The following is a 225167-nucleotide window of genomic DNA, read 5'->3' as shown; positions in this document are numbered from 1 at the left end:
ATGCATTTGCTGCACATCGCGAGATGTTTGTGGTGTTTTGACGGTAATTGTACGAAAGGGCGTCAAAAAATCTGGCTCGGAAAAGTGCTTTCGGTAGTTGCAGGTAGCTCCTCCTCACCGTCTACCGTCCACCGGGACCTTGTCGGTTTCTGCTTATTCTCTGGTCAGATTCTGGTGCTTTTGAAGCCTGCGGCGATGTTGCTTTTGTTCAGCTTCTCCTGGCGAGCAAGATAATATGCGAGTAGGACCCCCTTCTTGCCTGGGTGTCACGATCCGACCTCCGGGGTCAACCGTAAGTCGGGCTTCGGGGTTGCTGTCCTGCTAGGTAGGTAAAGCCAAGGCAATATCACTTATCGAATGTCGTTCTCTCTCGGGTTGTTGTGTCTCTTGGAAGAGATACTACTCTCGGACAATTGAGTGACTGGTTCAAATGTTGGGTGAGAATGATACTAAGATTAATCGCTGAAGTACAAAGGTAATAACTGTCTGTCTAGGAAATCCTCCTGCAGTATACCCCTTTTTCCTTCATCGTGCCGACGACGAGTCGTCGGTCGTGCGACAGATTTCTGTTGGGTGGCCGACAACCTTCTGTCGCAGTGCCGACATATAAGTGTCAGCGAGCCGACTGTCAAGCGTCGGCTTCCTGCAAGATGACTAAGGTCCCTTGCTTACGTAACTGTCCCATGACCCTTGTCCCTGGCCTAACACTGCGGCTTTGTTTGTCCTGCCTCGGAGCCCAAACAATCCGCTATCGGTCCTAGGTCGTTGCACTGCCGTGTTACAGCAGGCCGGTTGCACCATCGCCCGAGGTTATTTCACGTGCCACGGCACTTGCAACCTGGCCAGTGGTTGTCATCAAGAGAGATGAATAAAGTCTCCGGCGTGCTCAGCTGGCTTTGTAAGCTTAGGCGGCCTCGGGGTGCCGGGCACATCATGATGCCCGGCAACTGGCATCCGTGCACGGTAGCCCAGCGGTTCCATCGCACAACTGTCAACACCCGTCGAGTGCTGTTCTTGCTTGCGTACTCTGTGGACTCGGATGTGAGCCGGGAGTGGGACGTTTCCGCTATGAAGCAGATAATCATCCTGCCGTGTGGGCGTGTTTTGCGCGGGCAACAACGCAACGCAGCCCAGCCACCGCGTATTTGAACATGGCCCAGGAATGGAGCTAGAGCCTAAGTTAGAGGCAGGCGCGACCAATTGAAGTTACCGACATCGACGGCCGCCTGCCTGGCGCGCCCTTAGCGTGAGGGGAACAATTGGAGTAGCTCGGAGTGCCGGGCGGACTCGCAGCCCGGCGCGGGAGCCAGCTTCTGCTGCAGGATTTGGCAGCATTCACAGTAATGAGGAATGAAACAGCTACGGCTTTACGATCAGAGTATTGTGCATGTCTGAAGGAGATGACCTCTAGAGCAGTATTTTCGGGTACGAGGGCTGTTTGTTGTGGTATGTTTGAAGAGATGGCGGTGGCCGTTGGCATGTGCCTGCACAAAACTTGTGATGCAGCCTCGAGTGCACTAGGTGAGCTGAGCCATGTCAGCCTGCTTATAACATTCAGATAAATATGAAGGCAGACCTTCGATTCTCGAGTCCGGAACAGCGAGCCAGTGCCGGCTCAGATGTAGGTGGGTGGTCGAAGGGTCTCGGAAAGTCCGTGGCGTTCAGCTCTGCACCCCACTCCGGTAACTCCGCTTGGCCCGTCTGTTAGAGCGAGCGTACAGGGAGTCAACGTGTCGGCAATTTGTACGTACCATAGCATACTTTCCACGATCGGCCAAAGACTTATAAAGAGTACCATCGGGCCTGCTCTCAAATAGAATGAAAAGTTATTATTCAAGCAGTTCGAACACTCCAGAGTATCATTGCTCGCCTCTAAGCTCGCCATGTCTGAGTCTCGTCGAATCAGTTTCCTCAGCCGAGGTATCAACATCGTTGCCGACCTCTACCATCCGCTTGCTGGCGCACCAGACCGCAAAAAAGCTGCCATTGTTGTCGGCCACCCCGGGACCGGTATCAAGGAGCAGACATCCGGTCTCTATGCCAGGTCCCTCGCATCCCAGGGCTTCATCACTCTCGCGTTTGACGCTGCCCACTACGGGGAGAGCGGTGGAGAGCCTCGCTACCTGGAAGACCCGTATCAGAGAGTCGAGGACTTTAGAAACGCCGTGTCGTTTCTCTCGACCCTCGATGGGGAAGTCGACCCCGAACGAATCGGCACTGTTGGGATCTGCTCATCCGGGGGCTTCTCGATCTTCGCCGCGCAGACGGACCAGCGCATCAAAGCCGTGGCTACTGTGAACGGCGTCTGTGTGGGCACCATGACTCGGAACAGCATGAAGGATCCCTCCGGCGCCATAGACCAGGCGCTTCTGCAACCCGGACTTGTCTGGGCGGGCAGAGAACGCACCTCGGAGGCGAGAGGCAACCCACCCACGACGATCAGCATCCTCGACACATTCGCGGAGGCCGCGGATTACTACCAGACCCCCCGCGGACAGCACCCGAGATGTGCGAACCTGCAACTTGCGCGGAGCCTGGACACGATCGCCTCGTACGACTCGTTCGCCTTTATCGACTGGATCTCGCCGCGGCCGCTGCTGATGATCATCGGCAGCGAGGCGGACAAAGGGAACGACGGCGACCCGGCGGACACGGGGCGGTACAGCAGGATGGCGATCGAGCGGGCGAGGGAGCCGAAGGAGCTGTTTGTGATCAAGGGCCTGGGGCATATCGATCTGTATGACCACATGTCTGAGTCTGTTCCCAAGCTTGCGGATTTCATGGGCAGAGCTTTGTGTGCTTGAAAAGGGACAGAAGAGGCGGCTGCGGGATGAGGCCGCAACCCGGGTACGTAGACGCGAGTTCTGTAAGTGGTTGCTAAGGTTCAGCTGCGCGACGGTCGTCGGTCGTAACACCGATAACTGGTTGCTGCTCTTTCAATAAGAGCTAAAGTCACGCCGAAGAAGAGAGGCAAATTTACAGTAGTATAACGGACTTCCTACGCTAGACAGTCAGCTTTTATCTCTTCACTCCCACGATTCGCATAATTCATGAGTAAGGGAAACACTACCTAACCATTTCGAATGGTCATTCTTTCCTTTAATTTTCTGGTAGTGTGACAGGACAGGGCGGACAGAGATCAGGGTTTTGCGCAGGGCTTTTATGTATTTATAGGTCCTGGACGACCTTACGTTGATTTTCCATAGACACGCACGCAGACCTAGACTCACACCAACACACCTTCATCACACCCATTTTCAGAAACCCATTTTCCTACACCCTTTTGACTGCAAGACGTCCTGACCACTCTTTTCAATATGCCCTGATCAGAAGAAACCTCACAAGTGTTGCACCAACAATTCGTTGTTGGTGTAGCTGGCTCCCCCATCACTTTCTCAAGGTGCGCGCACCTAGGAATCCCCTCACTCTGCGCCTCAGCGCAGAGTGCAGCTCGCCGGACATCCCGCCGAAACTGGCAAGCGGTGAACTCCCTTTGGTCGTGGTGGTTGTTTTAGCCACGATCAGAAGAACCCTCACCCGCCCTAGGACAGTAGGCACTGGTCTTCGCTATTGTTACAATGCCACCATGTCTTGCCGGTGGCGATGTCGCTGTCAAAGTAGTTGCGCCAGGATGGAATGATTATTATCATTCGTAGTACGCTATGCCTGGTCTAAGGTTGAGCGAGCCTTTGAGTCTATCGTGTAGCAAAAAACCTGCCGGAAGGCTGGACTAAAAACCCCACACGCTGCGTTCAAGGTGCGTCCTAGTGGCGCCTACGCTGAGGTGTCATCGCGTCTAAATGTTGGTGCTTACCGACCAACCTTGCCAAGGAGAGAGAGACGGAGAGTGAGAGTAGTAAGAGAGAAAGAGAGAGAGATTTGAGTGGGAGCACTAGTCTCGACATCGCTGCGCGGGCGCTGTACCTGCTCGTGCCGCCCGTGGTCGCGCCGCCACCGGGATAGCGCTGCGTGAGCGCCAGGTTGTTGCCCTCGAGGCTGTTGCCGCACGTCTGGTGTCGTCCGCGGCCGCCTGTTTCCTGCTACTCTCCCGCTGCGCTGTCGCAGCTCATCGTGCCTTCGTAACTTCGTCTCGTGCTTCTGTCATGCGGAGGAGCTGTTCATCCGTCTCTAGTCTGTCCATCTCATAGTGCGGGAGGAGCCCTTGGTCCAGGACCCATCGTATAATTACCATGCTAATGCGTGGCTTCTCTAGGAGCGATGCGAGTTCGCTGCGGGTCGACGGCGGAGCGAGTCCTAGTCTTGTCCAGATTCGGGTTCGACTGATCCTAAGGGCGTCGCAGTCGAGTATGATATAGTCAAACGTCTCGAGTGCGTCTTCGCAGCGGTAGCTCGGCCATTTAACGGTTGCGGCGTTGGTCTTATAGAGGAAGACCCGGAGGCTAAGGCGATTGCTCTGTGTCAGGTCCACGTTGAAGTGAATTGAACAAATGTAACTTTGGCTCATCAAGACACCCATAACAATCTTGACACTTCTGTAGTGAAAATTTCCAGAGTTCATAGAGACCTCCAAATGGCTAATTCGTCTATTACAGCAATATAATACACAATGCTGCGGGACACGAGAGCTCTTAAAACCTGTTGAACACCCTCCCTGTTTTCTGATGCTTAGTCTTGTAATGTCGATCTAAGTCGGCACTATTCTTCTCGACACGCTCACAACCCTCCGACAGCCAGACTAGGCCGGTTGCAAACACTGATCCATTGGCCAAAAATACTGTCTGTTCTTCCGGAAAGAAGCCGATTTCCGTCCATATACCTGATCGCGTACACTGATCCGTCTGGGTTACTTGGTTATCTTAGGTGGTTTCATCAGCCTGATCAACATGTTATGGCTTTTAGGTCTGTGACGGTCACGGCCTATAAAAACTTGAATCACATTATTTTCATAGTCGATCGCTCTCGTGATATATCCGACGAGTTCTGGACCAACGATGCGGTGCGTAGCAGCTTCCGCGACATCGGCAGCGTGCTCCGCCGCCGGCGGCGACAACACGCCGGTTTGCCGCGACCACCGCTGCCTCTGCCTGGCGCCACTGCTCGTATGTGCGCTGCATACAGAGCCAGCGGCCTCACTGTCAGTGGCGATCGCAAGCGGGAAGATTGGCTCGAATGCGACGACCAGCCCATCAGCTCGCGTACTCGCGGCCGCCGCGTCCTTACGAGCCTGAACACCATCGCCAGGCACGACCCAAGGCTCGTCGACCCGGCAGACGGACTCATTAAGGAGATCGTCGAGATCGCCGACGTCTACGAATCGGGCAGAGGTATCAAGGTAGCCGTCTGCCGCTGGCGCGACAGTGCCGACCAGCACATCCCGCTCAGCTCGCTTATGACCGACAACGGCGTTGGCCAGCTCACAGCCTTCCTCGCCTCCCCCTCTGCCCCGGCCCGTCTCAAGGACACCCTGCCGCGCGTGCGCCCAGCGCAGCTGCTCTCAGGGATCCAATTGTACCCGATTCGTGACTGTAGAGCGCCCAGGAAGGCAGAGCGGATACTCAAGGCTGCCGCACGGGCCAAAAAACGAGAGCTGCATGTGATGTTGCGACGATGAATCTGGCACAGTAGTTTAAGTGTATCCCGCCAGCGGGATTACGCGTGGATGGTTTATGTTTGCTCATGCTCACCCTCGGATGAAGGGGTGGAGGGAAGGTCTCTGTGTAATAGTCCACGTATCTTATGTCGGTGATCGATTATCTGGAACTTCGGTAGTACCGGATAACATAAACGCATGTGCGCGACAGTGTGCTAGTCTGTTAGTTCAACGCATCAGTTAGTACCCGCAGGAGGATGTATGATGAACAGTGATGCTGGCTTTGGCGGGTGTGCGAGCGCTGATGACGAGCTCGGACGGCGACCCGTGAATGATATTGTGCATACTCCTGCTGACAGTAAGCCTCGAATCCTGTATATACCCTCCTGGTGGGTGCTTCCACGATACTCAACCAGAGTTAAAGGTGCCCGCTGGTGGTGATGGAGCTCTCGGGGACTCTCGCTGCGAACGTCCCGACTGTTCGTAGCCGTCCGGCTGTGTCGCTGAGTCGCTATGCCGAGTATCTCTCTCGGTGCCGATTCTGTTGGCTGCTCTGCAGCTTTATCGTGGATGCACCAGCTGGGTGCGCGGCTGTTGACATCTTGCCGCCTGTAGACGTTGGTTCTGCCCGAACATTGAGCGCCGGTGAAACAGGGTTTGACAGCGCGACAACAATGATTGGCTCCGAGATCTGACGTGTAAGAGACGTCCCGTCCGACGGGAGTGGGGATCCTAGAGGACCGGCAAGTACGTGGCATCGAGTGGCAGTGATTGTCCAAGCTGTCTACATGTCTGTCTGTCAGGGCCAGGTCTCGCAGAGAGCTACGTCGACCTCTTCGTCAAGCGCGTAGGCGAGCAGGCCACTACTGGGCCCATCAACATAGTACTCTGGTATAATTTCTGCACTTTTGATCTCATCGGCGACCTCGCCTTCGGCAAGCCCTTCGGCATGCTCGAGAAAGGTGTCTACCACCCTTGGGTGACTATGATCTTCGAGAGCATTGCGTTGCTAACCTACGGACAACTTTTTAACCGCTACCCATTCCTCAACCCCCTCGCTACTCTACTCACCCCTAAGGACCTAGCTAAGAGCTTCGCCGAGAACGTTAAACTGAGCCGCGAGACTGCGCTACAGCGCCTACACTTAGGCGACCAGGACCGCGAGGACTTCATGTCCTACATTCTTCGTAATAATAACAGTAGCGACGAGAAAGCAAGGGCCCGAGGCCTTTCCGAGGACGAGATTGCCGAGAACGCGAGAGTTCTTATTGTCGCCGGCAGCGAAACGACGGCCACGCAGCTTGGTGGCGCAACTTACTACCTGCTTGTAAACCGTGACAAGTACGACATACTGGTTGCCGAGATCCGGGGGGCCTTTGCCTCCGAGGAAGAAATCACAATCGCGTCAGTTAACAGACTCGAATACCTCATCGCCGTCCTCAGCGAGAGCTTCAGGATGTGTACGTCACCAAACCCCGTCCAGCTTACATCAGTGACTACATCATATGGATCCCATCTCCCGCTAGCAATAATTACATCAAGCTAACAGCGAGCCATCCTTACAGACCCTCCTGTCCCCGTAGGCCTAGATCGCGTCGTGCCCGAAAACGGCGAGACTGTTGAAGGCTACTTTCTTCCGCCAAAGGTGAAGTGCCAGCTATCATGCCTTGATCCTCCTCTCGGAACACTGCAGCAGACTAATGCAACCCCCCTCCCTACAGAAGTTGCAAGGCTAACACCAGTCCAGACCGTCGTCTCCGTGCATCACTGGTCATCCTACCAGTGCGCGCAGAACTTCTCCGAGCCCCAGCGTTTCCTTCCCGAGCGATGGCTACCCAGCGTCAATACGACCGATCCTCGTTTCGCCAACGACAAGCGCGACGTCCTGCAGCCCATCGCGGTCGGGCCCAGGAACTGCATCGGCAAGAAGTGAGTACCTGGTCATCACCCCTGAGACGAGTCGAGAAGCGGCAGCGACAGCAACAGATGAGGAGATCTGGCAGAACTAACCAACCCCGCACTACCCACCACAGCCTGGCCTACGCCGAGATGCGCCTGATTCTGACCCGCCTGTTGTACAACTATGACCTGGAGCTCAGGCCGGAGAGCAGTGACTGGCCCAACCAGCGCATCTTCACGCTGTGGGAGAAGGGTGATCTCATGGTCAAAGTTACACCAGTCAAGCGTTGAAGACAGACGGGGGGTGACAAGCACTGATATACGACAGTGAACAGGCGGTAGGGGTCACATCCGACAACCGGCGCGGGCCTAACAGGTAGCACAACAGAAGAGAAGTTGAATGCGGAGTCGAGGGGAGGCCCCGAGACTAGGAACGATCGTCGTGGCTTACCTAAGTGGCAGTTTGCAGAGAGGAATAGGTAGATTTGGAGGCGATAGAGATCTTTACAGATGGGGAGAGCTCATCAGGACACGCTGGGCGTAAATCAGCATTAGAGAGGCACGAGGCACGATGCAGACCTGGGACCGGCAAGGGCCTCGGAGGTGGGGGCCGACCGATGCGATGTCGTTCAGTGTGTGAAGAAGAATCCGGAAGGAGAGGCAGAGGAGGCCGGGCGAGCGCTTTCACGGGAGCTGCAGCGTGGTGCCTGGGATGTCACTGCCGTCGAGTCGAGGTCCAGACTGGGAGAAGCTCTGCCGAAAGAGATTCCCCAAATGCACGTGGGCGGGACCGCGATGCAGGCCCGGCGCAGGTTGGAGAACGGCGCGGCAGGGGCAAAACAACTGGGGCCAGTCGATTGCCGCTTGCAAGCTCGTGCTGAACGCCGGGATGGCGATGGTGCTGCCGATGCGCGTACAGGAACGCACTGCTTCCAAGCTCAATTCGCTTGCTGACGGCCTCAAGACGGCCAGGTGCACGAGCAGGGCGAGCGAGCAAGCAGACCTCGGGAGCAGTAGTTTGTTGTCTGGAGTGCAGAGAGCGACCGACAGCCTCGCTCGCCGGGCCAGACCAAGCCAAGCCTGGATGGTTCCTTGCCAGCCTAGTGCCAACTTAAGCAAGCCATGGACTGATCCCTGCCCGGTCTTGAGCTCCGTGACGCCTGGCTGCCGTCGCCCACGCCGCCGACTCACCGTTATGACAGCATCTGCACGCACCCATTGACCAATCACTTGGCACGCACGCGCACTTGTTTGCCTGCCCCATCGAGCTTATTTTTCTCAGCGAGGGAGCAAGCTATGTACTTTATGTAAATGCACATCTGACTGCACATTTGACTGCACACTGCACAAGATGCATGGATGACTTATGCACAAAAACTCGAGGATGTGCATCGCATGTGATTGAGTACAGCACCCCGCCCAGCGACTACAGACGCGCGCGCTTACATCGTTGATGTGCCGCGAGCCTTATGTCGAGGATTGCGAAGGACAGGAGAAGTGGTCAGCCGGGCCAGGCACGGTGGCCAAACATCCGGAGTGAACAAACTGTCCCGGGTTAGTTCACGCAGCACTAACACAACAAGACACTGAGGCAGGTGTTGAGGGGTCATCTCATTCTTCATTGCTCTTTGGAAACAATGATTGTCTCTCGAGGAAGGTCAAGCTAATCCGCAGAGAGAGCTTCCTTATGGCTCGGTCAGCAGAGCCCCGAGTACGGCATGAACGTTACTCTCAAATCGCCAGAAGCTCGATGCACCAGATCCTGGGGCAGGTAATCATCGCCAACCTGCGCGGGCCAAGGACTATGCCAGGGCTTACACAAGTCGCCTGTGAGGTGCTGAGCGTGTCCACCAGGAGAGCCGGCACATATTCCCTACCTCTGGTTGAATGTTGTTGAGGTATTGCGCCTCTGCACGGGCGATCATCATCATGCCCCGCACGGCGCCGGCTTGGCAAATGGCCTCCGGACTTGACTCGTCGCATCGGCTTTGTAGCCATAATTAAGCCGGGAGGCGGATCCCGGGTGAGGTGGATCACAGATCCGTGATCACAAGAAAGCAAGCCAATGACTGATCGATCATAAGCGCTGGCCGGCCGGCGAGTGACCCACCATCGGCCCTCCGAATTCAAATGGCGCTCGGGGAGAAGACCCACAATGCGCAAGAAACCGGGAAAGGGTCGGGTCCGGACAGCTACAGCTCCGTCTTCACGGGAAAACAAGCCAATGGGTCATCGTTTACAAGCGCCGGCCGGCTGACGGGTGACCAACCATCAACAGCCCGAACTTACGTGGCTTCGTGGAGAGGCCGGGGAAAGGGGGAGGCGCAAAGGGACCACACACCCATGTGTGCTGGAGCCCGGCGTGCGCCTGACCTCCTATAGGCGGTCTGAACGCAAGCAGCGCTCCCAGGAGACTTGCAGTTATTCATATTAACAGGAAAAATACGCGAGGGCGGACATTGCCTTACGAGAAGGCTAAGTGGATTATAAGACGAGGACATTGTATTAATGTAATGGCTATCATCCAATCATCTGCCTCTTCCGTAGTGGCTCAGAAGGCGGATACCTCCCAGCTTTCCTCTTCAGGCAAATAAACCCAAATGTCGTTTCGTATCGGATTAGAGGTAGAGGTAGCATTAATGGGTTCCTTGCCTCCAGATCTTCCAAGCGCAAGTCTGATTGTAGTAGCATCAACGGGGTCTGTACCCCAAGATCTTCGAAGTACGAGTCTGATTGTAGCGACAAACATAGCGAAGGGGGGGATCGCGGTAGGGATTGCGTACAAAACTCTAGCTAGTCGTAACATATGTCTAACTCGAAGAGTGACTTCTATGCAACGTACCCACAGGCCTGGCCGCCCAGCCTAGCATTACGTCGGTAGCATCTGAGCTTGCCTTTTCCTCGCGGCCCACGGATGGCACACCCGTGCGTGGCGCCGCCCCACCAAGTCGCAAGGGACTGCAAGGAGCACAGCAGGAATATTCGTAGTACATGCCCCGCGGCCCTGCCACTTCCTTCGCCCATCCAGAACGCCGTCTCCAAGTCCCCCTCTCATGCTATCAATCCCTCGCAGTCCATCTATCCTTAGCTAGTTTTGGCTCCATTGGCTGCTCTCCCGCTGATTCGAGCGGCTTCCCTAGCGACGCCGGCGTGGCTTTCAAGTTAGAGCTTAATGGCGGTCGTTTCACGAATGTTGCTGGAGTCCATTGAGTGATCAAGGGGTAGATGATTTCTAGGTCATCCCTTGTCCTCGGCCAGCGAGTCTCGTCGTGGGATGTGTACTCGTAGTGCCGCCCCTTCCAGTACACCTGTACGTAGGCGCGAGGGCTATACTTCTTACTTATCTTATTAATCGCTCCGCGGCTCCCTTGCATTATCTATCGAGGTTCTCCTTGGTTCGGTCACGTTTCTTGGGGGATAGATTAGCTATGGTAATGAGTAGTGGTTGGGGGAAATAGCTGCTGAAGGATACGACGGCAGATGCCACGGATTTAAGGGCGGTCTGAGGGCCCGAAACTGGGCCCTGGCAGGTTCGGTCAGCTGTAAAAATAGCCCCGACAATTCTGGCCGGCCCTGAAACACCATTTTGGAGCCTTGCACTGGACCGACTGAACTGCTCCGGGTCGACCCCAGAAATGTGCATCATCGCTCAAGGGGCTCCTGAACGGAGGCAGCAACGCTCCACGGCATTGAAATGAGATTGGGATCTTAGCAGTCACTTCCATCGCATCAAGTATTTGTCAATTAGCTACGGCATCGAGGTCTCTCCGGGCCTCACGAAGGACCTCCTGCATAGAGGCATACAACCCGCTGACTTCTTTCTTCCATCTACCACCACTGGGGAATACCACTCTTCGTAATCGACCGACCCAAGGAATCAAAGCTTTAAAGTAGTTGGTGAAGGATTCCGTCGTAGTCTTCGCAAAAATATCCTCGTCAGATACCGTGCCCATCTTAAGCTTTGCTAATTCTTCCGCATCCGCATAATTCCACTTGTCGAATTGGGGAATGATTTCGCTTCGCTCCGGTCCGTTATTGTGCATATCCAAAACAGGACCCAGAAGAAGGACTCGAGGTCGTGCATGAACGAGTGCTTCTCGCCCAGAAGGGCACCGATCGCCATGAAGGCTCTTGTCCCGGTTTTCCCATGTGCTCCCGAGGCCTCCTCGCGTTGCTCCGTGACGGCAAGGTCGAGGTCAATCAAAAACCCTTTCTCTCCACGAATCATCAGGTTGTTTACAGAGATGTCTCTGTGGAGGAGACCGGCTTGTTGTCGCAATGATTTGTGACCTTCAATGCAGTCGCTCAGCACTGAGAGCAGCACCGAAGGCGACTTGGCTTTGTAGATCGGCGTCCCACAATCCTGAACGATGACGCGACGATGCACCCGGTTCGGCAGTGCAGGACCGCTAGCCATGGTTGGTGACGCAGAGCAAGATCGCTTGCTCGGTGGTAGAGGGGCCTCCGTCTGACTGGAGGAGCGTTTCTTGCCAGCAGCAAGACTACTCCGACCTTTCTGGGGAACATCGACCGCACTCGAGCTCCCTGGTTGAATCAACTGATCTGCTCGATAATTGCTCGCTTCTCGGATGTCTGCAGGGTGGAGATTCCTCCTCGAAGCTGGGCGGCAAACTGGTCCTCAAGCCGCGAGCGGCCCCTGTTCAACTCCAGTTGTCGAAGGAGCGTGGGAACGGGCATCCCGTCGAGGCTGCGGAGGAAGTCATGGTGCCATCGTTCAAGCTTCTCCAAACCTAACGGGACCATTGGGAGAGCGTTTCGCGACTCTCTGTTGACCAGCACGTCAAATCCGAATCGGTCCAGCCGAGCCCGTAGAGCAAAGATGCCGAGGTATACTCCGGGCTCAACCTCAGCCTTGTCTTCTTTGTAAGTGGCCATGTCGAGCAGTTTCTCCTCAAGCCGCCTCGTCCTAATTTGCATGCTCGATCGGATGATGTCGACGACACGGCATGGCTCGGCGAACTGGAACCCGGAAGCTTCTAACCTGGCTATCTCACGAGGTGCACTAAGGTGCCGCACCAAGACCAGCAGGCAACCCCGGCCGATCAGGTCCTGGCTTTGCCTTACCCCTGTTTCGAGCAGATCGTGTCGGGCTTGGGCGTCTCCGGCCTTTGACTGCATGCTGACATCCGTGCCATTAGGGCTGACAATCCCGTTGACGGTGGTCCCAAGCCTGGTGAGCGGCCGTGGTTCACCGGCAGTGCCTGTGACAAAAATCTCGTCCCAAAGTGCCCCAGCATTGACGAGGACCTCGCCCAACCTGTACGACAGGGTTGACGCAGCTATGCAGAACAGCTCGCGGAATATCATGTCGTAGTTTTGGACAAGTTGGCCATTCTCCTGGACTAGTTTAACGGACCTCATGCCGCGGCCGCCACCGCTGGACAGTCGGTTCAAGTGAGTCCTCATCCAGTCGAGCAAGGTCGCAACATTCGACCAGTTGCGAGACGCCCTGTACATCCAGTGGAAGAGCGGGTGGGCGGTACTGAAGATATCGTTGGCTGATTTTTGGGGGAACGTCTCCGTAATCGTCTCGCTGGGCAGCAGGCCATCTGGGCTGACAAGGATCCTACCCCGATCGTCGAACACGGCCGCAGCCAATACGATCTGTTGCGCCTTTGCGGCATATCGCTTCCTCGTCCTCGCCGGACAAACTGCCGTGGTAATCATGACACAAGACGCGGCGACAGACTAGCAGTGTCAGCAGAGAAAGAATTACGACCGAACAGAATGGTGTCGGCCAACTGACCAGACAGACGAGTGCTATGACCGTGGTGTTCCTCGAAGCGTTGCTCTCGCCTGAAGCCGGTACATGTCGCAACGTGTACCTCGTTCCCAAGGCAGCGCACCAGTGCATTCCAGAACACGGCGCCCGCGTGCGAACCGAGTACACGATTTGCAGCTCCGGCTGACCATTCAGCAGCGTGATTGCCCGGTTTGCGATGAAATGCTGTGAGGCTGATCAGCTGGCATCAGAGTTGTGGACTAGTGGGGAGGACGAACCATGGACCATATTGCAATACCTTGCATGATATGGCCGCACTGACGAGGAAGAGACTAGAGGAGAGGAGGGTCAGCGATTGACGCGAGAGTGATAGAGAGAGGCCCTACAGATTATAGGTTCCCTTGAGCGAGGTCCGCCGATGGAGCAGCTCGAGAGTCGAGCCAGCCCCGAGGGCGCTGATGGCGTAGCTCAAGATCACGAAGCCGACATGGAAAGAATAAGGGACGGTTTCTCCGATGTACCGGTCCAACGAGTTGTCCGCAAGGTCCAGAAGGCCTTCGATAACGCTAACATTCTAATCTCCACCACAGAGCATCACAACGCTGCTCTACAAGCTGCGTCGGCAAGTCGGGCTCGGCGGGCAGTCTGGTATTGGAGGCGCTGGTAGGTCGGGGCACAGCGAATTGCTCGTGAACGATGATGCCAAACTTGTCGAGGCCAAAGCCGGCAGGCAGTATACTGTCCTGGATTTCCGACGTCGGAAATTCCTTCAGCTCCATCAAGTCGGACCATGTGATAGGGTCTCGGGAACAAGCAATGCCGGGGCGCCTGAGTGTTTGGTGTCGTCGAAGCATGACGATAGTCGAAGCCAGGGCGGAATTGCTCCACTCCGGGATATCACTTGCCCTGGCGCGAAGCAGATTGCAGAAATTCTCGCCCCTGGACGCCCACTGGTAGTGCTGGACGACTTCCCGACCCCAGCGAAGGGCCACGGCCTTCAGGGCGACAAGACAATCGGACTTGACCTGGGCTGCGTGGGTGGCGACGCCAAAGTATTGCTCCCATTCGTCGCGCACGGCACTATTGTCCGTCTTTTTCTTGCGACCGGTCGGTAGCGGTGTCCTGGTCTTCTCTCGTTTTTTGCTTTCATACTCGCGACAGGCAGCCGACATAACTTCGTCGTAGGCGGCAATGAGAATCCGCAGTCTCGTATCGTGGCGGAGTAGTTCGTTACATTTCTCCGCGCACAGCTGGAACTTGCCGGCGTCGTCGGTCCTACCAAGGAGCTGGTTGCGAAAGTCGTCGACTTGCTGGAGTTGATCGCATGTCAACACCAAGGCGTTGTCGTCGGCGTTATCCGTCTCGTTAGCATTGTCATCTCGCTCGGTGCCCATCGTGCCAACAACTGGGGCGGACCCCGGTGTCGTGTTAGCGCCAGATTCTGCCATGTTATTGCAATGACAGGTGTTGCGGGACACGCAGCTGGGGGTTGGTCGTGGAAGATTTGGGCGGGTTCGCGCGGCTATAAGACGTCTCGTCGAGCCGTCACGTGCGGAAACCGGACCCACTTTGGGGACCAAGGTGGGTCGCTTAGGCGCACTATCATTGGATATCTCTGTTTCGCGGCCGACTGGGGACAAATCTGGTCCCCGGTGGAGGGACATCTTTTGGCTCCCTCCTTCAATGGCGAATTTCCATGACGGACAAGTTGGGTACTATCTCAGGCCCGGATCTGCTAACCGGTCTTCGCTAGGTTGTGCGAGGCCACATAGAGCCGTCTATAATGAGTGAAACCGATGGTCAAAAGTGGGTCCTCTGGCCGCCTCTCATTGGATCACTTCATGCCTGAAACTATCCCCGATTCGGCTGCTCTCGCCGCAGACGCGGGCCGATTTTGTTCCGTTGCGAAATCCTGGAGAAAGCGTTGAAGCGGAAGCTATTTCCTGCGAGCATCTCGCCGAGGCCATATCGAGCGGTGGTGACGAGTTGGTGAGGCTGAAGAGACGGGACTTGTACTGGCTACCCTTACTCGCTTGCTGGTGCGCCAGGGCGCGCGTGAAGGTCAGCACGACGCCCTTGGAGGCGGCGTAGTCGAGGTGCGTCGGCGGCGCGATATAGGCGTCGACCGACGTCGTGTTGATGATGTTGCTGCCCGCCGACATGTGCGGCAGCGCGTACTTGCTCATGAAGAAGGGAGCGTCGATGTTGGTCTGCATGGTTCGGTGATATTCCTCCCTGTTTGTGGAAAGGGGAAGTCGCGTTAGTCCAGTGGTATCACGATAGGGCGGCTCGCCCGGGGTGTCACGCACTCGGAGATATCCGCAATATCCTGCTGCTCCATTTGGTACGCGACGTTGTTGACCAAGATGTCGATGCCGCCGAGGGCGGCGACGACCCGCTTGACTGCCTCTAGACAGGCAGTCGGAGCGCGGAGGTCGGCGGCGATCAGCACCGCCTGCCGGCCGTTCTTCTCGATCTGCGCTTTGGTGTGCTGCGCGTCTTCCTCCTCGGCGGCTAGGTAGGGTAGGTAATGGCGACGTGCGCGCCTTCCATGGCGAAAAGGATAGCCACAGCGCGGCCGATGCCCGAGTCTCCGCCGGTGACGAGGGCGCGTTTGCCGGCGAGCTTGTTGGCCGGTCGGTACAGCTGGTAGTCTTCATCTTCGCTGCGGAGGTGTGCCTTGGTCGGCTTCGGCTCTAGATCACGCTCTAGTCCTGGCTGTGACTGCGATTGCGGCGGGTGTTCGTAGCCTGGCTTGGTTAGCGAAGGACCGACGATCCGCCATTTCTTTTGAGTATACCGGATGAGAACTTGGTAGTCTCTCCGGATTCGGTGTGTCCGGTGACCTTCTCGGCAACCTTCTTTGCCTTGTCCATCTTAAGACGCGCTGTACAGGGGATACTTTTGATGGCTGTAGTGGATTTCTTGCCAAGAATACTCACATTACATTCAATCTTGGTGAATCGACGTCGAGTTGGATCTACCTCACTTAAACCGATGCTCCCGGGCCGCTTCCGCTTATGCCTGTCATGATATTGTCATAGGTCATGGTATCATAGTACCTTCAAGATTCCTGCCTGTGGAGAGCTTGTGCGGCAACTTGCAGCCCCGGGGTGACGTCATGCGCGGAAAAGCACTGTACATTTCTCAAAGCCTCTAACGTCGATGACCGCGAGAGGCAAATCCCGTTCCCCCTCTCATCCATGACATCACTCTTGCGTGTATCCTCTCGTTGTACGGAATCTCATGGTTATGACGTTAAGGGATACACGCTCAAACATACCTATGACGTCATATTGTAATTCACCGAACCTTGAAGTTCGGCGATCTCTACGAAGGTCGATCTCGCGACGGCCCCGGCGCCTCAGGAGGACACCTCATCCCAAAACCTGCCACGCTGATACATCACTGATACGCCACTCACGCCGCGGGCCGTCAACTGTCGCCAACCCACTGCCAACCCACTCTGTGACAACCCACAGCAAGCCCGCGAATATGCCTGAAGTTAAAGACAAGAACTCGCAACCCATCAAGGAGAGAGATGAGGTGTGGACTAGGATCAGAGGCGGGAAGCGAGAAGGGGAGGTCGAAAAGGTCGTCACCTCTGACAAGGAGGCAGCCGAGGAGAACGTGAAACATCCGCCCAAGGTGCCAGGCGCCCGATCGCTATAGTCCGACTACATCATAGCTAACCGGGCAGCTAGGTTCTCTTCACAGACCAGCATGGCCACGGGGTTGCGCATAACCCAGAAACCCTACAGCACAAGTGATTGAGCGGCTTGTTGCACACGGCTCGAGGTTTACCGGAGTTGTCGCTTGGATGAATCGAGAGAAGTGGAGAGTTCCACCGAATACTCTCCCAGAGGGTCGAGACTTGAACTGGGGGATCCCTTATACCGAAGTTTCGTCTAAACAGGACTCACCCATCCATGTCACTCCTTTACACCGTACTATGCGCCCTTGGGCCATTGCATGGTCCCAAGTTGTCCCGTGGTGAGCCGTCACAATCGTCTTTCATCTATCTGTCCATGTCCAGAAGCCCAACCATATCTTGCGCTTGGCATCTAGTGGTGATTACTCCATCCTTCCCGCTTCCATTTCATGTGTGACCGTGGAGGCCCTCGACGGTCTCCTCGGCAATCCCGCCAGGCGCGCTCTCATCGACAACCCCGAAGTCCCACATCGCAAGCGAGAGGGTCAGGGGAAGGGGGGTGTCCCTCGTCCTCAAACCCGCGAACGAGCCACTGTGATCGTCTCCTGGTGGAATTGCGACTCCCATGGAGTAGTTTTCTGACCGAAGCCATGCTCTGCATCACGGTTGAGTTAGGTATCGCGAGGAAGCCAATGGGATAGGATGGGCTGATTGCCGACCGGGCCGTTTGTGGACAATTAGATTGGCTCATCCCAAGAACGATGCATAGTGATACGGGGTGATCTACACAACCTATGACGCCACGGCTTCGGCGATAAGCGCACGACCTACAAGCGGTCGTAAAGGGAAGCAACGGTGCCCGTTACCGCAGCGTCTTCGCATCTTCTCGCCGACTTTCGCCAGCTAGGAAGAAACCTCGTGCTTTCCTCAATATCGCGGGAGACAGGACTGAATTTAGGGAGAACTTTCTGGTGATCTTTGCTGTGTTTTGTAATTGAATTGATGTGGTGTTGATTCTGTCATTCGTTGAAAACGTGACCCCGGGCCCACAATGGCGGCTGATCCCGAAGTGGGGCACGCGGCTGACGCGATCGAGAACAACGACGCGTCGAGACCGTCGAGCCAGCGTATCCGGCCACCGAGCATGAAAGCCCGAGAAAACGAAGCGAACAAGGCTCTTCACGAGAGTATCACCGTTGGGGGCAGGTCATCAAAGAAAGCGACTAGAGCCGCCGCCGCCGCGGCGGAGACGATACCCGACGATGCTGGTAATGCGACGCCTGGAGATAACGTGGTGGAGTGGCGAAAGATGGTGGAGGTGGTGGGAGTTATGTGCAACGAGATAAGATCCCTGAGAGAAATCGTCGTTCGGCAACAAGAGACCATAAACGACTTACGCGAGCGTATCGAAGACAACCAAAGCCAGACGAACGAGGACTCATGACGTTTTACTCGCTTAACGTGGTTCATATAGTTACGCGCGGGCACCCAATCGCGCGGGCCATTGTTAAGGCTGCAGGCGCCGCACATCACTTGCCTTAACAGCTCGTATTCCCATGCAATCCCCATGTTAAGTGCTGCAGCCAAATTTTCTCGTTGCAACCTTAACAGTGGCCCGCGCGACTGGGTGGCCCGCGCGTATATGAACCACGTTACTGCTAACTTACTCATTCCCTTGTAGGAGAATGCAGTCGGCCCTGTATGACGTCAAATCAGGAGACGCAGTGTCAATCTTTCAACCTACTGGGCCACATTACGTCAGGCATTGGCTTGCTTGCCACACATTCAGTCGTTGTATGATGTCAGAAATACGTTCTTCCCAGTGAGCCCTACTTGCATTTATCGCTTCGTGGCTGATGCTGCTGCTGGTGAACGGTACTTGACATGATCCGAGTTAGGACGACCACCAAGTTTTATTCACTCAGGGCGTGAAAATCGCCTCCGCGGCCCATTCACAGCGCGGTTGACCAGCAGCCCCGCCAACGCCGCCTCGGCGACGAGCCATTTGCTGCTGCTTCCGCGTTTATCGATCATCGCCTCAACCGCCGCCGCCGACAGGGCCGCCGTCGTAAAGCAGGTTGGCCTTGTCAGTTGTCTGCTTCTAGCTTCAATCTCAGAAATCAAAAGTTCTTTAACAGGATAAATGTCGCGTGGCGAGGTTGTCGTGTGGACATGAAACCCTTACGTCTCATGACGTCAGCGGAGAAGGGCTAACTCGCACACCGCCCACTGATTGGCCGCGGCCGCCTCTCCGCAATGATGTCACGCCCAAGTCGCCAGCAAAAATATCTGCCATCAACCACGAGACGTTCATCCAAGTCTACCTTCGCACGTTGCATTTAGGTACCGATCTTTCTCCAACTCGCACAGCTACTTTATTTTGCAGATCAAGTCGTAGAACAGACTGCAAGCATGGGACTCTCAGCCATCTTTCACTGGGTGCTGGACTACCTCCTGTCCTGGGTTCGTTTAGTAAGGCGCCGAGTCCCAACGGCCATCCAACGGCATTTTGGTGGGTTTAGCTAACTCGGAACCAAGGCCCAAAATAAGGAATATGGCTGGACGTCGTTCGACCGCAAGGCGAGCCTCTCCGCGTGGCCTCCCATGCCTGAGACACGCTCGACTGATATCTCGCAGACTGGGCGAATCGTCCGAGAGCAGCAGCCGCTCACCAAGAAGCTGCGGCTATTGCTTCTCTTCAACCCCCTAACAGAATGGATCGACACAACTCACGCGATGCGGCTCTACATTCACAACAAGTCCTTGAAGAAGGGTACGAATGCAGATCCGGTGCTGGACAGAGTCACCGAGGCTAACGCGGCCCGCGCCAGGGAAGGAAGAGTGCATTCCTGCCTCGCGGAACCAGATCAAGGGTTTTGTTGAGACCTACGGTATCAACATGGAAGACTTTGACCCTTCGGATATCTCGAAGTACAGCACCTTCGAAGACTTCTTCATCCGGCGCCATGCTGAGGGCTCACGACCGATCCACGAACCTGACAATGCAAACTCGGCCGTCGTAGTGGCCGACAGCCGTGTTGTCGCATACGAGTCAGTGGCAGAGACCAAGCGATTGTGGATAAAGGGAGCAGACTTTAGCATCACGAATCTAGTCATGGACACGCTCCTCGGCGCACAGTTTGACGGTGCTGCCGTGGCATCATTCCGGTTGTCGCCCCAGGACTACCATCGCTACCACTCGCCCGTCACGGGGCGAGTGAAGCTGTTCCGAAGCATGCCGGGCGACTATTACCAGGTTGACGCCATTGCGCTGCACCGCAAGGTCGACATCCTCACACGAAATGCAAGGGACTACGTTGTCATCGAGACCCAGGAGTTTGGCGACGTGCTCTTCGTGGCCATCGGCGCGACAGAGGTGGGCACCGTCGAGTGAGTCTAACGCGGACTTCGAACCTTACCTCATTCGAACACTGACGGGTCGTCTTCACTAGCATGCATGAGAAGTGGCGAAAAGCCGGCGCCGAAATCAAGAAGGGCGACGAGCTCGGCATCTTCCAGTTTGGTGGTTCCTCGATCATGGTGGCTTTTGAAAGGGGGCGGATTCGGTTCGACAAGGACTTGCTGGATCTCAGCAAGAGCCGCATCCAGGTTTCCGTTGAGGTGGGTATGAGCTTGGGCACTGCGACGAGGGCATGAATTGTCAAATGGAACGGGGGGCAGCACAATCCCGTGCAACGTGCCTCACGAGAACTCCGTCACCAATGATAAAAGTCAAAGTGGCTGCCATCGTCCTAGCGGGCTCAGCCGACTTCAAAAACAACCTCAACAGCTTGGATATGTTCGGCCATCGCTTGCAGGCCAAGGTAATCAAGGTGGTTAATGTATCGTACGGTGAGGAGAATGGCTTCACCAAGCCATTGAGCTATCATCAGAGACGCTTGGAAACGTCAAGTTCGTTCAGGAGCAGAACCTTATTAGCGAGTACTTTGAGAAGATTGGCCAGACCCTGTGAGACCCGCCCATACCACAGCGGCCACGTTCCACTTCCTCGTCTAAGGGGCGCATTGAACAAGTGCTATTTCGTTCCGTCCCTCTTCCTCGGCCTCTTTGCTGCTGCTGGTCCCGTGAACGACGTGTCTGGAGTAGGCCGGTGATCAGCGATGCTTTACTGGCCACCGCCTTCTTCCGACCGGGAAGCCGTGTCGTCGTCCCGCAGATAATGGCTCTCGAGCCCCTGGGAAAGGCCCTGTTTCTGGGACCAACGGGACATCAAAATCCAGATTGGATGGCAACTGATCGATGGCCGATCGTGCATTTCCCCGAGAATCCCTACTCCACGTACCTCTCGAGGATGACGCCGAACCATACCCTCTGCGCGGAGTCGAGAAGCCCAATCTCCCCCGTCTGCAGTGTTCCAGGCTCCATTCTGCCTCCCGCGTGTCGTGGTTAACGTTCTGTAGAAGAGCGAGAGCATGCCTGCCACATCGCTTGCCCCTAGCTTTAGCCATGGAGAGACCCGGCACCTGGGCATTTACCATGCTTTCCCAGGACGGCGTATCGTTTCACAAAGAATGTCTACGACGGATGGATGCCGAAACACCTCGAGAGGATCCGCTTAACGCTGCCACCTGTTGCATAAATGCCTGTGTCCCAGAGCTTGACCGTTCTGTCGTAGGACGTCGACGCGAGCGTCGGGCCGTCGGGGGCAATCGCAACTTAATATGGATGCCTTCCGCCATTTCTTCACCGTCTTCATGTCTGTGCGGTCGGCATCGCGTTCCTAAAGTATCGAACAGCCCTCTCGGCATATGCCCGGCAGATCTCTGTATATGGATATGGAAGAATTAGCCTTGAGAAGAAATCTGCCGCATGCCAACGTGTAATCTCGTTGACAAAGAAGCGTCCTTTTCGGTGATAGTTCCGAGACCCCGATGTCTAGGCGGACCCCTATCTCGAGCGATTCATAGCATTCGTATGCATCATGCCGTGGACGGAGCGCGGAGTATGTGTGAAGCGCAAAGGCGCAAAGCTCCTGAAACTTGGACCTGACAGTTTCACTCGCCTCTCCTTGTCCGTCGTTACAACACCACTTAAAGTCATTAAGAATGTCCACCTGCCTGACAGTAAATGCTTTCGTCTCCCATTCTACCCTTGTTCTGGCCACATAAATGATCTCCCCTTGTTCGGCGTATGTTGTCGGGCTGTGTATAAACACCCTGAACTCTCCTAATGTCTGCAATGTTTCCACGTATTCTTGATGAAACCACTGAGGCTCGTCGGGAGTTAGGACCGTTTCTACAACTTTCCCCGAGATAGTGCATCTCAAACGTTCGCGGTCAGACTGGTGAGTTATGGTAACATCGGCTGACCCACAGCTTCGAGCCCTCTTTAGAACCATTATCTCTGCTGATAGATCCTCTATGGCGCACTGACCGATGCCGAAGCAGGTTTTGGGACGGTATGAGAATGCATACTCGCTACTTTCAGCAATTATGTCCAACGCGCGGATATCGCCTATTTTATGGTAGGCTCTATCCGTTTCCGTCTTGCTCGGGTAAGTCCACCGGCCACCTCGCGACCAGGCCGCATCGCGACCAGGGGTCACGACGCGACGCGTCGTAACACCCCACCATACATTTAGCTATGTAAATCTGTTGATCCGTGTCACACCGCGACCTCACTGCCACCATTGTGACCACCCCAAGTGAGGCTATCGTCATGGTGCCAAAAGACTACCAATTGCGTGCCCGCCGCGCACTGGACGATGTTGAGGCGGGCGTACCTGTTGCGACGGCTGCCAAACGACACAATGTCGACAGATCCTACCTACGTCGTCGCCTCCAGGCGGTCCCAACCTTCAAGCAAAAATACCAAGTCCAACAAGCCCTCTCCGTCACCCAGGAGGATTATATGGTCTCCTGGGCCCTCGACCAAGCAGCTATGGGCTATGCAGCACCGTTGGCCCAATTTAGGCACCTCGCGACGCGACTGCTGTCGATCGATAACCCCTCCGCACGGCTCGGTGGTCACTGGTACCGACGTTTCACCCGCCGAAACCCAGCCTTGACGACCTCGAGATCACGACTCATCGAGTACAAACGCTATAACGGCGCCTGCAAGGCCAATATCGACATCTTCTTCGACCTACTGACGTCATTGATGCGCAAACGAGTACGGCCCGACAACATATGGAACGTAGACGAGTGTGGAGTGGCGGAGGGCCTTGGTCATAATGGCCTCGTGGTCTCTGATGCCTTGCGCAACTTCACCTTGAAAAAGGACGGTGCCAGGAGGACCTGGATCACGATAATTGATGCCATTTCTGCAGCTGGTCGTTCGATCCCTCCGCTCGTTATCTTCAAGGGCCAATCGGTGCAGCAGCAGTGGTTTCCTGACGTCGAACTCGATAAGTGGAAGCACTGGTGTTTTGAGACATCACTAAATGGGTGGACCAGCAATGATATTGCGCTGAAATGGCTGAAGGAGATCTTTATCCCCAACACCATTCCAGCTGTTCGGGGACACTGGCGATGCCTTATTCTGGACGGCCACAAGTCGCATACAACAGCAGAGTTCATGGCGAAGTGCTTTATCCATAAAATCTGGCTGATTTACTTACCGGCCCATACCTCACATGTCCTTCAGCCACTCGATGTGGGTGTGTTCTCGGCGGTGAAATCATGCTACCGTCAGGCGGTCACGGAGGTGGCTTACAACACCATGAACGAGTCCCCAGGCAAGCGGGAGTTCCTTGAAGCATATCAACTTGCGCGGAAGAAGAAGATGAACAAGGAGAACATCTTGGCGGGCTTCAAGGGCACGGGTCGGTCTCATCGCAGCTGGACGACATGCAGCGTATCGACCACGAGGGCAACGACATTGGCAATATCGACTTTTTCAAGCACGAGAAGGAGTTGTATGTCTCAGTCCCAAAAATACTCACGCCGCTTGTCTTTTTACTAACTTGCTCTTGTCTCCTCCAGCTTTGGCACCGCTCCCTCTGTCCTTAGCAGGCACGACCTGACCAAAGTATTCTACGAGGCCCTCCCAGAATCTACCAAGGCCCGCCTACTGCCGAATAAGCGTGTCGCCACCATTGCCTCCAACGCTACCGACGATGGTGTTATTATCACCTGCCAGGATGGCAGCAAGTTCGAGACGCGCCTCGTAATCGCGGCCGATGGCGCACACTCGACCGTCAGGGAACAAATGCGTAACCTCGCACTCCAGTACAACGCCTCTCTCCCCGAAGGGGTCGTACCGGTCCCAATCAATAAGGAGCAGCCGTACCTGACCACCTTCCGCTGCTTGTGGGTGCGCTTCCCATCCATCCCCTCTATCCCTACCGGGACTACGAGCGAGACCCACGGCCCGGGCGCCGCTACGCAATCCTTTGCCGCCGCCGATACGACCGCCACGGGCGTCTACGAGCGCCTTGACAAGCCCACCAAAGAGCGCGTACGGTGGACGCAGGCTGATAAAGAGGCCTGCGTCGCTAAGTGGGGACACCTCCTCGTGGCCAAGGGCAGCACTATCACCATCGGCGAGGCCTATGCCGCGAGCACCGAGTCCGGCATGGTCAGCCTCGAGGAAGGTGTGGTCGATAACTGGAGCTTTGACGGGCGCGTCGTGCTTACGGGCGACGCGGCGCACAAGTTCACCCCCAGCACCGGGGCCGGGTGTAACAACGGTATCGTCGACATCGTGGCCTTCGTCAACGAGCTCTATACTATCCTCCCCTCATCCGTATCCGCAGAGGCCACAGCCAGGCAGCCTAGCAAGAAAGACGTCGGCGCCGCGCTAGAGCGATACCAGAGCAAGAGGCACGCCGCCGTGGTCGCGGCCGGCGCGGCCTCGGGGCAGGCGACCAATGCCGCGTCGTGGGCCAACTGGCCGACGTCCCTGCTCGACCGGTACGTCGTTTCGAACAAAATGATGCAGAGGTACGTGGCCAGCAAGCTGTTGACAGCGTCAGCGATCAACACGCCTGTGTTCAGCTTCATTGAGGGTGAGGACCGTAAGGGCGGCACCATGGCCTGGGTCGAGCCGATGACGACGCTCTCGCGCGCCGTTGCCGCGGTGTAGGGATGGAAGGTGAAGTGTGACGACGTAGGACCAAAAGGGGATTGTTTGGGCTGGCGGGCAGGACAAACAAGGCCGCAGCACCGGGCCATGGACAAGGGCAGAGCTGCGAAGGGTCACAGGAAAATTACATAAGCAATCCAGCCTTGGGGCCCGACGCTTGGCAGTCGGCCATGCGACAAGAAGTTGTCGGACAAGCGACAACTGGATGTCGGCACGATGAAGGACAAAGGAATATATAGACAGGAGGATTTCCTAGATAGTTAGTTCTTACCTTTAGACTTCAGCGATTAAGCTAAGTATCATTCTTACTATTCACTTAAACCAGTCACTCAATTGATTGAGAGTAGTATCTCTTCCAAGAGACATAACCCCCAAGAGAACAACGACATGCGACGAGTAGTATTGTCTAAGCTTTACCTATCTTAGCAGGACAGCCCCCGAAGCCCGACATACGGTTGACCCCGGAAGTCGGATCGTGACATTCTACTACGTGCTCTAATAGTTCTATCCTATGCACTAACGTAAATGCATAGCGAGTGGGCCAGCATAGCGAGTGGGCCACCTCCATCACTTCACTAGAATTCCATCTTCTAACACATCTTACTCAACAACCAGCCATGGAGACCCCTTCTAAAGATAACCAATTGAATCTCGCACTTCAAGCTATGGACCGTGATCCTTCCCTTTCTATACGCCGCGCAGCTGCAATCTACAACGTCTCTCGAACAACGCTTACCCGCCGCTATAAGGGGACACCTTCTCGACGCGATAGCCTACCAAATTCGATGAAATTAACAGAGCTAGAGGAGCAGACAATTGTCGACTATATTCTCGACTTGGATGCGCGAGCATATCCTCCTCGGCTAAGTGAGCTTGGAGAAATGGCGAATCGACTGCTCGATAAGCGGGCTGCGCCACGCGTCGGTCCACGATGGGCGTCAAACTTCGTTAAGCGACAACCACAGCTCCAGACGCGTTTCTTTCGCAAGTACGACTACAAGAGAGCCCAATGCGAGGATCCCGACGCGATAAACGCGTGGTTTCGGCTTGTGCGGAACGTAGTCGCGAAAAACGGCGTAGCGGACTCCGATATCTACAACTTCGACGAGACAGGCTTTCAGATGGGCGTTATCGCGACCGGGATGGTCGTTACAAACGCGCAAATACGGTCGAACGTTAAGATGAAGCAACCAGGTAATCGGGAATGGGTTACGGTAATCCAGGGCGTTAGCGCGACTGGATTCTACGTCCCGCCGTTCGTAGTATTTGCCGGCAAATATCACCTCTCGACCTGGTACCAAGATAACGCGATTCCTCGCGACTGGAGAATCGTAACATCCGCAAACGGCTGGACTACAAACGAAATTGGTCTAGATTGGATTCGACATTTCGATCAGCACACAAAGTCGCGAACAAAAGGCGATTATCGCCTCCTCGTCCTCGACGGCCACGAAAGTCACCACTCGGTCGAATTCGAGCTCTACTGTAAGGACAACAACATTATTACGCTCTGTATGCCTCCTCACTCGTCTCATATACTCCAGCCTCTCGATGTTGGCTGTTTTGGTCCGCTGAAGAAAGCATACGGTCGGCAAATTGAGCTTAAGATGAAGGCGGGTACAACGCATATCAGCAAGGAGGACTTCCTCCCCTCGTTTTTAGCGGCATTCCAGCAGACAATGACGGAAAAAAACATCCAGGGAGGCTTCAGAGGGGCGGGACTTGTACCCTATGACCCTGAAGCCGTTTTATCCAAGCTCGATGTGAAGTTCAAGACGCCAACACCCTCGAGGACGCCTCGGACGTCACCGGAGCCATGGACTTCCCGAACGCCCACCACCGCTATGGAAGCCCGTTCACAGTCTAATTTCATCAAACGTCGGATCTCTCGTCAGCAGGGAAGCTCTCCAACGTCAATTATTGAAGCAGTTGAGCAGTTCACGAAGGGAGCAAAGGGGATCATGCACCGGTTCGCCCTAATGGAGGCAAGGATGAAGATGCTTGAAGACGAGAATGCAGTACTTAGTAAGCGCCGGAGAGCTAAGAAAACACGTCTCCGGAAAGGCCAGAGCATGACTCTAGGCGAGGGACAGGACCTTATAGCCCAGAGAGAGGTGAACACTCAAATAACACAGGAAACGCAAGAAAATCGAGGTCATGCAGGCGGCACTACGCCAACGCAGCGCCGCTGTGGTACCTGCGGGATGACTGGCCATAATGCGAGAACTTGCCAAATAGTTACTCTAGGGTCTGAACTCGAAGATAGCGATTAGTTTATATCAATTCAAGACGTTTTGGTTTTGCTGACGAGGTTTTGATTCTCGAGATGTGGTTGGGGTGGCCCACTCGCTATGCTGGCCCACTCGCTATGCATTTACGTTATTAGTTCCTTGAAACCTTAGTATAGTTCCATGAGTTTGCTCGTCCGTCCGACTAGGATGCGTTCGCTTCTCGTAGGGCCTGTTCAAGCTCTGGTCCCAGCGTGTACGCAGGACGACGAAGCAGGTGTGCCGCCAATGACGTAGGATTTATCAGCGAGACACATGAAGCAGCTAGGTTGCGGTTGCATGGAAGGTCTTTGGTCCGAGACGGCGTCTATGTCTGCCCGGTGGCCGGTTGGGCCCACATTTTCTATGTTTGCACAGACTCCTCCATGTATCAGTCTGCCCGATTGTGTGTCAGTCGACGGCTGTGTCTGCATTGTTTACTTCACACAACAACACCGACCTTGAAATGCCCGTGTCCCCTTCCCTGCACCCTTGCCGGCCCACCACGATCGGCCACCGGAAGGCAGTCCACCCGTGGCAATAGACCTGACGCCACATAGCGACCAAGCTCGTGCGCAGCAGCTCCGTGCCAGCTCGCCGGCAGTGAGCTGCTCCTCAACATGACTGGCATCCAAAGGTGCAGCCTGATGCCGTAAGCAAGCATGCTGACCAAGACCTCAGGGTACCAAGCCCGCGTCTCTCGGCGCGCGCGGCCCCCGTCGCCGAACAATCCGAACGGCCTACAACGGCTATGCGTGAGACGACCTGTAACAAGTAGTACCTCTACTCTTCCGCGGTATCGTTGTTATAAACAGGATCCCCCAAGCCCACACCACAACCACTCTCGACATATCCCTCAAGACGCTATTAGTCGATCCAGCTCCGTGAACTTCGAAAACGACAAAGGCCCGCCCAGATCCCCCACGCACAAGACAACATGGCGAATGACTACAACCCAGCCGACCTATTGGCCGGTGTAGACACTGTGCAGGCAAAGAGCCTCCTCGCTGCTAGCGGCGTGGCTCTTTCCCTGTACGTGCTATACCGCAAGACACTTCCGACGCCCCTGCCTGGTATTCCATACAATGAGCAATCCGCAAAGCGCATCATGGGAGATATCCCGCACATCAAGGCAAAACTAGAACGCGGCGAGGGTGGTCGAACGTACTTGGTCGAATTATTAACGAAGCACGCCGCTCCAGTCGCCCAGTTTTTCATGGGGCCGACAGAGAAAGCTGCAGTGGTCATCGGAGACTTCCGAGAAGTACAAGACATGATGATGAGGCATGGCAAGGACCTAGCAAAAGGCCAGAAAAATGCAGATTCCTGGCACGGCGTCATGCCCGCGCATTTCATCGGTATGGACGATGAGGATCCACGGTTCAAGTCGGCCAAGGCACTGGGCAAGGACCTGATGACCTCATCCTTCCTCCATGAGGTATGTATCTTGCACTACGGAGACTACTCTGGCCGTCCCCGGTGATATAACGAAAGCTGACTCTCGTGGACGTCTAGGTCAATGCTCCAGCTTCCTACCAGAAGGTCCTGAATATCGTAGAGCTTTGGCAGCTCAAGTCGGCTGCAGCTAATAACCACGCTTTCGACGCCGGTATGGACCTGGGTTACCTGACATTCGATATCATCATGGCAGCCGCAGCCAACCTCGACGACAAAGATACTCAGCTCAGATCATACATCCAAAAACTCGGGGCAATACAGAATCCAGCCACAGTGCCATCAAGCAAGACCGAGGTGGCCCAGTTCCCGGCCGATGAGCTCACGGACATGTTCAAAGCACTAGAAGCGATAGGCGTAGCAGTCAGCGGGTCTCTCTCAGCTCCGTCGATCAAGCTCTTTCACATGTTCAACAACCGGAAGGCTAAGATGCAGAAGGCATTCTATGATCGCGATACGATTCTGAGACAATACATTCGCAACGCTGTGAAGAGGCTACACGAGGACGGGGATAGCTTTAAGCCTGCTTCGGCTATAGATTTCATTGTCATGCGCGAAGCAGCTGCCGCAGAGAAGGAGGGCCGCGAGCCAGATTTCTACTCGGACACTACAATCCAGATTGCCTTCGGTTACCTGCTTGGCGGCCAGGATTCGACCCACGCTACGCTGTCCTACTTTGTCAAGCGTATCGGGGCGGCCCAAGACGTACAGACTAAGCTTCGAGAGACGCTCCGCGAAACTTTTCCGGACGCCTATACCAGAAGGGAACAACCGCCGCTTAGCGAGCTCGTGAAGGCCCACATCCCATACCTTGACGCCGTAATCGAAGAGGTCCTCCGCCTTGACGCGCCTACGCCGGTTGTCATGAGGCAGACAAAGAGAGAATTCAAGGTCCTAGGCTACACCATCCCTAGATACACCACGGTCTTGCTCGGACTCAAAGGTCCCACGTACACTGCGCCAGGGTACCTCCCCGAGAAGGTTGGCGAGGCGCTGCGCAGCGAGTCTTCGCGCAAGCATGCGGGCACGATGGGGGTCGATGACTGGAGTAAGAGCGCGTTCCCGCCCGGCGAGTACATCCCCGAGCGCTGGCTTAAGAAATCTGAGGGCGGCGGCGGCGAGCTCACCTTTGACCCCAAAGCCGGGCCCTTCCTCTCGTTCAGCACCGGCAACCGCGTCTGCTGGGGCAAGAGGCTCGCCTACCTCGAGCTCAAACTCGTCGCGACGGTGCTCGTGTGGAACTTTGTCTTCAACCGACTGCCGAGCAACCTCGAGGACTGGGAGTACGTCGAGGACCTGTTCATCAAGCCAAAGAACTCCCTTGTCCACCTGTCGAGCGCGTGGGACGTGTGAAGAGGTTACAGGGCGAGAGGTTTTATCCTTTTTTGTTTTTTATGTGAGAGGGATATTGAGGTGGATTAATACGTCAGGTCAACGCGGTGTTTCACCATATTTCTTTTCTGTTAGGCTGCTGCAATCCCTACTTGTTATCGTGGCTTCTTGTTTGAAGATATTATCTTATCTTTTAGGGGAAGACACGGCATTTTGTTAATTTCAACTCGATATATGACCATAACACTACCTCAGATTTGCCCACTAGGTATCATTGACTGTCTGCCCTGGTTCACATGCGTCACTGAATGACCCTTGCCCAGGCAGGTGTGATTCCTGCTCTTACGATCCGTTGCCACTCTATGACTATGTTACATACTGGACTAATACTTCACGAGGGGATGATGGAGGTGGGTTAAAAAAGCACCAAACGGTAGAAGGGGTGATGCTCAAGGGAGACCCGCTGGCGTCATCTGTTATTGCCTTTTCATATCCAAGGACGTCAGCAACGTGTGTCCGTATCACGTCGATCGCATGGCCCCAAAGCATATTCCCGTGACACTGTCGGTCATTATATTCTTGCTCAGGGAGGCCCGAAGCATGGAATATATCCTTCGTTTCTCTTCTTGCGTTTGAAACCAGTGTTTTCAATGAGGTAGATGTTTTTTCCCACGATACGTGCTGACCGGCTAGCTGGAGAACTTGGAGCTCTGCTGTGTCCTATGTTGTTGGTGGTCTTTCGATTCACTTTTGAGGGGGGCGGTCGAGAGCATCCTGTTGTGGGACGTTCCACACGACAACGATGCTCTCATTCGAATTTTTGTGTGTTCATGAAGTCGATTTTTGTGATTGCTCTGTTCTGGGCAGCTGATGGAGTCGCAAAATCGTGATTGAGAGGTTCCGTTCTTGTATTCCATCGATTAATGAGGACGTGAAATTTGTGAGCTCTGAACATTGTAGGCAGGTAAACAAAGGAAGCAAAGAGGGGAAAACAAGAAAATAAGGAAAAGGGAAGAGAAATGTGCTCGCCCCCAAACTGCACGCGGCCAGAAACCAACTGATTTAATACGAATGAATTTATTTATATCCTGTATTGCCCGCTTGCCGCAGCGCACCACGGCGTGAGAAGTCCAACAAAGAGAGAGAGAATAAGTCCACGCACCGGAATTCTGACACCCACCACCACCAAAATCTGCCCGAATTCGACGTGTTTTTGAAGCTATCCACGGCTGTTCAATTGCTCCTTCTGCGTCGAGCTGCCACTCTAGAAGGCACTCTTTATAGCTATATGGGGGTGCCTCTTCATCGTGCTTTAATCGCTCTTGTAGAATCCTCTGTGAGCGGTTAATACGGCTGATGTCGACGAAGCGGTCATTAGGATTTTGAGGCTTGACAGCAACTAGTTTTTTAGGCTTCAATGATTGTACTTTAGCCTCCAATTGAGTGATTTGACGATCCTTCTCTGCAATGACTCTATTCTGGTCATCTAGGCCCTTCCCAATCTTCCTAAATAACAGCCTATTAGTAGGGTTGCGGGTAATGTTACAGCCTACAACTATGAAGGCATCCCGCACATCGCCCGACCTCCCAGGTGTCTTGAGTACTATATTTCTTATTGTATTATCGCGCTTGAAGACGTCGTCGAAATGGATTGGGCGCTCGTACGACTTGGGGGTAGTGTTGGCAACGATCATCGAGCTCGCTAAAGGCCGGCGGCGGGCAACGGGCCACAGCCCAGTTACCCTCCACGACGTCGTAATATTATGATGTCTGAACCCTTCTGGGCGTGCTCTTGCATAACAGACGAGGAAGCGCCAATAGGCAGGCTATCGTTTTGTACTAGCAATTGGCGAGCAAGCTTACGATAAGCTATTTTAAGCGGCGAGAAGATTGACATGTCGAGAGGCTGCAAAACGTGCGAGGTGTGAGGCGGTAAGTACATCAAATAAATGTGATTTCGATAACACTCGTACATGAAGTCGTCGGTAACGTGGCTGCCGTGGCCGTCGACTATAAGTAGACGACGCTGATCAATTGTATGCGGCTTCGTTGACGGGATGAAGATCTTCTTAAGCCACCGCAGAGCTAGCTCGTGGGAGGTCCAGCCACTCTCTTGCGCTGCGAAAGTCCATTTCTCGATAAGGGCTATTTCTGCTGCGTTGTTAGGAAACCATTGTGTTTGTACTGATTTGCCCTTGAAGATAATTGCTGGTTCAAGAGCGCGCCCGTCGGCAGAGACGCACTCTATTATTGTAGTCCAGCATCATGAAGGGTCGCCTTTAACGTACGTAGCACGCTTCTTTGAGCAGCCTAGTACAAGCCCATTAGGCCCGTAACCTTCCATCATGCCTGTCTCGTCCATATTATAGCGGTGTTGTGCGGGGATAGAGGCGAGGAGGCGGTTATCGAGGTGGTCGAAGAAGCTGTTAATAGCCTCCGGATTGGCTCCATTCGCCCTTGTTATATCGAGCCGGCGGCCGAGGAGTGTCGAGACTTCGGGGTTTCGTTTTTGAAGCCTGTAATCCAGCGCTTACCGAGAGGCTCGTGGTCGCCTGCGATACGTAGAATGCGGGTAACGAAGTCGGCGACTTGGGCATGCGTTGGCGCTAGCCCTAAGGAATCCTGCGCCAGGATCCATTGAGCCAGGTGTTTCTGTTGTATTGGAGATAGCCTCTGATGGCTTGAAGCAGCAGAAACGGCATTCTCTGCACCTTGACGTCGGTTGATAATAGTGGCTCTTGGGACCCCCCAGAGACGCGAAGCCTGCGCTTGGGTCATCCCAGCTTCGACATCAGCAAGCGCGCGCTGTAGGTCGTTTTCGGTGCAGTTACGCATTGTGTACGTTAAGGCGCGTAGGAATAGTAAAAAAAAAAACAGTCAAATTAGGCGTGTTTAGCGCGTCCTGTCGCGTCGGAATGGTTGCATAAAGAGGTGTTGAAAGTGGGCAGATTTTGGTGGTGGTGGGTGTCAGAATTGGGGGGTGTCAGAATTCGGGTGCGTGGACTTAGCGAAGCGGCTGGAGCTCCCTCGCCAGAGTCAGCCGGATACTATAACCGGCCATGCACTGCGCGAAGGACGAGGGGAAACGCTATTGTATCTCGATCCGAACAGACGCAGGACAGCAGCTACTCTTCGGTACCAAGGCATCATATTTAGCCTCGTAAAAATTCAATCGAGTGCCAATTCACGAATGCGGTGTGGAGCTCAACGTAACTACTTTGAAATAACTTTGCTCAACTGGTCGACTTTCTTGGTCTAACAACGGTACACATTGGTCAAATCACAGGAAATTTAGTCAACTATATCTATCTAATCTATCTATCTATGTGAGAGTATTACACGGGTCAGAATGGGCCATTGGTGTGTGTTGTGATGTGAAGTTCTGTGCCCAAGTGGGTTTGTGAGTTGGGGAACTTCCATGTTGTGATCTATGTTGGTCAGATAGACAGATTCATGTGGCCCGGTAGTTCTTCTCAGTTTCTTGGTTTTGACCGAAAGCTCCCGTGACCGATTTGCTCAGTGCGTCCAACCATGCCGTTATTGCTCCTGGACTACTTGCGCAACTGGACGATATGCACCGCAGCCCCGCCCTCGACGTCGAAAGAAGTACCACCAAAAATCACACCCTCAACCCAGATTACCGTCTCCTCGGCACTCACCAGAAGCGGCGCCGGCAGTGTCACCACGCCCTTAGTCCCCGCGGGTGCCTGCACCGTCATGCTCAGCAGCCCGCCGTCGTCGCAGAACTTCCACTCAACCGCCACCGCGCCGCCACCGGGCGTCGGGACCTTACCGCTCGCCCACCGCTCGCCAAGCGTCAGTGGCGACACGGCCCACGTGGCCCAACCCGGCGCCGTAGCCCGTGCGCCGAGCACGAAGCGGCTGAGCTCGGCGGTCGGGCCCGCGGCCCAGCCGTGCGCGAGGCTCGTCGCGTGACCGAACGCGGGCTCGCCGGCATCGTTGAGCGTCTCCCAGAGGCAGCCCGTGTAGTTGGCATTCTTCACGTCGATCATGGGGGACCACAGCGTGTCGAGCAGCTCCCTTGCCGCAGGGACGTTGCCCGTGGCGAGGGCGGCGCGGAGGTGGTAGCCCGATGCGTACGGGCTGATGTATCGCCGGAAGCCGGCTGCTGTAACGGTGGGGGAGAAGGCCAAGGGCCCGCGCGGGGTGGACAGCTGGTCTGAGAGCGTGGCCAGGATCACGTCGGATGAGTGCGCCGGGTCCTGGTTAACTCCGGCGAGGATGGCGAGGGCGTTGGCGTCCTGGGCGAAGCCGGCGCGGTTGGACTCGGAGATGACGTACGCGCCGAGCTCGTCGCTCCAGAGCTGCGCGTCGATAGCCGTGCGGAGCGCGGCCAAGCGGTCCTGGTAGATGGAGGCGTCAATGCCGCTGTCGGCGAGGAGTCTCGTGGTCTCCTGCAGGGCGTACGCGTAGACGACGTTGAACTTGGTCACAACGCCTGACTGCACGGGGTCGTAGTAGTTCCAGTCGCCGCCGAACGAGGGCTCGGACAGGTTGAACAAGCCGCTCTCTGGGAGTACCTGGGAGTGAGACCAGTCGAGCATGGCCTGCACCTTGGGTGCCCAGGTCCTGGCAAAGGCGATGTCGCCCGTATGGGTATAGGTCAGGGCGACCGCGGTCAGAAGATTCCATGAGTAGCCGATTAGGCCGGTCGTGTTGAAGTCCATTGGTGCCGAGGGCCCCTGCTGGATCTTGACCGTGGGGACGAAGAATCCAGGCGTGGCCTGAAGGGGCGCGAAGAGCTCCAGTGTCCCGAGGATAAAGTTGAGGCCGTGCGTGCTTGCGAGGGCTGCGGCACCGGCGATGTCGAGGTCGCCGGTGTACGCGATGCGGTCGCGGCGGGTCGCGTCTACCGACGTGTCGAGAGGGTTCGTGCCGACGAGGAAGTCGTCGAAGCAGCTCTTGTCAGTCAGTGAGTGCTCATATGTCGTGGCACCAGCAGCGTCAGTCGCTTTCAGGTCCTTGAAGACGGCGCGGTGGCCGAATGAAGCGCCGAGCCCGTATGAGCCGTAAAACTTGCTGGTCTGGGAGAGTTCGAGCACCATGATACCGTCCATCACTACTTTGATCTCGGTGATAGCCACTTCAACGTTGACCTGGTGCCAGGCGTCTAGACCTCTGATCGTATCTGAGGAAAGCACCTGCTTCGAAAGCAGGGTGTCCTGGGCTGTGCCTCCGACATACGCGGCAATAGTACCCGCAGAGATGTCCACCGAGATGTAGATGCCGCTGTTCAGCGTATCAGAGAGCACTAAGAACCCGAAACCTTTGACAAGAGGCTTGACCTTGAACTCGAGACCATACACAGTTGAAGAGCCTGCGACGAGGCCCACCGCAGCTTGAGGGGCCTGGCTGTCGATCAGGACACCCTCGCTCGAGACCTGCCAGAACTCGGGCACAGAATTCTTGGGAATCTCGCTGAGCTGGAGTGTTCTAGCACCAGCAGTCCAGATTTCGTTGAGCGAGCTATCCGAGCTGGCGAAAGAACCGGGCAGTTCGGTGAGAGGTGTCTTGTGCACGGTCGGAACAACGCCAACGTTGTGCAGGGTGATTTCGCCGACGGAGGAGAGATTGAGCTTCTGGTAGCGGAAGCCTCCCTGGATGAGGCGGTTTCGGACCTGTCCAGGGGCTGAAATGTTGTAGGCGTTGATGCGGTAGGTGTCCATGGCAGCTGCGAGCGGAAGCGGACCATCACCCTGTTCAGCCAAGAGACGGGTCAGTACAGGGGCCTTTGTGGTGAAGTCGAGGATTAGAGGTCCCGCGAAGTCTCACCATGTAACGACCAAGTGCGGCCACTGTCTCCGAGTAGGTAATCTCGAGCACAGACGTGTCGCCGGCGGTGGCGACAACGTCAAAGGACGGGATGCCTTCCGTCTCAACGCCATAGTCGAGAACCAGGATGCCAGGAGCATCTTGCGTTGCAGTCAGTACTACTGGCCCGTCTTGTGCCTTGATCAGATTGTTGTTGCTGGACGTGTCTTGGGTTGACGCATGCGCCAGCGGCGCACAAATAGTTGCGCTGGAAACGAGCACGATGAGGCCCAAGCGGCCAAGGCCGTGGTAAGGCGCAGGAGGCATAGGGAAAAACCAGACAGTCCAATAACAGGAATTGTGAGAGCTTGCGGGAAGGGGTTTGCAACGAGGGGTGATGACTTGAGGCGATCAATCAAGAACAGGCTTCGGGGGCCCACGCTCACTCATATACACGGCAATGATGGCATCAAAGCGTTGAGCCTTGAAGGGACGAGTTGTACCGGCCATTAGACAAGATGGGGGGCTTCACCGAGCCTTCGGACCTAAACGAGAAGCAGCGTAACTAAACGAGTGTCCACAAAGTCGCCGCAACTACCGACATCAACAGGCCCGAAGCGGGGACACCGCCGTCCGCACTGACTCGTCCGTCCATCTATCGCGGCAGCCTAAGCGTACCTGCAGATCGGATGCGAACGCTGACGGCAACTCAATCTTCAGCTGCTCCACCAGAGGGCAGTGCTACGCAGCTAGCGCTACGACAAATCAATGCTACAAACCCAGAACTATCTGCAACGAGATGCTTTTATTGCTGCTGCCTGGGGCTGCCCCGTTCTTTGGCACTTGTCTCTGCTGCGTTTCCCATTTCCCTTGTCGTCATCCCTATGTCGACCCTTTGGACTGCAGCGCTGTCGAACACTTCAAGACCTGTCACAGATCTGTCCTGGGCCTTGATGCATTCGACACAATAATGGTCTTGCATTCCCAGAAGACTACGTTTGCCCCATACAGTCGCATTCGAAATCGGTTATCCACCCACCTTCGCGGACGCAACCCTCTCTGTGCACGGTCCCCCTTGTCTTGGCGATGCTATGTGAGCTGCCTGTAGGTGGCGCAGTCACGAAAGCCAGTTCGAGCTGCAGATCGACTTTACCCCATCCTGCATAAACAGGGTGATATCTCGGGAGGAATCCTTCGAAGAAAAATCCCCAAAATCATTTGAAGCTTTCCCTGAACAAAATGCAATCCGACCCGAAATCCGTAATCGGCTTTCGTTGAGCGGAGTTCTCTATGCGCACAGGCCGTCCAGTCTCGGCCATGGGGCGGGCGCACAGTGGACACATGCAAATGTTCTGGTAAGCCACCTCGGATAACCGTTTTGTGCGCTAGAATGGCAGGAGTGGTAGCTGCCAGGATATGCAGTGGCGTAGCTGCCTTGCGATTCTGACGCCTTATCCTCCATAAACTGGTTCGCATTTAGGCACACCGATACAGGCCGAGGCAGTAGTGTGATGTCTGCAAAAGAGGACACTGGATTGGAGCGTCAGCCCCGCTTCTGATTTCAAGCGCGTGGTATGACTGTCAATTAATCCCGTACTTCCTTCCCTTGTCCAGCCGCTGTTAACGCATGTACTGTGAGCCAAGGGCCTGCATTCGAGCAACATCCTCAATCTCACAAACCTGCACAATAGGACAAAACACAAGTACTTCACCGATCTGCAACTCCGCGATCGTCTGGAGTATATTCTGCTCATACTTCTGCTGTGACGAAACACTTTTGCCAGCTCCCGTAGCCCCCGCGAAGTGCGTCGTGAGGATTTCGTACCCAGATGGAGACGAAAACTGGGACACGATCGCTGCGTACGAGAGGGTCGGTTCCTGCATGGCCGTGAAGACCCGTGTGGCAATGTGTAGTTGCCGGCTGACGACCGAGGGCTTGATAGGCATCAACAACCAGGCAAGTCACGATCGTGCTGATCTGGTCAAAAGCATTTACGAACAAAAGTCCACCACTCTCCGGGAGGGGCTTGGAGGGCTCAACCACTTCGCCTTCGACTGACCTTCTTAACGGCAGATGTACTACTGGCAATGGCCACCTCTGAATTTGAAGCGTACTCTTCGCGGATGGCAACGACTGGCTTTCTGCCCAGTACGTGACATGCTTTGCACACTATCTGGACGCTTATCCATGCGGCAGTCCCACCAGAAACTTGCTCAACGTGTCTCAAAAGCACTTCTAGACTCTATCCGATTGGTCTGCACGCGAAAAGTCGCTGAGACCGTATGCAAGAGGCTGAACACCGTACGAGACTCTTGCCTCAGCTCCCAGAAACCTTACACTCTTGTGACTCGAGCGCAAGAAGCGTGAAAGCCACCGCCATATCGGCCAATCGCAAGCTGATACAACTTGATTTGTGTCATCAGCATAGCGAAGGAAGCAAGCAACGGCGCATCCCGCTCCTGAGCTGCTGCAACTAAGACTTCTCCATCCCTTGTGGCTAATATTAGTTTCACCTCTTCTCCACGTTGACGTGGGGGAAGGTTTGTCGTACTGTGCCATTGTCTCTGTTCCCTCGTAGTTCGGACACTGTTACTCCCGAAAGAATGTACCAGATGGTGTGTCAGGTAGTGACGCGGGTGTATCACAAGGGCCAGTAATTACCACAGCAACTTCTTTCAATCGTGTCCGAGCAACATGCATAAGACCTTGACTGTCCCCGGTGACAGCCACTTCCACTTGATCTGACCCATGATCTCCGGAAGCAGCCGACTCCAGTCTCATCCTCATTACACTAGGACAGCTTCGCTCCACGGTTCTGAACATCACCACTATTTCAATACCCACTCACGGACCACCTCCCTTTCCTGCAGTGAAAATGGTGATTACGACCATCCAGAAGGAGGCTCTGCAAGGCCTCTGCTCCAAAGACCGCCTCGATCTGATGGACGCTATTGACCGCCTGCGCTCTGAGGGAATCGACCATCTCATCTCGCTGCCCAGATCATCGTGGTCGGTGACCAGTCATCCGGCAAGAGTTCCGTCCTAGAGGCCATCTCCGGAGTCCCTTTCCCTGCCCGAAGCAATCTCTGCACCCGATTCCCCGCCGAGCTCGTGCTACGACGAACCTCTCAGGTCAGCGCGCGTATCTCGATCGTCCCGCACATGTCGAGAGACGACTCGGAGAAAGCCACGTTGTCCACCTCCGACGAGAAATTGGACACATTTGAAGACCTTGCTCGGCTCATCGGCGAGGCAACATCCGCTATGGGGATATCGACCCACGGGAGGGCATTTGCTCGAGACCTACTGCGGGTAGAAATCTCAGGCCCCGATCGCCCGCATCTGACCATCGTCGACCTGCCTGGCTTGATCCATTCCGAAACCAAGCACCAGAAAGCCTCTGATGTCGATTTGATAAAGGAGACGGTCAAGTCGTACATGTGTGAGCCACGAAGCATCATTCTGGCAGTCGTGTCGGCTAAGAACGACTTCGCAAACCAGATCGTACTGAAGCTCGCAAGAACAGTCGACCACAACGGGGAACGAACCCTCGGTATCGTCACGAAGCCTGACATGCTGATCCCAGATTCCGACAGCGAGGCTCTCTACATCTTGCTCGCCCGAAATCAGGAGGTCAACTTCCGCCTCGGCTGGCATGTTGTCAAAAATATGGACTCGGAGAAAGAGACTGGTTCAATCCATCGACGCAATACCTTCGAAGCAGACTTTTTTGCTCAGGGGGTCTGGAAGAATCTTCCAAGCGCCATTCTCGGTGTCGTTCATCTACGAAGTCGACTCAGTAAAGTTCTACTGAAACACATCACAGCGGAGCTCCCAAGTCTGATCACCGAGATCGATGCGAAGCGTCAGGCGTGCCGTACCCAGATGGAGAAACTCGGCCGGCCCAGGAATACGCACTACGAACAGCAGCTACACATGATCACGATATCGGAGTCTTTTCAGCGCCTCGTGCGAAACGCTGCGGATGGCAACTGGACGGATTCCTTTTTCGAGGCCGTCGAGACTGGCAATGGCTACAAGCGCCGCCTACGCGCCTTCGTTCAAAACAACAATGACGACTTCGCCGCAGACGTTCTGAAGAATGGTCAGCGTCACCATATCAAGGAAGGTGGCAAAGAGGCCAGTGACGCCTCCACAGATGCGAGATCGATCTCTCGAGATGAATTCATCAGGAGAATCATGGACAAGATGTCCCTTTCCCGCGGCAGAGAGCTCCCTGGATCCTTCGACCCCATGATCATCGCCGAGCTGTTCCGCGAGCAAGCCGGCCCCTGGGAGGCGCTCGCGCTGTCCCACGTCCAGCGCGTGTGGGACGCTTGCAAGGTCTTCCTCAGACAGGTAATTGACCACGTCGCGGACACAAATACGTCAATGACAGTCCTTCAGAGGATCATTAGCCCGGCGATGGATGCCATACTGGCAGATCTCCGAGACAAGACAAGCCAGATCCTCAAGCAGCACCAAGAGCTACACCCGATCACGTACAACCACTACTTCACCGAGACGCTGCAGAAGATCCGGACCGGCAGCAGCCACACCAAGGTCGCCTCCGCGATCATGAAATACTTCCAAACAAAAAGCTTGACTGTCGTCTCATATGGAGAATTAAATCTTGCAACCTTGGTAGACAAGACCACATTGAGCACAACAGAGCCTGACATGAACAAGTTCGCAGCGTCAGAAGCCCTGGACATGATGGTGGCATACTACAAGGTGACATCCTCCCCAGGACTCCTTGAACCTCCAGCGACTCGCCTCGTCACAGATCATGACTGACAACCCATGTCTACCCAGGTCGCTATGAAGCGCTTCATCGATGACATCGCTGTGTCCGTCATTGAGGCAGGGCTTGTGCTCGCCCTGCACCAGATGCTGTCCCCAGCCAAGGTGTACAAAATGGACACGGAGCTCGTGGCCAGTCTGGCGAGCGAGACCGAGGAGAACCGCGTGGGTAGAGAGCAGGCTGTTCGGCAGCTCGAGGTGCTGGACAGGAGCGCCCAGATCTGCCGCCAATTTTCCGTTGACGGGATGGGCAGTAAGATATCTCCAATAAACCGGTTACCAACATTGCTAAAAAGTCGCATATAGGCACCAACAGAAACAGAACGGTTGAAGATGGACATGACCATGCTGCCCTGACAGTGGAGCGTGATGCCGACAAAATTGTGCGCTTGCCATCCCCAGCAACTGGGGAGCATGAAGACAGATCTGAAGTTACCGACTTCGCCTCACTTGAACGCATGAAGGTGGCTATGGCGACGAACCTGTTATGTCGAAATCTAAGAAGAAGCCCAAGAGATCTTCTCCGATTAGATCATCCCTTGCGTAGCATTGTCGGAGTATACATGAGGAATAAAGACCAAATTTGTTCCATTTCAACACTGAGCCACGAGGAGAATAAGGCGCTTGAAAGAACGCTCCGCTAGAACTTGCTACGGCATGAAGGACACAGGGAGCGCCGTGCTTCCAGTGTAAGGCATGTACTTAGGAAACCCAGGTTCAGCAACATTTGTTTCACCCTTCAGACGTATTGAGCCTCCTTATCGAATTGATGCCATGCCAGGGCCCATGAAATCTTACGTTGTGGTCGACGGACTTAACGAATGTGACCCAAAGGATCGCAAAGATCTCCTCAAGACGCTATCGGCGCTGATGTTGGCCAACAACAAAGGTCGCCTGTTTCTCTCAAGCCGAGTTAGTGAAGGTCACGCCAGAGGACTACCACCACGATGTTACGGGATGAAGTAGTAGAAGAATGCATTCAGTTGGCGAAAAGCGGCCTCATTTCCACTGAGTGTATTGAGTGTGTTTACTCAATTCCACGGTCACATGAATCAAGGCTTCTGGCAAGGTGACTTAAATGAGTTAATGGCCGAATCCACGCCTTCGCAAGTTAGTGAATAGAGGCAATGATATGACCCTCCCATTCCCAATAGCATTTACCACCTGTGTGTCTCGCCTTTCTTATTTCTTTCAGGCCTACTAAACTGCGCTTCCTTCAAGCTCTGTAAATGCACATAATTAAGAGAGTAGTCTGCCTATAAGATAGGTCATGTCTCGCGACTTGCCACCGCACTCTTGGCTGACCTGGACTTGCAGAGAACGATGGACGTTGCTACATTGCTTGCGCGCTCCGGCTTGAACCACAACCTTGAGCAAACAATGCTGGCATGTCGGGTATGACCTCAACTCGCAGCTGTTCTGAGATCCGACTATCGAAGCGCCTGTCAGCCTTAGAGCCCTCTCATCGGAAGTGGCAAGCGTTGACTTTTGAGTCCTTACCAAAACTGTGTCAAGTGTACTGAAGAACCGGTTCCTGACAGCTGAGGGTTTGCAGATTTTGTTTGGCACTCGGACGGTCATCTTGAAAGCCTCCAGATATCTTTGACGTGCAGGTAGATCAAGAATCGTCGCGTGACTCCAAGTCTCCTGCTCGGCTAGGCTGTGAGCGAAGTCTAAAGCGAGAGTGCCCACCTGCCCTGGACTTTGAGCTTTGAATTTTTTGATTTTGGCGAGCTTTGTCTGGCCCTGCGCAACTCTATTGGGCATAAGCTCCCCTTAGCGGGGGAGGGTGGGGGTGCACAAGCAAAGCATAGCAAGGCTTCCCGATGAGCAAAAATTGCGATCCAAAGACGGAACAGCAGCAGCCGGACTGCCACCTTCTACCTGCTCCGAACAAATAATACCAAGTGCGTCAAATCCTATATGGTCTTGGTTGAGTGCTAGCGAGCACTTGTGAAAAGCGTTGCCCTACTACCTATGAGAGCCAAGACCTCAAAAAGTCAATGTGTGCCCGTATCCCAATTAGGAATCATCATGGACAGGTTCGCGCTATCCATCATATTTCCTAATTGAGATAGGGGCACCTCCACCACTTTTGAGAGCGCCTTAAAGCGCAGAGAAAGCATGTGTGCAAATTCATAAGCAGTGTTCTCAGCGGCGCAGCTCGATTGAATCCTCTACAAAATTTCAAGCCTAAGGTAGAGAGCAAAAGCGGAAAACCCTTTTCTTGGTATTGTTTATCTGTGAGAGACGTCATTGAAGGGACTTCTTGCATCGCGCCAATGATGTGGCATGTTGAAGTAGCCCTGAAAACGCACGCGTCCACTCTGCAGCCTAACGACTTTGGCTGCACAAGCAGGTTGACGCAAATGATGTCATTGAAGTGCCTGCCTCGTATAAAGATTGGGCTCTTCTGATCGGCGCAGATAGGAACACGCTCTAGGCAGGCACAACGTATATTATTGAGATTGCATTCACACGCAATCCGTGACATGGAATGGTAACACCAGTTCCCGACAGTGACACACAGAAATGAACACCCTAATGTCACCAGGTCGACCCTACTGCAATCGCATGGACCCCATTAGCTGCTAGCCAGTCGAGCATAAATCATGTGCGCATGACGTGTCCCTGTTTCTAGGGACAGAATCACTATCTTCCTATTCATGAATATATTTCAAAATGGAGATCTATGGATGTTATGACCGACTAACAATGTACTATTTTTCGGATAAATTCAAAGCCGAAAGAGGCAATATCATTTGCTCGGTACGCCAGGTTTTCAAATACTTTAGGGATGAGGATGTATGCGGATGGCCTCGTCCTAACACCTCCAACCTACGTTCGTGGCAGGAATCCATCAAGTCAATAGCCTCGATTGCGCGTTTTTGTGCGTACAAGGTACGAGCCAGATCAGCCATGCTGGTAAGCGTGTCGGGATGATTCAGGCCCAGTCTCTGCTTGCTTGTTTCCATCACTTCCAGCTCTAGCTTCTCGGCTTGATCCCATCGTCCTTGATTCCAATATGTCGCTGCCAGATTGGCCATGCTGGCCAGTGTATCGGGATGATCGAGTCCGAGTTTCTGCTTGCGAGTCTCCATCACTTCCACCTCCAGTTCCTCGGCTTGATCCCATCGTCCCTGATTACAATATGTCGACGCCAGGTTATGTATGCTGGCTAGCGTGTCGGGATGATCCAGTCCGAGTTTCTGCTTGCTTGTTTCTATCACTTCCATAAACAGCTCCTCCGCCTTTCTATACTTCCCTTGATCGTGGAAGATTTCACCAATAACGGAGACGCTTTTCCATGTCAGCTCGTGATCCTTTCCGAGCGCTTCTATCCGAGCATCCCTCGACCGTTTCGCCATCGTCTCTGCCAATCCGTATCTGCCTTGGCTTTAGGCGTACCAACTGCCATTGAAAAGAATTTGTGCCCACTCCTCGAGCGGTTTTCCACTTTCAGGTCGGTGTTTGATCGCGCTTTCGACATGAGCAAACAGTGCTCGACATATAGCCTAGTTACTATACTCCCCAGAGGGAAACCCGCGCGCCATCCGATGCACAAACTCCTCTATCAATGGTGCGGTCCTCTTCTCAGCACTCAGCCATCTTGACGTCGCCAGCTGCACAAGACTGTGCATCCCAAAGATCGCCCCTGTCTCATCTATAGAGATCAGGCTGTAGTTTCGAAGCAAGAGGAGGTCGTCCTCGAAAGCCTGCCCTGTGGAGTCTTCGGAAGTGTTGCTGGCACGAGAATCGTCACTGTCATGATCATGCCAGCTCCCACTGTCGGTGTCGCTCTCCTCGTCGGTCCTATCGTCGTCCCCTTCACTCATGTTACCATTTCGACTCAAGGGGCGATCGCATGGCTGTATCAATGATTGCGGAATTGCCTGGTGGTCGAAAAAGCTCATGAGAGCTAGCAGATCGGCCGCTGAAGGACGTTCTGATCGAATAGACTCGAATGAGATCTGCCAAGTCACAATGATTGAGTTCGATGCCTCACGGTCTCTTCGAAGGTCGCCCTCATCGCGATTCAGGAGACTGAGCTTGTGTCGCTCACTCCTTTGGAATTCCTTCAAGTACTTCTCGATCGAGGTTCGTGGTGCTCGCTGTCGAATGTAAGCCCCCACCTGACTGATAGCCAGAGGCATATATTCAAGAACTTTTACTAACGCTGTACCATTCTCCATATTTGGTTGGCTACCAGCCTTCCTCTCAAGTAACGCGAGAGCATGGTCTTCATCCATGGGGTGGACCTCAATTATGCTCTTGTAGTCATCTACCAGCTTCTGAGCGACACCCTTGTTTCTCGTCGTTACTATGGTCGACCCGTGAGCGCTTTGTGGCAGATATGACCACAAAGCTCGTCGGCTGGCATCGTTCGACGTCGTCGCGTTGGCCTTATCAGGTAACTCAGGATCGGCATCGAAGAGCACGCTGCCATTGTCTGCGTTGTCCAGGATCAAGAGCCACGGCCCGTTCTCGATACTGCGAAGCCATTGCTCAACCAGCTGGAGAACGTTTGCGTCTGTTTGCTTCCGCCCTGGGATCTTGACGGTGTCGGCAATATAACGGAATCCTTCTTCGACACGCGCTCGCGTCTCGGCATGGATCCAGAACACCCATGTAGGATGGTTTGTCTTTGCCGCTTCGTCGCTGGTTCGATAGGCATACTCGATAGCGAGCTGGGACTTGCCTATCCCACCCAACCCTACAAGTGCAATGCGGGAGGCTGGCCTCGAGCAAGCGTGGTATATTCGATCGAGGAGGGACTTGCGAGGAACAAAGTTGGCGTCGCGGCGGAAGGGGATGGTGAGGCACGGTTTCGGAGGTGTTTCTGGCTGTTCTAGAAAGGGTTGTCAGTCGTATGATAGGAAGGGTGAGAGCGCTGAAAAGACGCGATCAAGGTACGCCCTACCAGGTGGTAAGTGGAACGCGGTAGTGATTGATCCGGTGTTTAACCCCACTTGGAACCCACGATTTCCATCCCCAAACGCGATTTGTGTCGGCCCGGCCATGTGTGCGAAAGCGTATGGATGATCTGTGGTGACTTGTTGGACCATTGTGCTGTAGGATGCATCAGCAGTTCAGACCTGGTTGGCAACAATCTGAGAGCTGCATCCGCCCCCACATGATGTCCGAGTTTTTGCGGTGTAAGTGATGCAACCCCGCCAACCGGGCAGGTACTCGCACCAGTCTGGTTGTTACGGGGTTCAAAGCCTTGAAGTCTTCGTCGCTTTTCGACCAGGTACAGCACCATCTACTTCAGCATGGCCGATCCCTTCAGCATAACGGCGGGCGTGATTGCTATTACTGTGCCAGTACTCCATACGACACGTCTTCTGTCAACCGAATTTCGAAAGATCTCCAATGCACCGTCCGCTATCTCGGCTGTCCACGAAGAGGTCGTGTGCTCGCAGGACAGCGTGAATACCCTGGCCGGGCTGATAGACATCCACCAGTCCATGCGCAGGCACGGAAACATATCCTAAGGTTTCGAGTATTTCGCTGCGGCACACGCTATGGCTTGTAGAACAATATTCTGTGACGTCACTATCTTATGCGACCTTTTTCTTCAAGATACCGGTAGGTTCGCGAAGAACATTGATTAGTGGGTCGCACGAAGGAGCATGCCTCTGAGTCCCATGAGCCAGGGTTTAATCCATTACATCTTGGCTATAGTGGTCAGCCAATTGCTTACACTAAAATGACGACCCTGACTTGTGGGATGCAACTACGAGATCATAATCCAGAAAAGTACCGCGAATCGCCCTGGCGATTTCCGGCCTATCGGTCAAGCTTATGTGAAAAAGCAACGTCTCGACTATGATACCTTCGCAGGCTGCGGTCTTCCTCGGATGTTGTGGTGTTAGCCTTCAATGCTGCCCGTATGAATTCTTCGTTGTATCACCACAAATCTCATGCCCTTGTGAACTTTGCAGTAGACAGTTGCCGCAAACTGCATATGTCGTATTCGTCGGCGAGAGAATGAACGCAGCATGGTGTGTGATATTGATGAGCTCCTGGCGAGATTGCGTAAACGGGGCGTTTCTTTCCAAGCAAGTGACTTGTGTGCACATATGGAAAAGTGTACAAGCTAGAGCCTCAGTCGGATTTAAATAGCCTAGTCCTAACTAAAATGATGAATAGTTTAATTTTGCAGGCCCGGATCGGGAGCAGGCTGCTCCTGCTGCTTCTGCAGCTCGTACTGCCGAAGCAGCTCGTTGGCGGCGGCAGCGGAGGCGGCGGCGGCGGTGGCAGCGGCGGCCTCGCGGCGCTCCCGCGCCTCGACATCGTCGTCGTCGCCGCCGGAGCGGCCGGCACTGTTGCGGGTACGGGCTGCCCAAGGTCAGTGAGGGCACGGTGAAGTCAAACAAGAAACGACGTACCCATTGTTGTTGTTGTTGTTGTTGTTGTTGTTGTTGTTGTTGTTGTTGTTGTTGTTGTTGTTGTTGTTGTTGTTGTTGTTGTTGTTGTTGTTGTTGTTGTTGTTGTTGTTGTTGTTGTTGTTGTTGTTGTTGTTGTTGTTGTTGTTGTTGTTGTTGTTGCTGTTGCCGCTTCTGTCGCGCCACCGTCAGCAATACGCTCCAATGTAGGGGCGCGAGCGCGCCGACAACGAGGGCGTTGCGGCCGCCGAAGGCGACACTTACGGGTTTGATGATGAGGCTGCAGAGGAGAGGGAGGAATGGGCAGCGAGGTCGACGATGAGCCCGACTTATGGTCACCACCGCATTGCACTGCACTGGTTGCCCCGGATACGAAGGCACCACGGCCTGAGGCAGAGCTCGCGGCGCTGAAGGTGCATCTACGCATCTACCGCGCAGCGAGTACGATGCGCCCTGAGGAACAAAGGCGGGCATACTCTCTTTTCATTTTGAGCAAGGTTTGGCTGGTGAAGAGCCATCCTTTTGCATGCGACGATAACCCCAAGCGTAGGCGCTGCTTTAGCGCGGAGAAGACGCAGCGTGTATTTTTAGTCCAGCCTCACGGCACGGTTTATTACACGATAGATTCGTAGCACCGCTAAACCCCTTTTAACTAGTGGGTACAGCGTAACGTAATCCACGGGTGACCCGCCCATACGGGTAACCCGCCCACTTCCTTATCGCCGCATTAAGCCTACCTTTTTATACCTTAATAACTCTCTTATTTTAAGAGCTTTTTACTTAGAAACTTCTTTATTCTTAAACGATAAGGATAGTGTCCTGGGGCAAGGTGGAATAAGGTGATTATAAAGAAAACCCCCTATGACCAACTGTATACCACCTGCCGGGCAGGTGTTGCGGTGTTGCCGCAAAGGAGGGAGGCCGGTGGTGAGGGCATCACCGACCCGCACCAATGTGCTACAGCAGCGATTTGGGGAGGGGAGCCAGCACCACCAACCGCATGATTGGGAGGGTGCAACGGTGAGGAATGGGATGATCAGGGCGTTCCCATTGTACATCCAAAATCTTTGGGGAAAAACAATTGAATTGAAGGAGCTGTGAAAAAGAGGGAGCTCTGCTGTCAAGTCGTCGCTGCTCTCCCCGATGTCTATGTACAAGAGGTGCGCCTGCTATCCTTAAGGGATTTAAGTACTCTGGCACCTGGAACCACCTGATCAGTCCTAGCCGCACTGCACGGTCACACTAGCGCGCTTCATCTATCAGCGTAGGCCCCGCGTACCTCGTATGCTAGTTCCTACGCGGTAAAAAGAAGGCCCGGCGCGCCTCGTATGATAGCGCCGCCGCGGCGAAAAGTGGGGCGCGAGCCGGCCGGGCGACGTACGCTAGCCGGCGCACCGGACCTATATAGTACGCTCGCCGGTAAGCCGCCCCTCCTCCTCAATACATATATAAAGCCCTCTCCCACCTCCCATCCCTAAGTTTTTTTCCTCTTTCCTCCTCCTTAAGTCGCTCTCGTAGCTACCCCGCGTTAGTAGTTTTCTTATGTTTTTCTCTTCCCCGGTTTCCGCGCCGCTTCCACGCCGTTTCCGCCTCGCACCCCGCTACCATATCTACCGCCGTCGACTTCACTCCGGGCAGCACTACTACCGGCTCCGGTAGTGATCCGCCTCGCCGCCCCAGCGGTAACGGCAAGAAGGCCCCCCCCTCCCGTAACGACAACAAGAAGCGTAAGCGCCGCACTATCCATAGTATCGAGCTGGAGGGCGACTCTTCCGACGAGGAGTTCATACCGCCCTAGGACGTAGGCTTACCCTGACCATCATTCATAAGCAGTTTGTGTCCAGTTGGCGTCTCTCTGCCACACAACAGGGGGCGGGCGCTCGGGCCATTGGACTCATTCTGAACCCCAAGTGCGCCATAGAGGAATTGGCACTTGGACACAAACTTACGGTGGGCAGGGATGCTAACCCCCAGTGGACCCCCGCCCCCGGCCATTCTGGCTGGCTGCCCCAATCTCCCAAGATGAAGGGTGAGAGCCACGCGACGACGCGTTGTCGCAGCTCAGGCACAGAAGAAAAAAAAAAGGGAGAGTTCATCATTAGGCTAGACAGGTAGATAGATATGAGAAACATGTCAATACTTACGACCATACTTCATCTACGTCATTCGAGCTCTACTGTAAGGCGGTAACCGACGCACTACTAATTAACCCGTCCAGACGCGAAACGCGGCAGCGACTGCAGCGAGACCAGACACCGCAGCCGGGCGACGCCAGGAAGCCGAGATGGAAGACCATCACAACAACGCCGGAGCGCCCCCGTCGGAAATCAATGTGTATCTCCGCGAGGAGTCGCGCGTTCTTATATGCTCGGTGTGTAAGGCTGGCATCCAGCCCGGGCCCGGCATTGAGTCCCACTTCCGGCGGAGGCACGGCGCAAAGGGTGCTGTTCTGCAGCGGATCCGGGAGAGGGCCACGACAGCCGCCGCAACGGCAGGTAGGCTGGCGGACCCACAGACAGCGGAGACACCGGCAGATGGAACGTCGCCCGTCCCAGAGCTCCGGGTGCAGGCCGGGTTCAGCTGCACAGTATGCCGCTTTTTAACAACAAACGAGATGGTGATCCGGCAGCACTGGACAGGAAAGAGGTCGGAGGTGGACGATAGCCATGGTTGCTACGAGCGTTCAAAGAATAACTGGACAGCCGTAGCACTCCAGTCTTTCTCCCGAGCGCGGCAGCTTACACGATACTGGATTGTCGATACCAACACTCCGCCACAACGAGTAACCACAGGAGAGGAGACTACGACTGGGAGAGAGGCAGAGTCACGATCTGCCATCCCGGATACAGAGTGGGAGCTGCAGCTTCGCAAGTACGAGGCGAAGACTACAGCAAAGGTAGAAGAGCGGCAACGTATGATCGGTGAGGAGACGGGGGTCGATTTTGAGTCGCCGTGGGTCCGTAAGATGGGCTGTGCTGTGCATCTAGCAGGCTTGGACATGGCTGAGCTTCGACGGGCCGCTCAGCCAGGTCTGACTCCGAGGGAACTAGCTAGGCTAGGATGGGTAGCAAGGAGAGGCCGAGAAGAGGAGGAGGCGATGCTTGTACGACTGGGCCAGAGCTTCGACCGGACGATTTCTCCATGCGAACAGCGGATCGGGCAGGTCCCCGTCGAGACGCTCTGCTGGTTGGCGAGCCGCGATCCAGGACGTCCAGCTCCACAACCGTTCGAGCTGAAGCAGGAGGCGCGGACAAGAGAGAGGTACCGCGCGTACTGGAGACAGTATCTCTGCTACTGTGTCCGAGCGTATCGTCTTGGCCGGTCAGAAGCGAGGACGAAGCGCCATATTCGATTGAGCGACGCGCAGTGGCTAGCTCTCGTCAATCTAGTCGACGCGCTTAACAGCAGCGCGAGTGACAGAGGTGGAGGGCTTGTAGTTCCCGGGGATATGGAGCGGGACGAGGACTTGGATGCACGGGTCTTTACATTCTGTATCTCGTCACTCACACAACAGGTCATAGTGGACCAGTTCAAGAACCCGCTTCTGCACTTCACTGCCGTGTTGGCTATCGACCCCGCACGGGCAAAATGGATGGCTCCCGGCGAGTTTACGGGAACACTAGCCGGGCTGGCGTGGTGTAGTCGCGTGCTACTACTAGAGCATCTGCTCGGTCATATCCCGATCCGGCAGGAAGGGGCGATAGAAGACAATGGCGGCGAAGGGGATGGGCTGGACGAGGTCGAGGCCGAGCAGGAGCGCATATGCGCCGAGGATCTCAACACGTTCCGAGACGGGTATCAGCGCTGGATTGCGGACGGCTCGTACAGCCCGTTTAGTACGATTACGAGATGGATGACGCTCGGAAAGGGGTTTCGCCAGAAGGAGGGAGGCATAGCGAGGATCATGTGGGAAGACGGCAGGCGAGCACTCACTCAGCTATCTCGGTCAGCGCATCGAGGTCCAGGAATTCCGCGACATGGCGCAGAGGCTAGTCTCCGAGCTCGAGACGGGGTTGGATGAGCTGCTCTACGGCGAGGGAGCGGCACTGCTCGACCAGGTTGAGCTCGCAAACATTTACGACAGTATGATGTTCGAGGGTCACGACAGCTCGTTCGCCACCAATTCCAGGAACGCATGGCTACAGGCAGGGCCCCGGGTAGTCGCAAGACTTGTCAAGGCGGAGCTATGGTCGCAGCAGAGGATACAGTACCACCAGGAGAAGTCACGACAGTGGCTTGGATGGCTGACTAGGCTGAAATCCAAGCTTCTGCTTGCCACTCATATATGGGGTGGGCAGCCCGGGCGAGGACCCGAGATTACGAGTGTTCGGCATTGCGATACAAAGCAGCTCGCCCGGAGTGTGTACGTACACGACGGACAGGTGATGCCCATCACCGACAGGGACAAGGCCAAGTCGATCCGCGGCTACGGCCGCAAAATTGCCCGTTTTCTTCCCGAGCGGGTCGGCCGGCTGCTTGTGGTCTACATTGCTTGGCTAATGCCGTTCGAGGCAATGCTTCTCGCACAAACAAGAGGGCGAATTCCGTCCGATAAACTGAGCGAGTGGCTATGGATGGACGGGCGGAAGGGGCGCTGGGGGACGACAGAGCTTAGCAAGGAGCTCCGAGCAGCAGTAGGCACCCACATCGGAGTCGACATCGGAATCTTCAATCACCGACCCTGCCATACCGGTGCCGGGCCGACGCGACTCAACCCCGATGACGCCTGGTTCCCAAGTTCCACGGTCCGACCCGATCGGTCACCTAGAGAGCCGGCACAGTCAGCAATTTCCTTCCCGATAACATGTCAGACCGTGCTCTCGGGTGCCGACTTACATCGTCAGCTGCTTGCCACTGAAATCGGCACACATTAGCCTCCGCCTTCAAGGTCAGATTGATTCGTCCATCTCGGTCGCTTGCACCCATGACTACCACCTACATTTTCAATATCATCCAGCCGGCTGCACGTCTTTCAGTGAGTACGCGTAGGTAGTCAGCACTGCCCTGCACGCATCTGCATCATCTTCCCAAGCCCTTTTGGTCTTCTCCCGCTGTACCGAACACACAAAATGGCGATCTCGACCCCACCTCGCCTCGATGTCGATATCAAAACTCTTGACGGCGTGACGCTGCGCGGATGGCTGTTCCCCGCCGCCTCGCGTGGCCCGGCCATGATAATGACGCCAGGGGTAACTACCTACCTATTCTTTGTCTACTTCCTTGCTATTTCCCGCTCTAGAGACCTGTTCGCGAAAGAAGCCGGCGGGAAACTGACGCATGGGGTGTGTGTGCCCGGCCCTTCTCTAGTTCAACTTCCCCAAGGATGCCAACCTGCCCGACATTGCAAAGTGGTTCCAGGAACACGGCATCACCGTTCTTCTGTATGATCCGCGCGGTATAGGCGCGAGCGAAGGAGAGCCCAGAAATGAGGTAAATTCAGTGTTCTTGCTGGAGTTGGTGGTTCTTCTTCGCAAAAACCCCGCAATCCTTTAACGTTTTTCTATGTCCGCTAACGTTTTTAATCTAGTTTTTCCTTGCCGCGAATAGGTCGACCCTCTTCAGCAGATCGAGGACCTCCATGACGCCGTGACCTGGATCAAGCAACAACCTCTGGTCGACGAGACCAAGATCGCATTGTGGGGATTATGTTGGGGAGGGAACGTCACCCTTGCGGCGACCGCGTTTGAGTACGTGTGGGCTGTTATCTGGTTTGCCGTGGCCCCTCCAAGCTGATCCAGACTTTTTTCTTTTCATTTTAGCAAGCGCGTGGCGGCCACCATAGCCATGGCACCCATGATCAGCACGGACGGCAGCGCCGAGAGGCGCAAGCCTCTGCTGGAGCTCGCGATGCACGACCGGGCGAGCCAGCTGCTGGCGGGCCAGAGCCCCATGCACCTGCCCCACATTGACGAGGACGGCAACATGCCCAACGGGCAGGAGATGGCGCCCGAGATCGTTCCCGCGCTCGACCGGCTCGGCATCGTCCTCGAGAATCGCATCTCGGTGCAGACATACTACAAGTGCCTGGCGTGGAACCTGCCACGTCGTCAAGTACGTCGCGCCCACGCCCGCCATGATGGTCACGCCCGAGCTCGACGAGACGAGCCCCCTGGACAGTCAGCTTCATTGCTTCACCCAGATGGGGTACCCCAAGGAGTTGGACATCTTGAAGGGGAGCGGTCATTTGGACTGGATGTTCAAGGATCTAGAGCAGATCCTGCGCAGGCAGTACGATTTTCTGAAGAAACACATGGAGTTCTGAGGGAGTTTTGTCACGAGTATAGAATATGGGGCGCCGTTTAATTCAGTTCTAAAAGCCTCATGTTGAGCCACTATAGTCGCAGCTCTAGAATAGGGGTGTATAACGTAGTGATCTCGCGACCTCTAGTGTATTTCCGCATGGTCCATTTCCGCCTGTAGTCGCTGAATGATGCGCCTCAGTCTCTCACGCTCACTGGGTATGTTTCCGACAATCTCCTGCACATGCTCAAGCAGACCACTGCGGCGCGTCGCGTGGTGGGCTGATGTGACTGACGACGCAGAAGACTGACCGGGGACACTGCCAATGGCATAGTCGTCGGTGGCCATGGTGTTGCCGTCGAGCATGGCCGCGGGTGCGATAAACTGGCTCTCCTGCTCAGTCGTCGTGTTAGATATCTCCAAGATGCGGCCCATGCGACTGATGAGATGCATCAGCAATTGCAGCACCATGACGAACTGGGCGACATTGAGAGGTCCCACGCCGCTGTTGTCTCGGGCGGCGTGTTGTTGTTGTCGCTGTTGTTCTTGTTGATGTTGTTGTTCCCGCTCTTCTTTCTTGGCCTGCAGTCTACCCTTTATGGCATCGCAGATGGCTCGGAAGAGCGTCATGAGGTTCTGGTGACAAGCGAGAGCCAAGAAGGCCAGTTCGGCGCAACCCGTCGTGGTCATTGGGTCGTCGCATCCTGCTGTTGCTACCGCTGTCATGATGTCGTTGACGGTGCTTATCAGCGTGTTCGTGTCCTCCAAAGCCTCGGTCACCTCGGGCGACGACACCATCAGGGTGGTTGCACCTGCCCCTGTGCCGGAGCGGGCGAGACGGCGGGCTGTCCGCATGGCCCTTTGGCTCACGGCCGTCAGCCGTGAGAACAGGAAGCTCCTTGTGTCTTCGTAGTCGGCGTCGGCCTCCATTGATGGAACTGGGGCGGTGGCGTCGTAAAAGGGTCCCCCCGGCATGCATGAAGCAGATACAGCCTCTGCTAGCAAGGTGGCGAGTGACTCGTGCGAGGTTGGGGGCATTTCAAGCGGCAGCAGGTCGTGCTCGGCATCGGGTGCACCGAAGCCGCCGACGGCCGTCTTGCTTTCGTCAACATGCAGGTCGGAAGAAGGGTGGCCCATCAAGGCCGTCATGAAGTGGGAGGAACCAGCCGATGACCCGGGCGTCCCATCGACATGACCAAAGGCCGGCCCGAGGCCGAAGAGGTCTGTGCTCCTCATCTCGCTCGGCGAGCCAGCAGAACAGCGTCGGCGATGGCCTCGTTGTTTCTCTGTGAAAGATTAGTCAGCCATTGGGTTTCATCGTCTGTTGGTTCGGCCCGGTACCCGCACCGAGGTCCGTACCAACTTCTTTTTCTCGGTCAAGTAATTTTACTGGACGATGAGAAGGTTATGCGGTTGGTTCGTTGATGAGAAAGCTTGAAGCATACCACTGTACCTGCATTCCGCTCCTGCCTTAGCACAGCGGTCGCACAACAGGGAAGCGGAAACCCGGCCTGGGCCTGAAACAGAAGCATTGTTGTCTCGCAAGCACCTCACTTTCTGCTGACGACAACGGTCGCAGGACTGGCGGTGTGCAGGTGACATGGTATGCGGGAGACAGGCGACTGGAGATGAAGACTGAGGATATTGAGGATCGGCTAAAAGTAGCAATTACTTCCGGTGAAGAGTAGCGATGAGGAGGAGGGCCCCTTGCGGTGAAGCTGGTTGCACGGGGACCAGCTTTAACCACGGAATCCGCTCATTTTCACTTGGCGCCACCAATCATGCATTCTTCCTGCGGTGCGATGTTCACAGCCTCCTAGATCAGCCTCGGTTCTCCTTGTTCACCTGCGGCTGACTCGTAGTGCAGGTGCGTTGGCGATGAGGTGCTCTTGTTCGCACCCAGCCATGATCACACCAGGCCATGATATGCGGTCAGCAAATCCTCTGCGACGTTGGCCAAGATAAGGTGCATACCTAGGGTAGGTATCGCGCCATCCGTGATATGGTGCGCGGAAGAAAAGTCCTTGCCATACTGGTTTAATGTACCAAAGACCGTTCTTGTGACGGACGCAAAGCACCGACTCGGCGAAGTTTGCCGAGAACCACCTCGGCAGCTGCAGCCTACACGACGCGCTCCCATCATTGGGACCGGGGCCCGCCCCGGGGTCTCAGCGTGATAAGCCTTTCGAGGTTGCAGTGCATGTTGGTGGTGGGTAGGGTTGTGTGGACGAATCTGGTCAAGTTCTGCCGGGGATGACAGTCTGCGTCCGACGCGTCAAGATCCTGGCTGTGTCCGGGCCGCTCCGTTTTCCTCTTCGAAAGTCCCATGCGTAGGACCTTCTTTTCAGCGCAAGCTGGCATGTCATATCTGTCTCGTCACGGGCATTTGTAAGCGACCGAGCTTGTTTCGGATTGGTCAGCGTGCGAGGTCGCGGACATTGCGTCAAAACAGACAAGCGAAGTTGACAAACTGAGCAAGGCTTCCTCCAGCTACTTGACAACGCCGTCACCAGCTCCTCTCCCTCGTTCTTCTTCTCGAGATCCTCAGCTTCCGACTCCCACAGTGATCAACAGTGATCGACTCCCGGTCCCCAAAGTAGCCTGCTGTAGTCATCGCAAGTAGGAATCCATGTCTTCAGAAAAGGCTGCGCCCACCGACAGCGACACCGCGCAGGGGGTGTCTCTAACCACCGACGAATCACGGCTGTCTCACAGTCCTGACACGCCAGATAACGAGGTCCAGCTGCAAGCTGACGGCCCCCCTGATGGTGGCACCGGCGCCTGGCTCGCTGTTCTTGGTGCCTGGTGCTGTTCCTTCAACAGCTTCGGCTGGATGAACAGTAAGTAAGCTTTGCCTAAGCTTCGCCGGCCCGCCCCGAAGCTGACATGGCGCATTCACCCGGCCCCCGACTTTTTCTTGGCGCTCAGGCCCTAACTCTTCTTGGCAGGCGTGGGCGTTTTTCAAAGCTATTACGAATTTGGTCCTCTCAAGGACTACGACAGCAGCACCATTGCATGGATCCCGTCGCTCGAGATCTTTTTCCTCATTTTCCTGGGGCCTGCCGCCGGCTTCTTGTTTGACAAGTATGGCCCGACGCCGCTCATCCTGGTCGGCACCTTCTTGCATGTCTTTGGGCTCATGATGGCGTCCCTGGCAACCGAGTACTACCAGTTCCTCTTGGCCCAGGGCGTCTGCAGTGCCATTGGCCTCAGCTTTCTGTACTCGCCCGGTAAGCTTCTCTTCTTCCAGGTCCCGCGACCTAATGGTCCAGTCCTTGACCTTATCCGGGAAATCTCGATTCCTTGCTGACAAGACACCCCACAACAGCGATTTCGACTATTGCAACATGGTTCCATAAAAAGAGGGGCCTTGCGATGGGCATCATGGTGACCGGCTCGTCTCTCGGCGGCGTCGTCTTCCCCATCATGCTCAATCGCCTGATTGAGAATCCCAGCACCGGGTATCCCTGGGCCATGCGCATCTCCGCCTTTGTCGTCCTGGCCTTGCAAATCGTCGCAATATTCACCCTCCGGCCGAGAAAAGCGCCAGCAGCAGCGCCAGCGCCCAAGAAGTCGTCGGCCGTAACCCTGGCCGCTCCCTTCAAGGAGTTCCCTTTCGTCGTCATGTTGCTGGGAATGTTCATCCTAATGTACGGCATTTTTATCCCGGTCAACTTCTTGGCCTTGCAGGCTTTGGAGCAGGCTCACGTGTCCGAATCCATGTCGCTCTACTTGGTGGCCATCTTCAATGGTGCGAGGTGAGTTCAACCCACAACCTTGGAAACTTGGGATTTGCTTGACGGGTGACTGACCTTGCTTACATGCACAAAGTCTTTTCGGCCGTCTGGGCTCTGGATACTGGTCTGATATCGCTGGCCGATGGAACGTGTTCGTCATCGCTGGTGCCGCCTCGGGCATCATCGAGCTGGCCCTCTGGATCCCCGCCACATACGAGACCGCCACCATCGGCTTCGCCGTCGCGTTCGGCTTCCTCTCGGGCGCCTTCGTCAGCCTCCTCGCGGCCCTGCCGGCAACCGTATCCCCCCTGCCCCAGATCGGCTACCGGATCGGCGTCGTCATGCTCGTCCTCTCGCTCCCCGCCCTCACCATGGCGCCCATCGGCGGGCGCATCCTGACGAGCGCGAGCTCGCTCGACGAGGGCTGGCTGAACGTCAAGATCTTTGGAGGCGTCATGTCCCTCGCTGGGTCGGCCGTTGTCTTCTACGCCAGGACTCTCTACTCTAAGAAGTTTTGGGCGGCTTTTTAAAGGACAGTGGAGGTGATGCACACAAAATACACGCGCACACAACTCAAGTTCACAGGGGCGTCGTCGAGAAGGCGTGATATTGGTCCGAGACCTATAGTGCTTTTAACAGCAATGGGGGATGGATTATTGATGCAGGTGAAGGGCATCAGGCCTCAGGCAACATCGGATAGGAATGTCTTGTCACAGCATACTCGATCGCGCAAATTGTTTTGTCTCTTACAGACACGAGGCTGTGGTGCCACGACCTTGTTCAAGAACCTCAGATTCAAGAGAATACCAAAGATTGCAATCAGATTCTCTTCTTCCTCATTTCCAGCCAGGGCCTAGGGAGCTGGACAAACCCAGTATAGTGTGCACCTCCCTGTGAGATAGTGGCAAAGTATTTTTAGCATGGACGTGAGGAAGCCAGGGTGCACATGGACGACCCATGGTCCACTTTGCCGCGGCAGCTTCTGCCTTATCGCAACGTGGTTGGATCTCCGCGTCGCGCAGCTATGCCCCCTCTAGTATAATGAGATGGCGCTGCGCCACGGAAAGTGCCGTGCTCGATTGCCATCTACGGGCCAGGAGTTCCACCGCGCAGGCTTGCCGGCTTCTTCATGATACCGTAGCATTAGTACTGCATCCGTGATAAAACGCCCCTGGACCGTATCACCCATTTGCCCGATCCGACGAGAGACCGACAGCCCAGACGACCGCCATGGCCTGCCCGACTGGGGAGCCAGGCGGGGAACTTGGTGTTCGCAGCTGTTGATAAGGCAGCTCGGCCTCGGCGTCCGATCTCGGCATCCGATCCCGGACGTTGGGGGTTCATGATCGGCATGCCGCACCCCCTGCTCATCGGAGTAATCAGGTCCGTATGTGTCTCAGGCATGCTGATGCACAACGACATATTCGGCAGCAACCACTTCATCTTGCGAGCCACCCCGCGCCCCACGTCCAACCTCCGTGGAGAAGCCACATCAATGCTGACATCACACTCTCCAGGTGTCTCGCCTGCCACACCATCGCGCCCGCCCTCTTTGTCGACGTCAGCAGCTTTGCAACAAGAGCTTTTTCAACAGCCCGCAATGAGCTGCTGCCTGGGTGCAATCATTCTCCGCGGTTTCCAGGCCAGACACGGGTGTGGCCCGCGGGGCCTCCCAGAGCCAATGAATGGTGAAACTGACAAAGGCCTTAGGTCATCGGGACTCACCTTCCTGAAAAGGGCCTGACCGTCATTCCCGGCCGGGAAGCGCTCACTTTTCGCGCACTCCTGGTGGGCAGGGGGCGCGGGCGCACGGGCCATTGAGCTCATTCCGGTACCCCAGGTTGAGTTCATCCCGGCCAGCAAAAGGTCAGCTAACCCACGACCCACCCCCCCCCCCCCCCCCAAGCAGGGGTCTAACCTTAACCCCCAGCCCAGCCCGTCCGTCCAAGGGGGCAAAAAGGAAAGCGAGTGACGGGCAATAATGAGAAGAGCGCGTACGCGTAATGGGACTAGCCCGGGGGGGTTGAGGGAGCAGGAGGATGAAACGGACATGTACGGGCTCGAACAGCGACGCCAGCTCGGGGTCTCTTCCCACGATGCACGCGACAGGAGAAGTACAGTAGTAGCCCCAAGAACAACAGGCACAGACAGCAGGTACAATGAACCGCAGCAGCAGCCAGGGGGGCGATTCCGACAGCGATCGCAGCGATGCTGAGGGAGACAACGTCGCGCAACAGGAGCCGGACACGAAAGCCACGACAACGATAGAGTCAGGGCCGGCGCGAGCCACGACGATAGCGACGCCAGCACTGTATCTACGCAGGGCAAGCCGCGTACTCATCTGTACGCTATGTAAGGCAGGCATCCCAGCTGCCGTGGGCGGTCTAGTTACCCACTACCGACAGAGGCACCGGCTTAAGGGCGGCCAGCTACAGGCAGTTAAATGGGCAGCGGCGGCAGTAGCAGCAGCGATAGAGGGCTGCGTGTGGTCCTTATGGTCCACGACCGACAGGGGCTTAGCCACAGCTTCTGTCACGATGCACTCATGGCGCGATACTACGGGCATGGTTACGTAGCAAAAGAATTTTTCAATTGTGTATCCATCATTAAACAGTCTACCTGATGCTAAGCACGCCTTACAAAATGTTTTCGCCGTCCAGCACTTAAGCTCAAGACCAACTGCACGACCTCCCCTCACCGGCTCGAGCGATCACTCGAGCTATCGCGCTTCCTTCGCTCGGAGTAGCCCCAGACGTCCTTGTCACGATGGCCCAGCACGGAGCCTGAGCGGGCATCGGCCGCCGACTCCGTGACTACAGTGATCTCCTTGCCAACAACGATATCCTTGTCGCCCATGACAGCCGCCCCGGTGCCAGGACTGAGCGTCTTGCCACCTCCGTCGAGGAGGATATGCTCTTCACTGCCCCACGCGGCGACTGCAGTCATAGTAGCGGCACCGGCAGCCGCCGGGCCGGCAGTCGCATGGCGAGACAGCCGGGTGCCGAACTTGGAGCGGCTGCCGAGGCCGTAGGATTTGGAGTGCGGGCCGGTCCGGGGGTTGTCGCTGAGCGGGTAGCTCTTGCCCGACCCTCCGCTTGCGCCGCCGTGGGCACCGTTCTTGCCGGAGCGCCCGCCAGACCTGCTGAACAGGATGCTGAGCCCCGTGTGGCTGGCCAGCTTGCGCAGCAGGGGCTGGATCACGGGGAGATTGGACACGACTGCGGACACGAAGATCTCGCGGCACGCCCACTGGCTGCCGGAGACGGCGCCTTCGGGGCCGGCCTGGATGATAGATATCCGTCAGTCAAAGGTCCAACTGATGCGATGGAGGCCTGCTAACGATGACCTGGACGGGTAGCTTACCGTGATAATGACGACGGCGCGGATCGTGGCGGCGGCTATGACGAATATGGCGCCGCTGAAGAGGAGCATGAGCGTGAGCTTGCGGCGGAGCGAGATATTGACGCCCCAGAGCAGCTGTTTTGCAGGGGGGAAATCTGATGTCAGTGGATTGCTCCGTATACCAAGTCCAGAGGTGCCGGTGACCAGAACAATATGTACGTACAGGAAGAGGAATGGAAAGAAGGTACACGTCCGTGATCACGTTAGGTAGATAGACCATGAAGACGTTGAGCTTCGAGTTGGTAGGTTGGCAGAGATCTGACCACGGGACGGTTTGTTAGTTGTTTGTGAACCAAGAAGTCAATTCGCGCGCCTCTGCCTTGACAGTCTTCTAGGGAAACAGAGCGATGGTGATATTATCGGAGGGCAAATTTGGCGAGGGAGTCGGTCTTACTTCCGGGATTCGGGTGAATCTGCCAATTACGCGATATGGGCTGGCATCCTAGGACGATTGAGAGCCCCACGGCAATGTAGCTCACGCCAATGACGCTGTAAGCCACGAGGACGCGGGTGTGGAGGTTACTTAGGCGAGTTCTGTGCAATTTTGACGACGCTTTAGCCGACGATTGTTGCTTGCGACAGCAGCAAGGCATGCCGATCTCGAGGTGGCCTGAAGCTCAATGTGAGAAGGGCACTTACGTCAACCTCGAGTAAAACACAGTGATGCAGACCTTTAACACCCACAGCTCCATCGCATAGAACGACCAGCCGATCACCTGGATCTTGGAGCCCATCTCGCGGTTGTAGGCCTCCTTGGACGTGGGGTCGAGAGCCGCACGCTGCTCGTCCGTCATGTAACTGTTCGTGAGACCGTCGTAGTTGGCACCAACAATATACGCGAGTGTCGTGACGAGGGAGAATAGTAGCTGTGGGAGGAAGTTTTAGACTGCGTCCTGTAACCAGCACAGCCCAAGAGCAAGACCGGGTTCTGCGAGACAGGGAGTGACCTACGCCAGAGACGGGCATGATATAGTCGTCCAGCTGGAAGCCGGAGAAGCCGACCTGAGACCATCGGTACCAAGTCCGCACGGCGATTGTGCAGAGCGCGATGGACAGCAAGGTGAAAGACTCCAGGATGGCCGACATGTTGGCTCGCTCGACTTGCTCGACGAGTGTGAATGTTGCAGAACGGGAAGAACCTGCCTAATAGTAGATGGCTTCGGCGCTAGGTGCTCCACGGCAGTTGGGATGGTTGTTGGGGGGAATGCGACAAGAAGTGGTGGTTGAGGTTGAGGGCGCGAGGCACAGATATGTACGAGTCCGGAGCCAGAAGTCCTTGGATGCATGTGATATTGGTCTGTGTCCTGGCCGGCGGACAGGAGGCTCCGCAAGCTGTGCCAGGATCTGCACACACCTACATCTTGCCCATCTTTCCAGGGATCCTTGAAGCGAAACTAGTGGTGGACATGGCGTCCAGAGTCCAATACATAACCAACTTGTCGTCCCTTTCAGGCCTGTTATTTTCTGTCCTCCATGGGTCTCCATCATAGAGGGTCGGGGCATGCAAACAAGCATGGGGGACCTTGCAAGTCCGACGGCTGCGTGGAGCAGTCCCTGAGCTAGCAAAGGGGCGCTCAGGGGCTATCGGTCCTGCATGCATGACACTAGAGGTCTAGTTCGAGCGAGTAGCGCTGCACAGACACAGCCAACACTCCTCGCCTCGAACCCCGAACTGACTTGGCTTGGCCCAATATTCTGCTCAAACGGCTGCTCCACAAACGACACACTGCGGGTCCGGATCCCGGCAGATGGCGGGGGATCTGCGTTGTGGAGGGCTGACGCCGGAGACCCTTCCGCGAATGGGGATGGCCCCGGTCCCTCCCTCCCTGTGTCGATCAGGAGGGCAGACAACCACGCGGAGCCCAGCGAGTCGGTATTCATTCTTGGACATCCCTTGACCGGGATAAGCACGCAAGCCCCAGGGGGCTAAGTGACACCGTCAGCGCGGAGCACCCGACTCGGCTTGCTTCAGCGGCGATTATTAATCTGTAATATAAAAATTAGGCAATTGCTACACCGGCGTGAACGAATGGCTACACCGGCGTCACTCTTATACAGGCGTCGCTTTTACGGCCTTTGATTGGTCCATCCCTTTTTGTTAGTGCATTTAGATTCTGCCAACAGCGCCCGTTGTACCTCGGGCTTACCTCTCCACCGCAACGATCGACGCGCCTTATGGAAGCTCTTCACCAGCTAGCTACTACACTAATTACCTCTTTGCCGCATGTCGAGCCTACTTAGAATGATTTTCGCGAAAGATACGGTATTTGTTAAGGTCACAGGGCTGGAGTGAGGTGTGTTGGACCCCTGCTGAGACCAAAACTCGAACACAGGCTGTATCAGATCGCGCCAACAGCCTCATCTAGAATCGGCATCGCAAAGCAGGTCTTTACTTTCTGCCCGAAATGAGACCCTTCTTTCCTTCTTTCATAGTCGAATCAAGTACTCTTTTACTCATCTTCTCACCGTGCGTGCGACACTCCCTATCGCGATCGAGGCCGTCATGTCCCAGCCCGAGTCTCCATCTAGCTCCCTAAGCAACCAACGACGACGAAGCTATCAATTCCGGCCTCGAAAACGACAGCGGCAGGACCAATCTGATAGTTCAAGACCACCTTCCTCTAATAGCACAGGCACGAGCATTGGCCGACACTACGGCGTCGGCGACGATGAAGCACTCTATAATCTTTTCGCCTCATATCCAGAGACGTTGACGACCGCGCCACGGCCCCGTGGATCGCGCGGGCTGAACGAGCCACCATGGGGGCTACGATTCGATCAAGAGATTCACCTTTCGAACGATTTCCCATCCCAAGGAAGACGGTCCCAACGAGTTAGAATCCCTATACCAGGCCCAGAAACGGACCAACTACCTCGCTCCTCTCCACCGCAATCAGTACAAGAGCATCCCTCTCCCACCAAGGCCGAGTTTCATTCTGTTCTCAAGCTAGTACGCGAGGTGATTGGGACACACCGGAGACTAACCCTCGAGCTCGTCCGGTCATACGAACAAGTCCGCCAATGGCGTGAGAGATGGGGTTACTCGCCGCTTAGTTCAGATGCACTCGAATCACCTCCGCCCTACTCGCCTCCCCGAGACAGGCACTCTCCGACTATAGCTTCACCGCCCTTGCCCGACCTCTCGTCATCGCCTGTCCCTGACGGGATCCCGAACCCAGCTATCCCAGGCGACCCAGCGCCGTCAGCCGAAGTCCTGTTCGAGTGGGTGAATACTTTCGCGAAGGCTAATGGCTTCGGTATTGTTCGACGAAATGCACATTCATATAAGGGTCGGAGGATCCGGTACACTTTTCAATGCGATCGATTCGGAGAACCAGCCCCTAGTCAAGGCGCAGGACTTCGACGACGGAAGTCTCGAAAGTGTGGATGTAAATGGATGGTTGTTGCCGAGGCGTTAGAAGAGGGGAAGTGGCTCTTACGACAACACTCGAAGCCCGAACACAGCCAGCATAACCACGGCCGCAGCATCGGGCCATCTGCTCATCCCTCCCATCGGAGACTCACCGAGCCTATCAGGACAACGGTCGAATCGACAAGCCGTCGGGTCGGAATTCGGGCCCGTGACGTACGTGCTATCGTCCAGGAGCAGCATCCCGAATCATCCTTTACACGGAAAGACATCTATAACGCCAGATCTCGTATCAACCGAGACAAGCTGGATGGCCATACTCCTACTGCAGCACTGATCAAGCTGCTTGACGAGATGAAGGTTCCCTATCTCGTTAAGTGGGGAGACGATGAGCCAAACCGTCTTGTTGGCCTTGTCTGGACATTTCCTTACTGCCTCCAGATGTGGAAGCGGTTCCCCGAGGTGATCAGCTTCGACAACACATATAACACGAACCGCTTCAAGCTTCCCTTATTCCAAGCAACGGGACAGACATGCCTTGGCTCTGTCTATAACGCTGCCTTCGGTCTGATAGATAACGAGAGGAGAGAAGGGTTCCAATTCCTCTCCGAGAGCATTCGACAGCTAGCAGAGCAGCACTCCATCCGGCGACCGGATGTGATCGTCACCGATTTCGACGACCAGATGAAAGCCGCATTGAACGACCAGTTCCCCGATGTACAGCAGCAGCTGTGCATCCACCACATCAATTCGAACATCCTGCTTAAGTCAAAGCAGAGGTGGGTTAACGCCCGCAGCAGCAGCAGAAGTAGCCCTGGTACCAGCGACGGAGAGGCAACTACCCCGCAGCCACAAGCTCAACTAACCCCTCAAGACCGAGAGTTGGTTCACACGCCAATAACCGAGGCTATCCCTCATAACTATCGAGGAGTTCTCATCATGTGGAAGCTCGTCTTATTTGCTGAGACGGAGGAGGCCCACGACGAGGCATGGGCAAACCTCTGTAAGGAGTTTGATGACCAGCGAGCTATCCTGCGGTATCTCCATGGAACCTACATGCCCGTCAGGGCCCAATGGGCCCGCTGTTTCATCCGGAAGTATCGCAATTTCGGGGTCCGTGTCACCTCTGGTACAGAAGCAAGCAACAACAACATCAAGAGCTATCTTCTGAATGGTATGAGCAATCTTTATCGCCTTTTTGAGGCTATGCAGGACATGATGAAGGACCAAGAGCGGGATTTCAACGATGCCTGCGCAGCGGATGAGGTACTTACCGCACGAGAGTATATGGGGTCCAGCTCGGAGTATCTTGGCGAACTCCGAATAGCGCTCTCTTCGAAGGGTCTCGGACTGATCACGAAACAATATCGGCTGGCAAGGAAAGCAATGCCGACAGGAAAGAATCCGTTTCCTGACCCTCTCGGGGATTGCGGCGAGGAATGCTCGGTTTCGACCGAACTTGGAATCCCCTGCTGTCACACAATCTACTCAAAGCTGGGAAGTGGCACGCCTTTCACCAAATGGGAGGTCCATCCTCGGTGGCGCCTACGAGAGCCATCCTCTCGAGATCCATACCGACGAATCCTCGACCCTAAGATCGCCACTGCTCTCCGGGGCAGACCTAAGAACACCACGCAGGTTGTTCCAGCGCGGCTAGCCATCGGGGCAAGCAGCCAGCCCAGTAGCCAGCCAGCCAACAAACCAGCAAGCAAGTCACCACGGCGCAGACGTGGTCGACCACCGGGAAGTCTCAACAAGTCAACGCTAGCTAGGCTTCCACTGGAAGTGAGCCAACAGACCAGCAGCCAGGCTAGTAACCAGGCCAGTACCCCATCCCAGCGCCAAACGCGCAGCCGGTCAGTTGTTCTTGGAGCTGGAAGAACTACAGGAGTACGTGCCAGCGGGCGGCAGACGCAGCCTAGCATTCGTAGGCGAAGGAGTCAGTGGGAGCTGCTTGACAGCGACGAGGAGGTACTTCCCTCGATAGTAGTGAGAGGATAGCGATATGGAGAGCTGGCATCTAGAGCATACTTGAATTGGTCTTGTTCTGCAGATCTTGTTATGAGCTCGATCTAGACCTGGGTTGACCCTATTGGTTCTTTACCGAAGCTGAGGGACTTGTTAAGGGAGCTGGCTTCACCGCCTTTGCGCCGATGTACCTGTGGGTCGAAGGAAAAAAGAGCGAATCAGAGGCCATGGAAGTGACGCCTGTGTAAGAGTGACGCCGGTGTAGCCATTCGTTCACGCCGGTGTAGCAATTGCCAAAAATTAAGTTAGTCTTCATTACCTGTTGTGTAACCACCTCGAGAGAAAATTCGAACAGCTCCTTGCTCCTACCTATCCCATTCCGAGTCAGCTGCTTAAGCGACGTGCGAGAGAAAAGGGGGTCGCCATCAGAACAGGAGCCCCATTCAAGGCCCATTCAGGGCCCATTCAGGGCCCATTCAGGGCTCATCTCGTCTGGGCTCGGGGTAACGTTCTTATATTCCCCAATAGAAGGCGGGAGGCTTTTCTCCGCGCCGGCACTCGAATATGTCCCATACACCAGCATAATCTCGGGCCAAACACTAGAAGGTCACCACCGCATGCGAACACCAGCACCACTACGCGATCAGCGAGACAGGAAGGCTTCAGATGGTTTAGAGGGCGGCCCCCGGGGGCGATAGTAGACCATAATGATCGACTCCAGCAATCTCTTTAGGGTTTCAGGAGCACGTCATAGTGCTGCCTGTCGTTGGGGTAGTTCTGGACTGACTCGTGGCTGAGAGGCAACTATCGAGAGGATAGCCGGTAAGCTTAGGGCTAGGAGAAGCTGTGAAGCGAGCATTGTCGGATACCGCTTGATACAGAAAAGGAGAAGCAGATCATTGACTAGTGGCAATCTGTGGCGCCAATCTGCTCTTGATTGGCCGACGCGCGAGTCGCTTGAGGTTTCCCTGTGGAGTTTCAAGTCTTGGAAGAACACAGAGAAAATCCACGTGTGAATGTTCAGTCTTATCAAATTCCATAATTACGAACAGGCTCGGTTGAAGGCTTTCAATCGTCGAAACATCGTGTCGGGTTGGCGAGCTACTGGATTGTGGCCTGTGGACCTACAGAAAGCTCTCGACAGCCCTTGGGTCATGAAAGAGGTCCCCGAGCAGTCTGAACCTTCGCCTGTGAAGACCGCAGATGAGCCAAAAGGCCCCTCTTTACTACTAACACCGAAGGCTGGCTTTGACGTCAGATTACAGATGGATAGCTTCAAGTCTAACGGGGGACCAACGACCAGGCTCCAAAGATTGGTCATCAGGAAAGCAGCCAAAGCAATCGACATCAAGAACGTCGAGATAGCTGATCTCAAGCATTGGGGAGCGATTTGTCAAGACGGCACAGATAGATTCACGCGGTCAGGCAGCTTGCTGAGTTGACAGGAATCCATGAAATTGAAAAGGAAGGGGCCGGAGTACTTGATCTTTCTGAAACATACATTAATTCAGTGCTAAATTAGGTAGGGTGGTGTGGAACAGCGAGCTTCCGTCATGTACTGCTGTCGCAAATGTGATGTCGGTTGGGGGCGGTGTCGGTTGGGGGCGGATGCACGCTAATGACTAACCAGGGATTGATCCCGGATCAGCCCCCGGCGCAGCCGGGAACGTAAGTCTGCTGGGCTACATAGCTAACGTCCATCCCTGCGTGGCGAGAACCCCTCCGTGCCGAAAAAAAATGACAGGTACTTTGACTTTAAACATGTCAAAACCTTCACACATATCGACGTCTCTCAACCTTTTTTATAAGTCGTATTCTCTAGCCACTCTTGAGCATTCTAAGCCCCTCTTACTAGAAAATTACCTTGGCGTTGTTGTCCTCGCGCCTGATCTGTAGAACGTCTCCATTTACAGCAAAAGAGAGTTCCTCCAACACGCTTCCACCATCAAGCTCTTATCACCCATAATACTTATAAAAAGGTCATATCCAAGCTTTAGGACCTCGCTACTACGCCAGTAATCGTTCTGAGCCTTGTGGCTGTTGTGATGTCCAGATCTTTATAAAATCGCTACGCAAATCGGTACCTCGGATCAAAGCGAGTGACGATTATGGTTAGTGCGAAACGACTCACACAGGGCTCTTTATGTGGCTGATTTGGAACTCTCGATGCGTCGTCCCTCGTGGCCTGTGTCATCCCTCGGCGCTCAAGCCACCAGCTTCCGTAAATCCGGACGGGACAATATTTGAGCCGACGTGGCTGATGGTGGTGTGCTGGCCTGAGAACATGACTAAGCAGTCTTGGTTCGCGCTCATTCGTGATGCAGAGCCGCTGCCTGGGTGGTCCGCGAAGGCGACGGCATCACGAGATCCGGAATTATGATGGCCGATAGGCAACGTTTGACGCACGGAGTCCAGGAAGTGGAGTGTAGTCTGGACACAACGGGCATGGCCACAAGACATGGGACCTGGCAGTACACGCTGCCCCGAAGGACTGGGAAAGGGATCGACGGCGAGCGTTCTAAGAAGAGGCAGACTGAGCAATCTTGCTTGTTGGAAATCCGAGAGGCTTAAGGCAGAGGGTGCTAGCCTCCGGCAAACACCACGCTCAGTATGAACGCCACCCCGAATGTTCCTAAATGCATCCCAATGCATCAGCTGCCCCGCTAAGGGTATTTCTCACGCAGGAACGGCGGTTGCAAATAGGCAGCTGGCTGCAGAGGACGCTTGTAGACTGGGTCAGCATAGGCGTAAAGCTCACGTAGCTACTGACCGATCAGGCCCCTAATCGTCACGTCCTTAATCGTCCATCTCCCCAACCAGCAACATAGTATCGGCCGACCTTCGTATCCACACCCGCTCTCCAGCAGCTTGAGCTACGATAACAGCCACCCAGCCCAAACCAGGCGCGTCAGTCTCGGGTCGCGTTCAGCACCACGTCAAACGTGGCGTTCCGTCTCGAGTGGCGCTCGAGAATCAACTTGTCGGCGTTGCTGTCGTCCGAGTAGAGCGTGTAGAAGAAGGTTTCCTGGCGCTGCCCCTGGCGGCAGAGCCGGCCGCACGCCTGCCCGGCCAAGAAGTCCTGGAACGGCAGGTCGAACAGGATGCCGTAGTTGGCTCGCTGGAGTCCGTTGACGCCCGTCGCCGCTGCGCCGCCGTGGCTACGTCGTGGCCGTCGTGCTGGAGCTGGCTGCTGAGGAACCACACGATGAAGGTCTCGGCTGACGACAGCCGCGACAGGCCGGGGAAGGAGGACGCCATGAGGATGGCGGTGAAGTGGCTTGACTTCGCCGCCGCCCTCATACAGATTCTAGTTAAGATGGCAGTGCCACTGTTTATCTTCGCGCCGCCACCGTATGCCGCTTTCTTGCCGTCCGAAAGTGCGGTAACCCGGATAAGAAATTGAGGACGGTTCTAGAATATCGAACGAAAAGCCAGGAATCTAAGCTCGATGAATCGCTGATCATTCGCCGTCATGATTATCGGTCAAAGCCAAGCTCCTCCTCGCTCATCCAGAGAAACCCGAGGATCGTGAACACGAACTGCAGTCCATCTTCGTTGATGTCGAACTGCTCGGACGCGACCCCTCCCAGCCGATCAAATTCCCACATCCTCATGAGAGAACCACAGATGGCAAAGCCCAAGATGAAGCGACGAGTGTCCTGAGCAGCGAGTACTTCCCTCCCGTACGTCCCAAGATCAAGCCATTCCTTTGGCGCTTTGTCGGCCGATGGGTTGCTCTTCAGCTCGCCCGGAATGAGGATTTGCGACCAGTGGCATCGAGAGTCTTTTTCACCAATCAATTCCCGTTGCGGGCGCGCTCCCCTCAGAGAACCTAAACTTGGTTTTGCTGAGATTGATGAAATCCACCGGCTTCGTCTCGTAGTCGCCGAATCGGACCGACAAGCACTTGTCATGTACATCGACATTATTTTAGCCGACAGCGCAATTATGGGCAGCCTCGGGTAGCCGTTCTCGCTCTCCCACTGTCGTATCTCTCGACAGGCCTAGTACCCGTCCTTGCGAGGCATGTGCAGGTCACACTGTCGAATATCTCGTTCGCATATATCTACCGGATCAACACCACCATGTATTAGGCCACCGTACCAGGATAAGAGTATGGTCCTTAGTCCACCGCCCATGGTCCATAGTCCATCGTTCAGCTTCTGTGATCGCTGGTCACTCAGGGGATTGGCTAGCTGTGCCACAGACGCCAGCATCTAGACGCTTTTTTCCTGCTTCGCATATTCAGGCCTACCCTGCGAATTGCCAGCCTGAGGAACCATGTCCTGATTGAGATTGCTAGCAGACCTTGACTCGCCAGTTGTCATCTCGCCTTGCAGTTGCTGGTTAGCGTCATTGTCGACGTTGCTGGATGTTGGTACGGGAGATAAGGGATGAGATATGCTCTTCCGGAAGGGATGTTCGCTGCCGGTAGTTAGGCGCCGATGTTGGAGCATTTGTGGGCCTGTGAGAGTGCAAAGTCACCGGAATCGAAGTACTTTCTTCCCTGGAGCCGATGACCGGATTAGCTTGGTTCGAACTGACTAGCAGTACGGTAGAGCATCTCGATGCCTCTAACTGGTGATGGAGAAGGTTTCCTCTGGTTGGAATCTTTCCATACAAGTTCAGGAGACGCTTATCCCCCTCGGCAGAGGGCTTCTCGTTTTGGGGAGAATCCATGCTCGCAGTTGGAAGTTGAAAGAGGAGAAATCATGGAGGTAGGCCGAACGTCGTCATCCTGCATAGAGTTCTTATAATAACCTGTATCGACGTGACGGAAGCTCCACAACTTTTGTCCGATATGTCCCGGCTCACGCATAGCACAGGCGCTAGCTGAACTCCCGTTACGTAAGGGCCGATCGCGATGTTACCCCCGCACAATGCTTCTCCAATTTCCTCTTAACTGCGACCATCTCAGCATGAGGGCATTGTTCCGCATTCTGCGTCCATGCAGAAGTCTGCCGCCTGAATCTTCAGTAATGTTGCAACCGATGCGCCCATATTCGTGATGTTGTAACCATTACGTTCTGACATACCAAGCTGAACTCACTAGAGTTGCGCAGCTTCTGATGCGATGCGAAGCTCTTAGAGCAGATCAGGCATTCATTGAGGCCCTGCACCATCGTGTTGAGAGCTCGATGGCCGAAGTGTTGCTTGTGACACGTGCGCGATCGCGACGAGCCAATGAGTCGCAGCTGCAAGAGCACCCGCCAAGTTTGCGGTCTACGGTCGACTTCGACTCCATGTGCGAGATACGAGGTAACTTACTCAATTCGTCATCATGAGAAATAAGTGACGTGGACATCCCATCATCGTCTAGCGCGCAAGCACTTCCTCAGCAGAAGCAAATCCGACCTCCGCCCTACACCCCAGTAGCGCCCCCCTCTCCGTCACCAGTGCTACAGCGAAAACTGTCGGCTTCCATCATCAAAGGAAATTCGATAACTAATCGAGTAAACAGTGCCCGGGTCTTTGGCACAATTTCTTGTTTATACAATCATCGTTCTTAGACTCTGCCCTTTCCCTCGTTTGAGGAGACCTCTCCCGTTTTCTCCCCTCCCTCTTCCTCCGAGAACTGCCCCAATCCTCCAACCAAGTCAACTTTTGACCAGCTCCAACACACAATGGCGAGCAATGGTTCGACTGGTGCCGATCCGGCAAAGGATGTTGCGGTCCGTATACTGAAGCTCCCAACCATACGCTTGGGTTTGAAACTGACATGGCGCGTGTTTGATGGTGTAGATAATAGAGGAGGAGACGGCCACATATCCTCGCCAAAAGGGACAGGAGAGAAAGCCGGCATGGATCCGTCGGCCAAGCCAAGTCAACGCCTGATCTAAGATGAGAAACCCCATTAGGGTGCGACCTCGTGAAGTTTCAGCAATCCACACATTCAGCGAGAGTTCCTGCGTGGAGATGAATCCTTGCCATCGCCGCCGCCCCACTGCACAACCCTTAACCCCGTGGTTGGAATGTCACCGTCGTGGATTACACGCCGTTCCGTTTCGAAACTCGCATGACGGCGCCGAGCATGGTGCGATCGAGCAGCTCGTACAGGTTTTTCTTCTCGATGGGCTGTTCTCGCAGATAACCCGCGAACAAGGTCTGGACGTCGTCTCTCGAGACTTCTCGCCCCTCCAACTTCGCAAATAGGCGCTGAAACTCTGCCTTGACGTTTTGTAAACCAAGCATGCCGGCCCATTGCGTGCGAAGGGCAAGCTGGTCGTTGTGGGCAGCGTCGCGGTCCATGGCTTTGCCGACGCCGACGACACGTCCTACAAAGACCCCGGCAAGTGCTAGGAGCCTCTGTTGGGAACGCAGTTGCGCTCTACATATGCTCCTCCCACTAGCGCGGTACTTGACGCCCGGCTCCCTTTCTAGGCGGGCAAGGCTGGTTGCAGTGAACCTGTCGACAGTCTCGTACGACAACGGCATCCACGACAGGAACCCCTCTGGCCGCTGGATTCCGCAGCCGTCAGCTAGGAAGTCCAACTTCAGGCTGGCCTCTAGCTCCGCGACAATGACGCTCCAGAAGGCGCCGAACGTGTCTCCTTGGTAAGAAATAGGCGGCAGACGGGAGACGTGCTCGACGCTGTCGGCAAGCCGTATGAGAGTGTAGACCTTGTCGCGCGGATCGGATGCGTTGAAGGACAGAAATCGGTTGACGAAAGTAAAGAGACTCCAGCGTTTGGACTTGACTGCCCCTACGTCCGATGGCAAGCTGTCGACTCGCTGCTCCAAGCTTCGGCTGGAATAAAATGGGACAGTGCCGTTGACGACGGCGATGAGGTCCTCCACTCATTCGCAGCCATACATCTGGTTCGGCCTTGGTAGAGAGGCCAGAAGATGGAAGTTGGATCATTCTCACTAGACCAAAATTAGTCTTACTTTGGAGAGTGTTAGGTTCGTCTCCAGGGAACCAACTGGAAGTACGCGTCCGTGTATTTCGTCTGTGCCGCAGCACATTTCTCGGCGTCATAGATGCCCCAGTTCTGACAGCAAACTGCCATGGGCGGTACCCGTTTTGATCAAGGCTCCACCGAGAACCTTGTCAAAGCCAATCTCTGGAGTGGGTGATGTACGCCACTGTTCCAGGCCGCTCGGACTGTCGCAAGACCAAGCACCTGCGTGCTTCTTGTTCGAGATGGCGGACGACGCGGAGGACAAGCCTTCCATTTGAGAGGAAAGGGTTGCCGATAGCTTCTGGAACTGGGCAAGGGGACTCAGCTGCGCGCGTCCTCCAGAGCGTGAGTACGTAATCGAAGCAGATGATACACGGCTTCCCAAGCAAGTGCGAGGATTCCGGCGGCGAGACCAGTGTCATCTTCTTCCTCCAACCCTCAACGACCGCTCGTATCTCTATACAGTAAACTATCTGCCTTGCCGCCAGACATATGCCGCTTGACCATGCGCAGCTTCGTCATGCCATGCACGCCGGTGGCTGTGTGGGAAAACGCCTTGTTAACTCAATTCGGTGAGGCTGCGGTAGGCCTGGACCAATCTTTGTGTCGCTTTCCTCTCTGATCCTTCGCATCTCTGATTCTTCCCCGCGGATAGCTCGCGACAGCAGCATCCGACCGGGTTATATCTTAAAAACTTTACTGACATCATCGACCTCGGCGCGGAGAACCCACTCCCGAGGCACGACGTGGGGGGACTGTAGGCCGGCCATCGTCCCACAGGACGAGGACGGCATCTTGGCGTAGGAATACGACGAAAAAAGGATTCTCCCAGCGAGGACGCTCGTGGCTCACTCTCACGAGGGCGGCTGGCTACACACACCTAATCTGGAAAACAGTAGCGACTTTCGCAAACGCCACAGCCCTTGACGCGTTTGAGGCGGGTTGGGAGGATATAATGCACGATGACGGGCCCGGGACTCTGAGAGTAAAACTAGTCTATTTACGGGCACAAGGAACGCCCGCCAGGAACACTGACAATGCGGGGGTCGTGCTGCAACATGCAATTCCAGCGCCCAACACGGGTCCAGACGGTGGGTGGCCCAAGAGCACGAAAAGGGGGCCGACGCGGCTTCATGCCCCGGTTTCATCCTCCAAAAAGTCATCCTCGGGAGACTTCTCCTGGTTGTAGAGACCCTCCTCATTGCAACCATCGTGGCCATCGACGGGAGCCGAGCCGAAGGTGTGGGTGCGCGAGTTATCGGGGCGGCGGGAGCGCGAAGGAGACGACGCGGTCAGGTCGATGGTGCTGTCTGAGTGTTGGACTGGGGCATCAGGGAAGCGTCGCGAGCCTGACGAGCCGGGACACGCTAAGGTAGCAGATCATACAGGTCGGCCTCGGTCCGGGCCTGATGCGAGGAGATGCTGTGCGGGAGGCGTTCGCGGTGATAGGGCGGTTATTACGCACCGGCAGCCAGCACCGGACGCTGGCGAGGGCGGCGAAGGCGCGATCCTTCATGTCGGAAAGGCGGTTCATCAGACGCGACTGGATCTAGGCCGAATTGTCCATGTTGATCAAAACCTTGTGGTGCAGTGTCCTGGACAGTGTTAAGGAGCGCACTCAACGTAGTCTGGTTGGTGTTGCAACTGTTGGTGCGCGGGAGCGCAGGAATTGCTGTTGAGGACGAGCCGGGTATCGCGCCCGAGGACGGTGCTGGAGAGGTTCAACTCGGCTTCGATGCGCATGCAAGGAACCCGTGGACGTCCTTGATGAGGCCGAGCATGCGGTGCTGTTGGGGGTGAAGTCGGTCAGAGTGGTCTCTGGGATGGAGGCCGCCATGATTGCTGATCGGGAGCGGTAAGGGGGTCAGCGGATAGCCGAATTGAGGGTGAGAACCGCCCGTGGTTGGGGGTCAGGTCGGCCGTGACAGTGGGTCCGTATTTGGCATCCAGCGAGCACACCTCCAGGGCCGGGCTGTAGTCTAGTCCTCCCCCAACGTGCCAGTACGGACGCGCCCCACTACCCTTGGAGTAGCCACGGCGTGCCGGCTCAACCTGCGAGGCTGCCCATGTCGGTCAGGCGAAGAGCTTCCTGGAGCTCGCACGGGAACCCCGGACCACTCTGCGCGGAGCAGCCGTTAGATCGGGGTCAGCCCGCGCAGGGTCAATTGACCGGCAGATTGTCTCCTAGCTCGGAGAGTAGCCTCTGCGCCATGTCGCGGAACTCTTGGACCTCGATGCGCTGGCCGAGATCGCTTAGTGCTCGCCTGCCGCCTTCCCACATGATCCTCACCGTGCCTCCCTTCTACAAGCGTCATAAATTTTGTGATCATACTGAACTCGCTGTACGAGCCATCTGTATGGCAGCGCTGATGCCCGTCTCGGAATGTCACAAAGATTATCGGCTTATCCACCCTCTTATTCTGCCTCATACCACATAAAGAGAAGCTGCCGAGTGGAGCGCAACATTGTCCCCGACTGATGGTGAAATACACACGGGGCGGGCTAATATTGCCTTTCCGTCGCTGTTCAGCAGCAACTCCTAGAATCTATCGACGACTCCCACCAGCCTAGAGGTTAAAAGAACCAGTCCTGATACCTCGCGCCTTAATTGAGTCGCCTTTTCTTCAAATCCCACCCCTCTTCCATCCACTTGTCTACCAAAGTCCGACTTTCCTCTACCTATAGAGGCGCGCGATCAGAGAGTAAAGGGTGTCCTGTTGTTCTCTTCCCGATTCAAAATTTGTTGGTCTGATAGCGCCACCATTAGACTTGACTTTGCTGGTGGAATTACTCCTGTCTTAATTGTTCCCGTTGACCACGACACCTGTTTCGGCGGTGCGTCTCCTTATTGGGACTCTTCTACAATCGTATTGGCCAAACCTGAATAGAGAGGAATTTTGAGAGGAAGCTCTGTACGTCGTTTCGCCATCTGCTTCCTCCGAAGCAGGGAAGAAGAGGTCCGACAGCGCTCGAGTATTCTTGCCATCATTCTTGTGCTCCAAGAGCTCTGCACACTTACTTTGTGCGAGCAGGTATGTTGCTGGCCATCGCCCAGAGAGCTGAGTCATCGTCGATTGATCAGATACGTCTCCCTCGAGTTTCAGACAACACTGGCCTGCGATCTGTTCCAAAACTTGACGAAGAATGTAGAGGCTTTTGTATCCTTGAACATAGTACAGTTCATTGCTGAGAGTTGGGAGAAATATCCGTTCTTGTGCATCCAATAGAGAAACCAACCGCTCTAAGTGGCATAAGTCACACCCGGGAAATTCCGCTTGCATGCGGAGAGTGAGGTACGTGCTGCTCGGAATAGACCATGGCTCCAGTAATACGCCCTAAACCGAGTTCGGGACTTCGTACTTGCGAGAAAGGTGACGAGCGGCGTGAGCTAGATCCTCTAGCTTGATGGACGGCTCAGTAAAACCCCTATTGCACTTCTCTTGTGGCGGAGCAAGATTGAGCGCACGAGGCACATGTTTTCTGAGTTTCCAGTTTCCAGTTTGAGCTCCGGTTTGATGGAGGAAATAGGTCTCCGCCCGGTGAGCAAGAACTGCACTATCCGTAACCTCCAAATCGAATTCGCGAGACACGCTCAGCGATGACCAGATGTCGCGGACTTGTCCCTTGTCGACCTTGAGTAGCCCGCAGACGTCTGCAACCGTCAAACCCCAACTCTTTGGCTCAGGGGTACGATATATTTGCAGTAGTTTGTCAGCTTGTCTATGCGCAAGCGAGCCCTTACCGAGTATTCGGTGGGTCAACTTGAAAATGTCCCAGCAGTCGGTTATCGTCGTTGGGTGTCTGGATGGTGCATGCGAGCCGCAGAAGCCTCCGATGAAGATGTTTGGGGACCTGGCGTCCCGGCTGATGTAGACGTTGTCTGCATTGAGATTACCATGAATGCAGTTTAAACCGTGGAGCTTGAGGACTGTGCGGAATAGGCCCCAGAAAACTCTCCTCGCCATGCCCTGGCAGCCTTTGTCTTTTTCATTTCTCAAGTCTCGACTCACGGAGACAGTATTCGTGCGAAGAGGTGTTAACGATATGAAAAGCTTGTCGCATTTGATGAGGTTTTTAAGGAACCATGAACTCATCAAGATTCTGAAAAGGTCAGCTTCCAGTTAACCGCCGGAGAAAGAGCACTCACTTTCAAAGCTTGCAGGGAGCGTATCGACGACTTCATTCTATTGTAATCGGCGGACTTGTGGGTTGAGACTAGGAATTGTTGTCGTGTCCACGGAGCTATTGCAACAGCCATGTTTGGCTGTGCGAGTTCGTGTGGATAATACCAGAGGTCGTCTTTACGCTGGGTATTGAAACGGCTGGGTTCGCCCAAGATAGTCGTGCATGCCTGCTCGCCCAGAGAACGAGAGACTTCACTACGTTGGGGCGGGGGGTCGGAGTGGAAGACTTGGGAGCGGCAGCATAATACTTCCAGCCGAATACTGTCAACTTCGACCACGTTCGCAACGTGCACGTTTAGTCCAAGCTTGGTTGAATTGTCCAGAAGCTCGATACCATTGACCCGAAATGAGTTGGGCCCAAGTTTCTGTATGTAGTAGCCGAATTCATCGCCGCAGATGCCGAAGTGGGCACGGCTGATTGTCGACCTCCCAGAAGGGGCGATGACAAAATCCGCGATATCGTTCTGAAATTTCCGTCCGAATACAAACAAATTCGAGTCCACCTTTTCAAGCATTTTGCGCCCAGAAAAGCAAGGTGCGAAAAGGGCATATATCATGCTCGAGCTCTTCGAGCGGTTTTGGGTCAGCATTTGGTGCTCACCAATAAGTCGCTGGAATTCTGCATTATGTGTTCGTGTTAGCGGCCTGGTGTCCTGTAATTTTGCAATCTTCTTGTCCAGGTCTTCTTTCTCGATCGGTGACGCGGAATCGTCGAATCTTTCTACCAGCTCTCTCCTTCACTTACCTGAACCTTATGGGAAGATTGGGGTAGCCCGAATGGCCGGGGGGGTTAACCCTAACTGTAAGTTTGTGTCCAAGCTTGGGGTTCGGAATGAGTCCAATGGCCCGAGCGCCCCCACCCCTGTTGTATGGCAGACACGCGCCAACTGGACACAAACTGCTTGTGAATGATGGTCAGGTAGCTGGGCTCGTCTGGTGTGCCCGTCTGATCCTGCTAGAGTACATATTCGCAGGTTCAGAAGCCCAAGGTTGTCGGCACTGCGACAGACTACTGTCGCAAGTACGACGAACCACAATCGGCGTTGCGACGACGAATCGTCGCAAAGATGGAAACACACGATGAAGGACAAAGGATATATAGATGGAGGATCTCCTGGCCAGACAGTCGTTACCTTTGTACTTCAGCGATCAATCTAAGTATCGCCCTTACCCTTCACTTGACCTAGTCACTCAATTGATCCAAGTGTGATATCTCTCCCAAGAGACACGAACGACAACCCCAGAGATCACGACAGTACGGAGTCAGTATTGCGCAGGCGTTACCTACCTTCTCAGAACATAAACCCCAACCGCCCGGTCAGACGGATTGACCCCCGGAGGCCGGATCGTGACACATACATTCTTGGCAAGGGCAATAAGCGAAGGGGGTTTGAATCATGCATCTGAGCTTCGATTTTCTAGTGAATTGAGGCTACCTAAAACTTTTGGTTCTGGGTGCAATAGGTATATGGTTGATCACCTTGCATGCTTCTGAGGTAGTACAGTAGACTTGCGCTCCTTCTAATCATTGACGCTCGGTCGGAACCCCTAACCAGACCTTAAGCCTATATGCGACTCATTCAAGGTATGATCCCTCATCGAGGTCTATTGCGCCGAGCCCATTGCAAGATTTACAGCGTTGATTGAAAACAACAGCGTTGTATCCGTTCTGGGGGTATTTTCTAATCATTATCGCTACCTTCTTACTATGCCATATTTAGAACAACCAAAAGTTTAGTCAACCTCAATTCACCAGAAAATCGAACCCAAGAGGCATGATTCACCCCCTTGGGTATTGGCTCTACTAGGAGTGTACGATCTCCTTACAAAGGTTAAGTTCTGTCGACTAACCAATAGTAGATGCATAGTAGCCGCTAGCCCACTATCCCCGCATTATCGTGCAGGTAACTAGCGCTGAATACCCTAGCCTTTGTCATTGGTTAGGGGACCACCGCAGCGCCCAATTAAGACTTTGTTCTGCCAGAAATAGCGACGTTCCTCCCACAGGGATACTCTGGCCTGGACACGCCCTATTGTGAACCTTCGACCATCACTAAGCCGTCCCTCTCTCTCCAGCCCTCTTCCTCCAAGGAAAGGTTTGAACTATTTTACTAAACTCGGTCGCTGTTCCCAACCTGAGGCTCAGGCTGAACTCCACCCGGACATCTTGTCCTGCCCCTGCGAGAGGACGTCACCAACTGCTGGGGATCTGGGCATTGTCGGAGTGAGGCGCATGAGATAGGAGGTTGTTATTTGTGGAGAATAGTATTCTCAAGTTGGGACGAAGAAGGAGCTTAGCGCTCTACAGGCGGCGCAAAATGAGGAAGGCGCTGGAGCGCGCGACATGGGTAGAATGAGCTACAGTATGGCATTTCGGCGACCCTAGGAACTTAAAATCGGGTTGAGACTGTCGGATGGCGCGTGACCTGACTGTTGGTGATATGATGTGATTGCTTGTGGTGGAGCTTTCAATACTTGGCCAATTGGAACAATGCCTGCTAGTGCTGTTACTTGTTGGTTTGGGGGCCCTCGTCATCTTCTCCACCATTATCAACGGAATGCACTGTGATAGGGGAATCCTGAGGTCGTACCAAACCAAGAGACACGGGTAATCATCAATGGCGAGGCTTGCACCTATATATGGAAGTCACTCCTTCCAGCTAATTTGTTTTAGGAAGTTCTTTCAATTTACACAGCTACAGCATGCATGAGGTTCTATGCGCGTACCACTGTGTCCGGATACGGCTCACGTTCGATTGGTCTAGTGTAACATACCCCTTCGGTACCTTACTGGGAGCGGGAATATAAATCGTTAGATTCTTCCTAGCATTGCTTCAACATACAATTCCCACAAAGTCGTTGGAGTTGGTTGGAAATCAATCCGAGAAGATGGACCTGCATCGCTTAACGAAAGATGGAAGACGCCTCTGGTATTTCTTTCGGATCATTCAACAACCGAGCATTGGGAGAGCTGCTGGATCGGGACCTTCAGGTATTTGAGACGTAAGCCCCCTGCGAGAATTGTTACTAATTTACTCAGCCGTGGCTGACCGTCGTCCAATTGACCCGCCTCCAGTCTTGCAGCTGAGAATTTTTGAAGGGGATAACATGGACTATGTACAAGATATTACGCCTATGTATCTTGCGCAATTCTTCGCCTATGCCTCAATAGAAGGAGTTCAGCAAGGTGGTAGACTGCTGATAGCGAAGAAAACTGCAGCTATCCTTGGAACAACAGTTGCTGGTAGCTCTTTCCTAAATCAACCAGAACCAGCTTACTACTTCGTATTTGACGATCTTTCGGTTCAGTTCGAGGGCCAATATTTTCTGAAATTCGACTTATACGAGCAGCAAATGTTAGACATGGACAGAGATGCTCTTTTGGGAGAAAGCGACCATGTAGACATCGAGAGCAATAATTATTTCTCCCACAGACAATCCATATCGTCAGCAGCTTTCTCAGTTGTACCGCCAAAGCGTTTTAAAGGCTTCACATACAGCACTGGCCTTAGTTGGGTCTTGGCTGAGCAAGGCATACGCATCCGTATTCGCAGCGACCTTCGTGCAATGAGAAAAGCTGGGTCTCAAGCAGGATCCACTCGCATCAGTGGCCGCCACCGCTTGGTCGAGAACCGATCAGTCGTTCATCACCTCACGACCATCTCTTCCGTCACTAACCGAGGCACTTCAATTTGTTGATGACGGCTGAATGTCCAGCTCCCGGCAGCGTGGCGAGTTAACCTGCATAACCAGTAAGTTCAGCTCATCAGCATTGTCAAGTTATCCTCGCAAATTCTCTGGAGAATGCCTCCCGCAGTGGTGATCAGACATTTTTACGTGAGCTGAGAATGAATGACATGAAGCTGGGATTATGGAAGTTCATCGCTGGTGTAAAGCTCTGCCAAGAACATATGGTCCTGTTCAATAGAATAACAGGCGCCAGACAGCCGCATCCTCTATCCTAACCGATCCGACAGTAGATTTATATCATGTAGTTAAATAACTTACTCAGCCTACCCAATCAGAAGCGCCTTCTTCATCTGGTCTCCAACCTCATACGGCACTGAATCAGTGCTATGGCTGTTTGTGTTTTGAGTATTCTCAAATCACAGAATTTTCCAGGCAGTAGCAGAACATGCTTTGAGGGAAAATTTAAGGTCTCTAAACTCGAAAACTCTTCTGTTGCCAAAACGCTCTAAGGTATGTCCCTTATGGCAGAAACTGCGCTTACGCTAATGATTCTATAGATGAAATGGAGTCAAGAAGAGAGAAAGCCATGTACTATTCTATTTGCAGGACCAGCCACGGATCTCTGGGTTTCAGTGTTCCTCCATAATACTAGTTTCCTTGATGAAGCAATGGCGCAGGAAGGCCTTGGTGCCTTACGTCCACTACGCCCATTTCATGGCTACAGTGGGACCTCCCTCTATAGGACGGTCTCAGACTTCCAGGTTGCACAATTGAGTCTAAGCTGCAGCCTATGACAGATGGGGTCCTTGAATAGCTGGGAGGGATGAGCCTTGAAGACTAGCCTAGTAGTGCACTTTAGAGGCAAAATGTGGCATTGCGGTTCGACATTCCCAGGCAATTACTTAGCCTGAATCCTGTACCTGACTAGTTACAAGGACTCAAGCGAAACATACAGCTGTCCAATGAACCTTGAGCATAACAAATTCTCGATCTATCATCTTGTACACTCTAGGTCCTATTTCCCAGAGCCACTACAGCGGCCACGGAGGAGAAAGTCGTCTATTGGTGCATGGAGATCCTTTGAGAAGGCGCGTGTCTCCTTCCTATAGAGTAATATGGGGCGATTATGGAAGGTTCGCACCACAGCAAGCCTCACACCTCGATCACCCTCGATAATAGAGGCATACACTTGCTGTGCCGACTCTAAAAGTTGGAAATTGCCCAGAGCCCCTTTGCTGCCGCCTTAGACATCTGGAGCTCAAGAGCCTTAAACGATGGATGGGCAAAACTCTACGCGAAGACATCAAGCGAGCTCTTGCAGCTCGTCGATGGTTGTATAAGCAGCAAAGATGATCTTGGGAACGGGTCTACTAAGCCAATCCCGGACACTCTCATCCACAGTACTTACAGATAAAGCGCAGACGAGTGATTTTGTCATACAGAAGTAAGGGAAGCTTAGGAAAGGCCTCAATCAGAAATAGAATTTACTGGTAAATCTAGGGTCATATGAGTCTCCATAGAAAACTGTCTCGCCATCCTTGCTCCAGCGTAGGAAGTATGAAGGAGGATCTAATCGTGCCATCTCACGGCCATCGTCTTGATCTGGAGCCCGACTTCGACCTGGCCAAGGTGAAAGCTGACCTACACTGCACTACCAAAAGAGTCCGTGCGTAGCCCACATCTGAAGCACCACCATTACGAAGTGACCAACTTGTAATCGGATTTATATAGCGAAACAGTGTCTATTCGATTAAATGAGGGTATCCCCGTAATCTGCAGCTTCTGCGCTTTAATACTTGGTGTACCAGCCATGTGCATCTCGGCAGGCCTTAATACGCCGTGGCACTGACTGTAGTAGTGCGCGTACCTTGCGTTCTGGGATCTCTGCCCACGCGGATTGAATTATCTCTTTAGCCCGTTCAATATCGGAGATATTGCGCTTCATATAATGGAAGTGAGGTTCCTGTCTATAGATTTGACGCTTCAAAAGCTGCCATACATGCTCAATGGGGTTGAGATCTGGCGAGTGAGCTGGCCAGTCAATAGTCCAAATGCCGTGAGATTCGAGCCACTCCGTCGAAGCCGTGGCACGATGAATCCCGGCGTTGTCCTGCATGAACGGGTCTCCAGCCTCATAGAGCGGGAGCAATCCTTCCTCAAGCACCTGAAGATAGCTCTTTGCGGACGCTCCGCCGCGCGGAGCATCTGGATCGGGCTCGACAAAGATCAGAGGACTTAAACCGGCCTCTCCGCCGCGTTGCCAAATCATTGCCCACACCATTATGGAGATTCGTGCCTTCACATGAACCTGCGGGTTCACGAGGTCCTCGCGGTACCTCTCATTTGACAAACGGAGGACCCATTCTGATTTTTTATCTGGTCGATTCTGGACAGTACATTCGTCAGAAAATAGGGTTCTTTGAAGGTATCGTGCGCGATAGCCACGGCCATAATCTAGGCAGAATTGGTACCGTTCGGCGGCGTCTTCTTTCGTGAGTTCGATGCGGCAGGCGGCGCGCCATTTCTTGAGGAGGGTCTGCCTGAAAAAACGGCGAAGAGTTGGTATACTGTATTTGCACTGAAAATGGCTTCTAGCCTCTTTCCACGTAGCCCTCGGGGAGCCTCGGGCCCAACGATAGGCCTGTCGAATTGCCCGGCCTCGGAATAGTGGTTTCGCACCTTGACGGGGTTTTGAAGCAAGCTGTCGTCGTTTAGTAGCCTTCATGATTTGCTCGCCGACTCGCTGCCGTTTGGTGCCAAGTGCCTCCGCGATCTCGGCGTGTTTTGCGCCAGCGCCTGCTGCGCCAAGTATAAAGGCACGCTGTTCGGGAGTGAAATCCTGGCATTTCTGACGATTGCCGGATACAATGGTACCGAACTCGCGCAATTTGGACATCGTGGGCGCGTACAATCGTCGATTGAAGTTGTTGTTGTGGATGGCGGGATCACGACGCGTCAAAAATGGGGTGGGGCGCGCACGGATTCTATTGGTAGGTGCGTGTAACCTGTGCTCGAAACGGATTTTCCTTTATCCAGCATCCAGGGAGCAGGCTGTCACCAGAAACTGCGAGTTCTCTTGATGTGGTCACGGATGGCCTCTACAGTTAACGGTTGGTTCCCATTCCTCTATGAGTTAAAACATCTTTGTGGAGGCAGCGTCAAATGTAACTAGCCCCCGCAAAATGGAGTATTCTACAAGCCTGCCTTGAGAACATCATTGTGCAAAGTCGGCGTAATCGCCTTCAGCAAGAGCGATGGGTAAAAATGGTTCCAACACGTTACCTTGGAAGGATTGCGCGCAAGCCTGGTTTCTCACACATGGCGAGAAGTCAAATGTTGTATGACATTCAATATCAAACGCCAAAGTGAACATAAGGAACCCAGAGCGGCCGCCTCGGCTCCGACCCTTGTCTCAATTCAGCGTCCCTGTCCGCTCCCGATGACCGTGACTTTCCGCGTCCGGCATCCTCGACCTCCACCCACTGGTCTCGGAGCGTCCTCATCGCTCGGTGAAGCCCCCGGCTTACGGTTTCATCCCGGATACCCTCATCCCGCAGAAACTCGTACGTCATTCTCGCCATGTCCACACATAACCCGTCATTTACGCTCCAAAGCGTGCCCACTACATGACGGAACCCCGCAAGCTGGCAAGCATTGGCCAGATGGATGCTCTCGTCAACAGACCCCTCATCCAGGATCTGACCAGTCCCGCATGCCGAGAGGTACGCGAGGAATGGCGGCTTCGAGGTAAGGTTCGTCTCCAGGAGGCTCGCCACCGTGAATGGCTTCCGATCCCAATCATCCAGGAGCAGCTGGCTCTCCAGCGGTTCCGTGGGATGCGTGCTGCCGTGGCCAGCAAAGTGGAACATCTTGCAGGCCTCCAAGGCCGAGGCCACGTCGGCCTTGTACGGTCGAGGCCGGGCGTGCGGCAATCCCACCGACTCGCAAACAGCTACTACGGCATCAACCTCGTCGCTTGCATGCTTGAGCGGTTCCTGTTTTGGCGTGTTCTGCATGGCAACGACAACGGCATTTCGGGACTCTCCGGCTTCCGGCGCGTGCTGTGGCCGTCGCCGACTATGTATGATCGCCTTGACGGACGAGGCGTACGATGAGACGACTCTGTCGACCGCCGTCTCGCCGGTGCGCCTTAGATGGTGTCCCGCTGCATGGAGTGGAAACCGGGTCAGTGGGCCGGTGGGGACCCACCACACGTGCGGCCACTGACTGTCCGAAGGAGGTCCAGTAAAGCCTAGAGCATTAAGAATGGGACAGACGATGGCATCCCAGAGCCACCCAAGCGTGTCAAGAGTTCTAAGTTCCCGGACATGGTCGTTGAGCGCCTCTCGGGAGAGGTGTGGCAGCTCCAGCAATCGGATGCCGGACTGCTCAATGACCAAGGCATCGCAGCGATACGAGCTCACGTTCAGGTCGACGATCGGGCCGTGCCGCGCAGCCTCCAGCATATCGGCTTCCGATGCGGAGAGGAGGAATCGCTCAAAACCGGACTTGGAACGGATCGTCTCGAGGAGAGCGGCAAGCCGGGGTCCAGCGTCGCGGCGCCGATCGCCTTCCGTCTCTGCGGCCAGAGTGGGGCGCTCGGCAGCGAGGGAACGAGCCGACGCCGGTGCGTCCAGTTGATCTCGCACGTCGATAAAGGAACGTACCAGGTCGGGATGCTCGCGTTCGAGAGCGGCAAGGTCGGATTGCTCGAAGAGGGCTCCCGCGATGACACCACGACCAGTCTCAAGCAGTTCGATAGCAGCAGCAGGGCCTCTGTTGGCATGCAGAGCAATGGCTGTCGCGTCCGACGAGAGTCCGACAGCCACGGAGAGGAGGTGCCGCTGGTCTGAGTTCTGCAGAGAACGGGGGGTCAATAAAGGAATCAAGTCGATCGTCGTTTTGGCAATGGCGTATGCTTGTCGATCTTGAAGTATAGCTGGGGATGTCAGAAGATGACGGCCGGCTGCGACACGCATGCTCACAGCGGAGGCGGACTGACGCAAGGCAGCGACGAAGCGTTCCTTGCCTTCCTCGAGGTCTGCCATCGCTCCGTTCCGCGAGAACCTGTCGCTTAGACAAATTCCGAGGTTGTTCAGCCATCCAGCCCGGTTCGGATGATCTGACGGGGTGGCATCGATGGCTTCTCGTCCTACTTGGATCGCTTCCTCGAGGTCTGCCATCGCTCCGTTCCGCGAGTATCTAGCGCCTAGACGAACTCCAAGGTTGTTCAAGAACATAGTCCGGTTCGGATGATCTGACGGGGTGCCATCGATGGCTTCTCGTCCTACTCGGATTGCTTCCTCGAGGTCTGCTATCTCTGCAGTCCGCGAGTACCTGTCACTTAGGAGAGGTCCGAGGTTGTTCAAGAATCCTGCCCGATCTCGATTGTCCAGCGGGGTGGCATCGATGGCTTCCCGTGTCACACGAATGGCTCCCTCGAGGTCTGCCATCTCTGCAGTCCGTGAGTATCTACGGCCTAGACGAACTCCAAGGTTGTTCAAGAACATAGTCCGGTTCGGATGATCTGACGGGGTGCCATCGATGGCTTCTCGTCCTACTCGGATCACTTCCTCGACGTCTGCTATCTCTGCAGTCCGCGAGTACCTGTCGCTTAGATGAGTTCCGAGGTTGTTCAAGAACGTAGCCCGGTCCGGATGATCTAGCGGGGCGGCATCGATGATTTCTTGCTCTACTTGGATCGCTTCCTCGAGGTCTGCCATCTCTGCAGTCCGTGAGTATCTACGGCCTAGATGATTTCCGAGGTTGATCAAGAACCCAGCCCGGTTCGGATGATTTAGCGGCGTGCCATCGATGGCTTCCCGTATCATGTGAATGGCTTCCCCGAGGTCTGCCATCTCTGCAGTCCGTGAGTATCTGTCACCTAGATGATTTCCGAGGTTGCTCAACCATCCAGCCCGGTCCGGATGATCTAGTGGGGTGGCCTCGATAGCTTCCCGCGTCAGACAAATAGCCTCCTCGAGGTCTGCCATCGCTCCGGTCCATGAGTATCTATCCCCTAGACGAATTCCGAGGTTGTTCAATAATATAGCCCGGTCCGGATGATCTAGAGGGGCGGCATTGATGGCTTCTTGCCCTACTTGGATCGCTTCCTCGAGATCTGCCATCTTTGTAGTCCGTGAGTATCTGTGGCCTAGAGAACTGGTTGTCCTGGTATTTCGAAGCGGCTCGTTAGTAGTCCGAAGTCTTTGCCAGGGAGGAAACTTGTCACCCACCCTTCGAAGCTTTAAAATCTAGAATAGAATCGGCCCTGGTGTCGAATGAGTGGAAGATTCGACCTCTGCCCTGCCTAGAATCACGCCCGAGCCACGCACCCACATGCGGCGAGCTATCACATTCTTAATTGCCATTCGTAACTGCTGACACTCAATGCTGACTTGGCATCTTCGTGGCTTGGCGCACTCAGCTTTCAGCTGGCAGAATCTGCATTCGTTGTACTGTAACCACCCTTTGGAGAAACTTAGCTTCTAGGATGGGGGCCACCTCGTCATAGCAGCGTCATGGCTCGTCTTAGACTTTCAGCCGACAGTCAGCGCGTGCTGTTTTGTCACTTGTCAGCAAGGCTCCAGAGTTAGATTTGTAACTCCTCGCAAATCCACCGGTGCAGGGTCGCCACATGCTCTAACCTGGTGCAATTTGTCATTTTCTGTAGGATCACTGGGACTGCTATCTCGATGCCTATTGGCTGCCGCGCGTACGCTGGTCCCAGACGTTTGTTCATGTTCGTGCACCTGCCAGAAAGTCGGAATTGTCTGCTCGTCGTCCGGAATCGAGGTAGGGTCCGCAGGCCATTTCCACTCATCAGGCCAACCTGTAGGTCTCGGCCAGTCCGAAATACACATTCTCAGGACATGACGGAAACGGTGCCAGGTCCCGGAGGAGCTCCTTCTCGTCCAGGGCCTCCAGCCGGACATCACTGCTTTCCCACCGGAATGCGACGTCCGGACCTCTTCAAATCCAAGAATCCGGGATCCTCCCCTTCCTAAGCACCCAGCAAAGACTAAAAGCTCTGATACCAGGCTACAGATTCTGATCGCCGCCTACGACGACGTCATGTCGGCTGTCTGTCGCGGGTACGAAAACAAAAAGCAGGAGAAGGCCAAAGCCAGGACACCATTGCCGACCGGCCGCAACAAGAAGATCGACAATACCGCCGAGTGCGACGAATGGGAGCGCTACTTCGGCATCGCCACCCACGCGGCCCAGGTCAAGTCTAACTGTCTCGTCGCCCTGAAGGCCGTGGCCCTTCGCTGGGGTCGCGAAGTCGTGCTGCACTATGACTGGGCATCCAATGGCCCGAATTTCTGCAATCTGCCTTAGCTGCCACACTTTCCCCAGTGTGACGCGCTGTCACGGGGTGATAACGCCTGCCTGGTCGTGTGCCGCTGCGGTATGCGCTGAGATGAAAGGGAATGGAGATGGATCCTCTAGCCGTGGTTTCTTGAAAGGCTGGGTGATGTCGGGCAACGAGGCAGTACGGCGGCGGGTGGGAGAAGGGGCAGGAGGGGCGGCCCGGTCTGCGGCAGGACGCCTGGTCCAGACTTGGTCAAGAAGGCGCTTGGCCGCGGATAGCAAAGAAACTCTCTGGCTTGAAGGTGGTGGTATTATCCAGGGCTCCTAAAAGGGTTGACGGCACAGGACAGCATGGCGGGGGCGGAGCTTTGGGGGCGGGGGCCTTCACTGGGTGTGTTGGGGAACCAGGACTTTTACTGTGAAAAAATTAGTGTTCAAAGCAGGCCTCACCTGATCGTACTACTGCAGGCGCCTGGGGACTGGCACTGCCCATCATTCCGGGCGGTAGTGCGCTCCAGTACCGGGGGCGGGGCTATAGTCAATGGCCGTGCGCGGGGTCCCCTTGTGCTGACCTGCGACGCGCACTACTGGGGACGCGCACTACCTGCGAGGTGAAATTCAGGTACGTGGAGAAGAGGCGAGGTTCAGGTAAGTTTGTAGGGTCCGTGATTTTGATACTTGGCGGAAGCATCTATACTAAGCCGTTAATGAGGCGAAGCCGTCTTTAAGCTTTCGGCGACAGTTTAGACTTCGAAGCTATTATGTGCTATCTATCGGACTTCTCCAAGGTGATTATCCGGACCAAGACCTGTCATGGAGCAGAGAATATCCGAATCATTGACACTGAAATCTCTTTTCCAAAAGGCGAATTACATACAACTCAGCCACAGAGGATCAACTCGTCCGCATTTCTAGGGTTCCCGGCAGAGTGATTTCATTCCCTGTAGCGTTTTGATGGTCGTGTCGCTGGGACACTACTCTAGAGCCGTACTACATTCAGGGCCAGTTGCGACAGCCTGATGACTTATCTAAGTGATTCAGAAATCATGCGGCAGATAGTTCAGGGGGCCATCGGCTTCGCTTGGCACGACACTCTCCATTTGCGGTACTATCGACAACTTGATCAATAAAGAGATTCTCGGTGCTCGGGCCATGGGCGGCTTGCCCTGGGCTCGGAGCTCGAGCGAACCAGTGGAGTTCGCAGAAGTGCGGCTACTCAAGAGGTCATAGTGCGGCTAGAGGAAGAGCTCGTCGGGCCTATATAGACTAGTACTAGCGTGCCCTGGGAAGTTCAAGGAGATAGTATTTGCTAGCAGGTTCACCTCGCAGTGATATGCGGCATTTGACATCACCTAAGCGAAATTTAACAAAGTTTTCGCCGCGGTAACCTTCGATCAGTCCTGTATGATTGATTGAGTATACTCATGCACGAGGGATAGAACTGAGGCTCATGGCTTCAGTAGCAAGGTAGTAACATTGGTCTACGAATACTCCCTGCGCTCTGTTCACCTAAGTTTTGCTCCTCTCTCGGGTAGTCAATCCTCGCGCTCTAAGAGATTTCATTGATCTATATACGGGGTAAATTTCTCAGCTAGCAGGTGGATCAGAGAGGGGGAAAAGCAACGGAGGCAGCAAAGCGATGCCCCTTCTGGCGGAGTTGCTTCATCTTGTATTGAATAGGAGATAAAGTGTCTCTGAGTGATCGCACCTTGTTCGATCAAGCACGACAACGGGTGCTGATGGTTCCTGTCTGACCAGCGTAAGGGCAGCTGAGTATGCCTGCATCATTGCCTATAGTGAGGGCTTTGTTGAACACTCAGTTAGCCTATCGTAATCATTGACCTGGTAGGCTGATGTATCTCGGATCATTAGATCTCGATCCTCTCACCCCGCGCTTAGATATCTCACGCTCCGAATAGAATCCGATCTGCGTAGCACAACATGGATTTTTCTACATGATGCAACGGAGCAGATCGAGGAAACGTGGTATTTGCGTACCTTTCGTCCGCAGGTATAACAGACATATGGGAATGTGGATACTTACCGAGGTCGTTCTGCAAGGACCTGTATCCAGATGGTAGCACGCCCCTGTATGGCCCATCTTGGCACGCCCAATCGAAGTGATGACCTTGCCTCTTGTCATCAGGATCTCCCACTTTGATCAGGGAGATCTTGTGGCAAGGTTTCGGGGACCAATGACGATATTGATCTCGTCCCTGCCTCACGGCAACGCTGCCTTGGCCATGTACGATGGGAAAAAGCCAGCCTTCGTACTCGTAATAGCATCTTTTAAAGGATTTATGTCAGTTGTCATATGTGTATTCTGTTGGACCGAGGACGTGCAGCTTACTGGGTCAGCTCGATCTGCGAGCACAATCTCGTCCCAGGAAGCAAAGTATGGTCGCTCAGGCATACAGCCACGAAGAAGATCTCTTCCAGCTCCGAGTCAACCTCGATATGCCACTTCTCACACGTGTTGTTAAAGCCCGGATAGTCATTGCCTACATTGGTCTCGGCAAATGTCTGGTTAGAGTCAAAGCCCAGAATCTGGTCCGTACTTTGACTGCTCTCGCTTTTAATAGTGCGAACAGCAGAGATACTTCGGGAGAGAGTCATCACAGCGAGAAAGGTATTTTTAGCGTCGCTTAAGCGCATCTTGTGGCTGCAGGGTAGGTATTTGTGCCGAGAGAGTTGTGTAGTAGTTAAACCGTTATCAGCTACGCGAAGTACTTCGACTGCTATTATAGAACATCTCCAGTATCACATGTGGGCGACGGCAAGGCCAAGGTGTTTCGTAAGGTTACGGGCAAGGGTAGCAGAGAGTTAATGTAAACAGTCCGCTCAAACTTGTCAACTTGGCGAGCAGGGTTGTAGACCGGCTTTAGGTTAAGTAGTAGGCTCAATAACATAAGGCACAGGAGTCTCCAAGGAGATCCCACCGGAAAGGGCGTCCGCTTCGCACTTACCGACAAGCAACATCTCGTCCTTCTACGCTGTATCCCATGCGATTATCCTCAACGGTGATCAACGCATTTAGTGTGTCTCAAGCTCCCCGAAGGGTAATGTCCACACGCGATCGCCGAGTATCAACTAAAGCCGCCTTGGACCACGGTAACTATTTATTCACCGCCAAGCAGTCAATAATTGTGGATGCTTCTTAGCTAGACAGTACCGCACAGTTTGTAGTTTTTCCTATTATGATGGGTGCCAACATATTCACAGTCTACAATACGTGTGTGGCTCGCGTGCTCCCGTTGGCGAGAGGTGTCCTGTCCAGTGCCTGCGCCCACGGCGGAGCAGGGAAAATAGCAAATCCAGCAGGAGTAACAGCACCTTCGCTGCGCTGCCTCCGCAACCTCTGCTCCTTTCCGCACAGCGTGGCCGTGCTCATAAGCACCTGCAAATAGAATCATGGCTGGAGCGACCGGACCGTGTACTCCGCATTGCCTCGGTCCGTGAGAGAGGGATGACCTGAAACTCGTCCAGTCTGACTTAGATCCGCTCGCCAAGAGACGGCTTTCACAACTAGAATGACTAAACCTTCCTGCTCACCTAACTATTCTCTGTTTCCTTCGCAGACCCGTCCTTGTCTTTGGCCTGATTATGGGGCCTTGTTTATGCCGTCTCAGAGCCCAAACAATCCCTGGTTGGTGCGGGTTGTCACGCTCGACCAGAAAGACTCGTAATATCAGGACACGAAATTCAACATGAGCTTCTAGGATCTGATTAAGACGGTTTCAGGGTTCGAAGAGCGATTTTTCAAGGACGTCAAGGCCCGTAAGATTGATGTAGCACTGTGTGAAGTAGGGGAATGAGACAGTCAGCACCTGCACACTTGGACCAAGGATTGCCTTCGCTTATTAAAAACTGAACGAAGTTTATCACTGAAATCTCGGGGCTTAAAGTAGAGTGATTTGGTGATCTAACAACCTAACGATCTCGCTTATGGCATACAACTTAGTTTTGCAGGCTATTTTGTATGCACGAATGTAGTCCGCGTTTGAAAAAGAGTTCGCTTGGGAGGAAGCTTCAGTCTGTATAGCTTCGACTGGATGGGATATGATATTTTCCAGCGGGACCATCCTTTCACCCACAGAATCGAGTAAGTTGCTTTATTGAATAAGTCTTTCGTATTCCTGGAAGGCTCTGAGCGGTTGTCACTGGGCCCGTGTCGCTTCAAGCACCACTCTTGGATACCCTTGATCCCCCCCCACTTAGCATTCAGCGCGGTATATATAGTATCGCTATCGTGGGGAACTTCGACATACACAAACTGCTCTCCAGAGGGCAAAGGGCGATCTTCTGAGAGTGTAATCTCATCGTTGATCAAGGTGGCGTATATAAGACAGTTCACATCATCCGCAATGATGAATCCATTTTCGCCAACCCGTTGTACAGTCGAATTCGAAATCGGTGTCCACTTTCGCTTAACGTCACTCTCTCTGCGCACGGTCCGCCTTGTCTTTGCAATGCCAAGTGCATGGAGCCGCAAACAAAGCTACCTGCAGGTAGGTGGGGCAGTCAGGACAGCCATTTCAGGCTGCAGGCAGGATTCACTCATTGCATAAACAGGGCGATGCCTGGAGAGCATTCCTTAGAAGCACTCCCCTAGCTTCTTTGGACCTGTTTTTCCAAATGAATTTCTACTCTACAGTCGAAGTTAGCTTTGACCGGGTCTTATGAGGTGTTTTCATCTTAAGTGACCTTCCTGTCATTTTGGCATGGGCACAGGGGAGAGTTGTTTTGTCTAACCAAGTACGGCTTTCTCACACGAAGCTCTTGCCTTAGGAAGGGTTTCCCAGCTAATTTCGCGACTACTAGCAGCGCGTCCACGGCTATTGTGTGGCTCATACTCGTGATCCAATTCGTACGGATAATCAAATCATACAGAGATGTTCTCCTTGATCGAAGTTGGTTCAAATACTGATGTCGGATGAGATGTACAATATGATCTAAGCTTACTGCTGAGTGAAGCCTATTCCATCTTCATTTTATGGCAAGAATCTTACAAATGACTAAACAAGACATACTGTATATTCTCGGAAACTAAGCTACGATACATCAGAAAGGCAATCTAAGCCCAGCTCTGCTTAAGGCAAATGGTCAAAGGATAGTCAAAGGCGCCAATTATGATCTACGTGTTTCTAGATAGAGGTGAAATGTAGGATAAAAATGCGGCCAGTCGAGCATGCAATAACCAATTTCGTATCTGCATCCACTGTGGCCCACCTAACAACTCGCGATCGGAGCTCTGGATGAAGCCAGAGGACCGGCTGCGAATCCCTCAAAATCCATGCACCATCCGAACTGATACCATAGCGTTGGCGGCCGGCCATGACGGACATATTTGGATATAGATCCAATATGTATTCCACGTCATTTCCGACACGGAGTACTTGAACACCGGTATATAAATATGTGTCAGTCGTGTTTAATGACAAAGAGCCATCAGCACCAACTTCGTATGTCGCCTCGCACGTGGCCGTAGCCGCATCCCACAGCTTGACTGTCTTATCGTCCGATGCCGAGACAACGCGGCGACCGTCTGGGGAGAAGGCTGCCGCCCGGACCGAGTCAGTATGACCCTCGAGTGTCGCCTCACATGCGCTCCACTTCTCCGATAACTCCGGTTTGCACGTGACCCAATCCGGGAACTCGCCGTGAAACAGCTTCCGAACCAAACTTTTGGCAGGACTGAAAACGAGTGCCGAGGCGTAACATTGTAGTGGTCGGCTCTCGAGCGCCGGGCGAAAGCCTCGTAGAAGACGGTACACGTCAGCAACTATTGTCTGAAGATCTGAAGCACTCGGACAATCCTGCTCGGGTCAGTAGTGTTGACGTGCAAAAGGGCACATAAAAACATACCCGAATGCACCGTTTGAGAGCCTCTAATGCAACGATGCTATCTGAGATGCCACGTAGTAGACTCAACGCCTCAATCCAATACAGAGCTTTATTCCGCAAGAAGCTGTCTGCTAATCCGCCGTCGCGCGCGCTGCTGCCTTCAACCTGATCTTTAATGGCATCCACCAAATGATTGACCCAGTAAACACAGCAGTACCCGACTGTCGAGAGTGGGTCAGGCATCGGCGGCTTGATTTCCTCGATTGGGAAGCCTGGATCGCGTAGATTGTAGTTGTCGCGCTTCAGTATGCTGGACGTAGCCTCGATAGAGCTCTGGAGGATGTGGCTGTGGACAGATGGCTCTCCTTGGGGGAAGAGAACGACCGCGTGCGACTTCATCAAGAAGTCCTTTGCCGACTGGTGGACAAAGTACACCTTATCTTCACGAATAGTGAGGAACGAGCCGCAGAGGCTGATGATCTCCTGTAGCGATTCGCAATTGGTCCCTATATCCGAGGACTCTCCGGTCAAAGTCATCAGCTCGGGAAGCGACGGTGGCCGATAGGTCGTTGCTATAACCGCAAGAACCTGCGTACAGGGTTCGGTATCCTCTGAGGCCATAATTTGCTCCATCATTCGTCGATATAGAGCATCAAGGCCCGGGGGGAAAGACTTCACTTTCTGTAACGCGTTTGCTTGGCGAGTCTTCTCGAGTTCTTGACATACCAAGGCAACCCAGAGAAACGTGCCATCTGCTTTCGACGACAGATATTGTTGTACTTCCTTAGCGAGATTCTCGCGGTAACCCTTGCGTCGTGCGAGCTTGGATACTTTGTGCTCGATGTATGTGTCTACGGCTTTTGCGACCGATTTTTCATTGACCTCGAGCGACAACCTGTGGGCTACTTCGCGTAATGGTTCCTCAATCTGAGGCCAATTACGGCTTGAAATGAGCCATTTCGCTGTGGTTGTTTGCGAGGTCCTGACCACCAGATCGAGGAACACTGGCAGACCTTGCAAACACTCGTCCAGAGCGTCGACCACAAGGATAACTCCATGAAGTTTGGGATCCTGGAGAATGCTGTCGAAGATTTCGCATAGCGCCTGCCAGCTATTGGTGTCTTCGAAGAGGGCTCTGCCGGCGGCTGCGTGCTGCTTTTCCATGTAAGAAACGAGGGAGGCGTCCTTCTCGAGGAGCATGTCGATCAGGCTGCGTAATGCAGCCGTCGCAGTATTGATGCGCTTGTCGGTGGCCTGGAAGAAAAAGTAGGATAGAGTTTGTCCCTCGTTGCGCATCCTCTCGAGTTCATTGATGATTCCGCAGAGCAGCATGGTCTTGCCCTTGCCTGGATCGCCTTTGACCCAGAGTAGTCGCTGGTCGGCATTGTCGCGCCACTGATGGAGTTCGGGGTTGTCGAGTACCCAGAAGTAGGCGTCCCTAAGTAGGCTGCCCTTGGTTTCCTCGATGCGCCTCTTGTCATGGCGAGGATTGGTAACGTGCAAGTCGGCAATACATTGCTTGGCTGCTTCGCTCATTGTATCCTCGCCTGTAACCAAGAAAACATATCAGGAAAAACTGGTCAGCCTCTGCCCCAGCTGATTGGGAAGCGCATCTGAAGCCACGGATGCTTACCAATCTCTCGTCTCGCGCCTCCTGAACCGGATCTCCCACCTCGTGAATCATCTATCAAAGGGTCAGCCTCAATCCTGAAGGCAGGTTGTAAAAAGATATTTCGAAACGGTATGGATGCTGCTACATGACATTTTATTGCACACGCGAAGATCCTGATCACACACTTGTGTGGCCCATCGTTATGAACGCTGTCCCAGTTTCGCGAACCTCTTCTGCAGCATATCCTCTGTCTCATTGGCCTCTTCATCCTTCTTCTGAGGCACTGCACTAGGAGTCGGCTTCAACTCACTGTTCTTCAAAGCACTGTTGTATATGTCGAAAATGTTGACCTGCACCAGCTCGAAATTGTCCTTGTCCGCCTGGGCGTCTCCAAATTTGCAGACGGTGGAGTGGTCTGCGTTCAACTTCACAACATTCTCGCGGTCGCCGGGAAGGCTCAACCGTGCGCTTTCCTTGGGAACAACCTGTCGATTCCAAGTCAGCATCGCCAGCCCTAGCCTCAGAGATGAGGCACACATACTCCATCTTGAGATCCCCAGAACGAGATAATGTCGTATCTCAGGAGCTGGTGCCTCCAGTGTTCTTGCATAATGTCCGAGAAGATGCTGCCTGCCTTCAGCGTCTCCAGCACGTCGTCGCCCTTCTGAAATCCTGCCGACGTGGCTATCTTCGCCGCGAGGCCGCCCAGGCTCACCAGCTTCCAGTCTCCACCATTGTGCGGTGTGGCAAAGAAGGCCAGACCCGAGGTGGCATCCTTGATAGGCGTATACTTTAGGTTGTTATGTGCGTTGATCAGTGCCTGCTTGATCAGCAGCCCACCCATGCTGTGCCCCAGCAGGAGTATCGTCTTGTCTGATCGATCCTCTTGATGCGAATAGCTTCGAGGAGCTCGTTCGCCTTGCCGACAAACGTGTCCCGATCCTTGCCGTACACGGCCGTCGCGTTGTACTCGTATAGGAAGATTCGCGCGCCTGGAAGGTAGCGGGGAAGATCATCGCGGAGCCACAAGCGCCCGCTGGCACCAGAAGGGGTGCGCCATGTATCCCAGGCATGATCTACATCGCTCTTACTCCGCGGATTCAGTCCGTGGATGGCAAACACGCTGCCACAGGTGAGCAAGTAAATTGGTTGATTGAAGGAAGTCTACATACTCAACTTTGGCTGTATCATCCGCGGTATCTTCTGGGTTTGGAAAGAGTTGTCGCAGTGGCTAGATCGAGACAGTTTAAGCAACTGAACGAGGGGTTGGCGCTCTACTGACAACCAGGAATGACTAACCATCGTGGATCTCTCGCTTCTAAGCTGTGCGTCAAGAAAGACGGGATGACGGGGCCCACACGCGAGGATTTCACGCAGCGCCTGCTGTTCTGCGAAAGCTCAGGTATAACTAACAATTTATCTCGAAGAAATTTACAGGGCCACCGGGGGATGATATAGCGGTGCTTGAGACGAGGTCAATTAGCGGACAGAAAGTGGATATTCAGATCTGTCGCGTACACAGCCCCGGACTCTTGGCGGAGTTGCCACCTTGGCTGTGTAAAAGTGTAGGAACATAGGCGCAGAGAAAGCAGTGAGGGGTCCGAGAGGTTGCCTCTGTAAAGTAACTAGGAATGTTCTTGGTTTATGGCCAGGAAATGGCGCGACCACACCACCCTACGACTGTGGCTGAAGGTTCTGCTCCGCATCAAACACGCTAGCGTATTGTAGGTGCGGTTAGCAGCTGGTTCGGAAGCTTCTGCGGCCTCGTCAGCCTCCAACTTGACAGGAGACTACACTACGCAAGTGGAATAACCCTGTACTGGTGTGGTGCGGCTGAGGCACACCGTCCAACCACTGACCAAGCCATTCCGAGCTTGACCAGGGTAGCAAAGTCTGGACACGGCAAATCCCGTGCCGACATGCTTTTGCTCTGGCTGGTAGGGATGTGGCCTTGTACAGTACGATTTTAGCCCTATTACCGTACGTACAATGGGAGTTGTACAATACAGTAAAGTTAGACGTATCACACAAGCGGAGTGACCACACAAGCGGAGTGACCAATTCAATTAAATTTTGTTCAGACCATCTTTTCCCCTCATTTTCTCCACCAAAAAATTGGTAGGCCAATGGAAAGAAAGCCAAATGGTTCTCGCGCTTTACGCGCTCCAAAACAACCCCAAATTATCTATTCGAAAAACCGCAATTGCGTACGAAGTCCCATACACAACACTCCGTAAGCGAAAACACGGCGCGCACTCCCGCCACGATATCTCTGCGAATTGTCGAAAACTTTCCGATTCCGAAGAAGAGGAAATCGTACGATATACAACTGAGTTAGCATCGCGATGGTTTCCTCCCCGCTTGAGTGGTGTGCAAGATATGGCAGATCGGATCCTCGAGTTACGCAACGGGGGACGCGTCGGGAAGAACTGGGCTTCAAACTTCGTACGACGACAACCATCGCTTTTTACGCGTCCAAATCGAAGAATCGATTATCAGAGGGTTCGATGCGAAGATCCAGACGCGTATCGCGCGTGGTTTTTTTACTCGTACGGAATACAATCGCGAAATATGGTATCTGTGAGGAGGATATTTACAACTTCGACGAGACTGGGTTTGTACTGGGCCAGATCTCGTCTGAATATGTTGTTACAACATCCGATCGACGTGGAAAACCAAGAGCAGTACAGCAAGGAAATCGTGAGTGGATTACAGTCATCCAGGCAGTCGGGTCGTACGGCTACGCAGTTCCGCCTTTCATCATCGTTGCGGGGAAAGTTCACCTCTCGTCTTGGTACGAAAACACCCCAATGCCGCCCGACTGGGTAGTCTCTGTCACTGAAAACGGTTGGACTACAAATGAGAAAGGCTTAGAATGGGCTCAGCATTTTAATGAGCATACCAAGGCTCGTACGAAAGGCGGATTTCGACTTCTTATCCTTGATGGCCATGGAAGCCACCACTCGACAATTTTCGAGCTTTACTGTCAAGAGCATAATATTATCACACTTTGCATGCCGGCCCATTCGTCCCATAAGCTCCAGCCTCTCGATGTCGGTTGTTTTCGTCCATTGAAAAGGTCGTACGGTAAATATATTGAGGATCTAATGCGGGCGCATATTACCCACATCTCAAAGGAAGACTTTTTCCCAGCCTTCTATGCCGCATTTATAGAGACTATGACTGAACAAAACATCCGAGGAGGTTTTCGAGGGGCGGGACTAGTGCCGTACGACCCAGAACATGTGATCTCGCAGCTAGATGTGAAGTTACATACTCCAACACCGCCAGGGTCATCGTCCGGGCTTCCTCAACCTTGGGAACCAAAGACGCCTTCTAACCCGATCGAGATGGATTCCCAAACCGAATATATGAGAAGCCGACTCGTACGACATCAAAATAGCTCCCCAACTTCAATTGTCGAAGGTTACAATTCAATTGCAAAGGGTGCGAAGCGAATGGCTTTACAGATTGCGTTACTACAAAAAGAGGTTGACGAACTTCGAAAGGGAAATGAGATATTAAGCAAACGTCGCCGTACGAAAAAAAAACAACTCAAGGGTAGAAAAACACTCCGAGTATCCGATGGACAAGATATCTTACACCAAAAGGAGGTGGATAGTCAGTTACAAGAAGAATCGCGTCGGAAAGATGGTCGTACGAGGAGGACTGAAACACGTGCGCGCCGCTGTGGTGTCTGTGGAGAAGCCGGCCATAATGCGCGAACATGTGAAAACGATGTATAATTGTCTGATGAATCGGACTCTGATTGAATTGAATTGTTTTTTTTGTTTGTGGTTGAATTAACTTACATGTTGTTATACGTGGTTAGGGAGAGTGGTCACTCCGGTTGTGTGGTCACTCCGGTTGTGTGATACGTCTAACGTTAGTTTGATAATTTCTCCGTAATGCCAATTCGTGGCTTGTGAACTTGAACAGTGTAATTGGCTGTATCGGCACTCTTTTCCCAACAGTTGGGCAGTGCTTCGTCGATTCGGTGCATAAGTTAATGGCTTACGTGTGACTTGTGTACTAACACGCCTGCTGGTGAGAGGCCCCCTCAGACGGTCTTCGGATTATCTACACTCGATACCTGTTCCAGGCATAATTGACTGACCTATTCATGATGGCCCTTTTCGTACTCTTGTTTTATCGAGCTGCGTCCGCCTTCCCATTACATGTAGCTGCCCGAAGCGACGCTAACATCACGATCCCCGCCGGAGCTTCGAACCACGGCGATCCGAACCTGCTCTGCCTGCCCGCCGACTGGGACGACATTGCCCAGTTTATCGTTGCTAACTACGTCACCCATGCGTTCACCACCACCATAACCAGTGGCACCGGCATCCTAGGCGTTGTGTATGCCGTAGCAAAGTCCCTTCTCTTTCCGATTGCAAGCGCCGCCTACTGAACCCGACGCCCCCCGGGTTGCCTGACAGCAAGGATCCAGGACAGCGCCGCAGGCTAGGCCGGGTGGGCACTCTTGTGCTTGCCAAAAATAGGTCCTGTCGGGGTCGGTGGCCTATCACCGCCCCGGATGTCGGACGTCAAGGGCTGACAGGCAGGGGCACTGCGCCTCAAAGCCCATGTCGGAGCTGGCATTAATGTGAGATTTGGCGCAGGGTCAGATCAGCCCTACTAATTGGCCTCAGGAGATGAGCATGTCGCGCTGGATGGAGCGTATAAGAAACTCTGGGAGCCCCAACGGCTGACGTCGTGGTGCATTCCGCGAAAAAATCATCGGGTATTCATTCGACAGCATAGAACGCACCCGCAGCGGCAGCATCGATCGACAGTCACGAGCCGACGACTTCCTCGACACATTCGTTTAAGCATTCTTTTTCTAGGCACAATCAGCACACACCATGATGAACGCGCAAAGACGACTGGCGGGCCTGTGCCTGGCGGCTGCGTGTGTCCGCCGAGACAGTCTGCGATTTCGACTGCACAAAAGCACCCTCGATCACCTCGGCCAAGATAGACAATGAATGTGAGCATGCTCGGCACCTTCACGAGTCGCGATGTCACACTAGCCGACCAAGATGACTGACCTCGATCGCGTCCTTCTCTAGTCTGCGCAAACGCCTGGAGCCCCGAACCCGCTGGCTTCCAATGCCTGGCTGTCGCCGCGGACGGCGCCTCGTTCCAGGCCGACTGGCACTGGACGAGCGGCGCGCCCTTTGCCGTCCACTCGTTCCCACACGTCAACCTGCACTCGGCGCGCATGCCGGTGAAGCTCGAGAACATCACAAAGGCCACCCTGGCAGTGGAATGGGGCATGGGCCCCAACGCGACGTTCCCCAAGGGCAACACCCACGTCACCGACGCGGTGGCGCTCGACGCGGCCAAGACCATGGCCACGATTGCCTACGACCTGTGGATCGACGAGGACCCGGATGTCGCCGCCTCCGCGGCCGAGGCCAAGTACGAGATCATGATCTGGCTCGGCCACTACGGCAACCCGCAGCCCATCTCGATGACCTACCCATCCGTCCCGCAAGGGTCCATCATTGTCGACAAGAAAGCCTTGTAAGTCTCCCCCTTCGACTCGCGAATTGCACTCTCGAAGAAAAACCATCAGCTGACCGCCTGCCTTTCCCTCGCAAACAGCACCCTCTACATCGGCAAAAACGCCGTCGGCCAGACAGTATGCAGCTGGGTCCTCGACGCGCCCTCGACAGCCTTCAAGCTCGACATTGTCCCGCTCATCGCCGAGCTCGTCAAGAAGAAGCTGATCCCCGCGGCGGCGTACCTGGGCGGCGTGCACTTTGGCGTCGAGGCCTTCTACGCGGCCGAGACGATGGCGTTCGTCGCCAAGGACTACACGCTCGCCATCAAGGACACTGCTGGCAGCGACGATGATGTCGTGACCTCGAGCAAGACCAGCAGCTCTGCGCCCACGCGCACGCCGACGAGCGGTGGCTCGGGCCCCGCGCAGACGATCAACTGGACACCGGTGACTCCTACGCCTGGCGGCAACGGCCAGTCTACGGGGCGCCGTCGGCCGGGTCGCTGTCGGTGTCGCGGATGAGCGGGCTGCAGCTTGTTGGGTGTCTGGTTGCGGGCTTGCTGGCTGCTTACGCTTTGTGAGGGTGATGAAGTGATAGAGCACAGCATCCACAGTGGCGTGTTTGAACAGCATTAGACCGGGGATATGGTTTGTGAGACGGTGAAAGATACCACAGCGCTTGACCTTTGCATAGCAGCATTGCTCTTTCTCGGGAATATAATTATAATGTACTCCTCAACTCATGCACTCCTCTTACCCTGACCACGCATGACTTCAGACTCGACCTCCCCCAGTGGAAGGATATCTGTCTTTTGGCGAGGGTGCCAGAAACAGACACGACTACGCGGCTCAAAGCCTCTTCGTCCGCCAAAACACCGCCCAACCTCCAAAAGCCGAAGTCAGACGCGTAAAGATGATCAAGGGACCATACCCCGAGCCATATCCAAAGACCCCCAAACTCTGCCTGCTGCCCACCGCGAGCAGCGGCACAGACGCGAGACCGCCGATGACATACCCGATCCCCCTCGCGCCATTGAGGAGCCCATACACCATGCCGGTGTCAATTGCCTCGTTGAGGGCAGCCGCCTCGCCCGCCATATCGTTGATGAAGCCGCCCCAGATGGCGCTGTAGCCGCCCGAGAAGAAACCAAAGATCAGCGCAAATAGCACAAGCACCGCCATGCTGCCGTTCGCCGCCATGCCCCAGAGCAGGAAAGCCGAGAGGGCTGACGCGAGGGGCGAGAGCAGGCAGACCGACGACGCGGACAGCGACACCCTGCTACTGTCGCTGAGGTAGCCGAAAAAGTACGACGCCACGATGCCGGGGATGTTGAAGAGCGTGAGGAGCAAAGTGGCCGAGGACTGCGACAGCGCCGCCACGTCGTGCGCGTACGTGCTGAGATAGGTCTGCGGGATGCCGTAGCCGGAGCTCTGCAGCAGGATCGCCACGCTGTAGACGTAGAACGTGCGGTGGCGGAGGAAGTGCCAGGGGATGCTGCGTGGACGGTACGCCACGGGTGTCTCTGCAGATGGCGGAGCAGGGATGAGCAGGATGGCTGCTACGCTCGAGGCGGCTGCTATGGCCAGCCACACTCGCAAGGCGGTGCGGAAGCCGTAGTTGTCGAGCAGCGCGCGGAAGAGGAACGGGCAGGCCGATCCCACAATGTTCTTGCACGACAGCGTGACACCGTAGGCAATGGCCCGGTTGTGCGTCTGGTGCCACTCGCCCAGCGTGAGTGTCGTGGGACTAAAGATGAGCGCGCTTCCAAAGCCGGCGAGCACACCCTGAGTGGCCACGAGGTGCCACACGTTTGTGCTGAATGACGACGCCAGCAGGCTGAGCGTGAGGAGACCGGCGCCTGCAAAGGCTGCGGCGCGGCGCCACTGAGACCATCGGCGGACGAATAAAGCAAAGAGGATGGGCATGGAGATATAGGTCACCCCGTTGAACGTCGTGCCGATTGTGCCCGTGATCTCCACCGGGCCTTCGAGCTCCCAGTCGCTCATAAAGTACTCTTGTAGGACGCCGTAGCTCATCGCGAAGCCTATTCAAGCCAGTCAGTGGATGCGCATTTGGCTTCCGACCTTGGGAATCATTGTACCGTACCCCATATTGGGAGCTGCAGGATCGACGAGCCGAGCAGGGAGCGGACTCTCTTCCTGCGATGCTCGTTGCTGCCACCGCCGTTATGTCGTTCGTCATCGTTCTGCGCCTCGGCCACTTCCTCGTCCGGGGGGCTGACATGTTGTAGCCTGAAGCTGTTGTCTGTGTCGGTGGCTGCCATTGTTCGTGTTACTTCATTCAAAGCGTGCACGGTTCAGCTTTTCCATACCACCGATAGGTGGACGATTGGTTTGCATTGATGAATGGTTGGTTTCAATCGATGTGATATAGGCGCCAGGGCGGGGAATAGTCAAAACAGCTGACGTCGATCATCAGGACCGGCCCGATGAGTAATACCTCCAACTATGCTTCGCTCCGCGACCGGTACCCCTCGCCAGTCAGATTCGGGGCAATTCTCCCACCAACATGTCATTTGTCAAATGCGGACCGGGTCCCGGCACACGGCGTTACATTGACTGGCAGCATTTGGTTTTCACTTTTGAACATACGTTGCCAATTTCATCATGTCTAGAGGGTAGACACACCTCAGAGTGTCACAATCCTCGTCACTGGCATATGCGATTCTGAAAGACTCAAATGTAATTTCGAACCTACACGAAGTGAAGTATATCGCACTGATCTTCAAGGGTAATTGTCGTGTTGCCAGCTCCTCTATTTCAAAACCCCCACCCTCACACAGAATGTCGCGATGGCTTCAGTTTTGTGGCCCCCCGCAGCAATACCGCCGAGACGGGCAGTAGACTGGTTCCTCCTCTTGCCTTTGGGTTGTTTTGTGCCAGGACCAGAGAAACCCCAGCCCACCCGATCTCCACCCGGTTGTGGCCGTGTCATCCTCACCGTAAGCTCGGATCGTCAATCGAACCTTCGGTGTCACAAGCCTGGCCACCTCAGAGCTCACGGTCTGGAGTGGTGTAGTCAAAGGGGTACTTTAGCACAGTGATGCCGCCAGAGTACGTGCTCAGATCTGGATTCACCTGCGCCTAAAATCATCCCAGAACTGTCAGCGTCTTCTATTTTCGAACCACAAACGTCCAGAAGAGTGCAGCATGCATGCACACATACCTGGTTGATGGTTGAGCACGTCGCCGGCTGAGCTCCCCACGTCTTGATGGTGGCGGGTTTGTCTGCGGAAATAGCAATCTCCACCTGCTGCTTGCTGGCTCTGCTGGGGTCGCCGCTGAGGTAGTTGAACGGGCTGATGATGATGCCCGAATGGGCCGTCGTGAAGACCGTGTTGGGCAGGTCACCCGTGTGCGGCATGTGGTGCATGCCGAGGTTGAACCAGACCACAAGGTCCTCCTGGTCCAGCGACTCGCCATCAAAGTATTTGGAAAAGTCGATGAGTGGATCGTCGATCTCCGCGAAGCCGTACTGGTAAGTGCAGGTGTCCTCGCTGTCCTTGCGCTTGGTGACGTAGAGATGGTGCGTGGTTTGATGGCCGGCGTTTCCAGTGAGGTTGGAGTCCTGGATGGTCAGGTATGCCACGCCGGACGCTGTCGAGCAATGGGCATTAGCACAAGTACCTCTAGAGGGAAACCAGGAAAAGAAAAGGGAAAAACTGGGTAGAACATGCCTGGGTGAATCCTATACCCGGGGTACTCCCCGTACGCGTTCGGCTTGTCCTTGTTCACAACTGCATACATGGATGCGCCGTTGGGCGACCAGTTGATCTTGCCGTCGTCCTCGGTCGCGACGAAACTCTTGCGCGCCTTCATCGTGTTTCTGGTTCCGTTCAGCCAGACGTACTTCTCCGTGGTCGGGACGATGTCGACCTTTTGCATCGAGTTCTCGGTACCCAGCACGTCCAGGTCCGCCTTGAAGGTGATGACGTGGTCATGCAGCGAGCCCGACAGGCTGTCGTGGATCTTGAAGCCGTAGTCCTCGTTGTTGGCATAAAAGGCCGACGAGATGTAACCGGACGCGCGGACCGAGACCTCGATGGAGCCGTCGAGGTAGAACTCGTAGGACGTCATGTAGTCGTAGTTGCCGATGGTGTAGACGGCCCGGACAGTAAAGGCAATGTTCCTGGTGACGCCCGTGTGTCCGGCCCATCCGTGGCGCTGGATGGGACATCCCTTGTCCATCTCGAACAGGCAGATTCCATCGCTCTGGGTGTAGCTCGTCTCCTTTGTGGTCTGGGTGGTGTTGAGGTAAGTCGCATGTCCCGGACAATCGTACCCGCGTACAAGGGAGACGATTGTGGGTCCAAAGCCGTTTCCACCATCAAAGTAGCTGTGCCAAGGTTAATACATCAGACAAAAACAAACCGACGTGTTTTGCTTGGAGGAGAAACTAACACTGTGCCGGACTGCACCGGATCGATTCCTCTGTGCATACATGTCAGCGAAAGGGCAATACCATGTGTGGACTGGACGCTAGTGTGCTTACGCGTAATGGGCAATGGCTTCATCCAGTCCGAGCTTGCCGTGGTGTTAGCGCAATGGTCCCCTGATTGGATGGAGGTATGAGGCATGACGTACCTCGTAAAGGATTCTCTTCCCCTTGTATCTGACATCATACAGCCTCAACCCCTTCTGATGGGTGCTGGATATGAAGAAGCCAAAGTCCACTGCAGTTGCATTGTATTTAGTGAGAGCAGGTTCGGCAACACTGGGCGGCGGAACATGGACTTACTCCACTCGACATATTCCTCCTTGGGATCAATGGCGAACCTTGGCGGGCCTTGGTTGATGATTGTCGGCGGAGGCATCTCGTCGAACTTCAGAGGGTCGCCGTGAGAGTTGGAGTGAGCCCATTCCTGGTCCGAAGTGCCCGCCAGCTTTTCAAAGTTGGGGTCCTTGATGGCCGCGCGCAGGTCATCGAGCGCGGGATAGAAGACGTTATTGTAGACCCATCCTGTGACATGCCACTTGGACGCATCGCGGCCGGTGATGTTTGATCGGACATATAGACCGAGGGGCAGGAGCGTGACAGTGTCGTAGATGCTGGTAGTCGGGGCGATGAATGACTGCCACTGGTCGAGGTCTTCGCCAGTCAAGGTTGTGGGAGCCATGAAAGCCAGGGGTAGCTGGATGTTGTCCGCGGCTGTCAGGTTCCACAGAAACTTGGTGACGTCCTCGGCTTCTTTGATGATGCTGTCCGTGAGCTCCTGTAGTTTAGTCTGATCGGCATTGCGCACCCTGATCTTGCCGTGGCCGCCTCTGGTGGTCCTGAAGGTGTAGGGCGACACGGTAGATGTGTTGGTGATTGGCAGGGGCCCGACCATGTACTCGCGAATGTGGGGCTCCTCGGTGGCTCCGAACATCAAGATCGCCCTTGCGTGGCGGGTGGGCTCGCCCGCCGTCGCGTCGCCGTCGATATACCGGAGTACTTCGGTCTTATTGGGCAGCATCAACTCGACCGAGAGGATTGCGTTGTCCCACCTGAGGCGAGACTAGTTAGCACGTAGCACTTCCCATAGGCTCGACCCGGTCATATCACAAGTACGTACTCGGAAGCGTTGGCGCCAGCCGTCAGGTTCAATCCTACAGCATCGCTGTGCAACAACTGAATGACATCGACCGCCTCCTCTTGAGTCAAGCCCTGCCAGATGTTCTTGTGCGGGCCGACAGTGGTAGGCTGCTCATACGAGCACGTTGTGTTGGAGCCATACTGGGCGACCCGGGCTTGTAGCGACCGTCGTTGAAGAGGATTGCTCAGAGCAACCCCAGAGACAAGGGCTGCCAAGAAGAGGTTGGCGAACTGCATCTTGAAGGGCGGATGAGTCTCGAGCGCGAGGTGCCTGCAGCAAACATCGTGGTCAATTCGTCGTGAGAAGAGACCATTCTTATAGCTTTCACATCTGAGGGATTACACGGGCCCTGTACTCTGGGCCGATACCGCAACTCGCTATATCTTCTTTCCGATTTTTCCGTTGACAAGGCTCCAGACAGGCCCAAGGAAGACGTCTGTGATGGTAGGCATGGCATTTTGCCAATATGTCATTCTCATCGGGGAAGGGACGGACTAGTGTTAGGGTTCTCCCACAATGCAAGACGTTGGGGACCTGGGCGGTTCACCAATCAGCGACGCTTCCGTTATCAACTACATACCTTAAGGTGCTTCCCCTGTTGGCTTCTGCGGGTCTCCATGTGGGCGGCACGGAGCGACTTCAGCTTGCTCAGCTGCTCTAAGAGAGAGGGCCGTGCTCGGAGAGTCGCTAAGAGATAGACGGGATTGAGACCACTTCTCCACTTCGGAACAACGGAACTGTTTCCGGTAGATATCCCAGCCAGCATCTTTGCAAGGCCTGGCGAGCGGTGGGACTCGTTGCGATAAGGTGAAGACTTGGGCCATGTCCGTGGCTACGCTTTAATACACGCGCTGGCCTACCAGATCGTCTGTGGCTACGCTAATACACACGCGCTGGCCTACCAGATCCTTGCATTCCTGAACCCATGCTTCCACGAGCGGACAGTTATCGACAAGGCTGCGCATATGCGGTCCTGTCGAAAGCGCAGGGGGTTCGGGCTATTCTTGACCCTGGCTGTCCCGACGACTGGGGAACGTGTCGTGCCAAATAATGTCATGCTCCCATCCTGCCGGCCTCTAAGTTCCTCTGAAACATGCGAGATGTATTCTCTACTCATGGTCTGTCCTCTGTCCAGAGCCACGATGCTTATGCATATCAGCAGGACCACCTGAGCAGGATGCTGCGCTCTGCACAACCCCGAGTCGGCGACCAAAAGTTCCCTCGATCACTGCACCGGCAGCTGGGGGGCTGATCATGCCGATCTAGACGTACAAAAGTACAGTATCATTGTCCAAATCCTGAGCGGCAGCCTCGACTCGTGCACGGCACTCGGCCTTCATCGAGTGACCCGCGCCCCTGCATGCTGCAGCTATTTCTTGAGGTAATACTTGACCACAGATGCGACCCTATAGGGTAGTACTGAGTATAATCGCGCATTGCCGGCCTCCGACCCCTGAATGTCCCCGGCACGGTCCGCACCAACCACACGCGGCACGTAGCCACGCGTTTTACGTAACTCATGATGGTCTTGCAGGCTACAGCGTTTCGCTTCTCAGCATTGGCCTGCGGCTTTTTCGACTTTAGTCACGGGAATCTCAACAGGGATTCTGCGGGACAGAAGACATAGCTGCAACGCGGAGGGCGCATCAAACCTTCAAAAGTTTCAGAGCATCTCGGTAACAACAGCCTTACGTAACTCTGTGTCATATTCTGGGTCGTTCGCTCCGCACGTGGCCGTTCCTATGCTGTTGCGATATTTGGGGCACATTCCCGTGAACAGATTCCAAAGGTTCTGCCTCGCCTGCCAACCAACAGGATCATCATCAACATGGGCGCGCGAGGGTTTAGATTGCTTACCCCTACCTGCTGACTGGCTGCGAGCCTCCCTTTGCCCGGGCCAGGGTTGCTACAGAAAACAAGGTTGGGCCGCCCGCCCCTGGGCAATGCTTAAGTAGGCGCTTGGGCCGTCGGGGCAAATTACCTTATAGTTAGTCCAGTGGGGGAGCGGGCGAACTCAAACTTTGAGCAAGTAAGCCGGCGAAGCTTCCACTAAAGTCGCAAGCTAAAATCAATCGTACCAAATGCTTCCCTCGCCCAGGAGCCTGACCATCATTCCCGGCCGGGAAGCCCTCACTTTCGCGCATTCCTGGTGGGACAGGGGGGCGCGGGCACGGGCCATTGAGTGCATTCCGGTACCCCAAGTTGAGTTCATTCCGGCGCGCCAAAATGGGCTAACCCCCAGCTAACCTAACCCCAACTCCAAACGTAACCCAAACCCCAAGTGGCAGGGGTCGAACCTTAACCCCCAGCTTAGCCACGCGTGTGCGGCCAGGTGCTGCTACAAGAAAGGGAGAAGGTAAGTAATAGGTAATAAAATGAGATGAGCGCGTACGCGTAATAGGACTAGCCCGGGAGTCTAAAGGAGGGAACGCGCGTGAGAGGAGAGGCAGGACGAGGATGAAACGGACACGCGTACGCATTCCGATTGAACTGTGATGCTAGCTTAGGGTCTCTTCCCAATAATATACGCGAGAGTCAAAGATCAGAAGCAGCACCGAGAATCACATACACAGGTAGCAAACACGATGGACCGCAGCAGCCAGGGAGGCGACTACGAGAGCGATCACGGCAGCGCCGCGCAGCAGCAGCAGCAGGACGCGAGAGCTGCAGCAACGACCGAGCCAGCAGCGACACTAGAGCTCTATCTATACCGGGCGAGCCGCGTACTAATCTGCACGCTATGTAGGGCAGGAATCGCAGCGGCCATAGGCGGTATAGTTACCCACTACCGACAGAGGCACCAGCTCAAGGGCGGCCAGCTACGGGCAGTCAAATCGGCCGCGGCAGCGGCAGCAGTAGCAGTTAAAGGCCGTGGAGGGCTCGCAGAGCCACACGAAGCAGAGGTACCGGCAGACGGTAGTCCAGCCATCCCGCAGCTTCAGGTCCACTCCGGATTCTGCTGCAGGGCATGCCGATTCGTAACGAGGAGCCGGGACGAGGTCCAGAAGCACCAGGCGAGAGAAACAGCTGGCGGCGATGCTAGGCACGGCGAGGGTTCGCCAGGCACGGGCCACGCGCTAGCGGCAGGGCGGCAGGCGACCCCAGAGGCGACAGCGGGGCCGGACGGCGGCGGTGGAGGTGCAGTCTGGGAGGCCCACATAGCGGCGTACGAGGCTAAAGCGGCCGCCGAAGAGGCGGAGCGGGGCCGGATTATCGACTACGAGGCCGGCGTCGACTTCGAGTCGCCGTGGGTGGGCCAGATGGGCTGGGCGGCGCATCTAGCCGGCAAGGATATGGCGGAACTACGGCGCGCCGCCGAGCCAGGCCTATCGACGAAGGAGCTAGCTAAGCTAAGCCAGGCGGTACGGAAGGAGAGAGAGGCTTTAGAGGCGGCGCTCGTACGGCTAGGCCAGAGCTTCAACCGGGTAATCGAGCGGTGTAGCCGGCGGATCAGCCAGGTGCCCGTGGAGACGCTCTGCTGGCTAGCAAGCCGCGACCCGAACCGGCCGTCGCCGCAGCCGTTCCGCGTAAAACAGGAAGCGCACACGATGGAGAAGTACCGGAGCCACTGGCGGCGCTATCTCTGCTACTGCGTCCGGGTCTTCCGGCTCGGCCGTACGGAGGCGAGGAGGAAGTACCAGGTCCAGTTTACCGACAAGCAATGGGCCGCTCTCGAGGCCGTTACGGAGGCTCTCGATAATACGGAGGAGGAGAGCTCCCGGGTAGGAGGCGGCGGCGAGGAGGAGGAGGAGAAGAGCGAGAACGACGGATATCTAGACGAAGCCGTCTTTACGTTTTGTATTCTGTCGCTTACGCAGCAGGTACTAGTACGACCGTACGTAAACCCGCTACTCCACTTCACTACAGTACTCGCGATCGACCCCGTCCGAGCACGATTTCGGCCGCCAGCCGAGTTTACAACACTACTAGCAGGTCTAGCATGGTGTAGCCGCGTACTACTACTAGAGTACTTCTTCGAGCACGTCCCGATCCAGGAAGAGGACAGTCCTGCGGACTCCGGCGAAGGGGAGGACGAAGGGCGTAGCCAGCTCCAGGCCAGGGATATCGACGTATTTATGGACGGCTACCGGCAGTGGATCGCAGACGGCTCGTACAGCCCGTTTAGTACGCTAACCCGATTCTTAACGATCGGAAAGGGCTACCGCCAGAAGGAAGGGGGGGGCAGCACGGATCATCTGGGAGGACGGGAGGCAGGCGCTCCGGCTACACGGCTTCCGGATCGAGGTCCAGAACTTCCGGCGGATGGCCCAGGGGCTCGTCTCAACAGCCGAATCGGCGCTCGACGGGCTTCTGTACGGCCAGTCGGCGGTACTACTAGAACGGATCGAGCTCGGTAAAATCAGCGATAGCGTAATGTACGAAGGGGGTGGGAAATCGTTTATCTGGAACCCGCAGAACAGCTGGCTTCAAGCCGGGCCCCGCGTCGTTGCCGAGCTCGTTTCGGAGAGGCTCTGGTCGTCCCAGCGGCAGCAGTACCACCGGGAGCGGTCGCAGAAGTGGCTAAACCAGATCGGAGCGCTAAAGAGCCAGCTACTCGTACTAACGCACGTCTGGGGAGGCCAGCCAGGCCGAGGACCCGAGATCACGAGCGTGCGGTATCTAGATACGAAGCAGCTGAGCCGGAGCGTCTATATCTTCGACGGGCAGGTAATGCTCGTAACGGACCGAGATAAGGCCAAGTCGATCCGGGGCTACGGCCGAAAGGTCGCACGCTTTCTCCCCGAACGGGTCGGGCAGCTACTGACCATCATTCACAGGCAGTTTGTGTCCAGTTGGCGCGTCTCTGCCATACAACAGGGGCCAAACGCTCGGGCCATTGCATTCATTCTGAACCCCAAGTGCGCCATACTAGAATTGGCACTTGGACACAAACTTACAGTGGGCAGGGACTCGATGCAAACTGGGGCAGAGCGACGTCGGGCTCGGGAACCGGAAGGAAGACGCCAGGCATGTGAAGAGGTTATGTGAAGTGTTCCTCCAACAGAGCCTATGGTCCAGGGAAGCCTCCCGCGACTGGCGCCTTGCGCTAAATCAGGGCCTGATTCAAGGGCGCTCGGGCCCCGCCGGGCGTGCATGGTTGGCAAGGGTTCGCGATCGTGATTCGAAAGACAATTGGTACAGTTGGCTAACTAGCCACAGCTTCGAACAGGCCCTCGCGCTCTTCGGACGCCCCAAGTCGGTGACCGGCTTCTTCCGGGCCCAGCGGCCCATCGAGAGCGAGGTCGAGCACTCGTTCACCATCAGCCTGCAGTATGACGGGGCCCTTCTGGGCCTGCTCGTCACCGTCAAGACGGCCGTCACGAGCCCTATGGCGCAGCAGCTCAAGCAGCTCGTGCGCGGGACCAAGGGCTCGTTTGTCAAGGTAAGGATTGAACCCTTGTAGAAAGCAGAAGGAACCGCGTGCTGACTTGCCAGTACTTCCAGCAGCGAAGCACCTGTCCCCGGGAGGAGGGAGCAGATCGGCGCTGGTGCTAAGCCCCTAGATGAAGGATTCGGGGTCGAGTCGGAGGCCCTGCGCGGCATCTTGACGACGTACAAGGAGTTCGACCCAAGCGTGCAGAAGCATGACCCTGAGACGAAGAAGTACACCGCGGGGTACCCGACCGTCACGGGACGGTGGATGGGGCTGTACGAGAACGTGGCGGATGCTATTAACGGCAAGGCCAAGCTGGAGGTCAAGGCGACGCAGTCGAGGATGGCCTGCGGCTTATCGAGCCGGCGAGGGAGTCGTACGATAGGGGTATTACAGTGGCGTGGAGGTAAGGAACTCATTTGTGCATCAAGCCGTTGGATCATGGTCTATAGATCATCATCGCGTCATTAGACTTCATGAGCCTGGATCTGCAGCGTCGCCCTGCGCCGTCTTTCCTTCCGCCTCCCACCAGCTCTTCATGCCCTCAACGTCGCACCAGTCAAACTGGCGCGGCTCCTCGTACCACCACCTCTCCCCCGGCCTCCTGGGCCTGTCGCTGACGTACTTCCTGAGGCTCCCGCCGTCCGCCAGGTGGTTCTTGACGCCGACGAGCAGGATCACGGCGCCAACCCGCGGAGCGAACTCGTCGGGGTCAAGGAACACGGTCAGCAGGACGCGCTTGCCGGTGGAGGGGTCCGCGACGCGCGCCGTACGCATGGCGTAGGCGGGCACCGGGCACGGCTGGACGTTGTCGAGGGCGCTGACGACCACCAGTATGTTGATGGACCAGTTCTGCTTGTAGGGCAGGTCGGGGATGGACCGGAGGCGGGTGAGCTTGAGCGGGATGGAGGGATGGGTCCAGTCGCGCGGCAGTGCGGCGGGGCCACGGTGCGCGTAGGCGACAGCTTCTTCCCTGCGTCGAGAGGTTTTGGAGGGCGAGACGACCATGTTCTCGACATCGTCCGCGTCGAGGCCGTCGTCGTCATCGTAGTCGTTGCTTTGTTGCTGGCGAGGCCGATGCTTCGTCGGTGTTGCTTGGCGCGATTGGCGTTCCGCCTACGCCAGTGCTTCATTGATGCCCTCGAACTCGAGCTGGCTGCTGGGTATCAGGTCGACCTCGTCCTCGACCCCGGCCCGGTCGTCGTGTTGCCCTGCTTGTTCGCCGACTTGCCTGGCAGCCGGGCTCACTTGCGCAAGTTCTGAATGCCACCCGACGGTGACCAGGTCGCCAATGACGAGGTACACCATCTGCAACGGGGCCCCCGATTCGTCGTTGCCGAGTTCCCTGTGCCGGATGTGGAAGGTGTCGAGGCGCACGAAGCAGCCGACATGGACGGCGCTCGCGTCGATGAAGCGGTGCATCTCAGGGCGCAGCAGGGCCTGGATGCACAGGTCGCCGTCGCCGAGGACGAGGCGGACGGCTCGCCATCGCGTCGACCGCGGGAGGGGGGCGATCGTGACGTCCTCGACGAGGAAGATAGAGCCGGGGATGCAGTAGCTGGTGCGGAGGAGCTCGACGATGAGCAGTTTCGGGGTGAAGGGGTCGGACGGGTCGGCGAAGACTATCGGGAGTTCGGGCGGCGCGGGGCCAGGGTCCTTCTGGGCATCTTGGTCGTGGTCGTCGGGAGACACCGGGAGAGGCATGTGGAGGGATACCGTACATGCTTCGGTCAGTCGTGGGAGGGACGGCGGTGTTGAGTTGTTGGTTGGCAGATGGAGCAACCTCAATTGGGATATCGGGGGAACATACCACCGATACCCGATGTGTCTGTCCGAGCTGACTAATCATGACTCAGCAGGGTTTTAAGGGTAGGGTCAGGGTTCGGCGCAGAGTCGGGTCAGTACATTGATTGAAAGAAGTCAGCAGACCTGGCATGTGTACAATAACCAGTCAATATGACGCGATGCACTTGTGGCATCCGCGAGTGGAATCCGATCATCGGCGACAAACGCAAGGTGATGATGACGAATGTTACCATCCGCTTCGAGCAGGCGAGGATGCGCCGCTGTATGACAGCAGCGATGAAGCAAAATTGTACCAGTTTGGTAGGCATATGGCGTTGTCAACGGTAGCGGAAGTGCGAGCGAAGTCAGCTCGACGGTTGAGTAGGTTATCACTCCCGTAGTAATACAGAAACAGTGCCGGTTTGGGCCATTCGTTTGCTGTCGTATGTCGAAGAGCAGCCCCGATCCACCTGCTCATCAACCTAGTCACAGTGTATCTTCCAGCTGGGACCACTCGGTCAAGTTTTTATTGGAGTTATCCGGGGCCTATGTACTGGTCGCGACGAAAAGATCACTCGCCATCAGGATGTCCTTGGAAAAGCATTTCGTCACCCGACGCGATTTATGACGCTTTCGCTCGCCAGTTGCGTCTTGCAAGAGACGCTTGTTTGGCGCCATCCTTGCGAGCGGAGGTCGTGGCAGCTCCAATAGCACCGCCCTCTCGAAGTCAATCATCATCACCCCGTTGGTTTCCCGACAAAGAAGAATGTTCTCAGCTCGCACATCGTTGTGAATGACACCATGCTGATGCATGGCATGCAAGCTGCCTTTGACTTGCTGCTCCACGGTATGCACAGTCCCTGATGCCTCATACAGGCTCTTCCCACCCCACGCCAGGAATGTCAGGTGAACTATGTACACTCTGAGGTCGAAAAAGTACGTCTTGTTCATGGATCGCAGATCGATGGCGCCCAGGTACACGGGCACATGGACACCCTGCAGATCATCCAAGCGTCGATAGACGGCAGCTTCGTGTTCGAGATCGGGGACAAACGCCTGGATTGTGCCCTTGCACACAAACGTGTATCCATAAGCAAGCAATGTTACCTCGAAAAGTACACTGCGAGCACCGCTCTGCTTGAGGGGTGTGATGCCGTCGTCGAGTGTCTCCTCTAGCTGCGCCCGGAGCAGGTTCAGCCACTGTGCGTGGTCGACGGGGTGACGGAGGGCTGTGCCATGATACGTAGCCTCTTGGCGGTGAAGTGCAGCGTTTGGGCAGCTCTGGTCAAGAGCATGTCCTCGGACCAGACCAAGAAGGCACTTCTGGGTGCAGAACTGTCGGCGTTGCCCGCTGTTATTGACGCTGCCGCCTCGTTGTCGCATGGCTAGGCGCGTACTCCGTCGGGCTCCTTCTCGCGTATTTCGTTGGGCTGGCGTTGGGGTGGTCGGCGCCCTTCGATTGGGCTCCTCGTCCGAAGACTCGGACTCGTCGTCCCGTTTCGAGGGCTGGATGCCGGCATCGGCGTGGCCTTGACCGCGCCGTGGGTTTCTTCGTGGACGGATCGGTGATCGATCTACATTGCCGTATGTAGGGGGTTGGTAGCCCGGCGAGCTGTCCGAGAGAAAGGACCGGTCCTCTTCAGGGATCGACCGGTATGTCAGATCGAATGACACCTCCCATTTGTTCAGCTTCTTCGTAGCCCGGTCGCGTTCATCCTGGCCGTGCGACCGCATTCCTAACCCGTCGATGGCTAGCAGCGTGAAGGCCAGATACTGAGCGACGGCTGTGCAGAGATGAGCGTCCTTCGTTTGGGCAGCAACTTCGGCACTCGGCACCGCCAAGTGATAGAAAAGGGTCTCTGGCTCGTCCCAGTCAACCTTGAGAAACACGATAGCTTCGCCCGTTGTCAAGAGGCTGTACTCGAGGCCGCCCTCGATCATGTAATGGTACGTCTGCGTGATGGCTGACGCGGTCAGCCTTTCGGCGTGGTATGCGAAGCGCGCCTCTGGGTCTTCTGAAGTCGGTACCGTCTTCCGGTTTACGACCTCTTTGTACATATCCGTGACGCGCAGACCGACATGCAGATGTTGGACCGTCAACTTGTGCGGCGGTTTGTACTCGCAGATGTAGGCCCTTGTCCGCTCCCCTTGGGCATCGTCGGAGCGGTAGATGCAGATCTGGTCCGCCTGCAGCTTCCTCAGATTCTCTCCGTGCCCTGGTGTGCTTGGTGGTACGGTACGAGCCTGCCTGTCGATCACCTCTTCCGCCGTTTCACTCAGTGCGTGCGGGTGGTTCTCGAACACGATGCCGTTGCCAAGATCGAATGCCTTTCCGACGGCCGGTATGTTGACAAGCTGATTGATGATGTTCCTCACTGGATCCTCTACAGCGTTGTGCAAGAAGAACTCTAGGACTTTCTCGTCTGCGATGCTTCGCCCGCCGATTCTGGCGCCCATGGTAGCTAGAAAGTGCTCGCTCTCAAAGAGCCGATCTGAATCAAGCCGGTCTGAATCGAGCCGGTCTGAATCGCAAGGGAAGGTGTCTAGTAGGCGGCCAAATATGCGCCTTTGCTGCTCCAGGAAGTCCGGCCATTGGCGCAGGCTGGTAGGACAACGTTTGCTTTGTGGATTGGTCAAAGAACCTCGTGATAACCGGTCGGGATTGGACTCCACCTGAAGTTTGGCGAAGACTAACCGATGACATGCGTCGAGGTATTCCTTGAAGGTTGTGCGTTGTGTCTGTTGCTCGGACGCTTCTGCTCTCTGCTCTGCTGCTTCGCGTTGTTGCTCTGCTGCTTCGAGTTGTTGCTCTGCTGCTTCGCGTTGTCGTCTTTCTTCCTCGAACCGTCTTTCAGCGGCTTCAGCCCGCAGCTGTGCTTTACGCAGCAGGTATTGCATTTCATTTGTAGTTTCGCGATCCATGCCGATGGTCTTCTTTCTTTCGTGATCCCGAGCAGTGTGGTTGATGGTGGAAGTTCGGAATCGTGTTGTTTGTTACGAGGGTAACACAGCCCCACTTTGACCGTGGCTGCCTAGGCAACAGGCAGCCCGCAAATAGCCGACGCACATTCGTCGGCCCATCAGCACCTGAACATTTCCCGCAGGCTATCCGAACGCCCCTCGTCACTTCAAGAAGGACGGGACGACAAAAGATACCAGCCCAAGATCCAACCCCGAACGACTTTCCGGCTCCAAATTCCATGACGACGACTTTTTGTTCTTGAGAGCCGTCTGGCAGCCCTTATTGACCACTCGCGACATGCCAGACGGCGATGTCAACCTCGCTTTGTGCAGACGGCTCGGCATCAGCACGGATGTCTTGGCAGTTGCAGGCGACATTCTGTTCCCCACACTGCCGTCGCGGGTCTGGAAATGGCCCTTGAGACAACATCACCAGCCGAGCATGGCGCAAGATGTCACGGAACGGCTGGCTCGGCTGACGATAGAAGACTACTCGCCATCTTCTGGCATCGATACCCTGCATACTCCGCTACGGCCCGTCGTCCAACCCGTCAGCCCACAGGCTCCTGATCCGCTGTTTCCGATAATCCGTCTCTGCCGTTTCTTGCGGCGCTGATGTCGCCCTAAGAGGACGCGACCCCGTGGCGGACGCTGCCTCTGGGCGGGACGACCAACTTTCAGGCCACCAGGAGGCTGATATGGGCAGATCAGGACCCGGCCAGGATGACCCAGGGGGCTCGGCGTACCCACAGCTGCCCCGACTCCCGCCACGAAGGCGGACGACAGCACTTGTTGAAGCTGTGCCCTCTGGAAAACAATCTCTACCCATCCCCGGAACCCGTGCACTCCTGCCTGCGGCAACCGCCTATCCACCCGACCTCGACTGCACGATTGCAACCAAGGCCGCGGCCCGCGATTCTCTCGTCCAACTCGAACCTCACCGACTCCACTCGGCTGGATCCCTCCCGTCTCGACCGCAGCCTCGAATTGCCTCGAGCCGTCCCCGTGCTGTATGCTATCGGCTATAATCGAGGCCGTTGCTCCATTCATGGCCAGCGACAGTCCTTGTCGCGAACGCGTCCAACTCGAACGTCGCCCATACCTCCCGCTCCCGCCATCATACCAACGTCGACGCGGCCGACCTGGCGTCACCCACGGTCTCGCTCCAGAACCCACCCAAACGAGCCCCCTGCTAGAAGCCCACGCAAACGCTCCGACAGACGCCTCGGACTTCCCCCTCACGATTCCTTCCCCCCATCGTAGATGATGGCCAGAAGCCCGGTCAGAGCTACTCGAAGCTCATCGGCATGGCCATTCTACACGCGCCGCACCGACGACTAACCCTGGCCCAGATCTACAACTAGATCTCCGGCACGTACAAGTTCTACAAGGCTAGGGAGGCTGGATGGCAGAACAGTATTCGGCACAAGTTAAGCATTCACAAGGCCTTTATCAAGATGGAGCGCCCAAAGAACGACCCCGGGAAGGGCAACTACTGGACGATCCAGGAGGGCATGGCGATGCAATTCATCAAGGAGAAGCCCGCTCGCATGTCCAACGCTGCAGCAAGCATACCCATCATTTCGTCTTGTCTTGGGCCCTCGAGGCCGATACCCGAGCCGACACTCCCTCCCCCATTGCCGATACCGCTGCCCACATCACAGCCAACTCGACCGGCCGAGCCTTCGTCGGACGCTACCATCCCAGGCCCCGATCCCCTGACACCAGAGGTTGTTGCATCGGGCGCCTATCTCAAACTCCCCAACTGCTTACCCCTCGCGATGGTCATGAAGTCGCCGACAGTTCCTCGCCATGTCCCCATACGCCCCCTCCTTGGGTTCTCCCCGCCGTCTTTCAATTGTAAGCTCAAGCGCAAGCTTCCGTGTATGAATGACACCGGCCTCATCTCCGCCGACCGTCTGCGGTCGAAGAGGAACCGACCTGACCACAGAGGCCGTGCCGAGATGGAGATCGCCCGCCTCCGGGCGGAGGACCGAGGCCGTAGCACGGTCCGCTCCCACAATGTCTTCGGCCTGACATCTTGGTCGCCATTCCGCGAAACGGGCCAAATGCACCTGCCTCTGACTGCCATGATGCTCAAGCCCCTTGACAAGCCCTCGCCGCCTGGCTCTCTCAACACCAACCTCCGGATGCTCCGCAATCAGGTCCGCGAGATACTGCAGATCCCACTGCGCAATATGACGGACGAGGACCCCGCGCCCTACTGTGCCGATTCTAATTTCAACGCAGCCTTCTACGACACCAGTGACGACCCGCCAATGTTTGGAGATTTCCTCATGTGGAACGATCTCGACGTGTACGGCTCGCCCTGGGAACATTAGCGAGGCCTCCGAAGCTCAAGCGAACTCACGTCACCACCGCACTACGCGACATCAGCACCACTGGCAATCTACTGCTACTCCTCTGAAGCTTAGAATCTAGTCGAATATCATCTGGGAAACTCCGAACAAGGCCTTCAGCGGGCTCCATTCGTCTCCGACCAAGGGAAGCGCCGTCCAGTCCCCCGTTCAGCCGCCTTACCCACAGAATAAACCCCCGATGACCAACATGCCCCAAAGGTTATATTCAGCGTACCGTAACTGTCGTTGGAAAATTGGGTACCACTCTGACTGGGGAACCAGTGTGATGTGATGTGATTGACCTCATGGAGATAAGAAAGTATTCTGCGACGTTTCAACAAACCACTCGCTACTCTATCCCATATAGCTGCTTCTCCGGGTTTGTTATGGCTTTACCCCAGGCTATTTGCCCGACCTGGTGTGGGTGGATGATTTCGGAACTAAATCCTCTCGCAAAATTCGAAAACTTTTGTCTCATGCACCAGTCGGTCACTTATTCTTTAACTGTGAAGCTGCTCATCGTGGGTAATTGGAGACAATGGCCTGCGGAGGGTCACCCCTCCTGTTGCAAGACGGGTGCCATACGGCAGTACCTTTTCTACTTTACTCAAGACGGGTCTGTGCTGACTCCCTTGTTGTCACTGTGGTCGTCGACTGCTTAAAGTACTTGTGCCTGCTGGAGTAGCGGTTAGGATCACTTTGCCGCTTTTGGAGCGCTTCGACTTCTCAAAAGCATGGTGCGCATTGCATAGATGGCAATGAAGAGCGTCACAGATGACTCGAAGCATGTAAAATCTTGTAGTCACGTAACAGATCACTGTCAGAGCCATGCCCACTTGACTGGGCAGGAGCTCAAGTGTGGTAGTCTAGATTCAAGTAAAGTCCAAGAAGTGAAGGTCTCGATTGCTTGGTCTTCGCCCCCTTCAGCCTGAAGGGGGATTCTACATATTAAAATACAGTGGGTTCGTTCTATCTTTGTTGCAGCAGAGTCCTCACAGGGGCGCCACTAGCGCAACACTTGGACAACAAATGCTCCTGGCTATGCGTCTCTGAATCTCTTATTCCTTCTTCGCGTGACTTTCAGCCAATGCTTTGGAGAATCGCTTCTGTCTTTCGACCAATCCATCCTATGTTGACAGTTAGCCAGTCTTCAGTACTAGAGATTCGGTGTCTAATGTGAATACTAACCACGGCGCTTGACGGAGAGAGCCACAGCAGCATGCGCGCCATGGCAACACCTCCACCCAGCCATATCTTGCCGCTGGCACCCCGCTCCACGTGGCGGAGCAGTTGAGTGGCAAACGCCTTTGGCTCCATACCATAGGGATTCTGGTCCGGGTTTTCCTCGATAATGCTCTTGATTCCATAATAGTTGGATGACTCGGGTATCGGCAAGGTGCGCATGTTGGAAAAAAAGCTCGTTGCGATGCCGCCCGTCATGAGAGTGATTGTGCGAACTCCAAGGGGAGCGAGCTCAAGGCGCCATGTCTCACTTCCTTGAATCAGAGCCGCCTTTGAGGCATTGTAGATGCCTAGACGATGAGAGAAAAAGAGTTAATGCAAGTTTTGCCATGATGCCCTTATCAAGGAATGAATACAGATACCTACTTGAAAAAGGAAAATTGATTGCTCCGCCGACAGAGGAAATGTTCACCACACAGCCCTTGGCCTTGATGAGCAACGGGCCGAAGGACTGCAGCATGGCCATCGGCCCAAAGAAGTTGAGATCAAAGAGCTGCTTGGCTTCCTTGAGAGGGGTGTCGAGAACGGGCGCGTTCAACCCCAGCCCGGCGTTGTTTATCAGAACATCGAGCTTGCCCGCCTGCTTGGCGACTTGTTCCGCCGCGGCGGCGATGGAGTCGACGGACATCACGTCAAGGCTCATCACGGTGACATTGGAAGCGGCGTGCAACGTCTGTGGGACTTTCGAGGGGGTGCGGGCGGTGGCGAATACATGGTAGCCGTGTTCTTGGAAGACTTCGGCGATGGCAGCACCAACGCCGCCAGCGGAGCAGCCTGTGATGAGGGCGGTCTTTCGTACAGCAACCATTCCGAAGTCGATGAAGGGAAGCAAATGGCTTGGTGGAGTTTGGAGGTTCTTTTTTATTGTGTCCTGTGGTCATGGAGAGCCAATTCCCATCAGCGGAGCCATCTGCTTATATATGAATGCGCAAGCTGATGGCACCCGTGGCAAGCCATGTTTCCCGTCTTATGCTTCTCCCATCTCCTTGAAGCTATGTTGCTTTCTCAGCCGCAAAATTACGAAGACTGCTTTGCCTGGCTAGCTCAGTTCTCGTGCCCGCCATATTTTTGGTGCTCAAGTCGTACATGTACTGCCTGGTTGGGTTGAAGCCCCACACTGATGACTTGCCCTTTTCGGACGTTGCTCAATCAGCAGCCCGCCGTTGCATCCAGTGGAGCCACTATGGAGACCTTGCAAGAGCACCCTTGTGTAATGCCCTTTTTGGCAAGGTCATGTCAGCTCGAGGCTTGGATCAATGCAAAACACAACACACACACCGCTATTGCCGACTTCTTCCCTGGGACGGCCATCTAAATGCGCCCGTGGACCCGTTAAACCCGACTGTGCAGGCGACTCGCTAGGGCGATGATGAATCCAAGGTCATCAGCTTCCTCCTCCCAGGCCTCCGCGCGTTGCCGGTGGTGACCTGGTGCGACAAGCAGATCGCCAAACATTAACCGGTCGCCGGCGCCTTCCGTCACCCGAAAGACACTCATCCACGCGGCCTCGCTGTCTGCCTCCCAGAGGGCCTTCGTGGCGGGAAGTGGCACCCTCTCGATGGGCCAGTGGCAAGCCAGCCCAATATCCATACTGACGACGATGGCCAGAATGAAGTAGACCGCTGACACGCGAAGGCACGATTCTTGAAAGATCCAGTCGTGCCACTTGTTAGGTGGAAGCATGGTTGGTATCAATTTTGCATCAGTCTTCAAATGGCGACCAAGAAGGTATTTAAAGATGTTCTGTGAACGGACCGTTAGCATCTGGTATCATCTAGCTGAGTTGCGTGCAAACGTGTTTTAAACTTGACAGAAATTTCTGGCTTGAAATGCGCCTCACCCCAAGAGTGTACAGCAGAGCAAGGCCGCCATCAGGGAAGTGGCCCTGGCTGCCGCCTAATCGAAGCCACAAGAGCATATATAGGCTGCTTGCTTGGGCGGCTGATAGTAGTTCCCACTTGGTGAAATTATCGGTCTTTGAGATCTCTGTTAGTGGCGAGGAGACAGCGTAGAAGTAGAGAAATCTAGAGGATACTCATAAGAGACATCCGTACTTACCTGGGCGTAAATCCACTCTTGTTGCTCGTGGACCCTCGCCCATAATGCAGGATAATCCATGGACGTGGACGGTGTGGCAGCGACGAAGGTGTGAAGGAGCTCGGCACAGGCCGTCAAGGGGTGACTGCTGCTGCTGCTGCCGGCCCCGACATGTTGTGCATCCTTGAAATGCCGGTGGACAAAGATGGCATACGACAAGTCGTGCGCGGCCTTGATTGGCTGGCCACAGAGAAACCTCACGATCAGGTGGCTGATCTGAGAGCTTTCGGACTCGGACCAGAGCTTTGGTTGGAACAGATACAGTGATCTCGGCCCCAGCAACACGGAACTACCCTGGGCCGCCTCATCTGCCCTGCACGCGCCATTTGTGGCTTGCTCTGATTCCAGCTCTGTCTGTGAGCCTGAGCTGCAGGAGCTCCTGTCGTATTCAATGATTGTGGGTCGTGCTGGTGAGTCTCTCATAGACGTGTCTCCAGGGTTGTGGTCCTTCTTTCGCCGGCGTTTGTGGTAGTCTGACATGACCGTCTGACGGACAAATGTGCGCCGTTCATCTCTGCCTTTGGCTGGGTTATCCGTCAAATTCACAAATGTGTACTCGGACTCGACTGTTGAACGAGGCATATTGTCGTGTTCTTGGATTTGGTCATGCCCTGCGTACCCTACCTTGATGCCTGTTTGACGGGCCCCGAAAACATCAAAGTGGCATTGATGGCTGACTTTGGTTTGCATAGTTCGGCAGCGGGAAGGGACGCAATAGGCTCACGGGTACCCGTGGATTTAAGTACGGCAATTGATAGGGGTGCCGCACCATTTTGATACGGGTGCCGCAAGCTTACGGGTGCCGCACTTTTCACAGCCTCCCATTGGCCGACAAACTTGCCGGCCCGTCAGGACACCCCGCACAAGGCGGTGAAGCAGGTTCGCTCTACCACGCGTTAACAGACTCTTGGGATGCCTTATCACAGTGCTGTTTTCGCGGATGGCCGTCGCTGGAATGGATCTGGCAATTGGACGGTACGTATACATATCTATGATCTCCTACGACAAGGCTCTCTCTTTATATGATGACTCTCAACCCGGTGACAGCGCCATGGTACGTGTCCCCATTGGTTTGCGGCCCAAGTGAACCTCAGCGGTCAAGTCAGGATTTGTCCCAAATCCATCAGTGGCGAGAGTTTCAATTAATTAGTCTTGCGCTGCGTTACAGCTTGACTACAATACACTGCTCCATCCGCATTTCGGTGTCAATGTCGCTTCCTCCGGTGTTCGTCGGCGGATCGTCTCCCATCTCCACAACACCCTGTGCCTCAGCGTGACCATCCTGTCCAGATAAGCCATCATCTCTTCTTTAGTCCATTCTCTTGCGTCCGTTGCAGTGATGCAGAGCATTGTCATCTGCTCGCTTTCCAAGCACCAATCATAACTCTTCTGGTCATACCGCAGTGGGAGACCCATCGCCCTGCGGTATTCCTGGTTGGTTTTGATAGTCCCGCGGGGCTGCGCTGCATACCAAGCGCGTCTTGCAGCGACATATCTTTGATATATAGCCTGTGCAATATCGCACCTCGGCGAAGGCGGAGGTGGAGGCGACGGTGGATCAGGTGAGGGTACCGGCACGAGAACAGGTGATGGAAGAGACCGTGGCTGACCGTCTGCAGGAGGGTGGGATGTTGAAAACTGGTACGGTGGGATTCGGATCCGGCATGTCTCGTATACTCGGGGTTGAATCCAACAATACGGTAGATCGTGAGGCGGGCTCCGAAGTGAAACCTGACTGCGAAGATAGCTCCGAGTACCGCAAGGGACACGCTTTTGAGGTCATTGTGTGGCCGACCGTGTGGCAGTTGCTGCATTTACTGGGAGCCCGTGTGGCAGCTTTGGCTGTTGTAGGTCCTGCTTGGAGAGCAAACGTTGTCGCTTCATCGCTCGATAGCTCCCACTGGGGTGGGTCCTGCGCCCACTCGCCCGGCTTCCTGAAGTTTTCCCGGGCCCGAGATGCAGTATCCTCTCCTGGCTTGATTGGCTATTTTGTGCCTGGCTGGCGGCGCCCCTAAATAAGACCAGAGGGCTTCGAGGCTGCTGACTGTTGGAAATCTGGTGGCTCTGGGTTTGACTGCTGGTCTCAACCGCCATACTCGCTGGCAGGGGCTGGGGTTTATTTTTTGGTCGTCCACGGAGACTGGTGGCGATCATGGGGTCTAGGATCCGGCCATGTACGTCTTCGCTTACAGGCTCTCGCAAGTGCCACCATGGATGAATATCCCACTTGGTTAGAGGCGCTGCGGTAATAAGCTTCCCATAGATAGTATGATAACAGGGGATACCAAGCTCGATAGGCGCGGTGCAGTCGTCGTTGCATGGGGTCATGGCGTTCGGCCACGGATTTGCCGCGGTTGGGATGCCTTTCAGAGCCTTGCGGTACTCCCTGGTAATCAAACAAAGTGCCTTGTGAGACACCATCCTAGGAAGCTCGCCCAGATACTCTGAGCCGCGCCCCACGTGCTCTCGCGCCGTTAACACCTCGTCCTGAGCACAGGCTTGTCGAAACTCCCTCTCCTGGTCTTCCAGCATACCTTGGATTGCCTCGACCAGCCGATACAAATGGCTCATGCCGTTCAGAAGATAGCTCTTGACATTGTTGTTGCTGGCCTCTGTGCCGGAGGTCACTCGAATGCCGAAGTTGCGGTATTTCCGGATGAAGCAGCGAGCCCACTGCGCCCTCACAGGCATGTACGTACCATACAGATACGCAAGGATCGCTCTCTGATCCCCGAACTCTGTGCAGAGACTCTTCCAGGCTTTCTCGTGATCCTTTTCGGTCTCGGCAAACACCACCAGCCTCCAGAGCATAAGCACTCCGTGGTAGTCATGGGTTATTGGCCGATTCAGGTTGTCGTGTGTGGTTGGTCCTTCTAGCCTCCCAGATGCCTGCACTGCCTGTCGATCGTGCCGGTCGAGAGTGGCGTCGGGCTCATCCGAACTGCTCTCCTCACCGGTACTGCTGTCCCTCCTGGTGGATACCCACTTCCGCTTGGACTGAAGCATTACATTGGAGTTGATGTGGTGGATGCAAAGCTGCTGCTGAGCGTCTGGAAACTCGACCTCAAGTGCCTTTTTCATCTGGTCGTCAAAGTCAGTAATGACGACGTTGGGGGTCCGGATGCTATATCGGCCGAGGAGCGTGCGCACGCCGTTTGCAAGGAACTGGAACCCTTCAAGCCTCTCGTTGTCGATCAAGCCGAATGCGGCGTTAAAGACAGTGCCCAAGCATGTCTGTCCCGTGACTTAGAAGAGCGGTAACTTGAAGCGGTTCGTGTTGTAGGTGTTGTCGAAACTGACGACCTCGGGGAAACGCTTCCACATTCTGACACAATAAGGGAACGTCCAAACCAACCCCACCAGGCGGTCGGGTTCGTCCGTAGCCCACTGAGCAACGTAAGGGACCTCCTTACTGTCGAACAACTTGATCAATGCAGCCGTAGAGCTGTAGCCACCCAGATTCTCTCTGCTGATCCGAGCTCTGGCGTTGTAGATATCTCTCTTGGTGTAAACCGAATCTGGGAAGCGATCTCGGACGATGCCGCCAATGTCTCGCGCACGAATGCCAACCCGTCGGCTGGAAGACTGGATGGCCGCCTTCACAGGACTATGAAGTCGTCGGTGAACTGGGTGGGTGGCGGCGTCGGTACTGGGGTTATGGTTGTGGCGGTGGTGTTCCGCACCTGGGAAGTGCCGCAGAGTCCACTGGAAGCTGTTCCTTGGCAGGGCCTCGGCAATAATTTTCCATAGGCACCCCGACTTTCGAGACTTTCGTTTCCGAAGGCCAGCAGCCTTTCCTGGCCGCGGAGCCCCGTACCGGTCGCATTGGAAGACATATCGACTTCGCTGTCCCGGTCGAATCATGCCATGAGCTTTGATAACGCCGAAGCCATGGGTTTTCGCAAAACTGTTAACCCTAGCAAGAAGGGCCTCAACAGACGGAGCTGGATCGCCCGGGATTGGTGGGTTTTGAATTATTCCAACGGCGTTGGATCTCGAGCTGGCATCGGACAAGCCATGCTGCTCACGCTGCTCCTCGCCCTGGGCGGGCACATCCGGAAGCAATGAGACCTGGGCAGGGCTTGCGGCCGGTGGCGAAAGCGTGGCTCTGCCTCGTTGCGTTTGGCGCCTTTGTTCGGCCCAGGCAAGATCCCTTTCATGGGCCAAGGCAAGCGCCGAGGCGAGGTGACGGTCTGTTTCTCTGAGCTGGCGAGCTAATCCCAAGGCAGTTGGGAGGGTCGTCATCCTCGTTACGGCTCGCGTTATAGACTCGTCCCGACTTAGTTGACCATAGTGCTGCCTTTTCCGTCTGGTCCCGGCCGGGTCTGGTATCAGTGTGTCGACGTGTTGGACCGGTTGACTCGGTCTATACTGAGGGGTGTGGTAATCGTTTCGGAGGTATATGTCTGATTTTCGCCACTGAACACCAGGAACATCCTTGCCGATCGAATCGTGAAGTCCGGGAAGCGAGGTAAAATTATGATGGAGCCATCCTGCAGGCACGTCGCCCACTCCGTCCGTATCATATTGACATATTTCGAGGCAGGCGGTTGAATCGCCTAACGACTGGTCTGAGTGGCCCGACGAAGGTCGTGATTGTGCTCGGCCAGAGGCATCGTTCGGGGTAATTGGACTTCTGCGGCGGCTTATGTTGGCGGTGTGAATATCTGGTGAAGGCATTGTAAAGCCTCGAGGTATACTGTATTCGTCAGGGTAGCCTCAACTCAACACCGCCGTCCCTCCCACGACTGACCGAAGCATGTACGGTATCCCTCCACATGCCTCTCCCGGTGTCTCCCGACGACCACGACCAAGATGCCCAGAAGGACCCTGGCCCCGCGCCGCCCGAACTCCCGATAGTCTTCGCCGACCCGTCCGACCCCTTCACCCCGAAACTGCTCATCGTCGAGCTCCTCCGCACCAGCTACTGCATCCCCGGCTCTATCTTCCTCGTCGAGGACGTCACGATCGCCCCCCTCCCGCGGTCGACGCGATGGCGAGCCGTCCGCCTCGTCCTCGGCGACGGCGACCTGTGCATCCAGGCCCTGCTGCGCCCTGAGATGCACCGCTTCATCGACGCGAGCGCCGTCCATGTCGGCTGCTTCGTGCGCCTCGACACCTTCCACATCCGGCACAGGGAACTCGGCAACGACGAATCGGGGGCCCCGTTGCAGATGGTGTACCTCGTCATTGGCGACCTGGTCACCGTCGGGTGGCATTCAGAACTTGCGCAAGTGAGCCCGGCTGCCAGGCAAGTCGGCGAACAAGCAGGGCAACACGACGACCGGGCCGGGGTCGAGGACGAGGTCGACCTGATACCCAGCAGCCAGCTCGAGTTCGAGGGCATCAATGAAGCACTGGCGTAGGCGGAACGCCAATCGCGCCAAGCAACACCGACGAAGCATCGGCCTCGCCAGCAACAAAGCAACGACTACGATGACGACGACGGCCTCGACGCGGACGATGTCGAGAACATGGTCGTCTCGCCCTCCAAAACCTCTCGACGCAGGGAAGAAGCTGTCGCCTACGCGCACCGTGGCCCCGCCGCACTGCCGCGCGACTGGACCCATCCCTCCATCCCGCTCAAGCTCACCCGCCTCCGGTCCATCCCCGACCTGCCCTACAAGCAGAACTGGTCCATCAACATACTGGTGGTCGTCAGCGCCCTCGACAACGTCCAGCCGTGCCCGGTGCCCGCCTACGCCATGCGTACGGCGCGCGTCGCGGACCCCTCCACCGGCAAGCGCGTCCTGCTGACCGTGTTCCTTGACCCCGACGAGTTCGCTCCGCGGGTTGGCGCCGTGATCCTGCTCGTCGGCGTCAAGAACCACCTGGCGGACGGCGGGAGCCTCAGGAAGTACGTCAGCGACAGGCCCAGGAGGCCGGGGGAGAGGTGGTGGTACGAGGAGCCGCGCCAGTTTGACTGGTGCGACGTTGAGGGCATGAAGAGCTGGTGGGAGGCGGAAGGAAAGACGGCGCAGGGCGACGCTGCAGATCCAGGCTCATGAAGTCTAATGACGCGATGATGATCTATAGACCATGATCCAACGGCTTGATGCACAAATGAGTTCCTTACCTCCACGCCACTGTAATACCCCTATCGTACGACTCCCTCGCCGGCTCGATAAGCCGCAGGCCATCCTCGACTGCGTCGCCTTGACCTCCAGCTTGGCCTTGCCGTTAATAGCATCCGCCACGTTCTCGTACAGCCCCATCCACCGTCCCGTGACGGTCGGGTACCCCGCGGTGTACTTCTTCGTCTCAGGGTCATGCTTCTGCACGCTTGGGTCGAACTCCTTGTACGTCGTCAAGATGCCGCGCAGGGCCTCCGACTCGACCCCGAATCCTTCATCTAGGGGCTTAGCACCAGCGCCGATCTGCTCCCTCCTCCCGGGGACAGGTGCTTCGCTGCTGGAAGTACTGGCAAGTCAGCACGCGGTTCCTTCTGCTTTCTACAAGGGTTCAATCCTTACCTTGACAAACGAGCCCTTGGTCCCGCGCACGAGCTGCTTGAGCTGCTGCGCCATAGGGCTCGTGACGGCCGTCTTGACGGTGACGAGCAGGCCCAGAAGGGCCCCGTCATACTGCAGGCTGATGGTGAACGAGTGCTCGACCTCGCTCTCGATGGGCCGCTGGGCCCGGTCGGGGGGAGGCTTCCCTGGACCATAGGCTCTGTTGGAGGAACACTTCACATAACCTCTTCACATGCCTGGCGTCTTCCTTCCGGTTCCCGAGCCCGACGTCGCTCTGCCCCAGTTTGCATCGAGTCCCGATAGCGACACCTTGGGCCCCCCGAAGAGGTACGGCCTGGCCTGCCTTCTTAGAGACTCTGCCTCCATGAAGCCGTCCACATCCGCCTCGACCGCTCCAACCCTCCATTCCGCCTGCTGCTGCCCACCTTCTGACTTGCTTGCTTCTTTGACCGGCCTGCTTGCCTGGCCCCGTCTGCCCCCATCGTCCGTCCGTGACCTCTTCGTCATTGGTTGTCCGACGAGCCTGGTGCTGACCCCAGGGGAGATACCGACGATGTTGACGGTAAAATAACGACACGACATGCCAGTCGCTTGACTTCCGTCCGGGGGGGTTCCCTAGGTAAACTTCGTTGGCCCAATTTACCGCCCGTTCGCACCACCTGCACTGCACTCGACGGCAATTTAAGGCCACAGACTGCCCAGCAGTCAATCGCCCCGCCCACATCAAATTGCCCTTGAGGGCAATTCCCATCGTCACCCCATTCCACCGCCTTCAAGGCCAAGGTAGCGTCGAGGCCCTATAGGGACTTCCCTCCGGGCGTAATAAATCCATGCCATGCCTTCAAGGCCGCTTTGTACTGGGACAGGGGGCTCGCGACAATACCTGGGCAGACGACAATTGTAATATGAGAGTAAGGGGGCGAGCCGGGATGACCTATAAAACATGGAGTGCTTACGTTCGGCTGTACGTGGCATGGAGTCAAGCTTTACGGTGCATGAAGTCTGGCTTATTGTACTGTAGGGGCAAGAAAATACTGTGGTGGAGGTGTGGATGAGATTCAACTGGCCTTTCAAGAAACGTAACTCCGCTGAACGCTTCTGCTGTGGTACTACCACAACCTCTTTTGTATGTTTGTTTTGGTTCATCCTTTTGTTCGAATTATGTTCACACTGGCATACGCATGGCAAACGTAGCCCCCTCCAGACGATGGAGGAAAAGAAGGGATTTTGGCTGAGCCTGAATGAGGCCTTGTCGAGCGGCCCAACGGCTTCGAGCGGAATGCTCACGCCGCGCCTATTCTCCGTTTGGGACTCCGTCTCCAACGACAACCGCGAGGTAAGCTTAGCAAATTGAATCTATTGAGGCAAGCTCATGACAAAATGCTCACCAGACCGTGGTGTATAACGGCGATTCCGTCATACTTAGCCATGATCGCGGTCCTGGTTCCTACGGAGTCCTCATTAGAATTTGCTACAAGTTCGGACTGGGCCTTGTCATTCCCTTTTCCGAGGCCCAGGCATCGAACGTGCTGTCTACGGCGGAGGTCAGTGTCCTCTCCGCGTTCGTGATCGTGCAATGCGGCTGTAACTTAACACCAAGCTGACGATGCATATTTTTCCTAGCTCCATAAGCAAATGGCAGCAACTCAAAACTCTACCCCTGACCCCGCCCCTGGCTTTCTAAGCGCTCTACCCTCGGAGATTCGCCAAATCATCTACAAATTCGCGCTGCGTGGAGTGAAATGGACAATAGTAGACGACGAAGACTTCGAACACAATGACTTCCCTCGGGGTATAGGGGACCCCAGCGGCTTCTACTACCCATTGAGCAAAGCGTCATCGGTTCTTCATGTCAACAAGCAGATACGCGGAGAAGCGCTGCCCTTGGCCTTTCGCCTCATCACATTTTGCTTCGATAGCCTCAAAAGGGCTACCATGTTCCTCATGGCAGCTGGCCAAATCGGACGCGAGAACATTGAAACGCTGCACTCAGTTTGGGAAAGCAGTTCGGAGCCTACCAACAATTGGGCTATATCTTCAGACCTGGGGCTCGTACAGCTTCCCATGTGGTCGATTTGTATCCAGTTGTTGAAACAGTGCAAACGGCTGCGGCACTTGTCTCTTCAATTTGACAGTGACCTGATACAGAAGAGAGGATTCGAGTCCTTCAAGAATAATGCAGGCATCCAGGACCTTTGTACATTGCAAGGGTTGAAGAGGGTGGACATCCAAGGATCCGAACGGGACCCCCTGGGGCACTCTAGTCTTGCCGAACCAACCTCCCTGGAGCACCTTGCCGAGTGGCTCAAAAAGCAGATGGAGGAGCGCGCGAGAACAGAAGGAGCAGCACAATGAAGACACAAACGCGTCCAGTATTTCGATTTGATATCTCAGAGAACGCAGAAGCCAAGAGATCCTCGCCGAGTCAGATCCGCCCCCTGTCTATTCTCTTCAACACCTGTTCGCCCCTACGGCATCGCCATGTCCAAGGCCTCGATCATGAAGCTGTGTACCAGACCCAGGAGGTCCTTGCCATTCTGGCGCTCATAAGCATCTAGACCAGCGCGGTCTGGGCTAGCTTCTGTCAATTTGGATCCCTTTGGACGCTTGCGAGGATTCGATACGCAAATGTCCCACCGTTTAAGCAGGAAGATCACGTCGGCTCGCATGATGCGTTAAGAGGAGTGATTAACATCCCTCCATGTGGTGTCCCATCCTGCATGGCTGTTTGAGGTATGCACGAGTTCTACTACCTCGATAATGCAATCCTCGATGATGACCGTCCGCTTCTTACCACCGCCCTTCGAAACCGCCGCAAGCATTTGGCCATCTTGATCCCAAGTGAAAGTCTTCCACACATAGTTTCGACGGCAGAACTCCTTCTCCGACGAAGGCGGGGTGTGGTGATCTGTGAGCCATCCGATTAGCTCCTCTCGTTCGACTTGAGTCACTACCTGCTAAAATACATGATAGGCAGGATTTGGCTTGAAGGGATGACCGAACCAGGGGACCAAACGTAGTCATTCTTGGTGTGATAGGCAATGACGCGAAGGCCTCGCCCGAGAGACTCATCGATGTGCAGGAACAGCTGCTTGGCGGGCTTGCGATGGTTTTGCAGCAAAAGACATCCTGGACAGCCACGAAGGGCTGGCGCTCGGCCTCGGCTGGCTCGTAGTAGGTTGAGCGGCAGCAGGCCTGGCGCTTCTGCGTGTTTCCTGCCTCGCATTGTCCCGACTTGCGGCCGACGGCGAGCAGAGCAGTCTTGGGCTCCGTCAATTGAGCGCCCAAGTACTGCTCGAGGGCCGTGAGCTGCTTGGGGAAGGCGAGGTTGCGAAAGGCGGGGCCAGATGCGACAGGGTTTTGACCAAACACGGTCTAGCCGATGGAGCATAAACGCATAACTGGCTTTGCATCCTTCTGTCTCTCGATGGGGATCAATGGGAATCAACGTGGATCCGAGCATAACAGCCAGGCCAGGTACGTAGCCACAGGAACACAGCCTAGCATAGTGAAAAAAAGCCGACCGATCCAAAGCACCTCAGGAGATGATAAATCTGCGGCGAGCCTGCGGCGAGCCTGCGGCCGTTGTCTCATGCTGGTGGGAGGACTTCGCCTCCTGACGGCCTTTCAAGAATGACGATCCGCCTATCTGCGGCACAGCTCCGCTACCATTTAATGACTGCTCGCTGTCGATAACAGTATGTTTGGCCATGCATAGATGAAGGGACTGCACACTATAGAGGACCTGTATAATATAAATGCATTCTCTAATCGGAGTACAAGCCGGAGTTACTGGCTAAAGCTTTTGAGAATGACTCTCATTCAGCCTCGAATTGGGAGGTCGATTTAAGCTCACCAGCGAATGGGTGCCAGCAGCATCATGACTCCACTGTGGGGCACGTAAAGTCGGCTGCCACCTCAGGGCAAGAACTGAATGGTCTTCGGCCACGAGGCACAGCTTAACATGGATGGCTACAAAAATCCAAACATGTCGCTGAAATAAACAGGATCGGCTATTTGAGCCTACGAGCTCTAGGCGGCTTTCATGTTAGGCATCTAATGTCAGCCTCGTGTGAAATGTTGACAATTGTTTATCGTGAGCCCAAGAATTTCTAACGCTGTTGCGCAGAACATTCAGACGCGTATATCCAGCTGGTATCATGCCATCGGTCCTCGGGAGAAGATCCCAATTATCTCGCGTTGCTATGTCGGTGGAGAAGTCTATTGGAGTTGGGGACGTATACCCTAAGGATGCGAGTCGCTGAGAGTAGTCTGTATCTAGAAATTACCCTCGGGCGTTGGGTGTACTGAGCAGTCGGCGTGTTTTTCATGACTTGGGACAAGTGGCAATATCTAACAGATCAATCGGCGCGCGTGAAGGACGGAAACTTGTCGAAACCCCGAAGACAAGACGTTGCCGTATAGAAGCGCCAGAGATTTCGTGCAGTATTCGGGCCGACGGAGTCGTCGTCGCTCTGAATCAGGCAGGACGACTCTTTGCGTTCAAATATGCCGCCTGGCTTGAGAGCCTTGAAGATCTCCTTGTAGAGAGTGATCCAGTCGCTTATTGAGCCCACCAGCCAGCGCATGTGGATGTAGTCAAATGTGTCCGCGGGATATGTCCACCGCTGTGTGATGCCATCCATCTCGAACTTCAGATTTACAGGAATCCAGTGTGGCTGGTGCGGGGAGATGTCCAGGCCGATCACTTCAATATGAGGATGGTGGTCTGCAAAATCACTGAAAGATATGAGCTCGGCCTCGCAGGGCATCAAGTTAGACGTTCATTCTTCACATTGCCCAAATGCCTGGACGAGTAAGCTGCTATGTGCGCCAATTGTGAGAACATGAGGAGGAAACATACCTGTTCCGCGACCGACGTCAAGTACTTTCTGTATCAGTGAATCAACAGGTGGAGACAATGCCCACTTGGGGTTTAATTGTTGAGGCGGCTTCTTTTTTAGCGCCTTAGTTTCGCGCCTCCATACGTCACGCGAGCTGAAAATATTGGCCTAACTCTACGATGTTCCCTAGAGAGCATTTAGGAACCCCTTCAGCATCCGGGTGCATCTTGACGGTATCCAGCATTTTCTCTTACTATATGCTTTGGACGTGATGCAGGCGATCACATTCCCCGTGACCCGGAAATGGATCACGAAAATCCTTCTCGCCACTTGAAGCACACAGGCTTATCAATCAATCAGGGTACAGCTTCAAAATCTGCGAGTTGGGAGGTCCTTTCAAATTATCATGGCGTGATCTTGGCATGGGCTAGATACAAGCATTGAACTTCCCGGCTTTTGCGAAGCACATGGAAGAGCTTTTCGCTGAAGTGATTAGGCTGTCTATCTACATCCGCTGGGGAAGTTGGTTCGGGCTTTTCTTCTGCTCTACTGCTCCTCGACGTGCCGCACAAGCTGCACAATAATATCGTCGGCCGGCCACCGAGAGCCTCAAAGAGTATATGAGTAGTATCTTCGCATCGTCAAGTGCACCACGAAATTGTCGGTCATATCGATTTCAAAATCCTTAATATTTTCTGTTCTTCGTCTGGTACAGTACGTGAGTGGCGCCCAAGCCAGACTGTTGATGCAGTACAACGAGTGGGGCAACACTGATGCGGGGCGCACCTGGGCGACCGAGCAGGACTCTAGAGCTTGCAATCAATCAGGAACCAAGTCACCACGAGAGATTTCTATGAAAATCGAATGTGGAGGAAAGGGGTATTTCGTTATGAGTGATATGCCGTGGTCCTAGGGTCTGATTATGGGTGGAGATTTTCAACGAGAATCGTCCCGCGAAGTAGGCACGCCTGCCGACGACGAGATCGCGGCACTGGCCGTGGTATGAGAGACCGATCTACATGCAAGATCGGCTCTAGCCTGCATTTCCGACGCCATCAATGACAGAAAGTATGACCTAGCTCTAGAGTCTTGGCGTGAAACCCCCGCTATCAATTCCTCCATACCCACCATACTCGCGCTTGTCCCAAAGTCTGTCAGCGATATTATGTCATAGCCGAATCAATGTTCAGCTGTCCAGCCCGTGCGGTCAAGGTTGCATGGCCGCTCATTCCCAATTGGCCGCCTGGTGTGGCGCGACTTGGATTGAAAAGTAATCCGGCTGCAGGGGACGATTCTGCGTTCATGGCGACAGGCTCTGGAACATCGCTTGGCCGCCCTCCGAGGCTTCCGGGGGGCCATGGAAGGTTCAGCGATGGCGAGCCGCATGCCACATACCCGCCGTTCGGTCGTCTCTGGAGCGCCCTGCATCGCCACTACTGATGCATGGCGGCTATATGCTTTTGCATGGCGCTGCCGCAGCTTTGGCAAGCCGTGCCGTGCGTTCACAAGCGTTGGTAGGACTGTCTGCACGTCAGGGACGGCCTGCGGTCTTGGCCCCAGTCCGCCCGCCTCTCTCTCCCCCTCCCCGCCCTTGTCAAAAAATCGATAGCAATGGCTGTCTTGCCGACCGCCATGGACACGAAGACGTCAACATGCCCGAGCCTCATTCGCGTCGAGGACATCTTTCGCAACGCAAACGCACGCGGGGCAATGCTCCGTAATCGTGCGTTGAGTCAAGCGGCGTGGCGCCGGCATCTCGTGTCATTTTGTGGGTCACTGAGCTGAACGGTGCACGAAGAGCAAGGCAACGCGAGCACCCCCAAACACCGTACATCAGGCAGAACCGCACCTTCCGCACCAACCAAGTACATGAGAGCACTAATGTAGATATCCGGTGCAAATGCAGCATTTTAAGAGTATCACTTGAGTCCCCTGCAGCACAACCACCGCCCGATTTTCCTGCCACTTCCAGCCTGCGGGGATGGTCGTCGGGCGGCTGAGCCGGTCTTGCTAAGTAGACAACGAAGAGTATCTCCGGCTCCGCGCCTCCCCTCAGACGGTGCGCGCCCTCTTTAAAAGTTCCTGCTCGGTTAATTAGAGTGGTTGATGCCGCGAGGGGCTACGTCACCGTCGAAGGAGGAGAGAAGACTACTACGTGGGAAAGGCTTTCGGCCAAAGCTCATCTTCCATTTCACGGGAGTCGTATTGTCCTCGTTGTTGAATGAGTGATTCTGGAAAAGGGCTGGGTGTGATGGTCACGTAAGCACAGATTGTTGTTTCTCTTACGTCATAGTCTATGCGAGATTTCAGGCCCCTACTAACTACATAGGCATGTGCCTATGGCATTACAAGAGGCATTATATCGAGTGGCCATAATAACTGTCCGACTTTTCCCGGAAATCTTGTCGCTCTGCCTATCGCCCCTATTCCAACGACAGATAATCTCTGTTTCTCATGCTTGAAAGGGATGAAGAGGTTTGCGGTTAGTGGCGGGGACAACGTAGCGGAAGCCGGATTGGCCTAAGTGAATTCGGTCACACAGGCGTTGATGTGGCTCGTGTTCGATATGGCGCTCGCGTTTGTCCTGTCGTCGTTCGTCCTGGATTCCTAACGCACGCACGCTTATGACCAGCTCGGAAGGATCTGCCAAACCGGGCCGCCGATAACGAGATTGGTTGTTGCTGGGCATGAAGTCGCCCTCAGCGACGTGGATAGGCCGGCTGCCGATGACTCCTCTGGGACGGCCGATGTCATTCTGTCGGCGTGACGCGCCATATCGTTCTTGTCTGCAAAGGTCAGGTTCCTCGTCGTCAGCCTCAGACGCCCGCGAGGGGCGGGGCGTGTTGACGTCTTTTAGGATTCCGCGACCCGGTCGCTTGGAGTGCTTCGAGTAAGGGCTGGGAGGAGCTGGGTGATAGATGGCGGATTGCTGCCGCGGAGAGGAGTTGGCGTCCTCAAATCTAACAAAGGACCTGCGGCGCTGCAAGAGCTGATCTGGCCGACCTTTTGGGATGTCAAAAATTCTACCATTCCCGTAATCGTAAATTCGAGAGTCGCTCTTGACAGAGCTCCGCGAATTCGAGCCGCCATGAGAGTAGGGCGGCCCAGAAGGTGACGTATGGTAAGTCTGCGCGGCTCGTAGGCGCTTCCCGTAGAGCTCATCAACGACGGTAGCGTTGTGGCCTATAAACACAACGCAAGAGAGGCTATAGAACTCTTGGCTGTTCGCAAAGATCTTGCTGGGGACGTAGGTTTCGCACATAGCGCTGACGGGGATTTGTGGAAAGTCGACGTGGGTCTTGTCCGTGTAGACAGCCTCGGCTGAAAAGGCTCCAAGGGTCTGCTTCGTCGAATTCTTTTTTTTTTCTTTTCTTCAGTGCACTACATAGAAGGTCGAGCCAGAATCATATACGGAGATGTCTTTATATATGCGCACCCATGGAGACCTTGAGATTGCACACTGTCGATCTCTCCATTGATGGGCAGGGTGGCAAGGCTGGATCGGAGCACGACTATGTGCTACTATGATGCAGGCAGCTGTGGCTGTGTCAGGCAGGGACCGTCGGCTGGTTGCCTACACGGGACACAGGACGCAAGAGAATTGTTTCCCAACTAAATGGTTTGCGAACCAAAATTGTCCCGTCCTAGTATGCAAGAGTTGCCTTGTCGCTGGGGTTTCTGCCTGAGGATTAAAGCCCAACCGCCCGAACGGCCACAAGCCCCCGTAGCTAACCTTGGCGCTCGCAGCGATCTTCTGGTATTTGACAAAACCCGTCAGGTCGCTTTTGTCACGGCTACCAAAGCGCACAATAGCTGTAACTTTCAATCGCTGCTAATAATCTAGGAATTTGCATGTCATCGATTCGGATATTGCATTTCATTCCGTAATCTCTTCGCTGGGCGGTGATTCCATCCTTGACATAAAACTTGGATGCTGTGGCCCACTTCTCGCGCGGGCTGCTTTACCGATCAAATTCGGTGACAGTCTCAGGCTGACAGGCAGAGATCTATCATTGGACCGGGGTTCGCGGCTGCAGTCGGTCCCTTCTCACCCATCATAAGGCAGACAGCGAATGTTGCACCTCAGCTGAGTTGCACGCCCAACAAAGGCGGTGAGCTGCTGTATGCAAATGTTGTGAGGCCCAGATCAACGAATGGCATGGCATCCATCAACTTCCCCGGCGCCACATATGATATTTGTCACCAGAAATGGACCGCTTCAGGCCTCTGACTTCAGTCGGATCTTCAGATGAGACTTGAAGGCTCAGATCATCGGTGCATACAGGGCGAGATTTCGCATCGTTGTTGTCAGTTTACACCATGGTAGACCACTAATTCGCACATGACTCAGTGCAAGCAAGCCTTGGATGTAGCTCCGTTACCTAGCATCCTTATTCTGATGGGTGATGCCTTCAAGTGGCGCACCCTGGCGGGAGCAGCAGCGCACGTAAGATCTACAAGTTTCGGATAATCGAGGTATGACCCCACCCATCTTCAATGTCAAAGGTAGATGAAATCCCAGATTCCGATTCGACTAAGTTATGCTGAATAAATACCTAAGTATTGTTTGCCACACATACCGGATTTAGATCCTTCCACATCTCTGCCGTCATCAACCTATGGAACTCGTCGACAATGCTCTTGTCCGGACCAGGCTCGTGCCAGTACATTCTGAGATAGCGATGGCTGCCGTCGCCGTCGCCCTCGACTGGCTTGAACCGGAGCATCACGTCGGGAATCCCCGTGAGCACCGGGTTGTCGATTTCCTCCACCTTCGGGACGACCATCATCTTGGCCGTGCCTTCTTTTTGGTCCATGGACATTTCCTCGACTATCACCTCCTTCGCGAAAAACGGCTTCACCACCTTAGTCTCTAACTCAAGATTCAAGTAGGGGATGAGGAAAGCGACCCAGTCGTACAGGACTTCATCCGACAGGGAGCCAGATTCTTTTGTGAACCTTGTCACGCGCTCTTTCAATGTTCGGTTGCCGTTAAAGATCTGCTCTAGATCGCTCTCTGTGATCCTCCAAAGCTCGGGCTTGACCATTTCCGTAGGCACCAGCAGCGTGGGGGATCCCCTTCTTCTCGACCTCTTGGAAGAACCTGTTCGCAGATTCTATGTCGAAAGCGATATTGACCTGGTTCTTGAAGACGTTGTGCTCACCGTGAACATTGCCGGCCATAGCATTCACTCCGCCCATCTTTAGCCCCTTACGGAGTGCCTGAAGGGGGTTAGTAAAGCTTCCCCCGATCATGACTGGTGGGTCAAACTTCCGCCGGTAACCCCAGGATTTGAAAATGGCTCGCTGTTCTCTGACTAGAGACGACGACGGTCCCCGAGTGTATTATTTTTAAGCCTCAGCCTAAGAGACCGTAGCGAGGCGACCGGCCACAAAGACGAAGGAGCAGAATGCCTGCACAGCCGAGAGTGTGATGTGCCACGGCAACGTTTGGTCATTGTCTCCCGTATGACCCGTGGCTTGCGTCATGGTTTCGCAACCGCGACAGGCCGTCCCACGGGGGCATCTCGTCCATGTGCAATCATCAGACGCTTGTTTTCAACCAAGGAGCATGTTCGACAGCACATACACACACACGCACTTTTTTTTCTTCCCCCGACCAGGCAAAACAGCCGACAGGAGACCAAGAAAACAAGATTTCGGCCTGACTCACCCAGTTTGGATATTAAGGCGCAGATCTATCACATATAAGCAGGCTCGGCAGACCCTTTTTTTTTTTTTTTTTTTTTCGTTCTCGTATCGATGGCGTGCTGATCGTCCGAAATGCCCATACTTTAAGATTCGCATGCTCGGCACCCCTTGCATAGAGTAGTGAGACCAATTACACACACAGCTGCTGCATTGACGGGCAATTGCTCGTCCAGGTGGGCAGGTACCTAGCCAGACTCTCAGTAATTGCATGCGTCACAAAAGCACCACAAAGTTTCGCCCCCCACGTAGTAGTAACAAAGAGACGAGCAACGACTGACAACCTGTCCGCTCAAGGACAGACAACAACAGCAACAACGACAAGAAAAAAGAAAAAAAGAAAGAAAGAAACTGGAAACGGCGGTCCGTACTTCAGCTCTCTGCGCGCCTGTCTCTTTTGCCAAGACACGTGGGAAGCCGCGGCTTGTCGAAATATTTAATGTTTTCCCGGGCGTTACTTTGCTTGGCTTTTGCGATGTTCGCGAAGCCGCGGAACCTTAAGTTGACGGAGAGAGTGTGTATGTGTGTGGGTGTGTGTGTGTGCGTGACGTCCTTGGCCCCCCCCCCCCCCCCCCCCCCCAAACAAATCTGGTTCCCCCACACACGAAAGGGAGCGAACAAGCGAGGGGGACAAAGTTATCGCATGGGAAGCATGCATGCCAAGAAAAAGTCTAAAAGAGGAAATGAGCTCCAAACAAACAGCTTTACCACGGGGCGGCCGGGCGGGCGGCGCAGACTTCACAGAACACCCCCTGCCTTGGAAGACATGAACACACACACACTCGTGAGTTCAGGAGAGAGAGAGAGAGGGCACGCCCGGCGCATTGGCTCTAAAGCTACAGTGGTTTGTCCAGTGAGCTTTGCCGTGTAGAGTTTGGAATATCTGCGCCGTTTCCAGGCCGCCCGGCACTTGTAGGTTGTGCGTTAGTACTCGGCATTGAGTGGTTCGAAGTCGCGCCGTGCTCTGACGTGCAAAGGGATTTTTCGGCTGAAGCAGACACGGTACAAAGTTGCCGATCCCCCCAACACACGAACCCTGTCGTGCGAAATTGGCATTGCCGCTGCCGCAGTCAGATGCCTGTATTCCATGGGGTTTGTGGTAAAGAACACCCTGCTCGGTTGGAGCAACCTCCCCGACGATTGACGTCAGGATCGACGACCCCTGTCAGGAGAAACTGGCGCTGAGGGTAACAGAGCCACTCTGGCACTGAGAATAGCATGGTGATGATGAAACTGGGCGTGGCAATGAACTCCCTTCTGGTCTCGGCGCGGACCTCTTGGTCTCTTGCAGCATCAATTTCAGGACAGCATCAATTTCAGGAATGCCGGCGAGCAGGTGTCTACCGAAAAAGGTGGTGTACGCGGTTTTGCCGTTGCCAAGAAGCATATTCCCCAATATACCAAGACTACACTAAACCTTATTCCAGAGGCGCACGCAGGTCTACCAATAGCCGTGCCATACGATGCTCAATGGTTGTGCAGCGGCTGCTGCTGCAGCAGCAGCTGCGGGCCTATCGATGTGCTACCCCTGGCCGTGGCCGTTGCCGCCTCGCAATCAGTATTCCCACAAGATGGCTGAACAAGCTGGAGCCGGCCAAAGTGTTGTCTGTGCGCCAGGGGTTCTGCGAACTCAAACCACGATCCGGATGCAGCTGTCGAAGGGGGATGCTCCCCTTCAACTCGTATCACGCCTTCATCCCCACCACAATCCTGACTATTGCCTGCGGGTGGCTGCGGCAGCTGAACAATATTGTGGCAGGCTGATGCTACACTTCTCTCCTCGTCTGCCACGATGCTGCCGTTCACTGCAGTCACGTTCCGGAAATAGAGTTCCCGGCTCTTGCCAGCGCGCTCGAGCGACTGGCCAGGCAAGGTCAGCAGACTTCCGAAGTAAAACAGCTGATTGGTAGAGCCAAATCCAGAGCTGGCCTTTCCGCCAGCAGGCGCGAAGAACTCGCCCTGGCCCTCTCTCAATGTCTGCAGGTGTGCTGCTTGCGTCTGGCTTTCATGATGCGGCCCACCATAGCCTTCAGTTCCCATTGGAAGCACGCTGGACCCCCGAATCTTGAGCTGGAGACCTTCCACTAGAGTCGATTGTATTGTCATGTCGCCGGAACTATCGAACCTGATGCTTTGGTTGCAATGCAGGGGGTACTCGTAAAATGTTTCGAAGGACTTGTCTTGGTCGAGTCCGCGAGCCTCGTCCAGGCCCGTCACTCTGAAGTCATTGACCTGGTTGAACCCAAAGTCTTTGACTAGCGCGGCATTCGTGTACTCGAGCTTCTGTGTCCATCGCACGTGGCTGTGTCGACGTTGCGACCGTACAGTGGCGCTGATATCTAGTAATCTCCTCAGTGACCTCAAACGATAGTGTCTCGTTGAAGCCCGTCTCATTCCGACTTATGGCGCGTGACAGATGGATGACGGGTTTCTGACTAGCAAGAGGCTTGAGAGCAGACGTTGAGACAGAGCCGGTGGTGACTGACCGGCCATCATCATCCAGCCATAGGAACACCTTTCCAGTGACGTACCAACTATCGTTGATGCTGTCGCTTAAGACACCTCCGTCAACGCCATTGTCTGTGACCCCCATGACACGGATTGCAAACTCATGCTCGTGGCCATCACACAGTAGTGGCAGCCATGGCGAAATGTCGATCTGGTGCTCTCGCAAGTCAAAAGCCTGTAGTCCGACGATTGGCCGGTGTAAACTGGGCGTGACCCCACCGGTGAAGATGACGGGAAATGGCCAGCTCACACCAGCGAGGTGACCGTCAACGAGCACTTGGACTTCACGGAACGGAGATCGACCAGGGTATGCACCATATGTTTTGGCGAAAGTCATCTTGTCCGACTCGAGTACATTGCTCCACCAGAACTCTTCCGCAGCCTGTCCATTCGCCGAGACCGTCAACACGGCTCGGTTGATATTCCTGGGGAGTGAGACAGAGTTCGATGCTTGGTCTCCAGGCAAGACGAAATGACTTGGCAGACCCTGTGAACCTTTCCGAGAGGATATCGGCACAATCAGGTCGGCTGGCTCGGCATTTTGGAAGTCTGACGGGATAACTCGGTAGAATGACGCAGTCAATGTCGTATTGAACGTGCCCGTGTATTTCTCATCGACCAAATTGCCCAGATCAAATATGATTCTTTGGGGGGACTTCCAGAAGTAGAAGAAGTGGGACATATCCTTGGTCACTGTCCATCGAATGCCTGGGGGTTTCACGGGTTCCGCAGTTGGGGTACGCCAGACTTCAGTGTCGCCGAAGAACATCAGCGCAAGCCGGTCAAACTGGCGGCCCGCAGACTGTACGGTGAAGGTCATGATTACTCGATTGAACTGGCAACTAGGCGGGGTATAATTTCCGATCATAAGAGTCAGAGAGTCCCCGCTGCCCATGAGGTTCTCTGCTATGCTCCAATATACCAACGTATGGCCTCCCATAACTCCACGCGAAAACATGGTCCATCAAAATTGCGGAATGACAGGGGCGCGCCACAGGATCGTCTCGAGTGGCCACGGTGTTCCACGGAGCAGGGTCGTCCCAATCTTGGGGACAGGGCCCCGAGTGGTCGACCTGGTGACCTGTTACTATGATGGGCTGTGCGACCTGGAAGCACTCCAGGACTGTACCATCTGGTGAGAGCCCTGTCGCAGGCAGTGCGAATACACCGTGGTCCGCCGCTGTCGGGCGATATCCGGCTAGTTCCGGCGGATGCGACACCCCGTACCAGACCGCAAGCGCCGCAGCGCATGTCAGAAGGGACATGGCTGTAGGCCAGCCGATCTGTAGTGACCGAAACTGACTGCGATTGCGCCTAAGGTAACCTGGGGCGGGCATCGAGAATTGCTTGTCCATCTTGGAGCGTCGTGGTGGCGCAGGGAGTGGTGACAAGCGCCTAGGGTAAGTGTGGCTCTCTCTGAGGGCGGTGTGCTATTCCAACGGAGTGAAGACCGGGGTGTGTGCTGTAATGCAGAGAGGATGATACAATCACCAGAGGTTGTGGAGTGTGGAAGAGCGCTGCGTCGTGTTTGTTGGGACGGGGAGGGACCTGCGTACTGCCCCCTGGCTGCACGCGGAGCGTCTGTCCCGGTCCAGGGCAGTGCGCGGTTGTGCCTCCCAGACATGCGGCACAGGCCGACCCTGTTGCACTTGGCAAAGGCGGACGGAGAGCGACCCAACCCCTGGCTGTAACTCGACGCAGAATCTCTCAAAGGGGGTAGTGGTGAGATGGACGGTGTACAGTCGACTCGTCGCGGGATACTAGCAGTGGTTGTGAGGCACTAGGGTGCGGCGACGAAATGCCTCTATGTCTATAGTATTGCGAGGGTGTAGTGAAGACGGCTGAAGAAGAGGTGGTGATGAGCAAACAACGCCGATGAATGCAGTCTGGCAGTGCATGAAAGCCAAATGGAGCGGAGAAGACAGGTTGCGGCCCTCGTGATCCTGCATTATACAGAAGAACACGACGCCTAAGGATGCTTCGTGAAGACAAGATAAGACAAGAAGGCGTCACAGGGGGGCGAGGGTGTGCGCCTGGTGCCGGCCATGCCTCTGTTTCTTCAAGAGCAGGAAATGTTGTCCCAGTATCGTCTCCTAGCAGCTACGGCGAGCTTGTTGCCTTGAAACCGGTGCTGGAAGTAGTTGAAGACGGCAAATTCGTCCCTCGTCATGACATAACTGACCGGCTGAGCCACGACCTTGGCCCAAAGGGAGTGTAGTGCAGACTCGAGAATGTTGCTCACGACGGGGTCCTTGGCCCCTTCGGGGCTCTCACGAGCAATCTCTAGAGCCTGGGCAACTTCGGTGTTGTCCTGGATGGGCGCGAGTTGCTCTGTTCCATGCGTGCTGAAAAGGTCCAACATGGGCATGGTGGTTGAGGTGTGATGAGTTGTCATGGTGAGCAAGTTGGAGTAGGAGGACTGGCGAGGAAGGTCCTGGGCGTTGACGATGAGCATGGTCATTTGGGAGGCTTGCTGGTGGGAACACCGGGTCGTCGTTGTGTTAAATAGGTGGGAGGCCAGATGCCTGGAGGGTTGACTGTGTAAGAGTGGTGTCCAGGGGCGGTAATGGGCTTGGGTCCTTGAGTGATCGAGATTATGTATGTGCCGCTGTATTGCACTAGTGGACAAGATCTCCAGAGATCCTGGTATGGAATTTTGAATAACTGAGGAACTGAGAAGTCTGGGAAGGTCTTTTGCCACTTTGATATGCTTGGGCGACAAGAGAGGAGTTTCAGGAGCTGAGAAACGGCTTCTGGGTTTGTACTCGGCAGGATGATACGTGACGATCGCCCGGGCCCCTGGCAGTGTGCTTCCGGGTGGTCAAGGGTCTTTAATCCCCGTCCTCTGAACCCTTCAGACAGATTCGGGTCGCGACAGAGCAGCCCGCGCAGCCTGACAACCGGAATGTGCCAGATGTGCGCGCCACGGCAGGGATCCCCAGTAAACCTTGGTCCTTCGCAAGCCGTTCTGATTTGTTGCCGCTGCCACGCTGTTGGCGAGCTCGGCATGGCCACGGCGCAGCCAGTGAGCTTGGGATGAGCATGATGAATGCACGATCAAACGTTGTTGCCAGTTTCGGACTTGATCTTCGTTGTCAACAACCGTTCAATGCGACATCCCCTGTCGGTGCACACCTGCCCCTTGCTTTTGGCCCGATCACCGCGTATGGGACCCAATGAGAATCGTGCTCCAGGGGCCAATCTCAAGAAGACCCAGACAAGACGCGGGCAGGTCGTGGCAAAGGTTCAGAGGAGCCAACGGCTTGGCCTCCCGCTCCAGGCACTGAGACTGAGGGACACATCTGATGCGGCCACGAAAATTCATGCCTCGCAGAAGTCATCAGTCACCAGCCTCGGATAGCAGTGCCACACTGTCGTGGCATCAGTCTGAGACACGAAACCCGTTGGGAAGAAAATCGTCAAATTCAACTGACGCCGACACCCGTTCCGACGGATTGCACCGGGGACGGGAATATCGGTCAGCAGGTAAGCACAAACTCTAGCTCCAGAGAACAAAGAGCCGGAGTGGCTCGTGATACGACATCAGCAGGCAAATGATTCATAGTTGCGCGCCAACTATGTCAAGGTTGCTATACTTGGAATACCCCAAACCAGATGGCACAGTGACTTTGCGGCGCGCCAGGCCGCTGCTCTGCTCGAGGGTCCTCCAGGGCCTCCCTCTGGCAGGGCACTCCAAATCCGTACCTGGTCAGGCCGCCGCCGATTGAAAACGCTGGGCTGACCAACCTCGTCATCGCCAAGACCCCAATCAAACCTTAATTCAGTGTGGCTAACCTCCTTTGGGGGGGGGCGGCAGTCCCAGTTCAAATATACAGCACCAAGTTAAATATGCAATGTGCGTGCAACCACTTCTCAGCACAGCCCGACGCATGACGAGAACAGATTGGCCCCGCTCAGTGACAGGTGCAAGTGCTTGTTACGAAAGGAAAGCACACTCGACATACGAGGCGGGACATCATCAGGTTGTGTGAAATTGGAGAGACTGTCTTTGGGGACGGTCACCATGATACAGGCGATCTGACCACCGTTTACCCCTTGCGCCCGCGCATGCACTAACTTTGCTGACGTGCTGACTGGAAAAGCAACGCATTACTCCGGATGTGGGACAGCAAACCCATACAGGAATAGGTGCCTCCTCATTTGCCCATGCGCAACACGGCAACGCTAAACCAAGCTGGGTAATGCTTGCATACAAACCTGACACCGCGGCTCGTCACGCTAGTCGCCTAGCTGTCAAGCTCGCATTAATATCCAGCTTCTAGCGTCCCGCCTGTAAAGCGGTCTATGGCACAATACTCCCCGACTATAGACTGGTGCTGGACATATTCCATGGTCCTCCGCGAGGACGAGCCGCTACCGTCACTATGACCGGTTTTCGTACGGCCCACAATGATACTTGCCCCCTTCCCCCCAAGCGGCCACCTCCAGACCGCATGGCCATTCAGCCTCTTAGCGCATGAACCAGCTTGTACTGCCAGCCTGCAATGTCTGCAAGGCGTTCTCCTTGTGGTCAGGATTCGAGATCGGCATGAAGCGGCGACCCAACTCGGAGCACCACAGTACGGAGGAGTTCAGGGCTGGTGCGACCCAAGGGACAATCCGGGAATGGCAAGCAACTGTTAAAGCCGGCGTTTGGCACGCCACGGCGTTATTTCCGGCAGACCCATGTCGAAGTCGGTATGTCGAGTAATGGTGTGCACAAGGGGCCTGGTGCTCGACTGGCTTTGAAGAACCACGATGTCGGTGATGGGCTTCATCGAGCCCGCTGCACGCGTCTCGGTTGCTCGTGTGCAAATCCCCATTGATCAGTGGCAGGGGTCGTGTCACGCACGGATCTGCTGTATGGCGCCCCTGCTTGGTTGACAACTGAGGTCCCAATAGCTGGAAACCTTATTGGGTTGTCGCTTCCTAATCAGGCAAGCCCTCCGGCCAGCACAGAGCAGGGTCCGGAATCGTGACTCGTTTCACGGCGCAGCTACACTAGTAAGGGTGGGGTTACATGACAAGTGTGTTCGAAGACATTTGACTTTCAGGGATCCTCTGCTGAACCAACCACTGGCAGAAACCGTCGGCGGAGTCGGCAGACAACAATCCTGAAATCATCGACTTGGCATGACGGCTGAGAATGGCGGACCTTGCTTGACGAAAACATTGTGGTTATGCACACGACAAGAGCGATCCTGAAAACAAGCACCAGGCTTGTTGTTGACACAAAGGGCATGCACGTTGGCGCTTGTCAGAGCTGCAGATTCCCGCAGGCGCATGGCTGTCGATCTTTGGGAATAATCCACAGCTCATCCCTGCCACCCTTGCTTGGCCGACAGCTTTGCCGCCTTCGTCTGCTGCTATCCAGAGAGGCGCGCCCATCGGCACCCCGATCCTGCTGCTGAACCTCGAGTCAAAGTTATGCTTTGTACTGTACTGGCAAGGTGAGGCTGATCGTCCAGACACGGGCCGTTGATCCAAGCGCATTGCTGGCCGTCAGCTGGTCCGAGACCTCCTCCGGGCGCCCTGAACGCAAGGGTGTTGCGCACAGGCTGTAACAGCATCGTGGGCACGCAAGGGGCCAGAGGCATGCAGCATCTCCTCGCACGGCACTGCCAGCACCTGAACGGTAATGCAGTGGAGCTAGCTGAGCACTCGAAACTGCGCGACTCTTGGTGGCAAGTTGATGCGCAACCCATTTGCTTGCGGTGCTGTCTCGGCCGCGCAGGTGAGGCGCGAGGTGCGCAGGGCATGCAAGCAAGGTATGCGAGCGATGCAAGAAACTCGTTGTGCCGCGATGCAAGAGGCTGAGCTGTTTGTTGGGGGGGGGGGGGTTCTGTCCCCGCAGGGCGTGTCTGGGAGTGTGCTGCTGCTACTACTGTATCCGCTGCGGTGCAAGCTAGCTGCGATCAGACAAAAAAGCACATTTGTTGGGGCTCCTTGCCACCCGGAGAATTTCCCTTGCTCCTTGCTCCCGGCGCCGGCACAGGTGCTCCCTGGCCCCTGTCCGGGCTTCAGCCTTTCTGAGCTGGCGACAGAGCCCCGCCAGCGGATGGATGCAGAGAGAGGGGTGCGCTTACGCCGGTAAAGAGGCTCCTCCGCATTGTGAGCGGAGCCATCCGTCTGGTTCCAGTTCCAGTGTTGCGCCTTGACGGGCAGATTGCGTGCTCGCGCTTCACCTACGACTTTTCGAGGCCGAGCAAGCGCACGCACAGAAGGGCTCCGTAACGTACGTGGTGGGGCGTCCCCGAGGGACCTTTCACTACATACACCATGTGGCCCCGGCCTGGCTGCCACCGCGAGTCCGTGTCGCGTGAACCGCCGCCACTGCCAACCGAAGCCTCCGTCGGCTGTTGTCAAATTTCCTTTGACTTTCGCCGGCGTGCGTCTCGAGACGTTTGTGACATACAGGGCGCCAAGCAGGAGCGGAGATTCATCTCGCCACGCCACGTGCGAAGTACGGCCTTTAACGGTCTCAGGTCCTGCGGCGGCCGTGACCAAAATCGTCTAGAAGCTCGCCTAGCACGGATGCACAAAGCCACACCCTCACGGATCAAGCCAGCTGCCAGATTACCCGGAGCAACATGTCTCAGCCAGTAGGACGGCACAGTCACCAGCCAGGAAATACCCAAATCTGCTTGTCATGAATGTGTCATTGCGGCTGTTCGAGTGGGCCGTCCCGCCGAGCAGGAGCATACCAGGCGACACTGGAGTCTTTCCTGTCTGTCGGTGGAGCGGCCTGGGCCGAGATCTACAAAGAATGTCACTCTGCTATCAAACTGTGCACGGGGAGCCACGGGGTTAACACTCTCCCGGCTGCTTCTTTACTCCGCGGTCACCACGATATCTGGACATACGGAGTCCGTCCAGGCGCCCGTGCGTTGCCATGGCCATCTGTTCGCTGGCGGAGCTAACGAACGTGACTCGGTAGCCAAGCTTTCTTCATTTACGTGACTCGGATGTCACGATCCGATAGGTATGGGTGTGGGACAGGGCGAGTGAATCCAAGGCCAAAGCATACGCACGCCCCCCTGCGCCAGAGCTGGCTTCCAAACCGTTCAGTCCCGACGATTTGCCGCAATGTTCCCGCCTGTGGTTGCGGACGGCTGCGCATCCGCAAGGAGGCACTGGGAAGGACTCACCGGGTGGCCAGTATTGCCAAGTCGTGCAAGTGTATTATTTGTTCGCTTCGCCAGCTTGCATGCTACAGTCGTAATCGGTCTTCCAACGTCGTCACACCTCTAGGAACATAGGGGGGGCGTCTCCATAATGAAGCGAGGTCCCCCAAGCCACAACGGCCAATGATCCGTGCTCTGGAACCCTGGCCCCGGCCAACCACTCCGTACCGCAGACCAGGATTGCCGGCTCTTGTCCCCCAGCAACTCGTGGTCCACAGCTGCTTGCGCACACCCACCAAACTGCTTGCTCTTTTACTCGCCGACCCCCTTGACCCTGCCTGTCCAGCTTATTCGCCCCTTTGGGACCAGGGACTTGGGGCAAGGCAGGGGGTAACCAAACCATATTTCCAAATCCTGTGTCGTTTTGCCCGTCATCCTCTTTTTCCCCTTGCCGCCACAAACCCTAATTCCTTAGGAGTCCATTGGGTCCCCTGTCCCATCCTGCCTCTCAATCTGCCAGGCCTCCCGGGCTCACCAGCGCGGCGGCAGCGAGGCAAACGAGTTTTGCCAAGTGAATGCCCCCTTCTCCAAAGAAACCGCCACCACTTTCCCCGCTATCTGCCTGGGTCCTCGGCCGTCTCCCGAGTTTGACCATGAATTCCCTGCGGCTCTTGAGGGCTCTCGGACCAACTCGCTCCAGCCACATATCCGTCGATATTTCCGCACTTCCCATTTCCCCCGTGCCACATGCCATGCTGCCTGCCTGCCTTGCCCACTCTCCTCCCCCCCCGCAGCCGCCGTCGCCGTTGCCCCCACCTGCCGGCTCTCCGTGCCCCGGTCGCCTCCCCGTCCCGCTTCGGTCGGTCGTTCGGCTTCAGAACCGACTCGGGAATATGATAGGTTCAGGCACAAAACTTTAAATTTCACACACACACCTACGTAGCACATACGTAGCCCGCAGCAGCAGGCAGGCAGCGCACACACACACACACACACACACACACACACACCAGGACAGGACACAGGTCGTCAGCCCTGACCGAGCGGGGTCATGCAGGACAGGGGCTGGGTTCTCGGGACGGGGCGACGACAACCACCTCGTTCCCAGCCGGTCACACATTAGTAAACATGACACGTCAGGCAGGCAGGAACCTGAATAACACCGCTCGCAAACCATACACACACAGACACAACTCACGCACACACACGACGGAATCGGCACCGAGCCGACCAAGGCTTACAAGGTTGCGGGAAGAAAAGAGGCACAGTCACACAAACACAAACACACACACACACACACACACACACAGCCCCCCGCCGCCGCCGCGGCCGCCAAGAAGGAGAAGCCCCGAGAAGGAGCTTGACCTGACTTTGACCCTGAAACCCCCCAAAACCCGGCCGCCGGGCCTTGTGTCCGTGACCTGACGCCACGCGCACACACAACGCCGCCCGCCCCAGTTTCCCTCACTCGGTGCGTGGGCCACGTGGAAAAAGTCGAAAAACAGGACTCCCCCCGAAGAAGAAAGAGATGATGCGGCCCCAGCGTTCGTATGTAGGCTTACTGAGCACCCGCGCGCGAGAATGGAGAAGGAGGGGGTGGGGGGGCGCGGGCTGAGGCACAAGGCAGTTATTACGAGCTGAAGGTAAAGCTGGGCGCGGAAAGTTTGCGTATTCGTGGGCTGTGTTACTGGAAACGGCAATTAGTCAGTTCGGCCTGGTCTGGCGTCGTTGCCTCTTCTTTCCGGTTGGATGTGGGTTGAAACTCTCACCTTTTTGTCTCGGAGCAAGTCCTGCTATGCCCTGAAGGGGCTTTTACACGAAATCGAAGCTTTGGGCCTTCTTTGGCTCCGAAGGTGGGGACATGCAAGCGAGTTTAATCTATGGTGATGATGCGCTATAAAGGAGAGAGATTTACACTACTACTACAACTTTGACACACGAACGCCGCTCGATCCAAAAGAAACTGACGGCCGAGCTGTGGGCGGCGCTGGCTTGCTCCGAACGAAGGTGGGTAACACGGCCGACGGCTTCTGATGGCTTGAATCGCGGCCTTCTAGTCAGGCACGCACTTTAGCGAGCTGGCGCCACGCGGCGCTTACAACGGCAGGCACCCATGCGGCACCAGAGCCCACCACGCGGCCACCACCGACTTTTTCTCCTGCTCGGTCAGCCGCACCACTCCTTAAGCGGACGAGCTTGGTCAAGACACTCCCAGCCACAAGTGCCATGTTGTGCTGGTCCACCTCACGCCTTGGGTGTGGGAGTTGTGGCCGTCGGCATGCTCCGCCGTTTGCCAATGTTCCAACCCCACGATCTTAGCTTCTTGACCACCTTTGGCGTTACAGCCGCAGTCAGGGGCACGCGGAGAAAGATGAAGCTCTTGTGGATGGCGTAGGCGAGTGCCAGTTGAGTTCCGAGACCTGGTAGGAAACGGGGTCACGCGAAGGTTAGCGAAAGGTCCGACAGGTTAAGATTTGGGGGACTAGATACCCGGTGGCAAGGAACAGGGCGAAGATGTACTGCTAACTGAGAGCAATCCATGCTTGGTGAAAAACTGACTAGAGATTAAAACAAGGTCTAGAGATTATGTAATGCAGAGCGAGACCGAAACCAGCACCATAAAGGCGTACATGCGCGCCTGGACCGATGCATTGCAAGGTGAGAGACTGTCTAGAATGCAACGCAGATCCCCCAACCCAATGGCTCAAAAGTCCCACCCACTTTGCCCATCGTACATACCGTCGGAAACAACGATTACTATGGACACCATGAAGTTTGCAGGAGCACCGCTTAGCTCAGGTCAAATCCAGCCCGAGACTGGATTGCGTACAAAAGCTTGCTCCGGAGTGTCTCACTGGAGCTGTACGGAGGCAACTTGAGCAGATTGCCACATGTGCTCGCACTGGGCAGCTTCCCTTCGTCGATGCCGTCGTCGCTGATGGTGAACGGGGGACTGAGCTGGGCAAAGCCGAGCAGCGGGGCACGCGGCGTCGAGGTGACGAACTTCAAAACTTCGCGTCGCTGAGAGTCGTTGAATGAGTGCATGACTTGCCAGAAAAAATTCACGGTCCGGTGCACGACGTTGTCGTCACCAATGGTGTACGAGCCCGCACATCGCGTATTGCGGCGCAGGTCCTCGATGTCAATTTCGGTGCTGTCGCCGCCGATGAGGCGCTGCAGCTCCGACTGGTTGAACATGGACAGCCAATGAGGCTTGATGATGGTGCCCAGACCACGCAGGAACGCTTTTGTCTGGCGGTATGGCTGGGCAACCAGGCGGTGGTAGACGACGTATGATATGTAGAGGAGCCGGTTCCTGTTAGTGACGGGCAGGCTCGATCCTTCTTTGCGCAGAGGTCGTGTGGTTCGGTGGAGTTTGCCATGGATGTCCCTGACCTGGTCTGTTACGGTGAAGTCCAGTGAGAGATCGGCAACATCCCCGGGATAGTTCTTCAGGCTGATCAGACCTTGGTACAACTCTGGATCCATATCCCGAAGATCGTTGAGATTCGCCCGGTGGCTGGTGGGCGAGGGCTGACCTGACGACGCCCACTTGAGAAGAAAGAAGCTTGCAAAGGAGATATCGACAAGAATGTCCTCGTGCATGCACTTCCCCATCAGCCGGCCCAAGAACTCGTACCGTTTGGGCAGGTCAGTCATTCCGTTGTTCCATTCCGGCGATCCCTTGGCGGTGCCGGTGTAATGAACGAGCACAGCGCGCTCATCAAAGGCGCTTGGGTTGGGATACAGTAAGTTCTGCTGGTTTGCCACGAAATACCCAGGTCCGTTCTCGCTAGGGTCGAAGGCCTCTTCCGCAGCACTGGTGAGAAACTCCTTGGTCACACCTCCACCATCGATACCAGCCTCTGGCTGGTCGAATTGATCAACAAACGTGATCTGTACAGGCTCTTTGATGCCTTCACCAAGGTTGTAAAACTGGTTGTAGGCATCGCCAAAGACGGAGCCACGCTTCACATAAGCAGTGTGATCGCTCAGAACCTCTTCTCTGTCGGGTGTTTCATAGCCACCGCGCCTGCGGTTCTTGTCGAGGGCGATGAACTGTCGGAAAGATCTTCACTCGAATCTCGAAGGGGATAATAAAGGGCATATTCCTGAGAATCTCGAGTTTAGGGGTCACTTGCGCCAGTAACCTCTCGCGCTTCATCCTGCATAGTTGCCGATGTCGCTCGATCTGGGCAGCCCGTGATATGCGCGAGACACTTGCAGTATGAAATCGGGTTCTGTCAATCTCATCCTCGTCCTCGTCGTCTTCTTCAGTGGTGTCGTTCTTCTGCTGCTCCTCCAGAACGACCGCTGAAATAAACCCGTTCATGTAGAACTTTGATGTCATCAACCAGAAGTCTTGCGGCAGAAACTTTCGGCATGAGTCCCTCTCGTATAGTGATCTCATGGTGCTGGTAGCAATCTGACGGAGGCCAATAACGTCATTCCCGAAGGTGGGAGATAAGGACTCTTGTGAGGATCCAGATTGAGCTAAAGGCTTGGGTTGTAGCCCCATGAAATGGTCAAGTCGCGCGGGCTCCTTGGCCGAAGAAATTATGCTTGGTAGATCGTGATATAACGGGAACGTGAGATTTTTCAGAAAGCTCGTTAGCGCTATGAGTTCTTCCTGGTCTAGCCCGCTGGATCGAATGCGTTCTGTTTGCGGGCTCTGCTGAGACATCGCTTGAAAGGTTGAAGGCAGGAAATCCTCGTCATCCGTGACACGCAGCAGAAAGTTATAGAGCTCGAGAAATAATAGCATTGTGCGCCACTCCTCATTGTGCTTGGATCCCGGCTGCAGCAAGGGACCTAAAACTGAGGCAGGATGCGTAATCTTGCTTTGCATCAGCTTACGAAATATCTCGGTCCTTGACGCCGCGTGCCAGAAGTACTTCACGGTCGGCACAGTGTGCTGTTTGCCGGAATCGCTCGTCGTAATGTCGCCATGAAAGAGCCGCATCTTGATATCGTCGCCATGGTTTGGAAAGCACTTGAGCAAAGCCAACGTGTAGCCAGCGAGCAGATTAGCGTCCTCCGAGAGCCCTGCACTGGGCGATGACGTTCTGGATCGTTAAGGAAGTCAGCTGCTAGAAATCTCCCAAGCCAATAAGATGGCTTAAACTCACGTGGTGAATCTCCGCAAGAGTTCACTAATGCCATCGTCGTTGACGAGAAACTCAAGCTGCTCGGCAACGAAATCAGATAATGTGGATGACGCAGGATCAAGTATTTTGAGATCCTCGTCGTCCGAAACCTGATCGCCATTGCCACTGTCATCCTGGTTGTACCGCAAACGGATATCGACGGCAAGACTCGAAAGTTGAAGGTAAAGAGCTCTCAGGTAAATGGTATCCTGACCGCCGGCGGATGTTCTGCTGAGCGCGATGAAATGTGCTAGGAGCCATAACTGACCGTCCCTCGATGTTTTGTTTGCGGATGTGCCAGACAAGATAGCATTGGATATGATATCTGAAAGCAAGCGGTGATCTATGACAGCTGACAGAACCTCTGGGTTCTGTCTGATCACAGGAAGGCCGTCAAAGGTCAAGAAGTCAAATGCTATCGCATGGTACGCAGATTTTAGATCTGACGCTGCTCCTGTCAGTGCACGCTTTCGATAAAGTGTAAGATTCGAGATGTCAACACGTACCTTTCTCGGAAGATAAGGGTGCGCGGACAACGTCGCAGAGCATTGCTTGCTCGGCAGGATCCATGCCCTCTGAAAAGTACCGTGCCGCAACATGATAGTACCGGCCGAGGATTGAGCCAACACTCCAAGGCCGTTTTGTCACCAGCTCAGATAAAAGGGGTAGGAGCGCACGGGCGGAAGCGAATGGTCCTCTGTAGCTTTTGGTACGTTAGTTGAACAGACTGAGGCGAGATAAGCCTTATTTGACTTACCTTTCAAGGGCAGCGACGATGAGACCGACCAGGCGATCAAGAGAGTGCTGGTTGAGGCTTCCGAGTTGATGATCTCGTGCTCTATATGCTGTGAGATCGTGTACGAATGAATCTAACCTATTCTGGTCGTCGTCTCGCTTTGGGTCAAAAAGAGCCACCAGCAGTGGCAACGTTTTGGTGATGTGGCCAAGATCGGTACCCCCGGCACGCTGCATTTCGTTGTCAAATGCCCGACGATGACTTTCTCTAATCTTCTGCCTCGCGCAACATCCCCTCCATATCCTCTGGAGCCGCTTCGCAGCGACAAGCTCTTCGCGATTCTTCTGGCGCTTCTCCCTTTCTGCTTGAGCATGGGCAACCGTCTTGGAGGCACCAGATGATGCGCCTGGGTTTGCGCCCCAGCCGCTGGGGCCCCAGGGATTCGAGGGCCGCTGTCTGCTGAGGTTCACGTTGCGCGGCCGCCGAGAGTCGCCGGTGAATGTGGGAAACATGTTGGCGTGTTCTTGGTCCGTCTTCTGTAGGCACGGGTCGGAATTTGCGGAGATTGACGATATCGACAGACTTTCAGAAGTCCGTTTTCGATGGCAATTCGCGTGTTTAAGAATGCGAGTGACAGCGAGCATTACAGGGGGGCTGGGTTCGGGCTGTGCCCCTGAATATGCACCATCTTTTGCTCGTCATGCAGCCAAAATGAAGAATCGGCCGCCTACCACTGAGGATTCGGTAAACCCTCCGAGCCCGACAATGCTGCTGCCGGTTCGTTATTGCTCAATGTTTAGATCGTATTGCGGTAACTGATCAGTATCAAAGTAACAAGGGCGACCAGCGAGTTTTGCATGGCCACATCACTAGCCAGGCAAAAATAAAAGCAGTTTTCTTGCCGATGTGCACGTTGCGTGCTGGGGTTCCATGGCTCAGGCAGCACTGTTGAGGTGTGTCGTAGCCTTGTTGCGGCCAAAGGACGCCTTCCCACAGCCTGCAGGGAGACCCTCGTCATTGACAGGCCTACCCAGCAACAGCCAGGGTCGGTAGCCTCCCCGACCAATTGGCGTACTCATAGCAAAGGTGCTAGGCACGATTGCGCTCCTCTACGAAGGGCAATCTGGCACGCGGCCCGTGACAGACTGAAGCTGGGTGCGTTCGGTGCGGTCTCTGGTCCATATCCAAGCGTCCCAATACAACAACCCATCCACCTGCAATAACAAGCTGAAGCGTAAAGAGACTGCCACCGGTGTCGGTACAAAAATATTCAAGCAGTCACGGCGCGACGTGTTTGACATAGGCAGGCCCGAGGAGCTGCAGGCCATCGACGAGTCACGGATCCGGCCCATGGCTTACCCTGAGTGCAATGCCGTCGTCTGGATTGAGTGTGCGGTACTTGCCCCTCATCACAGCCATGGAAGGTTTTCAATGCACATACTTGCTTCAAGCTGGGCAGAATAAGGCCTTTTATGACAACCATTGTAGCCCTGCATGTCGGCAAAGGAGGCTTAATAAGCCTGGCAGGGCATAAAAACGGACAATCACGATGTTCATATGGCAGAGTTCTGCTGAGACACATGGCGTCTTCGTCCATTGATTACTTGCATTAGGGGTATCCGTGGTAGCCAGGTCATAGTCGAGGCGCCCCATTGATTCCGTCCGAAAGTGGAGGGAAACTGCGCTTACGTCGGTGACTGACCCGAAGAAAAAGAGAACACTGAGGAGGTATGTATTGATTGAAATCTGGTACAAAGCTGAAAGCAGGGTATCCTATATTATCGACTGGGAGGGGGATGTGGTAATGCTGGCGTTTTTTTTCTTATGAGGAGGTCTCGTCTATGCAGGGTAGGACGAGTCTAATCTGTGACTCCGAAATGTAATGATGGAGTGTTGAGTAACGTACTCCACAAGGGAGTGGGACAAACAAGGGAGTGGGACACTTCCGTCCTACCTACGCGACAATATATAAGAGAAATCAATCACAACGCCTCAAATTAATTCAAACTATTCAGAATCCTCTTCTTCAGAGGTGGACTCAAATTTCTGACACGTACGCGCATTATGGCCGGGCTCCCCGCAGACGCCACAGCGTCGCGCGCGCGTCTCTGTCCTCCTCGTACGGCCACTATGCTGACTCGTTTCTGCCCTTAACTGCTCCGTCGCGTCAATCTGGGACTTTAAATCCTTTGCCTGATCAATCGTAAGGGACCCTCCTTTCTGTAATTGCTTTCTCTTCGTACGGCGACGGCGGCTAAGGCGGTCATTTGCATCTCGAAGTTCGGCGAGTTCGTGGCGTACAAGGGTCTGCTCGTGCACCATCATCGCGATTCCTTTATTTAGCTGCCGTAGGCTTGCAATTATTGATGTTGGAGAGCTGCCCTGATGTCGTACAATGCGATTCTTGATGTATTCGGTCTGTGATTCCGCCTCAATTGGGTTGTTCGGCGTCTTCGAGACCCAAGGTGGCGGAAGGCCTGCAGATGAACTTGGCGGAGTTGGCGTATGGGGCTTTACATCTAGCTGCGAAATAACATATTCCGGGTCGTACGGTACTAGGCCAGTCGCTCTAAAGCCTGCCTGTATATTTGACTTGGTAATTGCAGCGTCGTACGCCTTGTAAAAGGCTAGGAGGAAGTCTTCCTTCGCGATGTGGGTAATATGCGCCCGCATGAGACCTTCGATTTCTTTTCCGTACGCCCTTTTAAGAGGTCTAAAGCACCCGACATCGAGAGGCTGGAGCTTATGCGACGAATGAGCAGGCATACAGAGCGTAATTATGTTCTGGTCCTTGCAGTATAGCTCGAAATCGACCGAGTGGTGGCTCTCGTGGCCGTCGAGGATAAGGAGCCGGTAAGCGCCCTTCGTACGGCTCTTTGTATGAAAATCGAAGTGTTTTACCCATTCGAGACCTTTCTCATTCGTCGTCCAGCCGTTTTCAGTAAGCGTAATTACCCAGTTAGGCGGTAGAGGGCTTTCGGTCGTCCAGGAGTCGAGGTGGACCTTGCCTGCGAAGATGATGTACGGCGGGATCGAATTGCCGGACGACCCGATACCCTGGATTACTGTAACCCATTCCTGATTCCCTTGTTGTACGGCTCTTGGCTTGCCGCGTCGATCGGAGGTTGTAACGACAGTCTCGGCGGAGATCTTACCCATCGCGAAGCCCGTCTCGTCGAAGTTATAGATATCGTCGTCGTGTATCCCGTATTTCGCGATTATGTTTCGTACGAGTAAAAACCACGCGCGATACGTGTCCGGATCTTCGCAGAGGACTCTCTGATAGTCGATTCTTCGATTAAAACGCGTTCGGAGCTCAGGTCGTCATCGTACGAAGTTTGTAGCCCAGTTCGTTCCGACGCGCGGCGCGTCGCGTGCGCGGAGGAGTCGATCCGCCATTTCTCGAACACCACTAAGTCGCGGCGGAAATGATCGCGAATCTAGGTCGATTACGTATCGTACGATGCTCTCCTCTTCGTACGGGGTCAATTTCTGGTTATGTGGTCGGGTATCACGTTTGCGCTCTACGCCACGTCGTCGGTCTCGGAGGGTTGTACGTGGGACATTATAGATTGATGCAGCCTTTCGAACACTTAATTTCGGGTTTGATTGAAGCGCGTTTAGCGCTAAGATAAGGTCGTGTTCTTTAGATTGCGCCATAAGAGGTAATGGTGGGAGAATGAAGGAAAAGATTGAGGATTTGTTTAGAGGGAAGAAAGTGGGCGGGTCGCTTGTGGATTACGTTATTCAATGTCTTATTTCAACTCAAGTGAAGGCTGTGTATACCCCAACTACATGCCACCCCGTTCCGTGTCTGATGATTCTCTATATGCACATCCTGATGAATGAAATAAGCTATGTGAACGGCTCTTAAAACTCTCTCTGGGCGGCTGTGGGCGAGACTCGCGTACGTTTGGGACGACTCCTCGGAACGGCAAGCGCCGACATCGAACGCATCTATAGGGCCCAGGTTGAAGCCGGTGAAAAAGACGATAGTACAGCTGAATCCAGCGACGTCGAATTATCTAGTGAGCCAGAGGACTGTATTATTGTTGCATCGAGGCGTTGTTGAAAAAAGGGATAGATCCAGGGTCTGTTTTTTGATGGGGTGGATTTTGGGGGGCGTCGGATGGGGGGGTGCGTCGGAAGTGGGGGGAGGGACGTATGATGATGATCCGTAGAGGGTAAGGCAGTAAACGAGTAGCACAATGACGTCGACAAGAGCGAACTGTCATCGTGAGCCCGTTATCATGACAGCATTGCATCGTCATGGTTACGAGAGTGCTGCTTGATTGCCATTAAGGCGCGATCGTTATTTCCGTGTGAGAAAAACAGGTTGTGCTCTGGATTAGACAGATGCGACCCAATCAATTTATGGCGATGATGGCTGACGGGACAAACAAGTCAGCCAGCCTCCGACTTGGGAAGCGTTCCTGCATCCTCGTCTCATAAGCCCTTGCTTGGGTGATGGAGGACGGCATCACCGAACAGTACTGTGCAGTGCCTCTTCTGATTGCGACACCGAGAGGATCTTGCAGTTATTAAAACTGGTTTACGTAAGTTGGGGAAGGCAAGAATTCACTTCCAGTCGCCCACCGGTCGCCCAACAGTCAGCCACCAGCCGCTTTACATATCGCACTGAAGGCTATCGCACATTATACTGGACCAAGACGAGCAGGCGTGTGGACAACCGCATCATGGTGACAGTGGCGGCTGAGGAAATCAAAAGCAAAAGCAAAGTCCTGATGACTCAGGACCTGGAGCCATGGGAGTTACTCGAGAACCTCGGTAAGGGCGCCTTTAGCCAGGTCTACCGCGCACGAGACCTGGAAGGAGATGCTGGCGAGGTAGCCGTGAAGGTGGTGCCAAAGTTCAAAATGAACAACCAGGGGGTGAGTCTCGCGGTTGCCTCCCTGAACGTCCATATGCATATGACCTCCACGCCCATTGACGCTCGCACCTATGGTGTTATCGCCTTGCGGTGTCGTCAGCCTCAGCTTTCATTCGGAAATGTCGCTATTATCGCTAACTCACACTGAGACGCAGAGGGCAATGGACAGTGACACTGCAGGCAGCATTCCGTTGTTTGCAACCTGGAGGCGTGATAGATATTTCCGATATGAGCTACCATCCGCCTGGGCCAATAGGTCCCGGCAGCGCGTGGATCGATTGGTTCCGGATGCTTGCCGTCCTCACGAATGCCGCCGGCTTGGATATTGGCATCTACCGGGGTGATCGTGCCAACGTGAGCTGAGGCACGTTGGCTACAAAGTCTTGCGCCGGCCTCGGGACCGGTACTTAATCACTACGGGGATCTCCGTTTACGGGGGTCGCTGCCTTCTAGTTAGCGTGGTTGAGCAGATGAAAGGCATCCTGACGCGAGCCATGGAGTTGGTGCCAGTTTCTCTGTCGCGAGAGGAGATGATGAGCCGACTGGAGAGGGAAATCCTTCAGGATGGAATGACGATTAGAGTGTAAGTCCCACCTTTCCTCCCAAGAGGTATTGTTCGGTTTTGACCTGATATTGCAGGGAGAGAGTCTTTGCACAGAAGCCTGGCGGCGGGTGATTGAAGCCGGGGAATGGGATCCCGGAGAATAGGGAGACTGAGGATGAGCGTGAGTTTCGCGTTCTGGTTGCGGCGTGCCGGTTACATTGTACTGAATCTAATAATCGTATTGCATGAAAGGAGCAACTGCTGAGGCTGTTGGTGCGCGCACCGCGACGCCCATGTGGTGACGCACTCTGGACAAGGTCAGGAATTATGATGTGGTATTTCATTACCGACGCGTTTACATGCCGCCGAGAGTCCGGATCGACTAGTGGTGTGGTCGCTCGGCTGTTGTGCGAGGCTCCAGAGGGATATAACTGAGGCGAACCGCCGGCGTTGTTCTCTTCTAGCCTGATCCACGTCTGCTCCATATTGATTCTCGCCTGTCTCGACTGTTCCCTCTCGACTCGATTCGCTTATGAACCCCATCTGCGATCATGTCAGCTGGAAATGATACCCCTCAGATCTTGGGGGGACCAGAAACAAGCTCTCGCACTTGGTGGCGCCTCCTTGGGGGGCTGTTTAGATTAGGTAGGAGCATTGCAGAGGATGATTGGTCGGCGGTTTCGGGCCCAGAGAGTGAGGCTGTCGATACCGGGTTGGCCGTCGGGTCTGGGGAACAGCCGCACACTTCTCCCGGTATGACCAGTCTACAACTACTACAGATGGATAGATTCAGGACAACCGCTAATATGAGTTTCTTCGATAGATGACAGTGTTTCCGCCTCTCAACGCCGGCAGGATGACATCGCCTTGATGCCTCATCGATGGCGTGTGGAGCGTTGGAACTCAGACCAGGATCTCCAGTCGACCACAGAGCTTTGGCTGGATGCCCTTCCATCGCGGTTCCATCTCCCTCAAGATATTCTTGGGCCCCTTCTAGGCAGAAGCAACGCCCATCATTCCGTAGTTCGCGATCACACGGGGCTTCTTGGATTCTGTGCGACATATACCATGAATGCAGATAACGCTGGGGACCTCGTCGGGTCTCTGGGAGTTCTCATCGTGAGGTCGACACATCGAGGCCGAGGGATTGGAAAGAGTCTCCACGACGAAGCGTTAGGGCGCTTACGCGAGCAGCACAAAGTGCGTTGTCTGGGACTTGGCTCGACCTTCCCCCGACTACTGATCGGCGTGCCATTCGACGAACCCTTCGTGGGATGGTTCCGAAGGCGGGGTTTGGCATATTGATGAGACTAGGTCGGACTCGGCATCGCAAGCCTCGGACTGGCTTTTGAGGCTAAGTGGCTGGCGGGAGAAAAGAACCACATAGCCCGAAGACGCGACGCTGGAAGTCCAGATATTTCACCAGTTTGGGCTGAGGTTCTCGCCATACAACAACAACATATTCGAAGACGCACTTAGGCTCGTGGCCCAAGTCACCCACGGGAAAGACCTTGGCTGGTATGCACAACTTCATACCCTCATCCACGGGCCTTATCTTGGGGCTAGACTGTTAGATTCAGCAGGCTGCTTGAAAGTTTGTTTAGCCGTCGCCTGGTTCGTCTCCTGTCACCCTTGAAGCAAGATATGAGAGACCTCCACGCCGACGTGGCCTCTCGCTGGGACTGCCAGAACTACTATGGATACGACAGATGGTTTGCCGGTCAACGCAACGGGGCCTCTGGCCTATCCAACCTCAACACGGAGTACATTCGTCGCTACAAGGAGGCTATTCCGTGGATTCAGGGCAGGATCGTCTCGAACTCTAGGTACCGCACTGATAACACCAAGTTCTGGGGTCAGTGTTCCTCCGATTTAAGAGGCTGGGAGTCGGAACACCTGTGCCCCGAAGGCCTGGCTGAGTACAGACACTGGCGACTGGTTCTCCAGGCCTTGCACACCACTCCATCGTTGCGAAGTTTTGCCTAGTATCTTTGCTGGACATTGCCTTATTCAAACCTTCCAGATGAAGAATATGTCTCAGAGGCAACTACTTCCTTTATTCTCATGTTCCAATAGTGGCGATAAGACAACGTTTAGGAGTAACTTATCTCACTGCCAGCCAACATTACCAAAGTATGCGCGACCTATGAGCAGTAGATATTTTGCAAACAGGTAGAGTTAAGCATGCAAATCATTTGGCAAATTGCCAGTTCAACCAAATATCGCCCCGTGGCCGTCCAACTAATCAAATATCGGGGCAAACTTGCATTCCTATGAGAACTACGTATGGGCCCCAGCTCCCTTGGAGGGCCAGCGATCAATCTGTTAAGCCTAACATGTTGCATAGGCCAATCCTAGCACCTTGTATCCTCCCTAGCCTTCGGGGAAGCAACTGAAGCAAGGGGAAGAAGCTGCAACAAGGAGTGGACTGCACCACAAGAAACCAAAGGAGCGGGTGAGAGAGTGGGTTTGAGCACATCGTATGCTTATGGAAACCTCAACGCCCTGGCTTACTTCGCAGTGCCAATGTAGGCAAAGCATTCCTTGAAGGCCTTGGCCTCGAGACCGAAGAGACCGCCATGGTCAAGCATGGAGGCAGGGTACCACGTAGTCGGATCAATGCGCTCCAGGAGTCCCGGGTAGCTAGTCAAGCCGGTCGGCTCGGTGACGCCCCAAGGGTTGCGAAGAATGATGTACTGCTTGTGGCCGAGGACAGTGTAGCCGAGGACGGAATAGGCATGGTTGGCAACGATGTTGCTGCCGGTATACACATCGCCGGTGGCGTAGGTCCAGGCCGTCATGGGGTTGATGGTCTTGAGGTTGACACAGTTGGAGCGGACCAGCCCGAGCAAGTCGTTGGCAGAGTGCTTCTCGGTAATGTAGTAATGGGTGTCGCGCCCGTTGATCTGGGCCATGGCCTTGACCGGATCGCCGCTGTGCGTCTGGGTGATGTCGGGCTGCTGAGAGGAGCTGCCGGTGATCCATTTGGCGAAGGCCTTCTCGTACAACGAGGGCCAGATGTCAGCTCCGTCGCTGGAGCGGCAGTACAGGGGCTCGTTGTTCGAGTTATTCATGGGGATCTCGTAGTTGACCTCCACAGTGTCGGTGCGGGCGTTGTTGTCGCCGCCCTTGTCGTGGAATTTGATAACGAGGCGCTTCTTCTCGTCCTTGTTCTGGTGGACGCGGGTCGAGCGGTTGATGGCAGAAGGGTCCGACCAGAAGACGGAGAAGAGGGCGGCAATCAGCCAGCTGTTGCTGGTACAACCCTGGATCGGGTCGTCGAAGCTGTGCATAGTGTTCCCGTTGACAATCTGGAACGTGGCAAGGTCGCCAATGACGCGCTTGCGGAACATCTGGAAGTAATAGTCGTACATGTCGCGCCACGAACCGTTCGGCGGCATCCAGTGGCCCTTTTGCATTCTGAAGGGAGTGACAAGCTCGTTGACGGTCATGGTCACCTCCCGGTTGGTGACCGTCTTGCCCAGAGAGTGCGCATCGATGATCAAGCGCAGCTTGCCATTCTGCATGCGAGCCATCTTCACACGGGCTTCACCCATGTCCTTCAGTCCAATCTTCTCGAGGTCCTTCAACTGCTGGACCTCCGAGAGATCAGGGGTTTCGAGATCGTGCTCGTTTAGGATCTTCATGTCCTTCTCCGTCAGCTTCTCCGCTTTCCTATCTTTCTTGTTGAGCTTCAGTCCGGCAAAGAGCACGGAATCATGCTTCATATCGAAGAGTTCATCATATTCCGTCTGGAGGACACTGGCCAGGATCTTCGCCGAGGCCATCGTACGAGCCTCAATCTTTCGCCCAAGCAGGGCTTCGGCAAGGGCATATGGATTGACGGCACCCACTCTGACATCCTTGGGGGGGGGGCGTCAGCGTGCAGGCTCCGTCCTCCAGAGGAGAGCGTTGATGCCGGTTTCACATCGCCGAGCTCATCGTAGTCTGACTGGAAACTGTCAGAGCCAGGAGACATTTGCTTGTTGGCCTTGTGGCCAAGGATGGCTTCAACGAGTGCGGATGGGTCGACGACGAGGAGCTTGGAATTTTTGGACGAAGAATCAGAAGACGCAAATTGGATATCATCCATGTTGACGGCAGTTGCACGCATGTGATGAAGGGGAGATAGTGAATTGAACTTGGCAAGTGATTAGGCGGTTAAATGATAAGAGACGTCCTGTCTGAGGAGAAGGAAAGGAAAAGATCTTGAAGCTGGGTTGCTTCTGGGGACTTTATGCTTCTTCGCGGCTCGTTCTACACCGATGTTTTCCGGGCAGTAACGCATCATTGGTTCAGAATGAAGCTTCAACCGTGCAGATTTCCTCGTATCTATGACACATCTTGACTCAAACTTCTCTTATAATGGCGAGTGAGCGTTGCAGAAAACAACCCGTGAAGTGTCGCCGAACCTCCTTACTGGATGGGATCTCTCTTGCTGGTACTGACATGTCAAATGAACCTATGGCCCAAGCGCTGTAACCGGCCAACAATTGCGTGGGTCTGGGAGATTCATCAGATGCAACATGACGTACTTGGTATCAAGGGATCAACCGTTGTTAGCCGCCGTATAGTCGTGTGTTTGAAGTACTTAACTGAGCCAAGCTAGAGGAATGGCTACCAGTGCCACATATGAACGTGACACACTTCGCTCCTCACAACTTACATCGAAGCACTGAGCCAGGTATTCACCCGCTGTCTTTTACCGGGGCATGCCTATTCAATCTAAGCTCGCTGAGCGGCCGAGAGATTGCGGGGTGCCTGTTCTGTTGAATGATACTGTCGTTCGACATCATGGTACAAACCAGCCTGAGGACGCAGCACGCCTCCTACGACAGACTTACATCTCGGTATGCCCCAACCGTTGACCTTTCCCCGCACTGGGAGGCTGACAATGTGCCGTCCTTTCCAGAACTCATACCTCAGCATGTGAAAGCTGGGTCTTCGGTAAGTTAGAGTTGTGTAGCTCAGCTACTATGTAGGACCTTGTGTGGTCTGATGTCTGATAGCCTGCAGAGGGCACTCGTCAACGCAGGGGGCTTTCCGGGTTTATGATTGGAGACGAGCGTATGTGGACGAGCTAGTAAAGCTAGAATGGCTCCACAATGGTGCCGAATCGCTGGGAAACCTGGGGAATGCCGATCACCCCGGATGACTACGCATCACCCCGGCCTTACCCCTGCTCATGATGGAAGGGGGACATAAAGCAGCGATCCTCACATATCTTCCCCGATTCGTTTGAGGTTGATGAACCCATGCAGCTCCGAAATTAATCTTGACGGAGTGGCTCTCATCAAGAAGAGTTATCGTCGTGACTGGAGATCTGGGTGCCAGCCCAGAGGAGCTAAGGACTGGCGAGGTGTCCCAGGAGAGGACCACAGATATCTCGGTCTCCTGTTGATGAAAGCCTGTATTTTAAGTACGCAGACAATTTCGGATGTACGTTTGGTCAACCAGAACACACACACACACACACGCACACACACATTTAATCATGTCCGGTGGCTGCCAGCCAATAGGGCCACTATTTGCTCTGCACATTTCCGTTTCCCAAGCTTTGTCATGATCTCCTAAAAGCCCGTACAGCGTCTGTTTCCTGCTTTTGCCTCTTCCATTTACCGTCACTCTACGGTATCTCGTGTACAAGGATATCGACCAAGATCTTATCTCCCACCTCTCTATGGACCTTGGATCCCATTTCGGGCTCTCATAAAAACTGCCGATCACAGAGATCCTCGCGGAAGCGTGGAACTCACAGAGCAGCTCTCCGGCACAATGCGACACCGGAAACCCGTCATACAAGAGAATTGTACTTTCCAGACTCCTCAGGAAGTGCTCGGTGGTCCCAAGCCAGCAGCTTCCGATGCATGACCCCCCAGCCGAAATCTGCTTCGAGGCCGCCGAAACATGGTGATATGTCAACTTCTGCCTACTCGGGGACCGGCGGAGCTCGAGCCGGAGCACCAGGCCACGCATCCGCTGATCAGCAAACTGGTTCTACATCCTTGGTATTCCTACGATGGCTGCAGACTGGGAGCGGGCCTTTGGTGCTGGACAGCTTACATTGACGTCGCAGAACCTGTCGATGAAGGCGCAGACCATAGGAAAGTTGCAGCCGACGAGGAATTGGCTATGAAGCACGTGTGAGGGAACCGACTTGCATTGCTACCAAATGGGACCTGATGTACAAAGAAGACTCTGATGAGGAAGATAGAAGAAGTAGCCGGGAGTTTGCCTGGACGAGGGCCTTTGCCCCGAGGTCATTACCGCTCAGCCCGTTACGCCTCTGTTGGAATAAATATTGACTTGCATAATGGGCAATCGACATGACGGTTTTTGAGCCAAGAGTCGATGCAAGTCGTGTGAACAGATGTTTGCATTTCAATCGTCGGACGCTGTCCACATCCACTAGGACTTCGAGGCAGATTGCACTGCAGCAATGTCAGTGTTACCAGGAAAACTGCACCACTTGGAACATACTGTACCAGACTTCAGCTGCGCTGGACTGGGTTGAAGCCACAGCAGCCTCCCTCTTAAACCCCTGAATCTGCTCGTACTTTTGTGAGGGGCTCGCATCATTTAGCATTCGCAGGTCGATTGTCTCCTTCAATTTCCTTTTTGCTCTCTCAACGTCTCTCTGAGGCTGATTATGGCTCTGTAATTTCACCAGACAGCTTTTGTTCATGAGCATGCATATGGGTGGTTGGAACTTGAGAGAGATTACGTACAGAATGGGGAGCACGAGGGCTACGACGACGACGACGACGCCAACTGTCACCAAAGCCGGTATACGCGAATCTGGAGCTGAGGCGTCGTAGTCGTTCGGCGTCGTCGGGTTGCCTGCGATAACGCTCATGAGCTGTTAGTGCTCGTTAATATCCTCGTGGCCAAATTCTGCCCGCGTTCGATGGATACAGTACACTGAACATAAATCGAGGGGTGCCTGATCAAATATCATGACAGATCGTAGCTCAGCCACGCCCGACAATCATACGATGCCCTTCGAGAATGCGCAAGAGCCTGCTATAGTAGAGTTTGCCACCGGGCTTCCGAAGCTTTATCACCTAAAGCGCCCTGTGGTTTTATGAGCAGTTGTTTCAACATGGAGATCGCCGCCCTTCATCAGGGCCAACGGGTTAGTTAATTGGTGGCTTGATCGGGCCATAGCCGCGATACTAGTAAGTCTAGACCCCCCATTGCGACCAGTGCGCATCGCGACCAGGGGTCGCGTCGCGACGCGGTTGAGCACCCCACCATACATTTTCCCATATAAACCTGCTCAACCGCGTCGCACCGCGACCCGACCACCTGCATTGTGACCGTCAAAAAGGAAGCTATCGTCATGGTCGCAAAAGACTACCAATTGCGCGCCCTGCGCGCACTGGATGAAGTTGAGGCTGGCGTACCTGTCGCGACGGCTGCTAGACGACACGATGTCGACAGATCCTACCTACGTCGTCGCCTTGACGCGTGCCCAACCTTCAAGCAAAGGTACCAAGTCCGACAAACCCTCTCCGTGACCCAGGAGGATTATCTGGTCTCTTGGGCCCTCGACCAAGCAGCAATGGGCTATGCAGCTCCATTGAAGCAATTCAAGCACTTCGCGATGCGCCTGCTGGCTCTCGACAACCCCTCCGCACACCTCGGCAAGCACTGGTACCGACGCTTCATCCGCCGCAACCCGACCTTGAAGACCTCGAGATCACGACTTATTGAATACAAACGATACGACGGTGCCTCCAAGGCCAATATCGACATCTTCTTCGACCGCCTGACGTCATTGAAGGGCAAACGAGTACGGCCCGAGAACATATGGAACGTTGACGAGTGTGGCGTCGCGGAGGGCCTAGGTCACAATGGCTTCGTGGTCAGTGATGCCTTGCGCGACTTTACCTTGAAAAAGGACGGCGCCAGGAGCACCTAGATCACGATAATTGAGGCCATTTCTGCTGGCGGTGGCTTCATCCCTCCCCTTGTTATTTTTAAGGGCCAATCCGTGCAGCAGCAGTGGTTTCCCGACGTCGAACTTGACAGGTGGAAGCATTGGTGTTTTGACACATCACCAAACGGGTGGACCAGCAATGATATTGCTCTGAAATGGCTCAAGGAGGTATTTATTCCCAACACCAAGCCTACGGATTCTAGAGAGTGGCGATGCCTTCTTCTCGACGGCCACAAGTCGCACGCAACAGAGGAATTTATGACGGAGTGCTTCATCAATAAAATCTGGCTGATTTACCTCCCGGCTCATACCTCACATGTTCTTCAGCCACTCGATGTGGGCGTGTTCTCGGCGGTGAAGGACCACTATCGTCAAGCGGTCGCGGAGGTTGCATATAACACTATGAACGAGTCCCCAGGCAAGCGGGAGTTCCTTGAAGCATACCAAATTGCGCGCAAAAGAAAGCTCAATAAGGAGAACATCTTAGGAGGCTTCAAAGGCACAGGGGTGTGGCCTCACAATCGGTTGAAGGCGCTGGGTTCCCGCTTCGTGATGCGGGACTATGAGGAGGTACGGGAGGCCCAGCAGAATCCCCAAAATCGGGCCCAAACGACGGTTTTAGAGCCAGATTTTTTGACGCCCTTGTGCGCAATTGACGTCAAAACACCAAAAACATCTCGCGATGTCTATAAAATGCATAGGGAGTTGGTAAAGTGTGGTGTACCTTTAGGGGCGGCGACCTGCAGGAAGCTCTTCAACAAGGTCGGGAAGGCAATCGACACTTCGAACATCGCGCGCACCACCGCAGAACACCAAAAAGACCGTCTCCAAGCTGCATTAGATGCTTCAAAGCCTGCTAAACGCCGCAGAGTCGATCCGGATCCCAATAAACAGTTTGTTCAGGTCGTAAACGTGGAGCGCGCAAAGAGGCAATTGCAGCTCGAGATGGGGGCGGACTTCAGCACGGATGACGACACCGACAGCAGCGACGACGAGGTAGAGATCATTGAAGACGACAGTGACGAGGAGAGCTGCATTGAGGTGCGGATCAATTGATTTGAAGCCTTTTTAACGAATGCTTGTTCAGTTATTGCAGAGTGACCATGTGGTCGGTGATGCCCTCATGCGCAGGTTGGGGGTGGTCGCCATGCGCACTGGTCGCAATGGGGGGTCTAGACTTACGCGGCGCCGGCACTGCGAATCAGTCCCAGCCGGAATACCTAGGTGGTCCACTATGGTACAGTATGGTGGTCATTTCTTCCCCTTCGTTCGGCCGCAGACCCCCGCCCTCACGCCAACTATCGTCACATGTTCTAGCGATGGAGGCATCTCGACGTCCAAGGCAGAGGCGGCGTGGTTAACCGATCGGAAGGTTAACTGACAAACCGCGCGTCATGCAACCGACGCACTCTTCTACGACACTTCCGGTAGATACGGGCCTGGCATCCGGCAAGTCCTATGCAGCTCGTCGTCTTGGAACCAGAGCAATCACACGAGGCACTCGCCTTGGCCACTGGCATTTCCACCCCTGCAAGCACATGGAGTGCTGGAATTCGAGCGAACCCGGACCATCCTCAATGCCAGGTCGATGAAACTTGAATTTGTGCCAAACAGGACGAATGTTTCCCCGCCGCCTAAGTACCCACCCGGCCAGACACGGCCGCCGTAGCCTGAAGTCCAATTTGGCCCAGCAAATCAAACACGCCACAACACGCACGCCACTCAGATTCAAAGTTCACGTCAGTCTGTGAGCAAAGCCGCCCACCCCACTCCGTGGCTTAGCATCAAGCCCTCCAAGTGTGGCTGCAAGCAGTCAACGAACAGGCTTGTGAAAGTGCCCTACACTCTCTGCCAGAGAAAAATCATCACTGGACGGAGGGAGTCCACACCATGCGCCCCGTTGGGTTTCGTTGCCCCGTACTCTATCTCCCTCCGCCTGGAAACTCCTGGTCAAGTTATGCCGCTGGGGAATTACGCCCTGAAAGGATGTTGGCATAAACGGGGTCGTTGACAAGCATATTCTCTGGGAGACGCCATGCCGGAGAGCGGCAGCCGCGTTCGAGCTGGGTGTGTGTGGAACGCAAAAACGGCTGGGCACCACGTTGGGGGAGCCAAGTTGTCCCAAAGGGGATTGGGAGTCAGTCCCGACCAACCAATTGGTCCGCTATGGTACAGCCCACGACTTCGCCGAGGATTTGCAGAACGAGCAACCGTGTACCATTCAATGCCCCTGTCAGGTACAACAAGGATTACTCGATGACAAGGGCCGCACAACATCCATCTGGTTACCCTCCTCAAGCGGGGAAAGGGGTTACATCCTGGGCCAAGCCAAGGGTTGGTACCCCGGTCGGGGCATCCCTCCAGCTCTCCCAGGGCCGCGAACCGATTTGCCCACTGGAGAGGCCAACGACGGCGGACTCGATCCCGTGGACTTGGCCACAGCCGCCCACAGGGTCGTTTCAGTCGGACCAACGCGACGGTTACAGGCCACGCTCTTTGCAAGGCATCATCTCTCATCAAAAACGAATGCAGGCCCTAATTTGCGAGGCACTCACCTGTCGGAACGTGGATCAGTTACATGACGTGCCTAAAGGAGGTCTAGGTACATGCTGGCGATGTCTTTGGACTAAGAAATGCAGGAACGTGGGCAAATGTGCCACAGCTGGAAGTACCTAAGCAGCCTGGAAATTTCCAGGTGAATACTCCTCCCGTCTCCATATGCTGGGCGTCTGGCATCACAATAATCCACCGATCGGCATGGATGGCACCCGCATCTCCACGGAGGGAGCAGTGATCAACTAAACACAACGGTGAACCTGCCGGCCGGGACACACAGAGTCAAGCTTAACCTTCGAGATGCAGCACCATGACCTCACCCCCATGACAAGAGCCTTGAAATGGGGGGGTCGTGGCTGACGTGTTGTGTCGTCGAAGCATCGTCAACCCCTGGCACATGCGACCACGCCAGTGGCAAAGACGGACGCGAGACTATCTTCTCCCTCTACCAGTCACCCTTAGGCAAGCCATAGTGGTGGCCTGAAGATGGCACACCCTGATCACCCTGTTGCCATACCATTCCTCGCCCCTGACTCACAGCTTTGGTCTGCTCTGGACATTTCGATTTTGCACCATCCCATCAGTGTTCCCATTCCAACTCTAGACGAACCTCTCCTTTTCTCGTCCGAGCTCTGCTCCTTCAAGTCACTGTTTGCATTGGACCATCTTGGCTTGTTAAACTTCTTGCCGGTTCCCTCAGCATCTCTCTAACTTGACTCCGACTCCCCGTGCAAGGGGATAGGTCCTACCCTACACGTTTCTAGTACAATGGAACTACCATTTGCTCCTTTCGTCGAGGCTGAGGATGGCTATTTTAAATATTCGTGTGATATTCTAACTTGACCGGCTTTCGAAGCCCTGGAACTATCACTATCCACTTGATCTTTTGTTGATAAGGCCCCAGGCCCTGCATCCGTCGTGGGCATCCACACCAGAACATTACCGTAATTGCTCTTCCTCCGGGGAATCCAAGCGGCATCGACTTTAGATGCCGAGTTGGCGCTGACCTGACCGCTGCCCGGATATTGGACCACGATTTTGTTGTCCGTTGTTGGATGTGGTCATTCGTGGCCCATCCTAGCTTCGGGGCAAGATCAACCCAGCAAGCCAATGCTCCCGATGGTGACACCGTGCTCTCACCCGGGACTCAAAAAGGGCCACTATTACGATAGCAGTCAGTCTATTGACGGTGCATGGCCTCGGACAGAACTTGAAGGGGAACTTATCCCCTCTATTCGACAGGTGAGCTTGCCGTCGCCCTTCATCGCCGACTCCCTCCCCTTCTTTTCCTGAGAGAAGTCATGCTTACTCCATATCCAGGTCTTTCCGGAGATTCACCTTCGAGGGCAGGATGACCCCTCGAGGAGAGCGTCTACGACGTCTTCTCCCACAGCAGCTAATTCTGCTGCCGCAACGACTTTCGAGTGCTCTCGCTCCCGAAACTCGAACAAATGTCAGTAGCCACGGCTTTACGAGACGACACATCCAGCGCTTCCTTAGCGGCAGCCTTTGTCAACACCTTCTGGGCCTTCCCTCGAGGGTGGCGCACCGCGAACGAGTCCACAGGTTACGCAGGCTCGGCTGGTTCCTATATTGCCGCCAGGGCTCATGGAAGCACATGATCGCCAGGACGTGTGTCCCGTTGCACCCGGCCAGGTGCAAATGGCTGCTTCCGACCTAGACCATATGCACCACGACAGAATGATGTCAACTAAAGACTTCCAACTGACGCGGCCAGCATCTTTATGTTCTACCAAACTGCTGGTTGAATCGGCGCCGTCGTACGTGGTAAAGGAGGGACATCCGCACAGATACGAGCATCCCACTCGAGCTCAGTCCTCGTCTCTGGGGTCTACTCAGCGCCTCGACCTTAGTAAGGGCAAGTCACGGTCTATAGGCCCTAGGATTGCCCAGGAGCATGAATCGGGTTCGGGTGGAAGCAATAGAAGTAGCTAAACCATTGAGAAGGCACGAAGAGAGTCACCAAGGTGAATTCGCCGCAACTGGAGCGCAAGAGAGCCAACGACAGGAAGGTCCAACGAGCTAGGCGGACGAAGACAAAGGAACACATCGGGAGACTCGAGCGAGAGATTGCGGTGCTCAAGGGCAAGGGCAGTCGCGAGAGGATCGTCCAGGAGCCCCTGCGGAAGAACCGGGCCTTGGAAGACGAACTATTTCGGTGCAAGGAAACTATGAGACAGGCATTAAGGCCTCCTAGCCCGGCTCAGGGAACGAGTTTCCCGCCGTGACGGGCGGTGTTCATCGACAGTCCCAATGTACGATATCCTACGTTCTGCGAGCGCCGTGGCATGTTCATTGCTATTTACCACGCCTTCTGGCCATCCATGCATGTCTCTTTCTTTTATCCTCTTCTGTTGAACTACATCTGTACCAACCACGGGCGCTGCCTACATTCATGTTGCTCGGGGCTTAATAATCCATCCCCGTCGCCTCCACTGCCGCGACCTTTGCTGACCACCCAAGGCTGATGCCTGTTTGCTGTACTCATTCTTTAATGACGCCGAGAACCCTGAGCGGCCGTTTAGTTGTGCGTCGGCGTGTCACCCTCGACCTTGAACTCCGGTTCGGACCATCTCCGTTGTGCCGCGCTACCAAATTGGCAGGCTCGCTGTTCGTCTTGTGTGACTGTGACAGAGCGGCGTGGACATTCACGTCGTCGGCGATATGCGCTCGGATAAGGTGCAGAGGACTGGAGAGCACGTTCCGGAGGATTGCCAGGCACCCGCCATGGTCCGGTGTCCGGCGGCGTGTACCGGATGCTGACTCGGAAGGCATTTGTGGAAGGGGGAACGGCGACTAGGCTTGATAAGCGGGGCAATAGGCCCTTGTTGTTCGTCTTTGGGCAGTCCAGGAACACCACAATGACTCGCGCTGGGTGTTCCACAAGCAAGGTCTCCAGCTCCCCAAGGGCAGCGTCTCCAAGAGGATTGTCCCCGATTCGTCGAAACCCGCGTAGGATTGCCTGAAGCAAACCCAGCCGGCGCACTTTGCGCGTCCCAGGACAGGATGTAGTAAAGATAGGATCGAAGGCCGCCGCAAGGTACACAGCGTCGATAGGAGAAGTTGCCGATGACACGATGACGGAGCCGCCTTGAGGCAGGCGCCAGGATGGCTGTTGGGCTACCGAGCCACGTCTAACGCCATCGATTTGTAGGTCCGTCCACCACGTGCCGGAGATACCCATCAGTATGAATAAAGCAAGCTTCTTAACAACGGAGCCACTTGGGAACCATTGCAGTAGTATCCCGTAGGCGGCGATGGTAATGAAGATGAGGGGCAAGCGGGTAACAAGGAGAAGGACTTGCAAGATGAGTGAGAAGACGGAGGAAAAGAAGTTGACCGCGAATAGTGAAAAGACCAGGCAGGCCGAGAACATGCCCTGCTCAATAATGTTGTTGGAAACCAAAGCTGGCCTGACGGCCATATTGGGACGATGTTGTTACGGATATTGTAGGATCAGGCCCTGATGTGTGAGTATGGATGAAGCGCTCGGGCTCCTTTTCTGTCTCGACAGGCATCTGAAGGCACTAGGTTCACCAAAGACGTTGCCGTGGAGCGACTCTTGATGCATGTGCAGGTTACCCCGCCAGAGGTAATGACATGATCATCCACGGATCACTTCCACGAAGGTTTTGGCCCGGCAATGGAGGTTGGTTCGCAAGGTGGCTGGCTGGCCCATGAAACTTCCCGTGTGCATGCGGCTCAGTTTGACCCACATCGGGGAGGATAATCCAGTCCATGGGACCAAGGCCGGCATTAGGCGAAACTCCAAGCCCTAAGACCAAAGTGAATTAGCGACAGGAGGGCTGAACATGCCAGCTGGGTCGGGCTCGATCGTGCCGACCGCTTGGAGCGGCGGGGTTGGCGGGGACTAGGATGCGATGCATCAGTCGGGTAGGGGTCAAACGGTAGGACCACAATGGAGAGACAAATGGGTGGTTCAGCAGCAGTGGAGAAAACGCCATGTCACAAACTCGTAGTTGCAAACACGCCCGCCAGCTTCCCAACGTGGTGAGCATGCCGCTCTAGGCAGGTTTCTTTTGCCCTCAACGTTTACGATGCTCCTTAAGAGGGCGTAGATCGCTGCCTGCCCCGTGTCAACAGTGTGGTGGGTTTCTCGGACCAAGACGACTTGTACAGTCGACGGTCAATTCCCATTACAGTGTACTAGGCAGTGTCACCTGGCTGATTCGTATCGGAGTAACCTTATCCTGAAATGGCGACTTGCACCCCGCTCTCGCCCCGGGGCGCGGGGGTGGGGTTTGCAACGGTAAATGGAGCTTAGCCGTAGTGTCAGTACTGTCCTGCGCCTAGCTCGTATTAAAGCTGGCCGGTGGACTGCTACGCAAGTAAAGAGCTTCTGCCGGGGCAGATTCTAGGTACCGAGAGAGCGAGGAACAGAGCAATCGACCGGACAGGACTTGGAAAAGGACGCTGCCGCTTCATCTTCTGCCTCTTGCATGACACGACTCATAGTCCCGCCCCTTTCCCCGTCCACCCCCATATCGCTTTCAACCGGGCTCGAGATAAGTGTCAAGATGTGTGGGTTGTAGAGAGTTGAAATTGGTCCTTAACCACTGCCCAAGTCAAGGGGACGAGTTATATACACAAAACAATGGTGCCCATGTGGGTCGGGACGCCTCCTCGGCTGGGGCGGAGTATCGTTTGACAATAAGGACTGGCATTGCAATGCGCGTGGCTTGATCGCTTGTCATCTCCCGCTCTTGCGCCGCCTCTTGTTTTATTACAACATAATCCCTAAATACCAGACCACCGCTTTCTTCGATTACCCATCCTTGGGACGGAACCCAGGCCACCCATTCATCAACCATCGATAAACGTATCTATTATCACCACTACCACACTCGCCATTATACCCAACGAACCACCCCCAAGGTCTCCCCGACGGACGGCCGCCCCCTCGTTTCCTGTCAACTCGGCCTTCCCCCGGTCGAACCTGAGATCTCGGACTCGAATCCGCCTCTGCAATCCTCGTCCCCTGACGACGCAATATACGCAGCCAGAGGGATCCCGCACCCATCCAGACCGCGTCCCCCATCTCTTCCGCCACGCGGCTACTCTCACTGGGACACCATGGCCAGCCAAAGCCCTCAAAACGTCATCCGCAGGTACGCACCCACCTGTTTGCCCCTCCACCGTCTCGACGATCCCTCCTCAGGGGTCCTCCGCCGAACTCGATTCATCACATGATATCCCCCCCCCACCCAACCAAACCAAAAAAAAAAAGGGGTACTGACATCTAATTCCCTCAGGAAACTGGTCATCATCGGCGATGGTGCTTGCGGCAAAACATCTCTGCTGAGCGTCTTTACGCTCGGCTACTTCCCATCAGTCAGCCCCCCGAGCCTGCCGCGAAGCATATCAAGCTAACCACCACGACCCTCCGCAGCATTACGTATGTCCTCCCCGAACCCTCGACCGTCCGCCCGCCGACCATCCGCTCTCATCCCGCAGATCCCGACAGTCTTCGAGAACTATGTCACAGATTGTAGAGTAGACGGCAAGTCCGTTCAGTTGGCGTTATGGGATACCGCTGGACAAGAAGACTACGACAGATTGCGGCCGCTGGCATATTCTAGGGCTCATGTCATCCTCATCGGCTTCTCGCTTGATACTCCAGATTCCCTTGACAACGTCAAGCACAAGGTACGGCCCCTGGTCCCTTCGATATCCCACGCATCCGCCTGGGGGGATATGGTCAAAGGTTCGCTGATACACCCCGCCCGCCCCCAGTGGATCGAGGAAGCCTCCCGCCTCTGCCCTAACGTCCCCATCATCCTCGTCGGCCTGAAGAAGGATCTCCGGGAAGACCCCCTCGCCATAGAGGAGATGCGCAAGAAGTCGCTGCGCTTCGTCACGCCGCAAGAGGGAGATGCCGTCGCTAAGGAGATAGGAGCCCGCAAGTACCTCGAGTGCTCGAGCCTGAGCGGCGAGGGCGTCGACAATGTCTTCGAGGCCGCCACACGCTCCGCTTTGCTCACCTTTGAGAGCGGCGAGAGCTGCGGCTGCTGCGTCATACTGTGAGCCAGGGCCGCCGCCGCCCGCCCGCCCACTCACATATCTTTATAATTCAACAATCGAGCGTCTCATGCCAGTTCCGCCCTTGGCTCTGCGAAATGTGATGAACGATGCCGGGCTTCAACTGTTGCAGCAACACCAGAACTCACCACGTCGGATCCTTCGCCGTACAAAGAGCGGCGTCCGACCATTACTGTCAGGTAAGTCGGCATCGATTTTGCTCGTTTCCAGCAGCAACTTCACGACAGGCTCATGGCCATTAGCCGAGACCTACAATAGGGGCGACCAACCATCCTTATCCTTCGAGAACTGTTTCAGATGAGACTGTAATCCCTCCCTTGCAGCAGGCTTGAGGTCAATGAGACCATATTCGCGAGACGATTTTGCGTATTTGGTCCTGCTTGTACGTAGGGACGGGTAAATCAAGGGTAGGATAAGATTTCCACGTCTTACGGACTGGATGCATCATACATGAGGCTCATCGACCACCTCCACGGTGTACACAGCAGAGCTCAAGGGACTGGTGCTAGTCAAAATGGTACTTGACGTACATGCAAGAACCAGCCGCCCCGGCTGGTGCGCCATATTCACAGACAATCAAGCCGCCATCCAAGCAATCTGGAACCCAAAGTGTCCATCAGGGCAATACATCCTTGTGGAGACCATACAAGCACTCGACGAACTCCGAAGCAAAGGGCGGGAAGTGTAGTTCCGCTGGATCCCAGCACACGTCGGAGTGCCACGCATGAAATGGCAGACCAAGCAGCAAAAGAGGCTGCCGGCGTCAACCAAGATACACAAGGACCCGCTCAACTGCCGCCAGAGCCAGAGTGCCTCCGGATCCTCATGGCGACCACGAAATCCATCATCCGTCGAACGATGAGGGGCGAATGGGATCTATCCTGGGAGACCGCCAAGCAGGGCAGAGATCTTTTCAAGCTCGGAGTGCGACCGGGCAAATCGAAAATCGATACTCGACACGCACATCGGAACGCACAGAGCTGTCAGCTCTGTGGTCACACAGATGCGCACGAGCATGATCAGCCTCGAGTTCGAGACCGAGTGCAAACACGTGCGACAGAAGATCGCGGACATCATCGACACACTCTCTTGCCGGAAGAACAACAAGCAGATCAGCCACGCCGTCCTTGCCGGCGGCTCGTGCGGTGTCCCATTCATCAGGGATCCGATCGAGAAAACGTTTCCGGGTACCCACATCGCCAACTCGAAGTGCAGTGCGGTCGTTGCGCGCGGCGCGGTACGCATCGCGGTACGCATCGCGGTACGCATCGCGGCACGGCCGGACATGAGATCCATCGGCGTCGAAGTTGTTCGCCTTGGCCACAGCCGCCCGTTCACGGAAGTGATCATGTCTCGCAACACTCAACTTCCTAGCAGCAAGGAGCACGAGCTCCAAACGGCCAGGGACGATCAGCCCGTGATCGAGTTCAAGGTTCTCGAAGGGGAAGGAGCGAAACTTTTCTCTCAACACGACGATGGGCTGTTTCGAAATTAGCGGCATTCCGCCCTGCCGCCGTGGCACTCCCGTCACGGTCGAGGTGTCCTTTCTGGACCCGGGCGTCGTTGAAGTAAAGGCCACGGTTGGAGATGGGACCTCAGGCAGGTCCAAATCCCTTAACGTCAATCAAAACCGACGCCTGGGAGACGCAGAGATCAAGCGTCTGCGGATGCTGACTAAGGATCGGCTAAACGGAAAGCGGGACGGCGGAAGCAATTCTTGGGAGGCGTTGTCCAGAAGGGGGACGATTCCAAACGGCGGCCCCCAAAAAGGGAGGCGTGGGGGCGAGTCCCGCGATCTCGCCGAAAACTCGGAAAATGGAAGGCGTTAGGAGGAGGGCAGGACTTTAAGCTGCCGTTACAGGCTATAGAAACCTGACAATATCGCATTTCTGTTGTCATGTCCCTAGGACGACGGGACGGACGTGAGCAGGTCGCGTAGCGGGCCGTTGGAGGACGTGGCAGAGGAGGCGGCAGATGGGAGGAGGGAATAGGAGGCGAAACTGAAGGCGTTATCTTTAACCAGGTCACCTCACCAACTCAGCCCCTGAGAATCCCTTCGACCCAGAGCTCCGCATCTCTTTACAGCAACTGCGCCGCATTGCTCCTGCGGCCTGCGATTGGATACACTACTCGGCGCCTCGTGCCTCGGCTGCGTCTCGATTGCCCGCCAAAAGAGGGCCACTAGCTACCAGAGGTCTTTTGACGAAACTGATAGTCGGTGAGGTTACCCCGACTACCCCGCTCTATCGTCCCATTTCTACTCGGCAGGCAGCCCGAGGGTCCTGATGGCCGATTTGTCCCTTTCAAATTCACAGTACGTCGGAATAGGAGAGGAAAGAAGTCTGAAGTCCGGGGCAACAAACAGCATCTACTCAGCCGTAAGATACTCCATACTCACCTCTGCTTCCAGACCTCGCGCTGTCACGAATAATCACCGTTGCATTCCACCATCCGGGCCCCACAAGATGGCGATACGGTCAGGCACGGCCCTTACCTGGGTGACCGTGAAAGACGCTTTGGAAGCACGCCCAGTCCTCGGAGAATGCGATACTTGCAGCTCTCATGAGTGGAAGATCCATGCGAAGTTGGGCGAGGATTGGTTAACAACAGGGTCGACAAGGACCAGAGACTGGGACATTTTTGAAACCCATATCAAGAAGCTCTGGATATCAACAACAAGCGGCTCCTGTCCTACTTGCGCCTTTATCTGGAGGGGTTTGACGCACTTTATTCCAAAGATCGAAGATGTACTCACATGGCCCGAAGAATGTGCCAAGATCAGGATACACACCCACAAGAGCGGCAAGATGCCTCTACATGTACAGGTAAAGGTTTTATTTGAAAAGGAGCTGAATCGGGTGATCGAGCTCTACACTGCGAAAGGTTAGCCGATAGTATGTATCGCTGGGTCATAGTCGCTTACATCCTTCGCAGACAGTTCAACACCTTGGCCCTTTTTGGGCCCCGCAGGACATGTTGCAGCAAATTCGAACAGCCGTGAATGTTTTGGTTTGCTTGAGACTTGGATCACGGAATGTGAGGAGACCCATGACAACTGTAAAGACGTCGTCCGTGGGTTCATGCCACACCGCTTGATTCACACCGGACTAGGTCTCGATACGCCAAATAACGGTGTCAAGCTAGTCGATACAAGGGTTAGCCAGGGAAAATATGCGGCCCTCAGCCACTGCTGGGGCAAAAAGCAGCCTCTCAGGACAACTCGGTCGACCCTGGATAATCATCTCAGGCATATTCCGTGGACAGCCATCCCACGGACTTTCCAGGACGCCATCGGAACGGCCAGGGTTATTGGTCTCGAGTACATCTGGATTGACTCACTCTGCATTGTACAAGATGATGCCAAGGACTGGGAAGTCGAGTCGAGCCAGATGATGGACATCTATAGCAATGCGCATCTGACCATTGCAGCGACCTGGGGAACTGGCAGCCACACCGGATGTCATACTGCGAGGGCAGAAAACTACATCTCAGTCTGGCCACCGCCCAATTCGTTATCAATAGGCACTCTTCAGACCAAACCTACCGTCTACGCAAGGCCATTGGTCTACCACGATGTCTCGGAACTGCCGCTCAATACCCGTGGCTGGGTCCTTCAGGAACAGCTCCTCTCCCGTCGTGTATTATACTTCACACCCACCGAGCTCCGATTCGAATGTCGCACACGAGAAACATGTGAATGCAGGCTCGGGTCCTGCACTGAAGGCAACCAGATCGGCCCACCGACTCAGCCGAGGCGATACTCGCCGTCAGTCATGGTTGCGTGGGAGCAAGAGGACAATCCAATTAGCTCCTGGCATAGACTCGTGGAGGAGTACACCGGGCGGCTTCTTACCTTCCAGTCGGACAAGCTGATCGCTATCTCCGGAATTGCGCGCAAGTTAGAGGACAATGCGGACAGGAGGAACATCCAGATCGGTCACTACGTCGCGGGACTTTGGAGACTGACCTTTTTTCTCGATCTTCTTTGGAAGGCCGACACCAAGACGTCCAGCATGACGCAGCACTCAAACACATACCGAGCCCCGAGCTGGTCATGGGCGTCAATGGATGGCCCCGTCAGGTACGACGCGTGGTGGTGGTCCTGTGCTCGGGCAGAGACCGTCGCGGTCGACCTTCTCCACTGCCATATCGAGCCCTCTGGCGCAGACCACTTTGGGAATGTCCGCGACGGCTTTATCAGAATCCGCGGCATGGTCACGGAGGTAACGCTGCGCAATAAGACCGCCGTCAAGGATGTGACCCAACATGACGGCCCGGAACCCATTGTTGCCTGGAGCGGCGCGACCTTCACTCGGGCATGCCTGGTAGCCATGCAGAGAGTCCTGCGCCATCCAGTGGATTCTTCGGAGGGCTGCGCTTCATGTTAGGCTATCCGCAGCCTGGGAACCCTGAGACAATCGACAACAACTCGACCAGTGACGGCGCTTACGATGACGAAGAGGAAGAAAATGAGGAGAATCCTTCATATGGCTCACCATGTAGATGGCCGAGGAAGATGGTGAGCAAAGTCTACCCAAACCAGCCCGTAGAGGCTATTGGCGTCCAGTCGTGTACATCCAGCATCCATGATGCCGAAGCCGAGGCGTCGGTCTTGCATGCAATAGCAGCCGGGCTCAGAATATCAAAGGAGAGTTTGGACACTCTTCAAATCCCGATCCTTCTGCGTTACGACATGGAGTCGCCCCAGATCAGGATCAAAGACCTCCTGGAGAAAAAGGGATACCGCAAAAGGCTCATCAGCCTCTTCGAGTCGCTGCCAGCGAGCAAACCCAAAGTTTTATACATTGCCCTGCATGTCGTCACCTGCGGCGGGATGCACAAGGCAACCATGGAGGCCGAGCATGCCGAGCTCATGGTTCAGGCATCTGATCCCACTCAGACCGTCCCGGTCACCATCAAGGGCAAGGTATACCGCGTCAGGAGCCGGGCTAAGATGGGTACGTACAAGTCCGAGGTGATCCTGGGTATGGGTTACCGCGCGGTCAAGTGGGAGCACCGGCAGAAGCTAGACGAGACGCCGGCATCGCGCTTGGGAATCTCAATGCGGCACCGCGAACATCATCCGGATACCATCACCATTGAGCGAAGCGACAAGAGCTGGGACCTCTTCTGGATTGACGACGATGACACCAAGGGCAACTGTCTGGCCGTTTTCGGCTCCGATGACGATGATTCGGAAGATGATGAGCAGCCTGAGAAACATGAAGATGCCCAACAGCATGAGCAAGCCAAGCAACATGTTTTCGCAGGCATGGATCTGGTAGTGGACGAGGAAGCTGAGACCGAGGCTCGCACTTCTGAATATCCCCAAGACTTTTTCGGTCCGCCGCCCGTCGAGGAACTCGACGATACTGCAGAGCCAGGCACCACACTGGAGCCGGGAGCCGGGCAAGATGACGATACTACCAAAGCTAGCCCAGCCCATATGTGAGTGACAGCCGGAGAAGTCAAAACGAGAGAAAATTAGAGGCCTATTGGCATGGAATGCAGAATAGTAGGGAGGTGTATGGCACTTGGCGTTTCACCCTAGCTTGAACCCGAATTGTATGGAGGTGTCAATTTGCCCGGGTCAAATTTGTAACAGAGAAGCGAAGGTTGAGTCGTGATCGTATGCTATAGGGTTTTTGCTCTTTGTTTCATTGAGAATGAAAACTGAATTGGGTGACCAGATTATGTAGCTCCCTTCCTGTCTTGGGCTGACACTATATTTACTGTGTTAGGTGTTCGCACACGGAAGTTGTGCGGACATTCTCAGATTTTGCTGCAATAGCCCAGTGGTCACGCCATGGGTCCGACAAATCCCCCAAGCTTTCTTGATCCCGCCCCAACGAATCATTCGCCCCATCCACCTTGATACGGGCCCCATCTCGTTATCCTCCCACTCTATCCCCCTCTCTCGCAACCGTTTTCGGAAATGTTCGTCCCCCTCCTGCTTGTTCGCTCCCCATATTGACACCACCGTGTCGAACAACACGTGCTCATCCTGGCAACGCCCTCCTTCTCTCAACCTGAACCCTCCCTTCTCGTTCGGCTCGAACCTGCTGCAAATCGACTGCGGCACGCCGCAATCGTAACATGCTGCGTACGGCTCCCATCGCAACCCCTCCCTGACGATCGCCTCGGCGTACTTCTTGGCAGGGTGGTCATCGATAAGGATATCGATTTTATCGTCAATCGATATCATATCGGGTGGATATCGAAGGTCCCTCTGGGCGGGACGCTGCCGCGCAGCACGGCCATTTTTGCTGCCCCCTCTGAATATCACCATCCGCTCGCAGCCCGGGCCGACGCTCCGCGATAGCTTCGCGGCCGCTCGGCCGCGGAGCTTGCGAATAGCATCATTTTAATCGCCTCATCGAGCGCTTTATTTTCCATGTTTTAACGTGTAAGTTTACGAGGTGGTTGTGGCGCTATCCGAAAATAACGGATTTCGGGCCTGTTGGTCAGTGGGGTGCCACTGTATCTGACCCCCTGGGCGCGCTACCAGGCCCTGAAGGACTCTAAAAAAGGCTGTTTAACCACGATAACTACGAATTTTTTTTCCAGGGACTTAAAGCTTTCCAGAAAGGTCAGTTTAATATAGGAAATAGGTGTTAAAAACACAACTTTCTGAAAAAAAAAAAAAAAAAAAAAAAAAAAGGGGGGGGCAATATCACTGACGAACAGATTGTTGGCGAAGCCGCAATGCTAATAGCTAGCTATCGGGATGCCACCAGTGGGCGTGGCAGCCACCCTAACCGTATGCCCTACACCCACTACAGCCACTGCAGGTCCCAGCGGGCCCAGCGGCAGTGAGCCCCCTAATCCTCACTTTTTGGAGCTATTCAGAGCCTCGACAACCTTGGCCACCGAAGCCTCGCCTCGTTCTGTATCCATTTGCTGTGCCACTTCGTATTCGTGTTGCCCACTCTCGCCAGCCCTTCGCCGGACCTCTTTAATAAGCCTTAGGGTCTTGCAGAACCATGGCGATTCGCTCCGAGGTCGCCATTCTGCACCCCATTTCGCCTCGAGGGCGTCAACTGAGGGCATTCCCGGCAGCCCTTCCTTCCATAGCTTCGTCCAGCCCAGGATCGTCTTGATATCACGTGGCAGCCTGTATTAAGGTGCCCTCTCGCCCCGAGCTGCTGCCACAGCTACCGGTGGCGTCAAGGGAGCTCGATTCAATACCTCCGGCACCACCGCTGGCGCCACCGCCGGCGCCGGAGAGGCGGCGTGGGGGCTGCCTTGGTGGGCCAATTGGTGAACCTGAACCAGCTCTTGGCCATCGGGCCTGATATCCATCGTGACCCTCCACGATAACTGGCGTAGGCTGTGGACCTCGCGTTCGAGGCTTGTCACCTTCCGCTCGAGGCGCTGGTTGGACCTCAAGATATCGGCCTGTTGGGTGGCCACCAGCCGAAGCTTTTCAGCTACCGCTGGGATGGCTTGCTCGACTATCTCATAATAGGGATCGTTGGAAGCAGTCTCGTGGATTTCCCTGACGCTGGCAGCGAAATTCAGGAACTCCTCGGTGTGGAAGACGTTACTCTTGAAGATAGGATGGTCTGGGTAGCTGGCCATCAGGAAAGCCGCATGCTGAAGGAGGACGTCACGCGGCCACTGAAGTAACTCCAAGAAGGCGCCAGCGGCCTTATCTTGTTGGACCTCATTCCGGTTATATTTCCGCTGCCAATACTCCAATTCTGGCCACACCAGACCTCTCAGCGCTTCCGGCGGCCTGATTGTTGACCTTGGTATCTGGTAGGAACCAGCCCAATCGGGATCGAAGTCCGCAGTTGCCCTCATAAATTCTCGTGGCAGGGTGGTGAGATAGTAGCCGGTCATGGCGTCGCTATGATTCCAGCGGCCAGCCCTACGAATCTATCATAACAAATTAGCTGTGGCCAAGGTGGCGGCCACCGGAATTGGTATGGCGCTTCACTCACACTTGCTTCTGACACCAGCCAAATCAGCATTCTGGGCGCCAGCAACCCGGGGTGCGTGAGAGGCTTTTGACGCCTTGATTCCACACCTATCGTAGATCTTCCTCGTCCAGCTATTGGCTGTCTGTGGCGAGAGGGATTTCGTGACTTCCGGGAGGGATTGGCGGATTATCTTGATGTGATACCAGTCAGCGTTGGAGGCGAAGCGTGGGAAAGCCTCGCCGTCGACTTGCCACCGATAGAATAACCAGAAGGTTATCGAACCGACAAGGCACGCCTTAGGGTCCCTAATACTGTAGGCTTATCGAGAGTATTGGATGGAAACGCACTGGTCTTCAAAGAATCATGAAACATTGAGTTTCGAAGAACATTAGTGTGTACGAATATGATGCATGCTATGCAAAGTTAATGCTACGGCTGCCTGAATCAGGGGGCTGATGCTCTGAAAGTGGAATTAAGATTCGTCCTCACGTCAGGCTGATGCGACCCGCGCGAGTGCTTCATACTGACGCAATGCCGTACAGTGATCTGTCCCTGTCATTGGTTCAGACTCTGCCCTGGGCCTGTCATTGACGCTTACTCGGGGCGGAGTATCCCCGCGAGTACCTGGTAGCTTCATGAGGCACTCCCTTATCAAAGCTTGTGACTCAAGTACACAAGGTACATGTACAACTCATCTTGAACACAGCGCATATGAAAGCATGTGGATTCAACACATCCCATGTGACTCTGAGACATATCCTCATGTTTAAGAAACGCAGCCAATGGGATGGCTCATGATTGAATGGATGCTGACCAGGTGCTGCCTCATGTCGTGCCAACTCCTGGCAACCCCGCTTCAGCCCTTGGGTTAAACTCTATGCTGCCTGGTATCACACCTTTCGTATAAGCCGTCTTGGTAGTATGGGCGTAGCTTTCCTCACGCATATATTCCTGTAAGCTTTCGTAAATAGCGGTCAACCCAGGTACATGTACTTAACCTAGTGTGAAGTAGGATTGCAGAACATGGCATGATAAATAAGCGTTAGCATGTGAATAAGAGGATCGTTCGTAGAGGTGCTTATAGAATGGGTGGTATGAGGTGAGGATCATGGGAAGGTCTCGAAAGTTTAGAGAAGGCTATCAAGATCCGCTAATCATATGTACCGGCTAGCGGCTTGCTGTAAGAAAAGGGACCTGTGCCAAGCAATTGCATTCCGATGCTGTGCATGCAGCTGGAGGGGTAATGGGAGTTGGAGGCTGAGCTCTTCTACTTCTACCAACCACGCTCCTTCCTCGCCTGGTGTGTAGCACAGAGAACTTCAAACACCATCATCTCCTACAGGGTCCTCTCCGAGTCATCTTTAGCATCCAACCAACACTGCATCCCACAGCACCAACATGGTAAGCAGCCACACGGACGCGATCCCCCCTTCATCCAAAGAAGCAACGCAACAAGTCTGCGCCCGGCGCTTGTGCGAGTCACAGAACGAGCTTCGACCGGTACGATCAAGACACGCACTCAAAGATGGCGGCCGCGAACGAGCATCCATCCGTCCGGACACGGTGGTTCAGATCCAAGACAGGCTGACAGTTGGTCTCATCTAGTCTATAAAGCTCTGTTGCTCCCGCGCCCTTGCTCGCCGACTCGCGGACCTCAGTAATTCAACCAAACACTTCTCACCAGATCGTTTCGCACATCTTTCCTGCACTCAGCCACTTCCGTGACGCGCATCTCCAACCCTTGCATACATCATGGCCAGCGAGATCACCCTCGACGGGCATATCATTGCTCCATTGAACATCACACACCCGGCCCCTGCCCTCGATCTTGCCGGATTCCAATGGTGCCCGGTCGGCGGCGGGCCCAAGAAGGCCCCAACATCCAAGCTTTCCAGGCGCTTGTCTCGCGATGGCGAGGAGGTACCCTTGACGGAAGACCAGCCGCCGGCATCGGACGAAGCTCAGGTGGACGAACAGCTCCATGTCCCAGGCGGACCGGGATCGGAGCCTGAGAAGATTCTCCCTTTCCCGCTTGAGCAGTTCAAGGGTTCCTACGCCGGCAATGGGTTCAACTTGATTTGGGTCCCGAGCACCTTCCAGACACTCGGCAACTCTTGTGGAGACGGACCCAACGACAATAGGCTGCTCCTCAGTCTCACCACCGAGCAACTGACCTTTGGCCCGACCCTTGGCAAGATCCCGAACCGTGGGTTCCGTAACCAGGAGGACATCTTCCTCGGCGGGCTTGCCTATCTCCAAACCGTCCAGGATACGACCAATGTGGAGACTGGAAAGGGCGATAAGCTAAGGTCCAGCAAGGGTTCCGGCATTCACTTCGAGCCCGGCATATGGCTTCACGTTCCGGCGGCCGACTTCCAGGGGGGCCGCGACACCATTTGCCGCATGGCCTCCATTCCTCACGGTACGACAATCAACGCGCAAGGATTCGTTCCCGAGAGGAACACCTCAACCGTGATCGGTGGAGAGCCCAAATTTCCCCAGTTCGACAAGCTTGACACCACGCCATTCATTATCGGGAGGCCTGAGGACAAACAAAAGTTCTTTAAAGTGGAGATGAACGCCGAGAAAGAGAACCTTACGCGACGGGTTCCGGCGAATCTCGAGAAGTTCAACGCCCAAGGCACTGGCAGAATCACCACGGAGATCATCCAGAACCCCAATCTCGTTCTCCAAAATGCCATCGACACCAGCAACCTCGACATCAAGGAAACAATCACCTTCAAGGTCAACACAGGCAACTCAAACTCTGAACTCAACGCCGGCGGGACTGCCAACATCGCCTTCCTCGCCGGCCCGCAAACTCCGTTCGTACAACCCCCGGTCATATCCGCAAACACTACGCGCCAAGTCAAGGGTGTCATGATCCCTTCGCCCGGCGAGGGTGACGACCCGAACGCTCACACCGAGTTCATGACCTCCACGTTCTACATCGAGCGGATCGAGTATGACGTCGTTGTCGACAAGATGGAAGAAGGTGAGACGCAGGTCCTGTTGGCGTCGTTTCCTCCCGGAGCGAGGGCGCCTACGCCGAAGTTTGCGATCACGGCGCCACCGGGTGGTGTCACGGAGAGGAAGACAATCAAGGTGCCGGGCATCCAGATCCAGTATTCGCAGACCGTGAATCTGAATTTTGGGCCGGGCGCAATATTGACGTGGCCGCATGTTAGCGTGGCGACGCTGGTGCCGACGGATCCGCAGCCGTTTAAGATAACTGAGTGAGGTTCAAGCCTTCAAAGGTGGCAAAGACATTAAGTGGAACAGATTCAAGTCGGTATTTCCCATGTCATTTCAACAGTCTGCAGTGCAGCACTATAGCTAGGTTCTATCTCAAGTGTAAGCCAAATGTCAGCCTCTTCATTCAACACCATAGCTCAACTCCCCACCCCCTAAGCCTCCTCCCCAACATTCAACCCCGCCGGCCTCCCATCCGTACTCTCCGGATACACCGTATGCTCCGTCGAATAGCTCCGAATCCCATTCTCGTCAAAACTCACCTCCGCCGACGAAACGCACACCACCAACCCCGGCACCTCCTCCTACGGCACATCCACACCCCCTTCCACCAGCACACGCCAGTGCAGGTGGTCTTTTAGGTGGGGGACTATGTGCTCTGGTTCGAGGGAGGGGATTTCGCCTTGCATGAAGTCCTGTGGTGGATTTTAGTGAACTGGGTAATTCCCATTTTGGGGAAATAAAAATGTGTCCGGAGGTGCGATACAATAAGAAAGGGGAGGAGGGTCCACGGTGTGCTTGAGCAAGGGGGGAGACCGTGGTGAAGGAATAGAAGGAAGAAAGCAACACTCACGATCCGGATTGAAAGGCCCGTCGAAAATGATGACCTGGTAAGGGCGCCCGAGGATGTGCTTGGTGGCGCGGGTGTTAACGGTCCAGTCGGTGTAGGTGTTGTTGGCGGTGAGGAGGGAGGAGGGGTCGCGGGAGGTGGTCACGGTCTGGGTGCCCTGAGATGCTGACGTGGGGTCGTGGTAGCAACTGTACCAAAATCAACTTCATGGTAGTGACCGGGTCATGCCAGCCGCATGTACTCTGCAGCAAGCAGACCGGTGCTAAGAGGAACACTGCATTGGACCACAGCAGACAGACGACGGCGACGCCATCCCGGGACTCAAGGATGGGACACGCATGTCGTGGCGCTGAGTACATTCTTTGCATGGCTCCAACACTCAATGAATGCACACTGCGCAACGGGGTGTCAACCCTGGGAGACAACTACCCACGCGGCCCATCAAGCAACCCACCACGCAAAGGTGCATGCTGCTGCAGAAGGGAGAGGTAAAAAATGCATAGCAATTATGATCAGGCTGTGAACGAGTCGCGGAAGTATAAGAGAGTTACAGCGAGTCTGGTGGTCGGTCATGCTTGTTGAGAAACAATTCAGAGCGAAACGGATAAATTACACATTCCCAAGAGTATCAAGGCTGCAGAGAGAAGTGGTAGGACCCCCAACAACAATGGTGGTAATAGTTACTAAGAAAGGGTAGCTAGCATCATGGCTCCCGGCGAAGAGAGCTTCGGTATCCCGAAACCCGCGGACGGGTCTTCCACAGCCAGTGGGACTCACTCGAGCAAAACGGCGGAGGAGCACAGCAACCCCATTAGCATCCACTGAGAAGACCGAGTAATTACATGGAATGGCGGACGTGGTCCAGGAAGCCAGTTGGAAAAAGGTTGTCAGGTGGTGGATGGGATGAGGCCTGCAGCGCTACTTAGGTGTCGTGTTGCGCCAGCCTGCTCTGTGTCGCCAGTTTCACGCTGCTTCCGTACATGGACCCAGAGCAACCAGACACTGACCAGTGGCTCTGGCGAAGAATTGGCGATTGGCAGAGACTAGCTTGTCAGATCCACCGCAACCGTGTAAGGCGGAAATGGGATTCTTACCTCTGTGTTTACTACGCCATAGATAATGAGTATGGCTACGATGATATTTGGTATTGTGGCGAGTATGAACACGCCTCGGACCGTGATGAGTTGGTGCCCGTCGCGTGTCGGGAGTTGGTGCCCGTCGCGTGTCGGTTTGAGAAAATGGAGCAAGGTGCAGTAAAGTAAGTACAATACTGCCAGAGTCCGTGAGACCATAACACCACAAGCTAGCAACGGCACTTGCTCGTCTGTAGACACTTGGAGGAGCGCGATAATGAAGCCGGGCCCGTAAATGATTGCTCTGTACGACCATAGCTCAGATGATCGTCCAAATTTCGCGATGAATGGTAGAGTTCTCTCCCTGAAGAGGTTGTCCTGCCACGGAGCCTTGTCCGTTTGGGTTAGCGAAACCCGGCTTTGTCGAGGATGTAGCTCTACGTACGAGGCTGAGCATCGATCCGATGGATGCGAGATAAGTTGATAGGAGCCTGCGATCAGATGACGCGTTGTTGTCCTGTGGCACTACTGCATATGATGATGCGATAACACCGAGGAGAAATCGAAGCAGCAGAGTACTACCACAGAACCCGCATAGATCCCAGAGCAGATCGGAAAATATCCGTTGCGTGTGATTTCCCCCCAGCTCCTGTGTCCACCCCTTGTGTTGTTGATAGGAGGCCCAGCATCTGTGAGCCGTTACTGCAGTGACCATCACTAACACTGTAAGTGAGGAAGCCAGACGAAGAAGATCCATAGTGCAGGCGATGAAGTTGACTGGCCTTGACCCATACTGCTGTGCATGAGAAGCCGGAAGCTGTCCTTTAATAGCAAGACACTCCTCGACGTGTACATCTGAACAGACTCGCGAAGCGGAGCTGCTCCCGCGCCATGCCGTGCCAGCCCTTGCCGGTCGCCGCTTCCGCAATATCTCGCAAGCCGCACAGTGCATGTAGCAGTTGTCCGTTCAAGCTAGGCCGAACTTGGTTGCCCGGGTGAAGACGAGGCTCCCCACTCCATCATGGCCGCTCAGCTTGGCATTGGAGTCCACAGATGTCATACGCCTGAGGGTCGAGGGCTCCCTCATTGTACAGTACTATCAGATGGTCGAACCGGGCCGGGGCAGTCCGTAAACTGTATCAGCACGTAAAGCGCGAAGCAGCCTAGCCGCGGCATGCCATGTTCAGCTGCAGGGGAGCAAGCCCGTGGGAAGAAGGTACCCTGGAAACCAAAGGGCCCCAGCATGGCGCTTGGAAATCGCCGAGAAGATCGGCTCCGCGCAAATGGCCGGGGGCTTGTCGCTCGACTTTCTCAATATGTCGTTGTCTTATGTGGACATGGATGAACGTTGTGAGCGGATTTACCCGCCATGCCTGCCGCACCGCGCCAGGGCACTGAAATTGCAACCGATTCCACTACGCCACCGGCGCTTCTCCTGGCACAAGCATGGACACAACCATATATCTCTCAGCTCACGGTAGGGTAAGCGCAATAGGCGCGTGCGCCCAGGTGTTGGTTCTTAAGGGCAGATTACTACTTACAGCCCTTGTATCATGTGCTACTCAGCTTGTTGAGCCGGATATAAATGATCGGGGATGAGGCAACGATGGTTCTAGCTTGCTTATCCCTCCTCGAAATTTTTGCAAAGACAAGGCTGTTGGCTTGCAATTGCTGTCACTCCCGAAAGAACATGGTGAGAATGGGATTGCCACATAACGGGTTCTCTACTACACGGAAAGATGGCTAACACTCGACAATAGGGTTAACAGTGTGCTGTCCCACGCAGCACCCGGAAAAGAACAAGGAAGCCACAACCTGCAATGCGGAAGAAGCAGAGCCGGCACGCCGCGGCCCGAAACCGTTCTGTCCCCCCCAAGCCTTCAGGGCTCCGATGCGCTTTTCGATGCTTCATCAACAACTTTATCAGGGACAAAGAAGAACAAGATCGACATCACCAGGCTCACTTGAAGCAACAGCTTCGTCACTCGTGCGTTTGGCCTAGTTGCGCTCGGAGTTGCAAAACACGTTCATCGCTCAATTGGCATAAGACACAGGATCACCGCCCAGGGTCCGCTCATCTTTGCAACTACAGCTGTGGGAAACGTTGCAAGACATTCGAGTTGCTGAGAAAACATGAGGAAAAAGATCATCCCGAGGTATGATCTCCACTGTTGAGTTGCGAGAACGGGACTAACCCTTCATAATCTTGTAGTTGGTTGAGTTAAGCGGAGCATACACTTGCTCCGATCCAAGACCGGCAAGAATGGCTCGCCAAATATCGAGCAATACTCCCACCCAGCAGGAGCTATCACAAGTTCAGGCGCCGCCGGATAGTCTCACTCGGGCTTCACAAGCGTTCTTCCATGGTTTCGACTTCCGGGCGACCTCGGATGACAGCCCGACGTCGCCTATGGTCACCTCCACCCAAGAAGGACCATCGTCCCGCCACGAGATGTCGACGGATGATGAAATCAGTACTTTGCAAGCGTTCGCCAACTCTACCATCCAACAGGAGACCAAAGGCCACGAAAGCTTCTGTCACGCTATCAACTACAGAGCTTATCGTTCAGTGACAACCTCTGCTGACCGAGATATTCAAACACGCATCCTGCAACGGCTAATCGACCCAGGCTCGACGCCCTTTGAGGATGATCCACGAGAGTGGTTGGCCCAAACGTCTACCACGCTGAGAAGTTGTTTCATTGAGACAGAAGTAGCGACGAAGAAGCACATGATGACCATACACACATTCGTACAGCAACTACAGCACACAAAATCCTTATTAAGACTTTGCGCCAGCATCTGTGGCCCTCAGTCAGGCGTGAATGAGGCTTATGATCAGTGTATTAAGGCAGAGGGCTTTGCAAGGGAGTTGAATATCGCATTCCAGCGTCGGGCATATGACCTTTGGGGTTCACTAACTTTGCCTGACTGAATTTAGACGGGTGTTAAGGCAGTTTCTAAGGGCTAGTATGTAAAGCTGACTCCATTCATTATTGTCTCTCATGATAGTTCTCATCGTTGTTGGGTGTGGACATGGCCAGTCTTTGTGTATGCCAATTAGCTCCCATGAGCCCGCCGAAAGCGTAAACCCCATAGCGTCATGGCTCCGCATCACCGACCCTGCTCCGGACGGACTCGGATCCGAGAGACTCTGGCCAGAACATAAACCGTTGTTTCCGTCATGAACATGTATGGGATCATGAGCAAAGCAGGGTAGCATGGCCATCACTTCATAGTTGCGAGAGTTTGAGCAAGACCGTGCGGGGGCTGTCACGCTAACATATGAGCAAGCTTTATATTGTGTCCTAATTAGAGAGGCGGAAGGGTTGAGGAACGTCTGAAAGTGTAGCAGAATGACTGAGAAAAAGAAGGGCCGCACTCCGGCCAGCCCATGAAGTCGCCTGGGACCGAGGCGCTGTCAAGTGCGCCAACCACTGCTTGAACTATTTGATGGAAGGAGGCGAGGCGTTGAGCGGTCAGCACCTGCCTTCCCCCAACTGGACGAAGTCGGTGGCATCGTCCTCATTGCCTAAGTCGTCTTGTTCCTTCTTGACGTGCTGAGGATCGGGGTAACAGTCTCCATGTTGATCTCCGAGTTCGCTGTCAGACGAACATGAAGGACTCGATCGTCCTCGCAGATCCAGGAACGGATCGTTTTTTTGTAAGAGCGGCGTGGTCGTATTGCTGCGGTCTTCGAACGACCTAGCCTCCGAAGCGAAGTCGCTAGCATCATCCTCAGTGCCCAGGTCGTCGCATTCCCACTCCTGCTGAGTCCATTTCCCCTTTGGATAGTCGACCTTGTACTCATAAGTGAGGTAGCAGAAAATGGCTATGCCCTTGTGTTTCCGAAATGTGGCCTCTAAGGCAGCGTCACGACTTTCTCGACATAGGCATCCTCCCACCCCGGCGGCGTATGTACGACACAGGCGGACTTTCTCCTGTACAGAACATGGCGTTCGCCGAGTCGCAACACGCTGAATTCTCTGGGCTCAAAGCCAAACTTATCATCTCCTTTAGGCAGCATGACCAGGACCCATTCCAACCGTGGTAGCCTACGACAGCTATTACCTTCCGATCCGTCGTCAAGCATGCTTGCCAGCGCGTTGGAATACACCTGCGCGTAGCTTTTGAAGTCCGGCACAGTGGTCCAGAACCAGCGCAGGCTGATCGGCAAGTAATCACACAGGTCCAGCCGCTCGGTTAGATCCGGGCCGAGCAGTGCAGCAAGGGACATACGCAGCTGCTCTAGACGAGTCCACTTGTCCCTCAAAGACCCGATCGCGCCTTTGTCGTACCCTTCGAAATCGGCATCGGAGACGTTATCCGGCTCGAACTCGAAACGCCGCAGGCGCCTGGCGTGGTCGTGGAGTACAGTGCCGTACGCGCTGAAATCAAATGATCCGCGCTCCAAGCGCACACTTGGCTTCAGGACGAGAGTGTGGAGATTAGGATAAGCCAACAGCATATTCCGCACGCCATAAGGGTGAGGAGACTGGTTATCGCAGAGACTGAGACTCTTCATCTTTGGATGAGAACCTGGGAAGGTATATAGCTTTCTGGGTGGCCTACCAGGAACTACATGGTTAAGCTGAAAGTCGTTATGCCCATCGTCGTCCCTGTCGTCCCTTCGATTTTCCTCCTCGGCCTCTGAGCGTGTGTCTACGCTCGTGCCACCCCAGTCTATTCCGATAAGCTTCAATGTCTGAAGCTCGGTAGAGAGCAGTAGCGGGCGGATGTTCTTTGAGTGAAACCGGACACTGCGGTAGTCAGGGCCCTTTCCGTGCAAGTGCAGAGACCGCAGCTCTGACAGCGGCGCTGGCGTTCTCGACATCACATCTCCGCCTGATTCCCCTTCGCGTTCAATGAAGTGGCGGTCTCTGCAGAACTGAAACAGTCGCGCAAGCATGTCGGGCTCCTTCAGCGGATATACACATAAGTGTAACGTCTTAACATGAGGTGTCAGGCAGAGTAGTAATGTAAGCCAGGCCGTGTCCAGATAGGGATCGGGATGGCCCGCGCCGTTCTTATCCAATTCGGGAGGAAACAGGTACTCCAGGAACGCATCATGCGCTGGCCAACCATACCTATCCCTCGCAAGTCCACGGACTCGGTCATGGAGTAGGCGCTTGACGGCATCGGGTTCCTTCAAAGGCGCACTATACCCGCCGACGCTCCGCCGAGGCCGTCCTCGCGGCCAATCTACATCCACACCAGCGGCGCTAGCCTTCTCTTTGACGAGAGTGCGGGCGACTACGCCGTCGACAAGATCGTAGACGACGCAACGCCCGCCGACCTCGACGCCCTACCGGACTCGGCGCCGCATCGTGAGATCGACCTCGCTATCCTGCGCACCCGTAAGGAACTCGGCGCGCAGGGCAACCGGCTCGTCATCATGATGCCGCCCATCATCGACGGCATCGGCCAGCACGGCGGCGGCCGTTTGTCTATCCAGGCGCCCACGCTGGTCCGCTTCGCACTCAAGCACGGCTACGCGGGGTACGTCGGCAAGGGGCTCGCGAAGTGGCCGTACGTGCACGTCAGCGACCTCGCGCGGGGATACATGACGTTGCTGCACTACGCCGAGAGCGCCGCAGACCGCGGATCCGCTGCCGACGCCGACCTCGCGGGGAACCCGTATTTTTTCTGCGAGAGCGGCGAGGAGGCGTCGTGGCGCGACATCGCGGCCGTCATTGGCAAGGAGCTGCATAAGCAGGGAAAGCTCGAGTCCGCGGAGCCCCGGACGATCCCCGAGGCCCAGTACGCGGACTTGTTTGGCGACTTCACGCTCGCCGTGGCGGGCACCAACGCGCGCAACCGCGCAAGCCGCCTACGCAAGCTCGGCTGGGAGGCTCGGGAGAAGAAGTTTGCAGAGGAGATTGCGAAGCAGGTTATCCCTGCTGTGCTCAAGGAGTGATACAAGCATCTCATGTGTTTACTCGCCTTCCAAATATCATGTGCCGATCTTTTATGAAAAGACGAGTTCGAGTCTTCACATTGTACTATTTCAGAAGTGATACCCATGAATGCATCGGGCGGTGCTGCTCCGGGCGTCTCTCGGCAGCCTCTGGTGAGCTGAAGGCGTGCAGTCAGGGGCCGCCAGAAAAATAAGTGCCGCCAGAAAGATAAGGGCCAGTGTGCTCTCACCCTCACATGGCACGGCTCGATAATAGCTTGGAACAGTTGTTAATCTGATGTACCATGGAAACCAGGTGATATTGTGTTGAGCTAGCCACCCCGAAGACATAAAAGCCTACTTGCAAGGGGGCCTCTCTCTTCTCCTTCTTTGTTGCTGCATCTTCGTATTGATCTCGTTATCGGTTCGGCGATGCTGATCATGGTGAATGCTACAAACTAAATATCAGTGCAGACCGGTGAGCTGGACGCTGGATCTAGACTCGAGCTGATGGACGTCCATTTGGGGGTATCCTGGCTCATTTCCTCACGCCGCCGTCGTCTCAACTTGGCACGGCTACGCAGAAGAATGAGCGCCTACTGGATACGTTTGAATTCTGTGTCCTCACTTATCATGTTGCTGGCAAGCGGACTGAAGCGTTTCGAGATGTTAATTTTAGCTGCAGCAATGAGATAATTATACATATAACTCGGGTGGTATAATTAGCCAAGCCTGAGCCATGTGATCTTGTTGAAATCGTGGCATGTAGACACCCCGGGTCTAGATCAATCGACTACTTTTATGGTCCAAAGAAGGACCCTGTCCTATCCGTGGATTCTCGCTCCTTTTATCGCATGTCCGCTGTCTTGCGCGACGTGCTCTCACGCCAATCACAATTGACAGATCTTGACAGTCTCGCCGCCCTTGACAGTGACCTGGCCGTTCTGTGCGGCCCCGCTATTGACAGAAAAGTCGCCCTCAAACGGCACGATAATCGTGCCCTCGAGCTCCGCGGGCGGCGTCAGCTCGAGCGCGCACTTGGCACTACTATTGCCGCCGGACTCGTAGCCCCAGGCTACGAGGGTGTTACCGGCCGGGGTCGGCACGCGGCCGTAAACCCACTCGGACTCGAAGTCCTTCATCGGCCGGAAGGTCTTATAGCCAGGCGTGGTCGGCTTAACGCCGAGGACGTAGTCAGTGAGGAACGCAGTCGGGTACGAGCCCCAGAAGTGGCTGCCGGCGTCGAAGAGGCCGAGACCTAGAGCGCTACCGTCTGTATCTAGGATTTGTAGCAAGATGGGTATGTCAGTGGTCGTAGCCTAATAAAAAGGAGAGGAGTTTTCGTGGAAGGAGAATCGAGAGGAGAGACAGGACCAAAGAATGTAGACAAAGGAAATGGAGTCCCACAGAGCTACTAGGGTAAACTTATCACGTATTCCCAGTAGGCGCTCGTGTAGTTGACACCTCGACGTACCATAGGGCTCCAGGTATGGTCGAGCAAATCCTGCGCAAGGGCGGTCTGGTTCTCGATGGCGAAGCCCTCGAGGATGAAGCTGAGCATGTACGGGTTGGCCACGGCGACCGTGTCCTTGAAGCGGGTGCCGTTGAGGTAGCCCGAGGGAATGCGCAGCTGCTCGACGCTGGCGACCGTCTTGGTGCGGCGCTCGGGGTTGCCGATCTGGCCGAGCAGGATGTTGCCCGCGTCGGCAATGTCGATGCCGTCGAAGCCCGGGGCGCCGGCGTAGTACTGGGCCGTGTGGTTCCAGAGCAGCCTGTCGATCGCGTCGCGCGAAAGGCGGGCCTGCGTGCGGTAGGCTGAGGCCGCGCGCGTGTCGTTCATGTAGTCGGAGATCTCGGCCATGCGCTCCCACGCAAGGATCATCGAGACGGTCTGCGAGGGCCCAAAGGGCTGCGACTTCTCGCCGATAAGGGGGATGCCGAGCTTGCCCTGGGCCGCACCGTACAGCTGCATCGCCAGGTCCAGGGCACGCGTGGAGGCGTAAGCGAGGACGCTGACCATGGTGGTTTAGTGCGTCTCGATGAAGGTGTTGTTGCCGGTGCGCATCCAGAAGTCGTGCAGGTATTGCCTTCTGCGTTTATTTCTGCTGGAGATATGGACAAGAACGGGGGCCCTGGGAGTCCTCGGGTGAGCAGGAGTCTATGTCGACGTGTGATTGCGAATTGGGCAGAGTTGGGTCACGACTCGTTACTTACTCCCTACTCGGTCAATGACATCACCGTCGCCTGTCACTCTGGTTTCTTGAAAGCTCGTTACGGTCGTCGCCTGGCTACCGTCCCAATTCGCATTTACAAGTTATGTAGGTTGATGGTGCTCCATGGAATAGTGGACTGGGTATTATATAGTTACCACTTAACAGATTAAGTTAATCTAAATTACAAGTGTCCTTGTACAATAGCCGAAACAGCAAAAGGGTTTGCAGTGAAAACACCGCTAGGATCAGCCTTAGCCCTTGCCCTACCCAGTCTATGGTACTTGTCCTCATCCTCATAATAACATTTCCAAACCTCCTGCTCCCCCAAGTCCCAGTTACCATAAGAGCCCCAGAGCAGACGTCTGTCCTGCTTACTAAACGGGCTAGAGGGACCAGCCATAATAGCGTCATTTTTAGCCTGCCACTTTTCGGCATACTCCCTATACTTGTCACCCACTTCATGAAAACAGTCTAGTGTCAGGACGACCGACGTGTCCCTCCAGCTGTAGGATGTGCCGTTATCCTTGTTTAAATAGAAACGCGAATTGGCGCCTCCAAAGCATTGGGCCTGCATTACAAGCTTGCAATGGGTGTAGACCTCGTACTCCTTGTCCCGTGGGTTGTTATCGAGCAACTGGTGCGGGTTATAGATCAAGTCGATGCGATCAATCAGAGAGTCGACCCAGCCGTCTTTTTCTAGAGTCTTCGAGTTGGTACAGTGGGTGCGCTTGACGTAAGGTAGATCAAACTCTCGCCGCTTGGGGATGATCCATCTTCCAGTCATCTGGGACATGTCCTCTTCGAATTCGTCGATGACGAGAGTCTCATTTTCGAAGAAACCCTTGAGGGCCCGGAACTTGTTGAACCATTGATCAACACTCTCGTCATACTTGTCGTCTTTGCTAGTCGGGCACCATTGGGCGTAGACCACGATGACGGCAGGGAAGCGACCATTGAGCCACTCGAGGAATTCATCTGCAAGCGTGTTCTTGATCTTGTTTTGGATGTGTTCCCAAAGACCACCATTATTCAGTGTGGGGAATAGCATCGCGATTGGAAACTCGGTGCTGAGGACGTTAACAGTGAGGTCAAAGCCTTGCGGGACATTTTCGTTGTCGGCCATTTCTGCGACGGCGGTAAGAAGGTTTTTGAGGATTTTGGGGGAGTAGATCCAGAGTCCTTTGATGCCATGCGGCCCCTTGAATCCGTTCGGGCCGGTGAAAGTCCCCATGTAGCTCTTGGCCTGAAACACCTCGACGGTATAGTGTGAGATGACGCCAAAATTACCTGGACTGCCTCCGAGTATGGCGTAGAAAAGCTCGGCATCGTTCTCTTTAGAGATGTCTCGAATCACACCGTCATGGCAGACCATGCGAATGATTCTGATGTGATCGCCTAAAAGGCCAAAGCCACGGCCGAGTTGGCCATAACCACCAGTTTGGCCATGTCCACCTATACATACGTAAGCACAATCTCCGTGCGGGACGAACAATTGGTTGTGCTTGAGATATGCGTTGAAGTCCTTGAGTTGATTGCTGACGCCGACGTACACCAGTGCTCTATCTTGGTCAATGGGGCCGCGGGGATTTATAACCATCAGGTCCTTGTACGTGTTGCTAAGATCGATCTGAATGTTGCTGCCACCGGTAGACGACGCGCCGCTGTACTGGTGACCGCCGCTCTTGATAGCGATAGCAATTTTGTTATCTCTAGCCCAGATCACAGCCTTAACGACGTCTTCATCTCGTCTAGGTTGAACGATGAGATTTGGATGCATGTTGTGATCCTCCTCGTGAGTCGAGGTCGCATACTGCTGGTTGAAGTAGGTGTAGTCCTGTATCTCAGCTGGAGTGCCATCGCGGGAGTATTGCATCCCCTCAAATTCTTGAATTCGGATCATGATTGCTTTCTAAAGTCAAATACTTAATTGGCTTAACTCTCTAATGGGTAGGCTTGGACATACCTAAGACGCGAGCGACATCCAGTTTTATACTTTTTTGGAGTGATTAGGAACACGAACTACAGGATCAACAGAGGGCTTTATATAACCTGGAGCCCTTGAGCACATAAGGCAGCTCATCTGGAATGCAGTATTAAGTTCAGCTGCTAATAGCGGAATTTGCTAGCCAAGCAATATGTTGTTTTTGCACATTCTATCAGACCATTATTTATGGCGTGAGTTTTCAGCTCCGACAACATGCAGGGTGTGGATTGGGGATAAAGCCGTGCGGCAGCTGAGAGAATATTGGAGTCGGAATGCAGTCTAGAGGGGAGCACTATTGTTACCAGTGGACTTGAAGATTCGTACTCAATCGCTCTCGGTGAAGAAGTGTATCTGTAGAATATTGCCATTACCCCCCGAAGCGATTGTCTTTTTTCACATGCAGATGATTGTCTTTTTTCACATGCAGATGACGTTAAGACACGTGTTTGATGGTTTTGGTGATGGTTTGATAGTGACGTGATGTGACGAAGCAATTGTCTTTTTTCACATGCAGATGACAGTTAAGACATGTGTTTAGTGGATCTACACACACTAACATACAGTTTATTAACGCCCGGCGGCTGAGCCGAAAGGGCCAACCCTACTCGAGTATGTGATTCAAGCCACTGAGATCACCATTTCATCGTTTCGACAGACGAGGCCACACATCACCCTGTACAGTCCCTAGCGAAATCGGCTTCCGCTTTTCATTTACTGATTAATTGTCTGGGGACCCGTTTTCAGGGCCTTTTGGCGCTTACGCCGTGCCTGTTCCCACGCTCAAATGTTCCGCACAGTCCAGTACAGTGCATGTGGCCTCACCGCCTTGCTTACCTAAGAAAATGAGAAGCCTAACCGCTTGGTGGCGGTCCCGCGGTCGGGACCGCACCAAGATGCGGGCCGGCCCTCGAGAGGCCGTTTCGGGCGTATGACTAGGGTACTGCCCTTCCCGAGGATCTATTCCCCTATTCTCTCTTCTGAACTAGACTTCGCGCATTCCTTCTATCACCAGAATCATTCATGCGCTACGACTTGGTCCTCAAGTAGTCCGTTGTGGGCCCGTGCGACACCTTTGGGCGAAGGGATAGCAAACCAACTTCCCTTTCCCTCCCGGGAAAGTTCTGCGTCTTGAGCAAGTCTGCAATCTCAGCGCCTTGCAAGCTTGAATTGAGAACCTATAATTTAAGTGTGATCTATCCTGACATGGGAGATGCATGGATCAGCGAGGAATGCTTTGCCGATCTGGTAGCGAAAGCTAATACGCATCGCTTCTCGAACACTGGTGGGTCGGCATCGTTTCGTTTCGGCTGTCTATTAAAGCACACACTTCGCAAGACCATATACAGCAAGTTACGCTTCCATGCAGAAGCTCCTAACAGTATCCACCAACCGCCGTCTCGTCCTCTTACTATCAAACACCTGTCCATGATGAAAGTCCGGAAACCACAACACATCCAAGCCATCGCCCTTCCACTCTCCATCTTCCCAGCCTTCATCCCCCCAGCCCTCACTCGACAGAATCCAGTCATCTCCGCCTGTCATATACGCCCTGACGACCTTTGTGTTAACGATCAGGTCGTTGCCGCCAAGGGCCACAGTCACGCGATGGCCCTGCATATCTTCCTTCCACAAGATATTGTCGGCCCAGAAGAAGCGTCGAAAGAGGGTATGAGCGACGCCTATATCCTTGGAGCCGAAGTACCAGAGCAGGTATTCATTGGCACTGGTTGGCTTCCGGCAGATCTGCGTTAAGAGGTTAGCTGAGATGATGAGTAGGGAGACGGGGAAGACGTCACAAAATTGTACGCGACATCGGGGAGATGCAGTAGAAAGACCACCGGGTCAATGAATAACATCGGTCCGATCTTTGGCGCGATCTTCGGCGTATGAAGGAGATGCGCAGCCACAACGCTTCCATAGCTTGGTGGATAACCTCAGTGGTTGCCAATCACCATGAACAGGGAGCGCGGGGGGGATACTCACGAATGTGACACCAGCACGAACTTTTTCCACCCATGCGCCTTCAATATGCAATGCACCTCATCGCCCATCTTTTCTTGCGACATTGCCTCTCCGGTTATGCGGGAGCTCACAGGCATGATCTCCAAAGCGATGATCCCCACCTGTCCGTCGGACGAATCGTCACCGTCGTTGGCATTTAATTCGGCCAGGAAGTCTATGTATTGGTAGAGCCCAACACCGATACCGTGGATAAACAGGACCGGGAGTCTTGTCTTGGAGGTGTGTAGCCGGTGCCAGTAAGTCAGACTCTGTGCAGGGGAGGAATGGGTGCCGAAGAGTGTGAGGGGGCGTAAGGGGAAGACGGTAAGAAACGACGTGTGGTGGAAGTCGAAGGAGTGGTAGTGCAGATAGCCGGAGGCCAGTGTGTCGACAATAAACACGCACTATAGGATAGGGTAAATTAGTAGCTGGTTTGGTCGCAGAGGGGCAATTCCAAGCGCATTTCCTAGTCGTCACTTAATTACCAGATACCATGTCAAGCTCCGGTGTAACATCTCGACCTTGTCGAGGGTCAATCTCAGACACTTTGCGTTACCGCGCCCGGGCTCGAACTTCCTCCCCAGCATCTTCTCCATCTCGCCGGCATACTCCTCCAGCTCCTCGTCGTATTCCCAGTCAGGGTCTCCCGTATTTAAGAAGGCCCATCGGAAGAAGTCCTTGACGTTCTCCCTCTTGATCTCAGCCGCCGGCGCATTCCGGAACCATTTCGTCAGGTAGCGTTCCGGATCTGGAATGTTGTCGTGGCAGCGCCGGAACAATTTGCGGCGATCGCTACGGCAGACGGCCGTGGGATATGTCGTGGCTCTCTGGAGGTGGAGGCTGAGCGGAAGGTAGACGACAAGGTAGAAGACAGCCTCGAGTGCGAGCCAGATCTCTAGCATTCGGGGGACGTGAAACAGGGGATAGACGAGCCATCTGGCCAGCGAATAGAAAATGCTCAGGGGCGCGACCAGGTGCAGGAGGAAGATGCTTGTCCGGATGAAAACGTAGTCCCAGAGAGATTTTAATGCCATGGCGAATGGCTGACAATGCCGTCGAGGAGCATCTCGAGTAGCGCGGAGGGAGTAATATTTAAGAGCCTGTTTATCAGCCGACGGCCAAGTCAATGAGCTGCAGATGCGTGCCTTTTCGTTGAATCGACAAGAGCCCGATGGTGGCCCCATCTTCCGGCGCAATGAACGTTAGGGCCGGGGCATCCACCTGGAAACGCGCAGATGGGTGATAATTTGACATGTAAACGGTCAAAATGCAAAATGACGACGCGTTGAGAAACGGGACTGACTGTGTAAAGGCCGCCAGAAACCTAAAGATGGCAAGCAATGACGGTTGCCTCGGCATTTAGAGGATCGATTGACCCCGTCGTAACTAGCATATGTTGGGAGTGGGGGTCCTTTTGTTGAGTTTGCTACGTAGGAAGCGGACTTCCACTGTATTGGACCATGTCGAACAGTGACCGTGGGGACAGGCACGGTGTAAGCGCCAAGAGCCCAAAAACGGGTCCCCAAACAATTAAGCAGTGAATGAAAAGCGGAAGGCGATTTTGCTCTAGACTGTAGCCGTGTGTCTTTTGCATATCTCGATCTTGTCCTGGCGGAGTCGGGTGCTTCAGAGACCTGACTGCCGTACTACCTTGTATAAGATTTGCGACCATTCCGTCTTCTTCGGGATGCCAAATCACCACTTTGCATCCAATTTACATCGTTGATAATTGAGCACCTTGCAAGCTTTGTATTATGGCTACCGAAATCACTCCCGACGGACGCGTGATCGCTCCTCTGAATATCACAAAGCCTGCCCCACTTCTCGGCCTCAGAGGATTCCAATGGGGCCCTGTGGTAGAATTGAACCGCGGCCCGCAGCCCCGTAAGGACGAGGATGAGCAGCATCCAACGGACCAGGCGCCTATGGTTGCTTCTTTCAAGCCCTCCTTTCAACGCCCGCAGGCGCTCCGCCATCAGCACGAGCACCAGCAGCTGCACAAGCGCCGCCAGAAGTCCAACCACCACGACTGCCGGACCGAGGCAGTTGGACCAGCAGCTAGGCTTCGAAGATCTACGGCAGCCTCTCCTTCCATTCCCGCTTGCACAGTTCCAGGGTGCTTATGCTGGCAACGGGTTTAACATGATATTTGTCCCAGTCCCTTTCGGGAGGGACGACCAACTTAAAGTGACAGGCGACGGGCCGAATGACAACAAGCTGATTCTGAATCTCACGACGGAGCAATGGACCTTTGGACCGACGCTTGGCAAGATACCCAATCGCGGATTCGGCGAACAGGAGGACATCTTCCTCGGCGGCTTGCCATATCTTCAGACCGTTCAGAACGTCACAAACGTCGACAGTGGAAAAGGCGACAAGGTCAAGGATATCAATGAAGCCGACGGCATACATCTCGAACCTGGCGTATGGCTCACCGTTCCTGCGGCCAAAACCTTCCACGAAGGGGAAGCCCTGGAACGGGGTAGCGTAGTCCGCATGGCGTCCATCCCCCACGGCACAACAATCAACGCACAGGGGCTGATCCCAAAGCCCAACTTGAGCGCCGATACCCCTCTCGGAGGAGTCAAAATGGGCCCCGTATTTGGTGTGCTTGACACCACACCATTCAAAATCGGGAACCCCAAGAGCAGGGTTCGCGATGTCTTTCACTCGATGACCGCAGATAGACCCAACGAGCTCAGGAGCCCAAAGAATCTCAGCAAGTTCATCGCCGCAAATACCATCACGACGGACATCATCGAGAACCCCAACCTCGTCCTCGCCAAAGCAATCGAGAACCAGGACATCCGGGAGACCATCGTCTTCGAAGTCGCCACGGGCCATCCCACCGCGCCGCTGAACGGCGGCGGGATAGCCAACATCTCGTTCCTCGCCGGCAAGCAGGAACAAGTCGACGGCAGAATCACCGCGCAAGCCCCAGGCCCCAAGGACCGCCCCAACGCCCACGCCGAATCCATGACCAACAATTGGTGGATCGAGACGGTCATGTACGACGTCACCGTCCCCCCGATGCGAGGTGGCGCCACCGTGCTGCTGAAGCCGACTATGCCCAAGAACAAGGACGGGAACGAGTCGACCGCGCCCACGCCCGAATTCGCCATCACGGCGCCGCCTGGGGGCGTCAAGGAGACGAAGACGATAAAGGTCCCGGGCATCCAGATCCAGTACTCACAGACGGTGAATTTGAACTTTGGGCCGAAGAATAACGTCTTGACGTGGCCGCATGTGAGTGTCGCGACGCTGGTGCCGACGGCACCGCAGCCTTTCCAGATGCGGGCTTGAGAGAATAGAACGTCAGCTAAGGTGCCTGCGTTCGCTTTGTTTTGTGGTGGGTCTTTAACACACGCATGAGCCGTATGTACAGAATCGTCGTCCCGAGGGTTATAAAGGGCTACCTTTAGAGGGGGGGGGTTCAGGGCTTGAGAGGTCAGAGGGACTTGCAGGCCCGAGAAGGCAGTTTAGCCACACACACACACACACACACACACACACACACACACACAATTTATTCCGTCCGCTAGTCATTTCTTTGAGAAGAACCCTGCGCTGTGGGTGCCGCCGTCGACGCTCGCTATAGACAAGTCGTCCATGCAGGCCTTTGCCGAGAAGTCGTCGTGCTGCGGGGGTGGTCAGGGGAGGTTGGCTCGAAGTTGTAGGTATCAGGCCGGTAGCACCGTTTTATGCCGTGGCACTCGTTATGTAGGGGCGGCATGAAGCAGATTTTGTACGATTCGATATGCAAGATATACAGCAACCACGAGCCTCTGCTATCCCACAAGGTTCTGCAGAAAATGGCAGAATGTTACTATCTTACTTCTTACGTGATACATTCGTATTAAACTCCTACAGCACCGGCCGCGCTGCTAGGAAAAGCGCGTTTGTCTAGACGCTTCGTCTTGGTCAATTCTGCAGATTACTCTTGCTTCTTCAGGACTTATTTCATCAGGAAGTTGGTTGTAATAACGCCTTATCATCGATTGCATCCCCGCCAAGACTTGTTCCGACATCCAATTCGCGTTACTGCTAACTTGATTAGGCAAGTGGGTGGCCCCCGAGGGCCCTGAAGAGTGCTGACGCCTCGCCGTTGTGATAGTCATTCGGATCAAGCGAGTAGTGCGCGCCAAACAGGTGCCCGGCACCATTGAAGCTTGTAAACACGGTAGATGTCCTCAATTGATTTTGAGGGTCTTGAAAGAAGAAGCCCGACTCGTCACCATTCATGTGCAAGATGACGCCAAGTGTCGCGACAAAGTCGGCCTCGTGGGCGAAATGCTCCGTCAGGGCCGCAAACTGGCCCAGGGACTGGACATCTTGGCCGTCCACAACGAGCCAATCGATGCTGGGGTTCGCAAACGAAAACACGTATAGCTTCTCCTTCATGTCCGTTCTCTTCCTGGCTTCGCCGTCGTACGCCTGCACCATAGCCTGCAAGGTAAGACGGGTGAGCAGGCAGCCTTGCGAGTGGCATATGAGGACGACCTTCTCGGGTTCTGGGGATCCGTCTTGGGGCCACAGGGTCCTGTCGAGTTCCGCCCTGAGCGCCTCTTGCGCAGCCTGGCTCGATCCCGTGACCTGGATAAACCTATTGTCTATCTGCATGTCGTTGGCGTCGAATATGGCCGAATGCTCGCCAAAGCACTCGATTATGTCCCACAGAATTCCGTCGCTGCGATTATACACGCCCGTGACATCCCGGCGGAACGCGTTGCTGATCTTGCGACACCCGCTCTCGAACCATACCCGCTCGTTGCCGATGCCGTTGATGTATATCCATTTTTCTCCGCTGAGTTCCGACGGTGCTTTGCCGTTAAATCTGGCGACGTAGGTCGGGCGTGGGGCCTCATTAACCAAATCACTCTCGAGCTCGGTGTTCATGGTCACGTCAGCGATTGTAGTCGGGGCCGGCCAGCGGTTGCCCAGCCTGATGATCTCGCTGATCGAAAGCAGCACGCGCTGTATCTGGGCGCCAACTGCCCGCTGGTTGGCTTCTATCGTCAGATCAAGCTCCCAGTACTCGTTTTCAGGGGGGGTGCCGGCATTGCCGGTAGTGATGACGGCTGAGGGGCGGATGAGATCATAGAGGAAGCAGAGCAAGTCGCCGAGATGATTCAGAATATAGTTGATGACCTCCGGGCTGGTCTCGTTGGTGAAGATGCCCCGGACAATGAGGACGCCACCGCCGAGGTTGCTCACGAGGGCAATGAAGATGCGCTGTATTAAGGCCAGGACGGCGGCGGTGATGGTGAAATCGCCTGCCCATGACAAGACGGCCACCGCGGCCCAGACCGAGATGCTGTTGACAAGGCTAACGAGCCAGTAGCGCCCACTGGAGACGGAGTTGATGATTGTGATTGCCACGCCACCAAGAAACTGTATGAGCATTTTCTTAATAATTGAGAAGAGATCGCTGATCTTGGCCGCTAGAGCACCGAAGTCCTGGACTGGGATTCTGGCGGTAATTATGATTGAGTTTCTTCGAGTAGTTGAATTGATCAAGGTGTACCAGTACCTATTGACGAACGGAACTGGATCAGACATGGTGATATACACAACAGCTTATGAGGAACACGCCTTCCGAGGCCGCATGTGATACCTATTCTGAGCCTCCCTTGGGCCACCCCGCCTATCAGACTCTAAACTCGCCACCCCACCCGTGTCTCAGACTCTTATGTGCGTGGCTCTGTGTTGTGGCTTGAAACCCCTTCAAGGATCCTATGGAGCCTGGGAGACAACGTCTTACTATCAGCCGCAAAACACTAGCTAAGTAGAGTTTCGGCATGCCTATGATATCGGAAGCTAAAGTGGCTAGCTCGACTGCACATGTAGGCGAGCTTGGTAAATTTCCCAACACATTCCGAACCATATTGTTCGTATCAGGTACAACTGAGTTTCGGCTATAGTATGCAGTGTGCCCTCCACGCGCGTATAAGAAACTCCCATGACTAGCTGCATTCAGCCTTGACATTTGTAGTGTAACGACCCGAACTAACAGGGGATTGTTTAGGCCACCAGGGAGGACAAACAAGGCCGCATGATCGGGCCAAGGACAAGGGCAGTGTGACGACCCAAGCCAATAGGTCGATTGTTTGGGCTGTAGGTAAGTACAAGCAAGGTCGTAGGATCGGGCTAGGGATAAGGGCAGGTTATACGACGGGCAGTTAATTATGTAAGGCACTCTCGATAAGTTAGTAACGCTAAGATAATGGAACTATACCAAGGAAGGAAGAACTATATAACGTAATCCACAAGCGACCCGGCCATACAAGCGGCCCGCCCACTTTCTTCCCTCTAAACAAATCCTCAATCTTTTCCTTCATTCTCCCACCATTACCTCTTATGGCGCAATCTAAAGAACACGACCTTATCTTAGCGCTAAACGCGCTTCAATCAAACCCGAAATTAAGTGTTCGAAAGGCCGCATCAATCTATAACGTCCCACGTACAACCCTCCGAGACCGACGACGTGGCGTAGAGCGCAAACGTGATACCCGACCACATAACCAGAAATTGACCCCGTACGAAGAGGAGAGCATCGTACGATACGTAATCGACCTAGATTCGCGATCATTTCCGCCGCGACTTAGTGGTGTTCGAGAAATGGCGGATCGACTCCTCCGCGCACGCGACGCGCCGCGCGTCGGAACGAACTGGGCTACAAACTTCGTACGACGACGACCTGAGCTCCGAACGCGTTTTAATCGATGAATCGACTATCAGAGAGTCCTCTGCGAAGATCCGGACGCGTATCGCGCGTGGTTTGAGCTCGTACGAAACATAATCGCGAAATACGGGATACACGACGACGATATCTATAACTTCGACGAGACAGGCTTCGCGATGGGCAAGATCTCCGCCGAAACTGTCGTTACAACCTCCGATCGACGCGGCAAGCCAAGAGCCGTACAACAGGGGAATCAGGAATGGGTTACAGTAATCCAGGGCATCGGGGCGTCCGGTAATTCCATCCCGCCGTACATCATCTTCGCAGGCAAGGTCCACCTCGACTCGTGGACGTCCGAAAGCCCTCTACCGCCTAACTGGGTAATTACGCTTACTGAAAACGGCTGGACGACGAATGAGAAAGGTCTCGAATGGGTAAAACACTTCGATTTTCATACAAAGAGCCGTACGAAGGGCGCTTACCGGCTCCTTATCCTCGACGGCCACGAGAGCCACCACTCGGTCGATTTCGAGCTGTACTGCAAGGACCAGAATATAATCACGCTCTGTATGCCTGCTCATTCGTTGCATAAGCTCCAGCCTCTCGATGTCGGGTGCTTCGGACCTCTAAAACGGGCGTACGGAAACGAATTCGAAGGTCTTATGCGGGCGCACATTACCCACATCGCGAAGGAAGACTTCCTCCCAGCCTTTTACAAGGCGTACGACGCTGCAATTTCGAAGTCAAATATCCAGGCCGGCTTTAGAGCGACTGGCCTAGTACCGTACGACCCGGAATACGTCATTTCGCAGCTAGATGTGAAGCCTCATACGCCAACACCGCCAGGTTCCTCTACAGGCCTCCCGCCACCCTGGGTCTCGAAGACGCCAAACAACCCGATTGAAGCCGAATCGCAGACTGAATACATCAAGAATCGTATCGTACGGCATCAGGGTAGCTCTCCTTCATCAATAATTGCAAGCTTACGGCAGCTAAATAAAGGAATCGCAATGATGGTGCACGAGCAAACCCTTGTACGCCACGAACTCGCCGAACTTCGAGATGCAAATGACCGCCTTAGCCGCCGTCGCCGTACAAAGAGAAAGCAGCTACAGAAAGGAGGATCCCTAACAATTAATCAGGCAAAGGACTTGAAGGATCAAATCGATGCGACGCAGCGGTTACAGGCAGAAACGAGTCAGAATAGTGGTCGCGCGAAGAGGACAGAGACGCGCGCGCGACGCTGTGGCGTCTGCGGGGAGCCCGGTCATAATGCGCGTACGTGTCAGAAAGTCGAGTCTATCTCTGAAGAAGAGGATTCTAAATAGTTTTGATTAATTTGAGGCGTTGTGGTTGAATGCACTTCTACATTGTCGTGTAAGTGCCTAGAAAGTGGGCGGGTCGCTTGTGTGGGCGGGTCGCTTGTGGAGTACGTTATAAAATTCTAATTATAACTTAAGGTCATTCTGATGTCATTCTGTCTGTTCATGTTCTGCAGATAACGGTGATCAATTGCGTGTTCTTATTGGCCGGTTCTGTCACTTGAACGGATGCCGGATGTGCGTCTTCTCTACCTCATGCTTCGAAAATGGGGCTGGGGGAAGGAGCTGTCCAGAAGCAAGGGCCGGGCATCGTTTTGTTCAAGAACAGCGACTACCTCACCTACTTGGTCCGCTCTTGTAAACTGCCGCTGCTCAGTCGACCTTATTGCTTCATTCAAGCCTTGCCCGTGAACTCACAGGTACCATACACTCCTCCCCTTGCCGCCTGTTCACCATGACCGCCATTGTCGACTCCGCAACGCAGGGAGCGCCAAATATGATGCCCGACTACGAGATCAAGTTCCTCCCCAAACCCACCGCAGTCCTCGGTCCTAACACGGAGCTCACGAGCACCGTCCTGTCGACCTTCGACATGCCCCCAAGCGTCACCAAGCTGCATGCCCAGTTTCTTGACACGACCGGCAAGGACATCTATACCGCCGGCTGGAGCGCCCGCATCCGTAAGACTGAGAACGAGGATGACTTGGAGCTGACGTACAAGAAGCGGTATGTCATCATGGACGGTGACATCGACGCCGCGCTCACCACGGCTAATAATGATGGTTTCGACGCCGGTGACGCGAAATACGAGGCCCAAGTCGAATGGGGCTACCAGAAGCAGACACTCTCTATCACCCGCAAGAAGAAGGTGGCGGATTCTGTGAACAGCGGGATGGACCTGCCGGGGACGTGCAAATCGCGTGCGATGTTGGTCGACAAAGCGCCCGATAAGTTCGACAACTGGCTGGGCATCAACTGGGGCACCGACGCGTTGGCAAAATCGCGTATTTTTGGGCCGGTCCTCGCCAAGCGCTCGATTGGCACATGGGAGGGGATGCGGCTCTACATCGAGGTCTGGCCCATCCGTAACCGCGCGGGCATAGGAAACGACTGCCTCGTCGAGGCGTCTTTCAAGACTGAGAGCCGTACGACAGCCTTGACTAAGCACGACAGCTTCATCTCCTACCTGCAGGAGAAGGGTTGGTTTCTCGAGGAGGATTCACTGAAGACGCAGCTCATTATGGAGCGCTATTAATATGGAAAGTTATTAGGCGCAAGGATGATTGTTAAGCTAGCTTCCGTGATAATGGACTCCGAGGGGAAAAAAAGGATTTGCAATTATAGATTGAATAATATTGTCACCACGGAATTGAACGAGTTAGATTCATTGTTGTTGTTGTACTTGACTTGACATGACTTGATTTCCGAAAGTTCTGTATTACGCCCAATGAGGTCTAGGGGCAACTACTAGTTAAATACCTAATCCGTTCCGGCGGGGTTTTTGTTCCATCTCTACAGCCCTTACGTAAGAGCGTCACATGTCTCTGGGTTATATCAATCGTTGTATCAATCGTTGTATTAATCGTTGTATCAATCGTTAGGGTGTTTGAATCTGAAGAAAGTGGTCGACGCGTGTTGTCGTGGTGGGTGGGACATGTCTGACGCGGTGGAGACCGTGATCGTGGCTGAGACCACCGACCACGAACAGTCTCGGGGACGATCGGCTCGCAACCCGACCCCAAGCTCCAAAGCACAAGACAATCAACAAGCGGACGTCGAAATCATCGCAGCGACCAAGAAACCGACCAAGAATACGAAGCGGACAACGCCAGCCGGAGGAGAGGATGGATTGGACACGAGCAGGAAGAGCAGCAAGTACGGAGACGCGTCGCTGGAGATGATGCAGAGGTTGATGGAGCAGGTGGTAGAGTTGAAGCGGGAGAGCAAGGAACAGCAAGCGTCAATCCAAGAGCTACAACACCAACACCAGGGAAGCCAACAGCAGAGCCAAGCGGCTGTTTAACCGCTGCAGCGGCTGCTCCTCGTAAAGCCAACAACAAAAGAAGGAGGCCCAGCGCTAGAACCTATCGTGATGTGACGTTTACTCCTCCTTTCCGTGCGCATCCATTACGTATGCTCCCTTCCGTATTAGGTAAACAATTCATAGCTGCCTGGTCGTGTGGGCTATGCAGGTAAGACGTGCTGCTGGGATCCGACATGCAGCGGCTTGGATAAAGTTAAAAAAGCCATCTAACTGTTGAGAAGCATCTTAATAACTTATCTGGAGAGTATACTTCCACTCGTCTAGGATTTACGCCCTTTCATAGTATAAACCTTGGAGAAGATTTGAGAACATTGACAATTCATCTAGTAGCGTGCTGAGTCGTTGTACAGTGCTAAAACGGCAACTCGCAAATAGAAACACACTGACGCGAGATGAAGAACAAGAATAACCCCCTGCTTGAACACCGATCTGCCAAGCCGAACCATCTTGAAGACTAATGCTCAGCCCCCATCGGACATCCCGCCCATGCTGCATGCACACCTGCCTAGGTACCTAGTGAATCAGCACTTGATCGCCCCACGGCCTCGCAGCAATAGCCTCGAGCTGCTTCATGCCTCCCTCCGAGAACCCATTGACGCCGTATGCAAGCTGCGCGTCTCGCAGCGGCGACCGCAGGAAGGCGACCACGACCATCCTCATCTCCAGGTTTGCAATGTGCATGCCCAGGCAGATGCGCGTGCCCCCGCCGAAGCTGAAGTCGGCCTCCTTCATCGCTGTCGTGGCGTCTGCCCAGCGGTCCGGGTTGAACGTGTCTGGGTCAGGATAGACGGCCGGGTCGCGCGAGATACTGTAGGCGATGGGGGAGAAGGTCATGCCGGCGGGGACAAAGTGTCCGCAGATGGTGCGACCACCAGCAGGCTGTGTGGGTGATGTCAGCAGACGCCATGGTGTTTTATCATCGACACCCCTATTAATGCAAGCTTCAAGGAAGCTCAACATCAAAGCTTCTTGAAATGTGCATACGTACCACCTTGCGGGTAGCGGTCCCGGCGCGGCGCCATACAGTCTCATGACCTCCAGCATGAAGTGATCAAGATACTTCAGCTTCCCGAGTTCCTCAATACCGGGGTTACCCGGCAATCGCGCTTGCTCAATCTCCTCCACCAGCTTGGCCTTGACATCCGGATACTTGGCCAACAACCACAGCATATAAGCCAGCGTGTTTGCGGTGGTATCTGTCCCCGCGAGCATGAGGATCACCGCATTCGACAAGATCTCGGGCTCCGATATCCTACCCTCGCGCGCCTGCGTCTCGAGCGCCTTGTCGAGTAGGATGGTGTACGAGGTGGTCCCCGAGCCGAGGCGCGCGCGGTAGTCGTCAATGTACGACTTGGCAAAGGAAGCGAGCCGCGTGGACACACCACGGAGCGTGGCGAAGGGGAAGAACGGCAGGTGGCGCATCTTGGCGAAGTCCCCTTGCCATAGGGCCAGGCGGAAGATGTTGAGCGGCATGACGCGTTTGATGTCTTTAACGTATTGATGTTCCTGAAGAGAGTGGTATAGGTTTCAGCTTCTATTAGCTTTTTTCTTTTATACTGAGCTGCCTGTGGACTCGTACAGTCGCTCCGGCATCACGGAAGGCGGCTGGATAACGTACCTCACCAGTCTCCAACATCCCCAGCGACGAGCCTACGCTCAGCTCCCCTGTGATATCGGACGTAAAGCTCTTGAGCCACTTCACCAGGTCGACATATCCCTGCTCTCTTCGCTCCCGCTCGATTTTTCTAATCAGGATTTCCACGTACTTCTGGATCAGCGGCTGAAAGGTGATCAGGTTCGACTGCGAGACGGCCTTGGCGAACAAGCGGCGCCACTCCGCGTGGTAGACCGGGTCCGCGGTCGTGAAGACGTTCTGGGCCTCGTCAAAGGACGCGTCCTCGTAGAACTGCGTCTTCAGATACTCGCTGCGGAACTTGTGAATCTCCTTTGCGGCTTTCGGGTCCGAGATTGAGACTTCGCTGGGCGTGACACGGACGATGGGACCTGAGAGCATGATATTGTGAGCTATCATGGTCACTTTTTTCCTCCTTACTGTCGCTAGAGTGGATAGAGTAAGTTACGTACCATGGCGCTTATGCAGATCGTGCAGGAAATACATTATCGTGCCGTGATAGACCTGGTAGACGACGGGCAGGCCGGTGAACTTGCTCGAAGCCGGCCCCGGTAATGTGGCTAGTGGCCCATTGAAGCTGCTGTAATAGACGTTCGCCTACACGATAGTCTCGTTAGCACTGCTCGAGATAACATGAGTATCCGCCATAGGCTGGCGCAGTGGTCCATACTGCTGCATAACAAATCGTGAAGCATCCAGCTCCGATGGCCACGAGGTCAAAGTTGATAGCATCCATCGCATAGAAGATCGGCCTGTCAGGCAGTTTTTCGACCAGGGAGGATTTGGCCGTAGTGCGAGCACTGTAAAACACAGGATGGGACGAAAGAGATCTCCGGCCGGCACTACGTAGAAAGCCTCGTGGAGCGCAGCCATGATCTGATATACATCTCACGCCCGTCGTATATTCTGTGCCAAGCCCACCTCCTCCGTTAACACCCTGTATGGCACAAACGCGGCAGGCTTATTCACGCATGACACACACTGCACGCATACCAAGCACGCATGCACTCAAGCACACTTCTTTTGATCAGATTCTACCCCGCCATCACGACAAGCCTGTCCAAGGTCAAAGCTCATTCGTCAGCCTGATCGCGCGGCCCGCGCGGCCCGCGGCCGTCACTGCAGGAGCTGTCGACAGCTTGCATATAACGCCGCAGAAGTGAACCCCTCTTGCCGTGTGACAACCTCCGCCCCTCTGAACATGAGAGAGTGCATATGCTTCTTGTTCTCGGATAGGCAGGATTTTCACTCTGAAGCCCGTGTCGCATGGGCTTGGTATTGGAGTTGGAGTAGCCTTTGCAACCGGGATCAGCACCTCAGAGTCGAAGGTAGAAGCTCATGGCTTGGCTTGGCACCTTATCGCCGCGAGCTGCCTGCATGGAGGTTGTGCCGCACAACATGCCCAACTCCATGCTTTTGCTGCTGCTTTGCGGCTCTGCCTAAGAGGAGTACTTTGCTGTGTCGTGTGGGTTGGTTACGGAGAGGGTTGCATAGCTAAGGAATGATTGGCTGGCTTACCACCGGCCTGCGCGGTGATGTAGACGTTCTATAAAGAAGAAGTGGTTTTGTGAGCGTTGGGTGTTCGCTTTGTTCTCACGGTTGAGCATCTTCAAGGCGTGACGAGTGAGCCGGCGCCTTCCCCTCTTCTTCTTAGACAGCTACCCCTCAAACTAGAGATGAGAGTCTACCCGTCGCTTTCTGTCTTGAGAGGTCGATGGCTGACAAGGCGAACAGCGCGGACAGTCTGATTGTGGTTGTAGGAACTGTTCCGGATCGCGCGAGCCTGACGGTATCTGACCCTCTCGATGCTCCTTTGTGAAAGTACGAGTTTCGCTCAGTCTTGCCCTTTTGGATTGCGGCTGGTCTGAGTAGGGCTCGACCGCTCGTTCTCTCTTCGTGGTCCCCCGTCCCGTCATATGAATGGCTGCTGTAAATACCTTCGCGATGCGCCGCCCTCGTCGTTGCATTTTGGTGAGCATGGCATACTCCTCCTCGGCAGCCCAAATATCCTGGAGGAGATGATCCCCTGGTTACCGAGGGACGGCCGCGGCCTTTCAGCCGGAGGTTACGATGACTGAGGTTGCTGTGGCGGAGGTTTCTGTTGATGAAGTGCCCCTGAAGCCGGCCCCCTTGAAGTAACGACCACCGAGATCACCGCATCCGAGTCAGAGCCCCCCCAAGTCGCGCCTCTGGAAGTCCCCACCACCGAAATCACCACGTCAGCATCTCAGGGCACCCAGACCGTGACCACCTCCCGCGACCCCTCCTCCCTCCTCACCGCCAACAACACCTACACCGACTGGACCGTTAACACCCGCGCCACCAAGCACATCCTCGGGCGCCCTTACCAGGTCATCATTTTCGACGGGCCTTTCAATCCGGATCGTGAGTGTTGCTTTCTTCCTTCTATTCCTTCACCACGGTCTCCCCCCTTGCTCAAGCACACCGTGGACCCTCCTCCCATTTCTTATTGTATCTCACCTCCGGACACATTTTTATTTCCCCAAAATGGGAATTACCCAGTTCACTAAAACCCACCACAGGACTTCATGCAAGGCGAAATCCCCTCCCTCGAACCAGAGCACATAGTCCCCCACCTAAAAGACCACCTGCACTGGCGTGTGCTGGTGGAAGGGGTTGTGGATGTGCCGTGGGAGGAGGTGCCGGGGTTGGTGGTGTGCGTTTCGTCGGCGGAGGTGAGTTTTGACGAGAATGGGATTCGGAGCTATTCGACGGAGCATACGGTGTATCCGGAGAGTACGGATGGGAGGCCGGCGGGGTTGAATGTTGGGGAGGAGGCTTAGGGGGTGGGGAGTTGAGCTATGGTGTTGAATGAAGAGGCTGACATTTGGCTTACACTTGAGATAGAACCTAGCTAGAGTGCTGCACTGCAGACCGTTGAAATGACATGGGAAATACCGACTTGAATCTGTTCCACTTAATGTCTTTGCCACCTTTGAAGGCTTGAACCTCACTCAGTTATCTTAAACGGCTGCGGATCCGTCGGCACCAGCGTCGCCACGCTAACATGCGGCCACGTCAATATTGCGCCCGGCCCAAAATTCAGATTCACGGTCTGCGAATACTGGATCTGAATGCCCGGCACCTTGATTGTCTTCCTCTCCGTGACACCACCCGGTGGCGCCGTGATCGCAAACTTCGGCGTAGGCGCCCTCGCTCCGGGAGGAAACGACGCCAACAGGACCTGCGTCTCACCTTCTTCCATCTTGTCGACAACGACGTCATACTCGATCCGCTCGATGTAGAACGTGGAGGTCATGAACTCGGTGTGAGCGTTCGGGTCGTCACCCTCGCCGGGCGAAGGGATCATGACACCCTTGACTTGGCGCGTAGTGTTTGCGGATATGACCGGGGGTTGTACGAACGGAGTTTGCGGGCCGGCGAGGAAGGCGATGTTGGCAGTCCCGCCGGCGTTGAGTTCAGAGTTTGAGTTGCCTGTGGTGACCTTGAAGGTGATTGTTTCCTTGATGTCGAGGTTGCTGGTGTCGATGGCATTTTGGAGAACGAGATTGGGGTTCTGGATGATCTCCGTGGTGATTCTGCCAGTGCCTTGGGCGTTGAACTTCTCGAGGTTCGCCGGAACCCGTCGCGTAAGGTTCTCTCTCTCGGCGTTCATCTCCACTTTAAAGAACTTTTGTTTGTCGTCAGGCCTCCCGATAATGAATGGCGTAGTGTCAAGCTTGTCGAACTGGGGAAATTTGGGCTCTCCACCGATCACGGTGGAGGTGTTCCTCTCGGGAACGAATCCTTGCGCGTTGATTGTCGTACCGTGAGGAATGGAGGCCATGCGGCAAATGGTGTCGCAGCCCCCCTGGAAGTCGGCCGCCGGAACGTGAAGCCATATGCCGGGCTCGAAGTGAATGCCGGAACCCTTGCTGGACCTTGGCTTATCGCCCTTTCCAGTCTCCACATTGGTCGTATCCTGGACGGTTTGGAGATAGGCAAGCCCGCCGAGGAAGATGTCCTCCTGGTTACGGAACCCACGGTTCGGGATCTTGCCAAGGGTCGGGCCAAAGGTCAGTTGCTCGGTGGTGAGACTGAGGAGCAGCCTATTGTCGTTGGGTCCGTCTCCACAAGAGTTGCCGAGTGTCTGGAAGGTGCTCGGGACCCAAATCAAGTTGAACCCATTGCCGGCGTAGGAACCCTTGAACTGCTCAAGCGGGAAAGGGAGAATCTTCTCAGGCTCCGATCCCGGTCCTCCTGGGACATGGAGCTGTTCGTCTACCTGAGCTTCGTCCGATGCCGGCGGCTGGTCTTCCGTCAAGGGTATCTCCTCGCCATCGCGAGACAAGCGCCTGGAAAGCTTGGATGTTGGGGCCTTCTTGGGCCCGCCGCCGACCGGGCACCATTGGAATCCGGCAAGATCGAGGACAGGGCCGGGGTGTGTGATGTTCAATGGAGCAATGATATGCCCGTCGAGGGTGATCTCGCTGGCCATAATGTATGCAAGGGTTGGAGATGCGCGTCAAGGAAGTGGCTGAGTGCAGGAAAGATGTGCGAAACGATCTGGTGAGAAGTGTTTGGTTGAATTACTGAGGTCCGCGAGTCGGCGAGCAAGGGCGCGGGAGCAACAGAGCTTTATAGACTAGATGAGACCATCTCTGTCAGCCTGTCTTGGATCTGAACCACCGTGTCCGGACGGATGGATGCTCGTTCGCGGCCGCCATCTTTGAGTGCGTGTCTTGATCGTACCGGTCGAAGCTCGTTCTGTGACTCGCACAAGCGCCGGGCGCAGACTTGTGTGTTGCTTCTTTGGATGAAGGGGGGATCGCGTCCGTGTGGCTGCTTACCATGTTGGTGCTGTGGGATGCAGTGTTCGTTGGATGCTAAAGATGACTCGGAGAGGACCCTGTAGGAGATGATGGTGTTTGAAGCTCTCTGTGCTACACACCAGGCGAGGAAGGAGCGTGGTTGGTAGAAGTAGAAGAGCTCAGCCTCCAACTCCCATTACCCCTCTGCATGCACAGCATCGGAATGCAATTGCTTGGCACAGGTCCCTTTTCTTACAGCAAGCCGCTAGCCGGTACAGATGATTAGCGGATCTTGATAGCCTTCTCTAAACTTTCGAGACCTTCTCATGATCCTCACCTCATACCACCCTTTCTATGAGCACCTCTACGAACGATCCTCTTATTAACATGCTAAAGCTTATTTATCATGCTATGTTCTGCAATCCTACTTCACACTAGGTTAAGTACATGTACCTGGGTTGACCGCTATTTACGAAAGCTTACAGGAATATATGCGTGAGGAAAGCTACGCCCCATACTACCAAGACGGCTTATACGAAAGGTGTGATACCAGGCAGCATAGAGTTTAACCCAAGGGCTGAAGCGGGGTTGCCAGGAGTTGGCACGACATGAGGCAACACCTGGTCAGCATCCATTCAATCATGAGCCATCCCATTGGCTGCGTTTCTTAAACATGAGGATATGTCTCAGAGTCATATGCCAGAAGCTGGGATGTGTTGAATCCACATGCTTTCATATGCGCTGTGTTCAAGATGAGTTGTACATGTACCTTGTGTACTTGAGTCACAAGCTTTGATAAGGGAGTGCCTCATGAAGCTACCAGGTACTCGCGGGGATACTCCGCCCCGAGTAAGCGTCAATGACAGGCCCAGGGCAGAGTCTGAACCACTGACAGGGACAGATCACTGTACGGCATTGCGTCAGTATGAAGCACTCGCGCGGGTCGCATCAGCCTGACGTGAGGACGAATCTTAATTACACTTTCAGAGCATCAGCCCCCTGATTCAGGCAGCCGTAGCATTAACTTTGGATAGCATGCATCATATTCGTACACACTAATGTTCTTCGAAACTCAATGTTTCATGATTCTTTGAAGACCAGTGCGTTTCCATCCAATACTCTCGATAAGCCTACAGTATTAGGGACCCTAAGGCGTGCCTTGTCGGTTCGATAACCTTCTGGTTATTCTATCGGTGGCAAGTCGACGGCGAGGCTTTCCCACGCTTCGCCTCCAACGCTGACTGGTATCACATCAAGATAATCCGCCAATCCCTCCCGGAAGTCACGAAATCCCTCTCGCCACAGACAGCCAATAGCTGGACGAGGAAGATCTACGATAGGTGTGGAATCAAGACGTCAATAGCCTCTCACGCACCCCGGGTTGCTGGCGCCCAGAATGCTGATTTGGCTGGTGTGTCAGAAGCAAGTGTGAGTGAAGCGCCATACCAATTCCGGTTGCCGCCACCTTGGCCACAGCTAATTTGTTATGATTGATTCGTAGGGCTGGCCGCTGGAATCATAGCGACGCCATGACCGGCTACTATCTCACCACCCTGCCACGAGAATTTATGAGGGCAACTGCGGACTTCGATCCCGATTGGGCTGGTTCCTACCACATACCAAGGTCAACAATCAGGCCGCCGGAAGCGCTGAGAGGTCTGGTGTGGCCAGAATTGGAGTATTGGCAGCGGAAATATTACCGGAATGAGGTCCAACAAGATAAGGCCGCTGGCGCCTTCTTGGAGTTACTTCAGTGGCCGCGTGACGTCCTCCTTCAGGATGCGGCTTTCCTGATGGTCAGCTACCCAGACCATCCTATCTTCAAGAGTAACGTCTTCCACACCGAGGAGTTCCTGAATTTCGCTGCCAGCGTCAGGGAAATCCACGAGACTGCTTCCAACGATCCCTATTATGAGATAGTCGAGCAAGCCATCCCAGCGGTAGCTGAAAAGCTTCGGCTGGTGGCCACCCAACAGGCCGATATCTTGAGGTCCAACCAGCGCCTCGAGCGGAAGGTGACAAGCCTCGAACGCGAGGTCCACAGCCTACGCCAGTTATCGTGGAGGGTCACGATGGATATCAGGCCCGATGGCCAAGAGCTGGTTCAGGTTCACCAATTGGCCCACCAAGGCAGCCCCCACGCCGCCTCTCCGGCGCCGGCGGTGGCGCCAGCGGTGGTGCCGGAGGGATTGAATCGAGCTCCCTTGACGCCACCGGTAGCTGTGGCAGCAGCTCGGGGCGAGAGGGCACCTCAATACAGGCTGCCACGTGATATCAAGACGATCCTGGGCTGGACGAAGCTATGGAAGGAAGGGCTGCCGGGGAATGCCCTCAGTTGACGCCCTCGAGGCGAAATGGGGTGCAGAATGGCGACCTCGGAGCGAATCGCCATGGTTCTGCAAGAGGCTAAGGCTTATTAAAGAGGTCCGGCGAAGGGCTGGCGAGAGTGGGTAACACGAATACGAAGTGGCACAGCAAATGGATACAGAACGAGGCAAGGCTTCGGTGGCCAAGGTTATCGAGGCTCTGAATAGCTCCAAAAAGAGAGGATTAGGGGGCTCACTGCCGCTGGGCCCGCTGGGACCTGCCGGGAGGGATGCTCGGAGGTGGTCAGCATTCTAATCCCACGGTGTTTGGAAGTGGGACATCGGCAGCGGCCCTCGCGGGAGCCGGGGATTGATCTCAGGGGTTGACACAATGCGACAACGACACCGTTGGTGAACCTTGAATCTGCCCTGCCTTCGGGAGCCTTCCGGACCTTGACAGGTGGCAGTGATTCAGCCAATCAGCAATTTCGATCCAATGATACCAATCTGGACCAACGCTCTCCGTTTGCTGCTCTTCCTCGGCCATGATCTGCAGACGCTCTGCGCCTCGTTTGATACGAATCGGGGCATCGGCTGCGAGCTCAGGGTGCTTGGAGGACTCAGATGTTCCACCGGGAGTATCGGCCATTATGGCGGCAAACCGACAGTATTTTCCTCAGGAATGGAAGTCAACAGAAGTAGCGCGGATCAAAGATTTCAGTCCCTGAACGGGTTGCTATTTACGTGCGGGAGGCTGCATCTGGGGCTCGGAAGAACTTGAAAGCCGTGAAGCAAACCATGTCGCCCATTGGCGGTCGGGCTGGGTCGGGCCGCAATGGCGAGAGACGAACACAAATTGCCCGTGGCAGCGGGGCTTAATGAAGATTTGAGGCATTCCCTCGACCGGGCCAGATGCATTACAGTAAAGAGGATGGAGTTGTAAGGTTGTCGGAGGTTGGAGATGGAAGGTGGGGCACGGCCTCGAAAGGGCGCGTAAAGAGGTACGCGCGAAGGGCTGAAGCTTGACAGGGCTTGAGTGTGCTGCTCATGCAGGGTGATTGGCCGTTAAGAAATAGGTCCCAACTTCGGCCACGCCGTCGTGCTGTACGGGCGCTTGCAAAGCTCTTCGCATTCGCCACACGACGTCAGGGTTGGACTTCGTGAGACGGCGAGACAGGATGGAGACACCAGACGCGAAAACGCGGTAGGGAGTCGGTCGGGGCCGCCTGGAGCCTAAAGTGGGCCCAGCCTCTCACCGCTTCCCCGCTAAACCTACGTACCTTGGATCGACGATGAGTGCAAGCTGCCTTGCCGTGAGCATGCTCCACTGGCTACGCTGATGTTAAGGACAGAGGGCACCCCGGATCGCTGGAGAAGCGAAAGAGCACATGGTCGCGGCTTGTCCGAACCGCGACGAGACGGACTGGCCAAACACGGCTCGATCAGCTGGATGGATGCCTTTCATCTTTTTCCCATATGGTCTGTGCATGCACCCTCGAGCGCAGAACCTGTGACTTCCATCGCTTGATCACTCTTTGCCTAGAAATGAGCCCAGTCAGTACGAGCGACGACACACCTCGCAGGCAAGTCGACGTTACTCATAACATGCACCCCAAGTATCAAAGGCACTAGCTGCTTATTATAGTCCTTAACTTCAAGACGTGGTCGACACTGCTGAGTACAAGAATGGAGGTACGGCATGTAACAATCCTTACGAGCACTAATCGACCACCAGCATAGAACTAATGTCCCCGATCGGCAAGTAGGCAAGCTGTTGGGGAAGATGTGCCGCATCCTAGCTTGAAAACGTAGGCGAATCTCGGGAGTATGCTTCATATCAGGAACTTGGTCAATGGCCAGGCCAGTATAACGAGCGCTGCTTCCTGATGCCACCTTGCCGATGCATATTCGACCGCCCTTAGGCAGCCGAGCGAGACCGGCCGGACTCGGCGTGTGACACATTGATTCTTCCGGCGATTGTGGGAAACCTTGGAAAGAAGCTCGCATGGTTACCTGTGCCCCACCTTTGTGGAGGAGAGTCACCACTGGGCGGAAGGGGAACATGTATTACCAAGAGGGATAAGTTAGTTATCTTTACGCTTCTTAATAAATGGCCCCAAGCTAATATACCTACGTACGATTAGAAATATTTACCCGTCCTACCCAGCGAGATACCCAACTATAAGTCGTTAAGGTAGACTCCGCTTAACGTTAGTATCTATATATCTTTAACCGAGTCGTTTAAGGTCTTATTCGTACTAGTCCGCCTTAACATAGAGCTCGTTATTAATACTTTTATACTCGTAGTTTAGGCTAGCTCGATCGATATTATTAGATAGCTACTCGCTTCCTATATTAGACTAGAGAAAGTTAAGGCCGCGTCGCTCTGACCGATACAGGCAAGCACTGTGGCAGCCCGCGCGTAGACGTCGCCCATGATTCCGACCTGGGCACTTTTCTCGTGTAGGTCGTCCTGATCGATACACACCGAATCGATCCATATCGGTATCGAGCTCCGATATTGACGTGCTTGTTGGAGCGCGTAGTGGCAATTTTGGCGCACAGGAAAGCGCAGACCGTCAATGAAGATTTCGCGCTGAGGCTGCTCCGGGCCCCATGTATACGATATCGCGTTGAACGCTGAGACTTCACCAAGCTCGCAGCTGGCGATTGTGCATCTGATTTCGTCAGCAAACCCTGCAGGCTCGACCTTTAGCAGTCGGATCTGCTTGCTAGCGTCGTCCAGAGGCGGCAGGAACGCATTCGGGAGGTCCTGCGAGTTTGTGCCCCGTGCTGGTTTCATTTTGTCAGAGTGCCTCACCAACAGCGACACAAAAATCACAAGGCTGTTTGAACGCGTCTCGTCTCAATTCATCGTTGGCAAACTGTTGAGTCGAGACTTTAGATGAGACAATGGGAACAAAGAAGCGAGAGTGATTCTACAGAAGGACAATCGGGCGGGGGGTTACGCAGCCTCTGTTCAGCCACTATGCAGCCACCATGCAAGCATACACGCCTCTTTGGTTGATCCCTGCATCGCAGTCTAGGCGGAATCAGCAGCAAGTACTATGGTAAGGATCGTCAATTCGTCAGCTGAGCGGCGACCGGTCCGAGTCCTGCAAACATGCCTGCTTAGTGGAGAAATTTCTGTGTCTTTGTGAGACGTCAGCAGCGACATCCTGCATGACGTAGAAGAAAACCGAAGGAGTGAGCCGTGCTTGATAGCCGCGAGAGCCAAGCAGTCTCAGAGTCCTACCCCAGCAGGGGCCGATGTTGGCATCCAGTCGTGAACTGCCTGCAAGATGACCACCACGTCTTCAATGACAGCCACGAGCCGGACCGCGCCTCACCCCTCCATATTGCACAGCCTGGCAGAGAGACAGGGGCCTCCCACCTCCTTCCGACTCCGATACTCATCACCCAGTCTTCCCCTTCAATTCTTCGCTAGTATTAAGCTCGTTCTAGGAACCGCTCCTTGCGACTCATTTTAGTGACAGCTCGGTTGGGACTACTATTCACGCATTAAGCGGAGATATGATGCAGGTATCTAATGCAGACCCAAAGCTGGATACCCCACTAGAAATGCGCCAATTGTGGCGTACCACCGATATGACCTACGCCCACTTAAGATCTGGAGCCATATCTGGAGCAGCAGCTGAAGGCCAATTAGAGCCTTCAAACACGATGATGCCGTGTTGTGTCAGCACAGCATCATTGGGTCGGACAATCTGCTCAACCTACACCAGATATTCCCATTGTCCCTTTCCACAGTGATACGAACCTGGACCTAGTCCTACTATCCGGCAATCAGCTGGGCTGCATCCAGATTCTGATGCTTGTCAGAGCTAACATAGGATGCTGATAATCTTCCCAGCTTCGGATTCAGCTCGATGCTTGTTCGCCCGCAGGAAAAACTGTTGCTATTAAGAGCGAAATATGGATGCCAACGTTGTCGATGCACTGGGGCATCTTTAAGCATTGCATGGGCCCACAAGACCAGACTACTTTGAATACAGGGCATTGACAGTCCACATGATCTGCAAGCTTCCTGGCTTTATCGCAAATCCAACGCAGCATGTAAAGCTTGGGTGGCTGGCAACAAGATGTATGACTCTATTCGAATCACCAGAATTATGGTTGCCCGCCGGTCGCGGAGGGTGCTCGTTGGTTTCCTCGTCGCAGGAGCATTGGCAATCATCGCCAGCCCTCGGATCCGGTTGCAGACTAATTGTAGGATTCCGTACCTCGCACTGGGCTCAGCCGATGGTCCGTTGAATAATGGCGACAGTACTGCGCGCGAGTAGGTTGGGAACAGAACGCGAGGGGTGAGAGATTATGCTCGCCAGATATCGCCAAACCATCACGGTTACCACTGACCAAGTCCATACTCCAGCAGTTCGAGAAGATGCTCGTCCTTTCGAAGACACCTAGTTGGAGAACGCGTGGTCTCAACGCTGCTACGCAGCTTACAGGCCTCGACTTCACCATTGCTCCCCAACCACCAGTCGCGAAGTTGTCAATCGAGACCTTCCGCAAGATGGGTTCAGTCGGCAAGACAACGCGCCCGGAGCCCGGCTCGGCTGCAGCATGGCTAGCACATCTTGAAACGGCGCTGATTCTCGAGGACGATGTGAACTGGGATCTGCGCATTAAAGATCAGATGCGGCTCGTTTCAGATAACGTTCGTGCCTTCGGCCGCAGCTACGGTAAGACTGGGCACCAGCTGGTCAGCGATTTGGACGATAGCACACCTTATGGCACAGGCTTGGACGTGCTATGGGTTGGACACTGCGGCTCATTGAGCCATAATCAGAATGGTCATGATGAGAACCACAGAAGA

The 225167-nt window shown here is 54.8% G+C and overlaps 76 protein-coding genes across 76 annotated transcripts; 33 read left to right on the top strand and 43 right to left on the bottom strand.

The window, feature by feature from the left end:
- Positions 1 to 1564: 1564 nt before the first annotated feature.
- Positions 1565 to 3064, top strand: B0I36DRAFT_402294 (Alpha/Beta hydrolase protein; the record flags this gene model as incomplete). Its single annotated transcript, XM_046161724.1, has 2 exons — positions 1565 to 1682; positions 1981 to 3064. The coding sequence occupies 2 exons, from the start codon at positions 1565 to 1567 to the stop codon at positions 2802 to 2804; spliced, it is 942 nt and encodes a 313-aa protein (XP_046003924.1). The 3' UTR covers positions 2805 to 3064.
- A 3658-nt stretch (positions 3065 to 6722) lies between these two features.
- B0I36DRAFT_378634 (cytochrome P450 ClCP1) lies at positions 6723 to 9172 on the top strand (the record flags this gene model as incomplete). Its single annotated transcript, XM_046160711.1, has 5 exons — positions 6723 to 7011; positions 7117 to 7196; positions 7299 to 7480; positions 7585 to 7729; positions 9125 to 9172. 5 exons carry the CDS (start codon positions 6723 to 6725, stop codon positions 9170 to 9172), a joined length of 744 nt encoding a protein of 247 aa, XP_046003923.1.
- Positions 9173 to 10404: 1232 nt separating this feature from the next.
- Positions 10405 to 11049, bottom strand: B0I36DRAFT_342707 (uncharacterized protein). The gene has a single exon (XM_046156104.1). The coding sequence runs from the start codon at positions 10822 to 10824 to the stop codon at positions 10510 to 10512; it is 315 nt and encodes a 104-aa protein (XP_046003922.1). The 5' UTR covers positions 10825 to 11049; the 3' UTR covers positions 10405 to 10509.
- Positions 11050 to 11108: 59 nt separating this feature from the next.
- Positions 11109 to 12043, bottom strand: B0I36DRAFT_342706 (uncharacterized protein). The gene is made up of 3 exons (XM_046156103.1): positions 11838 to 12043; positions 11508 to 11663; positions 11109 to 11472 (listed from the first exon to the last, which is right to left on the bottom strand). The coding sequence occupies exons 1-3, from the start codon at positions 11865 to 11867 to the stop codon at positions 11191 to 11193; spliced, it is 468 nt and encodes a 155-aa protein (XP_046003921.1). The 5' UTR covers positions 11868 to 12043; the 3' UTR covers positions 11109 to 11190.
- B0I36DRAFT_60818 (uncharacterized protein) lies at positions 11749 to 13655 on the bottom strand. Its single transcript, XM_046163090.1, has 4 exons — positions 13580 to 13655; positions 13472 to 13525; positions 13218 to 13418; positions 11749 to 13159 (listed from the first exon to the last, which is right to left on the bottom strand). Exons 2-4 carry the CDS (start codon positions 13496 to 13498, stop codon positions 12005 to 12007), a joined length of 1383 nt encoding a protein of 460 aa, XP_046003920.1. The 5' UTR covers positions 13499 to 13525; positions 13580 to 13655; the 3' UTR covers positions 11749 to 12004.
- Positions 13656 to 14785: 1130 nt separating this feature from the next.
- Positions 14786 to 16069, bottom strand: B0I36DRAFT_389979 (uncharacterized protein; the record flags this gene model as incomplete). The annotated part of the gene is made up of 4 exons (XM_046161375.1): positions 14786 to 15428; positions 15503 to 15699; positions 15765 to 15943; positions 15994 to 16069. 4 exons carry the CDS (start codon positions 16067 to 16069, stop codon positions 15020 to 15022), a joined length of 861 nt encoding a protein of 286 aa, XP_046003919.1. The 3' UTR covers positions 14786 to 15019.
- A 619-nt stretch (positions 16070 to 16688) lies between these two features.
- Positions 16689 to 16963, top strand: B0I36DRAFT_257997 (uncharacterized protein; the record flags this gene model as incomplete). Its single annotated transcript, XM_046151053.1, has 2 exons — positions 16689 to 16841; positions 16898 to 16963. The coding sequence occupies 2 exons, from the start codon at positions 16689 to 16691 to the stop codon at positions 16961 to 16963; spliced, it is 219 nt and encodes a 72-aa protein (XP_046003918.1).
- Positions 16964 to 18957: 1994 nt separating this feature from the next.
- B0I36DRAFT_60787 (phosphatidylserine decarboxylase proenzyme) lies at positions 18958 to 20900 on the top strand. The gene is made up of 4 exons (XM_046163088.1): positions 18958 to 19317; positions 19384 to 19618; positions 19677 to 20235; positions 20298 to 20900. The coding sequence occupies exons 1-4, from the start codon at positions 19258 to 19260 to the stop codon at positions 20500 to 20502; spliced, it is 1059 nt and encodes a 352-aa protein (XP_046003917.1). The 5' UTR covers positions 18958 to 19257; the 3' UTR covers positions 20503 to 20900.
- B0I36DRAFT_60804 (uncharacterized protein) lies at positions 20260 to 21081 on the top strand. The gene has a single exon (XM_046163089.1). The coding sequence runs from the start codon at positions 20499 to 20501 to the stop codon at positions 20958 to 20960; it is 462 nt and encodes a 153-aa protein (XP_046003916.1). The 5' UTR covers positions 20260 to 20498; the 3' UTR covers positions 20961 to 21081.
- Positions 21082 to 23482: 2401 nt separating this feature from the next.
- On the top strand, positions 23483 to 25177 carry B0I36DRAFT_60776 (uncharacterized protein). The gene is made up of 2 exons (XM_046163087.1): positions 23483 to 23722; positions 23790 to 25177. The coding sequence occupies exons 1-2, from the start codon at positions 23655 to 23657 to the stop codon at positions 24889 to 24891; spliced, it is 1170 nt and encodes a 389-aa protein (XP_046003915.1). The 5' UTR covers positions 23483 to 23654; the 3' UTR covers positions 24892 to 25177.
- A 2918-nt stretch (positions 25178 to 28095) lies between these two features.
- B0I36DRAFT_257968 (putative cytochrome P450) lies at positions 28096 to 29966 on the top strand (the record flags this gene model as incomplete). Its single annotated transcript, XM_046151050.1, has 2 exons — positions 28096 to 28596; positions 28674 to 29966. 2 exons carry the CDS (start codon positions 28096 to 28098, stop codon positions 29964 to 29966), a joined length of 1794 nt encoding a protein of 597 aa, XP_046003914.1.
- A 3253-nt stretch (positions 29967 to 33219) lies between these two features.
- On the bottom strand, positions 33220 to 36110 carry B0I36DRAFT_389974 (Six-hairpin glycosidase-like protein). The gene is made up of 2 exons (XM_046161374.1): positions 35739 to 36110; positions 33220 to 35662 (listed from the first exon to the last, which is right to left on the bottom strand). The coding sequence occupies exons 1-2, from the start codon at positions 36042 to 36044 to the stop codon at positions 33497 to 33499; spliced, it is 2472 nt and encodes an 823-aa protein (XP_046003913.1). The 5' UTR covers positions 36045 to 36110; the 3' UTR covers positions 33220 to 33496.
- A 1203-nt stretch (positions 36111 to 37313) lies between these two features.
- B0I36DRAFT_437064 (uncharacterized protein) lies at positions 37314 to 38155 on the bottom strand. The gene is made up of 3 exons (XM_046162882.1): positions 38056 to 38155; positions 37778 to 37887; positions 37314 to 37695 (listed from the first exon to the last, which is right to left on the bottom strand). The coding sequence occupies exons 1-3, from the start codon at positions 38096 to 38098 to the stop codon at positions 37468 to 37470; spliced, it is 381 nt and encodes a 126-aa protein (XP_046003912.1). The 5' UTR covers positions 38099 to 38155; the 3' UTR covers positions 37314 to 37467.
- A 438-nt stretch (positions 38156 to 38593) lies between these two features.
- On the top strand, positions 38594 to 41643 carry B0I36DRAFT_402253 (P-loop containing nucleoside triphosphate hydrolase protein; the record flags this gene model as incomplete). Its single annotated transcript, XM_046161723.1, has 4 exons — positions 38594 to 38727; positions 38754 to 40452; positions 40534 to 40774; positions 41516 to 41643. 4 exons carry the CDS (start codon positions 38594 to 38596, stop codon positions 41641 to 41643), a joined length of 2202 nt encoding a protein of 733 aa, XP_046003911.1.
- A 1598-nt stretch (positions 41644 to 43241) lies between these two features.
- B0I36DRAFT_378627 (P-loop containing nucleoside triphosphate hydrolase protein) lies at positions 43242 to 45542 on the bottom strand (the record flags this gene model as incomplete). Its single annotated transcript, XM_046160710.1, is given in 6 exon segments — positions 43242 to 43345; positions 43364 to 43917; positions 43930 to 44023; positions 44045 to 44586; positions 44698 to 45370; positions 45443 to 45542. The coding sequence occupies 6 exon segments, from the start codon at positions 45540 to 45542 to the stop codon at positions 43242 to 43244; spliced, it is 2067 nt and encodes a 688-aa protein (XP_046003910.1).
- Positions 45543 to 46175: 633 nt separating this feature from the next.
- On the bottom strand, positions 46176 to 47605 carry B0I36DRAFT_437062 (uncharacterized protein; the record flags this gene model as incomplete). Its single annotated transcript, XM_046162881.1, has 3 exons — positions 46176 to 46863; positions 46914 to 47084; positions 47582 to 47605. 3 exons carry the CDS (start codon positions 47603 to 47605, stop codon positions 46630 to 46632), a joined length of 429 nt encoding a protein of 142 aa, XP_046003909.1. The 3' UTR covers positions 46176 to 46629.
- A 790-nt stretch (positions 47606 to 48395) lies between these two features.
- On the bottom strand, positions 48396 to 49056 carry B0I36DRAFT_342676 (uncharacterized protein). The gene is made up of 2 exons (XM_046156102.1): positions 48744 to 49056; positions 48396 to 48637 (listed from the first exon to the last, which is right to left on the bottom strand). The coding sequence occupies exons 1-2, from the start codon at positions 49040 to 49042 to the stop codon at positions 48451 to 48453; spliced, it is 486 nt and encodes a 161-aa protein (XP_046003908.1). The 5' UTR covers positions 49043 to 49056; the 3' UTR covers positions 48396 to 48450.
- B0I36DRAFT_342675 (uncharacterized protein) lies at positions 48987 to 49955 on the top strand (the record flags this gene model as incomplete). The annotated part of the gene is made up of 2 exons (XM_046156101.1): positions 48987 to 49859; positions 49887 to 49955. A coding segment is annotated over exon 1 (337 nt), but the record flags the coding sequence as incomplete, so codon positions are not given.
- Positions 49956 to 51979: 2024 nt separating this feature from the next.
- On the top strand, positions 51980 to 53172 carry B0I36DRAFT_378626 (Alpha/Beta hydrolase protein; the record flags this gene model as incomplete). The annotated part of the gene is made up of 5 exons (XM_046160709.1): positions 51980 to 52099; positions 52218 to 52340; positions 52458 to 52597; positions 52649 to 52913; positions 52963 to 53172. 5 exons carry the CDS (start codon positions 51980 to 51982, stop codon positions 53170 to 53172), a joined length of 858 nt encoding a protein of 285 aa, XP_046003906.1.
- Positions 53173 to 53282: 110 nt separating this feature from the next.
- Positions 53283 to 55123, bottom strand: B0I36DRAFT_342667 (uncharacterized protein). The gene is made up of 3 exons (XM_046156100.1): positions 54985 to 55123; positions 54596 to 54951; positions 53283 to 54436 (listed from the first exon to the last, which is right to left on the bottom strand). The coding sequence occupies exons 2-3, from the start codon at positions 54750 to 54752 to the stop codon at positions 53295 to 53297; spliced, it is 1299 nt and encodes a 432-aa protein (XP_046003905.1). The 5' UTR covers positions 54753 to 54951; positions 54985 to 55123; the 3' UTR covers positions 53283 to 53294.
- Positions 55124 to 55657: 534 nt separating this feature from the next.
- Positions 55658 to 57779, top strand: B0I36DRAFT_426164 (major facilitator superfamily domain-containing protein). Its single transcript, XM_046162380.1, has 4 exons — positions 55658 to 55990; positions 56099 to 56380; positions 56479 to 56908; positions 56982 to 57779. Exons 1-4 carry the CDS (start codon positions 55780 to 55782, stop codon positions 57415 to 57417), a joined length of 1359 nt encoding a protein of 452 aa, XP_046003904.1. The 5' UTR covers positions 55658 to 55779; the 3' UTR covers positions 57418 to 57779.
- Positions 57780 to 59470: 1691 nt separating this feature from the next.
- On the bottom strand, positions 59471 to 61666 carry B0I36DRAFT_342649 (uncharacterized protein). The gene is made up of 6 exons (XM_046156099.1): positions 61241 to 61666; positions 60929 to 61155; positions 60684 to 60823; positions 60453 to 60547; positions 60251 to 60364; positions 59471 to 60169 (listed from the first exon to the last, which is right to left on the bottom strand). Exons 1-6 carry the CDS (start codon positions 61373 to 61375, stop codon positions 59582 to 59584), a joined length of 1299 nt encoding a protein of 432 aa, XP_046003903.1. The 5' UTR covers positions 61376 to 61666; the 3' UTR covers positions 59471 to 59581.
- A 6716-nt stretch (positions 61667 to 68382) lies between these two features.
- On the bottom strand, positions 68383 to 69252 carry B0I36DRAFT_389968 (uncharacterized protein). The gene is made up of 2 exons (XM_046161373.1): positions 68851 to 69252; positions 68383 to 68785 (listed from the first exon to the last, which is right to left on the bottom strand). Exons 1-2 carry the CDS (start codon positions 68925 to 68927, stop codon positions 68536 to 68538), a joined length of 327 nt encoding a protein of 108 aa, XP_046003902.1. The 5' UTR covers positions 68928 to 69252; the 3' UTR covers positions 68383 to 68535.
- On the bottom strand, positions 69110 to 69400 carry B0I36DRAFT_211754 (uncharacterized protein; the record flags this gene model as incomplete). The annotated part of the gene is made up of 1 exon (XM_046148921.1): positions 69110 to 69400. A coding segment is annotated over one exon (291 nt), but the record flags the coding sequence as incomplete, so codon positions are not given.
- On the bottom strand, positions 69356 to 70389 carry B0I36DRAFT_342639 (uncharacterized protein). The gene is made up of 2 exons (XM_046156098.1): positions 70207 to 70389; positions 69356 to 70052 (listed from the first exon to the last, which is right to left on the bottom strand). The coding sequence occupies exons 1-2, from the start codon at positions 70305 to 70307 to the stop codon at positions 69845 to 69847; spliced, it is 309 nt and encodes a 102-aa protein (XP_046003900.1). The 5' UTR covers positions 70308 to 70389; the 3' UTR covers positions 69356 to 69844.
- Positions 70390 to 71615: 1226 nt separating this feature from the next.
- On the bottom strand, positions 71616 to 72637 carry B0I36DRAFT_370436 (uncharacterized protein; the record flags this gene model as incomplete). The annotated part of the gene is made up of 3 exons (XM_046159911.1): positions 71616 to 72331; positions 72442 to 72494; positions 72552 to 72637. 3 exons carry the CDS (start codon positions 72635 to 72637, stop codon positions 71616 to 71618), a joined length of 855 nt encoding a protein of 284 aa, XP_046003899.1.
- Positions 72638 to 75864: 3227 nt separating this feature from the next.
- Positions 75865 to 77228, bottom strand: B0I36DRAFT_356734 (uncharacterized protein; the record flags this gene model as incomplete). Its single annotated transcript, XM_046157672.1, has 2 exons — positions 75865 to 76581; positions 76677 to 77228. The coding sequence occupies 2 exons, from the start codon at positions 77226 to 77228 to the stop codon at positions 75865 to 75867; spliced, it is 1269 nt and encodes a 422-aa protein (XP_046003898.1).
- A 2353-nt stretch (positions 77229 to 79581) lies between these two features.
- On the top strand, positions 79582 to 80412 carry B0I36DRAFT_257881 (velvet factor-domain-containing protein; the record flags this gene model as incomplete). Its single annotated transcript, XM_046151046.1, has 2 exons — positions 79582 to 79705; positions 79754 to 80412. Coding segments are annotated over 2 exons (783 nt in total), but the record flags the coding sequence as incomplete, so codon positions are not given.
- Positions 80413 to 82857: 2445 nt separating this feature from the next.
- Positions 82858 to 83299, bottom strand: B0I36DRAFT_356732 (uncharacterized protein; the record flags this gene model as incomplete). Its single annotated transcript, XM_046157671.1, has 2 exons — positions 82858 to 82943; positions 83083 to 83299. 2 exons carry the CDS (start codon positions 83297 to 83299, stop codon positions 82858 to 82860), a joined length of 303 nt encoding a protein of 100 aa, XP_046003896.1.
- Positions 83300 to 83756: 457 nt separating this feature from the next.
- Positions 83757 to 86813, bottom strand: B0I36DRAFT_300586 (CHAT domain-containing protein; the record flags this gene model as incomplete). The annotated part of the gene is made up of 2 exons (XM_046152028.1): positions 86640 to 86813; positions 83757 to 86574 (listed from the first exon to the last, which is right to left on the bottom strand). Exon 2 carries the CDS (start codon positions 86529 to 86531, stop codon positions 83757 to 83759), a length of 2775 nt encoding a protein of 924 aa, XP_046003895.1. The 5' UTR covers positions 86532 to 86574; positions 86640 to 86813.
- B0I36DRAFT_356730 (uncharacterized protein) lies at positions 86488 to 87744 on the top strand (the record flags this gene model as incomplete). Its single annotated transcript, XM_046157670.1, has 3 exons — positions 86488 to 86577; positions 87077 to 87198; positions 87444 to 87744. The coding sequence occupies 3 exons, from the start codon at positions 86488 to 86490 to the stop codon at positions 87742 to 87744; spliced, it is 513 nt and encodes a 170-aa protein (XP_046003894.1).
- A 2370-nt stretch (positions 87745 to 90114) lies between these two features.
- Positions 90115 to 91124, top strand: B0I36DRAFT_356729 (uncharacterized protein; the record flags this gene model as incomplete). Its single annotated transcript, XM_046157669.1, has 4 exons — positions 90115 to 90346; positions 90476 to 90545; positions 90755 to 90828; positions 90904 to 91124. The coding sequence occupies 4 exons, from the start codon at positions 90115 to 90117 to the stop codon at positions 91122 to 91124; spliced, it is 597 nt and encodes a 198-aa protein (XP_046003893.1).
- Positions 91125 to 92861: 1737 nt separating this feature from the next.
- Positions 92862 to 95097, bottom strand: B0I36DRAFT_300581 (NACHT domain-containing protein; the record flags this gene model as incomplete). Its single annotated transcript, XM_046152027.1, has 2 exons — positions 92862 to 93536; positions 93583 to 95097. 2 exons carry the CDS (start codon positions 95095 to 95097, stop codon positions 92862 to 92864), a joined length of 2190 nt encoding a protein of 729 aa, XP_046003892.1.
- A 178-nt stretch (positions 95098 to 95275) lies between these two features.
- B0I36DRAFT_60540 (uncharacterized protein) lies at positions 95276 to 96130 on the bottom strand. Its single transcript, XM_046163086.1, has 2 exons — positions 95715 to 96130; positions 95276 to 95658 (listed from the first exon to the last, which is right to left on the bottom strand). The coding sequence occupies exons 1-2, from the start codon at positions 96015 to 96017 to the stop codon at positions 95374 to 95376; spliced, it is 588 nt and encodes a 195-aa protein (XP_046003891.1). The 5' UTR covers positions 96018 to 96130; the 3' UTR covers positions 95276 to 95373.
- On the bottom strand, positions 95715 to 96591 carry B0I36DRAFT_437054 (uncharacterized protein). The gene is made up of 3 exons (XM_046162880.1): positions 96473 to 96591; positions 96346 to 96404; positions 95715 to 96296 (listed from the first exon to the last, which is right to left on the bottom strand). The coding sequence occupies exons 1-3, from the start codon at positions 96473 to 96475 to the stop codon at positions 96002 to 96004; spliced, it is 357 nt and encodes a 118-aa protein (XP_046003890.1). The 5' UTR covers positions 96476 to 96591; the 3' UTR covers positions 95715 to 96001.
- A 2637-nt stretch (positions 96592 to 99228) lies between these two features.
- B0I36DRAFT_60525 (uncharacterized protein) lies at positions 99229 to 99747 on the top strand. Its single transcript, XM_046163085.1, has one exon. The coding sequence runs from the start codon at positions 99297 to 99299 to the stop codon at positions 99582 to 99584; it is 288 nt and encodes a 95-aa protein (XP_046003889.1). The 5' UTR covers positions 99229 to 99296; the 3' UTR covers positions 99585 to 99747.
- Positions 99748 to 100038: 291 nt separating this feature from the next.
- B0I36DRAFT_437053 (concanavalin A-like lectin/glucanase domain-containing protein) lies at positions 100039 to 101380 on the top strand (the record flags this gene model as incomplete). The annotated part of the gene is made up of 3 exons (XM_046162879.1): positions 100039 to 100102; positions 100246 to 100702; positions 100784 to 101380. 3 exons carry the CDS (start codon positions 100039 to 100041, stop codon positions 101202 to 101204), a joined length of 942 nt encoding a protein of 313 aa, XP_046003888.1. The 3' UTR covers positions 101205 to 101380.
- A 1-nt stretch (position 101381) lies between these two features.
- On the bottom strand, positions 101382 to 103055 carry B0I36DRAFT_389963 (major facilitator superfamily domain-containing protein). Its single transcript, XM_046161372.1, has 2 exons — positions 102790 to 103055; positions 101382 to 102727 (listed from the first exon to the last, which is right to left on the bottom strand). The coding sequence occupies exons 1-2, from the start codon at positions 102965 to 102967 to the stop codon at positions 101532 to 101534; spliced, it is 1374 nt and encodes a 457-aa protein (XP_046003887.1). The 5' UTR covers positions 102968 to 103055; the 3' UTR covers positions 101382 to 101531.
- A 366-nt stretch (positions 103056 to 103421) lies between these two features.
- Positions 103422 to 106515, bottom strand: B0I36DRAFT_437051 (copper amine oxidase; the record flags this gene model as incomplete). Its single annotated transcript, XM_046162878.1, has 8 exons — positions 103422 to 103787; positions 103870 to 104300; positions 104381 to 105039; positions 105105 to 105134; positions 105196 to 105227; positions 105288 to 105376; positions 105442 to 106190; positions 106259 to 106515. The coding sequence occupies 8 exons, from the start codon at positions 106513 to 106515 to the stop codon at positions 103695 to 103697; spliced, it is 2340 nt and encodes a 779-aa protein (XP_046003886.1). The 3' UTR covers positions 103422 to 103694.
- Positions 106516 to 113942: 7427 nt separating this feature from the next.
- Positions 113943 to 116403, bottom strand: B0I36DRAFT_342604 (uncharacterized protein). Its single transcript, XM_046156097.1, has one exon. It carries the CDS (start codon positions 116358 to 116360, stop codon positions 113985 to 113987), a length of 2376 nt encoding a protein of 791 aa, XP_046003885.1. The 5' UTR covers positions 116361 to 116403; the 3' UTR covers positions 113943 to 113984.
- Positions 116404 to 116697: 294 nt separating this feature from the next.
- On the top strand, positions 116698 to 118741 carry B0I36DRAFT_356723 (fork head domain-containing protein; the record flags this gene model as incomplete). The annotated part of the gene is made up of 3 exons (XM_046157668.1): positions 116698 to 116949; positions 117089 to 117409; positions 117764 to 118741. The coding sequence occupies 3 exons, from the start codon at positions 116698 to 116700 to the stop codon at positions 118739 to 118741; spliced, it is 1551 nt and encodes a 516-aa protein (XP_046003884.1).
- A 1098-nt stretch (positions 118742 to 119839) lies between these two features.
- B0I36DRAFT_257953 (uncharacterized protein) lies at positions 119840 to 120809 on the bottom strand (the record flags this gene model as incomplete). The annotated part of the gene is made up of 2 exons (XM_046151049.1): positions 119840 to 120291; positions 120368 to 120809. 2 exons carry the CDS (start codon positions 120807 to 120809, stop codon positions 119840 to 119842), a joined length of 894 nt encoding a protein of 297 aa, XP_046003883.1.
- Positions 120810 to 120849: 40 nt separating this feature from the next.
- Positions 120850 to 122818, bottom strand: B0I36DRAFT_342598 (uncharacterized protein). Its single transcript, XM_046156096.1, has 4 exons — positions 122060 to 122818; positions 121842 to 121976; positions 121280 to 121744; positions 120850 to 121219 (listed from the first exon to the last, which is right to left on the bottom strand). The coding sequence occupies exons 1-3, from the start codon at positions 122786 to 122788 to the stop codon at positions 121334 to 121336; spliced, it is 1275 nt and encodes a 424-aa protein (XP_046003882.1). The 5' UTR covers positions 122789 to 122818; the 3' UTR covers positions 120850 to 121219; positions 121280 to 121333.
- A 195-nt stretch (positions 122819 to 123013) lies between these two features.
- Positions 123014 to 123879, bottom strand: B0I36DRAFT_402142 (uncharacterized protein; the record flags this gene model as incomplete). The annotated part of the gene is made up of 1 exon (XM_046161722.1): positions 123014 to 123879. A coding segment is annotated over one exon (429 nt), but the record flags the coding sequence as incomplete, so codon positions are not given.
- Positions 123880 to 129778: 5899 nt separating this feature from the next.
- Positions 129779 to 130926, top strand: B0I36DRAFT_437046 (uncharacterized protein; the record flags this gene model as incomplete). The annotated part of the gene is made up of 3 exons (XM_046162877.1): positions 129779 to 129907; positions 129963 to 130115; positions 130195 to 130926. 3 exons carry the CDS (start codon positions 129779 to 129781, stop codon positions 130924 to 130926), a joined length of 1014 nt encoding a protein of 337 aa, XP_046003880.1.
- Positions 130927 to 132932: 2006 nt separating this feature from the next.
- Positions 132933 to 133343, bottom strand: B0I36DRAFT_402119 (uncharacterized protein; the record flags this gene model as incomplete). The annotated part of the gene is made up of 1 exon (XM_046161721.1): positions 132933 to 133343. The coding sequence occupies one exon, from the start codon at positions 133341 to 133343 to the stop codon at positions 132933 to 132935; it is 411 nt and encodes a 136-aa protein (XP_046003879.1).
- Positions 133344 to 135581: 2238 nt separating this feature from the next.
- B0I36DRAFT_402117 (uncharacterized protein) lies at positions 135582 to 138599 on the bottom strand (the record flags this gene model as incomplete). Its single annotated transcript, XM_046161720.1, has 5 exons — positions 135582 to 136755; positions 137149 to 137209; positions 137382 to 137422; positions 137996 to 138532; positions 138555 to 138599. The coding sequence occupies 5 exons, from the start codon at positions 138597 to 138599 to the stop codon at positions 135868 to 135870; spliced, it is 1572 nt and encodes a 523-aa protein (XP_046003878.1). The 3' UTR covers positions 135582 to 135867.
- Positions 138600 to 140591: 1992 nt separating this feature from the next.
- B0I36DRAFT_342579 (peptide N-acetyl-beta-D-glucosaminyl asparaginase amidase A-domain-containing protein) lies at positions 140592 to 142458 on the bottom strand (the record flags this gene model as incomplete). Its single annotated transcript, XM_046156095.1, is given in 6 exon segments — positions 140592 to 141240; positions 141250 to 141474; positions 141491 to 142242; positions 142252 to 142317; positions 142327 to 142419; positions 142441 to 142458. Coding segments are annotated over 6 exon segments (1797 nt in total). The 5' UTR covers positions 142453 to 142458.
- A 1233-nt stretch (positions 142459 to 143691) lies between these two features.
- Positions 143692 to 143994, bottom strand: B0I36DRAFT_257969 (uncharacterized protein; the record flags this gene model as incomplete). Its single annotated transcript, XM_046151051.1, has 1 exon — positions 143692 to 143994. One exon carries the CDS (start codon positions 143992 to 143994, stop codon positions 143692 to 143694), a length of 303 nt encoding a protein of 100 aa, XP_046003876.1.
- A 7006-nt stretch (positions 143995 to 151000) lies between these two features.
- B0I36DRAFT_257951 (uncharacterized protein) lies at positions 151001 to 151174 on the bottom strand (the record flags this gene model as incomplete). Its single annotated transcript, XM_046151048.1, has 1 exon — positions 151001 to 151174. A coding segment is annotated over one exon (174 nt), but the record flags the coding sequence as incomplete, so codon positions are not given.
- A 1600-nt stretch (positions 151175 to 152774) lies between these two features.
- On the bottom strand, positions 152775 to 155151 carry B0I36DRAFT_402106 (uncharacterized protein; the record flags this gene model as incomplete). The annotated part of the gene is made up of 5 exons (XM_046161719.1): positions 152775 to 153822; positions 153886 to 154318; positions 154410 to 154600; positions 154661 to 154741; positions 154778 to 155151. The coding sequence occupies 5 exons, from the start codon at positions 155149 to 155151 to the stop codon at positions 152775 to 152777; spliced, it is 2127 nt and encodes a 708-aa protein (XP_046003874.1).
- Positions 155152 to 158397: 3246 nt separating this feature from the next.
- On the top strand, positions 158398 to 158730 carry B0I36DRAFT_342562 (uncharacterized protein). Its single transcript, XM_046156094.1, has 2 exons — positions 158398 to 158477; positions 158551 to 158730. The coding sequence occupies exons 1-2, from the start codon at positions 158435 to 158437 to the stop codon at positions 158709 to 158711; spliced, it is 204 nt and encodes a 67-aa protein (XP_046003873.1). The 5' UTR covers positions 158398 to 158434; the 3' UTR covers positions 158712 to 158730.
- Positions 158731 to 159111: 381 nt separating this feature from the next.
- B0I36DRAFT_437044 (uncharacterized protein) lies at positions 159112 to 160013 on the top strand. The gene is made up of 2 exons (XM_046162876.1): positions 159112 to 159531; positions 159686 to 160013. The coding sequence occupies exons 1-2, from the start codon at positions 159337 to 159339 to the stop codon at positions 159872 to 159874; spliced, it is 384 nt and encodes a 127-aa protein (XP_046003872.1). The 5' UTR covers positions 159112 to 159336; the 3' UTR covers positions 159875 to 160013.
- Positions 160014 to 161721: 1708 nt separating this feature from the next.
- Positions 161722 to 161928, top strand: B0I36DRAFT_212206 (uncharacterized protein; the record flags this gene model as incomplete). Its single annotated transcript, XM_046148932.1, has 1 exon — positions 161722 to 161928. A coding segment is annotated over one exon (207 nt), but the record flags the coding sequence as incomplete, so codon positions are not given.
- Positions 161929 to 172023: 10095 nt separating this feature from the next.
- B0I36DRAFT_437043 (uncharacterized protein) lies at positions 172024 to 172711 on the top strand (the record flags this gene model as incomplete). The annotated part of the gene is made up of 2 exons (XM_046162875.1): positions 172024 to 172138; positions 172176 to 172711. 2 exons carry the CDS (start codon positions 172024 to 172026, stop codon positions 172526 to 172528), a joined length of 468 nt encoding a protein of 155 aa, XP_046003870.1. The 3' UTR covers positions 172529 to 172711.
- A 366-nt stretch (positions 172712 to 173077) lies between these two features.
- B0I36DRAFT_426158 (uncharacterized protein) lies at positions 173078 to 174501 on the bottom strand (the record flags this gene model as incomplete). The annotated part of the gene is made up of 2 exons (XM_046162379.1): positions 173347 to 174501; positions 173078 to 173282 (listed from the first exon to the last, which is right to left on the bottom strand). The coding sequence occupies exons 1-2, from the start codon at positions 174015 to 174017 to the stop codon at positions 173078 to 173080; spliced, it is 876 nt and encodes a 291-aa protein (XP_046003869.1). The 5' UTR covers positions 174018 to 174501.
- Positions 174502 to 175665: 1164 nt separating this feature from the next.
- B0I36DRAFT_402082 (ras-like GTPase, Rho2 subfamily) lies at positions 175666 to 176638 on the top strand (the record flags this gene model as incomplete). The annotated part of the gene is made up of 4 exons (XM_046161718.1): positions 175666 to 175722; positions 175867 to 175945; positions 176069 to 176260; positions 176348 to 176638. Exons 1-4 carry the CDS (start codon positions 175688 to 175690, stop codon positions 176636 to 176638), a joined length of 597 nt encoding a protein of 198 aa, XP_046003868.1. The 5' UTR covers positions 175666 to 175687.
- Positions 176639 to 177993: 1355 nt separating this feature from the next.
- B0I36DRAFT_60389 (uncharacterized protein) lies at positions 177994 to 178726 on the top strand. The gene has a single exon (XM_046163084.1). The coding sequence runs from the start codon at positions 178129 to 178131 to the stop codon at positions 178480 to 178482; it is 354 nt and encodes a 117-aa protein (XP_046003867.1). The 5' UTR covers positions 177994 to 178128; the 3' UTR covers positions 178483 to 178726.
- A 50-nt stretch (positions 178727 to 178776) lies between these two features.
- B0I36DRAFT_60376 (uncharacterized protein) lies at positions 178777 to 179619 on the top strand. Its single transcript, XM_046163083.1, has one exon. It carries the CDS (start codon positions 178939 to 178941, stop codon positions 179539 to 179541), a length of 603 nt encoding a protein of 200 aa, XP_046003866.1. The 5' UTR covers positions 178777 to 178938; the 3' UTR covers positions 179542 to 179619.
- Positions 179620 to 179733: 114 nt separating this feature from the next.
- On the top strand, positions 179734 to 181041 carry B0I36DRAFT_257970 (heterokaryon incompatibility protein-domain-containing protein; the record flags this gene model as incomplete). The annotated part of the gene is made up of 3 exons (XM_046151052.1): positions 179734 to 180112; positions 180176 to 180419; positions 180462 to 181041. 3 exons carry the CDS (start codon positions 179734 to 179736, stop codon positions 181039 to 181041), a joined length of 1203 nt encoding a protein of 400 aa, XP_046003865.1.
- Positions 181042 to 183440: 2399 nt separating this feature from the next.
- B0I36DRAFT_342544 (uncharacterized protein) lies at positions 183441 to 184238 on the bottom strand. The gene has a single exon (XM_046156093.1). The coding sequence runs from the start codon at positions 184232 to 184234 to the stop codon at positions 183773 to 183775; it is 462 nt and encodes a 153-aa protein (XP_046003864.1). The 5' UTR covers positions 184235 to 184238; the 3' UTR covers positions 183441 to 183772.
- A 2092-nt stretch (positions 184239 to 186330) lies between these two features.
- B0I36DRAFT_258007 (uncharacterized protein) lies at positions 186331 to 187818 on the top strand (the record flags this gene model as incomplete). Its single annotated transcript, XM_046151054.1, has 2 exons — positions 186331 to 187407; positions 187480 to 187818. 2 exons carry the CDS (start codon positions 186331 to 186333, stop codon positions 187816 to 187818), a joined length of 1416 nt encoding a protein of 471 aa, XP_046003863.1.
- A 50-nt stretch (positions 187819 to 187868) lies between these two features.
- Positions 187869 to 188530, bottom strand: B0I36DRAFT_342541 (uncharacterized protein). Its single transcript, XM_046156092.1, is given in 3 exon segments — positions 187869 to 188033; positions 188094 to 188135; positions 188145 to 188530. Coding segments are annotated over 3 exon segments (186 nt in total). The 5' UTR covers positions 188241 to 188530; the 3' UTR covers positions 187869 to 187985.
- A 3207-nt stretch (positions 188531 to 191737) lies between these two features.
- On the top strand, positions 191738 to 192409 carry B0I36DRAFT_356705 (uncharacterized protein; the record flags this gene model as incomplete). Its single annotated transcript, XM_046157667.1, has 1 exon — positions 191738 to 192409. One exon carries the CDS (start codon positions 191738 to 191740, stop codon positions 192407 to 192409), a length of 672 nt encoding a protein of 223 aa, XP_046003861.1.
- Positions 192410 to 192953: 544 nt separating this feature from the next.
- B0I36DRAFT_356704 (uncharacterized protein) lies at positions 192954 to 194383 on the bottom strand (the record flags this gene model as incomplete). The annotated part of the gene is made up of 2 exons (XM_046157666.1): positions 192954 to 193336; positions 193546 to 194383. The coding sequence occupies 2 exons, from the start codon at positions 194381 to 194383 to the stop codon at positions 192954 to 192956; spliced, it is 1221 nt and encodes a 406-aa protein (XP_046003860.1).
- Positions 194384 to 197764: 3381 nt separating this feature from the next.
- B0I36DRAFT_426156 (uncharacterized protein) lies at positions 197765 to 199576 on the bottom strand (the record flags this gene model as incomplete). The annotated part of the gene is made up of 2 exons (XM_046162378.1): positions 199547 to 199576; positions 197765 to 199492 (listed from the first exon to the last, which is right to left on the bottom strand). The coding sequence occupies exon 2, from the start codon at positions 199481 to 199483 to the stop codon at positions 197765 to 197767; it is 1719 nt and encodes a 572-aa protein (XP_046003859.1). The 5' UTR covers positions 199484 to 199492; positions 199547 to 199576.
- A 1642-nt stretch (positions 199577 to 201218) lies between these two features.
- B0I36DRAFT_342535 (uncharacterized protein) lies at positions 201219 to 202824 on the bottom strand (the record flags this gene model as incomplete). Its single annotated transcript, XM_046156091.1, has 4 exons — positions 201219 to 201310; positions 201551 to 201972; positions 202054 to 202699; positions 202731 to 202824. Coding segments are annotated over 4 exons (1226 nt in total), but the record flags the coding sequence as incomplete, so codon positions are not given.
- A 342-nt stretch (positions 202825 to 203166) lies between these two features.
- Positions 203167 to 205089, top strand: B0I36DRAFT_437036 (uncharacterized protein). The gene is made up of 2 exons (XM_046162874.1): positions 203167 to 203452; positions 203727 to 205089. The coding sequence occupies exons 1-2, from the start codon at positions 203323 to 203325 to the stop codon at positions 204869 to 204871; spliced, it is 1275 nt and encodes a 424-aa protein (XP_046003857.1). The 5' UTR covers positions 203167 to 203322; the 3' UTR covers positions 204872 to 205089.
- A 532-nt stretch (positions 205090 to 205621) lies between these two features.
- Positions 205622 to 207127, bottom strand: B0I36DRAFT_378613 (uncharacterized protein; the record flags this gene model as incomplete). The annotated part of the gene is made up of 2 exons (XM_046160708.1): positions 205622 to 206915; positions 207099 to 207127. 2 exons carry the CDS (start codon positions 207125 to 207127, stop codon positions 205622 to 205624), a joined length of 1323 nt encoding a protein of 440 aa, XP_046003856.1.
- Positions 207128 to 209752: 2625 nt separating this feature from the next.
- On the top strand, positions 209753 to 210937 carry B0I36DRAFT_342515 (uncharacterized protein). Its single transcript, XM_046156090.1, has one exon. It carries the CDS (start codon positions 210027 to 210029, stop codon positions 210825 to 210827), a length of 801 nt encoding a protein of 266 aa, XP_046003855.1. The 5' UTR covers positions 209753 to 210026; the 3' UTR covers positions 210828 to 210937.
- Positions 210938 to 211005: 68 nt separating this feature from the next.
- Positions 211006 to 211799, top strand: B0I36DRAFT_342514 (uncharacterized protein). Its single transcript, XM_046156089.1, has one exon. It carries the CDS (start codon positions 211227 to 211229, stop codon positions 211593 to 211595), a length of 369 nt encoding a protein of 122 aa, XP_046003854.1. The 5' UTR covers positions 211006 to 211226; the 3' UTR covers positions 211596 to 211799.
- Positions 211800 to 212067: 268 nt separating this feature from the next.
- On the bottom strand, positions 212068 to 213985 carry B0I36DRAFT_389946 (cytochrome P450; the record flags this gene model as incomplete). Its single annotated transcript, XM_046161371.1, has 6 exons — positions 212068 to 212110; positions 212131 to 212495; positions 212601 to 213122; positions 213235 to 213620; positions 213702 to 213846; positions 213920 to 213985. The coding sequence occupies 6 exons, from the start codon at positions 213983 to 213985 to the stop codon at positions 212071 to 212073; spliced, it is 1524 nt and encodes a 507-aa protein (XP_046003853.1).
- Positions 213986 to 215508: 1523 nt separating this feature from the next.
- On the top strand, positions 215509 to 216170 carry B0I36DRAFT_342511 (uncharacterized protein). The gene has a single exon (XM_046156088.1). It carries the CDS (start codon positions 215799 to 215801, stop codon positions 216051 to 216053), a length of 255 nt encoding a protein of 84 aa, XP_046003852.1. The 5' UTR covers positions 215509 to 215798; the 3' UTR covers positions 216054 to 216170.
- A 50-nt stretch (positions 216171 to 216220) lies between these two features.
- On the bottom strand, positions 216221 to 217723 carry B0I36DRAFT_402040 (uncharacterized protein; the record flags this gene model as incomplete). The annotated part of the gene is made up of 2 exons (XM_046161717.1): positions 216632 to 217723; positions 216221 to 216559 (listed from the first exon to the last, which is right to left on the bottom strand). Exons 1-2 carry the CDS (start codon positions 217706 to 217708, stop codon positions 216221 to 216223), a joined length of 1416 nt encoding a protein of 471 aa, XP_046003851.1. The 5' UTR covers positions 217709 to 217723.
- A 2087-nt stretch (positions 217724 to 219810) lies between these two features.
- On the top strand, positions 219811 to 220779 carry B0I36DRAFT_342508 (uncharacterized protein). Its single transcript, XM_046156087.1, has one exon. The coding sequence runs from the start codon at positions 219815 to 219817 to the stop codon at positions 220358 to 220360; it is 546 nt and encodes a 181-aa protein (XP_046003850.1). The 5' UTR covers positions 219811 to 219814; the 3' UTR covers positions 220361 to 220779.
- Positions 220780 to 222677: 1898 nt separating this feature from the next.
- Positions 222678 to 223130, bottom strand: B0I36DRAFT_258074 (heterokaryon incompatibility protein-domain-containing protein; the record flags this gene model as incomplete). The annotated part of the gene is made up of 1 exon (XM_046151056.1): positions 222678 to 223130. One exon carries the CDS (start codon positions 223128 to 223130, stop codon positions 222678 to 222680), a length of 453 nt encoding a protein of 150 aa, XP_046003849.1.
- Between the last annotated feature and the right edge of the window lie 2037 nt (positions 223131 to 225167).

This window comes from Microdochium trichocladiopsis (genome assembly GCF_020744255.1).
Source record: "Microdochium trichocladiopsis strain MPI-CAGE-CH-0230 chromosome Unknown B0I36scaffold_19, whole genome shotgun sequence".
Taxonomy (NCBI): Eukaryota; Fungi; Ascomycota; class Sordariomycetes; order Xylariales; family Microdochiaceae; genus Microdochium; species Microdochium trichocladiopsis.
This window is presented reverse-complemented; position numbering and strand designations above follow the sequence as displayed.

Bases quoted from the DNA above. Each gene is read 5' to 3' on its own strand.
- B0I36DRAFT_342511 (XM_046156088.1), top strand. From the start codon at position 215,799: ATGCAAGGCGAAATCCCCTCCCTCGAACCAGAGCACATAGTCCCCCAC.
- B0I36DRAFT_342515 (XM_046156090.1), top strand. From the start codon at position 210,027: ATGACCGCCATTGTCGACTCCGCAACGCAGGGAGCGCCAAATATGATG.
- B0I36DRAFT_342562 (XM_046156094.1), top strand. From the start codon at position 158,435: ATGCCACCCCGTTCCGTGTCTGATGATTCTCTATATGCACATC. The intron at 158,478-158,550 runs CTGATGAATGAA...AGACTCGCGTAC, and splicing joins TGATTCTCTATATGCACATC to GTTTGGGACGACTCCTCGGA.
- B0I36DRAFT_60389 (XM_046163084.1), top strand. From the start codon at position 178,129: ATGGGCTGTTTCGAAATTAGCGGCATTCCGCCCTGCCGCCGTGGCACT.
- B0I36DRAFT_60804 (XM_046163089.1), top strand. From the start codon at position 20,499: ATGAATTGTCAAATGGAACGGGGGGCAGCACAATCCCGTGCAACGTGC.
- B0I36DRAFT_437064 (XM_046162882.1), bottom strand. From the start codon at position 38,098: ATGGCGGTGGCTTTCACGCTTCTTGCGCTCGAGTCACAAGAGT. The intron at 37,888-38,055 runs GTAAGGTTTCTG...GCGTCCAGATAG, and splicing joins TGCGCTCGAGTCACAAGAGT to TGTGCAAAGCATGTCACGTA. The intron at 37,696-37,777 runs GTCAGTCGAAGG...GCTTTTGACCAG, and splicing joins GTACATCTGCCGTTAAGAAG to ATCAGCACGATCGTGACTTG.
- B0I36DRAFT_342639 (XM_046156098.1), bottom strand. From the start codon at position 70,307: ATGGATTCTCCCCAAAACGAGAAGCCCTCTGCCGAGGGGGATAAGCGT. The intron at 70,053-70,206 runs GTTAGAGGCATC...AACTACCGGCAG, and splicing joins GGAAACCTTCTCCATCACCA to CGAACATCCCTTCCGGAAGA.
- B0I36DRAFT_342514 (XM_046156089.1), top strand. From the start codon at position 211,227: ATGTCTGACGCGGTGGAGACCGTGATCGTGGCTGAGACCACCGACCAC.
- B0I36DRAFT_60787 (XM_046163088.1), top strand. From the start codon at position 19,258: ATGGGACTCTCAGCCATCTTTCACTGGGTGCTGGACTACCTCCTGTCC. The intron at 19,318-19,383 runs GTAAGGCGCCGA...CTCGGAACCAAG, and splicing joins TCCTGTCCTGGGTTCGTTTA to GCCCAAAATAAGGAATATGG. The intron at 19,619-19,676 runs GTACGAATGCAG...GGCCCGCGCCAG, and splicing joins CAACAAGTCCTTGAAGAAGG to GGAAGGAAGAGTGCATTCCT.
- B0I36DRAFT_437036 (XM_046162874.1), top strand. From the start codon at position 203,323: ATGGCTACCGAAATCACTCCCGACGGACGCGTGATCGCTCCTCTGAAT. The intron at 203,453-203,726 runs GTAAGGACGAGG...TATTTGTCCCAG, and splicing joins GAACCGCGGCCCGCAGCCCC to TCCCTTTCGGGAGGGACGAC.
- B0I36DRAFT_342667 (XM_046156100.1), bottom strand. From the start codon at position 54,752: ATGTCACCTGCACACCGCCAGTCCTGCGACCGTTGTCGTCAGCAGAAA. The intron at 54,437-54,595 runs GTATGCTTCAAG...AATCTTTCACAG, and splicing joins AGCGGAATGCAGGTACAGTG to AGAAACAACGAGGCCATCGC.
- B0I36DRAFT_437054 (XM_046162880.1), bottom strand. The intron at 96,297-96,345 runs GTATGTAGACTT...CACCTGTGGCAG, and splicing joins GATGATACAGCCAAAGTTGA to CGTGTTTGCCATCCACGGAC.
- B0I36DRAFT_60776 (XM_046163087.1), top strand. From the start codon at position 23,655: ATGCAGCGTATCGACCACGAGGGCAACGACATTGGCAATATCGACTTT. The intron at 23,723-23,789 runs GTATGTCTCAGT...TGTCTCCTCCAG, and splicing joins TTCAAGCACGAGAAGGAGTT to CTTTGGCACCGCTCCCTCTG.
- B0I36DRAFT_342508 (XM_046156087.1), top strand. From the start codon at position 219,815: ATGGTCAGCTACCCAGACCATCCTATCTTCAAGAGTAACGTCTTCCAC.
- B0I36DRAFT_389963 (XM_046161372.1), bottom strand. From the start codon at position 102,967: ATGGCAGCCACCGACACAGACAACAGCTTCAGGCTACAACATGTCAGC. The intron at 102,728-102,789 runs GTACGGTACAAT...TGGCTTGAATAG, and splicing joins CCTGCAGCTCCCAATATGGG to GCTTCGCGATGAGCTACGGC.
- B0I36DRAFT_437044 (XM_046162876.1), top strand. From the start codon at position 159,337: ATGGTGACAGTGGCGGCTGAGGAAATCAAAAGCAAAAGCAAAGTCCTG. The intron at 159,532-159,685 runs GTGAGTCTCGCG...ACTGAGACGCAG, and splicing joins TCAAAATGAACAACCAGGGG to AGGGCAATGGACAGTGACAC.
- B0I36DRAFT_342544 (XM_046156093.1), bottom strand. From the start codon at position 184,234: ATGGCCAGCTACCCAGACCATCCTATCTTCAAGAGTAACGTCTTCCAC.
- B0I36DRAFT_342676 (XM_046156102.1), bottom strand. From the start codon at position 49,042: ATGTTTCTCATATCTATCTACCTGTCTAGCCTAATGATGAACTCTCCC. The intron at 48,638-48,743 runs CTGCTTATGAAT...TGCGGCGCTTAC, and splicing joins AGACGCCAACTGGACACAAA to GCTTCTTGTTGTCGTTACGG.
- B0I36DRAFT_342604 (XM_046156097.1), bottom strand. From the start codon at position 116,360: ATGGATCGCGAAACTACAAATGAAATGCAATACCTGCTGCGTAAAGCA.
- B0I36DRAFT_342649 (XM_046156099.1), bottom strand. From the start codon at position 61,375: ATGTCGGCCATCCTGGAGTCTTTCACCTTGCTGTCCATCGCGCTCTGC. The intron at 60,824-60,928 runs GTAAGTGCCCTT...AAAATTGCACAG, and splicing joins GTGTTTTACTCGAGGTTGAC to AACTCGCCTAAGTAACCTCC. The intron at 60,170-60,250 runs GTAAGCTACCCG...TCTATCATCCAG, and splicing joins GCGCCGTCGTCATTATCACG to GCCGGCCCCGAAGGCGCCGT.
- B0I36DRAFT_60525 (XM_046163085.1), top strand. From the start codon at position 99,297: ATGATGGCCCTTTTCGTACTCTTGTTTTATCGAGCTGCGTCCGCCTTC.
- B0I36DRAFT_342598 (XM_046156096.1), bottom strand. From the start codon at position 122,788: ATGCAAACCAAAGTCAGCCATCAATGCCACTTTGATGTTTTCGGGGCC. The intron at 121,977-122,059 runs GTAAGTACGGAT...GAGATCTCAAAG, and splicing joins AAGAGTGGATTTACGCCCAG to ACCGATAATTTCACCAAGTG. The intron at 121,745-121,841 runs GTGAGGCGCATT...GTCCGTTCACAG, and splicing joins CTCTGCTGTACACTCTTGGG to AACATCTTTAAATACCTTCT.
- B0I36DRAFT_342707 (XM_046156104.1), bottom strand. From the start codon at position 10,824: ATGCAAGGGAGCCGCGGAGCGATTAATAAGATAAGTAAGAAGTATAGC.
- B0I36DRAFT_426164 (XM_046162380.1), top strand. From the start codon at position 55,780: ATGTCTTCAGAAAAGGCTGCGCCCACCGACAGCGACACCGCGCAGGGG. The intron at 55,991-56,098 runs GTAAGTAAGCTT...TCTTCTTGGCAG, and splicing joins CAGCTTCGGCTGGATGAACA to GCGTGGGCGTTTTTCAAAGC. The intron at 56,381-56,478 runs GTAAGCTTCTCT...ACCCCACAACAG, and splicing joins CAGCTTTCTGTACTCGCCCG to CGATTTCGACTATTGCAACA.
- B0I36DRAFT_60376 (XM_046163083.1), top strand. From the start codon at position 178,939: ATGGCCGATTTGTCCCTTTCAAATTCACAGTACGTCGGAATAGGAGAG.
- B0I36DRAFT_60540 (XM_046163086.1), bottom strand. From the start codon at position 96,017: ATGGGTGGGCTGCTGATCAAGCAGGCACTGATCAACGCACATAACAAC. The intron at 95,659-95,714 runs GTATGTGTGCCT...TGGAATCGACAG, and splicing joins TCTGGGGATCTCAAGATGGA to GTTGTTCCCAAGGAAAGCGC.
- B0I36DRAFT_389968 (XM_046161373.1), bottom strand. From the start codon at position 68,927: ATGAGGGCGGCGGCGAAGTCAAGCCACTTCACCGCCATCCTCATGGCG. The intron at 68,786-68,850 runs GTCAGCCGAGAC...GCCACGACGTAG, and splicing joins CCCGGCCTGTCGCGGCTGTC to CCACGGCGGCGCAGCGGCGA.
- B0I36DRAFT_389974 (XM_046161374.1), bottom strand. From the start codon at position 36,044: ATGCCTCCTGCGCCTTACCACGGCCTTGGCCGCTTGGGCCTCATCGTG. The intron at 35,663-35,738 runs GTGAGACTTCGC...TTGGCTGAACAG, and splicing joins CCGCACTTGGTCGTTACATG to GGTGATGGTCCGCTTCCGCT.
- B0I36DRAFT_60818 (XM_046163090.1), bottom strand. From the start codon at position 13,498: ATGCAAGGTATTGCAATATGGTCCATG. The intron at 13,419-13,471 runs GTTCGTCCTCCC...TCAGCCTCACAG, and splicing joins GTATTGCAATATGGTCCATG to CATTTCATCGCAAACCGGGC. The intron at 13,160-13,217 runs GTCAGTTGGCCG...TGACACTGCTAG, and splicing joins TCATAGCACTCGTCTGTCTG to TCTGTCGCCGCGTCTTGTGT.
- B0I36DRAFT_342706 (XM_046156103.1), bottom strand. From the start codon at position 11,867: ATGGCTAGCGGTCCTGCACTGCCGAACCGG. The intron at 11,664-11,837 runs GTGCATCGTCGC...ATTCGTGGAGAG, and splicing joins GTCCTGCACTGCCGAACCGG to AAAGGGTTTTTGATTGACCT. The intron at 11,473-11,507 runs GTCCTGTTTTGG...AACGGACCGGAG, and splicing joins ACCTCGAGTCCTTCTTCTGG to CGAAGCGAAATCATTCCCCA.